Here is a 288,358-nt window from a genome sequence, read left to right on the forward strand (position 1 = left end):
ATTGAATTGAATTGAATTGTTTAAGTTGGAGTAGTCTATGATGTTAATTATGCTGCATGTGTTAGTGGAAGAATGGCTACCCTTTATTAAACCTGTTTCGTCAGGATGTGTAATGAATGGACATTCTCTCCATTTTGTAATTCTGAATTTAATTGTGCTTGGTTGAATATTCAGAAATATAAATATTTTTTCTCATAAGATCATGGACTTTTGGCAGGGCCAGATCTTAAGATAGGGTTTCATAACATGGCTGAGGCATATAGTTATGGTCAAAGTAGATTTAACATTTGTCTATTTTAATGCATGTACTTTATTTGTTCATTTACAATGGCTATTTGCTTGTGTAAAAAAATAAAAAAATAAAATAATAATAATAATAATTACTTATTGATAAGACCTGTTGAGACTTTATTTTAGAGGAGCCAGACATCTGGCCAGCTCTGCGCTCCACCAGTGGTTACAGTCGCTGCTCTGCTCTTCCAGCAGCAACTGGAACCCCGACAGTGAAAGCAGCCGCAGCGAGGGCCCAGCTTTACTGCTGAATCCATGACCTACAAGTCAAGATAGATTACGTCTGATTGGATCGCTGATGGCGCGTCTGACCTACAATCTGCTGCATTCTCATTGCTGTCTCCCTGGGCAAAGGTTTCCATGGGAACAAGCCCTGGGCTTCTCTAATCTGTTGTTTTGCAGCCCTCACTCATCTGGAGGCAGGCTGGATTCCTTTTTGTCAAGCCCATATTCTTCTGCTCTATTTCCTCTCAGAGCTCTCTTTCTCCCTCTTTCCCAGTCTTTCTCTTGCTCTAATGTTGCATTACCTATTCTGTCTTTCTTTTTGTCCGCCTCATAATTCACTGCAGTTTTCTGTGATGAAGTGGCTCAGACGAATCAGCTGTAGAATATCTGCAGACATGCTAGTGAAGCATCTACAACGCAGAACTGTGCTTTTATAATTGGGCTCGCCTTTTTAACTTTTTTATGTTTATTGTTTCAGACTGACAGAAAAAGACCATGTGCTTGATTACATTACATGGCTAAATGTATGTAGGCTCTCCAACATTGCAGCAGTAGGTGAACATATAATTTTGACTTCAAAGCATTCGTATATGTCCTCTACAGCCTCTAGTCATCTGTCTGAAGACCTTCAGCCATTGTGACACAAACACTGACTATGAACAGTATCTTAGACATGGATCAACAATCTAACAACCTTATATTTGGCTGAGTTCACTCGTTTTCTTAGAATTAGCATTGTTAGATGGGCAGTATATTTAACATTGGAAGATGAGGTTTGGCCTTTTGTAGGTGGGCTTTATGTATATTTGATTTTGTAAGGAACTACAGAAACTTTGCATCAACTTTGACCTTTTCATTGGTGAACCTTTGATGTTTTCTAAAAATCTTTTCAACAGAAAAATGCTGAGGTGGTACTTCCTCAAGTAGTACCTGAAGTGTTTTCCATATAAAGAGATTAAACTTTCACCAAATGGAGACATTTTTAAATCCAGGTTAAAAACATTTCTGTTCTCATGTGTCTATGCATGAAATCTGCACGATATCTTTGGATTTATCTTTACTGTTGCTTGTTTTTAAATTCATTTAAATGATTTTATTTGTTTCTCTTTATATTCTTTTATGTATTTTAATGCTTCTTGCACTCCCTGCTGCAATGCTTTTATTTTATGTAAAGCACTTTGAATTGTTTGTACATGAAATGTGCTATATAAATAAATTTGATTTGATTTGATATATTCCAATATCTAACAAAAGTTTACTCATCAATTAACTTGAGATTATTAAATTTTATCCAAATTCAGTTCCCTGAGACAAATAAAAAATATGAGCTTTCTTCCAGAAATCCAAAGTATTAGACGTTATTTTTGCCGCTGCCTCTGGCACGTACACCAGTCTGCGTATGTGTACATATGTATGAGAGAGAAAAAGAACTGCATGTGTGTGTTTGTCAGTGTGAGTTGGGCTTAAAAACCCTTTGAGTGGACTAGAAACAGCACTCTTTAAATGCAGTCCATTTACCTTGTAAGGCAGGGAGCAGACGTGGGAACCATGAGAAGGCATCATCAGCTCCAGTCTGTCCCGTCTTTGGCCTGATGTTGATGCCTCATTCTGAGGCCTACAAAAAACTTTTCAAACTCCTTATGAAATCCTGAGGCTACAGCACTCCAAGGACCAATCCCCATTTCTAATGGTGCTGCATATGTAATGCTCTGTCTTCCAGAATGTGGGCTACACCATAGAGCTCAGACATTAAAACAATTATATCACTCACCAGTCTCTGCCATGCACATGACTTTTTTCACTTTCACGGATTTCTTAGAATTGAATTGAATTTGAATTGATGCAATAACAAAAAGGGGGGAGTGGGTTAATGGAGAATCCATTCATGTCTTTGTTTGTCCTGATTGTTGCTGATATTCACTGTTTCCATTCCATGACCATCAGCTGTATCTCAGCTGTGCCACAGCTCAGTGGAATGGTGAGTGGAAGGAAACCAGTGGACCTGTTTGATAGATGTTGGCATGTTGGAACTGAGCTGAAGTAGCTACTGGTAGCCATCTTGGCTCATGGAATTCAGACTGAGTGAAATATTTTCCTTAAAATAATAAAGTAGCAGAACTTTTCTACGAAAACTTCAAATTTGTCCATCAAATAAAAGAATCAGTAAAATCCATCTCATCAGCAGCTTGATGGTTAATATCAGCGAGTGAACTGCCACTAAAACTGCCCGTGGTGGTCCAGCCAGTCACGAGCGTTGCAGGATATTTCTCTGTGGTTATTCCGCCCCCTTCATTTGGTTTCGCCCAAACTGTCCTGAGCGTCAGCCCCTGGATCATTAACCCTGTGCTGCTGATGGAGAGGAGGAGGAGGATGCGCGCGGTCTCCATGAAGTCTCAGTCAGTGGCCCGCTGCTGGTCGGCTGCGCGATAGATACTCGGCTTTTCCACACTCAGATGTCTGGAATAACTATAATCATGGATGTGGTTTATTTCGTGTGGATACTGCCCTCAGTGTTGGCTCTTGAAGGTAAGCCGATGTACAACTCTAGTCAGAATCTGAATGGTGGGTTTGTGTGGACGCGTGCCGAGAAGATGCACTTGAGCTCCTTCTGAATGTTAAAGATGTGGAAGTGTGTGTGTGTGTGTGTGTGTGTGTGTGTGTGTGTGTGTGTGTGTGTCTGTGTGTGTGTGTGTGTTAAACAGCTTTTACAGCCCAGAGGAGCCATGTGCACAGATGTCTGACTGTTCTGTGCTGAGAGAAGCTGCAAACATGTTTTACACTTCACTGGTTTCATTCTCAGGATTCACTCTGTGCCTTTCTTTAAGATGCTCTGCCGTAGCTGCTAGGATATTCTTGTTGTTATTCTTGTTGTTATTCTTATTGTTGTTGGGGTGTTCTTGAAGTGATGAAAGGTGTTGGATGTTCACTCTTGGTGTTTGACTAAAAAGGGATCTTTGTGTTTTATCTTATCAGAGTACCTTCCTCTTAAAGTTCAGGGAGTCTCCTTGATGTAAAATCCTGTTTTCTTCTTTGTTTTTACCCTTAAATGGTGGCTTTTTCACTCCCAAAGAAAGCTGAGCTTTCTGCTTTGTGCAGAGTGTGTTTTAAAGTGGTTCTGTGAACAGATGCTCCGGTCTCAGCTGGGAAGCTTTGCAGCTTCGACCTCTTTCTTATCTCTTCGATGCTCTTACTGTTCTTCTGGTCTTCCCTTCCTTCGCAGATTTATTGTTGTGTCATATTCTTTCTACTTTCTAATAATGGATTTATTGGTACTCTTTATTGGCTATAATAGTCTCGTATATGTCTTTTATATCCCAACTCTAATCTGGACTTCTCCAAAACTTTTTCCCTGATCTGGTTGTGGAGCTTCACTGCTGTTGCAGACTGGGGCCTTCCTCAGCAGGTTTATACTGTATGCACATAGAGTTCCAGTTTCACACCAAGGGATTTAATTCAACTAATTGGCAGAACCAGATATCAATTAAGGACTTTATAACGAAGGGAGTGAATACACATGCACACACTACTTTTCCATAGCTATATTTATTTTTTTCTCTTTTAATTTCACCTCGTCTGTTTGGACTATTTAGTATAGGCCCTCCACATGAATTCCAAAAACATATTAATTAGAAATACATGCTCTAATGCATAGATGTCAATCTCCGGCCCGCGGTCCAAATCTGGCCCACAGTCTCATTATATTTTGGCCCACGAAACAATACCAAATGTCTGCTAGAGCTGGCCTGCCAGTAGACAGCAAATGCACCTCTAATACCACAAATCCCAGAATGCTCTGCTGGTGCGTTGACTCATCAATCAGGACCCACAAGCGCCCCCTCCTCTGTTGACATTCATCAGCGACCTCATGCTACCATTGGCATCAGGCCACTGCTCCCAAAAATGTCCAAACCAAAGGTGGGAAACAGGAGCTTTCTATACAGATGGGAAGCAGAATATCTGTTCACAAAAAAAAGATTAGCATTGTTAGCCTGTGGAAAAACTTCCTCCATTGTTGACATTTAAAAAAAAATATCAAGGCTGGCCCGCAACTTTGTCCAGGCTTTTAATTCTGGCCTACTGTGTATTGGAGTTTGACAGCCCTGCTCTCCTGCTGCAGAGTAGGAACAGATGGAAGGAATCCAAGTGAAAACCTCCTTCAGTGTGGCTCAGGACACAGTTGTGTTCACGCTGCTTTAAACATGTGGCCACATCGATCCTTGACCGCATCCAATGTGGTCTTAGTGATTGGATCTTCATCAGGAATGTATTTACATTTGTACTTAGAACTTTTGACTAGCTTATTCAGGATTCATGTTAGTTCCAGGTTTGAGAAGCCTGCATTCAATCTTTTACCAGCTTTCTCTTCCAGTTACAGCTGGAGAAAATCCACATATAATAGAATCTGTGCAATATTAAATTATGGTTGTTCATAGTAAATCAACTGAAAAATCTTATGGTGACTTTGGCACCTGCTTAGTGAACAGTCTTTACACCATTTAAACAGCATATTAGCCACTCAGATACAGTGGTGAAAGGGGTGTGTACGCACCAGTTTTGGCTTTGGAGGTAAATCCAAAATGTTTCTGACGACCAACGCTAATGTGGTTTACAATCTGCAACCAAACCCAATGTCTGGAAATCATTTGGATTTGGAACACTCAGTTTGTGAGAAGTGTTATGCTAATACAGCTAGCATAACACACAAGATAAAGATACTGAAGAGTTTTTACACCACAACTCAAAGGGGTCAAGGGTCATTCCAGCATCTACTGTCTGATTTCTGCAGTGTTTCCCACACATAGACTAATTCGTGGCGGTGCGCCACAGATTAAACTCCGGCCGCCACATATTGCGTTTCGTTATTATTATTTTTTTTTAACGCTATTTAAAAAAATACTCGTATTCGTTCAGCTGCATTTCCTTGCTGCTCTGCCTCCGTCTCTCTGTCCCTCGCGTCTCTCTCACATAGCCTACTCACACACATAGCCCCTCCCCTCCGTGCTTACCTGGAAGCGTGGAAGCTTGCTAGTCTCAGCGTCGCGTTAGATTAGCTCAACCGAAAGAATTTACGAAAGGTTGGTATCACGTGCACCTTTATAAAATCACACATTAAAAAGTCCTATAAAAACATTTTATATTTTGAATACAATGTTGTCCCGTCCCGTCCCGACCCATAGCAAGCTATTACGCCTTCTTTATAAAGTTAACTAGTTGCAAGTTTGCCGTAAAAAAAAAAAATGTAGTTGGGTTGTCGAGGTCTAAACACGAGCAGCTGTGAATCAAATAAAGTAGTTTTTTTAAACTCTTACACTGAATGTTTGCTGCTTCAATCCAGATGAGTATTGAAAAATATTTTCTGCAATTGAAAAAGAGACGTGCGTGTTGAGGATGAGGACCAGCCTGAACCGGAGGTATCAGCCTGAAACAGCTGAACAGTCCCACCAGTGTAATTAGCTATGTTATTCATTTGTTTACAATGAAGATGTGAAAATCTGCAGATAAGCCGCACCTGTGTCACCCACCGTGACACAGGTGTCACACATCCTTACGTCCCCCATCATTTTCCTTGATGGAGAAATTATCCAGGTTCTTAACTTCCAATGTGACATATATGTCACATTACAGATCTCTGACAGTGGGGGGTGGTATTCTGGAAAAAAATTCTGAAATGGGTTCTATGTGGTCTATTTAGTCTGTGTTATAACCCCCTTAATTTTCATTTAAATAGAAATGGGTCTGGGTTCTTATGGGTTAATACAATAAAGTTTTGTGTGACCAATTATTAACGAAGGAATTATTTCGAAGAATTTTTATTTTTTACACCCAACCAACCCCCCCCGGCCCACCACCACCACACATTGCCTTCACATCTGTGGGAAACACTGTTCTTGATAAAGGTTTACCATCTTACGGTGTGGCTGAGAGTGCCGGCTTTGGTCACACACTGTACCTATGTGAGGGTTGTTGTTAAAAGTAAAAATATTGTGGTAAATATATGGTGTATTTCACCAACGACTGTGTCAGATGCATGTATCTTAGTAAAGGGTGAACAAAAACTATGAAATGTTATAAAGTTATAACAAAAAGACTGGGATTCACATGTCGTTTACTGACCATCTGTAGTTATTTGAAAATGATTTGCCATAATTACAACATGTCATTTTCGGCCTTGATTCAAGATCAGGAGCAAACCACCAAACTTTATTCTAATTCTTTGTATACCAAACTTTATTTAGATGAAAAGTACACTGTTTTTTTTCAAATCGTTGTCCATCAGTCTATCCATTTTCTATACCCACTTAATCCAATCAAGGGTTGCAGGGCCGGGGTCTGGAGCCTATCTCAGCTGCCATTGGGTGAGAAGCAGGGCACAGCCTCGATGGGTCACCTGTTCATCACAGGGCCACACAGAGAGGGTCAATTTAGAGTCACCAATGAACCTAACATGCATGTTTTTGGACAGTGGGAGGAAGCCGGTAGCCTGGGAATTCCCATGCTGCTTTGCGTGCGATTTTCATTTCCACCGCCCTTATTTTTGCCTGAGTTAGGGAACCAATCACAGAACGGGGGGGGGGGGGCAGCAGCAAGACGATGACAACGTCTATGCGCGACACCGAAGCTTATAGAGTGTTAATCCAACATGGCAGCGGACACAATGTTACCGTTCGATGCAGCCTTAGAAAGTGTTTTAAGTAGCTTAGAACGCAAGTTTACTTTTAAAAAAGAGCAACGTTTGGCGTTGAAAGATTTCATTGCGTTCTTCCTCGTCGAATTTCTGTCGCTCTACATATGTCATCTGGTATAAGTGATACAATTGGCTATGAATCATGCGCAAAGCAGCATGGGAAGAACCAGACGCCATTTGATAGACATTCGTAGCGCCCAATAAACGGCTCTAGGCATTCGTAAACCACGCCTCAAATACGAGAAAATGCACACCTAGTTCCCAGACCACCATCTCATCGAGATGTAGACGCTTCAGCCAGGCTAGGAAGCCGGAGTACCCGGAGAGAACCCACGCATACACGGGGAGAACATGCAGACTCCACACAGACAGAACCCTGTTTATGGCAGATGCGCTGAGCATTAGCCTTCCTGTTATCTGCTGAAGTTCATCACTAAGCTGGAACATCAGTGAGTGTGTGCTGTGTGGAGTTTTCTCTTTGATTTATAATATTGTAAAATTGAAAACAACTTCCGCCATTAGGAATATTTGCCTTATGCACATAACACATTTCTTTTTTTTTTCTAAACTGAAATATCTCAAAATGGACACGCTGACCCAGCAGACTGTTCCCACTGTAGCAAGCAGTCTGTCTCTGGCAGTATTTTAAACTCTGACAAATCTATAAATGAATTTACCATTGACCACAACTCAGCCCAATTAGGGCAGTCGTCCTTTTAGAATAGAATAGAATAGAATAGAATAGAATAGAATAGAATAGAATGGAATAGAATAGAATAGAATAGAATAGAATAAAATAGAAATAGAAAAATACTTTATCTATCCCCCAATGGGGGAAATTCAAATTCGTCAAGTAGCTCAACATTTTTTTTAAATATTTACAATGATTGAATTAACAACAATAAAACAACAATAATAATACTACTACTAACTAAATAATAATAAATGACTAAATGGCAAAATAAACAAATAAACAAATAAATAAAAATCAATCAATAAATTTGAGAAGAACTCAGCAGTCCCTGTTAAAAAGCCTTCTGGCTGTGGGGACAAAGGACCTCCTGAAGCTCTCAGTCCTGCAGCCTCTCACTGCAGCTGCTCCTCTGTCCTGCAGGATGCTGTGGAGAGGATGTTTATTATTCTCCATCACAGAATCTAACTTCCTCCTCATCCGTTTCTCCACCACAGCACTGAGAGGGTCCAGCCTTCTGCCTACAACAGAACCAGCCTTTTTCACCAGTTTGTCCAGGCGCCTACAGTTTGTGTCTGTAGTGCAACTCCCCCAGCAGACAGCAGCATAGAACAGTGCACTCTCAGTGATAGTGTGATAAAACATGCACATCATATCACTGCAGACACTGAAGGACCTGAGCCGGATCAGCTTTTAAAGCTTGGGTCCTCTACCAGAGGCCTTTGAACTTGAGTTTCTACACAGTATGTTAGCTGGTTCTAAAACGGCACTCTTCTGGACAGAGATCTCTGATGTGGATTATGGGAACTGTTGGAGTTACTCTCCCAGTATGAGGGTCACAGCCCCAAGTTCTCCCATTACCACTGATACCACTGGTGCCTTTAATTCCCACATCTTTTTAACTTGCTCCTTTAGCTCTTGGTGTTTTTCGAGGTTCTCGTGTTCCTTCTTCTTGATGTTGCTGTCACTTGGAATTGCTCCATCAGTCACTGCCTTCTTCTGGAGTTTTTCGACCTCTACGATGTCCGGGTTGGTTAGCCATCACCAACGGTTTATCAGTCTGGATCTGGAAGTCCCACAGGATCTTAGCTCTGTCATTCTCCACTACCTTTGGAGGTATTTCCTACTTCGACTTTGGGACTTCCAACCCATACTCGGCACAGATGTTCCTGTACACTATTCACTGTACACTTGGTTATGGCGTTCCATGTATGCTGTGCCTGCCTGCATCGTCCCCCCCGCCCCCCCCCCGCTATTATGTGCTGGCGTGTCTCAGAGGCCTCTTTGCACAGCCTGCACCTAAAGTCCTGTCTGGTGTGGTAGACTCCAACCTCTCTTGCTCAGAGCCTGTTCTTCAGCTGCCATGATTACTGTCTCTCAGACCAGCCTTTTCTAGCTACTGGTGGGACTTCTCTATATCAGCCACTTCTTCAGTCTGTTGGTACAAGCCTTGCTGAGGCAGTTGGGGTTTTAGCTTTCTGAGGCACTAATTTAGCAAAGAAATGCTGTCAACCTCAGAGCCCAATACCAGTGTTGTACCAGATCAGTCCCTCTAGTAAACACTCTATTACATTTGGACACTAATTACACACACTTCTTATATTGCATGTGAGCTCATACGAGCCCACACATCGAAATGATGGTCAAACGTAACACTTGACTGGCATTTTGTTTTAGTGATTGTATTTCTGAAAAGACAAGACAGTTTTGTACAAGGTCATTTCAGCAGCAACGTGCACACAAAGCAAAATACGTTTATCAGGCACTGCAAAGCATGTGGTGGGCAGAATTTCAGACTGTACATTTTTACATGCTCACTTTGCTTTAAACTAAATAATCATAAGCAGATTTATTTCTCAAAAACTCACATTTCTCTTCTGCAGTTCTGACTGTCACAATCATTTTGGCAATTTGTGAATCAATCAGTCTGATCGCTGCAATTAAACAGAGCACATTTCATGACTTGTTGCTTCAATCTGATAATACTATAAAGGGTATTTTCTTGCTGAATGAGGTCAATATGATGATACAAATATATTTACTGTCTTTGCTGAGGGTCGTTTGCTTGATGTTTACCACACGCATGAATAATAAGCATCATCGCACAACTCCAGATGTCTCATAGCTGCAGTGCGGCTCAAACCACAGCTGAGATGTGTGTTTATTCTTCTAGAATTCCAGTCTAATAGATTACAGATTTAAATTCAATTTAGTTTTATTTATATAGCGCCAATTACAACAAATGTCATCTCAAGGCACTTAGATAATAAAGTCCAATTCAAGCCAATTGGAATTCAATAATTGTAATCATAATTAATTTCTAAATAATCCAATTCGTTCATATAGAGCCAATTCAAAAACAGTTTCCTAGCTAAGGAAACCAACAGATTGCACTGAAACTTGTCTTCAGTCCAATCTCCCGTCCTGAGCGTGCCTGAGGCGACTGTGGAGAGAAACGACTCCCTTTGAACAGGAAGAAACCTCTGGCAGAACCAGAACCAGGAAGGGTGGCCATCAGAACCAGGACCAGGAAGGGTGGCCATCAGAACCAGGACCAGGAAGGGTGGCCATCAGAACCAGAACCAGGAAGGGTGGCCATCAGAACCAGGACCAGGAAGGGTGGCCATCAGAACCAGAACCGGGAAGGGTGGCCATCAGAACCAGAACCAGCTGGGGTTTGAGAAGACAGAAAAGAGGGGACAACAAACACTGTAACACCATTCAAAGGATACCTGTTGGAACAGGGAAACACGAGTTAATGACCACAATAATGTCACATATACATAATGTAATTTGAGAAATTAAACATGGTTTAAGAAGGGCTTTTTTATACGTTATTAAATTATCTTTCCAGACTAACTGAGACTCTTCTAAATTAGAGGAACGCCACTGTCTCTCCAGCTTTCTTGCAGTCTGCTTTAAAGCACGCAGCTGTGAATTATACCAAGGAGCCAGCCTCTTCTGACTGATTACCTTCCTTTTCAGAGGGGCAACATTGTCCAGTGCTGTACGCATTGAAACTATAGTGCTGTCAACAAGAGAGTCAAGTGTTGCTGGAGTAAAGTTTAGGTAGTCGTCCTCTGTCATATCTGCACATGGCAGTGAAGAAAAGGATGATGGAATTAATTCTTTAAGTCTGGTTACAGCATCCTCTGATAGACACCTTCTATATGTACATTTCTTCTCAGAAACTGTATAGTCAAGTTATGTAAACTCAAAGGTTATCAGAAAATGGTCAGATAAGACCGGGTTATGAGGGAACACTGTTAACTGTTCACTCTCAATGCCATAAGTCAGCACAAGATCAAGGGTGTGATTAAGGCAGTGAGTCGCTCTGTGAACACTCTGAGAAAATCCAATAGAGTCTAATATAGAATTAAAGTTCATATTCAGGCTGTCATTTTCAACATCTACATGAATATTAAAGTCACCCACTGCAATGACTTTATCTGTACTCAGCACTAACTGGGATAAAAACTCTGAGAATTCAGACAGAAACTCAGAATAAGGGCCAGGTGGACGATACACAACAACAAACACAAGAGGTTTCTGGGATTTCCACTTTGCGTGGGAAAAACTGAGAATCAGAGATTCAAAAGAGCTCAAACTAATCTTGGGTCTGGGACTGATTAGTAACCCTGATCTGAAGATAGCTGCCACTCCTCCTCCTCTGCCTGTGGTTCCAGGAACGTGAACATTCAAACAGTCAGAGGGAGTTGCTTCATTAATGCTAACATGATGCTAACATGATGCTAACATGATCCTCCTGCTGCAGCCAGGTTTCTGTAAGACTAAATATATCAATATGATGATCACAAATCAACTCATTCACTAACAGAGACTTCGAAAGGAGAGATCTGATATTCAGCAAACCACATTTAATAGTTTGATGTTTTTGTTCAGTTAAAGTTTTTGTTTTAATAATTTCTTTTTGCACAAGAGGATTTGCTCCTTTTGTGTTAATCGATTGGGTGGGTAGCAGCAGGTGGGAAGCTGCAGAGAAGTGTGTAAGACTACAACTCTGCATCCTGGTCTGAGCCCTGGGTTGTCATGTTTTAGGGTGGCAAATAAATTCATCCATATTTCTAGAAATGAGAGCTGCTCCTTCCAAAGTGGGATGGATGCCGTCTCTCCTCATCAGACCAGGTTTTCTCCAGAAAGATTGCCAATTATCTCTGTAGCCCACGTTGTTTGCTGGACACCATCTAGACAACCAGCGATTGTAGGACGACATGCGGCTAAACATGTCATCACTGGTCAGATTTGGCAGGGGTCCAGAGAAAACTACGGAGTCCCACATTGTTTTGGCAAAATTACACACCGATGCAACATTAATTTTAGTGACCTCCGATTGGCGCAACCGGGTGTCATTAACGCCGACGTGAATAACTATTTTACCATATTTACGTTTATCCTTAGCCAGCAGTTTTAAATAGGATTCTATGTCGCCCGCTCTGGCCCCTGGAATGCATTTGACTATGGCCGCTGGTGTCTCTAATGCCACGTTTCTGACTATGGAGCTGCCAATTACCAGGGTTTTTTCCTCAGCGGGTGTGTCGCTGAGTTTCTCGTTAGAAACATAGACCAGTTGGTGGTGAACCATGGGCTTGACTTTAGTGCTATGACTCCTCTTCCTGACCGTCACCCAGCCGGGTCTTAGATGATCAGGGCCTGCCGGGGGGCAGCTAACAGGATTAGCTACGCTAGGTGGCTCCACAGTAACTAAAGGGACCTGGCTCGCTATCGGGTGATTTTCAACGGTGCAGAGCCGAGCTTCCAATTCAGATAACCTCGCCTCCAAAACTACAAAAAGACTACATTTGTTACATGTACCATTATCGCTAAAGGAGGCAGAGGAGTAACTAAACATCTGACACACGGAGCAGGTGAAAGCAGGAGATGGAGGGAGAGAACTGGTAGCTATGCTAAGCTAGAGAACCAGACACACTAGAAAAGTGACAAACATGTTAAAACACCAAAGATATATATTAATGGGTGGTAGAATAGAACAAATAGTGTGTGATAGGATTTATGATGCAAAAGTGTGTCACTCTACCTCCTCCTGATAATGGACTATCGGACAGCGGGGGTGGAATACCCGAGATGAATTCTCCCACTGGCGGAGGTCTGGGACATGGATCGATATAGCGACCACAACAAAACACTCAAGCGCTGACAACCAAGATGCTAGCTGGGTACAGTGGAGGCTAGCAAGCCTCAGGTGGACACCAGACGACGGCTAACCAACAGAAACCCGGAGCCAAACCCGGATCCACTGCCTCCAGCTGAAAACTCGGGTCTGTCGGGCGGCATCAGAGTACTCTTTCCACCTCTGCTGGAACAACAACTTGGCCATAACACTCAAACGCTGGCAACTGGGATGCCAGATGTGGCTTCGGAGGGGCGGCTAACCAGCGGTGACCTGGGGCCACGGAGAGGGGAAGTGATAGATTTGCCTCTTTCGGTGGAGAGGTATTTACAACTAGAGAACATCAATACGGGAGCGGCGTGGGTTGGCATTGGTGTGCCAGCTGTCTCACCGGTGGGGGGGCTCTCACGGCAGCCTCAGAGTAGTTCACGGCCGGCGAATGACAACAACAGCCAAGCCCCTGTACTCGGGGGATCTCAGTGTTCCCCTGCAAGTTATCAAGCCCCAAGCCTCCTTGCATCGCAGCAGATGGAACGCTGTGCCAGCGAATTACAAGCATCTATCAGGTCAGAGCGTTTTTATGACAATGACACAAGTCGTAGAGCACTCAATAAGACTATTTTTAAAAAACGTAAATTCATAAAATTGCAACAAACTCTTAATCATGCCAAGATTATCTGGGACCCGAAATGTAAGCCCAAGGGACTGCTCGGTGGTCACATAAACATTTGAAGCATCATACCAAAAAGTGACCAAATCCACCATTTGCTAAGTGACTCAAACTTGGATTTTTTATTTATTTCTGAAACATGGTTACACAGCAACTCTCCTATGGCTGGCTTAAATATACCAGGATACAATATCTTCAGACTGGACAGAACTACGGGAAGGGGTGGAGGGGTAATGTTTTATGTGAAGGAACACCTCAAATGTAACCAGATAAAATGGGCTACTGTACACAACATGGAATGTATTGGATTGAAAGTAGTCCTCTCTCCAGAAATGTCTGTTGTTCTAGTGGGAATTTACAGGCCACCATCATCTTGTAGTGGTTTCTATGATGAACTACAGGACATACTCAAAGAGTGCAATTTAAAGACTGAAACTATCTTACTTGGGGACTTTAATATAAATTGGTTCGACAAAGCGAAACGAAGGCCTGAAAACTCTTGCAGCAAAGTTTGACCTGTCTGAGTTAATAATATGTCCTACTAGAATAACTAACACAACACAAACGTGCATAGATCTTGTTTTTAGTAATAAATGTGATAGGATTCTGAAAACATACAGTCTGCTTACAGGTTTGTCAGACCACAACCTGATTCTGTTCTCAAGGAAGTTGTCTAAAAACAGACTGTTACGCCCACCCATCCAAACAAATGGGCATGTAAGAATACCTAAAAATGAGACTGAGAACCTAAAAGAAGCTTTAAATCAAATAAACTGGTGTGACCATCTGGTCAATAGTGATGCAAACAAAAAATTTGAAGAATTTATGGGGGTAATCAAGGATACCATGGCACAATTTATGAAAAAGGTTAAACAAAAGCCTCACAAAAGGAACCACCTACCATGGCTTGATGAGAACATATGGACACTTATGAAACAGAGAGACCACGCACTCAAGACATCTCTTAAAACAAACACTATACATGATAGACAGATATTTGTGTCACTGAGAAATAAAGTGGTGAAGGCTCTCAGAACTGCGAAAGCAACATTTTTTTATAAACGTAATCAGTAATGCTAGGGGAAATGCCAAAGATATCCGGACAAATATTGAAAAACTGACAAACAACAGTAACACACACAGAGAAATTAAAGAGTTGCAGATAAATAACACTGTAGTCCAGGACCCTAAGGATATTGCAACAGCACTCAATACATATTTTATTGATTCTGTAACACATCTAACACAAAGCACTGATTCTGAAGTTAAAAAGTTAAGCCAGACGCTTATAAGCACCACATCACCACTTTTTAACATACACATGGTGTCTCAGGCACAGGTCGATAAGGTCATCTGTGGGCTAAAAAGCTCTAGAGCTAAAGATGCCCACGGCATGGACACACTATTTCTTAAAACCTATAAGCAACCCCTCCTTTCACCAATCACAACCATTGTTAATGACTCTTTCACCCAGCAGGTATTTCCAGACAGTTGGAAAAGCGCAGTAATAACTCCAATCCTCAAATCTGGTGACCCAACAATAACTAGTAACTATAGACCAATTAGTATCCTTCCTGCTATTTCTAAAATAACTGAGAAACTGGTGGCAGAACAACTCACTCAGCACCTAAATAATAGTCATATGCTTAACAGCATGCAGTTTGGGTTTAGAAAACATCACTCAACAGAGACGGCTGTCTGCTTCTTTTTGGAAAATGTTAAATAAAAACTTGATGCTGGCGGTGTTGTAGGGGCTGTTTTTCTTGATTTTAGAAAGGCCTTTGATACAGTCAACCATCAGATACTGTTTACAAAAGCTCACTTATTTGAACTTTTCTGCTGACTCATTGAAATGGATGGAGTCATACCTAGCATCACGGACACAGTGTGTTAGAGTGCAACATACTACATCAAGCACTTGCATAAACTCTCTTGGAGTACCACAGGGGTCCATACTAGGTCCACTGTTGTTCAGCTTGTATATTAACAACCTGTCTAGTTGTTGTCCTGCATCAGTAACCTGCCAGTTATATGCAGATGACGCAGTGTTATACATCCACGCAAAAGACAAACTTCTAGCTGCACAACAGCTAACATCAGTCATGAACAATGTGTGTACATGGCTACAACACTCACGTCTTCATCTTAATGTGTCAAAGACTGTCTGTATGTCCATCCATCCATTATCTGCCGCTTGTCCGGGGATCGGGTCGCGGGGGCAGCAGCTTGAGCAGAGAAACCCAGACGTCCCTGTCCCCGGCCACTTCCTCCAGCTCTTCTGGGGGGACCCCGAGGCGTTCCCAGGCCAGCCGAGAGACATAGTCTCTCCAACGTGTCCTGGGTCTTCCCCGGGGCCTCCTCCCAGTGGGACGGGCCCGGAACACCTCACCAGGGAGGCGTCCAGGAGGCATCCTAACCAGATGCCCGAGCCACCTCATCTGACTCCTCTCGATGCGGAGGAGCAGCGGTTCTACTCCGAGCCCCTCCCGGATGACCGAGCTTCTCATTCCCGACCCGGAGAGGGCATTCCACCCTTTTCCGGCTGAGGACCATGGTCTCAGATTTGGAGGGGCTGGTTCTCATCCCAGCCGCTTCACACTCGGCTGCGAACCGCTCCAGTGAGAGCTGAAGGTCACGGCCCGACAACGCCAACAGAACCGCATCGTCCGCAAAAAGCAGAGACCCGATCCCATGCACCCTCCAGGATCCTGTGGAGGGTATAGAGCTGGTCCACTGTTCCACGGCCAGGACGAAAACCACACTGTACCTCCTGAATCCGAGATTCGACTATCCGGCGGATCCTCCTCTCCAGTACCCCCGAATAGACCTTACCAGGGAGGCTGAGAAGTGTGATCCCCCTATAGTTGGAACACACCCTCCTGTCCCCCTTTTTAAAGAGGGGGACCACCACCCCGATCTGCCAGTCCAGAGGCACTGCCCCCGATGTCCACGCGATGCTGCAGAGGCGTGTCAACCAAGACAGCCCCACAACATCCAGAGCCTTGAGGAACTCAGGACGGACCTCATCCACCCCCGGGGCCTTGCCACCGAGGAGTTTTTTAACCACCTCGGCAACCTCAGCCGCAGAAATGGGAGGCCCCACGTCCGAGCTCCCCAACTCTGCTTCCTCATCGGAAGGCGTGTTGGTAGGATTGAGGAGGCCCTCGAAGTATTCCCCCCACCGACTCACGACGTCCCTAGTTGAAGTCAGCAGAGCCCCGCCCTCACCATACACGGTGTTGAAGGTGCACCGTTTTCCCCCCCTTGAGCCGCCGGATGGTGGACCAGAAACTCTTCGAGGCCGTCGGAAGTCATTCTCCATGGCCTCCTCGAACTCCTCCCAAGCCCGAGTTTTTGCCTCAGCAACCGCCGAGGCCGCGTTCCGCTTGGCCTGTTGGTACCCATCAGCTGCTTCCAGAGTCCCACTGGCCAAAAAGGCCCGATAGGACTCCTTTTTCAGCTTGACGGCTTCCCTCACCACTGGTGTCCACCAGCGGGTTCGGGGGTTGCCGCCACGACAGGCACCGACCACCTTACGGCCACAGCTCCGGTCGGCCGCCTCAACAATGGAGGCATGGAACATGGCCCATTCGGGCTCAATGTCCCCCACCTCCCTCGGGACATGGTTGAAGCTCTGCCGGAGGTGGGAGTTGAAACTCCTCCTTACAGGGGATTCCGCCAGCCGTTCCCAACAGACCCTCACAATACGTTTGGGCCTGCCAGGTCTGACCGGCTTGCTCCCCCACCAGCGGAGCCAACTCACCACCAGGTGGTGATCAGTTGACAGCTCCGCCCCTCTCTTCACCCGAGTGTCCAGGACATACGGCCGCAAGTCCGACGATACGACCACAAAGTTGATCATCGAGCTGCGGCCTAGGGTGTCCTGGTGCCAAGTGCACATATGGACACCCTTATGCCTGAACATGGTGTTCGTTATGGACAGTCCGTGACGAGCACAGAAGTCCAACAACAAAACACCACTCTGATTCAGATCGGGGGGGCCGTTCCTCCCAATCACGCCCCTCCAGGTCTCACTGTCATTGTCCACGTGAGCATTGAAGTCCCCCAGCAGGACGAGGGAGTCTCCCGGAGGAGCACTCTCCAGTGCCTCCTCCAGGGACTCCAAAAAGGGTGGGTACTCTGAACTGCCGTTCGGTGCATAAGCACAAACAACAGTCAGGACCCGTCCCCCCACCCTAAGGCGGAGGGAGGCTACCCTCTCGTCTACCGGGGTGAACCCCAATGTACAGGCGCACAGCCGGGGGGCAATAAGTATGCCCACACCTCCTCTACGCCTCTCACCGCGGGCAACTGCAGAGTGGAAGAGAGTCCAACCCCTCTCGAGGAGGCTGGTTCCGGAGCCCAAGCCATGCGTCGAGGTGAGTCCGACTATATCTAGCCGGAACCGCTCAACCTCGCGCACCAGCTCAGGCTCCTTCCCCAGCAGAGAGGTGACGTTCCACGTCCCAAGAGCCCGCTTCAGTAGCCGAGGATCAGACCGCCAAGGTTCCCGCCTTCGGCTGCCACCCAGCTCACACTGCACCCGACCCCCATGGCCCCTCCCACGGGTGGTGAGCCCGTCTGTATGTATTTTTCAAAAAGAGGTACTACTGAACCTGACCCCAGCATCATGGTGCATGGTGAGAAACTGGAAGTTGTTCAAGAGTTTAAATACCTTGGTGTTATAATAGATTCACAACTTGGTTTTAGGCAACATGTTAAAAAACTATAGGTAAAATAAAATTTTACCTAGCTAATTTCAGGTACATTAGGAATAATTTAACCCTTGAGTCAGCTACACTGTATTTTAACGCAATGATCATGTCACATATGTCTTACTGTCTAACTAGTTGGGCATCAGCTAATGCCACAACCTTAAAAGCCATTAAAACATTATACAAACAAGCACTGAAAATTTTAGATAAAAAGCCTAAAACATACCATCACTTTAAAATACTGAAAAAACATAGACTGTTGGACTGGGATAACTATGTTAAATATAATGATTCAGTTTTACTTTACAAACTTCTTCATGGCCTGGCCCCTCCTCCTCTACAGAAATTTATTACAAAAAGCACAAACAGGGTTACCAGAGCCATTTCCAGGGGTGATTGCTCTGTCCCATTTAGGAAGACAGCTTTTCGTCAGGCTGTATTCTCCCACAAAACCTCTCACACCTGGAACATAATTCCCAGCACAATTAGAAAATTGCCAACATTAAATTCATTTAGTAAACAGTTAAAATCATGGCTACTGGATAAACAATACTGTCAACATAATTCAATATAGTTGGTACTGGCAGTTGTTCTTAACTTATTGTTGTATTGAACTTTGTATTTGATTTTGTATTATTTATTTTAAAATGAGTGAGATATCTTTCACTTTGTAATTTTACAATTGTGTGCAATACTTGTTTTTTATTTCTTTTTTAAGGAACATCAAACCTGTCAAGGGACTAAAGATGGAAATTAGCCTTGTGGCTACAATCTTGTATATTTTGCATTTTGTTTTAAATGCTAGTAATATATGCTATCCCTTTGTTAAATAAATAAACTTGAAACTTATAAGAAGAAATGAAGTGGTATTTAACAATCCAAGAGGAATGAGAAGTTGTACAGAACATGAACAAGGTTACAGGAAGTGATGCATGTGTTTTCCTGCGAAACGCCAGCACGTAGCAGTACGTAGCAGCACGTAGCAGCACGTAGCAGCACGTAGCAGCACGTAGCAGCACGTAGCAGCACGTAGCAGCAGGAAGCAGCAGGAAGCAGCAGGAAGCAGCACGTAGCAGCACATAGCAGCACGTAGTAGCAGGAAGCAGCAGGAAGCAGCACGTAGCAACAGGAAGCAGCATGTAGCAGAACGTAGCAGCACAAAGCAGCACATAGCAGCATGTAGCAGAACGTAGCAGCACATAGCAGCATGTAGCAGCAGGAAGCAGCAGGAAGCAGCATGTAGCAGAACGTAGCAGCACATAGCAGCACATAGCAGCACGTAGCAGCAGGAAGCAGCAGGAAGCAACAGGTAGCAGCATGTAGCAGAACGTAGCAGCACATAGCAGCACGTAGCAGCAGGAAGCAGCAGGAAGCAACAGGTAGCAGCATGTAGCAACAGGAAGCAGCAGGAAGCAGCAGGAAGCAACAGGTAGCAGCACGTAGCACCAGGAAGCAGCACATAGCAGCATGTAGCAGCAGGAAGCAGCAGGAAGCAGCATGTAGCAGAACGTAGCAGCACATAGCAGCACATAGCAGCACATAGCAGCACATAGCAGCACATAGCAGCACGTAGCAGCACATAGCAGCACGTAGCAGCAGGAAGCAGCAGGAAGCAACAGGTAGCAGCACGTAGCAACAGGAAGCAGCAGGAAGCAGCAGGAAGCAACAGGAAGCAACAGGTAGCAGCACATAGCAGCACGTAGCAGCAGGAAGCAGCAGGAAGCAACAGGTAGCAGCACGTAGCACCAGGAAGCAGCAGGAAGCAGCATGTAGCAGAACGTAGCAGCACATAGCAGCACATAGCAGCACATAGCAGCACGTAGCAGCACATAGCAGCACGTAGCAGCAGGAAGCAGCAGGAAGCAACAGGTAGCAGCACGTAGCAACAGGAAGCAGCAGGAAGCAGCAGGAAGCAACAGGTAGCAGCATGTAGCAGCAGGAAGCAGCAGGAAGCAGCAGGAAGAAACAGGAAGCAACAGGAAGCAACAGGAAGCAGCAGGAAGCAACAGGAAGCAGCAGGATGCAGCAGGAAGCAGCAGGAAGGAGCAGGAAGCAACAGGAAGCAGCAGGAAGCAGCAGGATGCAGCAGGAAGCAGCAGGAAGCAGTAGGAAGAAACAGGAAGCAACAGGAAGCAGCAGGAAGCAGCAGGAAGCAGCAGGAAGCAGCAGGAAGAAACAGGAAGCAACAGGAAGCAGCAGGAAGCAACAGGAAGCAGCAGGAAGCAGCAGGAAGCAGCAGGAAGCAGCAGGAAGCAGCAGGAAGCAGCAGGAAGCAGCAGGAAGCAGCAGGTAGCAGCAAGAAGCAGCAGGAAGCAGCAGGAAGCAACAGGAAGCAGCAGGAAGCAGCACGTAGCAGCAGGAAGCAGCAGGAAGCAGCAGGAAGCAGCAGGAAGCAACAGGAAGCAGCAGGATGCAGCAGGAAGCAGCAGGAAGCAGCAGGAAGCAGCAGAAAGCAACAGGAAGCAGCAGGAAGCAGCAGGAAGCAACAGGAAGCAACAGGAAGCAGCAGGAAGCAGCAGGAAGCAGCAGAATGCAGCAGGAAGCAGCAGGAAGCAACAGGAAGCAGCAGGAAGCAACAGGATTCAGCAGGAAGCAGCAGGAAGAAGCAGGAAGCAGCAGGAAGCAACAGGTGCAGCAAGAAGAAGCAGGAAGCAGCAGGATGCAGCAGGAAGCAACAGGAAGCAGCAGGAAGCAACAGGAAGCAGCAGGAAGCAGCAGGAAGAAGCAGGAAGCAGCAGGAAGCAGCAGGAAGCAGCAGGAAGCAGCAGGAAGAAGCAGGAAGCAGCAGGAAGCAGCAGGAAGCAGCAGGAAGCAGCAGGAAGCAACAGGAAATAGCAGGATGCAGCAGGAAGCAGCAGGAAGCAAGAAGCAGGAAGCAGCATGCTGGATGCACTGGCACTACCTGATGAATTTGAGGATGTAAGACATGCATACATTTGCAAATGGACTGTTCGAGAATATAGGACTTAAAAATAAGAATTTCCACATATTCATGTTTCTGATTTTAGATTTATGCATTTGATTATTATCATTGTTATAATTATTATTCTTAATAGTAGTAGCATTAGTAATATAATTTATTTTTTGCAGATGCTATTTTCAGCTCTGTTCAGCTTTAGTGAGGATTCTGTGCTAAAAGTGTCTGGGATAGTTCAGTAATATTGTATACATTTAAAGTGTTAGCACTGTGTGTATATATCTGCACAGTGATGACACTTCCTGGCACCGTATTTAAGGTTGTACACCATCCACAGAATATATAGTCCACAGCTGGTGGAAAGCAGTGCTGCTAACCTGACAGCAGGAGTAAACTGTGGATGTGGGCCAGTCCGCTGGCCTACATCCCCCCTGTGACGTACACAGCTAAGTTATGGAAACAGTTCATCTCTGCTGCTGTCTTTCTCTCTCTGCTTTATGTAAACACCCCACCACCTACTCTCACATAGCCAGACCTAATGGTCCAGCGTCCGCTGACCCATCATTCTGGTGTTTGGGGGGGGGGGGTTGACAACCAGTGATTCAGCCTCTCGGGTCTCAGACCTGACATTTTCAGCCACACCACAGGCCACTGAGTTGGCAGCGGCCTTTGCACTCAGCCTTTTCTGTATCGTCTCTCTGCTCATTCACATACACCGCCTATTTTTTAGCATGCTAAGGACATTTGTAGCAGTGTAGCTTAGACCTTTGCAAATGCTAATTTAAGGATTAAATTGCACATAATTGCCGCTCTTTGTATGAGCCTGTGCTGTTACGCTCCATTGTGAGATTCTTACACATAAAAAAAGCTGTTACTGACCCTTAAATTAGTCGTTTTACTTGAACCGTTTTGCCGCAGATTTGACAGATTGCCTCATGTAAATTGGCTGGTTCCCGCTTTTCATTTGACATGTGTTATGGTGAGATCAGGTGACGTGTGGTGATGGCGGGGGCCCATCATGAAGCGCGTGGGCTTCTTCATATTGCAATATTTCATTTTTGCGGTTACGGCGACAGCCAGTTGTGCTACAACACTAAAGAAAGTGGAGTTACAAAGTAAACAGCTGTCTGATGCAGTAGTGACACGGTGTAAAATCCATGAAATATTTTAGTTTGGGGTTTTAGGTTTAAAATTTGCTCTTCTCGTCGTCTCCTTCTGACGAGATGTTAGTATAGCTGGTCCGCCAAGATTTGGTTGTGATTCTCTAGGATTTTAATTTAGGAGTATGTATGGACTGCTCAGGAAAAGAGAAAAGAGTAGTCGGACTCACCTTTGCAGCCTCTTTTGGGGAATTTATCAACAGGAACAACATAAAAGAATTCCAAACGACAACAGCTTGTGAGATCCTCTTCTACTTCCTGATATCATTCTGTGGCCCATCTCTGTCCAGCACCAGCACGTCTGAGATCGCTGCAGCATCTTCAGTCATCACCTGGACAGAGAACATTTTGACCCTAAATAATATGTGGTGTGAGCAGTGCCCTGCTCCCTCCCACATGCCCCCGCTGAAGTCACTAATAAACTAAAAAAAGTTTTAAAAAAACAACTGAAAATTAAAGAGAACTAAAAAAATTCAAAAGAAAATAATGTACACAACTAACGACATAAAATGAATAAAAAGAAAACAAAATAAAGTAAATAAGTAAATAAGAATAACTAATGAACTGTTACATATGAAGAACCCCTCCGGCTGCTTCTGTTTGTAACTCAGAACTTTAAAATTCCCCTGTGGCTCCATCCTCCAGGTGGAGACTGACCTCTGAAGTTCCTCTGAACTCCAGAAGCTCCCACTACCAACTTTGGACTTTGCCAATGGAAAAGGACAGCTTAGTAGTACGAACACAAAGGAATGAAGAACAAAGCAAAGAATGAAACAAAAAGCATTTTGGAATAACGATCAACATTCAGAACATGCACCCATCAACAAAATGCTAAACAATACATGACATTTAACTTGACCCTATGGGATATTATGGCGTGTGAATATGAACATATGACCTTGTTGCAATATGATGATAATGATACAGTGAAATGTAATAAACCTATCATTTTTTTTAAGTAAACATTTTTATTTCTTTTTTTCTAAATGGAAATGAAATTCATGTGCAGAGTGGTGTGGTGCAGCTCCATCTCTTCTGGTCCAATCCTGTTCCCGCTGGCTGCTCCTTCTCCTGGCTGAGCATCAGTTCAGCAGTCTGATCCGGAGCTAGCTCAGAAGGAGAGGTTCCGAGCACTTCACTTCCACCAAGGGGTCTTTACCCCCTTATTCCCTAAATGATCTTCTTTTAGGAAAATTCAGGAGAATTCCGACATATTTCTTGACAGAGGTTGAAGGCTGTGGATGGTTGAAAGTCACTTAGTGGAATGAATTCTTCAAATTGGCTTTTCACTCAGTTGGAGGAGCGCTTAGGTTCACCATCCACCCGTTTGGGCCCTCATTGTGCACATGTGGATGAAGGTCATGGGACTGTTCCACCATCATCTTGGCATGATGGGCACACCTTCCAGAACTTCAGACGGACACCTGGTCCGTCGCCTGGCTGCGGGTCCTGCGGTGGTTCTGCTGCTGATGCAGTTAGGCTAACCTGAGGATGAATGTTAGCAGGAAAGAACCAAGCAGCACAGCAATGCAACATGTCATCTTCAAAATGTTCTGCTTTCATTTTCCTTTCATCAGGTCCAATCCATGCTGTAAAGCATTAATTACACATGTAAAACCTTCAACCCATCCAGAGAACACAGAGACCCAACCAGAGCAAACAGAAGAAGACACAAGACTTTCCCCAGTTTTAGTAAAGCATGGTTACTAGTTGCACCATCTTAGTCTGGTGTGTGAGTTCGTTCTGCTGAACAGTTTCTGCTCCTGTGCTGCTCTCTGCTGCAGGACACAAATGTTTGTGCTCAGATCTTATTTTGGAAACAGCACTAACTGATTAACCTGTTTAGGATAAAGATTGTCTGTCCTCTCTTAATTCAGCTCAGAGAGTTTAGATCAAATTTCAGCATAATCTGCTTGATTCTCACTTGTTACTTAGTCCTAAATTCTCCTTAACACTGCCACCAGTGGCTGTGTTTGGTGATGCTGAGCCGTCCACAGACACTTCAGGATCAGCATTCAGTTTTTCTGCTCTCAGAGCTCTGAGCTTTACCTTACTAAGAGCAGCTCTGCCTTCAGTATATTCTGTTTTACACCAGATTAAACCATCCAGCTCATTTCTTTCTAATGATGCAGTATAACACCTGAATAAAATTCTGCACCTCCCACTCACTCATCTTTCCATCTCTAAGAATATGTTTGGATCAGTGTATTCAGTAGGTGTTGGGTTTAGTCAGCTGTTTTATCCTTCCCATCCCTCCCTCTGACACAGTGTGCATATACAGTGCACATCTAAAATCAAAATAATCAGCCGGCTGCCGAGTAGTGGTCCTTTAAAGCATTAAAGCATTAATGTAAGCAACAACTCCTGGAACAGTTCATAGATCATATCCAGGTTCCATTCATTCTCTCAGCCAGGCCTTGACTTTGTGCTAAATGAACATCTGCTTATGTAGCAGGCGGTTTTCTGCGTTGTGTTGTGTTGACAAGTGAGACGCACACTGGTGTTGAGAATCGATGGGGCTTTTAATCTTCAGAATAAAAGAAAAAACACACAGGCGTCACACACACCGAGCCACACTGCAACTCTCCACACTCAGTTCAGAGCTCACACCGCTCTTTGACACTAGGTGGTGCAACGCCAAACAATACCCCAGAGAAACGAAGGGGACACAATAGAAAATCGCCATAGGAACCTCTCTTGTCCTTTTTTTTACAGACAGAAAATAATTATTTTGGGAAAGTTCACCACATAAAAGAAAGATTTTAGGGAAAATAAATCAACAAAAAAATATGTCACTTTTGACTTGGCTACACTTACATCTGTATGAATGCTAACAAACACTGAGAGTCCTCAGCCAGAGAAACTCTGGAACACACTGAATAAGCAGAACATTATTGATCCAGAAAAATAGGAAGTGAATTTCAAAAGACAGATGGAGCACACTGTGGCACCTTGGTCAGGAGAGCGTGAGGGTTTGGCATCCGCAAAGACTGTACCTGCAACATTTAATAATATTATTATTATTATTATTATTATTATTATAACATTTAATAAAGCAAGCACTAACCTGTGCTTGGATTTCTCTATTTTACACCTGTTTATATTGGAGTGTCACACTCACTTTGTTGTTTCTGTTTGCATTCACATAAACAAGCTCTGTTCTCATCCATCCATCCATCCATCCATCCATCCATCCATCCATCCATCCATCGCGGGGGCAGCAGCTTGAGCAGAGAAGCCCCAGACGTCCCTGTCCCCGGCCAAAAAGTAAAAATTCAGTTCCAAATGTTCTGTGGTTTAACATCCAATCACTGCTGGAAAAATGTTCAAAATGTCCTTTGTGGTGTGAGTCCCATAAACTGTTCACAGTACAATCAGCTATTTGTCCTCTGTCTCTTCATAAGAAGCTCTTTCTGCTCCCTCATTGGTGCTGAGCAGCTCTGCCACAGCTCAGAAAGTCCTGGGATCAGATTAAAATTAGGCCTGAAACATTATATCTGGCAGAGGTTATATTTCTCAGTGTAAAATTAGTATTTGACTTTACTTCTTGTTGTTGTAGTTGAAGTAAACTCGTAGAATTTGATTTACTAAGTTAAGTTAAATTTTGAATCTGTTACAGATGGATTAATCTCCCTTTTCCAATCAGTTCATATTTATCTGCAGGCTCAGAAGCTGCTGATAGTGTTAATATATTGTTCATCTTGTACGGCTCTCTGCTCTCTGTTCCTAAATGCAGCATAAAAGCAAACCTTGACTTGACTTGTTATGTCTCCGACTCGCTGCAGCTGCCTCTGACTTTCTCTGAGTTTCCCTCTTTCAGAAAGCCTTCAGTGATATCTGACTCACACATCACTCATTTTATCGCTGTCTTTCTGTTCGTATCCTGATAATCTAACTCACTTTGAACCTTTCTATAAAGCACTTCGCTGCTCTGTTAAGAGAACAGATCAACTGTTTCATAGATCTGCTGCAGTTAAACAGTTAAATGGTTTAATAATAAGATAAATATAAATATTAACTCAGAATTGGTGAAAACATCTCTGTCTCTTTACAGGTTGTCAGCAGATTTAATGACTTCTTTATTTAAGCTGTTAAGCATCTGACAATGAAGTTTCCTTATGATAGAACAAATATAAATGCTGTAATCTCTGATGAATATGAAAACAGTTAATTTATGATTAGGGAAGTTAATCAATCAGATAAAAGCCATCAATAAGACATTTGACTGTTTGACCTTGCTGTTAAATCCTGATATTTTCACACGTCATATAGTTTGACTGTGATAATAGTGGGAAGGACTCCATCAATCTTCTCTGTGATAGAAACTATTTTATTGATAAAGAAGCTCATGAAATCATCACTGCTGAGAGTTAAAGGAATAACTGGCTCAGCAGAGCTCGGACTCTTAGTCAGACTGGCTACAGTGCTGAAAAGAAACCTGGGATTATTCTTATTCTCTTCCATCAATGATGAATAATAAGCAGTTCTAGCTTTACGAAGGGCTTTCTTACACGTTATTAAACTATCTTTCCAGACTAACTGAGACTCTTCTAAATTAGAGGAACGCCACTGTCTCTCCAGCTATCTAACAGTCTGCTTTAAAGCACGCAGCTGTGAATTATACCAAGGAGCCAACCTCTTCTGACTGATTACCTTCCTTTTCAGAGGGGCAACATTGTCCAGTGCTGTACGCATTGGAACTATAGTGCTGTCAACAAGAGAGTCAAGTCTTATTCAGACAGAAACTCAGAATAAGGGCCAGGTGGACGATGCACAACAACAAACACAAGAGGTTTCTGTGATTTCCACTTTATGGCTAAAGGAGGCAGAGGAGTAACTAACCATCTGACACACGGAGAAAGTAAAAGCAGGAGAAGGAGGGAGAGAACTGGCAGCCATGCTAAGCTAGCCAGACACACCGCTAAAAAGTGAGGATAAAGACTAACACATCACCCCCATCCTAAAGCAACTTCACTGGCTCCCAGTCAAAGCACGCATCACCTATAAAATCCTTCTCTTGACCTACAAATCTCTCCACTCACTTGCACCTAAGTACATCTCTGATCTCCTCGACCTCTACTCCCAGTCGCGGCTTCTGCGCTCCTCAGACAAGGACCTACTTTCCGTTCCTCGTACCAGACTGAAAACATATGGAGATAGGGCCTTCTGTTCAGCTGCCCCTACCCTATGGAACAATCTGCCACTTCACATCCGTTCTGCCCCCTCTCTACTACAGTTCAAAAAGAATCTAAAAATACATCTCTTCTCCATGTCCTACTCTTCTTAAAACCCACCCCTCCGGCCCTACCCTTTCGACCTTGGGTACCTTGAAAGGCGCTATATAAGTCCAAGTTATTATTATTATTATTATTATTATTAAAGATCTGTAGGAGTGTGTTAGAACTAGGGATGCACCGATACCACTTTTTTTCAAACCGATACGATACCGATACTTGGATCTGAGTACTTGCCGATACCAAGTACCGATGCCGATACTTCTACCACAAAAAAATGTAATGAATTGGAAGACAGGTTTCGGTCTCACTAGCCCAGTGGTTCCCAAACTTTTTGTGCCCAAGGCACACCAAAGGACAAGTAAAAATCTCAAGGCACACCTATTGTGCAAAATAGCCCTTATAACACGTGTTATCACTCATATCAGGTAAAATATCTGTAAATGTGCATAACTATTTACTAATGCCAAATAGAGTGTGACAAGACAACTATTACTTATGAAATATTTATTAACGAAATATTTAAAAAATTAATTTGAAACTTTATCAAATTAGGCTTCATCAAAGCAGCAACAGTCATTTAAACCAGACAGGTCACAAAATTAAAAGTGAGGCAAAGGAAACTCTGCAGAAATTCAGCACAGAGAACTGTCAATGCAAGGAAGCTGCATTGTCCATGGTCCTAAACTACAATTTATCAATGCAACATTTCAGCAATCAGTGAAACATATGCTATTGTAAATATTTTGCCAACTTACAAATTAGTGAGCCTCCCCTTGAGCTGTCACCTTACCGTGGTGGGGGGGTTTGCGTGCCCCAATGAGTCTGGGAGCTATGTTGTCTGGGGCTTTAAGCCCCTGGTAGGGTCACCCATGGCAAACAGATCCTAGATGAGGGACTAGACAAAGAACATGTCATAAAACCCCTATGATGATGAAGAAAAATGGACACCGTGTTCCCTTGCCCGGATGCGGGTCAACGGGGCCCCCCCTGGAGCCAGGCCCAGGGGTGGGGCCCGCCGGCGAGCGCCTGGTGGCCGGGTCTGTGCCCGTGGGGCTCGGTCGGGCACAGCCCGAAGAAACGACACGGGTCCCCCTTCCGACAGGCTCACCACCCGTGGGAGGGGCCATGGGGGTCGGGTGCAGTGTGACCTGGGCGGCAGCCGAAGGCAGGGACCTTGGCGGTCTGATCCTCGGCTACTGAAGCTGGCTCTTGGGACGTGGAACGTCACCTCTCTGCTGGGGAAGGAGCCTGAGCTGGTGCGCGAGGTTGAGCGGTTCCGGCTAGATATAGTCAGACTCACCTCGACGCATGGCTTGGGCTCCGGAACCAGCCTCCTCGAGAGGGGTTGGACTCTCTTCCACTCTGCAGTTGCCCGCGGTGAGAGGCGTAGAGCAGGTGTGGGCATACTTATTGCCCCCCGGCTGTGCGCCTGTACATTGGGGTTCACCCCGGTAGACGAGAGGGTAGCCTCCCTCCGCCTTAGGGTGGGGGGACGGGTCCTGACTGTTGTTTGTGCTTATGCACCGAACAGCAGTTCAGAGTACCCACCCTTTTTGGAGTCCCTGGAGGAGGCACTGGAGAGTGCTCCTCCGGGAGACTCCCTCGTCCTGCTGGGGGACTTCAATGCTCACGTGGGCAATGACAGTGAGACCTGGAGGGGCGTGATTGGGAGGAACGGCCCCCCCGATCTGAATCAGTGTGGTGTTTTGTTGTTGGACTTCTGTGCTCGTCACGGACTGTCCATAACGAACACCATGTTCAGGAATAAGGGTGTCCATATGTGCACTTGGCACCAGGACACCCTAGGCCGCAGCTCGATGATCGACTTTGTGGTCGTATCGTCGGACTTGCGGCCATATGTCCTGGACACTCGGGTGAAGAGAGGGGCGGAGCTGTCAACTGATCACCACCTGGTGGTGAGTTGGCTCCGCTGGTGGGGGAGGAAGCCGGTCAGACCTGGCAGGCCCAAACGTATTGTGAGGGTCTGTTGGGAACGGCTGTCGGAATCCCCTGTAAGGAGGAGTTTCAACTCCCACCTCCGGCAGAGCTTCAACCATGTCCCGGGGGAGGTGGGGGACATTGAGTCCGAATGGGCCATGTTCCATGCCTCCATTGTTGAGGCGGCCGACCGGAGCTGTGGCCGTAAGGTGGTTGGTGCCTGTCGTGGCGGCAATCCCCGAACCCGCTGGTGGACCCCAGTGGTGAGGGAAGCCGTCAAGCTGAAGAAGGAGTCCTATCGGGCCTTTTTGGCCAGTGGGACTCTGGAAGCAGCTGATGGGTACCGACAGGCCAAGCGGAACACAGCCTCGGCGGTTGCTGAGGCAAAAACTCGGGCTTGGGAGGAGTTCGAGGAGGCCATGGAGAACGACTTCCGGACGGCCTCGATGAGATTCTGGTCCACCATCCGGCGGCTCAGGGGGGAAAGCGGTGCACCGTCAACACCGTGTATGGTGAGGGCGGGGCTCTGCTGACTTCAACTAGGGACGTCGTGAGTCGGTGGGGAGAATACTTCGAGGGCCTCCTCAATCCTACCGACACGCCTTCCGATGAGGAAGCAGAGTTGGGGAGCTCGGACATGTGGCCTCCCATTTCTGCGGCTGAGGTTGCCGAGGTGGTCAAAAAACTCCTCGGTGGCAAGGCCCCGGGGGTGGATGAGGTCCGTCCTGAGTTCCTCAAGGCTCTGGATGTTGTGGGGCTGTCTTGGTTGACACGCCTCTGCAGCATCGCGTGGACATCGGGGGCAGTGCCTCTGGACTGGCAGATCGGGGTGGTGGTCCCCCTCTTTAAAAAGGGGGACCGGAGGGTGTGTTCCAACTATAGGGGGATCACACTCCTCAGCCTCCCTGGTAAGGTCTTTTCGGGGGTACTGGAGAGGAGGATCTGCCGGATAGTCGAATCTCGGATTCAGGAGGTACAGTGTGGTTCTCGTCCTGGCTGTGGAACAGTGGACCAGCTCTATACCCTCCGCAGGATCCTGGAGGGTGCATGGGAGTTCGCCCCACCGGTCTACATGTGTTTTGTGGACTTGGAGAAGGCGTTCGACCGTGTCCCTCGGGGACTCTTGTGGGGGGTGCTCCGGGAGTATGGAGTGCCGGACCCCTTGATATGGCCTGTTCGGTCTCTGTATGACCGGTGTCAGAGTTTGGTCTACATTGCCGGCAGTAAGTCGGACATGTTTCCTGTGAGGGTTGGACTCCGTCAGGGCTGCCCTTTGTCACCGATTCTGTTCATAATTTTTATGGACAGAATTTCTAGGCGCAGCCAGGGCGTTGAGGGGGTCCGGTTTGGCGACCTCAGAATCGGGTCTCTGCTTCTTGCGGACGATGTGGTTCTGTTGGCGTCGTCGGGCCGTGACCTTCAGCTCTCACTGGAGCGGTTCGCAGCCGAGTGTGAAGCGGCTGGGATGAGAATCAGCACCTCCAAATCTGAGACCATGGTCCTCAGCTGGAAAAAGGTGGAATGCCCTCTCCGGGTCGGGAATGAGATCCTTCCCCAAGTGGAGGAGTTCAAGTATCTCGGGGTCTTGTTCACGAGTGAGGGACGAATGGAGCAGGAGATTGACAGGCGGATCGGTGCGGCGTCTGCAGTTATGCGGGCTCTGCACTGGCCCGTCGTGGTGAAGAAGGAGCTGAGCTGAGTAGAACCGCTGCTCCTCCGCATCCAGAGGAGTCAGATGAGGTGGCTCGGGCATCTGGTTAGGATGCCTCCTGGGGCATCTGGTTAGGATGCCTCCTGGACGCCTCCCTGGTGAGGTGTTCCGGGCCCGTCCCACTGGGAGGAGGCCCCGGGGAAGACCCAGGACACGTTGGAGAGACTATGTTTCTCGGCTGGCCTGGGAACGCCTCGGGGTCCCCCCAGAAGAGCTGGAGGAAGTGGCCGGGGACAGGGACATCTGGGTCTCTTTGCTCAAGCTGCTGCCCCCGCGACCCAATCCCCGGACCAGCGGAAGATAATGGATGGATGGACAAATTAGTGAGTCGGGGCGCGCAGGTTTCTTTAATCCTCGGTGGCACTGAGCAGAGGGCCACTCGCAAGTCCTGTTCAACAGAGAGCCGTGCCCTCCTGTTGTTCTTCGTGTGAACCAGAGTAGAGAACGCCAGCTCACACAGGCAGGTAGCGGGGAAAAGAAGAAGGTGCTCAATCGCGTGGTGGAAGATGGTTAGGTAGTCCGATGCAGAAAAATTAGCTAACTAGTAGTTAAGTTAGCATTAGCTAACTTCTCCCGACAGGACACACTCGGGCTGAGGATTGCTGACACCCTCGGTCCAACGGAAGCCATAAGACGGTAACTTTCATGATACTGTCAGCTGACAGGTTTTTTTTCCTCTTCTCTTTCGGTGGTGGGTTGTCGGCAGTCTCTGCTCTGGTGGTTTGCTCCGCACAAGAAAGCGCTCTTTCTCTGTTTTGATGTTGTCCTTCAGCCTTTGATGTGTCACAGTCTCATAATTCCCACCTGCGCAACTGCGTTAACAGCGAAATATGGGGTTCTCTGAGGATTTTTTTTTTTTAATAATTTTTTAGGGAATAGAGTTTTCCTCTGTATTATGAAATGAGTACATACAAAGTACTAATATAGTAAATAAGATAAAAATATTTTTGTGTAGTTGCATATTGCACACCAGGACTTGGACACCCTCTGATCGCGGTCTTCATGGTATCGGTTCATGGTATCGGTTAACTTTAACGAGTACGAGTATGAGTATGTTAGAACAGTATCGGCCCGATACCAGTATCGGTATCGGTGCATCCCTAGTTAGAACAGAACGCTAAGTTCCACAGTTCACAAACAAGGTAACAGGAAGTGATGCAATAGGAGTTTGCTCAGACGGAAACCAGAAGAAGCAGGATTAGGGCTTTAACAGACAGTACAGGACAGTATGCATTAATAGGCTAAACGTTGGGAATCAAACACATGGTACTTAGCTAACTTGGAGTGAAAACTAAATCTTGACACCCCCACTAATTACTTCAAACTAAGCAGAATAAAGCATTTGACTGTTTATGAAGGCATGGGCTGATCTAGCTTCATAATGTGATAGAAAACAAAGTGCATTTTGCTGCTGTATTCCTATTGGTTTAATCCAATTTAGCATACAGAGTGTGCTGCAGTCTAGTAGGATTATGTGTGCTGAGCTTAGTTGGCCCACTCTCTCCTCCTCTTTGCCCTACTTTTTATTGAATCGTGCTCAGAAAGGATGAACAAGAGCTCTGTATACATACTACAGGACTGCAGGGACAGATGGAGCCGGTGGGAGGAAAGAGTAAACAGTGTACAGTCTACAGAAGAGATATCACATTTACTAAAAAACAATTCCATCCCTTACAAATAATCATTCACAAAGCCAACGGAGATTAGGGAAAATCCTGAATACTCTGAGTTCCATATCATCAGGGCTGATATTCAGTAGTTGTCCCATGTTGAGTGTTTTCCAGCAGCATGTTATGACCAGTCAGCTGTGCTCAGACTGCAGACGCTGAGGAGCTGCCATGATGAATGTGTAGTCACGAAAGGAGGGCAACATATACTAATGCACCCCCACCCTCTCAAGCCCATGCTGTCCCCATTTCTATCTCAAGCTCCCATCAGGAGCTCCAGCCCACATTCATTTTAAATGTGCAAGTGCAGTAATGCTCTTCATTATTAAAAAACATTCATTTGTCATTGGAGCTCGGAGGGTTAGGGTTAGGAGGACCTCTGTTCTCTCTGAGAGATTTCACATTTGCACTTCTCAACACTTGCTGTCTAATTGTTTGTCGGTGAATTCAGTTTGATGGGAGGTGTGACTGACTATGCTCAACATGGGTCATCTCAGAGCATCGACTCGTGTTTCTGAAGCAGACATTCTGAGCTCCTGCAGTGGCTGCTATCACAGCCACACACACAGAAGCCCCTCTGCACAGAGGGTGATTTAAGTCTATTGACAGAGAAAAGTTATACATATATGGTGAGGAACACACTGAGGCTTTGGAGAGGAATATTCAGAGAAGATGAGGAGGAGAATAGCAGAGACTCAATGCCTAATGGTTCATTTCCATCCATGTGCATGTTTGGTCTTTAATTCCATCTTAAATATTGGCTATGCCTTAAAGAAGTTGATCTTTAATACAAGGAAATGAATTGTTTTTCTGATAAAAAAAAATCAAATAAGAAACTTTACTGAAGGAGGAGGATCATTTCAGTGGTTATCCCGCCCACTTTAATAAAATATGTGCATGGAAGTACAGAGTGACAATAATAATACTAGGGAACAGATACGCTGACAGGTGTGTAGTTCTACTTTTTCTTTATTAACACTCTGTTCAGTACATAGCTTCCCATCCTTTCCATATTGGTTGGCTGTATACAGTATTACTCTTGACACTGCTGGAACCACATATTTAGAGTCTGTCCAGAGGATGATGAAGATGCTGCAGCAATCTCAGACACAGCGATTGGGTTCAGGTCACATACGCACAGCATGATGTCAGGCAGTATGCCACCAGCTGCCGGGTAAAACAAAAGGTCTCCATGTCAAGACGATTATCATATCAGGTGTTTGAGTTCTGAGACTCACCACAAATGCAAAATGTAAAAATCGTTACTATTATTCTAAATGTCGTGATTCAACTTGTGTGAAGCTAGCAGTTAGCCTGATTGTTTCTTCATTTATCAAACTTCCTGGCAAAAATCTTCAGCAAAAGTTCAAATATTTCAATTTTCTCAAGGCAAATTCAAGGGGGGGGAATGAACAGAAGGTGGAGTTTTGCCCACCTGATTAACAGGGCTTCCCATAAGAATGAATGGACAGCAGGTTGACATGCATATGTGCAAATCTGAGTTCCATATGGGATGAATTATTACAAGGTTAACATGACTTTGGATAACAGATTACAGATTGTTTTGTGCACCAGGACGCAGATACTTTCATTTATGAAAGAAGCTATCTTAACCAGACTTTACAAACCATTATTTACAATGATACAAATCCTTCAGCACATGTTAATGTTCACTGATGAGCCACAACATTGATGATGAGCCCCACAGCAGTCTGAACGAGCCCGGAGAGCAAAAACTTCTCAGGAAGGCTTCAGATAACACCACAAAGGGTCCGGACCTACAGAGACCCCATATCACAACCCACAGGACCCCACCTGTTCCAGGACACCCTCAGATGCTCCAGGACACCCTCAGATGCTCCAGGACACCCTCAGATGCTCCAGGATACCCTCAGATGCTCCAGGATACCCTCAGATGCGCCAGGATACCCTCAGATGCGCCAGGATACCCTCAGATGCTCCAGGAAACCCTCAGATGCTCCAGGATACCCTCAGATGCGCCAGGATACCCTCAGATGCGCCAGGATACCCTCAGATGCTCCAGGAAACCCTCAGATGCTCCAGGATACCCTCAGATGCGCCAGGACACCCTCAGATGCTCCAGGACACCCTCAGATGCTCCAGGATACCCTCAGATGCTCCAGGACACCCTCAGATGCTCCAGGACACCACACCCTCAGATGCTCCAGGACACCCTCAGATGCTCCAGGACACCCTCAGATGCTCCAGGACACCCTCAGATGCTCCAGGATACCCTCAGATGCGCCAGGACACCCTCAGATGCTCCAGGACACCCTCAGATGCTCCAGAATACCCTCAGATGCGCCAGGACACCACACCCTCAGATGCTCCAGGACACCACACCCTCAGATGCTCCAGGACACCCTCAGATGCTCCAGGACACCCTCAGATGCTCCAGGATACCCTCAGATGCGCCAGGATACCCTCAGATGCGCCAGGACAGGGGGGGTGGCATGAGGATGATCCACTCAGCGTTATTCAGGTGTTTTTTTCTTCTGGCTGATTGGTGTAAATATATACAGAATGTAAAATGAACAGGGTATTTAATTGCACTTAATATGAAGGTTCTAAGCATCAACTGATAGACATTAAGCTGCTTTAGATCTAATAAGAAGCATTCTCTGGTAGGTCATTAGGTTGTAAGCAACCTCTAAAAACATAAAGTAACGTGCTACTCATCAGTGTTAAATTCTAAGGAAGCTTTTTTGTTGCTTTTGATATTAATACACAAGTTCATGTGCATTTATTAAACACATTTTAAAGTTGATCAATCTTTTCCTAAGCTGGGTTATCTTTGATAACAGTTAACTCGACTTTTAACACCTCATTCTATCATGAGCAGTGTTGGCTGGAGGTAACACGTCCAAGTACTCACGTTGAGTTTTAAATAGTGACATCATGCTGGAAGGAGTTACTCTATCAGCGGTCTGTTACTTTTGACATGTTAGCATATCTGCCTGTGGGGCTTGTTGCTATATAATAATCCAGAAAGAAAGACAGGAAATCCCCAGCCATTCTGTGTCTGTGCAGCTGGTCCAGCATGCACGTGCACCTCAGTGTAAAAGATGGTGGAAGTTCTCCCATTATTTTCAATGTGTGAGTAAAGTGACTACATCATTGTGAAATACATCTTATGTCTTTAGAAGATTAGAAGAAGTCCCAGCAGGCTGAGCACAGCTCAACAACACTTACCAAAAGACTTCACATTGCTGTTTTACACTTCTTCTTTTATTTATTCTGCCTTTGATTTTTCACTTCCATCACCATGCAACTCTATCTTCTTATTAAAAGATGAAGTTAGGAAACTCCATGATTAGAATTAGAATATACCATAAAATACATAATATTTCAGAAAGTGCTGCCAATTATATTATATTATATTATATTATATTATATTATATTATATTATATTATATTCCCATGACAATTGGGAAACTGAAAAAGGGAAGCTTTGGGTGTAATAATGAATCTAATCTGGGTTTTTAACAGTGTAAACAGAGACTGTCCTCCTGAAAAGGTGCCCATGTGGTGTTTATTCATGCAAGCTAATTATTCCATTCAAGGAGCATGTGACCTCTAATGTTCACGAGAACAACTACATGTGAAGAATAAAAATGGTTGTAAAAAGAATACAGACCTAATCACAATGAGCTCCAAATCTAACCAAGTATCTAACCGGTATCATGGAAAACAAGCAGCAAGGGTTGTTGGGTTATCGATAGATTGTATGTTGGTCTCAATCTCAAAAGGTAAAAAGAACAAAAGGAACATTTCACCACTCCTTCTTCCTCCTTCTGAGGACTAAGTGACTTCTAAAACAAAAGACATGAGAATGACAGATCACATCTGCTGTGGGGGCGGGACTTTACAGGAGGCTGTTATGAGCTGTGATGGGGTGGGGGGGCTTATATCACTGTTTCAGATGGAGGCCTTGTTGTTTATACAGGAGCTAAAGTTACATTTAGCCTCCAGCTTATCTTAGAATGAGAACGGTTTGATTTATACGGATGTATTAAAGACTGTTCATTTAAAAAAGATCATTTGTGTAAGACAGCAGTTTCAAAAGACTTCCTCATCTGCATCTGTCTTCATTTGTGGGTCTTCAGATGCTTCTAAAAGTTAGGTGGAGTCCACCAGTTTCTGCTTCATTTATTGGATAACCATGGAAAGGCACTAATCTGTCACCATAATCTTAGTCTCTACTTGATCACTTTCAGACTGATTACCAAACCATTGGGTGGAAAGAACCATTCATCGGCCTGTGAGATTTAGGGGAGGTTACAAAGACATTTCTGTAGCACTCCCAAAGCCAAAAGCATAGTAGCCTTCATCATTATAAAGTGAGAGATGTTTGGAAATGTCATCAGTCTTCCACTATCGCCAAATCCAACCGAGTAATCAGGGATAAAGGGTATGTGGGGTACAGTGTGTAGAATGAACTGAATACGTTTTAATGTGAGACATGACGTTAAAGCCTGGAAGAGTCTGAACACTTTTAATCAAACTAAATATTAATGCATGGATGGACAAAGATTTCCACAAACCACAAGAGGAGCAAGGACGCCTCCAGATGGTCTGCCCCCCACAGGGTGGGATCCCGTGATCTGGACATCACGGAATCAATCTGGGATTACAGTAAAAGCCTAAATCCACTGAAGAAGGCAGGTTTAGACCTTTTTTAAAGGATTTTAAGTGCAGACTCTTTGCAATATTATTGCATTATTTCTTTTTTTTTATTTTACTATCATTTTTCTTGGGGCTTTTTATGCCTTTATTGGATTGGACAGTTGGATAGAGAGACAGGGGGCAGAGAGAGGGGGGAACGACATGCAGCAAGGGCCGTCCGATGCGGGACTGGAACCGACAGCAGCGAGGACTGTAGCCTCTGTACACGGGGCGCCTGCACAACCCACTATGCCACCGACTGCCCACTCTTTGCATCATTTTGAGCGTTTGTATCAATTCAATTCAAATTCAATTCAAATTCAAAAATACTTTATTCATCCCAGAGGGAAATTAAATGTTGATGTAGCTCAATTAAATCAAGGAGTTATTATAGATGCTGATGGCTGTGGGCAGGAAAGATTTCCTGTAGCGGTCCGTTTTGCATCCAAACTGAAGAAGCCTTTGACTGAAGAGACTCTGTTTTCCGATAACAGTCTCATGGATCATCCAAACTGGTTGAAGAAGTACAGCATTTTTTGGGTCTGAATTGTATATTTTTAAATTGTTTACTTATTGTATTTAGTGAGGGAAAAAGCAGAATATTCCACTTCTTTACCTCTTTCTCATCACTGTCCAAGAAACGACAGTTTACCCCAACACACCTGGGATCTCATCAGTCCTATCATCAGTTAACCCTGGCAACCCAGTGCTGTCAGAAGCCATGCTCGCTCATGCCATCACACATCTTAAGGATTATGAGCTGTTTTTTCTTTCCTTCATTCTGGTACAGATTTCTTTCTTTTTTGTCGAGGAAGCCTTTCTGTTCTTGGGATTTAAGGATGGTTTCCATTGGGTGAACCCTCTGTATTCATTTGGCATGGTAAATGTTCTACACTTGGAGGTTCAAAATTCAGACACAGAGGATCTTATCAGGGGGAATGTGGGTTGACTGTCTTGCCCAAGGACTCTTTGACACATGGACATACTGGGAGCCAAACAAGCGTCCTTCTGGGTAATTGTTTTGGATTCTCGCTCTAGTGATAGCCTGTTTCAACTGCATGTTGTGCATTACATGTTCACAGAAACAGCTTCAAAGGCCACACTTTGACTCATCTCCTGCCTGAATACTGGATGAAGAAATAGCAAAGGAGTAGCCCATGAAGATGAGATTTCAACTTACCTTTTCTTTCAGTTGAACTGATAAAAACTGCATAGTTGGTGATCGATCTGTATTTGTCAGTGTGTAATTATATTATATTATATTCGCAGCGGCGGCGGCACTGTAACACCATTCAAAGGATATCTGTTGGAACAGGGAAACACGAGTTAATGACCACAATAATATCACATATACATAAAGAGAGTAAAGTGAGGAAAGGTGTGACAGATGAGGCCCCCCAGCAGTCTAGGCCTATAGCAGCTTAACCATGGGATGTTTCAGGATCACCTGAGCCATCCCTATTCAAGGTAAACACAAGAAACTTGTGCTAACGAAAAAATAAATAATAAAATAAAGGACCAGACTCAGTGACTAATTCCCTATACTCCCTATATAGATCTGCTCCTCACACCACAACAACCATCTTTTTACAGCCACAAGCTACCTCAGCCTCTCACCAACTGCACACCAGTCACAGCGGGGTGGGGATGCAAACCCTGGTTCGGGTAGGGGGAGAAATAAAAGAGGTAAGATAAGCGGGAATGGGATTCAAACCCTGGTTCGGGTAGGGGGTAATGAAAGTATAGAGGGTGCCAGAGGTGGAGGCAGGACAAGACACACTAGCAGACACACTATCAGATTCAACAGACCTAACTATAAGCTTTATAAAAAAGGAAAGTTTTAAGCCTGGTCTTAAAAGTGGAAAGGGTGTCTGCTTCCCGGACATTTACTGGCAGCTTATTCCACAATAGAGGGGCCTGATAACTGAAGGCTCTGCCTCCCATTCTACTTTTAGAAACTCTGGGAACCTCAAGTAAACCTGCAGTTTGGGAACGAAGTGCTCTGTTAGGAAAATATCTTACAATGAGATCTTTAAGATATGATGGAGCTCGGTCATTAAGAGCTTTATATGTAAGGAGAAGAATCTTAAATTCTATTCTGAATTTAACAGGGAGCCAATGAAGAGAAGCTAAAACTGGAGAAATATGATCTCTGCTGTTAGTTCTCATCAGAACTCTGGCTGCAGCATTTTGGATCAGCTGAAGGCTTTTCAGAGAATATGTGGGACAGCCCAATAATAAAGAATTACAGCAGTCCAATCCTGAAGTAACAAATGCATGAATTAGTTTTTCTGCATCACTCTGAGACAAGATGTTCCTGATTTTAACAATATTACGAAGGTGAAAGAAGGCAGTCCTAGAAACCTGTTTTATATGCGAGTCAAATGATAAGTTCTGGTCAAAAATAACTCCAAGGTTCCTCACTGTAGAACTAGAAGCCAAGGAAATACCATCTAGAGTAACTATATAGCTAGACAGTTTCTCCCTGAAACGCTCAGGTCCAAAGATAACGACACAGAAATGCTGCTTTCTTTGGACTCATTTAAAACATCAAAATTTGAAATTACTTTTTGAAATAATTTCATGAGCATGAGAGGACAGGGACCATCTGTACTGGAATGGTTGAAATCTTGGGTGCATTAGCGCACATGGCATGAATAAGTCGAACATCTGAGAGGGCCATTAATGCAGAACGACATGCATTATGCAGGTTTTGAAGAAATATATTTGAAGCTGGAGGATGATGTGTCCTTGTTTATTTCAGAAAGAGAATACAAACCAAATACTGCACACTCCAAATGTTTTATATAACAGAGCCCTCAAAGCATCATATACTCCAAATCCCATTCACTCACATAAATACAGCACTTGTCAGCCTACAAAGTCTCTTTGAGGGTATGATTTTCTTTGTCATACCACACACTCACACATGGCTGAAGGCAATGGTCACTGACGCAACGCAAAACTTTTTACCTTGGAAAACGAGCCATGCAACAGGACAAGTTCTGATTGCAGGCGACTCAGATGCTGGTTCTTAAACTAATTTTAGCTATTAAATAATAGTCAAATAAAACTATCAACTAATTTAAAAGAGTAATTATTTTGTTGTATTTGGCTGCTTTTTAATACTTTTTTCTTCTTAACCATGGTAAAGATTTGTAGTCAGCTGTCTGGATCCAGGCTTTTGGATGCATTTACATCAAATTATTATTGTACTTTTGACCCAATCCCAACCAGACTGTTCAAGGAGGTTTTCTCCTTAATCAATACTTCCATATTGGATTTGATCAATCTGTCTTTGTTGGCAGGATATGTACCTCAGCCTTTTAAGGTTGCTGTAATTAAACCTTTACTTAAAAAACCTACTCTTGATTCAGAAGTGTTAGCTCATTATAGACCTATATCCAATCTCCCTTTTATGTCTAAAGTTCTTGAAAAAATAGTTGCAGCTCAGCTTTGTGATCACTTACACAGAAATAATCTGTTTGAAGAGTTTCAGTCAGGATTCAGAGTGCATCATAGCACAGAAACTGCACTGCTGAAAGTTACCAATGATCTCCTCTTAGCCTCTGATAGCGGACTTGTGTCTGTGCTTGTCCTGTTGGATCTCAGTGCTGCATTTGATACGGTCGATCACAGTATCTTATTACACAGACTTGAACATGTTATTGGGATTAAAGGAACTGCATTAGGCTGGTTTAAGTCATATTTATCTGATAGATTTCAGTTTGTTCTTGTAAATGAAGAATCTTCCTCACACACCAGAGTAAGTCATGGAGTTCCCCAGGGTTCTGTACTTGGACCGATTCTTTTCACTTTATACATGCTTCCATTAGGTAACATTATTAGACAGCATGGCATAAATTTCCATTGCTATGCTGATGATACTCATCTGTACTTATCTATGAAACCAGATGAACCCAATAGGTTGGTCAGACTACAAGCATGTCTTAAAGACATAAAGACCTGGATTAATCTTTTTTTCTTTTTTTTATCTTTTGCTGCTCAGAGGCACAAGCACCTGCAAAAAGATTGTTGAAGAAAAACATGAACAAAACGAAAGAAACAAACAGCAACAATATCACCAGCAACAAGCATATGAAAACTTAACTAGGGTCACAACTATGGTCCTGAAAGCCACAAAGTGATATGGCGACTGTAGAGTGAGCCTGCAACATACTTAGAGAACAGGAAGTACTTTGTATCAATAGGTAACTTTACATCTGTACAGACAACAATCACATGTGGAGTTACAGGTCACCACAGAGCTTCAATCTATACACCTAGAAACTACCAACCAGGCCAGAAATCTGGGTGTAGTGATGGACTCAGACCTAAATTTGTAAAAACACATTAAGGCAGTAACAAAGTCAGCCTACTATCACCTTAAGAATATATCAAGGTTAAAGGATCTGATGTGTCAGCAGGACCTGGAAAAACTAGTCCATGCATTCATCTTCAGTAGGCTTGATTACTGTAACAGCATCTTTACAGGTCTACCTAAAGAGTCAGTTAGACAACTGCAGCTTATTCAGAACTCTGCTGCTCGAGTCCTCACTGAGACCAAAAAAGTGGACCACATCAGTCCAGCTCTGAGGTCTTTACACTGGCTGCCTGTCCATCAGAGGATAGACTTTAAAGTTCTGATGCTGCTCTATAAAGCTCTGAATGGTCCAGGACCAGCATACATCAGTGACCTCCTGACCCAGTATGAACCTTCCAGACCCCTCAGGTCATCTGGATCCGGTCTTCTATCAGTTCCCAGAGTCAGAACCAGACATGGAGAAGCTGCAGTCAGCTTCTATGCTCCACATGTCTGGAACAAACTCCCAGAAAGCCTCAGATCAGCTGAAACACTCAGTGTGTTTAAGTCCAGGTTGAAGACCTGGACTTAAATACAATGGCTGACTATAAAATACGTGGCTGACTCTGGAGCAGGATGGGAACAGGACTCTGGAGCAGGATGGGAACAGGACTCTGGGACAGGATGGGAACAGGACTCTGGGACAGGATGGGAATAGGACTCTGGAGCAGGATGGGAACAGGACTCTGGGACAGGATGGGAACAGGACTCTGGAACAGGATGGGAACAGGACTCTGGGACAGGATGGGAACAGGACTCTGGGACAGGATGGGAACAGGACTCTGGAACAGGATGGGAACAGGACTCTGGGACAGGATGGGAACAGGAATCTGGAACGGGATGGGGACAGGACTCTGGGACAGGATGGGAATAGGACTCTGGGACAGGATGGGAACAGGACTCTGGAACAGGATGGGAACAGGACTCTGGGACAGGATGGGAACAGGAATCTGGAACGGGATGGGGACAGGACTCTGGGACAGGATGGGAATAGGACTCTGGAGCAGGATGGGAACAGGACTCTGGGACAGGATGGGAACAGGACTCTGGAACAGGATGGGAACAGGACTCTGGAACAGGACTCTGGAGCAGGATGGAAACAGGACTCTGGGACAGGATGGGAACAGGACTCTGGAACAGGATGGGAACAGGACTCTGGAGCAGGACTCTGGGACAGGATGGGAACAGGACTCTGGAACGGAATGGGGACAGGACTCTGGGACAGGATGGGAACAGGACTCTGGAACGGGATGGGGACAGGACTCTGGAACAGGATGGGAACAGGACTCTGGAACAGGATGGGAACAGGACTCTGGGACAGGATGGGAACAGGACTCTGGAACAGGATGGGAACAGGACTCTGGAGCAGGATGGGAACAGGACTCTGGAACAGGATGGGAACAGGATGGGAACAGGACTCTGGAACGGGATGGGAACAGGACTCTGGAACAGGATGGGAACAGGACTCTGGAACAGGACTCTGGAGCAGGATGGAAACAGGACTCTGGGACAGGATGGGAACAGGACTCTGGAACAGGATGGGAAAAGGACTCTGGAGCAGAATGGGAACAGGATTCTGGAGCAGGACTCTGGGACAGGATGGGAACAGGACTCTGGGACAGGATGGGAACAGGACTCTGGAACGGGATGGGGACAGGACTCTGGGACAGGATGGGAACAGGACTCTGGAACAGGATGGGAACAGGACTCTGGGACAGGATGGGAACAGGACTCTGGAACAGGATGGGAACAGGACTCTGGAACGGGATGGGAACAGGACTCTGGAACAGGATGGGAACAGGACTCTGGAGTAGGATGAGAACAGGACTCTGGGACAGGATGGAAACAGGTCTCTGGAACGGGATGGGGACAGGACTCTGGAACGGTATGGGAACAGGTCTCTGGAACAGGATGGGAACAGGACTCTGGAGCAGGATGGGAACAGGACTCTGGAATGGGATGGGAACAGGACTCTGGAACAGGATGGGAACAGGACTCTGGAGCAGGACTCTGGGACAGGATGGGAACAGGACTCTGGAGCAGGATAGGAACAGGACTCTGGGACAGGATGGGAACAGGACAGGATGGGAACAGGTCTCTGGAACGGGATGGGAACAGGACTCTGGGACAGGATGGGAACAGGACTCTGGAACAGGATGGGAAAAGGACTCTGGAACAGGGTGGGAACAGGATGGGAACAGGACTCTGGAGCAGGACTCTGGGACAGGATGGGAACAGGACTCTGGGACAGGATGGGAACAGGACTCTGGGACAGGATGGGAACAGGACTCTGGAACGGAATGGGGACAGGACTCTGGGACAGGATGGGAACAGGACTCTGGAACGGGATGGGGACAGGACTCTGGAACAGGATGGGAACAGGACTCTGGAACAGGATGGGAACAGGACTCTGGGACAGGATGGGAACAGGACTCTGGAACAGGATGGGAACAGGACTCTGGAGCAGGATGGGAACAGGACTCTGGAACAGGATGGGAACAGGATGGGAACAGGACTCTGGAACGGGATGGGAACAGGACTCTGGAACAGGATGGGAACAGGACTCTGGAACAGGACTCTGGAGCAGGATGGAAACAGGACTCTGGGACAGGATGGGAACAGGACTCTGGAACAGGATGGGAAAAGGACTCTGGAGCAGAATGGGAACAGGATTCTGGAGCAGGACTCTGGGACAGGATGGGAACAGGACTCTGGGACAGGATGGGAACAGGACTCTGGAACGGGATGGGGACAGGACTCTGGGACAGGATGGGAACAGGACTCTGGAACAGGATGGGAACAGGACTCTGGGACAGGATGGGAACAGGACTCTGGAACAGGATGGGAACAGGACTCTGGAACGGGATGGGAACAGGACTCTGGAACAGGATGGGAACAGGACTCTGGAGTAGGATGAGAACAGGACTCTGGGACAGGATGGAAACAGGTCTCTGGAACGGGATGGGGACAGGACTCTGGAACGGTATGGGAACAGGTCTCTGGAACAGGATGGGAACAGGACTCTGGAGCAGGATGGGAACAGGACTCTGGAATGGGATGGGAACAGGACTCTGGAACAGGATGGGAACAGGACTCTGGAGCAGGACTCTGGGACAGGATGGGAACAGGACTCTGGAGCAGGATAGGAACAGGACTCTGGGACAGGATGGGAACAGGACAGGATGGGAACAGGTCTCTGGAACGGGATGGGAACAGGACTCTGGGACAGGATGGGAACAGGACTCTGGAACAGGATGGGAAAAGGACTCTGGAACAGGGTGGGAACAGGATGGGAACAGGACTCTGGAGCAGGACTCTGGGACAGGATGGGAACAGGACTCTGGGACAGGATGGGAACAGGACTCTGGGACAGGATGGGAACAGGACTCTGTAACGGGATGGGGACAGGACTCTGGGACAGGATGGGAACAGGACTCTGGAACGGGATGGGGACAGGACTCTGGGACAGGATGGGAACAGGACTCTGGAACAGGATGGGAACAGGACTCTGGGACAGGATGGGAACAGGACTCTGGAACAGGATGGGAACAGGACTCTGGAGCAGGATGGGAACAGGACTCTGGAGTAGGATGAGAACAGGACTCTGGGACAGGATGGAAACAGGTCTCTGGAGCAGGATGGGAACAGGACTCTGGAGCAGGATGGGAACAGTACTCTGGAACAGGATGGGAACAGGACTCTGGGACAGGATGGGAACAGGTCTCTGGAACAGGATGGGAACAGGACTCTGGAACGGGATGGGAACAGGACTCTGGAACATGATGGGAACAGGACTCTGGAGCAGGACTCTGGGACTGGATGGGAAAAAGACTCTGGAGCAGGATAGGAACAGGACTCGGGTACAGGATGGGAACAGGACTCTGGAACAGGATGGGAACAGGACTCTGGAGCAGGATGGGAACAGGACTCTGGAACAGGATGGGAACAGGACTCTGGAACGGGATGGGAACAGGATGGGAACAGGACTCTGGAATGGGATGGGGACAGGAATCTGGGACAGGATGGGAACAGCACTTTGGAGTAGGATGGGAACAGGACTCTGGGACAGGATGGAAACAGGTCTCTGGAACAGGATGGGAACAGGACTCTGGAACAGGATGGGAACAGGACTCTGGAAAAGGATGGGAACAGGACTCTGGAGCAGGATGGGAACAGGACTCTGGAACGGGATGGGAACAGGTCTCTGGAACGGGATGGGAACAGGTCTCTGGAACAGGATGGGAACAGGACTCTTGGACAGGATGGGAACAGGACTCTGGGACATGATGGGAATAGTACTCTGGAGCAGGATGGGAACAGGACTCTGGGACAGGATGGGAACAGGACTCTGGAACAGGATGGGAACAGGACTCTGGGACAGGATGGGAACAGGACTCTGGGACAGGATGGGAACAGGACTCTGGAACAGGATGGGAACAGGACTCTGGGACAGGATGGGAACAGGAATCTGGAACGGGATGGGGACTGGACTCTGGGACAGGATGGGAATAGGACTCTGGAGCAGGATGGGAACAGGACTCTGGGACAGGATGGGAACAGGACTCTGGAACAGGATGGGGACAGGACTCTGGGACAGGATGGGAACAGGACTCTGGAGCAGGACTCTGGAGCAGGATGGAAACAGGACTCTGGGACAGAATGGGAACAGGACTCTGGAACAGGATGGGAACAGGACTCTGGAGCAGGACTCTGGGACAGGATGGGAACAGGACTCTGGAACGGAATGGGGACAGGACTCTGGGACAGGATGGGAACAGGACTCTGGAACGGGATGGGGACAGGACTCTGGGACAGGATGGGAACAGGACTCTGGAACGGGATGGGAACAGGACTCTGGGACAGGATGGGAACAGGACTCTGGAACAGGATGGGAACAGGACTCTGGAGCAGGATGGGAACAGGACTCTGGAACAGGATGGGAACAGGATGGGAACAGGACTCTGGAACGGGATGGGAACAGGACTCTGGAACAGGATGGAAACAGGACTCTGGAACAGGACTCTGGAGCAGGATGGAAACAGGACTCTGGGACAGGATGGGAACAGGACTCTGGAACAGGATGGGAAAAGGACTCTGGAGCAGAATGGGAACAGGATTCTGGAGCAGGACTCTGGGACAGGATGGGAACAGGACTCTGGGACAGGATGGGAACAGGACTCTGGAACGGGATGGGGACAGGACTCTGGGACAGGATGGGAACAGGACTCTGGAACGGGATGGGGACAGGACTCTGGGACAGGATGGTAACAGGACCCTGGAACAGGATGGGAACAGGACCCTGGGACAGGATGGGAACAGGACTCTGGAACAGGATGGGAACAGGACTCTGGAACGGGATGGGGACAGGACTCTGGGACAGGATGGGAACAGGACTCTGGAGTAGGATGAGAACAGGACTCTGGGACAGGATGGAAACAGGTCTCTGGAACGGGATGGGGACAGGACTCTGGAGCAGGATGGGAACAGGACTCTGGAGCAGGATGGGAACAGTACTCTGGAACAGGATGGGAACAGGACTCTGGGACAGGATGGGAACAGGTCTCTGGAACAGGATGGGAACAGGACTCTGGAACGGGATGGGAACAGGACTCTGGAACAGGATGGGAACAGGACTCTGGAGCAGGACTCTGGGACAGGATGGGAACAGGACTCTGGAGCAGGATAGGAACAGGACTCTGGGACAGGATGGGAACAGGACAGGATGGGAACAGGTCTCTGGAACGGGATGGGAACAGGACTCTGGAACAGGGTGGGAACAGGATGGGAACAGGACTCTGGAGCAGGACTCTGGGACAGGATGGGAACAGGAATCTGGAACGGGATGGGGACTGGACTCTGGGACAGGATGGGAATAGGACTCTGGAGCAGGATGGGAACAGGACTCTGGGACAGGATGGGAACAGGACTCTGGAACAGGATGGGGACAGGACTCTGGGACAGGATGGGAACAGGACTCTGGAGCAGGACTCTGGAGCAGGATGGAAACAGGACTCTGGGACAGGATGGGAACAGGACTCTGGAACAGGATGGGAACAGGACTCTGGAGCAGGACTCTGGGACAGGATGGGAACAGGACTCTGGAACGGAATGGGGACAGGACTCTGGGACAGGATGGGAACAGGACTCTGGAACGGGATGGGGACAGGACTCTGGGACAGGATGGGAACAGGACTCTGGAACGGGATGGGAACAGGACTCTGGGACAGGATGGGAACAGGACTCTGGAACAGGATGGGAACAGGACTCTGGAGCAGGATGGGAACAGGACTCTGGAACAGGATGGGAACAGGATGGGAACAGGACTCTGGAACGGGATGGGAACAGGACTCTGGAACAGGATGGGAACAGGACTCTGGGACAGGATGGGAACAGGACTCTGGGACAGGATGGGAACAGGACTCTGGAACAGGATGGGAACAGGACTCTGGGACAGGATGGGAACAGGAATCTGGAACGGGATGGGGACAGGACTCTGGGACAGGATGGGGACAGGACTCTGGAGCAGGATGGGAACAGGACTCTGGGACAGGATGGGAACAGGACTCTGGAACAGGATGGGAACAGGACTCTGGAACAGGACTCTGGAGCAGGATGGAAACAGGACTCTGGGACAGGATGGGAACAGGACTCTGGAACAGGATGGGAACAGGACTCTGGAGCAGGACTCTGGGACAGGATGGGAACAGGACTCTGGAACGGAATGGGGACAGGACTCTGGGACAGGATGGGAACAGGACTCTGGAACGGGATGGGGACAGGACTCTGGAACAGGATGGGAACAGGACTCTGGAACAGGATGGGAACAGGACTCTGGGACAGGATGGGAACAGGACTCTGGAACAGGATGGGAACAGGACTCTGGAGCAGGATGGGAACAGGACTCTGGAACAGGATGGGAACAGGATGGGAACAGGACTCTGGAACAGGATGGGAACAGGACTCTGGAACAGGATGGGAACAGGACTCTGGAACAGGACTCTGGAGCAGGATGGAAACAGGACTCTGGGACAGGATGGGAACAGGACTCTGGAACAGGATGGGAAAAGGACTCTGGAGCAGAATGGGAACAGGATTCTGGAGCAGGACTCTGGGACAGGATGGGAACAGGACTCTGGGACAGGATGGGAACAGGACTCTGGAACGGGATGGGGACAGGACTCTGGGACAGGATGGGAACAGGACTCTGGAGCAGGATGGGAACAGGACTCTGGAATGGGATGGGAACAGGACTCTGGAACAGGATGGGAACAGGACTCTGGAGCAGGACTCTGGGACAGGATGGGAACAGGACTCTGGAGCAGGATAGGAACAGGACTCTGGGACAGGATGGGAACAGGACAGGATGGGAACAGGTCTCTGGAACGGGATGGGAACAGGACTCTGGGACAGGATGGGAACAGGACTCTGGAACAGGATGGGAAAAGGACTCTGGAACAGGGTGGGAACAGGATGGGAACAGGACTCTGGAGCAGGACTCTGGGACAGGATGGGAACAGGACTCTGGGACAGGATGGGAACAGGACTCTGGGACAGGATGGGAACAGGACTCTGTAACGGGATGGGGACAGGACTCTGGGACAGGATGGGAACAGGACTCTGGAACGGGATGGGGACAGGACTCTGGGACAGGATGGGAACAGGACTCTGGAACAGGATGGGAACAGGACTCTGGGACAGGATGGGAACAGGACTCTGGAACAGGATGGGAACAGGACTCTGGAGCAGGATGGGAACAGGACTCTGGAGTAGGATGAGAACAGGACTCTGGGACAGGATGGAAACAGGTCTCTGGAGCAGGATGGGAACAGGACTCTGGAGCAGGATGGGAACAGTACTCTGGAACAGGATGGGAACAGGACTCTGGGACAGGATGGGAACAGGTCTCTGGAACAGGATGGGAACAGGACTCTGGAACGGGATGGGAACAGGACTCTGGAACATGATGGGAACAGGACTCTGGAGCAGGACTCTGGGACTGGATGGGAAAAGGACTCTGGAGCAGGATAGGAACAGGACTCGGGTACAGGATGGGAACAGGACTCTGGAACAGGATGGGAACAGGACTCTGGAGCAGGATGGGAACAGGACTCTGGAACAGGATGGGAACAGGACTCTGGAACGGGATGGGAACAGGATGGGAACAGGACTCTGGAATGGGATGGGGACAGGAATCTGGGACAGGATGGGAACAGCACTTTGGAGTAGGATGGGAACAGGACTCTGGGACAGGATGGAAACAGGTCTCTGGAACAGGATGGGAACAGGACTCTGGAACAGGATGGGAACAGGACTCTGGAAAAGGATGGGAACAGGACTCTGGAGCAGGATGGGAACAGGACTCTGGAACGGGATGGGAACAGGTCTCTGGAACGGGATGGGAACAGGTCTCTGGAACAGGATGGGAACAGGACTCTCGGACAGGATGGGAACAGGACTCTGGGACATGATGGGAATAGTACTCTGGAGCAGGATGGGAACAGGACTCTGGGACAGGATGGGAACAGGACTCTGGAACAGGATGGGAACAGGACTCTGGGACAGGATGGGAACAGGACTCTGGGACAGGATGGGAACAGGACTCTGGAACAGGATGGGAACAGGACTCTGGGACAGGATGGGAACAGGAATCTGGAACGGGATGGGGACTGGACTCTGGGACAGGATGGGAATAGGACTCTGGAGCAGGATGGGAACAGGACTCTGGGACAGGATGGGAACAGGACTCTGGAACAGGATGGGGACAGGACTCTGGGACAGGATGGGAACAGGACTCTGGAGCAGGACTCTGGAGCAGGATGGAAACAGGACTCTGGGACAGAATGGGAACAGGACTCTGGAACAGGATGGGAACAGGACTCTGGAGCAGGACTCTGGGACAGGATGGGAACAGGACTCTGGAACGGAATGGGGACAGGACTCTGGGACAGGATGGGAACAGGACTCTGGAACGGGATGGGGACAGGACTCTGGGACAGGATGGGAACAGGACTCTGGAACGGGATGGGAACAGGACTCTGGGACAGGATGGGAACAGGACTCTGGAACAGGATGGGAACAGGACTCTGGAGCAGGATGGGAACAGGACTCTGGAACAGGATGGGAACAGGATGGGAACAGGACTCTGGAACGGGATGGGAACAGGACTCTGGAACAGGATGGAAACAGGACTCTGGAACAGGACTCTGGAGCAGGATGGAAACAGGACTCTGGGACAGGATGGGAACAGGACTCTGGAACAGGATGGGAAAAGGACTCTGGAGCAGAATGGGAACAGGATTCTGGAGCAGGACTCTGGGACAGGATGGGAACAGGACTCTGGGACAGGATGGGAACAGGACTCTGGAACGGGATGGGGACAGGACTCTGGGACAGGATGGGAACAGGACTCTGGAACGGGATGGGGACAGGACTCTGGGACAGGATGGGAACAGGACTCTGGAACAGGATGGGAACAGGACCCTGGGACAGGATGGGAACAGGACTCTGGAACAGGATGGGAACAGGACTCTGGAACGGGATGGGGACAGGACTCTGGGACAGGATGGGAACAGGACTCTGGAGTAGGATGAGAACAGGACTCTGGGACAGGATGGAAACAGGTCTCTGGAACGGGATGGGGACAGGACTCTGGAGCAGGATGGGAACAGGACTCTGGAGCAGGATGGGAACAGTACTCTGGAACAGGATGGGAACAGGACTCTGGGACAGGATGGGAACAGGTCTCTGGAACAGGATGGGAACAGGATTCTGGAACGGGATGGGAACAGGTCTCTGGAACAGGATGGGAACAGGACTCTGGAGCAGGATGGGAACAGGACTCTGGAATGGGATGGGAACAGGACTCTGGAACAGGATGGGAACAGGACTCTGGAGCAGGACTCTGGGACAGGATGGGAACAGGACTCTGGAGCAGGATAGGAACAGGACTCTGGGACAGGATGGGAACAGGACAGGATGGGAACAGGTCTCTGGAACGGGATGGGAACAGGACTCTGGGACAGGATGGGAACAGGACTCTGGAACAGGGTGGGAACAGGATGGGAACAGGACTCTGGAGCAGGACTCTGGGACAGGATGGGAACAGGAATCTGGAACGGGATGGGGACTGGACTCTGGGACAGGATGGGAATAGGACTCTGGAGCAGGATGGGAACAGGACTCTGGGACAGGATGGGAACAGGACTCTGGAACAGGATGGGGACAGGACTCTGGGACAGGATGGGAACAGGACTCTGGAGCAGGACTCTGGAGCAGGATGGAAACAGGACTCTGGGACAGGATGGGAACAGGACTCTGGAACAGGATGGGAACAGGACTCTGGAGCAGGACTCTGGGACAGGATGGGAACAGGACTCTGGAACGGAATGGGGACAGGACTCTGGGACAGGATGGGAACAGGACTCTGGAACGGGATGGGGACAGGACTCTGGGACAGGATGGGAACAGGACTCTGGAACGGGATGGGAACAGGACTCTGGGACAGGATGGGAACAGGACTCTGGAACAGGATGGGAACAGGACTCTGGAGCAGGATGGGAACAGGACTCTGGAACAGGATGGGAACAGGATGGGAACAGGACTCTGGAACGGGATGGGAACAGGACTCTGGAACAGGATGGAAACAGGACTCTGGAACAGGACTCTGGAGCAGGATGGAAACAGGACTCTGGGACAGGATGGGAACAGGACTCTGGAACAGGATGGGAAAAGGACTCTGGAGCAGAATGGGAACAGGATTCTGGAGCAGGACTCTGGGACAGGATGGGAACAGGACTCTGGGACAGGATGGGAACAGGACTCTGGAACGGGATGGGGACAGGACTCTGGGACAGGATGGGAACAGGACTCTGGAACGGGATGGGGACAGGACTCTGGGACAGGATGGGAACAGGACTCTGGAACAGGATGGGAACAGGACCCTGGGACAGGATGGGAACAGGACTCTGGAACAGGATGGGAACAGGACTCTGGAACGGGATGGGGACAGGACTCTGGGACAGGATGGGAACAGGACTCTGGAGTAGGATGAGAACAGGACTCTGGGACAGGATGGAAACAGGTCTCTGGAACGGGATGGGGACAGGACTCTGGAGCAGGATGGGAACAGGACTCTGGAGCAGGATGGGAACAGTACTCTGGAACAGGATGGGAACAGGACTCTGGGACAGGATGGGAACAGGTCTCTGGAACAGGATGGGAACAGGACTCTGGAACGGGATGGGAACAGGTCTCTGGAACAGGATGGGAACAGGACTCTGGAGCAGGATGGGAACAGGACTCTGGAATGGGATGGGAACAGGACTCTGGAACAGGATGGGAACAGGACTCTGGAGCAGGACTCTGGGACAGGATGGGAACAGGACTCTGGAGCAGGATAGGAACAGGACTCTGGGACAGGATGGGAACAGGACAGGATGGGAACAGGTCTCTGGAACGGGATGGGAACAGGACTCTGGGACAGGATGGGAACAGGACTCTGGAACAGGGTGGGAACAGGATGGGAACAGGACTCTGGAGCAGGACTCTGGGACAGGATGGGAACAGGACTCTGGGACAGGATGGGAACAGGACTCTGGGACAGGATGGGAACAGGACTCTGTAACGGGATGGGGACAGGACTCTGGGACAGGATGGGAACAGGACTCTGGAACGGGATGGGGACAGGACTCTGGGACAGGATGGGAACAGGACTCTGGAACAGGATGGGAACAGGACTCTGGGACAGGATGGGAACAGGACTCTGGAACAGGATGGGAACAGGACTCTGGAGCAGGATGGGAACAGGACTCTGGAACAGGATGGGAACAGGACTCTGGAACGGGATGGGAACAGGACTCTGGAACAGGATGGGAACAGGACTCTGGAACGGGATGGGGACAGGACTCTGGGACAGGATGGGAACAGGACTCTGGAGTAGGATGAGAACAGGACTCTGGGACAGGATGGAAACAGGTCTCTGGAACGGGATGGGGACAGGACTCTGGAGCAGGATGGGAACAGTACTCTGGAACAGGATGGGAACAGGACTCTGGAACAGGATGGGAACAGGACTCTGGGACAGGATGGGAACAGGTCTCTGGAACAGGATGGGAACAGGACTCTGGAGTAGGATGAGAACAGGACTCTGGGACAGGATGGAAACAGGTCTCTGGAGCAGGATGGGAACAGGACTCTGGAACAGGATGGGAACAGGACTCTGGGACAGGATGGGAACAGGTCTCTGGAACAGGATGGGAACAGGACTCTGGAACGGGATGGGAACAGGACTCTGGAACATGATGGGAACAGGACTCTGGAGCAGGACTCTGGGACTGGATGGGAAAAGGACTCTGGAGCAGGATAGGAACAGGACTCTCGGACAGGATGGGAACAGGACAGGATGGGAACAGGACTCTGGAACAGGATATGAACAGGACTCTGGAGCAGGATGGGAAAAGGACAGGATGGGAACAGGTCTCTGGAACGGGATGGGAAGAGGACTCTGGGACAGGATGGGAACAGGACTCTGGAACAGGATGGGAACAGGACTCTGGGACAGGAAGGGAACAGGACTTTGGAGCAGGACTCTGGAACAGGATGGGAACAGGACTCTGGAGCAGGATGGGAACAGGACTCGGGTACAGGATGGGAACAGGACTCTGGAACAGGATGGGAACAGGACTCTGGGACAGGATGGGAACAGGACTCTGGAACGGGATGGGAACAGGACTCTGGAACAGGATGGGAACAGGACTCTGGAACAGGATGGGAACAGGACTCTGGAGCAGGATGGGAACAGGACTCTGGAACGGGATGGGAACAGGACTCTGGAACAGGATGGGAACAGGACTCTGGAGCAAGACTCTGGGACAGGATGGGAACAGGTCTCTGGAGCAGGATAGGAACAGGACTCTGGGACAGGATATGAACAGGACTCTGGAGCAGGATGGGAACAGGACAGGATGGGAACAGGTCTCTGGAACGGGATGGGAACAGGACTCTGGGACAGGATGGGAACAGGACTCTGGAACAGGATGGGAACAGGACTCTGGAACAGGATGGGAACAGGATGGGAACAGGACTCTGGAGCAGGATGGGAACAGGATGGGAACAGGATGGGAACAGGACTCTGGGACAGGAAGGGAAAAGGACTTTGGAGCAGGACTCTGGAACAGGATGGGAACAGGACTCTGGAGCAGGATGGGAACAGGACTCGGGTACAGGATGGGAACAGGACTCTGGAACAGGATGGGAACAGGACTCTGGAGCAGGATGGGAACAGGACTCTGGAACAGGATGGGAACAGGACTCTGGAACGGGATGGGAACAGGATGGGAACAGGACTCTGGAATGGGATGGGGACAGGACTCTGGGACAGGATGGGAACAGCACTTTGGAGTAGGATGGGAACAGGACTCTGGGACAGGATGGAAACAGGTCTCTGGAACAGGATGGGAACAGGACTCTGGAACAGGATGGGAACAGGACTCTGGAACAGGATGGGAACAGGACTCTGGAGCAGGATGGGAACAGGACTCTGGAACGGGATGGGAACAGGTCTCTGGAACGGGATGGGAACAGGTCTCTGGATCAGGATGGGAACAGGACTCTCGGACAGGATGGGAACAGGTCTCTGGAACGGGATGGGAACAGGTCTCTGGAACAGGATGGGAACAGGACTCTGGAACAGGATTGGAACAGGACTCTGGGACAGGATGGGAACAGGACTGGAACGGGATGGGGACAGGACTCTGGACCAGGATGGGAACAGGACTCTGGGACAGGATGGGAACAGGACTCTGGAGCAGGATGGGAACAGGACTCTGGAGCAGGACTCTGGAGCAGGATGGGAACAGGACTCTGGGACAGGATGGGAACAGTACTCTGGAGCAGGATGGGAACAGGACTCTGGGACAGGATGGGAACAGGACTCCTGAGCAGGATAGGAACAGGACTCTGGGACAGGATGGGAACAGGACTCTGGAGCAGGATGGGAACACGACTCTGGGACAGGCTGGGAACAGGACTCTGGAGCAGGATGGGAACAGGGTCTGGGACAGGATGGGAACAGGACTCTGGAGCAGGATGGGAACAGGACAGGATGGGAACAGGTCTCTGGAACAGGATGGGAACAGGACTCTGGAACGGGATGGGAACAGGACTCTGGAACGGGATGGGAACAGGTCAACTAATTTAAAAGAGTAATTATTTTGTTGTATTTGGCTGCTTTTTAATACTTTTTTCTTCTTAACCATGGTAAAGATTTGTAGTCAGCTGTCTGGATCCAGGCTTTTGGATGCATTTACATCAAATTATTATTGTACTTTTGACCCAATCCCAACCAGACTGTTCAAGGAGGTTTTCTCCTTAATCAATACTTCCATATTGGATTTGATCAATCTGTCTTTGTTGGCAGGATATGTACCTCAGACTTTTAAGGTTGCTGTAATTAAACCTTTACTTAAAAAACCTACTCTTGATTCAGAAGTGTTAGCTCATTATAGACCTATATCCAATCTCCCTTTTATGTCTAAAGTTCTTGAAAAAATAGTTGCAGCTCAGCTTTGTGATCATTTACACAGAAATAATCTGTTTGAAGAGTTTCAGTCAGGATTCAGAGTGCATCATAGCACAGAAACTGCACTGCTGAAAGTTACCAATGATCTCCTCTTAGCCTCTGATAGCGGACTTGTGTCTGTGCTTGTCCTGTTGGATCTCAGTGCTGCATTTGATACGGTCGATCACAGTATCTTATTACACAGACTTGAACATGTTATTGGGATTAAAGGAACTGCATTAGGCTGGTTTAAGTCATATTTATCTGATAGATTTCAGTTTGTTCTTGTAAATGAAGAATCTTCCTCACACACCAGAGTAAGTCATGGAGTTCCTCAGGGTTGTGTACTTGGACCGATTCTTTTCACTTTATACATGCTTCCATTAGGTAACATTATTAGGCAAGGCATGGCATAAATTTCCATTGCTATGCTGATGATACTCATCTGTACTTATCTATGAAACCAGATGAACCCAATAGGTTGGTCAGACTACAAGCATGTCTTAAAGACATAAAGACCTGGATTAATCTTTTTTTCTTTTTTTTATCTTTTGCTGCTCAGAGGCACAAGCACCTGCAAAAAGATTGTTGAAGAAAAACATGAACAAAACGAAAGAAACAAACAGCAACAATATCACCAGCAACAAGCATATGAAAACTTAACTAGGGTCACAACTATGGTCCTGAAAGCCACAAAGTGATATGGCGACTGTAGAGTGAGCCTGCAACATACTTAGAGAACAGGAAGTACTTTGTATCAATAGGTAACTTTACATCTGTACAGACAACAATCACATGTGGAGTTACAGGTCACCACAGAGCTTCAATCTATACACCTAGAAACTACCAACCAGGCCAGAAATCTGGGTGTAGTGATGGACTCAGACCTAAATTTGTAAAAACACATTAAGGCAGTAACAAAGTCAGCCTACTATCACCTTAAGAATATATCAAGGTTAAAGGATCTGATGTGTCAGCAGGACCTGGAAAAACTAGTCCATGCATTCATCTTCAGTAGGCTTGATTACTGTAACAGCATCTTTACAGGTCTACCTAAAGAGTCAGTTAGACAACTGCAGCTTATTCAGAACTCTGCTGCTCGAGTCCTCACTGAGACCAAAAAAGTGGACCACATCAGTCCAGCTCTGAGGTCTTTACACTGGCTGCCTGTCCATCAGAGGATAGACTTTAAAGTTCTGATGCTGCTCTATAAAGCTCTGAATGGTCCAGGACCAGCATACATCAGTGACCTCCTGACCCAGTATGAACCTTCCAGACCCCTCAGGTCATCTGGATCCGGTCTTCTATCAGTTCCCAGAGTCAGAACCAGACATGGAGAAGCTGCAGTCAGCTTCTATGCTCCACATGTCTGGAACAAACTCCCAGAAAGCCTCAGATCAGCTGAAACACTCAGTGTGTTTAAGTCCAGGTTGAAGACCTGGACTTAAATACAATGGCTGACTATAAAATACGTGGCTGACTCTGGAGCAGGATGGGAACAGGACTCTGGAGCAGGATGGGAACAGGACTCTGGAGCAGGATGGGAACAGGACTCTGGAGCAGGATGGGAACAGGACTATGGAACAGGATGGGAACAGGACACTGGGACAGGATGGGAACAGGACTCTGGGACAGGATGGGAATAGGACTCTGGAACAGGATGGGAAAAGGACTCTGGAGCAAGATGGGAACAGGACTCTGGAACAGGATGGGAAAAGGACTATGGAACAGGATGGGAACAGGACACTGGGACAGGATGGGAACAGGACTCTGGGACAGGATGGGAATAGGACTCTGGAGCAGGATGGGAACAGGACTCTGGGACAGGATGGGAACAGGACTCTGGGACAGGATGGGAACAGGACTCTGGAACAGGATGGGAACAGGACTCTGGGACAGGATGGGAACAGGACTCTGGAGCAGGATGGGAACAGGACTCTGGGACAGGATGGGAACAGGACTCTGGAACAGGATGGGAACAGGACTCTGGAACAGGACTCTGGAGCAGGATGGAAACAGGACTCTGGGACAGGATGGGAACAGGACTCTGGAACAGGATGGGAACAGGACTCTGGAGCAGGACTCTGGGACAGGATGGGAACAGGACTCTGGAACGGAATGGGGACAGGACTCTGGGACAGGATGGGAACAGGACTCTGGAACGGGATGGGGACAGGACTCTGGGACAGGATGGGAACAGGACTCTGGAACAGGATGGGAACAGGACTCTGGGACAGGATGGGAACAGGACTCTGGAACAGGATGGGAACAGGACTCTGGAGCAGGATGGGAACAGGACTCTGGAACAGGATGGGAACAGGATGGGAACAGGACTCTGGAACGGGATGGGAACAGGACTCTGGAACAGGATGGGAACAGGACTCTGGAACAAGACTCTGGAGCAGGATGGAAACAGGACTCTGGGACAGGATGGGAACAGGACTCTGGAACGGGATGGGGACAGGACTCTGGGACAGGATGGGAACAGGACTCTGGGACAGGATGGGAACAGGACTCTGGAACGGGATGGGGACAGGACTCTGGAACGGGATGGGGACAGGACTCTGGGACAGGATGGGAACAGGACTCTGGAACGGGATGGGGACAGGACTCTGGGACAGGATGGGAACAGGACTCTGGAACAGGATGGGAACAGGACTCTGGGACAGGATGGGAACAGGACTCTGGAACAGGATGGGAACAGGACTCTGGAACGGGATGGGAACAGGACTCTGGAACAGGATGGGAACAGGACTCTGGAACGGGATGGGGACAGGACTCTGGGACAGGATGGGAACAGGACTCTGGAGTAGGATGAGAACAGGACTCTGGGACAGGATGGAAACAGGTCTCTGGAACGGGATGGGGACAGGACTCTGGAGCAGGATGGGAACAGGACTCTGGAGCAGGATGGGAACAGTACTCTGGAACAGGATGGGAACAGGACTCTGGAACAGGATGGGAACAGGACTCTTGAACGGGATGGGAACAGGTCTCTGGAACAGGATGGGAACAGGACTCTGGAGCAGGATGGGAACAGGACTCTGGAATGGGATGGGAACAGGACTCTGGAACAGGATGGGAACAGGACTCTGGAGCAGGACTCTGGGACAGGATGGGAACAGGACTCTGGAGCAGGATAGGAACAGGACTCTGGGACAGGATGGGAACAGGACAGGATGGGAACAGGTCTCTGGAACGGGATGGGAACAGGACTCTGGGACAGGATGGGAACAGGACTCTGGAACAGGATGGGAAAAGGACTCTGGAACAGGGTGGGAACAGGATGGGAACAGGACTCTGGAGCAGGACTCTGGGACAGGATGGGAACAGGACTCTGGGACAGGATGGGAACAGGACTCTGGAACGGGATGGGGACAGGACTCTGGGACAGGATGGGAACAGGACTCTGGAACGGGATGGGGACAGGACTCTGGGACAGGATGGGAACAGGACTCTGGAACAGGATGGGAACAGGACTCTGGAACAGGATGGGAACAGGACTCTGGAGCAGGATGGGAACAGGACTCTGGAGCAGGATGGGAACAGGACTCTGGTACAGGATGGGAACAGGACTCTGGAACGGGATGGGAACAGGACTCTGGAACAGGATGGGAACAGGACTCTGGAACGGGATGGGGACAGGACTCTGGGACAGGATGGGAACAGGACTCTGGAGTAGGATGAGAACAGGACTCTGGGACAGGATGGAAACAGGTCTCTGGAACGGGATGGGGACAGGACTCTGGAGCAGGATGGGAACAGGACTCTGGAGCAGGATGGGAACAGTACTCTGGAACAGGATGGGAACAGGACTCTGGGAAAGGATGGGAACAGGTCTCTGGAACAGGATGGGAACAGGACTCTGGAACGGGATGGGAACAGGACTCTGGAACATGATGGGAACAGGACTCTGGAGCAGGACTCTGGGACTGGATGGGAAAAGGACTCTGGAGCAGGATAGGAACAGGACTCTGGGACAGGATGGGAACAGGACAGGATGGGAACAAGACTCTGGAACAGGATATGAACAGGACTCTGGAGCAGGATGGGAACAGGATAGGATGGGAACAGGTCTCTGGAACGGGATGGGAAGAGGACTCTGGGACAGGATGGGAACAGGACTCTGGAACAGGATGGGAACAGGACTCTGGGACAGGAAGGGAACAGGACTTTGGAGCAGGACTCTGGAACAGGATGGGAACAGGACTCTGGAGCAGGATGGGAACAGGACTCGGGTACAGGATGGGAACATGACTCTGGAACAGGATGGGAACAGGACTCTGGGACAGGATGGGAACAGGACTCTGGAACGGGATGGGAACAGGACTCTGGAACAGGATGGGAACAGGACTCTGGAACAGGATGGGAACAGGACTCTGGAGCAGGATGGGAACAGGACTCTGGAACGGGATGGGAACAGGACTCTGGAACAGGATGGGAACAGGACTCTGGAGCAGGACTCTGGGACAGGATGGGAACAGGTCTCTGGAGCAGGATAGGAACAGGACTCTGGGACAGGATGGGAACAGGACTCTGGAACAGGATATGAACAGGACTCTGGAGCAGGATGGGAACAGAACAGGATGGGAACAGGTCTCTGGAACGGGATGGGAACAGGACTCTGGGACAGGATGGGAACAGGACTCTGGAACAGGATGGGAACAGGACTCTGGAACAGGATGGGAACAGGACTCTGGAGCAGGATGGGAACAGGATGGGAACAGGACTCTGGGACAGGATGGAAACAGGACTCTGGGACAGGAAGGGAAAAGGACTTTGGAGCAGGACTCTGGAACAGGATGGGAACAGGACTCTGGAGCAGGATGGGAACAGGACTCGGGTACAGGATGGGAACAGGACTCTGGAGCAGGATGGGAACAGGACTCTGGAACAGGATGGGAACAGGACTCTGGAACGGGATGGGAACAGGATGGGAACAGGACTCTGGAATGGGATGGGGACAGGACTCTGGGACAGGATGGGAACAGCACTTTGGAGTAGGATGGGAACAGGACTCTGGGACAGGATGGAAACAGGTCTCTGGAACAGGATGGGAACAGGACTCTGGAAAAGGATGGGGACAGGACTCTGGGACAGGATGGGAATAGGACTCTGGAGCAGGATGGGAACAGGACTCTGGGACAGGATGGGAACAGGACTCTGGAAAAGGATGGGGACAGGACTCTGGGACAGGATGGGAATAGGACTCTGGAGCAGGATGGGAACAGGACTCTGGGACAGGATGGGAACAGGACTCTGGAACAGGATGGGAACAGGACTCTGGAACAGGACTCTGGAGCAGGATGGAAACAGGACTCTGGGACAGGATGGGAACAGGACTCTGGAACAGGATGGGAACAGGACTCTGGAGAAGGACTCTGGGACAGGATGGGAACAGGACTCTGGAACGGAATGGGGACAGGACTCTGGGACAGGATGGGAACAGGACTCTGGAACGGGATGGGAAAAGGACTCTGGAACAGGGTGGGAACAGGATGGGAACAGGACTCTGGAGCAGGACTCTGGGACAGGATGGGAACAGGACTCTGGGACAGGATGGGAACAGGACTCTGGAACGGGATGGGGACAGGACTCTGGGACAGGATGGGAACAGGACTCTGGAACGGGATGGGGACAGGACTCTGGGACAGGATGGGAACAGGACTCTGGAACAGGTTGGGAACAGGACTCTGGAACAGGATGGGAACAGGACTCTGGAGCAGGATGGGAACAGGACTCTGGAGCAGGATGGGAACAGGACTCTGGTACAGGATGGGAACAGGACTCTGGAACGGGATGGGAACAGGACTCTGGAACAGGATGGGAACAGGACTCTGGAACGGGATGGGGACAGGACTCTGGGACAGGATGGGAACAGGACTCTGGAGTAGGATGAGAACAGGACTCTGGGACAGGATGGAAACAGGTCTCTGGAACGGGATGGGGACAGGACTCTGGAGCAGGATGGGAACAGGACTCTGGAGCAGGATGGGAACAGTACTCTGGAACAGGATGGGAACAGGACTCTGGGACAGGATGGGAACAGGTCTCTGGAACAGGATGGGAACAGGACTCTGGAACGGGATGGGAACAGGACTCTGGAACATGATGGGAACAGGACTCTGGAGCAGGACTCTGGGACTGGATGGGAAAAGGACTCTGGAGCAGGATAGGAACAGGACTCTGGGACAGGATGGGAACAGGACAGGATGGGAACAAGACTCTGGAACAGGATATGAACAGGACTCTGGAGCAGGATGGGAACAGGATAGGATGGGAACAGGTCTCTGGAACGGGATGGGAAGAGGACTCTGGGACAGGATGGGAACAGGACTCTGGAACAGGATGGGAACAGGACTCTGGGACAGGAAGGGAACAGGACTTTGGAGCAGGACTCTGGAACAGGATGGGAACAGGACTCTGGAGCAGGATGGGAACAGGACTCGGGTACAGGATGGGAACATGACTCTGGAACAGGATGGGAACAGGACTCTGGGACAGGATGGGAACAGGACTCTGGAACGGGATGGGAACAGGACTCTGGAACAGGATGGGAACAGGACTCTGGAACAGGATGGGAACAGGACTCTGGAGCAGGATGGGAACAGGACTCTGGAACGGGATGGGAACAGGACTCTGGAACAGGATGGGAACAGGACTCTGGAGCAGGACTCTGGGACAGGATGGGAACAGGTCTCTGGAGCAGGATAGGAACAGGACTCTGGGACAGGATGGGAACAGGACTCTGGAACAGGATATGAACAGGACTCTGGAGCAGGATGGGAACAGGACAGGATGGGAACAGGTCTCTGGAACGGGATGGGAACAGGACTCTGGGACAGGATGGGAACAGGACTCTGGAACAGGATGGGAACAGGACTCTGGAACAGGATGGGAACAGGATGGGAACAGGACTCTGGAGCAGGATGGGAACAGGATGGGAACAGGACTCTGGGACAGGATGGAAACAGGACTCTGGGACAGGAAGGGAAAAGGACTTTGGAGCAGGACTCTGGAACAGGATGGGAACAGGACTCTGGAGCAGGATGGGAACAGGACTCGGGTACAGGATGGGAACAGGACTCTGGAGCAGGATGGGAACAGGACTCTGGAACAGGATGGGAACAGGACTCTGGAACGGGATGGGAACAGGATGGGAACAGGACTCTGGAATGGGATGGGGACAGGACTCTGGGACAGGATGGGAACAGCACTTTGGAGTAGGATGGGAACAGGACTCTGGGACAGGATGGAAACAGGTCTCTGGAACAGGATGGGAACAGGACTCTGGAAAAGGATGGGGACAGGACTCTGGGACAGGATGGGAATAGGACTCTGGAGCAGGATGGGAACAGGACTCTGGGACAGGATGGGAACAGGACTCTGGAAAAGGATGGGGACAGGACTCTGGGACAGGATGGGAATAGGACTCTGGAGCAGGATGGGAACAGGACTCTGGAACAGGATGGGAACAGGACTCTGGAACAGGATGGGAACAGGACTCTGGAACAGGACTCTGGAGCAGGATGGAAACAGGACTCTGGGACAGGATGGGAACAGGACTCTGGAACAGGATGGGAACAGGACTCTGGAGAAGGACTCTGGGACAGGATGGGAACAGGACTCTGGAACGGAATGGGGACAGGACTCTGGGACAGGATGGGAACAGGACTCTGGAACGGGATGGGAACAGGACTCTGGAACAGGATGGGAACAGGACTCTGGAACGGAATGGGGACAGGACTCTGGAACAGGATGGAAACAGGACTCTGGAGCAGGATGGGAACAGGACTCTGGAACAGGATGGGAACAGGACTCTGGAGCAGGATGGGAACAGGACTCTGGAACAGGATGGGAACAGGACTCTGGAACGGGATGGGAACAGGATGGGAACAGGACTCTGGAATGGGATGGGGACAGGACTCTGGGACAGGATGGGAACAGCACTTTGGAGTAGGATGGGAACAGGACTCTGGAAAAGGATGGGGACAGGACTCTGGGACAGGATGGGAATAGGACTCTGGAGCAGGATGGGAACAGGACTCTGGGACAGGATGGGAACAGGACTCTGGAACAGGATGGGAACAGGACTCTGGAACAGGACTCTGGAGCAGGATGGAAACAGGACTCTGGGACAGGATGGGAACAGGACTCTGGAACAGGATGGGAACAGGACTCTGGAGAAGGACTCTGGGACAGGATGGGAACAGGACTCTGGAACGGAATGGGGACAGGACTCTGGGACAGGATGGGAACAGGACTCTGGAACGGGATGGGAACAGGACTCTGGAACAGGATGGGAACAGGACTCTGGAACGGAATGGGGACAGGACTCTGGAACAGGATGGGAACAGGACTCTGGAGCAGGATGGGAACAGGACTCTGGAACAGGATGGGAACAGGACTCTGGAGCAGGATGGGAACAGGACTCTGGAACAGGATGGGAACAGGACTCTGGAACGGGATGGGAACAGGATGGGAACAGGACTCTGGAATGGGATGGGGACAGGACTCTGGGACAGGATGGGAACAGCACTTTGGAGTAGGATGGGAACAGGACTCTGGGACAGGATGGAAACAGGTCTCTGGAACAGGATGGGAACAGGACTCTGGAACAGGATGGGAACAGGACTCTGGAAAAGGATGGGAACAGGACTCTGGAGCAGGATGGGAACAGGACTCTGGAACAGGATGGGAACAGGTCTCTGGAACGGGATGGGAACAGGTCTCTGGAACAGGATGGGAACAGGACTCTCGGACAGGATGGGAACAGGTCTCTGGAACGGGATGGGAACAGGACTCTGGAACAGGATGGGAACAGGACTCTGGAACAGGATTGGAACAGGACTCTGGGACAGGATGGGAACAGGACTGGAACGGGATGGGGACAGGACTCTGGAGCAGGATGGGAACAGGACTCTGGGACAGGATGGGAACAGGACTCTGGAGCAGGATGGGAACAGGACTCTGGAGCAGGACTCTGGAGCAGGATGGGAACAGTATTCTGGAGCAGGATGGGAACAGGACTCTGGAGCAGACTCTGGAGCAGGATGGGAACAGGACTCTGGGACAGGATGGGAACAGGACTCCTGAGCAGGATAGGAACAGGACTCTGGGACAGGATGGGAACAGGACTCTGGAGCAGGTTATGAACAGGACTCTGGAGCAGGATGGGAACAGGACTCTGGGACAGGATGGGAACAGGACTCTGGAGCAGGATGGGAACAGGGTCTGGGACAGTTTGGGAACAGGACTCTGGAGCAGGATAGGAACAGGACTCTGGGACAGGATGGGAACAGTACTCTGGAGCAGGATGGAAACAGGACAGGATGGGAACAGGACTCTGGGACAGGATGGGAACAGGTCTCTGGAACGGGATGGGAACAGGTCTCTGGAACAGGATGGGAACAGGACTCTGGAACAGGATTGGAACAGGACTCTGGGACAGGATTGGAACAGGACTCTGGGACAGGATGGGAACAGGACACTGGAACGGGATGGGAACAGGACTCTGGAGCAGGATGGGAACAGGACTCTGGAGCAGGACTCTGGAACAGGATGGGAACAGGACTCTGGAACAGGATGGGAACAGGACTCTGGAGCAGGATGGGAACAGGTCTCTTGAATGGGATGGGAACAGGACTCTGGAGCAGGATGGGAACAGGACTCTGGGACAGGATGGGAACAGGACTCTGGAGCAGGATGGGAAAAGGACTCTGGGGCAGGACTCTGAAGTAGGATGGGAACAGGACTCTGGGACAGGATGGGAACAGGACTCTGGAGCAGGATGGGAACAGGACTCTGGAGCAGGATGGGAACAGTACTCTGGAACAGGATGGGAACAGGACTCTGGGACAGGATGGGAACAGGTCTCTGGAACAGGATGGGAACAGGACTCTGGAACGGGATGGGAACAGGACTCTGGAACATGATGGGAACAGGACTCTGGAGCAGGACTCTGGGACTGGATGGGAACAGGACTCTGGAGCAGGATAGGAACAGGACTCTGGGACAGGATGGGAACAGGACAGGATGGGAACCATACTCTGGAACAGGATATGAACAGGACTCTGGAGCAGGATGGGAAAAGGACAGGATGGGAACAGGTCTCTGGAACGGGATGGGAAGAGGACTCTGGGACAGGATGGGAACAGGACTCTGGAACAGGATGGGAACAGGACTCTGGGACAGGAAGGGAACAGGACTTTGGAGCAGGACTCTGGAACAGGATGGGAACAGGACTCTGGAGCAGGATGGGAACAGGACTCGGGTACAGGATGGGAACAGGACTCTGGAACAGGATGGGAACAGGACTCTGGAGCAGGATGGGAACAGGACTCTGGAACAGGATGGGAACAGGACTCTGGAGCAGGATGGGAACAGGACTCTGGAACGGGATGGGAACAGGACTCTGGAACAGGATGGGAACAGGACTCTGGGACAGAATGGGAACAGGACTCTGGAGCAGGATGGGAACAGAACTCTGGAGCAGGACTCTGGAGCAGGATGGCAACAGGACTCTGGAACGGGATGGGGACAGGACTCTGGAACAGGATTGGAACAGGACTCTGGGACAGGATGGGAACAGGACTCTCGAACAGGATGGGAACAGGATGGGAACAGGACTCTGGAGCAGGATGGGAACAGGATGGGAACAGGACTCTGGGACAGGATGGGAACAGGACTCTGGAACAGGATGGGAACAGGTCTCTTGAACGGGATGGGAACAGGACTCTGGAGCAGGATGGGAACAGGACTCTGGAGCAGGATGGGAACAGGACTCTGGAGCAGGATGGGAACAGCACTCTGGAGTAGGATGGGAACAGGACTCTGGAACAGGATGGGAACAGGACTCTGGAACGGGATGGGGACAGGACTCTGGGACAGGATGGGAACAGCACTCTGAAGTAGGATGGGAACAGGACTCTGGAACAGGATGGGAACAGGACTCTGGAACGGGATATGAACAGGACTCTGGAGCAGGATGGGAACAGGACTCTGGAACAGGATATGAACAGGACTCTGGAGCAGGATGGGAACAGGACTCTGGAGCAGGATGAGAACAGGACTCTGGGACAGGATGGGAACAGGACTCTGGAACAGGATGGGAACAGAACTCTGGAGCAGGATGGGAACAGGACTGTGGAACAGGATGGGAACAGGTCTCTGGAACGGGATGGGAACAGGTCGCTGGAACAGGATGGGAACAGGACTCTGGGACAGGTTTGGAACAGGTCTCTGGAACGGGATTGGAACAGGTCTCTGGATCAGGATGGGAACAGGACTCTGGAACAGGATTGGAACAGGATGGGAACAGGATGGGAACAGGACTCTGGAACAGGATTGGAACAGGATGGGAACAGGATTGGAACAGGTCTCTGGAACAGGATGGGAACAGGACTCTGGGACAGGATCGGAACAGGATTGGAACAGGACTCTGGGACAGGATGGGAACAGGATGGGAACAGGTCTCTGGAACAGGATGGGAACAGGTCTCTGGAACAGGATTGGAACAGGACTCTGGGACAGGATGGGCACAAGATGGGAACAGGACTGGAACGGGACGGGGTCAGGACTCTGGAGCAGGATGGGAACAGGACTCTGGGACAGGATGGGAACAGGATGGGAACAGGACTGGAACAGGATGGGAACAGGACTCTGGAGCAGGATGGGAACAGGACTCTTGAGCAGGACTCTGGAGCAGGATGGGAACAGGACTCTGGGACAGGATGGGAACAGTACTCTGGAGCAGGATGGGAACAGGACTCTGGGACAGGATGGGAAGAGGACTCTGGAGCAGGATAGGAACAGGACTCTGGAACAGGATGGGAACAGGACTCTGGAGCAGGATGGGAACAGGGTCTGGGACAGGATGGGAACAGGACTCTGGAGCAGGATAGGAACAGGACTCTGGAACAGGATGGGAACAGGACTCTGGGACAGGATGGGAACAGGACTCTGGAGTAGGATGGGAACAGGACTCTGGAGCAGGACTCTGGAGCAGGATGGGAACAGGACTCTGGGACAGGATGGGAACAGGACTCTTGAACAGGATGGGAACAGGTCTCTTGAACGGGATGGGAACAGGACTCTGGAGCAGGATGGGAACAGGACTCTGGGACAGAATGGGAACAGGACTCTGGAGCAGGATGGGAACAGAACTCTGGAGCAGGACTCTGGAGCAGGATGGCAACAGGACTCTGGAACGGGATGGGGACAGGACTCTGGAACAGGATTGGAACAGGACTCTGGGACAGGATGGGAACAGGACTCTGGAGCAGGATGGGAACAGGACTCTGCAGCAGGACTCTGGAGCAGGATGGGAACAGGACTCTGGAACGGGATGGGGACAGGACTCTGGAACAGGATTGGAACAGGACTCTGGAACAGGATGGGAACAGGACTCTGGAGCAGGTTATGAACAGGACTCTGGAGCAGGATGGGAACAGCACTCTGGGACAGGATGGGAACAGGACTCTGGAGCAGGATGGGAACAGGGTCTGGGACAGGATGGGAACAGGACTCTGGAGCAGGATAGGAACAGGACTCTGGGACAGGATGGGAACAGTACTCTTGAGCAGGATGGAAACAGGACAGGATGGGAACAGGACTCTGGGACAGGATGGGAACAGGTCTCTGGAACGGGATGGGAACAGGTCTCTGGAACAGGATGGGAACAGGACTCTGGAACGGGATGGGAAAAGGGACTCTGGAACAGGATGGGAACAGGACTCTGGAACAGGATTGGAACAGGACTCTGGGACAGGATTGGAACAGGACTCTGGGACAGGATGGGAACAGGACACTGGAACGGGATGGGAACAGGACTCTGGAGCAGGATGGGAACAGGACTCTGGAGCAGGACTCTGGAACAGGATGGGAACAGGACTCTGGAACAGGATGGGAACAGGACTCTGGAGCAGGATGGGAACAGGTCTCTTGAACGGGATGGGAACAGGACTCTGGAGCAGGATGGGAACAGGACTCTGGGACAGGATGGGAACAGGACTCTGGAGCAGGATGGGAAAAGGACTCTGGGGCAGGACTCTGAAGTAGGATGGGAACAGGACTCTGGGACAGGATGGGAACAGGACTCTGGAGCAGGATGGGAACAGGACTCTGGAGCAGGATGGGAACAGTACTCTGGAACAGGATGGGAACAGGACTCTGGGACAGGATGGGAACAGGTCTCTGGAACAGGATGGGAACAGGACTCTGGAACGGGATGGGAACAGGACTCTGGAACATGATGGGAACAGGACTCTGGAGCAGGACTCTGGGACTGGATAGGAACAGGACTCTGGAGCAGGATAGGAACAGGACTCTGGGACAGGATGGGAACAGGACAGGATGGGAACCATACTCTGGAACAGGATATGAACAGGACTCTGGAGCAGGATGGGAACAGGACAGGATGGGAACAGGTCTCTGGAGCAGGATGGGAACAGGACAGGATGGGAACAGGACTCTGGAACAGGATGGGAACAGGACTCTGGGACAGGATGGGAACAGGACTCTTGAACAGGATGGGAACAGGTCTCTTGAACGGGATGGGAACAGGACTCTGGAGCAGGATGGGAACAGGACTCTGGGACAGAATGGGAACAGGACTCTGGAGCAGGATGGGAACAGAACTCTGGAGCAGGACTCTGGAGCAGGATGGCAACAGGACTCTGGAACGGGATGGGGACAGGACTCTGGAACAGGATTGGAACAGGACTCTGGGACAGGATGGGAACAGGACTCTGGAGCAGGATGGGAACAGGACTCTGCAGCAGGACTCTGGAGCAGGATGGGAACAGGACTCTGGAACGGGATGGGGACAGGACTCTGGAACAGGATTGGAACAGGACTCTGGAACAGGATGGGAACAGGACTCTGGAGCAGGTTATGAACAGGACTCTGGAGCAGGATGGGAACAGCACTCTGGGACAGGATGGGAACAGGACTCTGGAGCAGGATGGGAACAGGGTCTGGGACAGGATGGGAACAGGACTCTGGAGCAGGATAGGAACAGGACTCTGGGACAGGATGGGAACAGTACTCTGGAGCAGGATGGAAACAGGACAGGATGGGAACAGGACTCTGGGACAGGATGGGAACAGGTCTCTGGAACGGGATGGGAACAGGTCTCTGGAACAGGATGGGAACAGGACTCTGGAACGGGATGGGAAAAGGGACTCTGGAACAGGATGGGAACAGGACTCTGGAACAGGATTGGAACAGGACTCTGGGACAGGATTGGAACAGGACTCTGGGACAGGATGGGAACAGGACACTGGAACGGGATGGGAACAGGACACTGGAACGGGATGGGAACAGGACTCTGGGACAGGATTGGAACAGGACTCTGGAACAGGATGGGAACAGGACTCTGGAACAGGATGGGAACAGGACTCTGGAGCAGGATGGGAACAGGTCTCTTGAACGGGATGGGAACAGGACTCTGGAGCAGGATGGGAACAGGACTCTGGGGCAGGATGGGAACAGGACTCTGGAGCAGGATGGGAAAAGGACTCTGGGGCAGGACTCTGAAGTAGGATGGGAACAGGACTCTGGGACAGGATGGGAACAGGACTCTGGAGCAGGATGGGAACAGGACTCTGGAGCAGGATGGGAACAGTACTCTGGAACAGGATGGGAACAGGACTCTGGGACAGGATGGGAACAGGTCTCTGGAACAGGATGGGAACAGGACTCTGGAACGGGATGGGAACAGGACTCTGGAACATGATGGGAACAGGACTCTGGAGCAGGACTCTGGGACTGGATAGGAACAGGACTCTGGAGCAGGATAGGAACAGGACTCTGGGACAGGATGGGAACAGGACAGGATGGGAACCATACTCTGGAACAGGATATGAACAGGACTCTGGAGCAGGATGGGAACAGGACAGGATGGGAACAGGTCTCTGGAGCAGGATGGGAACAGGACAGGATGGGAACAGGACTCTGGAACAGGATGGGAACAGGACTCTGGAACAGGATGGGAACAGGACTCTGGAACAGGATGGGAACAGGACTCTGGGACAGGAAGGGAACAGGACTTTGGAGCAGGACTCTGGAACAGGATGGGAACAGGACTCTGGAGCAGGATGGGAACAGGACTCGGGTACAGGATGGGAACAGGACTCTGGAACAGGATGGGAACAGGACTCTGGAGCAGGATGGGAACAGGACTCTGGAACAGGATGGGAACAGGACTCTGGAGCAGGATGGGAACAGGACTCTGGAACGGGATGGGAACAGGACTCTGGAACAGGATGGGAACAGGACTCTGGTACAGAATGGGAACAGGACTCTGGAGCAGGATGGGAACAGGACTCTGGAACGGGATGGGGACAGGACTCTGGAACAGGATTGGAACAGGACTCTGGGACAGGATGGGAACAGGACTCTGGAACAGGATGGGAACAGGATGGGAACAGGACTCTGGAGCAGGATGGGAACAGGATGGGAACAGGACTCTGGTACAGGATGGGAACAGGACTCTGGAACAGGATGGGAACAGGTCTCTTGAACGGGATGGGAACAGGACTCTGGAGCAGGATGGGAACAGGACTCTGGAGCAGGATGGGAACAGGACTCTGGAGCAGGATGGGAACAGCACTCTGGAGTAGGATGGGAACAGGACTCTTGGACAGGATGGAAACAGGTCTCTGGAACAGGATGGGAACAGGACTCTGGAACGGGATGGGGACAGGACTCTTGGACAGGATGGGAACAGCACTCTGAAGTAGGATGGGAACAGGACTCTGGAACAGGATGGGAACAGGACTCTGGAACGGGATATGAACAGGACTCTGGAGCAGGATGGGAACAGGTCTCTGGAACAGGATATGAACAGGACTCTGGAGCAGGATGGGAACAGGACTCTGGAGCAGGATGAGAACAGGACTCTGGGACAGGATGGGAACAGAACTCTGGAACAGGATGGGAACAGGACTCGGGTACAGGATGGGAACAGGACTCTGGAACAGGATGGGAACAGGACTCTGGAGCAGGATGGGAACAGGACTCTGGAACAGGATGGGAACAGGACTCTGGAGCAGGATGGGAACAGGACTCTGGAACGGGATGGGAACAGGACTCTGGAACAGGATGGGAACAGGACTCTGGGACAGAATGGGAACAGGACTCTGGAGCAGGATGGGAACAGGACTCTGGAACGGGATGGGGACAGGACTCTGGAACAGGATTGGAACAGGACTCTGGGACAGGATGGGAACAGGACTCTGGAACAGGATGGGAACAGGATGGGAACAGGACTCTGGAGCAGGATGGGAACAGGATGGGAACAGGACTCTGGGACAGGATGGGAACAGGACTCTGGAACAGGATGGGAACAGTTCTCTTGAACGGGATGGGAACAGGACTCTGGAGCAGGATGGGAACAGGACTCTGGAGCAGGATGGGAACAGGACTCTGGAGCAGGATGGGAACAGCACTCTGGAGTAGGATGGGAACAGGACTCTTGGACAGGATGGAAACAGGTCTCTGGAACAGGATGGGAACAGGACTCTGGAACGGGATGGGGACAGGACTCTGGGACAGGATGGGAACAGCACTCTGAAGTAGGATGGGAACAGGACTCTGGAACAGGATGGGAACAGGACTCTGGAACTGGATATGAACAGGACTCTGGAGCAGGATGGGAACAGGACTCTGGAACAGGATATGAACAGGACTCTGGAGCAGGATGGGAACAGGACTCTGGAGCAGGATGAGAACAGGACTCTGGGACAGGATGGGAACAGGACTCTGGAACAGGATGGGAACAGAACTCTGGAGCAGGATGGGAACAGGACTGTGGAACAGGATGGGAACAGGTCTCTGGAACGGGATGGGAACAGGTCGCTGGAACAGGATGGGAACAGGACTCTGGGACAGGATGGGAACAGGTCTCTGGAACGGGATTGGAACAGGTCTCTGGATCAGGATGGGAACAGGACTCTGGAACAGGATTGGAACAGGATGGGAACAGGATGGGAACAGGACTCTGGAACAGGATTGGAACAGGATGGGAACAGGATTGGAACAGGTCTCTGGAACAGGATGGGAACAGGACTCTGGGACAGGATGGGAACAGGATGGGAACAGGTCTCTGGAACAGGATGGGAACAGGTCTCTGGAACAGGATTGGAACAGGACTCTGGGACAGGATGGGCACAAGATGGGAACAGGACTGGAACGGGACGGGGTCAGGACTCTGGAGCAGGATGGGAACAGGACTCTGGGACAGGATGGGAACAGGATGGGAACAGGACTGGAACAGGATGGGAACAGGACTCTGGAGCAGGATGGGAACAGGACTCTTGAGCAGGACTCTGGAGCAGGATGGGAACAGGACTCTGGGACAGGATGGGAACAGTACTCTGGAGCAGGATGGGAACAGGACTCTGGGACAGGATGGGAATAGGACTCTGGAGCAGGATAGGAACAGGACTCTGGGACAGGATGGGAACAGTACTCTGGAGCAGGATATGAACAGGACTCTGGAGCAGGATGGGAACAGGACTCTGGAGCAGGATGGGAACAGGGTCTGGGACAGGATGGGAACAGGACTCTGGAGCAGGATAGGAACAGGACTCTGGAACAGGATGGGAACAGGACTCTGGGACAGGATGGGAACAGGACTCTGGAACAGGATGGGAACAGGACTCTGGAGTAGGATGGGAACAGGACTCTGGAGCAGGACTCTGGAGCAGGATGGGAACAGGACTCTGGGACAGGATGGGAACAGGACTCTTGAACAGGATGGGAACAGGACTCTGGGATAGAATGGGAACAGGACTCTGGAGCAGGATGGGAACAGGACTCTGGGACAGAATGGGAACAGGACTCTGGAGCAGGATGGGAACAGAACTCTGGAGCAGGACTCTGGAGCAGGATGGCAACAGGACTCTGGGACGGGATGGGGACAGGACTCTGGAACAGGATTGGAACAGGACTCTGGGACAGGATGGGAACAGGACTCTGGAGCAGGAACGGAACAGGACTCTGCAGCAGGACTCTGGAGCAGGATGGGAACAGGACTCTGGAACGGGATGGGGACAGGACTCTGGAACAGGATTGGAACAGGACTCTGGGACAGGATGGGAACAGGACTCTGGAGCAGAACTCTGGGACAGGATGGGAACAGGTCTCTGGAGCAGGATAGGAACAGGACTCTGGGACAGGATGGGAACAGGACAGGATGGGAACAGGACTCTGGAACAGGATATGAACAGGACTCTGGAGCAGGATGGGAACAGGACAGGATGGGAATAGGTCTCTGGAACGGGATGGGAACAGGACTCTGGGACAGGATGGGAACAGGACTCTGGAACAGGATGGGAACAGGACTCTGGAACAGGATGGGAACAGGATGGGAACAGGACTCTGGAGCAGGATGGGAACAGGATGGGAACAGGACTCTGGGACAGGATGGGAACAGGACTCTGGGACAGGATGGGAACAGGACTCTGGGACAGGAAGGGAAAAGGACTTTGGAGCAGGACTCTGGAACAGGATGGGAACAGGACTCTGGAGCAGGATGGGAACAGGACTCGGGTACAGGATGGGAACAGGACTCTGGAACAGGATGGGAACAGGACTCTGGAGCAGGATGGGAACAGGACTCTGGAACAGGATGGGAACAGGACTCTGGAACGGGATGGGAACAGGATGGGAACAGGACTCTGGAATGGGATGGGGACAGGACTCTGGGACAGGATGGGAACAGTACTCTGGAGCAGGATGGGAACAGGACTCTGGGACAGGATGGGAAGAGGACTCTGGAGCAGGATAGGAACAGGACTCTGGGACAGGATGGAAACAGGTCTCTGGAACAGGATGGGAATAGGACTCTGGAACAGGATGGGAACAGGACTCTGGAAAAGGATGGGAACAGGACTCTGGAGCAGGATGGGAACAGGACTCTGGAACAGGATGGGAACAGGTCTCTGGAACGGGATGGGAACAGGTCTCTGGAACAGGATGGGAACAGGACTCTGGGACAGGATGGGAACAGGACTCTGGAGCAGGATGGGAACAGGGTCTGGGACAGGATGGGAACAGGACTCTGGAGCAGGATGGGAACAGGACTCTGGGACAGGATGGGAACAGGACTCCTGAGCAGGATAGGAACAGGACTCTGGGACAGGATGGGAACAGGACTCTGGAGCAGGTTATGAACAGGACTCTGGAGCAGGATGGGAACAGGACTCTGGGACAGGATGGGAACAGGACTCTGGAGCAGGATGGGAACAGGGTCTGGGACAGGATGGGAAAAGTACTCTGGAGCAGGATGGGAACAGGACAGGATGGGAACAGGACTCTGGGACAGGATGGGAACAGGTCTCTGGAACGGGATGGGAACAGGTCTCTGGAACAGGATGGGAACAGGACTCTGGAACGGGATGGGAAAAGGGACTCTGGAACAGGATGGGAACAGGACTCTGGAACAGGATTGGAACAGGACTCTGGGACAGGATTGGAACAGGACTCTGGGACAGGATGGGAACAGGACACTGGAACGGGATGGGAACAGGACTCTGGAGCAGGATGGGAACAGGACTCTGGAGCAGCACTCTGGAACAGGATGGGAACAGGACTCTGGGACAGGATGGGAACAGGACTCTGGAACAGGATGGGAACAGGACTCTGGAGCAGGATGGGAACAGGTCTCTTGAACGGGATGGGAACAGGACTCTGGAGCAGGATGGGAACAGGACTCTGGGACAGGATGGGAACAGGACTCTGGAGCAGGATGGGAACAGGACTCTGGAGCAGGATGGGAACAGGACTCTGGGACAGGATGGGAACAGGACTCTGGAACAGGATGGGAACAGGTCTCTTGAACGGGATGGGAACAGGACTCTGGAGCAGGATGGGAACAGGACTCTGGGGCAGGATGGGAACAGGACTCTGGAGCAGGATGGGAACAGCACTCTGGAGTAGGATGGGAACAGGACTCTGGGACAGGATGGAAACAGGTCTCTGGAACAGGATGGGAACAGGACTCTGGAACGGGATGGGGACAGGACTCTGGGACAGGATGGGAACAGCACTCTGAAGTAGGATGGGAACAGGACTCTGGAACAGGATGGGAACAGGACTCTGGAACGGGATATGAACAGGACTCTGGAGCAGGATGGGAACAGGACTCTGGAACAGGATATGAACAGGACTCTGGAGCAGGATGGGAACAGGACTCTGGAGCAGGATGAGAACAGGACTCTGGGACAGGATGGGAACAGGACTCTGGAACAGGATGGGAACAGAACTCTGGAGCAGGATGGGAACAGGACTGTGGAACAGGATGGGAACAGGTCTCTGGAACGGGATGGGAACAGGTCGCTGGAACAGGATGGGAACAGGACTCTGGGACAGGATGGGAACAGGTCTCTGGAACGGGATTGGAACAGGTCTCTGGAACAGGATGGGAACAGGATGGGAACAGGATTGGAACAGGTCTCTGGAACAGGATGGGAACAGGACTCTGGGACAGGATGGGAACAGGATTGGAACAGGACTCTGGGACAGGATGGGAACAGGATGGGAACAGGTCTCTGGAACAGGATGGGAACAGGTCTCTGGAACAGGATTGGAACAGGACTCTGGGACAGGATGGGCACAAGATGGGAACAGGACTGGAACGGGACGGGGTCAGGACTCTGGAGCAGGATGGGAACAGGACTCTGGGACAGGATGGGAACAGGATGGGAACAGGACTGGAACAGGATGGGAACAGGACTCTGGAGCAGGATGGGAACAGGACTCTGGAGCAGGACTCTGGAGCAGGATGGGAACAGGACTCTGGGACAGGATGGGAACAGTACTCTGGAGCAGGATGGGAACAGGACTCTGGGACAGGATGGGAAGAGGACTCTGGAGCAGGATAGGAACAGGACTCTGGGACAGGATGGGAACAGTCCTCTGGAGCAGGATATGAACAGGACTCTGGAGCAGGATGGGAACAGGACTCTGGGACAGGATGGGAACAGGACTCTGGAGCAGGATGGGAACAGGGTCTGGGACAGGATGGGAACAGGACTCTGGAGCAGGATAGGAACAGGACTCTGGAACAGGATGGGAACAGGACTCTGGAGCAGGATGGGGACAGGACTCTGGAGCAGGATGGGAACAGGACTCTGGGACAGGATGGGAACAGGACTCTGGAACAGGATGGGAACAGGACTCTGGAGCAGGATGGAAACAGGACTCTGGAACAGAATGGGAACAGGACTCTGGAACAGGATGGGAACAGGTCTCTTGAACGGGATGGGAACAGGACTCTGGGATAGAATGGGAACAGGACTCTGGAGCAGGATGGGAACAGAACTCTGGAGCAGGACTCTGGAGCAGGATGGCAACAGGACTCTGGAACGGGATGGGGACAGGACTCTGGAACAGGATTGGAACAGGACTCTGGGACAGGATGGGAACAGGACTCTGGAACAGGATGGGAACAGGACTCTGGAGCAGGACGGGAACAGGACTCTGGAACAGGATGGGAACAGGACTCTGCATCAGGATGGGAAAAGGACTCTGGAACAGGATGGGAACAGGACTCTGGAACGGGATGGGAACAGGACTCTGGGACAGGATGGGAACAGGACTCTGGATCAGGATGGGAACAGGACTCTGGAACAGGATGGGAACAGGACTCTGGAACAGGATGGGAACAGGACTCTGGGACAGGATGGGAACAGGACTCTGGAGCAGGATGGGAACAGGACTCTGGGACAGGATGGGAACAGGACTCTGCAGCAGGACTCTGGAGCAGGATGGGAACAGGACTCTGGAACGGGATGGGGACAGGACTCTGGAACAGGATTGGAACAGGACTCTGGGACAGGATGGGAACAGGACTCTGGAAAAGGATGGGAACAGGACTCTGGAGCAGGATGGGAACAGGACTCTGGAACAGGATGGGAACAGGACTCGGGTACAGGATGGGAACAGGACTCTGGAACAGGATGGGAACAGGACTCTGCAGCAGGATGGGAACAGGACTCTGGAACAGGATGGGAACAGGACTCTGGAACGGGATGGGAACAGGACTCTGGAACAGGATGGGAACAGGACTCTGGAACGGGATGGGAACAGGACTCTGGGACAGGATGGGAACAGGACTCTGCAGCAGGACTCTGGAGCAGGATGGGAACAGGACTCTGGGACAGGATGGGAACAGGACTCTGGAACAGGATGGGAACAGGACTCTGGAACAGGATGGGAACAGGACTCTGGAACAGGATGGGAACAGGACTCTGGAACGGGATGGGAACAGGACTCTGGAACAGGACTCTGGGACAGGATGGGAACAGGACTCTGGAACAGGATGGGAACAGGACTCTGGAACAGCTTTCACTGAGTGTTGATGCTTCAGATCCTGGATCTGGTTCTGATTAATAAATACAAAGAAGTTGGTCAGAGAAGACTCTGAGAATCACTCATCTGGACTTATGTTTGTCTAATAAAGGTCCAAACTAATTAAAAGATTTAGGTTTTTACTGGATCTTAGAAAATATCTTGAAATTTTTATTCTTAATAATATTCATCTATTTTTTCCTCAAAATATGGTTACTGTGAAAATGATGGATCAGAAGGAAGCTAAAGTGGCAAAGCCGTTTCAGCATTCAGTTAAAGTACCAGCACGAAGGAATCATTTCTCATCAGTTTTACTATCAGATTTTGTAATTAGATTAGTGAACACAGTGATAAAGACAGAGGGGATCTGGGACTTGCAGCCACTAATGCTATGTGATCATCTTTCTTTCCTCAAACTTACAGAGGGAACATGTTTTTCTCAGAGATGCACTCAAACATTAATTATTTAGGATGAGTTGGATACACAGTTCTAACAGCCTGGTTTCACCTGAAATGGGTTCTTCTCTGAGGTGGGGGATGGTGTGGAGATCACAGACGTTCGTCAGAGGCTTAAGGAGGTGATGACAAAGAGAACAGCTGGTGACATCTGTTGGCCCTGGTTGCCTTTGGTGCTGAGCAGTCACTCAGAATAAATTGAGCACAGTAAAAAAGACGAGGGGTTGTGGCTGCGTTTTAGAAAGCAGTTGATTAGGAGTTCGAGATCAGTTTGAAAGAGTTGTAACAGTTGTTGCAACAGAGAATATAACAGTTGGAATACCAAAGTGATTCAAAGCTCCAACCAACAGCAGCCCTCCATTGTTCCTGTGCCACTAAAGCGGGGCTGGGGTTTTTTCGCCTTTCTCCTCTACGGTGCCTTGCTCGTTGTGCCTACATTAAGGCAGAAAGAAAACATGAAAAGGTGTTTCTAAATAGGTTTACCATAGGACAGTATTGAAGTTCTGATTGTGGAAACAAATTGTGCTGGCACCACTCAGTTTTGCACATAACTGATTCAATTTCAATTCAATTCATTTTTATTTATATAGCGCCAAATACAACAAATGTCATCTCAAGGCACTTAGATAATAAAGTCCAATTCAAGCCAATTGGAATTCAATTCATTGTAATCGTAATTACAATTAATTATCAATTACATAATTAACTGATGTCTCCATCATTTACTAGAAACGACGTGAAACCTTTCAGGATTGGTTTGCAGGCAGCAGAGCACAGTGAGACAATGACATGTTTCACCCACCGTGTTTATTATCACCTTCATTCATGTTCCCAGTTTCACTAGTGAATAGTAGATCATATAAAACTTTTTTTTTTGTCTGTAAAATGTCACATAGTAAAGTTTCTATGCAGAAACTAACTGATATCTTGAATAACCCCAAAAATATTTGTTTTGTCTGCAGAAGTTCTAATGGACTCAACAACAGCAACAGCAGAGCTGGGCTGGACCATCCACCCATCACAGGGGGTGAGTGGAACAATCCAAAACACCACAAAGCAAGCAAACAGAAATTTGTACAGTATATATAATGTCTGAAAATGTTTAGCAGGCATACAACTGTTGTCTGTAATGTAGCAGCATCTCTGACAGCAAGAAAGGAAGGCTGAACATGTCAGCTCGGACTGAAATATCTGAAGGAAAAGGAAAACAGGTTCCTGAGGATCTCAGTGTTGGGATACCAGAGGTGGATTCTGATCTCTTCTGCTAATTCTCATTATGACTCTCACTGCAGGGTGTAAGAAATCCGCTGTTAAGATGCATTAGAAGGTTTTTGGTACAACAGCAGGATTACATTGTTGCAGTCCAAAGTGTTCCCCTCCTTAGCGTTTCCTGTTTTATTGCATTACTGAACTAATAAACTAATATGTTTTTTGGATTTCATGGAATTAACTTTCAAAAAGTAGTCCAAATTATTCAAGTTAAAAAAAAAATAGAAAATATAGACGTCTAAAAAAAAAAAAAAAAAGAACTGAAATCAGGTGTGTAGGAGCCAAAATGTATTGTTTCATTTTGTGTGTAATGTTTTTGTTTTCCACTGTGTGGCGCTTGTTGATTACCAATTTACCGGGTATATAGGTAGGAACTAAGGTGTTGTTGGTCAGGTGTCCTACCCGGAAGGGCAAAGGGTTTTGACCGCTACAGTTGCGCTAAGGCTACGCTACGCGGCTTGTGAATACTGTACCTGCTGTTTTGGACTGGTTGGAATAAATGGATCACCTTGATTCAACGTGAAGACCGTTTACAGGCGTTTTACTTTAAAACACAGTAAGTCAACCGTGTAGTTAGCAAGTAACTTTAGGTAACATCTAGCGCATCAGCCATAGCCAACACCCGCGTCAGTGACACCTCAGTAGTCCTGTATCAGAACAGAACTCCTTTAACAAGGTGTGTACCGTAAATCCTCTAATATTGGCCTGTATTCCATTACTGGCCGGGATTCTAATATTGGCCGGTCTCGCTGTCGGAGGAGGTAAATACTGGCCGGACTCTTATACAGGCCGGGTCTATAATTAGAACCAACGATTTCTCTGGGCAGCCTCAACATTATACCGGTACTTGTGATCGTAACATACAAGACTTGCAGCTCAATGCGCTTTACAGTCAGATTACCGGTAACAACAAAGTTAAAGCAAAATTAAGTAAAATAAAAAATAAATAATTAGGCTATATGGTATGTTGAAATTAGCATTCACTTCTATCACTATCGCATTCGAATGCGATCACGATCGTGAGTGAGCCTGTCCACTGTGACTTGCAATAACGGCCAAACTACCGATATCGTTTTTTACAGCCCTGCGCTGCTGCCCGTCTGCGCGAGGAAGAGAACAGACAGGCAGCAGAACATGAGGAGGACGAAGAAGAACTGTACAATAATGAACTTGTTGTAGAGACTGGCGCGAGTGATGAGGAGATTACGGGGAGAGATGAAGAGGAGATGAAATACCGGTAGCCTAATTATCACCATGGTTAAGTGACAATGCACTACTGGTAACTGCGGTCAAGTGAGCCGCGGATGAACGAGTGGCGGCTCACTTGACCGCAGTCTACTGGTACCGGTATGTTTGCTACGTTTCTGTTACCATATTACCGGTACTACACTGGAATTTAGCCTGAATTGCCGGTATTTGTCTATTTTATAGGTTCAAATAGACACAAAATCTCGTTTTTATTCATTCCACTGGCAGTCTGTTTTGCTCAAATAGAAATAGAGGCCTGTCTCTAATTCTGGCCTCCTTCCAATAATGGCCGGGACCAAGATGCACGTGAGTGAATAAAGGCCCCGGCCTATATTAGAGGATTTACGGTATTCACCAGATCTGAAGCCATATTAGAAAGATTCCAACTTAGCTTAAAAATGTTTTACTGTCATAACAAATCACACCAAATGTCACCTGAAGGTACTTCAAAGGTACAGTCCAATTCAGGAGCAACTCTGAGCATCTCTGAGCAACTCTGAGCAAGGAAAAGAGAAAAGCTGTGATGGTAGTGAGGGGACAGAGCCGAACCCGTTGTTAGGCGTGACAAACTGTATTTATATGTAGCAAAATGTTTGAATGTTTTGTCCTGTTACTACTTCTATGATTTAGATGGATTGACAGGCTTGTTCTGTGATGTGAGATGACAGGTATTTCAACATCAGTGTTTTTTGGAGGTATACTAGAGGATCTTATGCAACACAGAGCGTCTCCTTATAACAAATGAAACAGCATAAAAGATTCAAATCAGTCACCTGACTTCTGGTGTTTAATTGGGGGCAATTGAAGCCTCAGATGTCAGGAGATCCCAAAGCTTTAGACCTACGTCGCCCGCCATGGTGCAACTGGTCCAACAGGTGGTAGGCAGCATGGCTTTGGTCTCTGATGATTCCCTCAGCTCTGCCTGAGCAGCTGATGATCTTCTTTGTCATCTCAGCTACGCCCTGCAGCCTCTTCGTGTCGAGCTCAGTGCAGAGAGAACTATACTGAGGAACAGTATGTTTGTATGTCTCAGTGGTGGAGCGGTAGAAGGTCACCAGCAGCTTCTCACTGAGGTTGTTCTTCCTGCGCACTCTCAGGAGATGCAGAGGCTGCCGTGGTGTTTGCAGTCCAGGAGAGGTTGGCAGAGATCATGGTGCCCAGGAAGCTGAAGCTGAAGGTGTGGACCCCCTAAACGCAGTCACCCTTGATGTCGAGGGGGTGTGGATCTGCCCTGTGCTTCTAGAAATCCAAGATAGTCTCCTTCGTCTTTGTGGTGTTCAGAGTCAGGTTGTTTGCCGAGCACCACTGGACCTCGTCCCTATAGGCAGACTCATCTCCACCTGAGATCAGCAAACTTCCCTATGGTGTTACTGATGGGGGCAGATCTGCAGTCAGAGGTGTAGAGAGTGTAGAGTGGTGGGCTCGGCACAGCCTTGTGCAGAGCCTGTGCTCAGTGGAGCAGGTGGAGGAGAGAGGGGGTCTTACTGTCTGGGGCCAGTTTATGAGGAAGACCTTAATCCAGGAGCAAGTGAGTGGGAGAGTCCTATCTTTACTGACCAGGATGTCAGGGATTATGGTATTGAAGGCTGAGCTCAGGTGGATGAAGAGCATCTTGACATAGCTCTCCCAGTGTTCCAGGAGGCTCAGCGTGGTGTGAAGGGTGATGTGATGGCGTTCTCTGCCTGTGCTCAGCGGTCAAGAGAGGGAGGCAGGCAGGCTCTGATATGATTCAGGACCAGTCGCTGTAATCATTTAGTGATGACAGGCGTGAGACCAACTGGGTGGGAGTTGTTAAGATTGTTCGTGGCACACTGTTTGGGTACAGGTGGTAACAGACTTCAGATGGGCTGCGATGGTGGCTTGTGTCAGAGAGACTTTGAAAATTGTGTTGAAGTTTTAAAGTTTTAAAGTTCCAAAAAACTCAGATGACAAAGACATATACTATTAGCTTAAGAAATGGATGTGAAACGATGATCCGACAGGGAATGACTGAAACCAAGGGGCAAATGTACTGAGGGAGTTACGAAGGAATCTAAGACAGGTGAGGACCAATCAGTAACCCAAGTGTGACACAGGAAAGGAATAAACACAGGGGAAACTACTAGATAAAACAGAAAGTAATCAAAGACCAACAAAGAAAACCAGAACAAAGGAAATGGGTCATGAAAATACGATCATGCTGCTTATAGGGAATTGTGACAGAATGGAATCATCACGCTGAACACTTTTAATCTCCCCGTTCTGACATATCTTAACAGTGATTGTGACTGGCTTTATGACATTTTTATGCTGCATCTCTGATGTAAGCACATCTTTATTACATTTAGTCACAAACTTGGCAGCCTTTTTGTTTTTAACACAAAGCTCAAAAAAACATTTCTTGCACTAATAGTTTAAATATGCCCTTTTGTTGTCTTTTATACGTCTTCAACACTTGTTTGCCATTCATTCTGTATTACATATTTTTACACATTTTACTGTTATCTTCAAAAAGTGTTCTTTTACATTTTTTAGATTTGTTTAATTTCTGTTTGTGTCCTTGTAATTGTTTTATAAAGCATTTTATAAAATAGCATTTTGCTTTAAAAAGTGCTGTAATAGAAAAAAATAACTGATTTGTTCATTGACAGATCTAATTCCTGTACGATCTAATCAGAAGTATTTAAACATCTTACTGTCATTCTTTGTCTGTAGAACATCTCCTTGTTTTTTGGTTATTTTCTTCTGCGCTTGAAAGTCCTTCACCCTCTGCCAAATAGTTTTCATCTTAGGAACTGTTTTTAAGTGTTAAGACGATTCATGAATGATTTTTATCTGTACTAAAATATACTCTTTCATTTACACGGAACAATTCTAAGAATTTTCTTAGCATTGCATCACTTGGAGCAACTCTTCAAAATCAAATCAAATTCATTGCAATACGATCTTAATACAATCAGGATCACCTGAGCCATCCCTAACTATAAGCTTTATCAAAAAGGAAAGTTTTAAGCCTGGTCTTAAAAGTGGAAAGGGTGTCTGCTTCCTGAAGCCAAACTGGCAGCTGGTTCCACAGAGAGGAGCCTGATAACTGAAGGCTCTGCCTCTCAAACTGGCAGCTGGTTCCACAGAGAGGGGCCTGATAACTGAAGGCTCTGCCTCCCAAACTGGCAGCTGGTTCCACAGAGAGGGGCCTGATAACTGAAGGCTCTGCCTCCTAAACTGGCAGCTGGTTCCACAGAGAGGGGCCTGATAACTGAAGGCTCTGCCTCTCAAACTGGCAGCTGGTTCCACAGAGAGGGGCCTGATAACTGAAGGCTCTGCCTCTCAAACTGGCAGCTGGTTCCACAGAGAGGGGCCTGATAACTGAAGGCTCTGCGTCCCAAACTGGCAGCTGCTTCCACAGAGAGGCGCCTGGTAACTGAAGGCTCTGCCTCCCATTCTACTTTTAGAAACTCTGGGAACCTCAAGTAAACCTGCAGTCTGAGAGCAAAGTGCTCTGTTAGGAAAATATCTTACAATGAGATCTTTAAGATATGATGGAGCTCGGTCATTAAGAGCTTTATATGTGAGGAGAAGAATCTTAAATTCTATTCTGAATTTAACAGGGAGCCAATGAAGAGAAGCTAAAACTGGAGAAATATGATCTCTCCTGTTAGTTCTCATCAGAACTCTGGCTGCAGCATTTTGGATCAGCTGGAGGCTTTTCAGAGAATTTAGAGTAACTATAAAACTAGACCGTTTCTCCCTGAAGCGCTCAGGTCCAACTTCAGTTTTGTCTGAATTTAGAAGCAGAAAGTTCTGAGTCATCAAGGTCTTTATGTCTTTAAGACATGTGGTGAATCGGAGATGGTCACCTTCAATCAGCCAATGTGTAGATGGGTAATGAAGAACTCTGCTGACACGGACTTAGTCGAACACAGAAACTTTTATTGGCAACCAGGTCCGTCTCAGGATTACAGAATGATGCATCAAGTCTGGAGAGATCCTTCAAAAACTTGGAGACAATTGGGCAATTGTCTAATGCAATCTCTGTGGGTGCAGCTACTTTTTAAGTGGGATAAAACTTTCCCCTATTTGGTAGCCTGAAGATGCTCCATGTCTCCGTCTCCAGCCATATAGCTAGAAAATAATGTATACGACTTCGCGCCTTTGGAATGTGGTTTCCTCCAAATGTCCATATTTGACTATGCATCTCTTGCTTGGGACACACACACTCTGTGATGTCTGTGATGCTCTTTTTCGAATATTCTCTTAAATATCAGACACCTCACATGCTTGTAGTCTGACCAACCTATTGGGTTCATCTGGTTTTATAGATAAGTACAGCTGAGTATCATCAGCATAGCAATGGAAATTTATGCCATGCTGTCTAATAATGTTACCTAATGGAAGCATGTATAAAGTGAAAAGAATCGGTCCAAGCACAGAACCCTGAGGAACTCCATGACTTACTCTGGTGTGTGAGGAAGATTCTTCATTTACAAGAACAAACTGAAATCTATCAGATAAATATGACTTAAACCAGCCTAATGCAGTTCCTTTAATCCCAATAACATGTTCAAGTCTGTGTAATAAGATACTGTGATCGACCGTATCAAATGCAGCACTGAGATCCAACAGGACAAGCACAGACACAAGTCCGCTATCAGAGGGTAAGAGGAGATCATTGGTAACTTTCAGCAGTGCAGTTTTTGTGCTATGACGCACTCTGAATCCTGACTGAAACTCTTCAAACAGATTATTTCTGTGTAAGTGATCACAAAGTTGAGCTGCAACTATTTTTTCAAGAACTTTAGACATAAAAGGGAGATTGGATATAGGTCTATAATGAGCCAACACTTCTGAATCAAGAGTAGGTTTTTTAAGTAAAGGTTTAATTACAGCAACCTTAAAAGTCTGAGGTACATATCCTGTCAACAAAGACAGATTGATCAAATCCAAAATGGAAGAGTCAATTAATGGGAAAACCTCCTTGAACAGTCTGGTTGGGATTGGGTCTAAAACACAAGTTGATGGTTTAGAAGAGACTATTGCTGTTGTTAGTTCAGAGAGATCAACTGGGCAGAAGCCGTCTAAATACAAATCAGGTTCTAAAGATACTTCTAAAGCTGCTGTACTTGATGATACATCACTGATAATAGTGGGAAGGACTCCATCAATCTTCTCTCTGATAGAAACAATTTTATTAATAAAAAAGCTCATGAAATCATCACTGCTGAGAGTTAAAGGAATACCTGGCTCAACAGAGCTCGGACTCTTAGTCAGACTGGCTACAGTGCTGAAAAGAAACCTGGGATTGTTCTTATTCTCTTCTATTGATGAATAATAAGCAGTTCTAGCTTTACGAAGGGCTTTCTTATACGTCATTAAACTATCTTCTCAGATGGTTTTTAAAAACCTAATGTAATTAAGAAAAGCTGTTCATTTCAATGAACAGCTCTGTTTTTAGTTTTTGTATGCGATTCACATTATCTGTACTTTTGTTTCTTTCCTATCTTTCAGTGGGAAGAAGTCAGTGGCTACGACGAAAATATGAATACTATTCGAACATACCAGGTATGCAATGTCTTTGATAACAGCCAGAACAACTGGATACGCACTAAGTACATCCACCGCCGTGGTGCTCAGCGCATCCATGTCCAGATGAAGTTTTCAGTGCGTGACTGCAGTTCCATACCTAATGTCCCTGGCTCCTGCAAGGAGACCTTCAACCTATATTACTATGAGTCTGACTCTGATGTGGCCTCTAAATCATCCCCTCCCTGGATGGAGAACCCTTGGGTGAAAGTGGATACTATAGCTGCTGATGAAAGCTTCTCTCAGGTTGATCTTGGTGGTCGCATAATGAAGATCAACAGTGAAGTTCGAAGTTTTGGGCCTGTTTCACGGAGTGGCTTCTACCTCGCTTTCCAGGATTATGGAGCCTGTATGTCTCTCATTGCTGTTCGAGTCTTCTACAGAAAATGTCCACGTGTCATCCAGAATGGTGCTGTCTTTCCTGAGACCCTGTCTGGAGCAGAGAGCACCTCTTTGGTGGCAGCCAGGGGAGTGTGTGTTCCCAACGGGGAAGAGGTGGATGTACCCATTAAGCTGTACTGTAATGGTGATGGAGAGTGGATGGTTCCCATTGGGCGCTGCATGTGCAAAGCTGGGTATGAGGCCCTGGAGAATGGTACAGTCTGCAGAGGTAAGGAAACCATCGCTCAAGCCTGACAGCTGCTGCCATATGACACTGCTGGAGATTTTTCTTTGAGATTACTTGTTCTAAATTGAGTGTAAATGGGACAGTGTTACAATTTTTAAGAGTTCTCTACCGCTTTTTTTTTCAGTGTAAGGCTTTGGCTGGTAATACTGGCTTTTTAACCTTGTGCTTACAGACAAGCTGCTCCATTGTCTCTGTAATGTTCCAAAGAAATGCAGCATGCAGGAAGTAGCCTTAGTTCAAATATAAACATGTCATTAAATTATTATAGTCCTCAGATAGCAAATAAGATTTTGATAAAAACCTGGCCCATATCTACAGTTTCCTTTGGCCAAATTCTCAGCCACCATATGTGGCCAAAGTCTGTATTTTCCCTGGGCTTTTGGGCAAAGCCTGGTACTAACAACATGTCGAAGGGAGTTTGTGTCTTAGTGCTACGTATGGCCCACGCAGCACGTGCCTTAACCCAGGGTAAGTTCACCACATAAAACTTTGGGCCACAACTGGTCCACATGATAACTTCCAGTGCTACAACTGAGCAATCAGATTAAGCCCAAATGTGACTGCTTTCTGGGTCTTGGAATCAGAAATGAATTATGGAATTTTTGAGCAGACTTGAATGCACCAATTATGACACTCTCCAGTGTTTCCCAGTGAATGAGCTCTTATGTGACTGTGGCTTACGTTATTTATTATTTGTAGGATTTACTGCATACAGATAACATTCATTCAAGGCCAGATGTGGGCCTAAAATGTTTTGCTGTCCATGCAGGGCCATTGTAGAATAGTTGTTCAGTGTCAGAACAGGTATGAAGATTGATGATTAACTAGAAACATCCAGCAGTCTTTTAAGTCCTTTTTCTGATCCATATCATTTTAATTTTAAAAACATTAATCCTACTGAGGTCATTCACTGTGTCTGAGTGATAACTTTTTAAGAGAAACCTTTTTCTTACACAGGATGATACTTCCATTGATCGTCTGTAGATAAAGGTCACTGGATCTTTTAACTTAACACTCTCCACTCCCAAAGGCTGAACTGAACTAGTGCTTTATGTTAGCTTCTAGCTACATTTTCATTGAGAAATATGAGCAGTTTAGTCTGAATTCCCTTTTTATTTTATTCTGTTCATCTAGCTGCCACTGGGTGAAAGGTGGGGTACACCCTGGACGGGTTATCAGTTCATCACAGAGACAAAAATGAGACAGCTGTCTTAAATATAAAAAGATGCATCCTTTCGGTACCAGTATCTAATTGACTCACAGTAGTACTGTCCTCACTGTATGTTATATACGAGTCAGTTGCCTCTAAGGTCCACAAATCTCATATGACAGTTTTTTAACTGGCTTTTCTAAATAAATTCTTTGCCTGGCTTAAATTGGCCTGCAATGTGCAAATAGAGCTGTCTGTCGGGAATAGACTGCTCACATGGCAGCTCCAAGAACTTCAACTGCTGTTGAAACTCGGGGATCTTTACAAACATACAAATCCGGAGATACTTGGCCCTAAAAATGCCCAGATTTTGTCATTCTCTTCCCTGTCCTGGAACTACAGCAGAATGTTGACCTTGTCCTTACTTGTTGTCCGGAGGGGATCCAAGTTGGAAGGGAGGGTGCAGGCTGTTCCATATTGGTTCCGAGTCGGCGGCGGGGCGAGCAGGCATGTAAGTGATACAGGCTGAAGAGGGAATCCAACCATGGACGACGAAACAGGCACGAGGAAACCAGAACACTGAGAGTGGACGAGGGAGACGAGCACTGGAGGAGGTTTCGCAGAAAGTAAAGACGCAATGGAATCACTGGAGTTGGCCTAATTACCACAATGAATGTGAGACAACCTGGCGAAGGCTGGTTGCTATCCTATAAAGGTTTCCCTATTATGGATGAGGAGCAGGTGTGACAGCAGGAGCAATCTAGACTCCGCCCCAGGCTCCAAGACTAAGACTAAGACTCAGAAACCAAAAACAACAACAACAGCCAAGCATGATCGTGACAACTTTTTTATTTAAGCAGTTTGGGTCAATACCCAAAACTATTCGCAGTGTAAGAGTGATATAATGTGCCAAATGGATTGGTTTACTCAGCAAAGCTTCAGAAGTGGACACTTCCTACACCAACAAAGGGATTCCCACAACAGTTCACTTCAACATGGCATTTTCGTCTTATTTAAAAAAATATTCATATTTGAAAAATGAATGAAACTTCAATTCAAACTGAAATAACATTTGTTGCCCTTCTTTTTATTTTAAAAAGTTCAAAACTGGACTTTCAGTTTCAAAACACATTTCAATTTCAAATATTTGTTTAAAATTATAAAACATTTTGGCCCTAAAGTTGGCTCCATAAAAACGTTTATCATAAAAAAGTTGCTTTTTCAGTCTATGCCCACAGATATCATAAAGTCTCAGTCGGCTTTGCAAGTAAACATTCTTCACAGTGATTTCTTGACCTTTGGATGAAAGCTCACTCAGACTGTAGCAGCTGTTACGTCGTGTCCGCAGGCTATGATAACGAGTGAGAGTCTGCCCTGCAAGATCATTTGTGTGGATACACTGAGCCTGCTGTAAATTAAGCAAAAAATGCAATTACGCAGGGCTATCCTAATGCAATTAGGATAGCCCTGCGTAAAGCTAGTCCTCTGTCCATTCTGTGTGCACTCCTGCGTGAGAAGGATAAACCATTTTCTGGATAGTTGTCAGTGTTTCTGAGGTTAAAATTATGTTAAAAAGGTGAGCTACAATAAATCTACACTTCAGGATGTACTGGAGCTGTACAGACATTGTCACAGTGGTGAGTCATGCCTCTGGAGGAAACTTTAGAAAAAGAGCTTTTGTGGACCATGTGGAGCCATTTTTTTACATACTTTTAGAAAAAGTTGAGGTATATAAATTTTGTTCTATTATAGAATTTGAACTACAATTTAGTAAGGCATCGGGCTGTGGTCAGTTTTCCAGCTAATATCCCACATCTATAATTATCTACAAGCACCTGTTCCCAAAACAAAAAAAAAATCAGTGTATTCAAACATTAAGGCCCTGGACACACTACTACTGATATGTTTTTTAAATGGATATTTTCCTGGGCTGTATGTTGGTGTGGTGGCTAGCACTGTCACAGTAAGAAGGTTCCTGGTGCGAATCCCGGCTGGCTGCTTTCTGTATGGACTGTGGTGAACTCAATTGTGGATTAACGTGGAATTTAATTTTTGGGATGCTATATTAACATTCCTTTGTGGGAATGTTGACTCAAAGACACAGATGTGGGACTTCCACACAAGGAAGAGACAGATATAACCTTTATTTACAATAACCCTTGTCCTTTGGATATGATTTTAGGGACTCTCTCCCACCAGACTTGTGCCAAGACTTATCTACAGACATTATCACCCTGGTACCAAGCTTTCACTGAATAAACCAAAGAACCCTTTCATGTGAAGGTAGAGTGAGGATCCTCAGACAGACCAAATGTTTCTTCCCCCTTATCTGGACATGTAAATCAAAGGGGACACCTATCTGCCTGTTATCTAAAAAGACAAGAAACCTCTACCAACTATTTTCTTCAGATTAACTTTCAGTTTAAAACTGTGTTAAATGGGTTTGATACCTTTATACAGGCTCTTTAAGGTTTTTAGTGATATCCCAAGCTGTATTTTGATACCTTTTTCATGATCATACTTGGTATAAGAAGGAAGAAATCATTATTTAGGAAAATGACTAACTTTTCTATGGAGCCACATTGCCCCGAGTGGTCTGTAGCATCGAGTCGTTAAACCTAAATTAATTCAGTAACTAGACATTTATAGGAAGTAACTCAACTGTTAACTGATGTTCCCTGTTGTTTCTTTTTGTGTTCCATTGTTAAACACAGGAAAATAACATTGTTTGGTCCTTTATTCACATGTCGTAACTTTACAGATATCCATCTGAATTTGAGAGGTATTCAAGATCCACACCTGCAATCCATGTTATTTTAGTTCAGAGTATGTTGTTTATTTCATGGATTTACCTTCATATCTTAACAAGGTATGGTGTTTTCAGAATCCTCTGAACAAATGCGTGTCAAGACAATAGAATGGAGAAATTGAGTTTTCTTTGATTTATCAAACTCTTAACACGAGAATAAAACTTCTACTTTACACGCCCAGGCGAACGCCATAACGGTTTCAGGCATATCATTGGCTGAAAGTTGAGCCTTAGCCTGCGTCTTGGCCCCTCTCCACGAATCAAACTCAAGAAACCCGCCAGAAGAAGAAGAGAAAGAGAGAGAGAGGAAGAGACAGAAAGCAGAATGAAGTAATAGAAAGATTAATTTTTTGTGTTTTTCGTTCGTCCCTCGTTATCTCGTCTCCGTGTCTGTTTTTCGTTGCACGTTTTAACCTCCGCTGCTGCATAAGTTATCACACAGTAATAGTTTCCCTGCAAAGAAAGCCAGCATTAGCTTGTCAACTGATCATTTTTGTGAAGTTCATCTCACTAGAGTTGGTTATTTGACCAAGCAAACAAACCAACTCTAACACTCAGGTGAACATCTACAATTGTTATTTTTGATGGTGACGTCTCGATATCAACCCTCTCCTTGGTGATGAGAAGCCCCCGGTGGAGAAGAGTGACCTACCACCACTTCCCAGGCACCTTGAATATTCCACGCAAATTCATCAACAACCAGCTGGCTACCGAGAGAGGCCGAGAGACAGTGGACCCAAGAGAGACCCACTCGGACACCGCTGGCCATCGACCTGGTGTGTTCACAGCTGACTAACTGGGCTAAAAGTGCCAACCAGAGTAAGGTCTGCCCTCTTCTTCTCCTATTCAGACGGTTTGGTGGTGTCGAGAGAATTCAGTGTGAAAAATGACTTCAGAGTCATTAGATTAAGACCCAATTTTAGCAATTCCGGTACATTTCTCCATTCTCTTGCCCCCTTTCCAAATCATAAAGTGTTACCTATACCACCATACATAGTCCACACATTTCTCCTGTTTGTATTTTAAGGTTCATGTTTTTGGTTACATCTTTCCATAAATAGTTGACATATATTTAACAAGACATTGGTGAATGCTTCTTTAAATAATTTCAGTAAATTCAAACGAGAACTCATGAAGTAGCACTGTGAGATTTATTTAGATTAATGAAAATTTTCCTTCTGCCAAAGGATGGTGCCCCTTTATTTTATTCAATAGTGAGAGCGCTACAGGAGCTTGCTCTCCCTGTGTATGTATTGGTTCTCTCTGGGTATTTTAGCTTTCTCCTACCATCCAAAAAACAGGAATGTTAGGTTAAATGGCAATTTAAAATGATCCTGAGGGGTGGATGGTTGTTTGCCTCTGTGTGGTCCTGTGATGGACTGGCAACCCTGTCCAGGATGTACCCTGCTTCTCTCTCGCTCGGTGCAGCTGGAATAGGCTGCACCCCATATGGAAAATGGATATTTTTCCCTCAGTTTGAAAAAAAACATTTTTGTCCAGACAAGATTGAAAAAATTCAAACAAAGTTGACAGACCTGACTTCTGGTAATGGCGGCGGAGTGATCACACGCCTGGCGTTTGTTCCCTGACCATTTGTAACTTTAACATATCTACACTTTTTACACTTGTTACACTTTTTCAGTGTAACATTTTTGGAGCTGAAATGAGTAAATCCCACGGGAACCACGGCAAAAGCCAGCCTCAGCTGACTCAACCCTCCGACCCTCCGCCCCCTTGCTAACCTTATTGGAATCAGAGCAATTCACTGTGTAGGTTGATGCTTCAGATCTTGGAGTGTGTGCGGTGCTTTTTCAGCGTGCCAAGAGTGACAATAAGATCCATCCGTGTGCCTTTTTCTCTCACCACCTGTCCCCTGCAGAACTAAATTATAACATCAGAGACAGAGAGCTTTTGGCAGTTGAAATGGCATTAGAGGAGTAGCGCCATTGGCTTGAGGGAGCCGAGCAACCTTTTTTAGTTCTGACTGATCACAAGAATTTGGAATACCTCAGATCCGCAAAAAACCTGAACTCCAGACAAGCCCCATGAGCATTGTTCTTTGGCTGGTTTCAGTTCACCTTGTCCTATCGCCCTGGCTTCAAGAACACTAAAGTAGATGCTCTTTCTAGACAGTTTGACCGTCTTGGGGTCACTCGCATAGATATTGAGAACGAAGTCATAGGTTCTCATACTCCCTCAGCCTGCCCCCCTGATTGACCTTTTGTACCAGACCGTCTACACCCTAAAGGGCTCGAATGGTGCCATTCCTCCCGGCTGTCATGCCATCTTGGCATAGCCCTTACCCGCTTTGGGATACAGGTCGATTAGGCCATTGGCGTTTAGGCCGCAGTCGTGTGGCCTTAACGACTCCTCTGTCGGCCTAAACGACTGCAGGGGGGCCTAAACGACTGCAGCCTAAACGCCAATGGCCTAAACGACCTGTATCCTTTAGGCCACAGGGAGCAGTCGTTTAGGCCCCCCTGCAGTCGTTTAGGCCAGGCTACCTGAGCAGCTGAAATCTTTATTATTGTACATTCGTTATTATAAGATATAAGTCAGCTCTAGTGGTCTGTCTGGGTAGCCTACATATCTATGGTAAATTATTTAATAACCAGCTTTAGTGTGGAAACGTTTTTTTATTTAATAAATGGTGATTTATAAATTCATAAAATTGTGGAAATAATCATCCGCATTGCCACATTCATTGGACAATAATGGTGTAATTATTTAGAAGCCCGTTAGATTCGAGCGGTTTGTGAGAATTAAAAATAGTGATTTATAAGATAAGCATGCATTGTCATAGAAAGGGTGACTGATCTGAAACACCACATTCGTTGGACAATAATTATTAATACCTAATAATTTGTTATTCAGAAGCCAGTTTGATTCGTGGTTTGTGAGAATATTTTTGGAATCCTGATCACATGATAGATAGTGTTAAAATTGGCTTATTTAATAGACATGAGCCCAGTAGTTTTCCATAAAGGACATGAGACATGACCTTTACTGAGACTGACCCAGACAGAACAGGGAACCCTGAGATCCAGGTGCGAAAGGCACACACATACATTATTTGGATTACTCAGAGACATTATTTGGGTTAGTACGATTCATATCCAATCACATTTGATCAACACGGGATCCACCGTGGGAAACTAGAAGAGATATATGCAACTTGTTACCGGAAATAAGGGGCTCTGTCTGACGGATTCCTGCGAGAGTTTTGTCATACTGAGACCAGCGCTGAAATACTGCATTTGTTGCCATAACAATAAAGACTTCATTTTCACTTGAATTACTGCGGTCCGTTCTTAAGCCTCCTACTAAAAGAACCGAATCTAATAATAGATAGATAGATAGATACTTTATTGATCCCGAAGGAAATTCAAGCATCCAGTAGCAGACATAATAAAACAGTAAAAATGTTTATACAATAATAAACACTTTAAAAACAATCTAAGAATTTAAAAAACTGTTTAAGAATATCCATCCATCCATCCATTATCTTCGCTGGTCCGGGGGTCGGGTCGCGGGGGCAGCAGCTTGAGCAAAGAGACCCAGACGTCCCTGTCCCCGGCCACTTCCTCCAGCTCTTCTGGGGGGACCCCGAGGCGTTCCCAGGCCAGCCGAGAAACATAGTCTCTCCAACGTGTCCTGGGTCTTCCCCGGGGCCTCCTCCCAGTGGGACGGGCCCGGAACACCTCACCGGGGAGGCGTCCAGGAGGCATCCTAACCAGATGCCCGAGCCACCTCATCTGACTCCTCTGGATGCGGAGGAGCAGCGGTTCTACTCCGAGCCCCTCCCGGATGACCGAGCTTCTCACCCTATCTCTAAGGGAGAGCCCAGACACCCTGCGGAGGAAACTCAATTCGGCCGCTTGTATTCGCGATCTCGTTCTTTCGGTCACTACCCACAGCTCGTGACCATAGGTGAGGGTAGGAACATAGATTGACCGGTAAATCGAGAGCTTGGCCTTCTGGCTCAGCTCCTTCTTCACCACGACGGGCCGGTGCAGAGCCCGCATCACTGCAGACGCTGCACCGATCCGCCTGTCAACCTCCTGCTCCATTCGTCCCTCACTCGTTAACAAGACCCCGAGATACTTAAACTCCTCCACTTGGGGAAGGATCTCATTCCCGACCCGGAATATTTAAGAATATAAAATATAAAAATATAAAAATATAAAGTGATCAGTGAAATTCAGAAGTGCCATCACTGAGAGCTGTTGTACAGCCTGATGGCCAGAGGAACAAAAGAGTTTTTCAGTCTGTTGGTGGAGCAGGATTGAGACAGCCGTCTGCCACTGAATACATTCCTCTGTCTGATGAAGGTGTTGTGTAGAGGGTGGTGGGCGTTGTCCAGTATGGACAGCAGTTTGTCCAGGGTCCTTCTCTCTGCCACTGTCACCAGAGAGTCCAGCTCTGTGCCCCCCACTGAGCCAGCTCTCCTCACCAGTCTGTCCAGTCGGGCAGAGTCCCTCTTCTTGCTGCTCCCTCCCCAGCAAACCACAGCGTAGAAGAGGACACTGGCCACCACAGACTGGTAGAACAGCTGCAGCAGTTTTTTGCAGATGTTGAGGTGACCCCAGCCTTCTCAGGAAGTACAGACGGCTCTGTCCTTTCCTCTGTACAGAGTCTATGTTTGCTGTCCTGTCCAACCTGTCATCCAGCTGCAGCCCCAGATATTTGTACGTCCTGACCACCTCCACATCGACCCCCTCGATGGACACAGGTTGGAGCTGTGGTTTCTTTCTTCTGAAGTCCACCACCATCTCCTTGGTCTTGGAGGTGTTCAGCTGTAGGCGGTTGGACTTGCACCACCCCACAAAGTCCTCCACCAGGCTCCTGTACTCCCCCTCCCGTCCATCCTTGATACAGCCAACTATCGCAGTGTCATCTGAGTATTTCTGCACGTGGCGAGCCCAGAGTTGTACTGGAAGTCATTTGTGTACAAGGTGAAGAGGACAGGAGAGAGCGCAGTCCCCTGTGGTGCTCCGATGCTGCTGACCACAGTGTCCGACGTGCTGTGGTCTCTCTGTGAGGTAGTCTGTGATCCATCTCACCAGGTGTGAGTCCACCCTCATCTCTGTCAGCTTGTCTCTCAGCAGGAGGGGCTGGATGGTGTTGAAGGCGCTAGAGAAATCAAAAAACATGATTCTCACAGCAGCGCTCTCCTTGTCCAGATGAGAGTAAGCTCTGTGTAGCAGATAGAGGATGGCATCCTCCACGCCCACCTTCTGCTGGTATCCAAACTGCAGTGGATCCTGTGCGTGGTGGACCTGGGGTCTGAGGAGGTGGAGCAGCAGCCGTTCAAAAGTCTTCATAATGTGGGATGTTAGTGCAACTGGTCTGAAGTCACCCGGCTCCCTGGGATGTTTCATCTTGGGAACAGGGATGAGACACAAAGTCTTCCAGAGCACGGGGACCCTCCCCAGATGAAGGCTCAGGTTGAACACACGCTGAAGCGGCTCCCCCAGTTCAGCAGAACAGGCCTTGAGCATCCTTGGACACACTTTGTCTGGGCCCGCTGCTTTCCCTGGGCGCAGCTTCCTCAGCTCTCTGCTCACCTGCTCCTTGGTGATAGTGAAGGGGAGGGGGGTTGAAATGTCTGTGGGTGTGGCGGGTGGGGGTGTTCTGCCATCTGAGGTGATGATGGTTGTGATGGGGGTGTGAAGTGGGCAGTCACTGGCTGTGGGAGCTGGAGAATCAAACCTGTTAAAAAACAGGTTTAGCTGGTTTGCTCTCCCAGCATCCCCCTCTTCTGTGCTGCTGCCCTTCTTCTTGCAGCCTGTGATGGTTTTCATGCCATCCCAGACCTCCCTCATGTTGTTCCGCTGCAGCTTCTGTTCCACCTTCCTCCTGTATTCCTCCTTTGCCTCTCTCAGCCGGACCTTGAGTTCCCCCTGTACGCGCTTCAGCTCGTCTCTGTCACCATCCTTGAATGCCCTTTTCTTCCTGTTAACCCTTTAGGTGTTTGTTTTTTGAAAATACTGGATTTTGACATTAATATTTCAAAAGCTGGTGGCTGAAAGGGGGTTAAAGATAGATGCCTATTGTACATTAGAAAAATGTTGCCCATGATCCATAGTTTATGTGGGGTATGAAATTATTGATCTAATTTGTATATTATGACGTCATCAGGTGGCAGCCATTTTGAATCTCATTATGTTCAGGAAATATTGGAATTGAGTGATTATGAACTTGTTTTTTTAAAACTTTTTTTTTCTTTTTGTCTATTTATCATCATCTATAATGATCAGGGAACAGGAAAGCAACAATAAAACAGAATAATGTAGTAAAATATTACTATATCATCATTACCATGTAGTAGGAAAACACATGCGAAAAGTTGCCTATATTTTTTCAGGAAATGGTGGATATTGACTTGATATTTGAACTTATTTTCATTTTTCTGTCTTTTACCATCATTCATAAGGAGGAAACCAACAATAAAACAGGAGAAAGTGGTAAAATACTGTCATCATTACCATAGGGTAGGAAAACACATGCAAGCAGTGGAAGACATTGAATTGATTTCTTTTTTTTTTTTTTTTTTTTTTTTTAACCTGTTCAACCTTATTCATAATGATCAGGAATGAGGAATACAATAATAAAACAAGTGGTAAAATGTCATCATATAGCAGAAACACACACTAAAACAGGTGACAACACATTGTGAAACGTGAAAACGATGGTCAAAACGATGTTCAAAACTTATCTGTCCAGGTGACACTGTTTAAAATTTTTTAGAGTATGGCACCTCTCAAAACATGGCACAGCACAGACACCTACACCACACTGACGGCACCTGAACTTAGTCTGCCGACGACCTTTAGGCCGGGTACGGTCAGAGCAGACAGCACAGTCTGGTCTGTCATCAGCCTCACTGAGCCAGTGACGCTCAGTGAGTCTCTGTGGCATCTCTCCCCCCTCCACTGAAGGCCTTCCTGCTTTTTTGCCCTCCCTCTTTGCATGGCCCTCAAGTAGATCCGTGATGATGCTTTGGATGAAGTCCTTCAGTGGCTTGTGTGGACCAGGCGCACACTTGGTGTACATGATGTGGGCATTTACCACGCTGATGCTAATGATGTTGTTGAAAATCCGATTATACCATTTCCTCGAACGGTGAGGAAAGATATAGGTCTTCATTCTCTGGTCAGCGGTATCTACGCCACCCATGTACGAATTGTACCTGTCCACACACACAGGCCTGTTTATGTCACGGAAACCAGTGTCGCTCTGCTTAGTTCTTATACGCTTGCGCACACATGTATTTCCGTGAACAGATGACAGCATAGTCAGGCGCTTCGAGTCATGCCAAGCACAAGCCAGGAGTTTGCCCTTCCTCATAAAGACTGGGTCATCCCCCTTTCTCAGAGACAACTCTGTCCTTCTGAGGCACCTGGGCATGCCCCGCCTTGCACAGTTCACTGTGCCACATAAACCAGTGTCTGCCCCTGCCAGCTCATTAGCAACGGCAGGGGAGGTATAATACGAGTCCATGTATACCTCGTGACCCTTATTTAGTTATGGTGCCATGAGCTGGCGAACAATCAAATGTGTGGCACCTAAGTCTGTGTCAGTGTCATGGGCTGCGTTTGCTCCAGTGTACATATTCCACTGGAGAACATATCCTGTTGTTAGATTCGGTTCTTTTAGTAGGAGGCTCAAGAACGGACCGCAGTAATTCAAGTGAAAATGAAGTGTTTATTGGTAGTCACACATCAAAGCATATCAGCGCTGGGCTCAGTGGAACAGAGCTCCCGCAGGAAGTCTGTCAGACTGGCCCTGATTTCCAGTTATCATGTTTATTTATAGTGTCATAGGTTGGACTCACATTCGACCGAGTATGATTGGACATGAGTAGGTTCAACATGCTTCGTCATATTCTCTGGATCAGCCCAAAACAATGTGTGTGTGTGAATCTGCCCTTGCTTTCCTAATTGTTTTGTCTGTCTACTCCTGGATCACTTTAGGTCATGTGGAAAAGTACTGAGCCCTATTTCATTCATAATGTCTAAGAACAAAGCCAATTTTAACAATCCCCCTTTTGAAGTGATTTTATCATTTCAACTAATTCAGTTAAATAACTGAGGTAGGTCTGTCATTTTCTGTATTGTGTCACATCTGTATTAGCAGTAGCAAGACTTTAGCAGCCACCCTCCCAAACTGCAAGAGCCACTTACCTTTTGAGATGTAGCACAACCAGTTAGGAGATATCTGTCATCCCCCTTTTTATGTGACTTCATGTGTTATTATGTAAGCTCATGTGTAAGCTGTTCATCATTGCAAATAAAGCAGCAAGCAAATCTTCATTGCACAGGCATGGAAATATAATTCTAATGCTTAAGCTACACCTTCAAATCCGGACTATTCCATCATTTTACTCGGAACAGAACCTCTTTCCGAGAGGGTTAAGACCTTCATAAGTCACTGATTATAACTCTGCAAATGAGCACATTTAGAAAATAATTGTGATGCGTTAGCAAAACCTTCTATATCAGGAGTGTTAATCAAGATTCTAGAAATAGAGACTCTTTTCTAGTAAGTTTAAAACCTTCCCCACTCAACTGATAATAACTCCGCAAATGAGCACATTTCTTAATAGATTATTTGTAGAAAATCATATTTTGCTATATGTATTGTGTGTATGTGGCCCTGAAACCATCCTCTGTGTGGAATCTTTGTTCATAATGGCCTAAAACCTTATGTGGCTAGCAAGGCCTTGCTCCCTCATAAGTACCATAACAACACAACACAACACTGATTAATCAAAAAATTTCACATCATTTCTATTCTACTGACACTCAAACATTGTATAAGGCAATTAACATTACCAGCAGGTTCGTCCACCGTTTGCAGCGAATAGGAGCAAAAACCCGATGGCTGAACCGGGAAAAATTCACCTATGGCCCCATTTCCGTTTAACGACCGACCAACTTATTACCGTTCAGAGTCTAAGGTCCCGCTCCAAACAGCCGAGTCACCCCACTGGCAATTGACATTCTAAAAATGATTCATTATCAGCCTTTAAGAGGAATTAGCTAAACACTTTAAAAATGAAACACAACAAATATAAATTTAACCAAGGCTCGACTATATGAGTATATTAGCCTCTTGAACAATTATGATTAACTTTTCTTTTAAATGATATATCTTTCTTAGATGACCACATGACGAGTCGTGTGGTCTCTTGTGGTCCAATCCTGTCGATGCTCTGTTCTCCTCTTGGCTGAACGTCTGTTCAGCATTCTGATCCGGAACTAATCTTGGAAGGAGAGGTCACCAGTACGTCGCTTCCCTGAGGGATATTCAGCATCCCCTCCCTAACTAATTTTCTTTTGTGACAATTTCGTTGTGTAGTTCTCCACCATCATCTTGGCATGATGGGCAAGGCCTCCCAGAACTCAAGCTTATGAGTCCCCCGGCCGTACGTCCTGTAGTGGTTCTGAATCTGTGGAATTATATTAGCAAATCTTGCAGCGCAGTAGTGCAAAATGTCATTTGCACTATTGCAATATTTTTATACTAGGGTATCTCTCTTTGATAGGTTCAATTTCAATGCCCAATTCATTCTTTATTTATTTATTTTTCATATGGACCCCAAACAAAACCAAAGTCAAAATAAACAAAACAAAAGAAAATCAAAGAAATAACAAAATAAACAGAACCCAAAACAAAACAACTGGCCAGTTGGTATAACCCTTGCTTTAAGGAACCAGAATAGTCATCAACCTGCTGTGCAGCCTTAATGAGAAATCCAGTACAATCACCTTATTTTGCTGTTTAAAAAATTCAAATTATCTAGGGAACACATCCTCACGATCAACATCAGCACAGTTGATATAATCCTTCTTTATAGGACGACACCAGAATTCTCACCAAGTTGCTGTCCAGCATTCATGAGATCTTCTGTATTATCCATTTATTCTGCTGTGGAAAATTTAGACAGTTTTGGGATCATGACAACACACAAACAACACTCAACACCAGACACCACAGGTTAGGACAACAGATGACAAACATATATCGCATTTCTGGGTTTGCCCAAGCAACCCTCATGTCTTCATTTAGGCCTAAGTAAACAAACAGTGGTTTTCATATTATGAGTTTGATCCATGTGTTCCTCTTCCAGGTCCGGGAAGTCTTAATGCAAAAGAAGACACAAACACACACAGAATTTTTGGGAAAACTTGAGAAGTTTGAATGATTAATTGTTAATTAATTGCTGAACTGCTCCACTGCAGTTTCTCCTCCTGTGTTGTTGTTTGCTTCAGGACAGACATATTTGTAGTTAGTTCTCATCTTGGGAGCAGCACAGCATCAAGAAAGCAGACATTTCTTTTCAATTAATAACTGATTAACTTGTTTAGGATAAATATTGTCTGTCCTCTCTTAATTCAGGTCAGAGCGTTAAAAATAAAATTTCAGCATAATCTGCTTTATTCTTACTTGTTTGCTAGTAATAATGTTGTTTAATTTTTACCAGTGGCTGTTTCGTGATGCTGAGGCGTACACAGACAGTTCAGGATCAGCATTAAGTTTTTTCCGGATCTAATTGAATCAGAAACCCCTCATGTGGTACCAACGGTGTGACATCAGAGCTGTTCCTAACCTTAACATGTTTCCATAGAGATTTTAAAAGTCTAGTTTAATTTTATTTCTTTATTTATCCTAATTCATCCTTTATTTTTCTTTGAGGATCACGTTTTGGTCCCTGCTTCCAGTATGTGTGGCGTGTGTGTGTGCGTGGCTTTATATGTGAGTGTGCATGTGTCTGTATGTGGCCTTGGGTTTCACTGCTTCGTTCGATATGAAATATTGTCTTGGATGAGAAGTGCTATATAAAGTGCTATATAAATAACGTCTGATTGATTGATCGATTTAGTGTAGTAGATTATAAACTTTCTGGTCATCTCTAATGGAACGTCTTCCGATGACCCAAAACACCTAATTACAGAACATTTCATTCATCCCATTCATATCCTTTTTCTTTCAACCATCACGCCACCTATTGGCGTCCTTCTCCTTCTCCCTCAGGTAGCCCTTGTCCCCCAAGCCGTTAGTGCCCCATTTGGGAACTCCCCCTTTGGGATCTCCTCAGCCCCCACTCACCATGGCTGTCGCTTGGTAACCGAACCTTTTTCCCACATTAACACAAGTCCTCATAGTGTCTCAAAAAAGCTATGGACAGGGTATTTTCTCCCCGTCCAGGCCTCATGTGGGACCACCTGAAAACATTCATATATAGGTCATATATTATATATCATATAAAATAGTAGGTTCAATAATGCATAATAGGGAATTGCTTTAGAAGTTAAGTCTGTGTTCGCATAGATTTTGTTTTGGCTTTCACCATGCTGCACTGTTTTTAAATGCGCCATAAAAACAAACCTTGACTTGTCTTGTTATGGCTCAGTCTTTGCTGCAGTTGTCTTTCTGTTATTCTAAACCTGTTTGCTTCTTTGTTAAAAGAGCATATTAATTGTTTCATAGATCTGCTGCAGTTAACTAGTTAAATGATTTAGTTAAATAGTCAAATGGTTTAGTTTGAATCTAAATATTGCTGATAACTATTGACTATTGAATTTGTGACAAGAGGCAGGAAATTCCGAGCAGCTAAAATTTTAAAGTCAAGTTAATATCTCATAATAAGAATAAAGGCTAAGCCTCAATAACTTTAATATATTATCAAATTGTTAGACATCTGACCGTCTGGCCGTGATATTAAATCCTAAATCCTGGTTTTTTAACTTATGTCGTATGGTCTGACTGCCTGCTCTCAGTCCTGTTTCAGGTGGAATCATAAAGTTTCACTTTGTAGAACATTTTTTCAGATTGTATTTTAATTAAAGGAGCAAATCTCCTAAACACCCTGCTTGTATATTTGACTTTAGCTCTTTAAGAGAGCTGTTAAATCCTATTTCAGCAACAATTTGTATGAATGTCTCAAACACTGTTCTTCCTGGATTTATTGTTTCTTATCTCATCACTGCGATTTTTTCATTGTAAAGCTGTTTTCAGTTTATCTACATACTTTGGTGTCTTTCCTAATCATATGCATTTTAAAATAGATGGATGAATCAATACTATTTGCTCTAATACAAAATTAAACCCCTATTATAATCAGTATATCATTATAAACTCAGTCCAATGATCACTCAGAGTCTGTTTGGATTGTTCTCACTCTCAGGGCTGAATGAGAGAAAGAAAAGACAATCTTAGGGTGTGCGCATTTATGACAAAGAGAACAACTATAAAATTAAATTGGGAATATTATGGCTCAACAAGCGTTTGAGGCTTTTCATTATTCATTATTCATTATTTATTATTCATTATTTCCTGTAATGCTGCTGCACAGCTGATCTTTAGTTAGTAACTTCAGGCCTCAGGCCAAGCCTCCAAATCTGTTCATTCTTTCTTACAGGTCTCTTATTAGTACGTTGATGCTGAAAAACAAAATGATCAACTTTTGTCAACCTTTGGGATCAAATATATCATACATCAACTTTTTCCTTCTGTATCATGCATGTGCTTGATTCTTAGTCTCTCGTTTGTTTTGAAAACATTTTGAACACACACACTCAGCCTCAGTGGAGCAAACTCTCACACTCTTTTTCTGCTTTTCTCCAGTCTAATTTATCTGTCCCTCTTTTTACTTCTCACCTCGGGACCATTTTCTTCCATCTTTCATTCAAATTTTTGTGACATATTCACACCATAAAAATACTGATTTCCCCAAACAAAGCGACCCGTATAGCACGCGCAGCCACTTGTTCTCCCCCTTTTTTATCTATACCAACCCCAATATTGAACAGAAACCACTCGAGATCTGCTGGCGCAGTCAAAATTCTTCGAGCGGCGAACCCCACCCCACAGTTGCATGAAAATTAAAAAATCTGACCCTGTGTCCTACAGTATAAATTTAATCTTGTCAGACCGACTATGTCTCGGAATTATAGACCGCTTCACACCCCGGAAGACTCAATCCCTCGTTCTAACTTCCGTCAGATGAGAATCTTCCGTGTCGGATTTCTACTAATTTTATTTATTTATTTAGTTGACCCCCTTCAATTTGGGGATTTTATAAACCACTTCGGTCACACTTAGCTATTAGTGCTCGGTAAAACATTTTGAAGACAAGCTCCCCGCATGGGACATTCATTTATAAAATGAATTTATCTTGTCACTTTGTTCGAATTCACTTGTCAGGACACTCATTTACTTTCCCTGCATGTAACTATGTGTAGTTATACTTCACGTGTTACCATTCAATGCAAACATCAGACAGTACATTAACACTTGGATTTACCATGACCAGAGGACAAATTCATTCAGACAACTTCATTTAGGTTATTCAATATGCAGAAATTACACATTTAGTCATTAAGTGGTGTTCTGCTCACCTTTTTCTTTGGCGCCTGATTGTCTGAACAAAGTCGTCTCTCCTATCACCTCGTGTCGTCCTCCCTCGCACGGGGGTCGGTCGCACGGAACGGTGGTCCTTTAGCCTTCAAACCTCGTGTCACGGCACCATTTTGTTAGATACGGTTCTTTTAGTAGGAGGCTCAAGAACGGACCGCAGTAATTCAAGTGAAAATGAAGTGTTTATTTGTAGTCACACATCAAAGCATATCAGCGCTGGGCTCAGTGGAACAGAGCTCCCGCAGGAAGTCTATCAGACTGGCCATGATTTCCGGTTATCATGTTTATTTATAGTGTCATAGGTTGGACTCACATTCGACCGAGTATGATTGGACATGAGTAGGTTCAACATGCTTCGTCATATTCTCTGGATCAGCCCAAAACAATGTGTGTGTGTGAATCTGCCCTTGCTTTCCCAGGCTTTCCTAATTGTTTTGTCTTTCTACTCCTGGATCACTTTAGGTCATCATGGAAAAGTACTGAGCCCTATTTCATTCATAATGTCTAAGAACAAAGCCAATTTTAACACTGTCTTAGCCTCACTCAAAACAAAGACTTTATAGCCATACTTGTCTGGCTTGTTGGGATTGTACATTTTGAGGGTGGACTTACCTTTGAAGGCTATGGTCATTTCATCTAAAGACAGCTCCTTGAAGAGACCATAGAGGGCTGAAAACCGAGGCAAAATTATGTCCAGTACAGGGCGTACTTTGAACAGCCTGTCATGACCTGGCTGACCCCTACCCACATACTCAGAGTTGTTGGCAAAGTGGAGGAAAGAGAGAATCATTTCGAATCTGTTCCTGGCCATCACTTTTCCAAAGCCAGGGGTGTGTGTTGGCCAAAACTCTGCCCAGTAGTCCTCAATTTCAGGCTTGTCCACTTGCCCCATGCACAAATGCAGGGCTAGAAAAGCCTTCATTTCAGACACTGTTACATCACACCACTGATGGAAACGAGATTTGGGCTTTAGTTCATGAGAGGACAGATACTGGCGCGCATAAGGATTTGTCTCCGTTGTAAGGAGGTTCCAAAACTCGTCAGTGAGAAAGAGGGAGAGAAAACCTAAGGGGGAAGCATTTGCCAAGTCATCCTCACCCAAAAAACCAACAGGCTCACTAAATGACTTTATCCAGTCCTCATATTCTTCCTCTCTCTGCAAATGCACCCAGCCACTATCATCGGTGACATCTCTGCCAACATGTCGTCTCCCCCTCCCACGCACACGAGGAGTGCAGCGGCTACTCGCCGTGGTGCCACCCACTGGACGGCTAGTAATGCTACGGCCTCTCACTCCCCTGCTGCCACGACCAACACCTCTCCTACGGACACTACGGCCACGCTCGCCACTGCCACCCACCCCGTAAAAGCCAGATAAAGGGACAGAAGGAGTATGTGTTTGTGCTTGAACATTGTGTGATCCGATGTCAGGATCATTGCACTGGCGGATAGGCAAAGCGCCGCGGCTAGCCGCACCACCGGGGGCTGGGTGGAGAGAGCGCATGCTAGAGATACCAGACCCACTTCTCCCACCCCTGATTCCTCGACCAACACCTCTACGGACACTGCGACCGCGTTCCCCACTACCACCCACTCCATTGAGGTTGGATAACGGCACCGAATGAGTTGGAGTGTGTGTGTGTGCTTGGAGAACAGCCTCGCGTCGCATGCCGGCACCATTGCCTTCGGAAGTTTCACCGTGGGAAGCATGAGTGCTCGTCCGATCCTCCTCCTCACGAGGTAAAAACTCCCCTTCGGAGTCGGAATCGGCAAATAGCATGCTCAATACTTCCGCATGGTTCAACTTCTTACAAGCCATGTTGTTAAAAACTCACTAATAGTTCGCTGACAATAAAAATTCGACTCGCACGTCTCTACAGAAAAGCTCTGAATAACTATTTCCGTATCTGAGCTCGCGCGGCTTTTTGCACTGCCTTATAAAAACACTGTGAACTACAAAATGACTACAAAATGACGTGAGCTTGGTCTTGTTTGAAAGGGTAACATGTTTGCCAACTAGTGGTAGGAGGACTGAACACCTTAAAGCCCGTTTATTTTATCTACAGACTGTTTTGTTTATGCTGACGTAATGTCGCAATTCTGCGACTTTGGCGGTTAGAGGGTTAACTCTTTCGGTGCCATTGACGTCAATTTAAAAAAAAACGCTGACTGCCAAAGACGTCTATAGACGTCAATAGCGTTTTTTAACGGAGCGGGCTGGGGGACAATCTAGTGGAGTTTGTCACTAAATCTTAGGCTTGTAAACACTAAACAGAGAATATACTGGCAAAATTACCCGCAAGGTGGCAGCAGTGCCACTTTGCACAAAAAAAAAAGAAGCGTGTTTTCTCCGTTTTTTTGGTCAAACAGCTGTTTTTGGTGAAACCAACCTATGTTCTACTGTCTATTACTAAAGGACTGAAAATGGTAGAAACAAACTTTTTTTTCCTGATGAAAGAAGAGAGTCTACTCTTTCGTTTGGTAATTTCGGTGTGTACATAGTCATAAGACACACTTTTCTGTGGGTCTTGGAAAATCACTCAAAATACTGTAAAACACTTGGTAGTATGGGTCTCTGAACTGAAAATGGCTGGCAGCCAATGAGTTAAGGATGTCCTTGACATCACTGGTGATCCAGGGCTTGTTGTTCGGGAAGCAGCGTACAGTTTTAATGGGAACCACAATGTCCATGCAGAAGTTCAGGTAGTCAGTAGTGCAGTGGCTGACCCCCTCAATGTCCTCACCATGTGCGTCCTGCAGGACGTTCCAGTCAGTAGATTCAAAACAGTCCCTCAGAGCCTCAGCTGCCTCAGGAGACCATTTCCTGAAGGAGCGTGTGGTTGTTATGTTTGGACGAATAGTAAATTGTTGTTTAGGTTGAGTACAGGGCGATTGCCCTAAGATGGGACGTGGCCTTTGGGTTTTTTTTATGCCCCTACCTGCTCTGCATCCAACAGGCTAATTCGATAAAGTGAATATAAAAGGAATATGAAAGGAAAACAGCAGCATATCAATCAAAATCAACACTTTATTTATCCCAAGTAAGGAAAGAAAAGGCACAAAGTGTAGGGAGCCCTAGGCTGTACAGGCACACACACACACGGCTACTCCACCTCTACGTTGCTTTACATTTAGGCCCAACTATAGCCTTGAAAGACGGCCAATTTTGTATTGCATTTGGTAGGCCTATTGCATGATATATGCCTACACCAAGAAAATAATCCCTACAGTAAGTAGGCCTATTCATTATAGCGATCAGGAGATTCAGTAGTCAACAGCCAACGGTGAAGATACAGTTGTGACGAGAATGTGAGGGGGGAAATGCATTAATGCCATGTCAGATAAGCAACTTATAGCTTAAAAAAATAAAGTCTATTATTTCCTTCATAGCTGCAAAATGTAGGTGAAGGCAATTCCATATTTGTGTCAGGTGTGTTAGGATGCAAATGGTTTCACACCTTCTAAGCCATCCCCCCACCCTCCGCCCCCGCCCCCACGACAATGGCTTTAAAAGCACCCTTGGTCAAAGAATTACTTCATTCATTCGACAATGGTTTCCTGCGTAGTGTGCGACTCTGCAGTAACGAGAAGACAACAGACACTGGTGTGTCACCTGTGCTCTGGGTGGCAACACAGGCTGTGTAATACCGGTAAGTGTTTCATTCTGTTGTTCTGCTGTGGTGGGATCAGGGTTGTAAATTAACATCACATGAAGTGTTGGCTTAAAGTCAAAGCATGTATGCACTGTATTAATTGTTTTTATTTTCTTCACGCTAAAGGTGTATCGCAAGACCTCTACAGACAGATGCAGAGATCAAACGTACAGTGGACCTGCGCCCCATGCCGTGACATGAACGCCACAGACCGATCCTCTGTCATCGAAGACCAACCCCCCGCATCCATGCCTTCGCCAGTCCCATCCCAGACAGGGAACAACGAGTCCATAGAGGAGTCCCTACAAGAGACGGTTGTGGAAGACACAGTGTTGGACGACCATCCAGTGGCGCCAACTTACGAAGTTGTCGAGTGTGGGACAAAGAGAGGACGTCCGCAGCTGATAGACAACTTCGGCTACCGTTTTGGTGTTCACCATACTAGATCCAGCTCCATAACCTGGAGATGTACTGCCCGTCCAAACGGCGCAGCATGCAGAGCCAAAGTGTTGCAGCGTGATGATGTGTTTGAAGCAGGCCAATACCCGCACAACCATGGACCCAATCCCGGCGCTGCCACAGCGGCCAAAGTCGCAGCCCGCGTGAAGGCGGAGGCGACGAGAGACTTGTTCAAGTCGGCAGCGGTCATCGTTCAAGAGGTGTTGCTCGATGAAGTCCAGGAGGGTGTGCATTGTCCTGCACTCTCCAAGCTGCTGCCCTTGGCAAGGGCAGCGAATCGCCGTCGGCAGAGGACGAGACCATGTGAACCCAAGGATCTGAACTTTGTTGTCAACATGGACTACGTGCCGCCATCATTCCTCCGGGGTGACGTCAGAGTGAGTGATGACACCGGACTCCTACACCTCATCTTTGCAACGGACACACAACTGACCCACCTGGCCAAAACGAAGACGTGGTACCTAGACGGTACTTTCAAGCTGTGTCGGCCGCCCTTCACGCAGCTGTTCGCCATCAGCGCCTTCGTCAGGAAGGACGACTGCATCAAGAGTGTCCCTCTGGTCTTCGTGCTGATATCTAGGCGTCAGAAAAAGGACTACAAGGCGGTGTTACGGAAAATTGTGGACATTTTGCCAACGCCTCCAAAGGTGACACGTGCAATGCAGGACTTCGAAAAGGCCCTGTGGTCGGCAATGTTACGTGTTTTTCCCCAAGTTCAGATGACTGGCTGCATGTTCCACTGGTCACAGGCGGTGTTCCGCAAGATTCAAGAACTTGGCCTGCAAACCACTTACATGCAGAGAGCCGGGGCCCACGAGTTCCTGCGGGATGTCATGTCCCTGCCGTTCCTGCCTGCGGAACACATTCCCGCCGTCTGGGACAGACTGAAGCCCAGGGCCAGCACACCCGGTCTGCAGAGCTTCACCAGGTACATGGACAACACGTGGTTGAACTCCACCATCCACCCACCCACCACCTGGAGTGTCTTTAAGAACACGGTGCGCACCAACAATGACGTGGAGGGATGGCACGCCGCCTTGAACAGGAGGGCTTCCGGCAAGAGCAACCTTCCGTTTTACGTCCTGGTGCCTCTCCTGCAGAAGGAGGCATTGCTTGTGCACCTGAACATCAAGCTGGTCAAGGAAAAGAAACTCTCCCGCACCCAGCGCTTGGGCAACAGACTTTTGCAAGAGAGGCTGTTCGATGCGTGGACGAGGTTTGAAAAGGGGGAACTGAGTGCTGACGGACTTCTGCGTTCCTGTAACGGCTTCGCCCCAGAGCCCGCACCGCCACTGCCAAGCAACTGAGCCACACAGATCGCTTAGACACGAAAGAGGACTTTCTGCGAGTTGCTTGGAAATTGGAAGAGAAGATGCAAAACTGCCAACAAATGTTTGTGTAAATAAATCACATGCACACAGTAAAAAAAAAAAAAAAAAAAAAGGGAAAAAAAATATCTATATTAACTGTGTCATGTAGATATGTTGTAAATAAGGTCATTTTTTACTTTGACTTAGCCACTTTGATAGACCTGTTTGGTCTGTATTTTGCACTGGAAACATTTCTTACCTTAAAGGCGATGTAAACAATTTGTACTTTTGCACTCTTGCTGGAATAGCCTACAACCACTTTTTACCTTTGCTGATGACTGTTCACACGCTATTTTATTGCCTGTACAGCCTATGGCTCCCTACAATTTGTGCCTTTTCTTTCCTTACTTGGGATAAATAAAGTGTTGATTTTGATTGATATGGTGCTGTTTTCCTTTCATATTCCTTTTATATTCACTTTATCGAATTAGCCTGTTGGATGCAGGAGCATAAAAACAACCAAAGGCCACGTCCCATCTTAGGGCAATTGCCCTTGTACTCAACCTAAACAGCATTTTAATATTCGTCCAAACATAATTGTATGACAGTAATATTTCAAATAAAATACAATTTAAGCAGAATATATAGGCCTACGAATAACTGTAAAATAAACACATATTTAGTGAATTTGTGTTCACGTGTATCAACCACATCCCATCTCGCAAACGGGCTTCTAAATAACGAATTATTATTAATAATTAGGCCTATTGTCCAGCGAATGTGGTGGTTTCAGATCAGTCACCCTTTTGATGGCAATGTGGATGCTTATCTTATAGCCTAAATCACTATTTTAATTCTCACAACCCACCAAACGGGCTTCTAAATGATTAGGCTACAGCATTATTGTCCAACGAATGTGTGCATGTGGTTTATTTTCACACAATGTTTGTTGGCAGTTTTGCATCTCCTCTTCCAATTTCCAAGCAACTCGCAGTTCTCTTAAGCGTCTTTCGTGCGCTTGTGTGTGTTTTAATGTTTAATGTTTATATCCTATGAATAACTGCAAAATAAACATGGCCAATATTTACCATAGATATGTAGGCTACCCAGACAGACCAGTAGAGCTGACTTATATCTTATAATAACGAATGTACAATAATAAAGATTTCAGCTGCTCAGGTAGCCTGGCCTACTGGACTGCTCCCTGTGGCCTAAACGACTCCTCTGTCAGCCTAAACGACTGCAGGGGGCCTAAACGACTGCTCCCTGTGGCCTAAAGACTCCTCTGTTGGCCTAAACGACTGCAGGGGGCCTAAACGACTGCTCCCTGTGGCCTAAAGACTCCTCTGTTGGCCTAAACGACTGCAGGGGGCCTAAACGACTGCGGCCTAAACGCCAATGGCCTAAACGACCTGCTCCCCCCGCTTTGTGGTTCAGCAACGTTTCTGGTGGCCATCTTTAGCATCTGACATAAAGGAGTTTGCAAATGCCTGTCCAGTCTGTGCCCAATTCAAGTCCTCAAGACAACCTCCAGCTGGCTTTCTTAGACCTCTTGCTGTTCCGCATTGCCCTTGGTCCCTCATATCCCTTGATTTTGTCTCTGGTCTTCCCCCTTCTAATGTCTGTACCACCATACTCACCATTGTGGACCATTTTTCTAATGGTCTAATGGTCATGGTTCATTTTGTTCACTTGCAAAAGCTCCCCTCTGCCAAGGAAACTGCAGACATGCTTGTCTCCCATATCTTCCGGCTCCATGGCATTCCACAAGACATTTTATCTGACAGAGGTCCCCAATTCACAGCGAAATTCTGGGCTGAGTTCTGTCGCTTGCTGGGGATCTCTCTCAGCTTATCTTCTGGTCTTCACCCTCAGTTCAATGGCCAGACTGAGAGACTGAACCAGGAACTGGAGACTGGCCTCAGAGTTTTGTGCCCCCGGGACCCTGCCTCTTGCTCTAAGAATGTGGTTTGGGTCGAGTATGCCCATAATTCCCTTCCGACATCGGCCACTGCGTTGATCCCTACGCAAGTGGTATACAGCTATCAACCACCATTCTTCGATGTTCAGGAGAAACAGTCTTCTGTCCCATCCGCCCAGGCTTCTGTTCCGCGGTGCCACCTGGCATGGAGACGGGCCCATTCTGTTCTGCTTAACACTGTCCAGTCTTATGAGTGACGCCCTAATAAAAGATGCACGCCCGCCTCTGAACATAAGTATACTGTTACAATCACCAGCCTATCTTTTTGTTTTGTTAATTTCTCTATTTGCATCAGTCACTAACTACCTGATCAGTCTCACCTGTTCTTCTTGTCTGCTGTTCTGACCTCAGTTAGCATTACCTGAATCAGTACCTGATTCCCGCCTTCAGTTTATTACCTCCGCCCAGGAGCTTATGTGATCGCCCGAGTCTGTTGGTTTGTCTGGATGTTTGTCTGTTCGTGCTGCAATCTTGCGACCTGCCACAAGGTGGCGATAAAGCTTCCTTGGCGGAGGTCTGCACTCTCTGAGTGCATTTCTAGTTGTTCTTGTTCTGGACCTGATCCCTGCTTCTGGATTCCCCTTGTCTGTGAGTTCATGGAAAACTGACCCCTCAACTATTACCTTTCTTGGATCTCTGGATGTTTAAAGTGTTTTTGGATTCTGTCACCTCTTTACCCTTGGATGTTCAGTGGATCAACCTTGTTTGGATCCTGGACCTTATCCTTTTCTGTTTCACTCCCGGAGTATTGTGAGTTCTCTGACAGCTATTGTTTGGATCTATGCATCTGCCTCACCTGACTTTCTGCCGATTCCCAGGGGAACTGTTTCATTTTGCATTCGCACATGAGTCGGGACCAGGGCGGGACTGATACGACGCAGCCGTCTGTGACAGTGACGTGTTACTTTAGAGCCACATTCAATAACAAAACAAAACAAAACCCGGTAAAAGTAAGGAGAAGAAAAAACACCACCAAGAAGCTAACATGGAGAGCGGGGAGGCCACCGTGTTCATGGTCTGCATGATGGTGATATTAATCATGGACGATCACATGGGGCGTCTAACATGGAGGCTGGAAGAGCTCACAGAGAGAGTCAGGAGACGAAGGATGGAGCGCAGGCCGTACTTCTTGGTTTCATGAAGGAAGGAGAGCTGAGCGCCGCAGACAAAGGAGACCACGTGGAGGTTTAACTTATTAAACACCCGCTGGTTGTGTCCGTGTCGTATGAGGAAACATTTCAGCCTGACTACATGACAAGGGGCGGAGCTACCGACCACCAAACACCTCCGTCAGATGTGTTCCTATGGAACCCAGAACAGACCCAGCTGAGGAGAAGGAGCTAAAATGGTTCCAGGAACTGAGGGAGATGGTCCCGAGTTCCTGTATGTGCGAATGCGGGAGAAAAAGGTTATAGGAACTGCCAAAGGTTCCTACAGTGCGAATGCGGCTAAAGTTACTCCTGTTGGCCACGGTTGGATCCTGCTCAATAGTTCCTGAACTCATCTCAAAACTTGGAATTCTATTCAATCCATTACCTTTTACTTCTGTGTCACTGGTCTTCTCTGAGTCCATCATACTCAACTGTGTCAGGTTTTGGGGTTGGGGGTGAAGGTGGGGAAGGTAGGACACGGATGCGGACTTTCAAAGATAACTGAATTTGTTCTCACAAAAACAAAAATAACAAAGTTCAAACTAAAAGCGCAGCTGAAAACATAACTGGGAAAAACAAACAAAAGATTTTCATGGCATGGAATAATTACATGCTTAGCTTAAGACGAGGAACAAGGGTAAAACAGATAACAAAGCGGGCAGGTCAGGTTGGGGCAACAAACAGGTCAGGAATCCCAAACAAAGAACCAACAAACAGACAGGGGAGACAGGAGACTAAATAGAGGGCTGGGAGTGATTGGAGAGGGAGTGCAGCTGGTGACAATGACAGACAGGTGAGGGGAATGAACTAATTAACAGGCATGGGAAGTGAGGGGAAAACCATGGCAAGACTAAAAATCAACCAAGACATGAACTGAACACAAAAACGTAACCTAAACATAAAACTAAAAACAAGAGTCCCATGGCATGACAAACTGTCACAGTGTTTATCATCATATGAGTTTGGGTATTGCAAAAAAATTATAATTAAATTGCTTAATTAAAAGAATAAATGGAGCTTTTTCATGCAGAGTAAATCAATATATGCAGTCTCGTCGGGACAGAGAGGTTTTTTTCAACCTGAGGGAAAATAGACATATATTGGGTCAGATGTGTAGTTCTGACAGTATAGCACAGAGGTGGGAGTGTGATAAAATGTGATGATACAGCCTATTTTACAAATCAGGACATAAACAAATATTGTTGTGAGTTATCAGGTCACTACCAGGTCTTAACTGTGTTAACTCCAACCTCATGTGAACAGCAACACATGACACTGTGTCGTCATTCACTGAACAAAGCACAGAAAACTAAGTGAACCCTTTCTGTTTCCACAGGAACTCAGAGGGTGAGTATCAGCCAGCTGCTGATCAATGCTCTGATTAACTGATCATCAGTCAGTGTGAGCAGCTCTATAAAAGCACAAGTTCTGTCAGTTTGCTGCTCTGCAGCATTCAGGTGTGTGTTAACACGATGCCAAGGAGGAAAGACATCAGCAATGACCTCAGAGAAGCAGCTGCTGCTGCCCATCAACCTGGGAAGGGTTAGAAGGCAATTTCCAAACTATCTGGAGTCCATCGTTCTATAGAGAGAAAGATTATTCACAAGTGGAAAACATTCAGAACAGCTGTCAATCTTCCCAGGAGTGGACGTCCCAGCAAGGTCACCCCAAGGTCAAAAACCCAAGAGCTCCATCTCAGACTCTGCAGGCCTGAGTTAAATCTAATTTCTGTGTCTTAATGATATGATAGAGCTTCTTAAACCCCACAGTGACTTTGAGATTAATTTCTTGTCCCATTTCCCCTTGGATCATGAAAAACACAGATGGAACAGTAATGCTTGGTTTTGCTTGATTCTTTCATCTTATCGTGTGTAATCCAAGACAACCTCCATATTTTACAACCTTGTGCATATCAGAACTAACAGAATCTGAAGGGGTCGTAGTACATGCCAGTTTGGTGAGCTGACCTCTTTGAGATACAGATATCCTAGCTATCACAAATCAACATGTCACCATCAATGGCTCAGAGGTGGAGAGGGTGGACACCTTCAAATATCTTGGTGTAAACATTGAGAAGGACCTGACTTGGGACTGCCATGTGACCGCAGTTGTCAGAAAGTTCCAACAGCGCCTGTATGGACTCAGGCGCCTGAAGCAATTCGGCCTGAGACCCAACACCATCAGGGACTTCTACAGAGGCACAGTAGAGAGCCTCTTGACAGGCAGCTTCACATCCTGGTACGGCAGCTGTACGGACAGAAACCGCAAGGCGTTGAGGAGGGTTGTTCGCACTGCCAAGAACATCACCGGGTGTGAGCTGCCCAGTCTGGAGGACCTCTACGCCCAGCGCTGCCTGAACAAATCCCTGAGGATTATTAAAGACCCCACCCACCCCCATAAAAACCTTTTTTCCCCGCTAAAATCCAAAAGGGTGAAGGGATACAAGATCCTCTCAACGCGCACCAGCAGACTGAGGAACAGTTTTTTCCCACAGGCTGTCAGACTTTTAAACAACAGTGAAAACTGAAATGCTTGCCTATGTTTATTTATTTATTGTTTTAAGTGTTTTAGGTTTTAGGTTGTTTTTATCATGTTTTATTTGTTTTTAGTATATCGGAGCTTCCAAGCGCAAAGTTTTTCACATGTATGTACCCACAGTGCATCTAGGTGACGAAATAAAGTGAATCTGAATCTGAAATCTCCTGGAGAAAAGAGTTAGCGATGAAAGACCCAGACATTCGATTTTAGGATCTGACTAACATCGACAGTTATGGCTCTTTTATTTTAGCTACCAGTAAACAAAGAAGATATGCTGTGGGTTGGTTATTGGAAGCATATTTTTTTCTCTTTTTGCTGTGTCTTTTAACATAAAGTTAATAATTGTAATTTCTTCTTTTTTTCTGTTCGTCTGGGTCTCCTTTGCTGATGTATGTATCCTTTACAGCGTGTATGTCAGGGTTCTTCAAGGCTGCACAAGGAGATCACAAATGTCTACAGTGCCCCATTAACAGTCGAACCGTTAGCGAGGGAGCAACTAACTGCGTCTGTCGCAACAGCTACTACCGCACAGACTCTGACCCTCCACAGATGCCTTGTACCAGTATGTATACACATATCATGCCAACTGCAGGCAGGTTTAAACCATCTGAGCACCTGCACAATGTGTTTCGAATGAGTACATGTATACCATACACACTGGTTTCTCTATGTCAGTGTAATCACTTACACATAAGACAAGGTACCCAGCAATCACGCATACAGATCATACACGGATCATACAACTGAATACTCAGGTAGTTTGATTCTGCTGTGTCGGAGACTGAAAAGACTAAGTCGAGCCAAACAAGGTCAAACATATGAATTAAGAATGAACACAGAAGAAGCATGTACTGACAGGAGAAATAGAGACAAACCAAAAAAGTGAACTGTAAGCTTTCTTTAGAATTAACAGCAGTGTGAAGTGCATTTTTCCACACAAACCCCCCCATTAATTTCATTTCCTTTTTTCTCATACAGCTGTTCCGTCAGCTCCACAAAATGTCATCTCAATTGTGAATGAGACTTCTCTGAGGCTGGAGTGGAGCCCACCCCAGGAGAGTGGAGGCCGAGAAGATGTGGTCTATAACATCATATGTAAAAGCTGTGGCAGTGGGCGTGGCAGCTGCACCCGCTGTGGAGACAACGTGCAGTTTGTTCCACGTCAGCTGGGACTGACTGACACCCCTGTCCACATCAGTGACTTGCTGGCTCACACCCTGTACACCTTTGAAATACAAGCTGTGAATGGAGTGTCTGACCAGAGTCCCTATTCTCCACAGTACACATCTGTCAACATCACCACCAACCAGGCTGGTGAGTAAAAACCGTGTCGTCTCACATGGTTTGAATAAACTGTGGGGTTTTCTAAACTTTTTATTCGAGAGGGACATGACTGTCCTTTACAAAACAATAGGTTAGCATTGGTCAAACAAGTCAAAACATACTTAAAATCACTATACCAAGTATTATTCTCTCCAATTTTCCTTACAGAACATTTATGTAAAACAATAAGAACAAACCATGCCCTGATTTATCCCCTCAGGTCTGATGTTTATGAAATGAAAAAAAAAAACTTATCCAGAGTTTCTATTGAAACAAGCCCAATGATAGCCTCCCCACTGTATACGTTTGATGAATAACATTTAGCCAGTACTCTGGGGTTGGAACATCTGGTTCGAACCATTTCCACACCTTGGTGTCTTAGTTAGCATGTTAAATGTTAAAGAACATGGCAGCACAGTTAGAAAAAGACTGAACATGTTTGGCTTGTTTGGAAGGGCTGCAGGAGAAAGCCTCTCCTAGAAAGAACATGGCAGCACAGCTTAGGTTCAGCATCTGAACAAACCACCCAAAACAGCTGGGATAGGCTCCAGCCCCCCCCATGGCCCTAAAATTGAATTAAGCAGATATAGATTTATACAGGTATATAGTTTCTCTGGGTACGAAATAAATAGTCATTTTAAGTTAATTCTACCGGAACTGGAAGGGGTTAAGTGGTGATTCTTTATTAGGAGAGTGAGGAAATTCATGCACTGGGGATGTCTCCAGGGTGTGACCCACCTTTTGCTCTATGACAGCTGGATGGGGGGCCCCTGGGCCCTAAACAGGTTTATGTTGCAGGTATAGAAACGCTAATGAGAGTTTTAAATTAAGAGAATAGTAAGTTGTGTGGTGGTGTACCTTACTGCACTGCACATTGTACAGTTTTGGCCCTCTGGCCCATGTATTTTAATGGGCTGGACCATATTTAACTTTGAAAAAAAGGGAAGCATTAAATATATGGTCTTTTTTTTAAAGATTACTATGAAGAAGGATTAGTAAAGATTGTTTTAATTGTTTTTTTTTTAGCAGCAATAAATAGTGAAAGAAAGAAAGAAAATGCTTTGGAACTTGAAATGTCCCTTTTCAGTAAAGCATACTGTCAAAATACCCAAGTATGTATTTATCTCTGCTCTGAAGCTACATTATATAAGATCACCATCTGAAGTTTTCAAGTTCACAAGCTATTAATTTCAAGACATGATCTGTTCATTACAAATCATCCTAATTCAGTAAAAAAAAGGTGTTGAGGGTTAATGCATGCTCTTCAGCTCAGTTTGTCAAATCTCGATTAAGCTGAGGTTGAGGAGATTTCTCCTCAAAACGAGTTAATGATTCGGTTTTATTTAGAATAGAATAGAATAGAAAAATACTTTATTCATCCCCCAATGGGGGAAATTTAAAAAAAAATCAAAGTTTGATTTATGGTGAAATAAATTCTGTGTCTTTACTCACAACACAACACTTTTACGTCTGGATTTGTGATTGAAAGGATTATTGAATATTCTTTCTGGTGCTTGTGAGGGCCGTTGTGATCAAAATACTGTAATCATAAAAACAATTCTCAAGAAAACAGTATAAAGAAATAAAAGAAAATGACCATTCTGGTCTCGGGTCACATTTTATTTTGTCATTGACGACTCTTTTTTTGTGTGTGTCTCCAGCCCCATCAGCAGTGTCCATTATCCACCAGATTAGCAGATCTCCTAGCAGCATCACTCTATCCTGGTCTCAGCCTGATCAGCCCAATGGTGTTATTCTGGACTATGAACTGCAGTACTTTGAAAAGGTATGTTAGAGTTGACCACATCCTCTCATAGAAACACTGCTATGTTCAATGTAGTCTGATTTAAAGTTCCTAATGTTTCAGAACCAAGCTGAATGGAACGCCTCTCTAACAAGGAGTCAAACCAACACAGCCGTCATACGGGGATTAAGGCCTGGGACTATCTACATCTTTCAGGTTCGCGCTCGGACTGTTGCTGGATTTGGACGCTTCAGTGGCAAAATGTACTTCCAAACCATGACTGATGGTGAGAGTAACATCATTTACTCCCATTTTTGCCCTGGGAAGATTACATTATATATACAAGATTACATCTTGTATAAAGTGACTAACATGCCTTGATTTCTTTTGTCTTTTAACTGTAGAGGAATATAACTCCAGCATCCAGGAGAAGCTCCCCCTTATCATTGGTTCATCTGCTGCAGGAGTCGTCTTCATCATTGCCATCACTGTCGTCATAATTGTTTGCCGCAGGTGAGGCAGGAAGATTATAGGTCACGAGTGAATGATGATAATAACAAGCAAATTTCCTCTCGGAGCCCCTCAGTGATTACTGAGGGGCTCCGGAGTGTTACTAAGATGTGCAAATGAGTGATCAGGTCACGGACACTCTTTAAATCTCCATACGGACAGCAGTAAACATAGAGGGAATAAAGGTTCTTCTAAAGCATGCTACCTGTCGTTGCATGTAGCTTTTTGTGGTGAATATGGCTGTTTTAGCGTGTTCTTTGTTATGCTTGGTTAAGTTCATGTTGGATTTTCTTTCTTGTTTCACATTTTGTATTTTTGTTTTATTTTCTGAGTTCTCTGTTAGTTTCCCCCTTGTTTGTCATTAAATGTTAAATGGACTTTACTGATATAGCGCTTTCCTAGTCTAGCTGACCACTTAAAGCACTTTTACACTACATGCTACATTCACTCACACCCTCATACAGCACATCCTAGTCTATACAATGTTACAGGCACACACCAATGGATGCATCCGATGCAACGTGGGGTTCAGTACTTCATCTGCGTTTGAGTCTTCTTAGGTAATACTTGGTACATGAATTTTTTAGGCACCGTCTGTGGTTTAGCCTCTTGGCTTGGCAAGTAGCAGATGAGTTTGGATCCAGAAATATGTGGATTAAATCTGAACCCCAATCATCAGGCATTTCCCAAACATCCATCTATAGTCTCACCAGCTTCTGCTTGATAAAGTCAACGATTTGGTCAATGTCCATACTGGTTGCTTTTAGCAGCTGAATTATTTGTCTCATACTATTACCAAGTATTACCAACTCATGGCCAAGTTTGAATTATCTGTGGCCTCAATTTAGGAACATGTGACTAAGATTCTTTACCAATGTAAAGGGGCTCAGTAGAAAACATTTTGTGAAAAAAAGGAATAACATTAAAATGTTGATTTTATGTACAAAGTGTCACACATACTGACGTTTCCTGTGCTTCAGGATCCATAAAAGTCAAATGAAACAGAAATTTTACATTGGGGAAAAAATCTTTTGTACTACATTCTCCCTGTACACCATCATAAAAAGAATCAAAGCCTTACTGAAATTTTTTAAACTAAAGTCCCACTAAGCAACTTTTTCTAGGCCTTCATCCCTATGTCACCTGAGTTTCTCAGTAGATGGTGAGGGATCTGTTGACATGACTGTGTGTTTGTTCATAGCAGGAGAAGTCCAGACAGACCAGAATCAGAGTACACCGACAAACTCCAGCATTACACCAGCGGTCACAGTAAGGAAACTCTTACTCTGCTCAGTATCTTGTGGGCTGACACCTATGTTTCATGAATGTAGTATGTTGTCTCTTGCTTTGTTCAAATTCTTGTTTCTTCTTCTTTCTCTGATGAAGTGTCACCAGGAATGAAGATCTACATTGATCCCTTCACATATGAAGATCCAAATGAGGCCGTCAGAGAGTTTGCCAAGGAGATTGACATTTCCTGTGTTAAAATAGAGCAAGTGATTGGTGCAGGTAAAGGAAAAACACATTAAAAGGGAAAACAAGTGTGAAGTTTTCACTTTACTGGAGTTACCTAAACCACTCTGCAAGGTTAGATATCGAATTTGTGGCATTTCCATATGTGCCTCAAATAAAAACTTGCAGTAGTTTCTATGTAATAACCATCAGGGCTGCAAAGTGATCACCTATCTGTTTACTCCAACGGGAATGTTACATTGAGCCAAGCATGGCTATTACAAAGAAACTGCTACAAGTGATAACTGGTTGCACTTGCAGCTCCTTGATCAGTTGTGAAAAGACTAAATGATTAGTGTAGTAGTTATTTCCAAAGACTGTACACAGGACATCATTTAACAGTGAAGACATAGTCAATTGTGTTGAGCTTGAAAAAAGTCCTGATGGCTATGGACCAGGATAAGTTCTATATCTCTAGCAAGTAATGAAATGAGCAAGTTCTGAGCTGTTTTTTCACAGCGATTTCCACGGAGGAATCGCTGTGGAAATCTTTACAACACATTAAGGGTAGCAGATATTATCCTTATTGTGTTCATGGGATTACTGCATGTATCTGCATGTATAATATAGTCTGTATCGACAATAGCAGAGTGCAGAGAGGACAAACTCTCCCCATCACACACACCCATTCAATCCCACAGCTGCAACAAATGCCCTGAAATATACACTTTTGTGCCTGATCTCACCTGCTGATGTTCCAGAGATTTTACAAAGAGGGCTGGATGGAAAATCCTCACAACAAGTCCAGAGTAAATGTTGTGGACGTTTGCCTTCTCACATGTCACTCACATGTCATCTCATGACTCCAGTGTGTGTGTGTGTGTGTGTGTGTGAAAATGGCTCCAGATATGAAATGATTGGTGTTATTTACTCCGGGGTCTTCAGTGACACCTTGCCACCAGTTTGCAATGAAGAACAGGAATAGTGAATCCACATACAATACTATCCTCCAACTTTGTGAGGCTAACTTGTATAACTTTAATGGGAAGACACAGCACCAGCTCGACTGCATCTGTCTATCTTCCAATGCGAGTATAAAATTGCACATATTTCACAGACCCTGTGCGGAATAGTCATGTTCCAAGGTTTTCAGATGGTGAGCAGGTGAGCAGATGGTGTCTGGGATATGATAAGTATACATACAAAGCATACTAAGTACACTCAAAAAAATCATTGTCAGAAAGGTAGACTTTATGTCATTTTATTACATAAATTCAATCTAACAGTCACATTTGATGTAAAATATTCTGATGGATTAGGAAAATATACATACATTACATTAAGGCAATGGAACTATTTACATAAACCTGATGTATTCTTTTACATATAGCATCCAAGTTTAAGGGAAGCTTCACACAAACTTAATATTTTTATTTAGTTTGTGCATATTATTTTTTTTATTTATGCTTATAGGGAATTACCACTTTAACTTTATTGAATTATTACATTAAGTCATGCATTAAGGAGGATAACTATCCTCCCTGGGGGGTTCATGTACAGCAAAGGTTTCCAAATTTAGAAAAAGCAAATAAATAGGGAAACAGTGCAATTCAGTCAAGAAAAAACGATTTCCAAATGTAATTAGTAACAAATGGCTATTTGAAATCAGAAATTTCACATACAGTACAACAGAATTCAACAGTAGAGTAAAACAGTGGACGCTGTGCCAACTGAAATGATCACATACAACAAAAGTTTCCAAAAGTAAATTCTACAATACTTTTGTATAAATACTTTCACACTTTCAAATTATAAAATAAATATAATCAATAAAATGTTATGAATGTAAATCAAAAATTAAAAGTTTAATGTTAGGCACTTGTGACTTCAGGTGTCCTGAATCAAGAGTAGGTTTTTTATGTAAAGGTTTAATTACAGCAACCTTAAAAGTCTGAGGTACATATCCTGTCAACAAAGACAGATTGATCAAATCCAATATGGAAGTGTCAATTAATGGGAAAACCTCCTTGAACAGTCTGGTTGGGATTGGGTCTAAAACACAAGTTGATGGTTTAGAAGAGACTATTGCTGTTGTTAGCTCAGAGAGATCAACTGGGCAGAAGCCGTCTAAATACAAATCAGGTTCTAAAGATACTTCTAAAGCTGCTGTACTTGATGATACATCACTGATAATAGTGGGAAGGACTCCATCAATCTTCTCTCTGATAGAAACAATTTTATTAATAAAGAAGCTCATGAAATCATCACTGCTGAGAGTTAAAGGAATGCCTGGCTCAGCAGAGCTCGGACTCTTAGTCAGACTGGCTACAGTGCTGAAAAGAAACCTGGGATTATTCTTATTCTCTTCTATCAATGATGAATAATAAGAAGTTCCTTCAAAATCTGGAGCTAAAGCCCGGGACTGTAAAACCGTAAAACTCCACATTCAGGAGCAGGTGATTCCGAATGCACTAGTCCACAAAGTTGTCCACCAACTGCCTGTATACCGACTCCTGCCCATCCTTAATACACCCGACCACTGCAGAGTCGTCAGAGAACTTCTTTTTTTTTCTAACCCCTTGTCCTGTCCAGCATTATGGCAGCAGAATTGTAATCTGAAAACCGTTTATGCCAAACACATTTGCTATGCCAAGGGAAGCTTTATGAATGTAAAGCTCCCCTTGATGTCCATCAACTCCTCATTTAATTATTTATTTTTGTAGTGTAGTAGAAAAGCAATGAATGAAAATGTTTGTGGAAGTCTACTGAATTCAAGTGCTTTGAGATACTGTTGGTGTTGAGTTGTAAATGCATGTGATGTAGTTATCCCATATAAACTCTGTTTGTTGTATTGAGTAAGATTGTAAGCAAAGTGTGCCTTGTTCATTTGTGTTATGGTCGTAAAAATTCCTTGTTAGGAATGCGGCCTGAAACTGGATCCCCCTGTCCTGTGTTTTGAGATGTGTTGTAATAGGATACCCTTTTCTTTGTTTCCTTTCTGGAGACACCCATTTTCCCTAATAAAATAGAGGAGGCGTGAGGAGATGGTCAGAATTGATCAGGACGAAGCTGTGAAAGCTGTCTCCTTGTTGGTTCTCCTCATGAGTTAAAAAGTCCTATAACGTCTCTCTTGCTTCTTTATAAATTTGTAGGTATTTGAACCTGACAGTTGGTATTTATTTTTTATTTTTATATAAATAAAATTGAATTACTGTCAGGAGTCGGTGTCAGCACATCAGGGCCATTACATGTCAACATGTGATCGAAGCTGCATCACACTTAGAAAACGTAGTAACTGTCAAATTCTTGACCAGTTTATCAATTATACAGTTTGTTATAAGATTGTGTTGAGTCTCCTGAGATGTTTTTTTATAGTGCATTATATAAATAATACTGAATTAAAGGGACAGTTCGCCTCTTCTGACATGAAGCTGTATGACATCCCATATCAGCAACATCATTTATGAACATCTTCTTACCCCCTGCTGCGTCCTGTGAGCAGAGTTCCATCCTCGTTTTGGCGTTGATGAAAGTAGTCCGGCTAGTTGGCTGGGGTTTAAAAAATAAAGCGTCTTGCTTCTCAAAACAATATGCGTTCAAAAGAGTAAAACATTTGCATCACAAAATCGTTCTCCAGGAAAAAGTCAGACCTCACAATCGCTTGGCCCTATTTTCTCTCCCTTCATATCACTGCCTGCTGCCGCCTGCCGACAGCCGCGCCTGTTACGCTGTTTGCTGCTCGGTCTGCACTTCGGTCTGCACGGTCTACACAGCACACAGTGAAATGAAGGGAGAGAAAATGGGGCCAAGCGATTGTAAGGTCTGACTTTTTCCTGGAGAACGATTTTGTGATGCAAATGTATTACTCTTTTGAGAAGCAAAACGCTTTATTTTTTTAAACCCCAGCCAACTAGCCGGACTACCTTCATCAACACCAAAACGAGGATGGAACTCTGCTCACAGGACGCAGCAGGGGGTAAGAAGATGTTCATAAATAATATTGCTGGTATGGGATGTTATACAGCTTCATGTCAAAAGAGGCGAACTATCCCTTTAAATTAGATTTAATTGAACTGATTGTATCACTAGGTAAGTCATTTTTTATTTTGCTGACTACTCTTGTCTTTGTGTTAGGTGAGTTTGGGGAGGTATGCAGTGGAAACCTCAGGCAGCCTGGAAAGAGAGAGATACTTGTAGCCATCAAGACGCTGAAGGCAGGCTACACTGAGCGCCAGAGGCGGGACTTCCTGAGTGAGGCATCCATCATGGGCCAGTTTGACCACCCCAACATCATCCATCTGGAGGGAGTTGTGACCAAGAGTAGCCCTGTGATGATCATTACAGAGTTCATGGAGAATGGATCCCTTGACTCGTTCCTCAGGGTAATGCAAGCCCCCAAAGCAAAGCACAGAGCCGACTTTGAGTTGAGAACAAAGCAAAACAGAGCTGTGACTGCATCCCCAAAACTTTGGCTCCATCCAATGGGCCCTGAGTGCTGCCTTATAGTCCTTGCCCTCTCTGTTTTGATGAGCTGCACATATTTCTGAGTGTTAAAATGAGTGTTTAAATATAATCTGGTAAAAGAAGAGTGCCTTGTTCATTCTCAAACTGGCTCCTTTCGTATGTTAAATGTTCTTGCTAATCTAACACCTCTGCTTTTGACACAATCATTTAAAGTGATTGAGTTTGGCATCACTGAGACCACCACTTCTGGTTACCCCCCCAGCTTGGCAGGTCCTCACCATGCCCAGTTCTTCCCCACTTATTTGCAGTCACTCTTTCCATATCAAAGCCGCCTCGTCAACTGGCAGTCAAGGTGGAGCTAAGCATTGATGAATACATGGCCTGTCAGTCATCGTAAACCTACCGACTGTACATGTGTTCTAACATTAATACTTGTTCAAGATGTCTTTTAAGAAATCCTGAAGATATCTAGGGGTCTACAGATTCAGTAAGTTATGCTAAATCCTTCATCCACACATCGGAGCAGAAGTCCTGCTCCATCTTTCCCAACTGCCAGCCTCTTCTCCTATGTTGGGGGAGATCTTCTCCTATGTATACACTTACTGCAGTGCACTCCTTTCTGATTCATTCCATAATCTGGAGCCAGTTGTTGCTAGTTTTTATTGCCTAAAAGTGGAGTACACCTTACGATAATTTATTATCTGAAATACTTTTATCAATAAATTATTAGTATATTATGAAGCACAAAATAGCATTGATATAGTTACTGACTAATGGAGATCATCTCTCTAGATTCACAAACAAGTGAAAACGATTATTACACTCTCAAGCTTTAAGGAAATACTATTTGAATACAATAAAGGAAACATGTTTAGAAGATGAAAATCTAATTAAATCAAAAGGATGGAATAAAGCAGAGAAAGCATAAAACAAGAGAGAAACGTGTGAGGAACTTTAGCCTTGAGCCAAGGCTACACTGGTGATCTCGTGTAGTTTCACACTAACTTGATTATTTCTCTTCAAAGCAAAATGATGGGCAGTTCACTGTGATCCAGCTGGTGGGAATGCTGCGTGGCATTGCTGCAGGAATGAAATATCTGTGTGACATGAGCTTCGTCCATCGAGACCTGGCAGCGAGGAACATCCTTGTCAACAGCAACCTGGTGTGTAAAGTGTCCGACTTTGGCCTGTCACGCTTCCTCGAGGAGGATACTTCAGACCCCACATACACAAGTGCTCTGGTAAGTCCTCATCATAGACTGCAAGCACCGAATTAAATACATTTATACCAATTAAGTTTTAAATGTGCCACGAATCACATTTCAAAATTCAATTGATTGAGCAAATGGAGAAAACCAGGACATGCAACTGAAATTGAGAATTTCTCTGCCACTTAAATTTTCCTATCCTTCTTTCCTAGGGAGGGAAGATTCCCATTCGGTGGACAGCTCCAGAAGCCATTCAGTTTAGGAAGTTCACCTCATCCAGTGACTGCTGGAGCTATGGCATAGTCATGTGGGAGGTGATGTCATATGGAGAAAGGCCCTACTGGGACATGAGCAATCAGGATGTGAGTAAGGCTCTGTCAACAGCCATTGATAGAGAGGCCATGAGCTGGCATGTTTCATGAGTGGGATGACACCTTGAGCTTATTTAGTTTCACTGTTTTATACTTCATACTGGTCTTAAACCACCAACTGCCACCGGTACCTACTGTAGTCCCACTTCACCAATACTTATCTTTAGTACTAACTCAGCTGATGTTCCAGATGAACCAGGCTGAAATGATTCCATGATGTGAAAATGTGTCTCAAAGATCAGGTCTAAGTATACACAGGGAATCTGCCAAAGGCTCATTAAATCAGTTCCCTTTTCTCCTTTTTTTTTTTTTTTTTGACAATTTTCCATTTTTCTCAATGCTCTTGAATTATTCAGTGAATATCTTATTCAATTGTGTGAACTGAACTTAAAATCAAAAGAGTAAATGTGTCATTTGTAACTATGCTAAACATGATTTCGAATTTTTAGAAATTAATATAATGAAAAATCAAACTGAAATAAAATTTTTAGTAAAATGATAGAATAACTTAAATAGTATACAGTCGAGGTATCTACATTTAAGAACTCATCGTTTTTTGTTGATATGTATGATGAGTTTATTCATATTTTTTTTTTAATTTATACACTATATTAATAAAGGTATTGGCTCACCTGCCTTTACACGCATATGAACTAAAGTTACATCCCATTCAGCTGGTGGAGGCGGATGGCCACCCTTCCTGGTTCTGGTTCTGCCAGAGGTTTCTTCCTGTTCAAAGGGAGTCGTTTCTCTCCACAGTCGCCTCAGGCACGCTCAGGCCGGGAGATTGGACCGAAAAAGAAAAAGTTTTCAGTGTAATCTGTTGGTTTCCTTAGCTAGGAAATAGTTTTTGAATTGGCTCTATATGAATGAATTGGATTATTTTATGAATAATTATGATTACAATTAATTGAATTCCAATTGGCTTGAATTGGACTTTATTATCTAAGTGCCTTGAGATGACATTTGTTGTATTTGGCGCTATATAAATAAAACTGAATTGAATTGAATTGAATTCTTAATCCAGAGGGTTTAATATGACGTCGGCCCACCCTTTGCAGCTTTAACAGCTTCAACTCTTCTGGGCAAGCTTTATACAAGGTTTAGGAGTGTTTATGGGAGTTTTTGACCATTCTTCCAGAAGCTCATCTGTGAGGTCAGACACTGATGTTGGACAGAAGGCCTGGCTCACAGTCTGCGCTCTGATTCATCCCAAAGGTGTTCTATCGGGTTGATGTCAGGACTCTGTGCAGGCCAGTCAGGTTCTTCCACAGCAAACTGGCTCATCCATGTCTTTATGGACCTTGCTTTGTCCACTGGTGCGCAGTCATGTTGGAACAGGAAGGGGCCGTCCCCAAACTGTTTCCACAAAGTTGGGAGCATGAAATGGTCCAAAGTCTCTTGGTATGCTGAAGCATTCAGAGTTCCTTTCACTGGAACTAAGGGGCCAAGCCCAGCTCCTGAAAACAACCCCACACCATGATCCCCCCTCCACCAAAATTTACACTTGGCACAATGCAGTCAGACAAGTACCGTTCCCCTGGCAACCGCCAAACCCAGACTCCTCCATCAGATTACCAGATGGAGAAGCCTGATTGGTCACTCCAGAGAAGGCGTCTCCACAGCTCTAGAGTCCAGTGGCGGCGTGCTTTACACCGCTGCATCCGACGCTTTGCATTGCACTTGGTAATATATGGCTTGGATGCAGTTGCCATGGAAACCCATTCCATGAAGCTCTCTACGCCCTGTTCTTCAGCTAATCTGAAGTCCACATGAAGGTTGGCGGTCTGTAGCCACTGAAGTTGGCGACCTCTGAGCACTATGAGCCTCAGCATCCTCTGACCCCGCTCTGTCATTTTACCTGGCCCATCACTTCCTGGCTGAGCTGCTGTCGTTCCCAATCACTTCCACTTTGTTATAACACCACTGACAGCTGACTGTGGAATATTTAGCAGAGAGGAAATTTCCCGGCTTGACTTGTTGCACAGGTGGCATCCTATCATGGTACCACGCAGGAATTCACTGAGCTCCTGAGAGCGAAACATTCTTTCACAGATGTTTGTAGAAGCAGTCTGCATGCTGAGGTGCTGGAGTTTAAACACCTGTGGCCACGGAAGTGACTGGAACACCAGTGACCCGTGCATCAGTGACCCGTTCCGCATCAGTGACCCGTTCCTGCCGATTCCTCCTCTCCAACATCCGGAGGATTCGCCCCTTCTTCACCGACAAGGCAGCGCAGGTGCTCATCCAGGCTCTGGTCATCTCCCACCTGGACTACTGCAACTCCCTCCTTGCTGGCGCCCCGGCTTCTGCCATCAGACCTCTGGAGCTGGTTCAGAAAGCTGCTGCTCGTCTGGTGTTCAACCTCCCCAAGTTCTCCCACACCACTCCCCTTCTCCGCTCTCTACACTGGCTCCCTGTAGCTGCAGCATCCAGTTTCAGACTCTGGTGCTGGCCTACAGGGCAGTGGAAGGAACAGCTCCTTCATACCTCCAGACTATGGTCCAGCCCTACACCCCCGCCCGACCACTTCGCTCTGCGGCCACCAGGCGCCTGGCTGCCCCGTCACTCAGGGGTCCCTGCGCACGATCCACACAGTCACGGCTTTTCTCTGTTCTGGCACCCCGATGGTGGAAGGATCTCCCGACTGATATCAGGACAGCTGAGTCGCTGCCCATCTTTCGCCGCAGGCTGAAAACCCACCTCTTCAGGAAAAACTACCCTGCTCCGTCCTAGCACTTATTGTTTCCTCCACCACTGGCACCCTCTATATTTTCATTATCCCCTACCCGAACCAGGGTTTGAATCCCATTCCTGCTTTTCTTACCTCTTTTATTTCTTCCCCTACCCGAACCAGGGTTTGCATCCTCACCCCGCTGTGACTGGTGTGCAGTTGGTGAGAGGCTGAGGTAGATTATGGTGGTTGTGGTGTGAGGGGCAGTGTTGGCTGGCATTAGGGGGGTGACTCTGGGACGCCAGTGGTCATTGTCTAGCCTCCTGAAGGTGTCGTGGGTCCAACTAGACGAAACACTGATGAAAGGAGGTTCCCACCTGATGTAGGGGGGCCGTGGCTCAGTGGTTAGAGTCAGTCGTCCAATAACCGGAAGGTTGGTGGTTCGATTCCCAATCTCGCCACTCAAAAAAAGATTGGTGGAACTGATAGCTGGAGGGGTGTCAGTCCACCTCCTTGTCACGGCTGAGGTGCCCTTGAGCAAGGCACCGTACCCCCATGCTCCCCGGGCGCTTCATGGCTGCCCACTGCTCCAGGTTGGCATCTGTCTCTAAGTGCATGTGCATGTGTGTGTCAGCAGGTGCCAACCTGGATGGGTTAAAAGCGGAGGACAAATCTACCTTCAGGTATAAATAAAGTCACCTTACCTTACCCCAATGACATGTTGGTCAGCACTGATCTATATGATAGGGACTGTAGGGAATTATTCACTGAGTCTGGTCCTTTATTTTACCGAGCAGTGAAACTGCAAGGACCCTATTGTATCTGTAAGGTTTATTAGGGACCGAGCAGTGAAACTGCAAGGACCCTATTGTATCTGTAAGGTTTATTATTTTTAGGGACCGAGCAGTGAAACTGCAAGGACCCTATTGTATCTGTAAGGTTTATTAGGGACCGAGCAGTGAAACTGCAAGGACCCTATTGTATCTGTAAGGTTTATTATTATTATTCTTTCTTATTCTTTGCAAAAGGTATGCGAAAACTCAGGAAATTTTGCGAGCACCACCTGCCAGTCGACGACATGAAAGAATCTAAACTTTATATTTTTGGGAGTCGCTCATTGGCTCTGTAGCGCCCCCTACGGTGCTTAAAAATTGTCCCCGCAATAGGATTAGTTTCGCGTGGGACGATGAAATTCGGTACACTCATTCATCATGCCAAGACGCACAAAAAAGTCTCATGCCGCCATGGTCCCACGTCCACAGGAAGTCGGCCATTTTGGATGGAAAGTGCGTTTTCGTGCCATTTTTGACCGATTCCACGCCTTGCTTAAGATCGAACTTGTCCTACAGATTTAATGCTACAGACTTCAAACTTGGCCAGGTTACTCTTAAGACATGGAGGGAAAAATTCATTGGCCAACTTTTTCAAAACTTAAAGGGCGTGGCCGTGGCGACGCCTCAAAGTTTGATGACTCGCCATCACTCGCCACGAAAAATGAAGTCGGTTATAACTCCCACATATATTATCCAATCTGTCCCAAACTTCATACGGTGAATGCTGGACCCAGACTGAAAGCTCACATATAAAATAGTGACATCCACCTATAGCGCCACCTTCTGGTGGTTGGAAATGTCTTTTTTTTTCCACACCTCGCATTTGATCGAACTCCTCCTACATATTTAATGCAAAAACCTTCAAACTTGGCCAGGTTGCTCTTAAGACATGGGCCGAAGAAATCATTGGCCAACTTTTTCAAAACTTAAAGGGCGTGGCCGTGGCGACACCTCAAATTTATGACGCGCCATAAAAAATTAAGTCGCTTATAACTCCCACATACATTATCCAATCTGTCCCAAACTTCATACGGTGAATGCTGGACCCAGACTGAACGTGCACATACAAAAAAGTGATATCCACCTACAGCGCCACCTAATGGTGGTTGGAAACTTCATTTTTTTCCACACCTCTTATTTGATCAAACTCCTCCTACATATTTCATGCTAAAATCTTCAAACTTGGCCAGGTTACTCTTAAGACATGAGGGCAAAACTTCATGGAGAAACTTTTCCAAACTCTGAACGGTGTGGGAGTGGCCAGAGGTGAAAATCGTGTGATGGCGTTTGCAATATGAAAGCCTTATCATCATCGCAAAGTCATGAAACTTGGTACTCACGTCCACCCTGACGACCTCGTACGTATGTAAAGGGTATTGTGTGTGGGCGGAGCAAAATGTCTCAGTGGCGCCCCCTAGAAATTTTCAAAAACCCCTATGCATTGGGGTTATTGTGTGCTCGTACGTACGCAATGGGAATCGTGCGTGTGGGTAGAGCTGCGCGACTACGGCGTCCAGCGCATGCCCAACGTGCGCACATCCCAACGTACGCACACTCGGTCCCGCTCACAGCTGCTTGCAGCTTTCTAGTTATTATTTTTATTTTTCTCCATTATTCTTATTCTTTGCAAAAGGTATGCGAAAACTCAGGAAATTTTGCGAGCGCCACCTGCCAGTCGACGACATGAAAGAATCTAAACTTTATATTTTTGGGAGTGGCTCATTGGCTCTGTAGCGCCCCCTATGATGCTTCAAAGTGGTCCCCTTAATAGGATTAGTTTTGCGTAGGACAACGAAATTCGGTACACTCATTCATCTTGCCCAGACGCAGAAAAAAGTCTCATGCCGCCATGGACCCACGTACACTGGAAGGCGGCCATTTTGGATGGAAAGTGCGTTTTCCTGCCATTTTTGACCGATTCCACGCCTTGCATAAGATCAAACTTGTCCCACAGATTTAATGCTACAGACTTGAAACTTGGCCAGGTTACTCTTAAGACATGGGGGGAGAGATTCATGGGGAAACTTTTTCAAAACTTAAAGGGCGTGGCCGTGGCGACGCCTCAAAGTTCGATGACTCGCCATCACTCGCCACAAAAATTGAAGTCGCTTATAACTCCCACATACATTATCCAATCTGTCCCAAACTTCATACGGTGAATGCTGGACCCAGCCTGAACGCGTACATATTATCATAGTGACATCCACCTATAGCGCCACCTGCTGGTGGTCGGAAACTTATTTTTTTTCCTACACCTCGCATTTGATCGAACTTGTCCTACAGATTTGATGCTACAGACTTCAAACTTGGCCAGGTTACTCTTAAGACATGGGGGAAAAAATTCATGGAGAAACTTTTTCAAACCTCAAAGGGCGTGGCCGTGGCGACGCCTCAAAGTTATGACACACCATGAAGAATTAAGTCGCTTATAACTTCCACACACATTATCCAATCTGTCCCAAACTTCATATGTTGATTGCTGGACCCAGCCTGAACGCGCACATATAAAATAGTGACAACCACCTATAGCGCCACCTGCTGGTCGTTGGAAACGTCTCGCATTTGATCAAACTCCTCCTACATATTTAATGCAAAAACCTTCAAACTTGGCCAGGTTACTCTTAAGACATGGGGGGAAAGAATCATGGAGAAACTTTTCCAAACTCTGAACGGTGTGGGCGTGGCTAGGCGGTGAAAATCGTGTGATGCCGTTTGTGATATGAAAGCCTTATCATCATCGCAAAGTCATGAAACTTGGCACACACGTCCACCCTGATGACCTCGTACGTATGTAAATGGTTTCGTGTGTGGGCGGAGCAAAATGGCTCAGTGGCGCCCCCTAGAAATTTTCAAAAACCCCTCCGCATTTGGGTTATTATGTGCTCGTACGTACGCAGAGGGTATCGTGCGTGTGGGCAGAGCTGCGCGACTACGTTATCCAGCGCATGCCCCAACGTGCGCACATCCAACGTACGCACACCTCGGTCCCGCTCATTTTTTCTCCATTATTCTTATTCTTTGCAAAAGGTATGCGAAAACTCAGGAAATTTTGTGAGCACCACCTGCCAGTCGACAACATGAAAGAATCTAAACTTTATATTTTTGGGAGTCGCTCATTGACTCTGTAGTGCCCCCTATAATGCTTAAAAATGGTCCCCTTAATAGGATTAGTTTCGCATAGGACAACGAAATTCGGTACACTCATTCATCATGCCCAGACGCACGAAAAAGTCTCATGCGACCATGGTCCCACGTCCACAGGAAGGCGGCCATTTTGGATGGAAAGTACGTTTTCGTGCCATTTTTGACCGATTCCACGCCTTGTATAAGATCGAACTTGTCCTACAGATTTAATGCTACAGACTTCAAACTTGGCCAGGCTACTCTTAGGACATGGGGGGAAAAATTCATTGGCCAACCTTTTCAAAACTTAAAGGGCGTGGCCGTGGCGACGCCTCAAAGTTTGATGACTCGCCATCACTCGCCACAAAAAATTTAATTGCTTATAACTCCCACATACATTATCAAATCTGTCCCAAACTTCATACGGTGAATGCTGGAACCAGTCTGAACGCACACATATAAAAGAGTGATATACACCTACAGCGCCACCTGCTGGTGGTTGGAAACGTCTTTTTTTTTCCACACCTCGCATTTGATCGAACTCCTCCTACATATTTAATGCTACAAACTTCAAACTTGGCCAGGTTACTCTTAAGACATGGGCGGAAAAAATTGTTGGCCAACTTTTTCAAATCTCAAAGGGCGTGGCCGTAGCAAGGCGGTGAAAATCGTGTGATGGCGTTTGTGGTTTGAAAGCCTTATCATCATATCAAAGTCATGAAACTTGGCACACACGTCCACCCTCTCGACCTTGTACGTATGTAAAGGGTATCGTGTGTGGGCTGAGCAAAATGGCTCAGTGGCGCCCCCTAGAAATATTCAAAAACCCCTCCACATTGGGGTTACTATGTGCTTGTACGTACGCAGAGGGTATCGTGCGTGTGGGCAGAGCTGCTCGACTACGGCGTCCAGCGCATGCCACATCGTGCGCACATCCCAACGTACGCACACCTCGGTCCCGCTCACAGCTGCTTGCAGCTTTCTAGTTATTATTATTAGGGACCGAGCAGTGAAACTGCAAGGACCCTATTGTATCTGTAAGGTTTATTATTATTATTCTTTCTTTCTTTCTTTCTTTCTTATTCTTTGCAAAAGGTATGCGAAAACTCAGGAAATTTTGCGAGCGCCACATGCCGGTCGACGACATGAAAGAATCTAAACATTATATCTTTGGGAGTTGCTCATTGGCTCTGTAGCGCCCCCTACGATGCTTAAAAATGGTGCCCGCAATGGGGTTAGTTTCGCGTAGGACAATGAAATTCGGTACACTCATTCACCATGCCCAGACGCACAAAAAAGTCTCATGCCGCCATGGTCCCACGTACACAGGAAGGCGGCCATTTTGGATGGAAAGTGCGTTTTCGTGCCATTTTTGACCGATTCCACGCCTTGCATAAGATCGAACTTGTCCTACAGATTTCATGCTACAGACTTCAAACTTGGCCAGGTTACTCTTAAGACATGGGGGGAAAAATTCATGGAGAAACTCTTTCAAAACTTAAAGGGCGTGGCCGTGACGACGCTTCAAAGTTTGATGACTCGCCATCACTCGCCTCAAAAAATTAAGTCGCTTATAACTCCCACATACATTATCCAATCTGTCCCAAACTTCATACGGTGAATGCTGGACCCAGCCTGAACGCGTACATATTATCATAGTGACATCTACCTATAGCGCCACCTGCTGGTGGTCGGAAACATCTCTTTTTTTCCACATCTCGCATTTGATCGAACTCGTCCTACAGATTTAATACTACAAGCTTCAAACTTGGCCAGATTACTCTTAAGACATGGGGGGAAAGAGTCATGGAGAAACTTTTTCAAACCTCAAAGGGCGTGGCCGTGGCGACGCCTTGAAGTTATGACTCGCCATGAAAAATTAAGTCGCTTATAACTTCCACATACATTATCCAATCTGTCCCAAACTTCATACAGTGATATCTGGACCCAGCCTGAACGCGCATAGATAAAATAGTGACATCCACCAACAGCGCCACCTGCTGGTGGTCAGAAACGTCTTTTTTTTCCATACCTCACATTTTATCAAACTCCTCCCACAGATTTAATGCTACAAGCTTCAAACTTAGCCAAGTTACTCTTAAGACATGGAGGCAACAATTCATGGAGAAACTTTTCCAAACTCTGAACGGTGTGGGCGTGGCCATGCGGTGAAAATCGTGTGATGGCGTTTGTGATTTGAAAGCCTTATCATCATCTCAAGGTAATGAAACTTGGTACACACGTCCACCCTGACGACCTCGTACGTATGTAAAGGGTATCGTGTGTGGGCGGAGAAAAATGGCTCAGGGGCGCCCCCTAGAAATTTTCAAAAACCCCTCCGCATTGGGGTTATGCTGTGCTCGTAAGTACACAGCGGGTATCGTGCGTGTGGGCAGAGCTGCAGCTCCAGCGTCCAGCGCATGCCCAACGTACGCACATCCCAACGTACGCACACCTCGGTCCCGCTCACAGCTGCTTGCAGCTTTCTAGTTAGGGACCGAGCAGTGAAACTGCAAGGACCCTATTGTATCTGTAAGGTTTATCATTATTATTATTCTTCTTATTCTTTGCAAAAGGTATGCGAAAACTCAGGAAATTTTGCAAGCGCCACGTGCCAGTCGACGACATGAAAGAATCTAAACATTATATCTTTGGGAGTTGCTCATTGGCTCTGTAGCGCCCCCTACGATGCTTAAAAATGGTGCCCGCAATGGGGTTAGTTTCGCGTAGGACAATGAAATTCGGTACACTCATTCACCATGCCCAGACGCACAAAAAAGTCTCATGCCGCCATGGTCCCACGTACACAGGAAGGCGGCCATTTTGGATGGAAAGTGCGTTTTCGTGCCATTTTTGACCGATTCCACGCCTTGCATAAGATCGAACTTGTCCTACAGATTTCATGCTACAGACTTCAAACTTGGCCAGGTTACTCTTAAGACATGGGGGGAAAAATTCATGGAGAAACTCTTTCAAAACTTAAAGGGCGTGGCCGTGACGACGCTTCAAAGTTTGATGACTCGCCATCACTCGCCTCAAAATATTAAGTCGCTTATAACTCCCACATACATTATCCAATCTGTCCCAAACTTCATACGGTGAATGCTGGACCCAGCCTGAACGCGTACATATTATCATAGTGACATCCACCTATAGCGCCACCTGCTGGTGGTCGGAAACGTCTTTTTTTTCCCACACCTCGCATTTGATCGAACTTGTCCTACAGATTTAATGCTACACACTTCAAACTTGGCCAGGTTACTCTTAAGACATGGGGGGAAAAATTCATGGAGAAACTTTTTCAAACCTCAAAGGGCGTGGCCGTGGCCACGCCTCAAATTTATGACTCGCCATGAAAAATTAAGTCGCTTATAACTTCCACATACATTATCCAATCTGTCCCAAACTTCATACGGTGATTGCTGGACCCAGCCTGAACGCGCACATATAAAACAGTAATAAACACCTACAGCGCCACCTGCTGGGGGTTGGAAACGTCTTTTTTTTCCACACCTCAAACTCCTCCTACAGATTTAATGCTACAGGCTTCAAACTTGGCCAGGTTACTCTTAAGACATGGGGGGAAAAATTCATGGAGAAACTTTACCAAACTCAGAATGGTGTGGGCGTGGCCAGGCGGTGAAAATCGTGTGATGGCGTTTGTAATTTGAAAGCCTTATCATGATCGCAAGGTCATGAAACTTGGCACACACGTCCACCCTGATGACCTCGTGCGTATGTAAAGGGTATCGTGTGTGGGCGGAGCAAAATGGCTCAGTGGCGCCCCCTAGAAATTTTCAAAAACCCCTCCGCATTTGGGTTTTTATGCGCTTGTAAGTATGCAGAGGGTATCGTGCGTGTGGGCAGAGCTGCAGCTCAAGCGTCCAGCGCATGCCCCAACATGCGTACATCCCAACGTACGCACACCTCGGTCCCGCTCACAGCTGCTTGCAGCTTTCTAGTTCTTTCTTTCTTTCTTTCTTATTCTTTGCAAAAGGTATGCGAAAACTCAGGAAATTTTGCGAGCGCCACCTGCCAGTCGACGACATGAAAGAATCTAAACTTTATATTTTTGGGAGTCGCTCATTGACTCTGTAGCGCCCCCTATGATGCTTAAAAATGGTCCCCGCGATAGGATTAGTTTCGCGTAGGACAACGAAATTTGGTACACTCATTCATCATGCCCAGACGCACAAAACAGTCTCAGGCCGCCAATGTGCCACTTCCACAGGAAGGCGGCCATTTTGGATGGAAGGTGCGTTTTCGTGCCATTTTTGACCGATTCCACGCCTTGCATAAGATCGAACTCGTCCTACAGATTTAGGGCTACAGACTTCAAACTTAGCCAGGTTACTCTTAAGACATGGGGGGTAAAATTCATGGGGAAACTTTTTTAAAACTTAAAGGGCGTGGCCGTGGCGACGCTTCAAAGTTTGATGACTCGCCATCACTCGCCTCAAAAGATTAAGTCGCTTATAACTCCCACATACATTATCCAATCTGTCCCAAACTTCACACGGTGAATGCTGGACCCAGCTTGAACGCGCACATATTATCATAGTGACATCCACCTATAGCGCCACCTGCTGGTGGTTGAAGATGTCTTTTTTTATCCACACCTCGCATTTGATCGAACTCGTCCTACAGATTTAATGCTACAGACTTCAAACTTGGCCAGATTACTCTTAAGACATGGGGGGAAAGAGTCATCGAGAAACTTTTTCAAACCTCAAAGGGCGTGGCCGTGGCGATGCCTCAAATTTATGACTCGCCATGAAGAATTAAGTCGCTTATAACTTCCACACACATTATCCAATCTGTCCCAAACTCCATACGTTGACTGCTGGATCCAGCTTGAACGCGCACATATAAAATAGTGACATCCACCTACAGCGCCACCTAATGGTGGTCGGAAACGTCGTCTTTTTTTTCACAATTCGTTTTTTTATTGAACTCCTCCTACAGATTTAATGGTAACAGCTCCAAACTTGGCCAGGTTACTCTTAAGACATGGGGGAAAGAATCATGGGGACTCTTTTTCAAAACTTAAAGGGCGTGGCCGTGGCGACTTCTCAAAGTTCGATGACTCGCCATCACTCGCCACAAAAAATGAAGTCGCTTATAACTTCCACATACATTATCCAATCATTCCCAAACTTCATACGGTGAATGCTGGACCCAGCCTGAACGCGCACATCTAACATAGTGACATCAACCTACAGCGCCACCTGCTGGTGGTCGGAAACGTCTTTTTTTCCCCACACCTCGCATTTGATCGAACTTGTCCGACAGATTTAATGCTAAAATCTTTAAACTTGGCCAGGTTGATCTTAAGACATGGGGGGAAAGAATCATGAAGAAACCCTTCCAAACTCTGAACTGTGTGGGCGTGGCCAGGCGATGAAAATCATGTGATGGCGTTTGTGGTTTGAAAGCCTTATCATCATCGCAAAGTCATGAAACTTGGCACACACGTCTACCCTCTCGACCTCGTACGTATGTAAAGGGTATTGTGTGTGGGCGGAGCAAAATGGCTCAGTGGCGCCCCCTATAAATTTTCAAAAACCTCCATGCATTGGGGTTATTGTGTGCTCGTACGTACGCAATGGGAATCGTGCGTGTGGGCAGAGCTGCGCGACTACGGCGTCCAGCGCATGCCCAACGTGCGCACATCCCAACGTACGCACACTCGGTCCCGCTCACAGCTGCTTGCAGCTTTCTAGTTAGGGACCGAGCAGTGAAACTGCAAGGACCCTATTGTATCTGTAAGGTTTATTATTATTAGGGACCGAGCAGTGAAACTGCAAGGACCCTATTGTATCTGTAAGGTTTATTAGGGACCGAGCAGTGAAACTGCAAGGACCCTATTGTATCTGTAAGGTTTATTATTATTATTATTCTTTCTTTCTTTCTTATTCTTTGCAAAAGGTATGCGAAAACTCAGGAAATTTTGCGAGCGCCACTTGCCAGTCGACGACATGAAAGAATCTAAACTTTATATTTTTGGGAGTCGCTCATTGACTCTGTAGCGCCCCCTATGATGCTTAAAAATGGTCCCCTTAATAGGATTAGTTTCGCGTGGGACGACGAAATTCGGTACACTCATTCATCATGCCCAGACGCAAAAAAAAGTCTCTTGCCGCCATGGTCCCACGTACACAGGAAGGCGGCCATTTTGGATGGAAAGTGCGTTTTCGTGCCATTTTTGACCGATTCCACGCCTTGCTTAAGATCGAACTTGTCCTACAGATTTCATGCTACAGACTTCAAACTTGGCCAGGTTACTCTTAAGACATGGAGGGAAAAATTCATTGGCCAACTTTTTCAAAACTTAAAGGGCGTGGCCGTGGCGACGCCTCAAAGTTTGATGACTCGCCATCACTCGCCACGAAAAATGAAGTCGCTTATAACTTCCACATACATAATCCAATCTTTCCCAAAGTTCAACCGGTGATTGCTGGACCCAGCCTGAACGCGCACATGTAAAATAGTGACATCCACCTATAGCGCCACCTGCTGGTGGTTGGAAATGTCTTTTTTTTTCCACACCTCGCATTTGATCAAACTCCTCCTACAGATTTCATGCTACAAGCTTCAAACTTGGCCAGGTTACTCTTAAGACATGGGGGGAAAAAATCAGTGGCCAACATTTTCAAACCTCAAAGGGCGTAGCCGTGACGACTCCTCAAATTTATGACTCGCCATAAAAAATTAAGTCGCCTATAACTCCCACATACATTATCCAATCTGTCCCAAACTTCATACGGTGATTGCTAGACCCAGCCTAAATGCGCACATATAAGATAGTGATATACACCTACAGCGCCACCTACTGGTGATCGGAAACTTTTTTTTTTTCAACAACTCGCATTTGATCGAACTCCTCCTACACATTTTATGGTAACAGCTCCAAACTTGGCCAGATTACTCTTTAGCAAGGGGGGAAGAAAAATCTTGAGAAACTTTTCCAAACTCTGAACGGTGTGGGCGTGTTCAGGCGGTGAAAATCGTGTGATGGCGTTTGTGATTTGAAAGCCTTATCATCATCGCAAAGTCATGAAACTTGGTACACACGTCCGCCTTGTCGACCTCGTACGTATGTAAAGAGTATTGTGTGTGGGCGGTGCTAAATGGCTCAGTGGCGCCCCCTAGAAATTTTCATAAAACCACTCCGCATTGGGGTTTTTATGTGCTCGTACGTACTGAGAGGATATCGTGCGTGTGGGCAGAGCTACAGCCCCAGCGTCCAGCGCATGCCCCAACGTACGCACATCCCAACGTACGCACACTCGGTCCCGCTCACAGCTGCTTGCAGCTTTCTAGTTATTATTATTATTAGGGACCGAGCAGTGAAACTGCAAGGACCCTATTGTATCTGTAAGGTTTATTAGGGACCGAGCAGTGAAACTGCAAGGACCCTATTGTATCTGTAAGGTTTATTATTAGGGACCGAGCAGTGAAACTGCAAGGACCCTATTGTATCTGTAAGGTTTATTATTATTATTATTATTCTTTCTTTCTTATTCTTTGCAAAAGGTATGCGAAAACTCAGGAAATTTTGCGAGCGCCACCTGCCAGTCGACGACATGAAAGAATCTAAACTTTATGTTTTTGGGAGTCGCTCATTGACTCTGTAGCGCCCCCTATGATGCTTAAAAATGGTCCCCGCAATAGGATTAGTTTCGCGTGGGACGACGAAATTCGGTACACTCATTCATCATGCCCAGACGCACAAAAAAGTCTCAGGCCGCCATGGTCCCACGTACACAGGAAGGCGGCCATTTTGGATGGAAAGTGCGTTTTCGTGCCATTTTTGACCGATTCCACGCCTTGCTTAAGATCGAACTTGTCCTACAGATTTAATGCTACAGACTTCAAACTTGGCCAGGTTACTCTTAAGACATGGAGGGAAATATTCATTGGCCAACTTTTTCAAAACTTAAAGGGCGTGGCCGTGGCGACGCCTCAAAGTTTGATGACTCGCCATCACTCGCCACGAAAAATGAAGTCGGTTATAACTCCCACATATATTATCCAATCTGTCCCAAACTTCATACGGTGAATGCTGGACCCAGACTGAAAGCTCACATATAAAATAGTGACATCCACCTATAGCGCCACCTGCTGGTGGTTGGAAATGTCTTTTTTTTTCCACACCTCGCATTTGATCGAACTCCTCCTACATATTTAATACAAAAACCTTCAAACTTGGCCAGGTTGCTCTTAAGACATGCGCCGAAAAATTCATTGGCCAACTTTTTCAAAACTTAAAGGGCGTGGCCGTGGCGACGCCTCAAATTTATGAGTCGCCATAAAAAATTAAGTCGCCTATAACTCCCACAAACATTATCCAATCTGTCCCAAACTTCATACGGTGATTGCTAGACCCAGTCTGAATGCGCACATATAAGATAGTGATATACACCTACAGCGCCACCTACTGGTGATCGGAAACGTCTTTTTTTCAACAACTCGCATTTGATCGAACTCCTCCTACAGATTTTATGGTAACAGCTCCAAACTTGGCCAGATTACTCTTTAGCAAGGGGGGAAGAAAAATCTTGAGAAACTTTTCCAAACTCTGAACGGTGTGGGCGTGTTCAGGCGGTGAAAATCGTGTGATGCCGTTTGTGATTTGAAAGCCTTATCATCATCGCAAAGTCATGAAACTTGGTACACACATCCGCCTTGTCGACCTCATACGTATGTAAAGAGTATTGTGTGTGGGCGGTGCTAAATGGCTCAGTGGCGCCCCCTAGAAATTTTCATAAAACCACTCCGCATTGGGGTTTTTATGTGCTCGTACGTACGCAGAGGATATCGTGCGTGTGGGCAGAGCTACAGCCCCAGCGTCCAGCGCATGCCCCAACGTACGCACATCCCAACGTACGCACACTCGGTCCCGCTCACAGCTGCTTGCAGCTTTCTAGTTCTTTCTTTCTTATTCTTTGCAAAAGGTATGCGAAAACTCAGGAAATTTTGCGAGCGCCACCTGCCGGTCGACGACATGAAAGAATCTAAACTTTATATTTTTGGTAGTCGCTCATTGGCTCTGTAGCGCCCCCTACGATGGTTAAAAATTGTCCCCGCAATAGGATTAGTTTTGCGTGGGACGACGAAATTCGGTACACTCATTCATCATGCCAAGACGCACAAAAAAGTCTCATGCCGCCATGGTCCCACGTCCACAGGAAGGCGGCCATTTTGGATGGAAAGTGCGTTTTCGTGCCATTTTTGACCGATTCCAAGCCTTGCTTAAGATCGAACTTGTCCTACAGATTTAATGCTACAGACTTCAAACTTGGCCAGGTTACTCTTAAGACATGGAGGGAAAAATTCATTGGCCAACTTTTTCAAAACTTAAAGGGCGTGGCCGTGGCGACGCCTCAAAGTTTGATGACTCGCCATCACTCGCCACGAAAAATTAAGTCGCTTATAACTTCCACATACATAATCCAATCTTTCCCAAAGTTCAACCGGTGATTGCTGGACCCAGCCTGAACGCGCACCTATAAAATAGTGACATCCACCTATAGCGCCACCTGCTGGTGGTTGGAAATGTCTTTTTTTTTCCACACCTCGCATTTGATCGAACTCCTCCTACATATTTAATGCTAAACGATTCAAACTTGGCCAGGCTACTCTTAGGACATGGGCCGAAAAAATCATTAGCCAACTTTTTCAAAACTTAAAGGGCGTGGCCGTGGCGACGCCTCAAATTTATGACGCGCCATAAAAAATTAAGTCGCTTATAACTCCCACATACATTATCCAATCTGTCCCAAACTTCATACGGTGAATGCTGGACCCAGCCTGAACGTGCACATATAAAAAAGTGATATCCACCTACAGCGCCACCTAATGGTGGTCGGAAACTTCATTGTTTTCCACACCTCTTATTTGATCAAACTCCTCCTACATATTTCATGCTAAAATCTTCAAACTTGGCCAGGTTACTCTTAAGACATGAGGGCAAAACTTCCTGGAGAAACTTTTACAAACTCTGAACGGTGTGGGCGTGGCCAGAGGTGAAAATCGTGTGATGGCGTTTGTAATATGAAAGCCTTATCATCATCGCAAAGTCATGAAAGTTGGTACACACGTCCACCCTGACGACCTCGTACGTATGTAAAGGGTATTGTGTGTGGGCGGAGCAAAATGGCTCAGTGGCGCCCCCTAGAAATTTTCAAAAACCCCTCTGGAATGGGGTTATTGTGTGCTCGTACGTACGCAATGGGAATCGTGCGTGTGGGCAGAGCTGCGCGACTACGGCGTCCAGCGCATGCCCAACGTGCGCACATCCCAACGTACGCACACTCGGTCCCGCTCACAGCTGCTAGCAGCTTTCTAGTTATTCTTTCTTTCTTTCTTTCTTTCTTATTCTTTGCAAAAGGTATGCGAAAACTCAGGAAATTTTGCGAGCACCACCTGCCAGTCGACGACATGAAAGAATCTAAACTTTATATTTTTGGGAGTCGCTCATTGGCTCTGTAGCGCCCCCTACGAGGCTTAAAAATTGTCCCCGCTATAGGATTAGTTTCGCGTGGGACGACGAAATTCGGTACACTCATTCATCATGCCCAGACGCACAAAAAAGTCTCAGGCCGCCATGGTCCCACGTCCACAGGAAGTCGGCCATTTTGGATGGAAAGTGCGTTTTCGTGCCATTTTTGACCGATTCCACACCTTGTATAAGATCGAACTTGTCCTACAGATTTCATGCTACAGACTTCAAACTTGGCCAGGTTACTCTTAAGACATGGAGGGAAAAATTCATTGGCCAACTTTTTCAAAACTTAAAGGGCGTGGCCGTGGCGACGCCTCAAAGTTTGATGACTCGCCATCACTCGCCACGAAAAATGAAGTCGCCTATAACTCCCACATACATTATCCAATCTGTCCCAAACTTCATACGGTGAATGCTGGACCCAGACTGAAAGCTCACATATAAAATAGTGACATCCACCTATACCGCCACCTGCTGGTGGTTGGAAATGTCTTTTTTTTTCCACACCTCGCATTTGATCGAACTCCTCCTACATATTTAATGCAAAAACCTTCAAACTTGGCCAGGTTGCTCTTAAGACATGGGCCGAAAAAATCATTGGCCAACTTTTTCAAAACTTAAAGGGCGTGGCCGTGGCGACACCTCAAATTTATGACGCGCCATAAAAAATTAAGTCGCTTATAACTCCCACATACATTATCCAATCTGTCCCAAACTTCATACGGTGAATGCTGGACCCAGCCTGAACGTGCACATATAAAAAAGGGATATCCACCTACAGCGCCACCTGATGGTGTTTGGAAACTTAATTTTTTTCCACACCTCCTATCTGATCAAACTCCTCCTACATATTTCATGCTAAAATCTAAAACTTGGCCAGGTTACTCTTAAGATATGAGGGTAAAACTTCATGGAGAAACTTTTCCAAACTCTGAACGGTGTGGGCGTGGCCAGAGGTGAAAATCGTGTGATGGCGTTTGTAATATGAAAGCCTTATCATCATCGCAAAGTCATGAAACTTGGTACACACGTCCACCCTGACGACCTCGTACGTATGTAAAGGGTATTGTGTGTGGGCGGAGCAAAATGGCTCAGTGGCGCCCCCTAGAAATTTTCAAAAACCCCTATGCATTGGGGTTATTGTGTGCTCGTACGTACGCAATGGGAATCGTGCGTGTGGGCAGAGCTGCGCGACTACGGCGTCCAGCGCATGCCCAACGTGTGCACATCCCAACGTACGCACACTCGGTCCCGCTCACAGCTGCTTGCAGCTTTCTAGTTATTATTCTTTCTTTCTTTCTTTCTTATTCTTTGCAAAAGGTATGCAAAAACTCAGGAAATTTTGCGAGCGCCACCTGCCAGTCGACGACATGAAAGAATCTAAACTTTATATATTTGGGAGTCGCTCATTGACTCTTTAGCGCCCCCTATGATGCTTAAAAATGGTCCCCTTAATAGGATTAGTTTTGCGTAGGACAACGAAATTCGGTACACTCATTCATCATGCCCAGACGCACGAAAAAGTCTCATGCCACCATGGTCCCACGTCCACAGGAAGGCGGCCATTTTGGATGGAAAGTGCGTTTTCGTGCCATTTTTGGCCGATTCCACGCCTTGCATAAGATCGAACTTGTCCTACAGATTTAATGCTACAGACTTCAAACTTGGCCAGGTTACTCTTAAGACATGAGGGGAAAAATTCATGGGGAAACTTTTTCAAAACATAAAGGGCGTGGGCGTGGCGACGCTTCAAAGTTTGATGACTCGCCATCACTCGCCACAAAAAATGAAGTCGCTTATAACTCCCACATACATTATCCAATCTGTCCCAAACTTCATACGATGAATGCTGGACCCAGCCTGAACGCGTACATATTATCATAACGACATCCACCTATAGCGCCACCTGCTGGGGGTTGGAAACATCTCTTTTTTTCCACATCTCGCATTTGATCGAACTCGTCCTACAGATTTAATGCTACAAGCTTCAAACTTGCCCTGATTACTCTTAAGACATGGGGGGAAAGAGTCAAGGAGAAACTTTTTCAAACCTCAAAGGGCGTGGCCGTGGCGACGCCTCAAAGTTATGACTCGCCATGAAGAATTAAGTCGCTTATAACTTCCACACTCGTTATCCAATCTGTCCCAAACTTCATACGGTGAATGCTGGACCCAGCCTGAACGCGTATATATTATCATAGTGACAACCTCCTATAGCGCCACCTGCTGGTGGTTGGAAATGTCTTTTTTTGCCACACCTCACATTTTATAAAACTCCTCCTACAGATTTAATGCTACAAGCTTCAAACTTAGCCAGGTTACTCTTAAGACATGGGGGCAAAAATTCATGGAGAAACTTTTCCAAACTCTGAACAATTCGGGAGTGGCCAGACGGTGAAAATCGTGTGATGGTGTTTGTGATTTGAAAGCCTTATCATCATCACAACGTCATGAAACTTGGCACACACGTCCATCCTGAACACCTCGTACGTATGTGAAGGGTATCGTGTGTGGGCGGAACAAAGTGGCTCAGTGGCGCCCCCTAGGGTACTTAAAAATGGTCCACACATTGGGGTTAGTTTTGCGTGGGACGACGAAATTCGGTACACTCATTCATCATGCCCAGACGCACAAAAAAGTCTCATGCCGCCATGGTCCCACGTCCACAGGAAGGCGGCCATTTTTGATGGAAAGTGCGTTTTCGTGCAGTTTTTAGCCGATTCCACGCCTTGCATAAGATCGAACTTGTCCTACAGATTTCATGCTACAGACTTCAAACTTGGCCAGGTTACTCTTAAGACATGAGGGGAAAAATTCATGGGGAAACTTTTTCAAAACATAAAGGGCGTGGCCGTGGCGACGCTTCAAAGTTTGATGACTGGCCATCACTGGCCTCAAAAAATTAAGTCGCTTATAACTCCCACATACATTATCCAATCTGTCCCAAACTTCATACGGTGAATGCTGGACCCAGCCTGAACGCGTACATATTATCATAACGACACCCACCTATATGCCACCTGCTGGGGGTTGGAAACATCTCTTTTTTTCCACATCTCGCATTTGATCGAACTCGTCCTACAGATTTAATGCTACAAGCTTCAAACTTGGCCAGGTTACTCTTAAGACATGGGGGGAAAGAGTCATGGAGAAACTTTTTCAAACCTCAAAGGGCGTGGCCGTGGCGACGCCTCAAAGTTATGACTCGCCATGAAGAATTAAGTCGCTTATAACTTCCACACTCATTATCCAATCTGTCCCAAACTTCAAACGGTGAATGCTGGACCCGGCCTGAACGCGTACATATTATCATAGTGACATCCTCCTATTGCGCCACCTGCTGGTGGTCGGAAACGTCTTTTTTTGCCACGCCTCACATTTTATAAAACTCCTCCTACAGATTTAATGCTACAAGCTTCAAACTTAGCCAGGTTACTCTTAAGACATGGGGGCAAAAATTCATGGAGAAACTTTTCCAAACTCTGAACAATGTGGGCGTGGCCAGGCGGTGAAAATCGTGTGATGGTGTTTGTGATTTGAAAGCCTTATCATCATCACAACGTCATGAAACTTGGCACACACGTCCATCCTGACAACCTCGTACGTATGTGAAGGGTATCGTGTGTGGGCGGAGCAAAGTGCTTCAGTGGCGCCCCCTAGGGTACTTAAAAATGGTCCACACATTGGGGTTAGTTTTGCGTGAGACGACGAAATTTGGTACACTCATTCATCATGCCCAGACGCACCAAAAAGTCTCATGCCATCACGGTGCCACGTCCACAGGAAGGCGGCCATTTTGGATGGAAAGTGCGTTTTCGTGCCATTTTTGGCCGATTCCACGCCTTGCATAAGATCGAACTTGTCCTACAGATTTCATGCTACAGACTTCAAACTTGGCCAGGTTACTCTTAAGACATGGGGGGAAAGATTCATGGAGAAACCTTTTCAAACCTCAAAGGGCGTGGCCGTGGCGACGCCTCAAAGTTCGATGACTCGCCATCACTCGCCACAAAAAAAAAAGTCGCTTATAACTCCCACATACATTATTTAATCTGTCCCAAACTTCATTCGGTGAATGCTGGAACCAGCCTGAATGTGTACATATTATCATAGCGACATCCACCTATAGCGCCACCTGCTGGGGGTTGGAAACATCTCTTTTTTTCCACACCTCGCATTTGATCGAATTCGTCCTACAGATTTCATGCTACAGACTTGAAACTTGGCCAGGTTACTCTTAAGACATGGGGGGAAAAATTCAAGCAGAAACTTTTTCAAATCTCAAAGGGCGTGGCCGTGGCGACGCCTCAAAGTTGTGACTCGCCATCAAGAATTAAGTCGCTTATAACTTCCACACATATTATCCAATCTGTCCCAAACTTCATACGTTGATTGCTGGACCCAGTCTGAACGAGCACATATAAAATAGTGACATCCACCTACAGCGCCACCTGCTGGTGGTCGGAAACGTCCTTTTTTTTCACACCTCGCATTTGATCAAACTCCTCCTACATATTTCATGCTAAGCGATTCAAACTTGGCCAGGCTACTCTTAAGACATGGGCCGAAAAAATCATTGGCCAACTTTTTCAAAACTTAAAGGGCGTGGCCGTGGCGACGCCTCAAATTTATGACGCGCCATAAAAAATTAAGTCGCTTATAACTCCCACATACATTATCCAATCTGTCCGAAACTTCATACGGTGAATGCTGTACCCAGCCTGAACGTGCACATATAAAAAAGTGATATCCACCTACAGCGCCACCTAATGGTGGTCGGAAACTTCATTTTTTTCCACACCTCTTTATTGATCTAACTCCTCCTACATATTTCATGCTAAAATCTTCAAACTTGGCCAGGTTACTCTTAAGACATGAGGGCAAAACTTCATGGAGAAACTTTTCCAAACTCTGAACGGTGTGGGCGTGGCCAGAGGTGAAAATCGTGTGATGGCGTTTGCAACATGAAAGCCTTATCATCATCGCAAAGTCATGAAACTTGGTACTCACGTCCACCCTGACGACCTCGTACGTATGTAAAGGGTATTGTGTGTGGGCGGAGCAAAATGGCTCAGTGGCGCCCCCTAGAAATTTTCAAAAACCCCTATGCATTGGGGTTATTGTGTGCTCGTACGTACGCAATGGGAATCGTGCGTGTGGGTAGAGCTGCGCGACTACGGCGTCAAGAGCATGCCCAACGTGCGCACATCGCAACGTGCGCACATCGCAACGTGCGCACATCGCAACGTGCGCACATCCCAACGTACGCACACTCGGTTCCGCTCACAGCTGCTTGCAGCTTTCTAGTTATTATTCCGTCTTCTTCTTCTTCTTCTTCTTCTTATTCTTTGCAAAAGGTATGCGAAAACTCAGGAAATTTTGCGAGCGCCACCTGCCAGTCGACGACATGAAAGAATCTAAACTTTATATTTTTGGGAGTCGCTCATTGACTCTGTAGCGCCCCCTAAAATGCTTAAAAATGGTCCCCTTAATAGGATTAGTTTCGTGTGGGACGACGAAATTCGGTACACTCATTCATCATGCCCAGACGCAAAAAAAAGTCTTTTGCCGCCATGGTCCCACGTACACAGGAAGGCGGCCATTTTGGATGGAAAGTGCGTTTTCGTGCCATTTTTGACCGATTCCACGCCTTGCTTAAGATCGAACTTGTCCTACAGATTTAATGCTACAGACTTCAAACTTGGCCAGGTTACTCTTAAGACATGGGGGGGGGAATTCATGGAGAAACTTTTTCAAAACTTAATGGGCGTGGGCGTGGCAACTCCTCAAAGTTCGATGACTCGCCATCACTCGCCACAACAAATGAAGTCGCTTATAACTCCCACATACATTATCCAATCTGTCCCAAACTTCATACGGTGAATGCTGGACCCAGCCTGAACACGCATAGATAAAATAGTGACATCCACCAACAGCGCCACCTGCTGGTGGTCAGAAACATCTTTTTTTTTCCACATCTCGCATTTGATCGAACTCGTCCTACAGATTTAATGCTACAAGCTTCAAACTTGGCCAGATTACTCTTAAGACATGGGGGGAAAGAGTCATGGAGAAACTTTTTCAAACCTCAAAGGGCGTGGCCGTGGCGACGCCTCAAAGTTATGACTTGCCATGAAAAATTAAGTCGCTTATAACTTCCACATACATTATCCAATCTGTCCCAAACTTCATACGGTGATATCTGGACCCAGCCTGAATGCGCATAGATAAAATAGTGACATCCACCAACAGCGCCACCTGCTGGTGGTCAGAAACGTCTTTTTTTTCCATACCTCACATTTTATCAAACTCCTCCCACAGATTTAATGCTACAAGCTTCAAACTTAGCCAAGTTACTCTTAAGACATGGAGGCAACAATTCATGGAGAAACTTTTCCAAACTCTGAACGATGTGGGCGTGGCCATGCGGTGAAAATCGTGTGATGGCGTTTGTGATTTGAAAGCCTTATCATCATCTCAAGATAATGAAACTTGGTACACACGTCCACCCTGACGACCTCGTACGTATGTAAAGGGTATCGTGTGTGGGCGGAGAAAAATGGCTCAGTGGCGCCCCCTAGAAATTTTCAAAAACCCCTCCGCATTGGGGTTATGCTGTGCTCGTAAGTACACAGCGGGTATCGTGCGTGTGGGCAGAGCTGCGGCTCCAGCGTCCAGCGCATGCCCAACGTACGCACATCCCAACGTACGCACACCTCGGTCCCGCTCACAGCTGCTTGCAGCTTTCTAGTTAGGGACCGAGCAGTGAAACTGCAAGGACCCTATTGTATCTGTAAGGTTTATTAGGGACCGAGCAGTGAAACTGCAAGGACCCTATTGTATCTGTAAGGTTTATTATTATTATTATTATTATTATTCTTTCTTTCTTTCTTATTCTTTGCAAAAGGTATGCGAAAACTCAGGAAATTTTGCGAGCGCCATGTGCCGGTCGACGACATGAAAGAATCTAAACTTTATATTTTTGGGAGTCGCTCATTGACTCTGTAGCGCCCCCTACGATGCTTAAAAATTGTCCCCGCAATAGGATTAGTTTCGCGTGGGACGACGAAATTCGGTACACTCATTCATCATGCCAAGACGCACAAAAAAGTCTCAGGCCGCCATGGTCCCACGTCCACAGGAAGTCGGCCATTTTGGATGGAAAGTGCGTTTTCGTGCCATTTTTGACCGATTCCACACCTTGTATAAGATCGAACTTGTCCTACAGATTTAATGCTACAGACTTCAAACTTGGCCAGGTTACTCTTAAGACATGGTGGGAAAAATTCATTGGCCAACTTTTTCAAAACTTAAAGGGCGTGGCCGTGGCGACGCCTCAAAGTTTGATGACTCGCCATCACTCGCCACGAAAAATTAAGTTGCTTATAACTTCCACATACATAATCCAATCTTTCCCAAAGTTCAACCGGTGATTGCTGGACCCAGCCTGAACGTGCACATATAAAATAGTGACATCCACCTATAGCGCCACCTGCTGGTGGTTGGAAATTTCTTTTTTTTTCCACACCTCGCATTTAATCAAACTCCTCCTACAGATTTCATGCTAAACGCTTCAAACTTGGCCAGGCTGCTCTTAGGACATGGGCCGAAAAAATCATTGGCCAACTTTTTCAAAACTTAAAGGGCGTGGCCGTGGCGACGCCTCAAATTTATGACGCGCCATAAAAAATTAAGTCGCTTATAACTCCCACATACATTATCCAATCTGTCCCAAACTTCATACGGTGAATGCTGGACCCAGCCTGAACGTGCACATATAAAAAAGTGATATCCACCTACAGCGCCACCTGCTGGTGGTTGGAAATGTCTTTTTTTTTTTCCACACCTCTTATTTTATCAAACTCCTCCTACATATTTCATGCTAAAATCTTCAAACTTGGCCAGGTTACTCTTAAGACATGAGGGCAAAACTTCATGGAGAAACTTTTCCAAACTCTGAACGGTGTGGGCGTGGCCAGAGGTGAAAATCGTGTGATGGCGTTTGTAATATGAAAGCCTTACCGTCATCGTAAAGTCATGAAACTTGGTACACACGTCCATCCTGACGACCTCGTACGTATGTAAAGGGTATTTTGTGTGGGCGGAGCAAAATGGCTCAGTGGCGCCCCCTAGAAATTTTCAAAAACCCCTATGCATTGGGGTTATTGCGTGCTCGTACGTACGCAATGGAAATCGTGCGTGTGGGCAGAGCTGCGCGACTATGGCGTCCAGCGCATGCCCAACGTGCGCACATCCCAACGTACGCACACTCGGTCCCGCTCACAGCTGCTTGCAGCTTTCTAGTTATTATTCTTTCTTCTTATTCTTTGCAAAAGGTATGCGAAAACTCAGGAAATTTTGCGAGCGCCACGTGCCAGTCGACGACATGAAAGAATCTAAACTTTATATTTTTGGGAGTCGCTCATTGGCTCTGTAGCGCCCCCTACGATGCATAAAAATGGTCCCCTTAATAGGATTAGTTTCGCGTGGGACGACGAAAGTCGGTACACTCATTCATCATGCCCAGACAAACAAAAAAGTCTGGGGTCGCCATGGTCCCACGTACACAGGAAGGCGGCCATTTTGGATGGAAAGTGCGTTTTGGTGCCACTTTTGACCGATTCCACGCCTTGCATAAGATCGAACTTGTCCTACAGATTTATTGCTACAAGCTTCAAACTTGGCCAGGTTACTCTTAAGACATGGAGGGAAATATTCATTGGCCAACTTTTTCAAAACTTAAAGGGCGTGGCCGTGGCGACGCCTCAAAGTTTGATGACTCGCCATCACTCGCCACGAAAAATGAAGTCGCTTATAACTCCCACATATATTATCCAATCTGTCCCAAACTTCATACGGTGATATCTGGACCCAGCCTGAACGCGCATAGATAAAATAGTGACATCCACCAACAGCGCCACCTGCTGGTGGTCAGAAACGTCTTTTTTTTCCATACCTCACATTTTATCAAACTCCTCCCACAGATTTAATGCTACAAACTTCAAACTTAGCCAAGTTACTCTTAAGACATGGAGGCAACAATTCATGGAGAAACTTTTCCAAACTCTGAACGGTGTGGGCGTGGCCATGCGGTGAAAATCGTGTGATGACGTTTGTGATTTGAAAGCCTTATCATCATCTCAAGGTAATGAAACTTGGTACACACGTCCACCCTGACGACCTCGTACGTATGTAAAGGGTATCGTGTGTGGGCGGAGAAAAATGGCTCAGTGGCGCCCCCTAGAAATTTTCAAAAACCCCTCCGCATTGGGGTTATGCTGTGCTCGTAAGTACACAGCGGGTATCGTGCGTGTGGGAAGAGCTGCGGCTCCAGCGTCCAGCGCATGCCCAACGTACGCACATCCCAACGTACGCACACCTCGGTCCCGCTCACAGCTGCTTGCAGCTTTCTAGTTAGGGACCGAGCAGTGAAACTGCAAGGACCCTATTGTATCTGTAAGGTTTATTATTATTCTTTCTTTCTTATTCTTTGCAAAAGGTATGCGAAAACTCAGGAAATTTTGCGAGCGCCACCTGCCAGTCGACGACATGAAAGAATCTAAACTTTATATTTTTGGGAGTCGCTCATTGGCTCTGTAGCGCCCCCTACGATGGTTAAAAATGGTGCCCGCAATGGGGTTAGTTTCGCGGAGGACGACGAAATTCGGTACACTCATTCATCATGCCCAGACGCACAAAAAAGTCTCAGGTCGCCAATGTGCCACGTCCACAGGAAGGCGGCCATTTTGGATGGAAAGTGCGTTTTCGTGCCATTTTTGACCGATTCCACGCCTTGCACAAGATCGAACTTGTCCTACAGATTTCATGCTACAGACTTGAAACTTGGCCAGGTTACTCTTAAGACATGGAGGGAAAAATTCATTGGCCAACTTTTTCAAAACTTAAAGGGCGTGGCCGTGGCGACGCCTCAAAGTTTGATGACTCGCCATCACTCGCCACGAAAAATTAAGTCGCTTATAACTTCCACATACATAATCCAATCTTTCCCAAAGTTCAACCGGTGATTGCTGGACCCAGCCTGAACGCGCACCTATAAAATAGTGACATCCACCTATAGCGCCACCTGCTGGTGGTTGGAAATGTCTTTTTTTTTCCACACCCGCATTTGATCAAACTCCTCCTACAGATTTCATGCTACAAGCTTCAAACTTGGCCAGGTTACTCTTAAGACATGGGGGGAAAAAATCATTGGCCAACTTTTTCAAACCTCAAAGGGCGTGGCCGTGGCGATGCCTCAAATTTATGACTCGCCATAAAAAATTAAGTTGCTTATAACTCCCTCAAACATTATCCAATCTGTCCCAAACTTCATACGGTGAATGCTGGACCCAGCCTGAATGTGGACATATAAAATAGAGACATCCACCTCCAGCGCCACCTAATGGTGATCGGAAACGTCTTGTTTTTTCCACACCTCGCATTTGATCGAACTCCTCCTACAAATTTAATGGTAACAGCTCCAAACTTGGCCAGGTTACTCTTAAGACATTGGGGGAAGGAATCATGGAGAAACTTTTTCAAACCTCAAAGGGCGTGGCCATGGCGATGCCTCAAATTTATGACTCGCCATAAAAAATTTAGTCGTTTATAACTCCCACATACATTATCCAATCTGTCCCAAACTTCATACGGTGATTGCTGGACCCAGCCTGAACGCGCACGTATAAAATAGTGATATCCACCTACAGCGCCACCTAATGGTGATTGGAAACGTCTTTTTTTTCCACACCTCACATTTTATCAAACTCCTCCTACAGATTTAATGCTACAAGCTTCAATCTTGGCCAGGTTACTCTTAAGACATGGAGGAAAAGAATCATGGAGAAACTTTTCCAAACTCTGAACGGTGTGGGCGTGGCCAGGCGGTGAAAATCGTGTGATGGCGTTTGTGATTTGAAAGCCTTATCATCATCGCAAGATCAAGAAACTTGGCACACACGTCCACCCTGAAGACCTTGTACATATGTAAAGGTATCGTGTGTGGGTGGAGCAAAATGGCTCAGTGGCGCCCCCTAGAAATTTTCAAAAACCCCTCTGCATTGGGGTTATTATGTGCTTGTACGTACGCAGAGGTCATCGTGCGTGTGGGCAGAGCTGCGCGTCTACGGCATCCAGCGCATGCCCCTACGTGCGCACATCCAACGTACGCACACCTCGGTCCCGCTCACAGCTGCTTGCAGCTTTCTAGTTATTAGGGACCGAGCAGTGAAACTGCAAGGACCCTATTGTATCTGTAAGGTTTATTATTATTATTCTTTCTTTCTTTCTTTCTTATTCTTTGCAAAAGGTATGCGAAAACTCAGGAAATTTTGCGAGCGCCACATGCCGGTCGACGACATGAAAGAATCTAAACTTTATATTTTTGGTAGTCGCTCACTGACTCTGTAGCGCCCCCTACAATGCTTAAAAATGGTCCCCGCAATAGGATTAGTTTCGCGTGGGACGACAAAATTCGGTACACTCATTCATCATGCCCAGACGCAAAAAAAAGTCTCATGCCGCCATGGTCCCACGTACACAGGAAGGCGGCCATTTTGGATGGAAAGTGCGTTTTCGTGCCATTTTTGACCGATTCCACGCCTTGCTTAAGATCGAACTTGTCCTACAGATTTAATGCTACAGACTTGAAACTTGGCCAGGTTACTCTTAAGAGATGGGGGGAAAAATTCATGGAGAAACTTTTTCAAAACTTAAAGGGCGTGGGCGTGGCAACGCCTCAAAGTTCGATGACTCGCCATCACTCGCCACAAAAAATGAAGTCGCTTATAACTCCCACATACATTATCCAGTCTGTCCGAAACTTCTTACGGTGAATGCTGGACCCAGCCTGAACGCGTACATATTATCATATTGACATCCACCTATAGCGCCACCTGCTGGTGGTCGGAAATGTCTTTTTTTTTCCACACCTCGCATTTGATCGAACTACTCCTACAGATTTAATGCTAAAAGCTTCAAACTTGGCCAGATTACTCTTAAGACATGGGGGGGGGGGAATTCATGGAGAAACTTTTTCAAACCTTAAAGGGCGTGGCCGTGGCGACGCCTCAAAGTTATGACTTGCCATGAAGAATTAAGTCGCTTATAACTCCCACAAACATTATCCAATCTGTCCCAAACTTCATACGTTGATTTCTGGACCCAGCCTGAACGTGCACACATAAAATAGTGACAACCACATATAGCGCCACCTGCTGGTCGTTGGAAACGTCTCTTTTTTTCCACAACTCATATTTTATCGAACTCCTCCTACATATTGAATGCTACAAGCTTCAAACTTGGCCAGGTTATTCTTAAGACATGGAGGAAATTAATCATGGAGAAACTTTTTAAAACTCTGAACGGTGTGGGCGTGGCCAGGCGGTGAAAATCGTGTGATGGCGTTTGTGATTTGAAAGCCTTATCACCATTGCAAGATCATGAAACTTGGCACACACGTCCACCCTGACCACCTCGTGTGTATGTAAAGGGTTTCGTTTGTGGGCGGAGCAAAATGGTTCAGTGGCGCCCCCTAAAAATTTCCAAAAACCCCTCCGCATTGGGGTTATTATGTGCTCGTACGTACGCAGAGGGTATCGTGCGGGTGGGCGGAGCTGCGCGACTACGGAGTCCAGCGCATGCCACAACGTGCGCACACCCAACGTACGCACACCTCGGTCCCGCTCACAGCTGCTTGCAGCTTTCTAGTTAGGGACCGAGCAGTGAAACTGCAAGGACCCTATTGTATCTGTAAGGTTTATTATTATTAGGGACCGAGCAGTGAAACTGCAAGGACCCTATTGTATCTGTAAGGTTTATTAGGGACCGAGCAGTGAAACTGCAAGGACCCTATTGTATCTGTAAGGTTTATTATTAGGGACCGAGCAGTGAAACTGCAAGGACCCTATTGTATCTGTAAGGTTTATTATTAGGGACCGAGCAGTGAAACTGCAAGGACCCTATTGTATCTGTAAGGTTTATTAGGGACCGAGCAGTGAAACTGCAAGGACCCTATTGTATCTGTAAGGTTTATTATTATTATTCTTATTCTTTGCAAAAGGTATGCGAAAACTCAGGAAATTTTGCAAGCGCCACGTGCCAGTCGACGACATGAAAGAATCTAAACATTATATCTTTGGGAGTTGCTCATTGGCTCTGTAGCGCCCCCTACGGTGCATAAAAATGGTCCCCTTAATAGGATTAGTTTCGCGTGGGACGACGAAATTCGGTACACTCATTCATCATGCCCAGACGCACCAAAAAGTCTCTTGCCATCACGGTGCCACGTACACAGGAAGGCGGCCATTTTGGATGGAAAGTGCGTTTTCGTGCCATTTTTGGCCGATTCCACGCCTTGCATAAGATCGAACTTGTCCTACAGATTTCATGCTACAGACTTCAAACTTGGCCAGGTTACTCTCAAGACATGGGGGGAGAAATTCATGGAGAAACTTTTTCAAAACTTAAAGGGCGGTGGCGTGGCAACTCCTCAAAGTTCGATGACTCACCATCACTCGCCACAACAAATGAAGTCGCTTATAACTCCCACATACATTATCCAATCTGTCCCAAACTTCATACGGTGAATGCTGGACCCAGCCTGAACGCGTACATATTATCATAACGACATCCACCTATAGCGCCACCTGCTGGTGGTCGGAAACATCTCTTTTTTTCCACATCTCGCATTTGATCGAACTCGTCCTACAGATTTAATGCTACAAGCTTCAAACTTGGCCAGGTTACTCTTAAGACATGGGGGGAAAGAGTCATGGAGAAACTTTTTCAAACCTCAAAGGGCGTGGCCGTGGCGACGCCTCAAAGTTATGACTCATCATGAAAAATTAAGTCGCTTATAACTTCCACATACATTATCCAATCTGTCCCAAACTTCATACGGTGATAGCTGGACCCAGCCTGAATGCGCATAGATAAAATAGTGACATCCACCAACAGCGCCACCTGCTGGTGGTCAGAAACGTCTTTTTTTTCCATACCTCACATTTTATCAAACTCCTCCCACAGATTTAATGCTACAAGCTTCAAACTTAGCCAAGTTACTCTTAAGACATGGAGGCAACAATTCATGGAGAAACTTTTCCAAACTCTGAACGGTGTGGGCGTGGCCATGCGGTGAAAATCGTGTGATGGCGTTTGTGATTTGAAAGCCTTATCATCATCTCAAGGTAATGAAACTTGGTACACACGTCCACCCTGACGACCTCGTACGTATGTAAAGGGTATCGTGTGTGGGCGGAGAAAAATGGCTCAGTGGCGCCCCCTAGAAATTTTCAAAAACCCCTCCGCATTGGGGTTATGCTGTGCTCGTAAGTACACAGCGGGTATCGTGCGTGTGGGCAGAGCTGCAGCTCCAGCGTCCAGCGCATGCCCAACGTACGCACATCCCAACGTACGCACACCTCGTTATTATTATTCTTTCTTTCTTTCTTATTCTTTGCAAAAGGTATGCGAAAACTCACGAAATTTTGCGAGCACCACCTGCCAGTCGACGACATGAAAGAATCTAAACTTTATATTTTTGGTAGTCGCTCATTGGCTCTGTAGCGCCCCCTACGATGGTTAAAAATTGTCCCCGCAATAGGATTAGTTTCACGTGGGATGACGAAATTCGGTAAACTCGTTCATCATGCCAAGACGCACAAAAAAGTCTCAGGCCGCCATGGTCCCACGTACACAGGAAGGCGGCCATTTTGGATGGAAAGTGCGTTTTCGTGCCATTTTTGGCCGATTCCACGCCTTGCTTAAGATCGAACTTGTCCTACAGATTTCATGCTACAGACTTCAAACTTGGCCAGGTTACTCTTAAGACATGGGGGGGGAAATTCATGGAGAAACTTTTTCAAAACTTAAAGGGCGTGGGCGTGGCAACTCCTCAAAGTTCGATGACTCGCCATCACTCGCCACAACAAATTAAGTCGCTTATAACTCCCACATACATTATCCAATCTGTCCCAAACTTCATACGGTGAATGCTGGACCTAGCCTGAACGCATACATATTATCATAACGACATCCACCTATAGCGCCACCTGCTGGTGGTCGGAAACATCTCTTTTTTTCCACATCACGCATTTGATCGAACTCGTCCTACAGATTTAATGCTACAACCTTCAAACTTGGCCAGATTACTCTTAAGACATGGGGGGAAAGAGTCATGGAGAAACTTTTTCAAACCTCAAAGGGCGTGGCCGTGGCGACGCCTCAAAGTTATGACTCGCCATGAAGAATTAATTCGCTTATAACTTCCACACTCATTATCCAATCTGTCCCAAACTTCACACGGTGAATGCTGGACTCAGCCTGAACGCGTACATATTATCATAGTGACATCCTCCTATAGCGCCACCTGCTGGTGGTCGGAAATGTCATTTTTTGCCACACCTCACATTTTATAAAACTCCTCCTACAGATTTAATGCTACAAGCTTCAAACTTAGCCAGGTTACTCTTAAGACATGGGGGCAAATATTCATGGAGAAACTTTTCCAAACTCTGAACAATTCGGGCGTGGTCAGGCGGTGAAAAACGTGTGATGGTGTTTGTGATTTGAAAGCCTTATCATCATCACAACGTCATGAAACTTGGCACACACGTCCATCCTGAACACCTCGTACGTATGTGAAGGGTATCGTGTGTGGGCGGAGCAAAGTGGCTCAGTGGCGCCCCCTAGGGTACTTAAAAATGGTCCACACATTGGGGTTAGTTTTGCGTGGGACGACGAAATTCGGTACACTCATTCATCATGCCCAGACGCACAAAAAAGTCTCATGCCGCCATGGTCCCACGTCCACAGGAAGTCGGACATTTTGGATGGAAAGTGCGTTTTCGTGCCATTTTTGACCGATTCTACACCTTGTATAAGATCGAACTTGTCCTACAGATTTAATGCTACAGACTTCAAACTTGGCCAGGTTACTCTTAAGACATGGGGGCAAATATTCATGGAGAAACTTTTCCAAACTCTGAACAATTCGGGCGTGGCCAGGCGGTGAAAATCGTGTGATGGTGTTTGTGATTTGAAAGCCTTATCATCATCACAACGTCATGAAACTTGGCACACACGTCCATCCTGAACACCTCGTACGTATGTAAAGGGTATCGTGTGTGGGCGGAGATAAATGGCTCAGTGGCGCCCCCTAGAATTTTTCAAAAACCCCTCCGCATTGGGGTTATTATGTGCTCGTACGTACGCAGAGGGTATCGTGTGTGTGGGCAGAGCTGCAGCTCCAGCGTCCAACGCGTGCCCCAACGTATGCATATCCCGACATACGCACACCTCGGTCCCGCTCACAGCTGCTTGCAGCTTTCTAGTTATTATTATTATTCTTATTCTTTGCAAAAGGAATGCGAAAACTCAGGAAATTTTGCGAGCGCCACGTGCTAGTCGACGACATGAAAGAATCTAAACATTATATCTTTGGGAGTTGCTCATTGGCTCTGTAGCGCCCCCTACGATGCTTAAAAATGGTGCCCGCAATGGGGTTAGTTTCGCGTAGGACAATGAAATTCGGTACACTCATTCACCATGCCCAGACGCACAAAAAAGTCTCTTGCCGCCATGGTCCCACGTACACAGGAAGGCGGCCATTTTGGATGGAAAGTGCGTTTTCGTGCCATTTTTGACCGATTCCACGCCTTGCTTAAGATCGAACTTGTCCTACAGATGTAATGCTACAAACTTCAAACTTGGCCAGGTTACTCTTAAGATATGGGGGGGGAAATTCATGGAGAAACTTTTTCAAAACTTAAAGGGTGTGGGCGTGGCAACTCCTCAAAGTTCGATGACTCGCCATCACTCGCCACAAAAAATGAAGTCGCTTATAACTCCCACATACATTATCCAATCTGTCCCAAACTTCATACGGTGAATGCTGGACCCAGCCTGAATGCGTACATATTATCATAACGACATCCACCTATAGCGCCACCTGCTGGGGGTTGGTAACATCTCTTTTTTTCCACATCTCGCATTTGATCGAACTCGTCCTACAGATTTAATACTACAAGCTTGAAACTTGGCCAGATTACTCTTAAGACATGGGGGGAAAGAGTCATGGAGAAACTTTTTCAAACCTCAAAGGGCGTGGCCGTGGCAACGCCTCAAAGTTATGACTCGCCATGAAGAATTAAGTCGCTTATAACTTCCACACTCATTATCCAATCTGTCCCAAACTTCATACAGTGAATGCTGGACTCAGCTTGAACGCGTACATATTATCATAGTGACATCCTCCTATAGCGCCACCTGCTGGTGGTCGGAAATGTCTTTTTTTGCCACACCTCACATTTTATAAAACTCCTCCTACAGATTTAATGCTACAAGCTTCAAACTTAGCCAGGTTACTCTTAAGACATGGGGGCAAAAATTCATGGAGAAACTTTTCCAAACTCTGAACAATTCGGGCGTGGCCAGGCGGTGAAAATCGTGTGATGGTGTTTGTGATTTGAAAGCCTTATCATCATCACAACGTCATGAAACTTGGCACACACGTCCACCCTGAACACCTCGTACGTATGTGAAGGGTATCGTATGTGGGCGGAGCAAAGTGGCTCAGTGGCGCCCCCTAGGGTACTTAAAAATGGTCCACACATTGGGGTTAGTTTTGCGTGGGACGACGAAATTCGGTACACTCATTCATCATGCCCAGACGCACAAAAAAGTCTCATGCCGCCATGGTCCCACATCCACAGGAAGGCGGCCATTTTTGATGGAAAGTGCGTTTTCGTGCAGTTTTTAGCCGATTCCATGCCTGGCATAAGATCGAACTCGTCCTACAGATTTCATGCTACAGACTTCAAACTTGGCCAGGTTACTCTTAAGACATGAGGGGAAAAATTCATGGAGAAACTTTTTCAAAACATAAAGGGCGTGGCCGTGGCGACGCTTCAAAGTTTGATGACTCGCCATCACTGGCCTCAAAAAATTAAGTCGCTTATAACTCCGACATACATTATCCAATCTGTCCCAGACTCCATACGGTGATTGCTGGACACAGCCTGAAAGCACACATATTATCATAGTGACATCCACCTATAGCGCCACCTGCTGGTGGTTGGAAATGTCTTTTTCTATCCACACCTCGCATTTGATCAAACTCGTCCTACAGATTTAATGCTATAGACTTCAAACTTGGCCAGCTTACTCTTAAGACATGGGGGGAAACAATCATGGAGAAACTTTTTCAAACCTCAAAGGGCGTGGCCGTGGCGACGCCTCAAAGTTATGACTCGTCATGAAGAATTAAGTCGCTTATAACTTCCACACACATTATCCAATCTGTCCCAAACGTCATACGGTGAATGCTGGACCCAGCCTGAACGCGCACATATAAAATAGTGACATCCACCTATAGCGCCACCTGCTGGTTTTTGGAAACGTCTTTTTTTCCCCACACCTCGCATTTTATCAAACTTCTCCTACAGATTTAATGTTACAACCTTCAAACTTGGCCAGGTTACTCTTAAGACATGGGGGGAAAAATCTATTGAAAAACTTTTCAAAACTCTGAACAGTTTGGGTGTGGCCATGCGGTTAAAATCGCGTGATGGCGTTTGTGATTTGAAAACCTTATCATCGTCGCAAAGTCATGAAACTTGACACACACGTCCACCCTCTCAACCTCGTACATATGTAAAGGGTATCGTGTGTGGGCGGAGATAAATGGCTCAGTGGCGCCCCCTAGAATTTTTCAAAAACCCCTCCGCATTGGGGTTATTATGTGCTCGTACGTACGCAGAGGGTATCGTGTGTGTGGGCAGAGCTGCAGCTCCAGCGTCCAACGCGTGCCCCAACGTACGCATATCCCGACATACGCACACCTCGGTCCCGCTCACAGCTGCTTGCAGCTTTCTAGTTATTAGGGACCGAGCAGTGAAACTGCAAGGACCCTATTGTATCTGTAAGGTTTATTAGGGACCGAGCAGTGAAACTGCAAGGACCCTATTGTATCTGTAAGGTTTATTATTATTATTCTTATTCTTTGCAAAAGGTATGCGAAAACTCAGGAAATTTTGCAAGCGCCACGTGCCAGTCGACGACATGAAAGAATCTAAACATTATATCTTTGGAAGTTGCTCATTGGCTCTGTAGCGCCCCCTACGGTGCATAAAAATGGTCCCCTTAATAGGATTAGTTTCGCGTAGGACAATGAAATTCGGTACACTCATTCACCATGCCCAGACGCACAAAAAAGTCTCCTGCCGCCATGGTCCCACGTACACAGGAAGGCGGCCATTTTGGATGGAAAGTGCGTTTTCGTGCCATTTTTGGCCGATTCCACGCCTTGCTTAAGATCGAACTTGTCCTACAGATTTAATGCTACAGACTTCAAACTTGGCCAGGTTACTCTTAAGACATGGGGGGGGGAATTCATGGAGAAACTTTTTCAAAACTTAAAGGGCGTGGGTGTGGCAACTCCTCAAAGTTCGATGACTCGCCATCACTCGCCACAAAAAATGAAGTCGCTTATAACTCCCACATACATTATCCAATCTGTCCCAAACTTCATACGGTGAATGCTGGACCTAGCCTGAACGCATACATATTATCATAACGACATCCACCTATAGCGCCACCTGCTGGGGGTTGGAAACATCTCTTTTTTTCCACATCTCGCATTTGATCGAACTCGTCCTACAGATTTAATGCTACAAGCTTCAAACTTGGCCAGATTACTCTTAAGACATGGGGGGAAAGAGTCATGGAGAAACTTTTTCAAACCTCAAAGGGCGTGGCCGTGGCGACGCCTCAAAGTTATGACTCGCCATGAAGAATTAAGTCGCTTATAACTTCCACACTCATTATCCAATCTGTCCCAAACTTCATACGGTGAATGCTGGACCAAGCCTGAACGCGTACATATTATCATAGTGACATCCTCCTATAGCGCCACCTGCTGGTGGTCGGAAATGTCATTTTTTGCCACACCTCACATTTTATAAAACTCCTCCTACAGATTTAATGCTACAAGCTTCAAACTTAGCCAGGTTACTCTTAAGACATGGGGGCAAAAATTCATGGAGAAACTTTTCCAAACTCTGAACAATTCGGGCGTGGCCAGGCGGTGAAAATCGTGTGATGGTGTTTGTGATTTGAAAGCCTTATCATCATCACAACGTCATGAAACTTGGCACACACGTCCATCCTGAACACCTCGTACGTATGTGAAGGGTATCGTGTGTGGGCGGAGCAAAGTGGCTCAGTGGCGCCCCCTAGGGTACTTAAAAATGGTCCACACATTGGGGTTAGTTTTGCGTGGGACGACGAAATTCGGTACACTCATTCATCATGCCCAGACGCACAAAAAAGTCTCATGCCGCCATGGTCCCACGTCCACAGGAAGTCGGCCATTTTGGATGGAAAGTGCGTTTTCGTGCCATTTTTGACCGATTCTACACCTTGTATAAGATCGAACTTGTCCTACAGATTTAATGCTACAGACTTCAAACTTGGCCAGGTTACTCTTAAGACATGGGGGGAAAAATTCATGGAGAAACTTTTTCAAACCTCAAAGGGCGTGGGCGTGGCGACGCCTCAAAGTTTGATGACTCGCCATCACTCGCCACAACAAATTAAGTTACTTATAACTCCCACATACATTATCCAATCTGTCCCAAACTTCATACGGTGAATGCTGGACCCAGCCTGAACGCGTACATATTATCATAGTGACATCCACCCATAGCGCCACCTGCTGGTGGTTGGAAACATCTTTTTTTTTCACACCTCGCATTTGATCAAACTTCTCCTACATATTTAATGCTAAAATCTTCAAACTTGGCCAGGTTACTCTTAAGCTAGGGGGGAAGAAAACTCTTGAGAAGCTTTTCCAAACTCTGAACGGTGTGGGCGTGGCCAGGCGGTGACAATCGTGTGATGGCGTTTGTGATTTGAAAGCCTTATCATCATCGCAACTTAATGAAACTTGGCACACACGTCCACCCTGATGACCTCGTTCGTATGTGAAGGGTATAGTGTGTGGGCTGAGCAAAATGGCTCAGTGGCGCCCCCTAGAAATTTTCAAAAACCCCTCCGCATTGGAGTTATTATGTGCTCGTACGTACGCAGAGGGTATTGTGTGTGTGGGCAGAGCTGCGGCTCCAGCGTCCAGCGCATGCCCCAACGTGCGCACATCCCAACGTACGCACACCTCGGTCCCGCTCACAGCTGCTTGCAGCTTTCTAGTTATTCTTTCTTTCTTTCTTTCTTATTCTTTGCAAAAGGTATGCGAAAACTCAGGAAATTTTGCGAGCGCCACGTGCTAGTCGACGACATGAAAGAATCTAAACATTATATCTTTGGGAGTTGCTCATTGGCTCTGTAGCGCCCCCTACGATGCTTAAAAATGGTGCCCGCAATGGGGTTAGTTTCGCGTAGGACAATGAAATTCGGTACACTCATTCATCATGCCCAGACGCACAAAAAAGTCTCTTGCCGCCATGGTCCCACGTACACAGGAAGTCGGCCATTTTGGATGGAAAGTGCGTTTTCGTGCCATTTTTGGCCGATTCCACGCCTTGCATAAGATCGAACTTGTCCTACAGATTTAATGCTACAGACTTCAAACTTGGCCAGGTTACTCTTAAGACATGGGGGGGGGGATTCATGGAGAAACTTTTTCAAAACTTAAAGGGCGTGGGCGTGGCAACTCCTCAAAGTTCGATGACTCGCCATCACTCGCCACAAAAAATGAAGTCGCTTATAACTCCCACATACATTATCCAATCTGTCCCAAACTTCATACGGTGAATGCTGGACCCAGCCTGAACGCGTACATATTATCATAACGACATCCACCTATAGCGCCACCTGCTGGGGGTTGGAAACATCTCTTTTTTTCCACATCTCGCATTTGATCGAACTCGTCCTACAGATTTAATGCTACAAGCTTCAAACTTGGCCAGATTACTCTTAAGACAAGGGGGAAAAGAGTCATGGAGAAACTTTTTCAAACCTCAAAGGGCGTGGCCGTGGCGACGCCTCAAAGTTATGACTCGCCATGAAGAATTAAGTCGCTTATAACTTCCACACTCATTATCCAATCTGTCCCAAACTTCATACGGTGAATGCTGGACCAAGCCTGAACGCGTACATATTATCATAGTGACATCCTCCTATAGCGCCACCTGCTGGTGGTCGGAAATGTCATTTTTTGCCACACCTCACATTTTATAAAACTCCTCCTACAGATTTAATGCTACAAGCTTCAAACTTAGCCAGGTTACTCTTAAGACATGGGGGCAAAAATTCATGGAGAAACTTTTCCAAACTCTGAACAATTCGGGCGTGGTCAGGCGGGGAAAATCGTGTGATGGTGTTTGTGATTTGAAAGCCTTATCATCATCACAACGTCATGAAACTTGGCACACACGTCCATCCTGAACACCTCGTACGTATGTGAAGGGTATCGTGTGTGGGCGGAGCAAAGTGGCTCAGTGGCGCCCCCTAGGGTACTTAAAAATGGTCCACACATTGGGGTTAGTTTTGCGTGGGACAACGAAATTCGGTACACTCATTCATCATGCCCAGACGCACAAAAAAGTCTCATGCCGCCATGGTCCCACGTCCACAGGAAGTCGGCCATTTTGGATGGAAAGTGCGTTTTCGTGCCATTTTTGACCGATTCTACACCTTGTATAAGATCGAACTTGTCCTACAGATTTAATGCTACAGACTTCAAACTTGGCCAGGTTACTCTTAAGACATGGGGGGAAAAATTCATGGAGAAACTTTTTCAAACCTCAAAGGGCGTGGGCGTGGCGACGCCTCAAAGTTTGATGACTCGCCATCACTCGCCACAACAAATTAAGTTGCTTATAACTCCCACATACATTATCCAATCTGTCCCAAACTTCATACGGTGAATGCTGGACCCAGCCTGAACGCGTACATATTATCATAGTGACATCCACCCATAGCGCCACCTGCTGGTGGTTGGAAACATCTTTTTTTTTCACACCTCGCATTTGATCAAACTCCTCCTACATATTTAATGCTAAAATCTTCAAACTTGGCCAGGTTACTCTTAAGCTAGGGGGGAAGAAAACTCTTGAGAAGCTTTTCCAAACTCTGAACGGTGTGGGCGTGGCCAGGCGGTGACAATCGTGTGATGGCGTTTGTGATTTGAAAGCCTTATCATCATCGCAACTTAATGAAACTTGGCACACACGTCCACCCTGATGACCTCGTTCGTATGTGAAGGGTATCGTGTGTGGGCTGAGCAAAATGGCTCAGTGGCGCCCCCTAGAAATTTTCAAAAACCCCTCCTCATTGGAGTTATTATGTGCTCGTACGTACGCAGAGGGTATCGTGTGTGTGGGCAGAGCTGCGGCTCCAGCGTCCAGCGCATGCCCCAACGTGCGTACATCCCAACGTACGCACACCTCGGTCCCGCTCACAGCTGCTTGCAGCTTTCTAGTTAGGGACCGAGCAGTGAAACTGCAAGGACCCTATTGTATCTGTAAGGTTTATTATTAGGGACCGAGCAGTGAAACTGCAAGGACCCTATTGTATCTGTAAGGTTTATTATTATTATTATTCTTTCTTTCTTCTTTCTTTCTTATTCTTTGCAAAAGGTATGCGAAAACTCAGGAAATTTTGCGAGCGCCACGTGCTAGTCGACGACATGAAAGAATCTAAACGTTATATCTTTGGGAGTTGCTCATTGGCTCTGTAGCGCCCCCTACGGTGCTTAAAAATGGTGCCCGCAATGGGGTTAGTTTTGCGTAGGACAATGAAATTCGGTACACTGATTCACCATGCCCAGACGCACAAAAAAGTCTCATGCCGCCATGGTCCCACGTACACAGGAAGGCGGCCATTTTGGATGGAAAGTGCGTTTTCGTGCCATTTTTGACCGATTCCACGCCTTGCTTAAGATCGAACTTGTCCCACATATTTCATGCTACAGACTTGAAACTTGGCCAGGTTACTCTTAAGACATGGGGGGAGAGATTCATGGGGAAACTTTTTCAAAACTTAAAGGGCGTGGAAATGGCAACTCCTCAAAGTTCGATGACTCGCCATCACTCGCCACAACAAATTAAGTTGCTTATAACTCCCACATACATTATCCAATCTGTCCCAAACTTCATACGGTGAATGCTGGACCCAGCCTGAACGCGTACATATTATCATAACGACATCCACCTATAGCGCCACCTGCTGGTGGTCGGAAACATCTCTTTTTTTCCACATCTCGCATTTGATCGAACTCGTCCTACAGATTTAATGCTACAAGCTTCAAACTTGGCCAGGTTACTCTTAAGACATGGGGGGAAAGAGTCATGGAGAAACTTTTTCAAACCTCAAAGGGCGTGGCCATGGTGACGCCTCAAAGTTATGACTAGCCATGAAAAATTAAGTCGCTTATAACTTCCACATACATTATCCAATCTGTCCCAAACTTCATACGGTGATATCTGGAACCAGCCTGAACGCGCATAGATAAAATAGTGACATCCACTAACAGCGCCACCTGCTGGTGGTCAGAAACGTCTTTTTTTTCCATACCTCACATTTTATCAAACTCCTCCCACAGATTTAATGCTACAAACTTCAAACTTAGCCAAGTTACTCTTAAGACATGGAGGCAACAATTCATGGAGAAACTTTTCCAAACTCTGAACGGTGTGGGCGTGGCCATGCGGTGAAAATCGTGTGATGACGTTCGTGATTTGAAAGCCTTATCATCATCTCAAGGTAATGAAACTTGGTACACACGTCCACCCTGACGACCTCGTACGTATGTAAAGGGTATCGTGTGTGGGCGGAGAAAAATGGCTCAGTGGCGCCCCCTAGAAATTTTCAAAAACCCCTCCGCATTGGGGTTATGCTGTGCTCGTAAGTACACAGCGGGTATCGTGCGTGTGGGAAGAGCCGCGGCTCCAGCGTCCAGCGCATGCCCAACGTACGCACATCCCAACGTACGCACACCTCGGTCCCGCTCACAGCTGCTTGCAGCTTTCTAGTTATTATTATTCTTCTTATTCTTTGCAAAAGGTATGCGAAAACTCAGGAAATTTTGCGAGCGCCACGTGCTAGTCGACGACATGAAAGAATCTAAACATTATATCTTTGGGAGTTGCTCATTGGCTCTGTAGCGCCCCCTACGATACTTAAAAATGGTGCCCGCAATGGGGTTAGTTTCGCGTAGGACAATGAAATTCGGTACACTCATTCACCATGCCCAGACGCACAAAAAAGTCTCATGCCGCCATGGTCCCACGTACACAGGAAGGCGGCCATTTTGGATGGAAAGTGCGTTTTCGTGCCATTTTTGGCCGATTCCACGCCTTGCTTAAGATCGAACTTGTCCTACAGATTTAATGCTACAGACTTCAAACTTGGCCAGGTTACTCTTAAGACATGGGGGGGGGAATTCATGGAGAAACTTTTTCAAAACTTAAAGGGCGTGGGTGTGGCAACTCCTCAAAGTTCGATGACTCGCCATCACTCGCCACAAAAAATGAAGTCGCTTATAACTCCCACATACATTATCCAATCTGTCCCAAACTTCATACGGTGAATGCTGGACCTAGCCTGAACGCATACATATTATCATAACGACATCCACCTATAGCGCCACCTGCTGGGGGTTGGAAACATCTCTTTTTTTCCACATCTCGCATTTGATCGAACTCGTCCTACAGATTTAATGCTACAAGCTTCAAACTTGGCCAGATTACTCTTAAGACATGGGGGGAAAGAGTCATGGAGAAACTTTTTCAAACCTCAAAGGGCGTGGCCGTGGCGACGCCTCAAAGTTATGACTCGCCATGAAGAATTAAGTCGCTTATAACTTCCACACTCATTATCCAATCTGTCCCAAACTTCATACGGTGAATGCTGGACCAAGCCTGAACGCGTACATATTATCATAGTGACATCCTCCTATAGCGCCACCTGCTGGTGGTCGGAAATGTCATTTTTTGCCACACCTCACATTTTATAAAACTCCTCCTACAGATTTAATGCTACAAGCTTCAAACTTAGCCAGGTTACTCTTAAGACATGGGGGCAAAAATTCATGGAGAAACTTTTCCAAACTCTGAACAATTCGGGCGTGGCCAGGCGGTGAAAATCGTGTGATGGTGTTTGTGATTTGAAAGCCTTATCATCATCACAACGTCATGAAACTTGGCACACACGTCCATCCTGAACACCTCGTACGTATGTGAAGGGTATCGTGTGTGGGCGGAGCAAAGTGGCTCAGTGGCGCCCCCTAGGGTACTTAAAAATGGTCCACACATTGGGGTTAGTTTTGCGTGGGACGACGAAATTCGGTACACTCATTCATCATGCCCAGACGCACAAAAAAGTCTCATGCCGCCATGGTCCCACGTCCACAGGAAGTCGGCCATTTTGGATGGAAAGTGCGTTTTCGTGCCATTTTTGACCGATTCTACACCTTGTATAAGATCGAACTTGTCCTACAGATTTAATGCTACAGACTTCAAACTTGGCCAGGTTACTCTTAAGACATGGGGGGAAAAATTCATGGAGAAACTTTTTCAAACCTCAAAGGGCGTGGGCGTGGCGACGCCTCAAAGTTTGATGACTCGCCATCACTCGCCACAACAAATTAAGTTACTTATAACTCCCACATACATTATCCAATCTGTCCCAAACTTCATACGGTGAATGCTGGACCCAGCCTGAACGCGTACATATTATCATAGTGACATCCACCCATAGCGCCACCTGCTGGTGGTTGGAAACATCTTTTTTTTTCACACCTCGCATTTGATCAAACTTCTCCTACATATTTAATGCTAAAATCTTCAAACTTGGCCAGGTTACTCTTAAGCTAGGGGGGAAGAAAACTCTTGAGAAGCTTTTCCAAACTCTGAACGGTGTGGGCGTGGCCAGGCGGTGACAATCGTGTGATGGCGTTTGTGATTTGAAAGCCTTATCATCATCGCAACTTAATGAAACTTGGCACACACGTCCACCCTGATGACCTCGTTCGTATGTGAAGGGTATAGTGTGTGGGCTGAGCAAAATGGCTCAGTGGCGCCCCCTAGAAATTTTCAAAAACCCCTCCGCATTGGAGTTATTATGTGCTCGTACGTACGCAGAGGGTATTGTGTGTGTGGGCAGAGCTGCGGCTCCAGCGTCCAGCGCATGCCCCAACGTGCGCACATCCCAACGTACGCACACCTCGGTCCCGCTCACAGCTGCTTGCAGCTTTCTAGTTATTCTTTCTTTCTTTCTTTCTTATTCTTTGCAAAAGGTATGCGAAAACTCAGGAAATTTTGCGAGCGCCACGTGCTAGTCGACGACATGAAAGAATCTAAACATTATATCTTTGGGAGTTGCTCATTGGCTCTGTAGCGCCCCCTACGATGCTTAAAAATGGTGCCCGCAATGGGGTTAGTTTCGCGTAGGACAATGAAATTCGGTACACTCATTCATCATGCCCAGACGCACAAAAAAGTCTCTTGCCGCCATGGTCCCACGTACACAGGAAGTCGGCCATTTTGGATGGAAAGTGCGTTTTCGTGCCATTTTTGGCCGATTCCACGCCTTGCATAAGATCGAACTTGTCCTACAGATTTAATGCTACAGACTTCAAACTTGGCCAGGTTACTCTTAAGACATGGGGGGGGGGATTCATGGAGAAACTTTTTCAAAACTTAAAGGGCGTGGGCGTGGCAACTCCTCAAAGTTCGATGACTCGCCATCACTCGCCACAAAAAATGAAGTCGCTTATAACTCCCACATACATTATCCAATCTGTCCCAAACTTCATACGGTGAATGCTGGACCCAGCCTGAACGCGTACATATTATCATAACGACATCCACCTATAGCGCCACCTGCTGGGGGTTGGAAACATCTCTTTTTTTCCACATCTCGCATTTGATCGAACTCGTCCTACAGATTTAATGCTACAAGCTTCAAACTTGGCCAGATTACTCTTAAGACAAGGGGGAAAAGAGTCATGGAGAAACTTTTTCAAACCTCAAAGGGCGTGGCCGTGGCGACGCCTCAAAGTTATGACTCGCCATGAAGAATTAAGTCGCTTATAACTTCCACACTCATTATCCAATCTGTCCCAAACTTCATACGGTGAATGCTGGACCAAGCCTGAACGCGTACATATTATCATAGTGACATCCTCCTATAGCGCCACCTGCTGGTGGTCGGAAATGTCATTTTTTGCCACACCTCACATTTTATAAAACTCCTCCTACAGATTTAATGCTACAAGCTTCAAACTTAGCCAGGTTACTCTTAAGACATGGGGGCAAAAATTCATGGAGAAACTTTTCCAAACTCTGAACAATTCGGGCGTGGTCAGGCGGGGAAAATCGTGTGATGGTGTTTGTGATTTGAAAGCCTTATCATCATCACAACGTCATGAAACTTGGCACACACGTCCATCCTGAACACCTCGTACGTATGTGAAGGGTATCGTGTGTGGGCGGAGCAAAGTGGCTCAGTGGCGCCCCCTAGGGTACTTAAAAATGGTCCACACATTGGGGTTAGTTTTGCGTGGGACAACGAAATTCGGTACACTCATTCATCATGCCCAGACGCACAAAAAAGTCTCATGCCGCCATGGTCCCACGTCCACAGGAAGTCGGCCATTTTGGATGGAAAGTGCGTTTTCGTGCCATTTTTGACCGATTCTACACCTTGTATAAGATCGAACTTGTCCTACAGATTTAATGCTACAGACTTCAAACTTGGCCAGGTTACTCTTAAGACATGGGGGGAAAAATTCATGGAGAAACTTTTTCAAACCTCAAAGGGCGTGGGCGTGGCGACGCCTCAAAGTTTGATGACTCGCCATCACTCGCCACAACAAATTAAGTTGCTTATAACTCCCACATACATTATCCAATCTGTCCCAAACTTCATACGGTGAATGCTGGACCCAGCCTGAACGCGTACATATTATCATAGTGACATCCACCCATAGCGCCACCTGCTGGTGGTTGGAAACATCTTTTTTTTTCACACCTCGCATTTGATCAAACTCCTCCTACATATTTAATGCTAAAATCTTCAAACTTGGCCAGGTTACTCTTAAGCTAGGGGGGAAGAAAACTCTTGAGAAGCTTTTCCAAACTCTGAACGGTGTGGGCGTGGCCAGGCGGTGACAATCGTGTGATGGCGTTTGTGATTTGAAAGCCTTATCATCATCGCAACTTAATGAAACTTGGCACACACGTCCACCCTGATGACCTCGTTCGTATGTGAAGGGTATCGTGTGTGGGCTGAGCAAAATGGCTCAGTGGCGCCCCCTAGAAATTTTCAAAAACCCCTCCTCATTGGAGTTATTATGTGCTCGTACGTACGCAGAGGGTATCGTGTGTGTGGGCAGAGCTGCGGCTCCAGCGTCCAGCGCATGCCCCAACGTGCGTACATCCCAACGTACGCACACCTCGGTCCCGCTCACAGCTGCTTGCAGCTTTCTAGTTAGGGACCGAGCAGTGAAACTGCAAGGACCCTATTGTATCTGTAAGGTTTATTATTAGGGACCGAGCAGTGAAACTGCAAGGACCCTATTGTATCTGTAAGGTTTATTATTATTATTATTCTTTCTTTCTTCTTTCTTTCTTATTCTTTGCAAAAGGTATGCGAAAACTCAGGAAATTTTGCGAGCGCCACGTGCTAGTCGACGACATGAAAGAATCTAAACGTTATATCTTTGGGAGTTGCTCATTGGCTCTGTAGCGCCCCCTACGGTGCTTAAAAATGGTGCCCGCAATGGGGTTAGTTTTGCGTAGGACAATGAAATTCGGTACACTGATTCACCATGCCCAGACGCACAAAAAAGTCTCATGCCGCCATGGTCCCACGTACACAGGAAGGCGGCCATTTTGGATGGAAAGTGCGTTTTCGTGCCATTTTTGACCGATTCCACGCCTTGCTTAAGATCGAACTTGTCCCACATATTTCATGCTACAGACTTGAAACTTGGCCAGGTTACTCTTAAGACATGGGGGGAGAGATTCATGGGGAAACTTTTTCAAAACTTAAAGGGCGTGGAAATGGCAACTCCTCAAAGTTCGATGACTCGCCATCACTCGCCACAACAAATTAAGTTGCTTATAACTCCCACATACATTATCCAATCTGTCCCAAACTTCATACGGTGAATGCTGGACCCAGCCTGAACGCGTACATATTATCATAACGACATCCACCTATAGCGCCACCTGCTGGTGGTCGGAAACATCTCTTTTTTTCCACATCTCGCATTTGATCGAACTCGTCCTACAGATTTAATGCTACAAGCTTCAAACTTGGCCAGGTTACTCTTAAGACATGGGGGGAAAGAGTCATGGAGAAACTTTTTCAAACCTCAAAGGGCGTGGCCATGGTGACGCCTCAAAGTTATGACTAGCCATGAAAAATTAAGTCGCTTATAACTTCCACATACATTATCCAATCTGTCCCAAACTTCATACGGTGATATCTGGAACCAGCCTGAACGCGCATAGATAAAATAGTGACATCCACTAACAGCGCCACCTGCTGGTGGTCAGAAACGTCTTTTTTTTCCATACCTCACATTTTATCAAACTCCTCCCACAGATTTAATGCTACAAACTTCAAACTTAGCCAAGTTACTCTTAAGACATGGAGGCAACAATTCATGGAGAAACTTTTCCAAACTCTGAACGGTGTGGGCGTGGCCATGCGGTGAAAATCGTGTGATGACGTTCGTGATTTGAAAGCCTTATCATCATCTCAAGGTAATGAAACTTGGTACACACGTCCACCCTGACGACCTCGTACGTATGTAAAGGGTATCGTGTGTGGGCGGAGAAAAATGGCTCAGTGGCGCCCCCTAGAAATTTTCAAAAACCCCTCCGCATTGGGGTTATGCTGTGCTCGTAAGTACACAGCGGGTATCGTGCGTGTGGGAAGAGCCGCGGCTCCAGCGTCCAGCGCATGCCCAACGTACGCACATCCCAACGTACGCACACCTCGGTCCCGCTCACAGCTGCTTGCAGCTTTCTAGTTATTATTATTCTTCTTATTCTTTGCAAAAGGTATGCGAAAACTCAGGAAATTTTGCGAGCGCCACGTGCTAGTCGACGACATGAAAGAATCTAAACATTATATCTTTGGGAGTTGCTCATTGGCTCTGTAGCGCCCCCTACGATACTTAAAAATGGTGCCCGCAATGGGGTTAGTTTCGCGTAGGACAATGAAATTCGGTACACTCATTCACCATGCCCAGACGCACAAAAAAGTCTCATGCCGCCATGGTCCCACGTACACAGGAAGGCGGCCATTTTGGATGGAAAGTGCGTTTTCGTGCCATTTTTGACCGATTCCACGCCTTGCATAAGATCGAACTTGTCCTACAGATTTAATGCTACAGACTTCAAACTTGGCCAGATTACTCTTAAGACATGGGGGGAAAAATTCATGGGGAAACTCTTTCAAAACTTAAAGGGCGTGGCCGTGACGACGCTTCAAAGTTTGATGACTCGCCATCACTCGCCTCAAAAAATTAAGTCGCTTATAACTCCCACATACATTATCCAATCTGTCCCAAACTCCATACGGTGAATGCTGGACCCAGCCTGAACGCGTACATATTATCATAGTGACATCCACCTATAGCGCCACCTGCTGGTGGTTGGAAACGTCTTTTTTTTCCACACCTCAAACTCCTCCTACAGATTTAATGCTACAAGCTTCAAACTTGGCCAGGTTACTCTTAAGACATGGGGGCGAAAATTCATGGAGAAACTTTTTCAAACCTCAAAGGGCGTGGCCGTGGCGACGCCTCAAATTTATGACTCGCCATTAAAAATTAAGTTGCTTATAACTTCCACATACATTATCCAATCTGTCCCAAACTTCATACGGTTATTGCTGGACCCAGCCTGAACGCGTACATATTATCATAGTGATAAACACCTATAGCGCCACCTGCTGGTGGTCGGAAACGTCTTTTTTTGCCACACCTCACATTTTATAAAACTCCTCCTACAGATTTAATGCTACAAGCTTCAAACTTGGCCAGGTTACTCTTAAGACATGGGGGCGAAAATTCATGGAGAAACTTTTCCAAACTCTGAACGGTGTGGGCGTGGCCAGGCGGTGAAAATCGTGTGATGGCGTTTATGATTTGAAAGCCTTATCATCATCGCAAAGTCATGAAACTTGGCACACACGTCCACCCTGATGACCTCGTACGTATGTAAAGGGTATCGTGTGTGGGTGGAGCAAAATGGCTCAGTGGCGCCACCTAGAAATTTTCAAAAACCCCTCCGCATTGGGGTCATTATGTGTTTGTACATACGCAGAGAGTATCGTGTGTTAGGGCACAGCTGCGCGACTACAGCGTCCAGCTCCAGCCCCAACGTACGCACATTCCAACGTACGCACACCTCGGTCCCGCTTACAGCTGCTTGCAGCTTTCTAGTTATTAGGGACCGAGCAGTGAAACTGCAAGGACCCTATTGTATCTGTAAGGTTTATTAATGTTATTATTCTTTCTTTCTTATTCTTTGCAAAAGGTATGCGAAAACTCAGGAAATTTTGCGAGCGCCACCTGCCAGTCGACGACATGAAAGAATATAAACTTTATATTTTTGGGAGTCGCTCATTGGCTCTGTAGCGCCCCCTATAATGCTTAAAAATGGTCTCCGCAATAGGATTAGTTTCGCGTGGGACGACGAAATTCGGTACACTCATTCATCATGCCCAGACGCACAAAAAAGTCTCAGGCCGCCATGGTCCCACGTCCACAGGAAGTCGGCCATTTTGGATGGAAAGTGCGTTTTCGTGCCATTTTTGACCGATTCCACACCTTGTATAAGATCGAACTTGTCCTACAGATTTAATGCTACAGACTTCAAACTTGGCCAGGTTACTCTTAAGACATGGAGGTAAAAATTCATTGGCCAACTTTTTCAAAACTTAAAGGGCGTGGCCGTGGCGACGCCTCAAAGTTTGATGACTCGCCATCACTCGCCACGAAAAATTAAGTCGCTTATAACTCCCACATATATTATCCAATCTGTCCCAAACTTCATACGGTGAATGCTGGACCCAGACTGAAAGCTCACATATAAAATAGTGACATCCACCTATAGCGCCACCTGCTGGTGGTTGGAAATGTCTTTTTTTTTCCACACCTCGCATTTGATCAAACTCCTCCTACAGATTTCATGCTACAAGCTTCAAACTTGGCCAGGTTACTCTTAAGACATGGGGGGAAAAAATCATTGGCCAACTTTTTCAAACCTCAAAGGGCGTGGCCGTGGCGACGCCTCAAATTTATGACTCGCCATAAAAAATTAAGTCGCTTATAACTCCCACAAATATTATCCAATCTGTCCCAAACTTCATACGGTGAATGCTGGACCCAGCCTGAATGTGTACATATAAAATAGAGACATCCACCTACAGCGCCACCTGCTGGTGGTTGGAAATGTCTTTTTGTTTTCACACCTCTCATTTGATCAAACTCCTCCTACAGATTTCATGCTACAAGCTTCAAACTTGGCCAGGTTACTCTTAAGACATGGGATGAAAAAATCATTGGCCAACTTTTTCAAACCTGAAAGGGCGTGGCCGTGGCGACGCCTCAAATTTATGACTCGCCATGAAAAATTAAGTCACTTATAACTCCCACATACATTATCCAATCTTTCCCAAACTTCATACGGTGATTGCTTGACCCAGCCTGAACGCGCACTTATAAAAGGACCCTATTGTATCTGTAAGGTTTATTATTATTATTATTCTTTCTTTCTTATTCTTTGCAAAAGGTATGCGAAAACTCAGGAAATTTTGCGAGCGCCACCTGCCAGTCGACGACATGAAAGAATATAAACTTTATATTTTTGGGAGTCGCTCATTGGCTCTGTAGCGCCCCCTATAATGCTTAAAAATGGTCTCCGCAATAGGATTAGTTTCGCGTGGGACGACGAAATTCGGTACACTCATTCATCATGCCAAGACGCACAAAAAAGTCTCAGGCCGCCATGGTCCCACGTCCACAGGAAGTCGGCCATTTTGGATGGAAAGTGCGTTTTCGTGCCATTTTTGACCGATTCCACACCTTGTATAAGATCGAACTTGTCCTACAGATTTAATGCTACAGACTTCAAACTTGGCCAGGTTACTCTTAAGACATGGAGGTAAAAATTCATGGAGAAACTTTTTCAAAACTTAAAGGGCGTGGCCGTGGCGACGCCTCAAAGTTTGATGACTCGCCATCACTCGCCACGAAAAATTAAGTCGCTTATAATTCCCACATATATTATCCAATCTGTCCCAAACTTCATACGGTGAATGCTGGACCCAGACTGAAAGCTCACATATAAAATAGTGACATCCACCTATAGCGCCACCTGCTGGTGGTTGGAAATGTCTTTTTTTTTCCACACCTCGCATTTGATCAAACTCCTCCTACAGATTTCATGCTACAAGCTTCAAACTTGGCCAGGTTACTCTTAAGACATGGGATGAAAAAATCATTGGCCAACTTTTTCAAACCTCAAAGGGCGTGGCCGTGGCGACGCCTCAAATTTATGACTCGCCATGAAAAATTAAGTCACTTATAACTCCCACATACATTATCCAATCTTTCCCAAACTTCATACGGTGATTGCTTGACCCAGCCTGAACGCGCACTTATAAAATACTGACATCCACCTACAGCGCCACCTGCTGGTGGTCGGAAAAGTCTTTTTTTTCCACACCTCAAACTCCTCCTACAGATTTAATGCTACAAGCTTCAAACTTGGCCATGTTACTCTTAAGACATGGGGGCAAAAATTCATGGAGAAACTTTTCCAAACTCTGAACGGTGTGGGCGTGGCCAGAGGTGAAAATCGTGTGATGGCTTTTGTGATATGAAAGCCTTATCATCATCGCAAAGTCATGAAACTTGGTACACACGTCCACCCTGACGACCTCGTACGTATGTAAAGGGTATTGTGTGTGGGCGGAGAAAAATGGCTCAGTGGCGCCCCCTAGAAATTTTCAAAAACCCCTATGCATTGGGGTTATTGTGTGCTCGTACGTACGCAATGGGAATCATGCGTGTGGGCAGAGCTGCGCAACTACGGCGTCCAGCGCATAGCCAACGTTTGCACATCCCAACGTACGCACACTCGGTCCCGCTCACAGCTGCTTGCAGCTTTCTAGTTATTATTATTATTCTTTCTTTCTTATTCTTTGCAAAAGGTATGCGAAAACTCAGGAAATTTTGCGAGCGCCACCTGCCAGTCGACGACATGAAAGAATCTAAAATTTATGTTTTTGGGAGTCGCTCATTGACTCTGTAGCGCCCCCTATGATGCTTAAAAATGGTCCCCGCAATAGGATTAGTTTCGCGTGGCACCTGCTGGTGGTTGGAAATTTCTTTTTTTTTCCACACCTCTTATTTGATCAAACTCCTCCTACAGATTTCATGCTACAAGCTTCAAACTTGGCCAGGTTACTCTTAAGACATGGGGGGAAAAAATCATTGGCCAACTTTTTCAAACCTCAAAGGGCGTGGCCGTGGCAACGCCTCAAATTTATGATGCGCCATAAAAAATTAAGTCGCTTATAACTCCCACATACATTATCCAATCTGTCCCAAACTTCATACGGTGAATGCTGGACCCAGCCTGAACGTGCACATATAAAAAAGTGATATCCACCTATAGCGCCACCTAATGGTGGTTGGAAGCTTCATTTTTTTCCACACCTCTTATTTGATCAAACTCCTACTACATATTTCATGCTAAAATCTTCAAACTTGGCCAGGTTACTCTTAAGACATGAGGGCAAAACTTCATGGAGAAACTTTTCCAAACTCTGAACGGTGTGGGAGTGGCCAGAGGTGAAAATCGTGTGATGGCGTTTGCAATATGAAAGCCTTATCATCATCGCAAAGTCATGAAACTTGGTACTCACGTCCACCCTGACGACCTCGTACGTATGTAAAGGGTATTGTGTGTGGGCGGAGCAAAATGGCTCAGTGGCGCCCCCTAGAAATTTTCAAAAACCCCTATGCATTGGGGTTATTATGTGCTCGTACGTACGCAGAGGGTATCGTGCGTCTGGGCAGAGCTGCAGCTGCAGCTCCAGCGTCCAGCGTATGCCCCAACGTACGCACATCCCAACGTACGCCACCTCGGTCCCGCTCACAGCTGCTTGCAGCTTTCTAGTTCTTTCTTATTCTTTGCAAAAGGTATGCGAAAACTCAGGAAATTTTGCGAGCACCACCTGCCAGTCGACTACATGAAAGAATCTAAACTTTATATTTTTGGGAGTCGCTCATTGACTCTGTAGCGCCCCCTACAATGCTTAAAAATGGTGCCCGCAATGGGGTTAGTTTCGTGTAGGACAATCAAATTTGGTACACTCATTCATCATGCCCAGACGCACAAAAAAGTCTCATGCCTCCATGGTCCCACGTCCACAGGAAGGCAGCCATTTTGGATGGAAAGTGCGTTTTCGTGCCATTTTTGACCGATTCCACGCCTTGCATAAGATCGAACTTGTCCCACAGATTTAATGCTACAGACTTCAAACTTGGCCAGGTTACTCTTAAGACATGGGGGGGAAAATTAATGGGGAAACTTTTTCAAAACTTAAAGGGCGTGGCCGTGGCGACGCTTCAAAGTTTGATGACTCGCCATCACTCGCCTCAAAAAATTAAGTCGCTTATAAATCCCACATATATTATCCAATCTGTCCCAAACTTCATACGCTTAATGCTGGAACCAGCCTGAACGCGTATATATTATCATAACGACATCCACCTATAGCGACACCTGCTGGGGGTTGGAAACATCTTTTTTTCCACATCTCGCATTTGATCGAACTCGTCCTACAGATTTAATGCTACAAGCTTCAAACTTGCCCTGATTACTCTTAAGACATGGGGGGAAAGAGTCATGGAGAAACTTTTTCAAACCTCAAAGGGCGTGGCCGTGGCGACGCCTCAAATTTATGACTCGCTATGAAAAATTAAGTCGCTTATAACTTCCACAAACATTATCCAATCTGTCCCAAACTTCATACGGTGATTGCTGGACCCAGACTGAACGTGCACACATAAAATAGTTACATCCACATACAGCGCCACCTAATGGTGGTCGGCAATGTCTTTTTTTTTTCCACACCTCGCATTTGATTGAACTCCTCCTACAGATTTAATGCTACAAGCTTCAAACTTGGCCAGGTTACTCTTAAGACATGGGGGAATAATAATCTTGAGAAACTTTTCCGAACTCTGAACGGTGTGGGCGTGGCCAGGCGATTAAAATCGTGTGATGGCGTTTGTGATTTGAAAGCCTTATCATCATCGCAAAGTCATGAAACTTGGCACACACGTCTAGTTTCTCAACCTCGTACGTATGTAAAGGGTATCATGTGTGGGTGGAGCAAAATGGCTCAGTGGCGCCCCCTAGAAATTTTCAAAAACCCCTCCGCATTGGGGTTATTATGTGCTCGTACGTACGCAGAGGGTATCGTGCGTGTGGGCAGAGCTGCGGCTCCAGCGTCCAGCGCATGCCCCAACGTACGCACATCCCAACGTACGCACACCTCGGTCCCGCTCACAGCTGCTTGCAGCTTTCTAGTTTTAATTTTAATTTTCTTTAGCACAAGTTTCTTGTGTTTATATTGAATCCTAAATTGTCTTTGTTTTCTAAATTGTCTTCCCATCTGTCTAGGTACCTGACTTATCGCACTTACTCTAGCACTAGTTTTGTTCTTAGCTGTTTGGTTTTGGAAGGAAATGCACTTATGATTTCTTGTGACCTGAAGTTCTTTTGCCTCCCGATGTTGAACGCACTTATTGTAAGTCGCTTTGGTTAAAAGCGTCTGCAGAATGACCGTAATGTAATGTAATGTAAAGTAACACCTGAATTGATGACCACCAGACAAAGATGGCTGCCGAAGGCTTGAGTGGTTTGTCAGGCTCCACTCAAACCCTCTTTTATTTAGTATTAAGTAGTATTGGCAGCATAGTCATTGCATTTTGTCTAATAACTATGGGTTCAAGAAAAAAGAACAGACGCCAGATACACATCAACCAGAAAGACGAAAGAAACTTGCGCACTGCTGCTCTGCTGTTGGCTTTTGCTGTGGATGCTACCACCACCTGGTCCACCTTGTAACAAAATCAAACAAAAGGACCAAGCCGACATACAACAGGTAAATATGAATGAAACACAGACACTGAACTTTTTTGGGTACGGACAATTTACAATCTACCTGATTACAAACCAACTTGATCGCGGGAAGCCAAGTAAACAAAGCAACTCTGCTCACCTGGACTCCAAACAATTTAGTTACAGTGGCCGTCGCGGCACGTTGGGGAAATTAAACAACCGGAGAAGAGACTTCTGGCACAATTTCAATGTACTCCTGATTTTGATTCTTCTGGCTGGGGACGTGCAATTAAATCCTGGCCCATCTACGAGCCTTTCCATGGAGGGTGCTGCGGACGGGCCGCTCAGGTGCAAGCCGCGGTCTGATTCGGGGATGGAAACATTCGCTGGGTCAGCGGGGGTTCCACATGACAGCGGTAACGTCGCCCAATCAGCAAGAAAACAGCGAGAATTCAGATTCTTTCAGACTGTAAACCATGCAAGAGTCATCTGGGAACCGTCATCTAAACCAAAGGGAATTCTGGGCGCGCATCTGAATATTCGGAGTCTACTGCCGAAACATGAACAAATTCAACATCTGTTAACAGATTCCAACCTGGATTTTCTAGCCCTGACCGAAACTTGGCTGCATAGAAACATTCCAACTAGTATGATTGACGTCCCTGGCTACACCTGTCACAGAAAGGACAGAGTAGACAGGGGTGGAGGGGGGGTATTAATTTACGTGAGAGACTATTGGAAATGTAACGAAGTGAAACTGGATACATCTCTAGAATGCATGGCTATAAATGTTGTTTTATCTCTGAAGATGAATTTTAATATTGTTGTTTTGCATAACCCACCATCTCATGGGGTTTCATTTTATGATGACTTGGACAAAGTTTTTAAGTATGTTAAAAGCCATACTGAATCTATTTTTCTGGGTGATTTTAACATCAACTGGCTAGAGAAAAGCCATAGGAATAAATCAAAAAGGCTACTATTAAAACATAGCCTACAGCAAATGGTAAAGGGCCCAACAAGGGTTACTCGAACAAGTAAAACTATGATAGATTTGATTGTCACTAATAGACCAGAGCTAATCACAAGAATATACAATCTTCTAACAGGACTCTCTGACCATAATATGATACTGGTAGCTCGAAAACTCACAAAACAGCGGTTCCAACAATTTGCAAACAAAAGTAAACCAGGGAACCAGGCTATCCCCAAAAATAAAATAGATGAAGTAAAAAATTATCTTAATAATACAGACTGGAACAGTGTAACACAATCCAACAACTTAGAAAATTGCTGTAACGCCCTGATGAAAATCTTAATAAATATAATTGAGAAACATACTAGGATATTTAAGCAGAAACAACAAAAAGTTTCTTTACCGTGGCTTGGGAATGATATCCGTCAGTTAATGAAAAAAAGGGATTATACACTGAAAAAAATCACTACTTTCTAAAACCAATACTGATCTTCTTATTTTTAAAGGACTTAGAAATGCAGTAGTCAGAGAACTGTGAAAGGCAAAAATGGCCTATTTTATGCAATTAATAGAAGAATCTAAAGGGAACAGCACTGCATTATGGAAGCACCTGAATAGTCTAACTAAACTTAAACCTAGTCAACAAAAAATAATTACAGAACTAGAAGTGAATGGTGTCAACCGTACAGATAATGCTGCTATAGCAAATGAATTTAATAATTTTTTTATAAGGTCAGTAAGGAGTTAGCAGAGAATTTTGGACCAGAATTTGTATCTTTATCCACAAACCCAGAGCCTTCAAAGCTCTTCCAAATTAAGGAGGTGAGTCAGGAAGAAATACTTAAAATTATTAACAAACTAAATGCGTCAAAAGCAAAGGACGCATTTGGACTTGACACTGCCTTCATTAAAACTCACTGTTCTGTCCTGGTTAAACCTGTAACACATTTGGTCAATTTCTCCATTAGAGTTGGCAAATTCCCACAAAGCTGGAAACATGCCATTATAACACCTATTTTTAAGGCTGGTGCAAAAGATCAGGCATGTAACTACAGACCAATCTCTATACTCCCTGCTCTTTCCAAAATTATAGAAAAGGTTGTTACAGAGCAATTAATAGACCATCTTGAGAGTAATGGTCTTATTAACGATAAACAGTTTGGTTTTAGACCAGGATACTCAACAGAAATGGCCAACAGCTACCTTACAGAGAACATCAAGAGTAGTCTGGACAGAGGTAATGTTGTAGGGGCTGTATTCATAGACCTCAAAAAGGCCTTTGATACAATGAACAACAACATACTTCTAAACAAACTCACCACTTTTAACATTTCAAAACATGCCATAGGCTGGTTTGCATCATACCTAGAGCACAGAGAGCAACGGGTCAAATAAACACTGAACTTTCATCGCCATTAACATCAACTATGGGCATTCCGCAGGGCTCAATTTTGGGGCCTCTGCTCTTCAGTTTATATATTAATGACCTACCTACCTGCTGTCAGTCAGCTAACTGTCAAATGTATGCTGATGATACAGTAATTTATGTGTCAGCCAGAACATCAAGCACAGCAGCAGACACCTTGACTAAGGAGATGGAATATGTATCCCGCTGGCTCAAAGACAACCATCTCACTCTCAACATCAAAAAGACAGTATCTATGTGCTTCTCTATAAGAGGAAAAGCCACCTGTTCCATCAAAATTGACCAGGACACAATAGACGAAGTTAATGAATTTAAATTTTTAGGAATCATTTTAGACTCTCAGCTTAAGTTTAACAAACACATTAAGAAACTCACTGCAACGCTCCAAACAAACCTGAACTGTTTCAGAATGATTCAATTTTCAATTCAATTCAATTAATTTTTATTTATATAGCGCCAAATACAACAAATGTCATCTCAAGGCACTTAGATAGTAAGTCCAATTCAAGCCAATTGGAATTCAATTAATTAATAATAATCATAATTCATAAAATAATCCAATTCGTTCATATAGAGCCAATTCAAAAACAATTTCCTAGCTAAGAAAACCAACAGATTGCACTGAAAACTTTTTGTTTTTCGGTCCAATCTCCCGGCCTGAGCGTGCCTGAGGCGACTGTGGAGAGAAACGACTCCCTTTGAACAGGAAGAAACCTCTGGCAGAACCAGACTCAGGAAGGGTGGCCATCCGCCTCCACCAGCTGGGGTTTGAGAAGACAGAAAGGGGGGGAGGGCCGCAGCGGCGGCGGCACTGTAACACCATTCAAAGGATATCTGTTGGAACAGGGAAACACGAGTTAATGACCACAATAATATCACATATACATAAAGAGAGTAAAGTGAGGAAAGGTGTGACAGATGAGGCCCCCCAGCAGTCTAGGCCTATAGCAGCTTAACTATGGGATGTTTCAGGATCACCTGAGCCATCCCTATTCAAGGTAAACACAAGAAACTTGTGCTAACGAAAAAGTAAATAATAAAATAAAGGACCAGACTCAGTGAGTAATTCCCTATACTCCCTATATAGATCTGCTCCTCACACCACAACAACCATCTTTTTACAGCCACAAGCTACCTCAGCCTCTCACCAACTGCACACCAGTCACAGCGGGGTGGGGATGCAAACCCTGGTTCGGGTAGGGGGAGAAATAAAAGAGGTAAGATAAGCGGGAATGGGATTCAAACCCTGGTTTGGGTAGGGGGTAATGAAAGTATAGAGGGTGCCAGAGGTGGAGGCAGGACAAGACACACTAGCAGACACACTATCAGATTCAACAGACCTAACTATAAGCTTTATAAAAAAGGAAAGTTTTAAGCCTGGTCTTAAAAGTGGAAAGGGTGTCTGCTTCCCGGACATTTACTGGCAGCTTATTCCACAATAGAGGGGCCTGATAACTGAAGGCTCTGCCTCCCATTCTACTTTTAGAAACTCTGGGAACCTCAAGTAAACCTGCAGTTTGGGAACGAAGTGCTCTGTTAGGAAAATATCTTACAATGAGCTCTTTAAGATATGATGGAGCTCGGTCATTAAGAGCTTTATATGTAAGGAGAAGAATCTTAAATTCTATTCTGAATTTAACAGGGAGCCAATGAAGAGAAGCTAAAACTGGAGAAATATGATCTCTGCTGTTAGATCTCATCAGAACTCTGGCTGCAGCATTTTGGATCAACTGGAGGCTTTTCAGAGAATATGTGGGACAGCCCAATAATAAAGAATTACAGTAGTCCAATCTTGAAGTAACAAATGCATGAATTAGTTTTTCTGCATCACTCTGAGACAAGATGTTCCTGATTTTAACAATATTACGAAGATGAAAGAAGGCAGTCCTAGAAACCTGTTTTATATGCGAGTCAAATGATAAGTTCTGGTCAAAAATAACTCCAAGGTTCCTCACTGTAGAACTAGAAGCCAAGGAAATACCATCTAGAGTAACTATATAGCTAGACAATTTCTCCCTGAAACGCTCAGGTCCAAAGATAACGACTTCAGTTTTGTCTGAATTTAGAAGCAGACAGTTCTGAGTCATCCAGGTCTTTATGTCTTTAAGACATGCTTGTAGTCTGACCAACCTATTGGGTTCATCTGGTTTTATAGATAAGTACAGCTGAGTATCATCAGCATAGCAATGGAAATTTATGCCATGCTGTCTAATAATGTTACCTAATGGAAGCATGTATAAAGTGAAAAGAATCGGTCCAAGCACAGAACCCTGAGGAACTCCATGACTTACTCTGGTGTGTGAGGAAGATTCTTCATTTACAAGAACAAACTGAAATCTATCAGATAAATATGACTTAAACCAGCCTAATGCAGTTCCTTTAATCCTAATAACATGTTCAAGTCTGTGTAATAAGATACTGTGATCGACCGTATCAAATGCAGCACTGAGATCCAACAGGACAAGCACAGACACAAGTCCGCTATCAGAGGCTAAGAGGAGATCATTGGTAACTTTCAGCAGTGCTGTTTCTGTGCTATGATGCACTCTGAATCCTGACTGAAACTCTTCAAACAGATTATTTCTGTGTAAGTGATCACAAAGCTGAGCTGCAACTATTTTTTCAAGAACTTTAGACATAAAAGGGAGATTGGATATAGGTCTATAATGAGCCAACACTTCTGAATCAAGAGTAGGTTTTTTAAGTAAAGGTTTAATTACAGCAACCTTAAAAGTCTGAGGTACATATCCTGTCAACAAAGACAGATTGATCAAATCCAATATGGAAGTGTCAATTAATGGGAAAACCTCCTTGAACAGTCTGGTTGGGATTGGGTCTAAAACACAAGTTGATGGTGACTTTCATTCTGTGTCATATCTTATGAGAGTTCCTCTGTACTGAATGGCCTCTGCACTTGTTTTTTTTATATACATTTTTGTAGGTAATCAATGCCATCGAGCAAGACTACAGGTTACCACCCCCGATGGACTGTCCCAGCGCATTGCATCAGCTGATGCTTGACTGCTGGCAGAAAGACCGAAACAATCGGCCCAAATTCAGCCAGATTGTCAGCACCCTGGATAAGATGATCCGCAACCCCAACAGCCTGAAAGCCATGACACCACAATCATCAAGGTATGGCAGGCAGGCTCTCCTTACTTCACTTTGTGACTGACCCATAACCTTCACGAATCAACCATCTCACAGGCTGATAAATACCTCATTTGTCTTTTTTCTGTCCACCAGCGTTCACTTACCTCTGCTGGATCGTAGTACTCCAGACTTCTCCACTTTCAGCACAGTGGATGACTGGCTGGATGCCATTAAGATGGGCCAGTACAAGGAGAATTTCACCAATGAAGGCTTCACCAGCTTCGATGTGGTGTCTCAAATGGCCATGGAGTATGATAGATATTTCTGATGTATCTATGTTGTGAACCAGACACATCCCACAGTGAAGGGTTTTGTGGTGTGGCTTATCATCATGATCACTGCTAATTATTAGAGCTAACCTAATACAGTCTGAATGGGTCCAAGTCTGTAAGATCTAAGTAGAGATCCATCTTTAGCTGATACTGATAGCAGAACCCTTGGCAGGATAATAACAGTAGAATGACATTTTCTTCCATGAGCTAAGCTATCTGCTAAGTGGATGTGTCAGTGCATAATTGTATTTGAGGCAGTTATGTCAGGGCTTTAACTGTGAATGACTTTTTTTCTTTTAAATCTGTCACACTTATATAAATATAGATTTATGACATAGATATAACATTAAGAAGTGATCATTTTGCTTATATTTCTTAATTCCAGAGAAGACTGTGCTTATATTCCATTTGTCTTTTTAGCAGAAAATACCTACACATCAACTATAAGTCTAAATATGCAGTAGATTGAGTACTTTTCATTGTCAGATAACCTCCATGAGTCACTCAGAAGGTTGACATGACATTAGAAAACATCAAACTATTGTGTTATTCCAATTAAGACGGCCTTTTTTAAATACATGTAAATGCATTTGTTCCAAAATGTCTCAAAGTCCAACGAACACAGCCAGATGATGCGCGTGGAAGTCTAATTAGTCCTACATGTAGAAGTTCAATGGGAGCTGTGAGCATGCATCACAGCTCCTGGCCCAGGATTTTTACTTGGAATAACAGAAGAAGTACACAGAAGAAGCCAGTAAGCACAGGGAACAGTCACGAGAGATAAAGTATAACTCATTTGCATAGAAAATAAAGCATACAGACGTGTAAAGATGTCTCTACATGGTAGTGATGAACTGTCAGTTAAATTGTCTGTCAGTCTGTGAAAAAAGGGGTTAGCTGAAAAAAGCTCTGTACTTAGTAAGTAAGTAAGTCAGTAATCTTTATTTGTACAGCGCCTTTCACAGACCAGGGTCCCAAAGCGCTTTACAGGTACAACAGAAACACACAGTTGGGAAGTACATAAAAGTATAAGTTTAAAAGGCCAAAGCAACTCAGTGACAATCATAGCAGCCCTAAGACAATTAAGCAAAAACCTGAAGAATAAAAAGGTCTTCAGTTGCCTTTTGAAGGCGTCAACAGACTCCATCGAAGGCAGAGAGAGTGGAAGATGGTTCCAAAGCCTGGGAGCAACAGCCTGGAAGGATCGGTCTCCTCTGGTCCGGAAACGCGTGCGTGGCGCCATCAGTAGGTTCTGATCCACAGACCTCAGATCCCGAGCTGGGATGGAAGGCTGGATCAGATCTCTGATGTAGGGTGGAGCCTGACCATGCAATGCTCTGAAAGTTAAAACCAACATTTTAAAATTGATCCTAGAGGAAACTGGCAGTCAATGAAGAGCTTTAGGAACAGGGGTTAGGTGAGTCCTCCTATTAGAGCGGATCAGAGTTCTGGCTGCAGAGTTCTGCACTAACTGCAGGCGAGACAGCTCCTTCTTGTTTAGACATGAAAACAGACTATTACAATAGTCTAAACCAGGGCCGTATTAAGTCAATGTGGTGCCCCTGGGCACTAAACCTCAAGTGCCCCTAGGCTACATTTTCAAACGTATTCATTCAAAATCAGTAACAATTAAAGCAGCATCCATCTATATACAGTATGTAGGATTATTCAAATATCTCCATTTAAAACCAATCAATTCAATTCACTATCAATCCAAACAGCATCCATATATTAAAATGTACAGATTCAAAATGTGTATCAATTCGAAGAGCATTTGTCTATATTGAAATATATTATCAATTCAAAGAGCATCCACCTATGCAGCACTAACAACACTCCTATTATACAGGGGGACGTCATTGCCACAGCCGTCCCAGAGCACCATAAGTCGTCTCCCCGTAATGCCAAACCACGCACACTTAAAAACTTAATCAGGGTGCTTGCTCTTTTTCCAAATCAAAATTCCAGACTTTTTCCAGACTTTTTTAAAACTGAGACTTTTTTTCCCCAAGACCTTAACTTTATGTACTTGTAACTTGTGTGCCTACTGCCTACTTCATTGGTTGAGATTGTACCAACTGTGTTTATTAGAAATGTTCATTACAACAATACATGCCCAGTAATATTGTTGTAATGTTTTAAATACTTGAACGCAGTTTTTCTAGAGAAGATAATTGTTTTGTATATGTGATTATCGTCCATCGACTCTTTTGGGCTTTCACATGCGCGAGCGTACAACTAACCGGTGAGTGACATGCTGTTTATAAAGTTGTTTTGTAACGTCCCCATGCCAGTAATGTGAGAACCATGCATATGGTTTTGATGGTAAGGCTTGTGACTTTATTGTCAGATGGTTTATAAAGTGGTGTGACGTTTCTGCAGTGTGCAAGTTGTTGTTTTACGTGGAAGGGTTAGCACTTGCCCCTTAGCCACCACGTATTAGCCTCGCATGACAGGCTGCGCAAACAGCGCTATCTCCACACAGGGAGCGCCGATTTGCACCTGTCTGTGTCCTACTATCAGTATTTGACAACCTCTAGCAATGGAAATGCGCTTCAAATGCCCCGGAGTTCCCCTTTAAGTTGATTCCCCTCTTGTGCTTGTATACTGGGACAAAGAGTGGACTAAAATGGCCCAGCCAACTATAACTGTGGCTCCACTCATCATGCATTGAACCATGCCGACTGGTTTCGGGGACCTTGTAAATAGCCCACCACTGGCTCACAGACACAACTGAGGGCAAAATAGGCCCCATATGTGTTTACTGTTAGTTCATAACTAATGCCATGCTACATTCTATATCCTGAGCTCTTTATTGGAATCTAATCTTAACCATGAATTTTTACTATGTAAATGTAATCAGTGGAGAGTGACCCTGAAGAAGAGAAGCAAAAGAACTTTTGAACATTTTGGGTCAGGTGGGCTGTCTCAGGGGACAGAATAATGCCACCAGTCATCCCTTTCTACCATCCACCCAGTGCTTTAAAATGACAAATATTACTTCTTTGACACATTTACTTTATGCTAAACATAGACATGCTACAATCCTCTAAAGCATTTATCGACGCGATCAAAGGTCAGTTTCCACTTTTCAAGCTTTTGCTGTGACATGGCAACATTTTCATTGTTGACCAATGCAGCTGTCACGTGTTCTGGTGAGACTGCGTTGCATTGACACTGGCATCCAGAAACAGCCATTCTTGTGAGATATCAAAAGTTGTTGTTGTGAAACACTGAGAAGGGACTAACATGTGGTTTCTCTTTAGGGACATACTTCGGATGGGAGTGACCCTGGCTGGCCACCAGAAGAAGATCCTGAACAGCATTCAGTCCATGAGGGTACAGATGAATCAGATCACCTCAGTGGAGGTGTAAACTCACAGAGCAGGAGTACGACGGCTCTGTTCACTGTAGGAGGCCCAGCAGCCACCAACCCTGCATCCTCCTGAAGGTCTAAGGAAGGCTGATGACTTACACACAGACTGACTTCCATCCAACCTCAGGTCCACCCTCCCTTCAAACTCCCCAGAGGGTTCCATCAGTCTGCAGCACAGCAAAGATGTCTGATCCTTTTCCTGCAGCTGCTGTATGTTCAGAAACAGTCGTGCTCGTGGGATTGATGTTGTAGCAGATCATAACAGCCCACTAAATCTTGTTTTGTTTTGATTACTCCGTTCAAGTCGACTTAAGGTGGTACTACCACCATGTTCCATCACTCCCAGAGCTGGCCTTGTGACAGATTGTTTGAATTAAATTTTGTGAATAAGACTTGCACAATGTCATCATGCAACTAAAAATGAATTAAACAAAGCAAAACAGCACCGTAGAATCCAGCAGAATTAGCCTTGCTGAACATGGTGCTCTGCACACTGATTTATAAACGTCACCTGTCCCTCACTGCTTGCTCTGTCACACGTCTGTTTGTGTTCACTTTGTGAGGGTCTACAAATCCATCCATCCAATCCATCCAATCCAATCTAGGGTCACGGTGGGGCTGGAGCCTATCCCAGCTGTCATTGGGCGAGAGGCCAGAGGACAGGGCCCCAGTCCATCGCAGGGCCACACAGAGACACACAACCATGCACGCTCACACTCACTCCTGGGGACAATTTAGAGTTCCCAATTAAGCTGACATGCATGTTTTTTGATGGTCAGAGTACCCGGAGAACCCCCGCATGCACGGGGAGAACATGCAGACTCCACACAGAAAGGCCCCAGCCGGGACTCGCACCTGGAACCAGACCACCACACCACCGTGCAGCCCCGGGGTCTAATCATTAACGTAATTAAACCAAATGTTCTGTTGGGGCTCCTGATGACTGGCAGATGTACAGCAGACTGGAAGGTTCTTTGTGGTGGGCTGCAGTGGGGGGCCTTGCTCCCGTGCCTCCTCTGGATGGTTTTTGTGTTAAGACCTGAGAAGTTTGGAAGCTTGGTCAACACTTTGGGTTCTTTGTCATGTTCTTCAAGGTTTTCCCAGAGCTTTTGCAGCATGGCAAACCACCTTGTCCTGCTTGGAGAGGCTGCTGTCATCAGGGGATACAGTTGTGGGGGTTGTGCTTCCTCTGGGATAGGCCATTGTCATGAATACAGGATGATGTCAGAGACTTTGTTCAGGATTCAGCCTTGAATTTCTCCACAGTGATAGTTCACACATGCACTTCACAGCAAGAGATGGACAGTCATGGTGTTTCATTCAGAGCATTTTGAAGATGGCAGGTGGTTCTCTACCTGTCCGTAATGATGACCGTTTTTGTGTTAATATCAACATGACATGTATTTGGATGCATCCACAATATTAGTCTGTGAGTGGAAAGCAATACACAGGTCTGTAGACAGGATGTGAAGCAGCAACTGTGATCAGCACACACACAGGCATGTCCCAGTTGGAATAGGAGAAGTGACCAGAGAATCTCAGCAAGCATCCAGGAGCAAGTGTTGCAGGCATTTGTATTCTCATATGGCACTCCTCCAGAAAATCTGTAGTGAATGTGTGAAAGTGGCTCAAGACACATGATTCCCCCACAACCCTGAAATGGATGAAGCTGAATGGGGGGAAGACCTTGTAATATGTCTTCTGCACATATTTTATTCCAATTAAATGCTGGTATAAAAAACATTCTGCATGTATCCTTTGGTGCATCACAACTCATTTTCCAGTTGAGAAGTTTGGTTATTTATAAGTTGCAACAGATATTTTTCCTACAAAAATAACGTGTTAGGAATTTTATTAATGTTTGAACTAGAAGCAGTATTTGAAAAGTAAAGAATGAAATGGAAATAAATCCCAGCTCCAGCAGCTCCAGCAGCTACTCCCCTTCCCTCTAAACTCCCCCGGTCAGATAAGGAGGAGCTTTATTCTGCACTTTGTAGATGCTGAAGCCAACATGATGAGCAAAGATCTCATTTGCTTTCTGATCACCTGAATTACAAAATACTGAAAAGTATTCAGGGACGTTTTGCCCAGTGACTAACTGACCCAGCTTTAATATACTGTATGTTTAATGATTTAGAAAAAAAATCAGATGAAATGAATCAATCACAAGAAAAAATTCCAGATCTGTTACAATGATTTGGGATCTGTTAAGTCCCATCCAAATGTTGTGTCTGTCAGAAGTTTATTATGAAGGAATTATAGTCCCCTGGGAAAAAAGGATGAAGACACAGTTGCTTTAGCTTTATGAAACCCCTGAACTTCAGGTGAAAATGTACGCCATGGTCAACTTAACACACACTACTCTGCTTCCACCTTTTGCTTAAATAGACAAGAACTGGTTTCGGCCATTCGAGCTGTAGAAACTATGTGGGAGAACACACTTGGCTTCCAGCTGACACGTGTAAGATGCACCGGCATGGACTGTGGTTCCAGGAAACAGGACCAGACTGCTCTCAGAGCTCTGCTTTGTTGGTTTTTAAAACTGGGGATTTTTGTTTAAGAGTTACTTTTTAGAAATGTTATGCAACTATGACAATTTATATTTGACAGAAGTGAATCCTTCCTGTGGGTCATGTGATACCTGAGTGATTCTTTGTGTTCTCAGGACATTTGGCATGTTTAATCTCACCCTGCCTCTGTACAAGCACAAAACACATTTAGCCACTCGTTGTTGCTGTTCTGTTTGACTTGGTCGAGTTTGTAAATGTCTTTGTTTTAAAACTTAGTTATTTTTACTGAGTTAAGTACAACACTCCTTTTTGTGATAGCAGCACATTCCAATCTTTGAAAACTCAGCTGATGACAACAACCAAAAAATAAAAGCAAAACAAACAAATAAAAAACACAACTTGAAATGAAGGTTGTGCCATTTCCTTCCCAATGAAACAGTGGTCTGCTAATGTTCCCCTAACCCTAACCCACCTGCCTCCTGCTGGTGTTCATCCAGCTGCACCAGGAGCTCTCAAGCTGATGTTGGAAGAAATGCACTGAACTGCTTTGCTAGTACAATATTTAATGGGTGCATGTTTAAATTTGAGCATATTAGACTTGTCACATACTGCACATGTGCTCTGTGTCAAACTGCTCACTCAACTTGTGTGGGTTTTGTTTTTGTGACTGTGGTTTAAAAACGGTGCTTCCACATTTTGGAACTCTTCTCACTGATTTGTTCATATTCTCTTTTTACCTCAAGAATTCATTATATTGGATGTACTGTTTTGTCATACTATGTGTGGCAGTATTGTAACAATGGTTGTCAATGTTTTTCAGAAATGCACAAACACTATACTGTACTTTACACATGCCTGGTGTAACAGACTCACTTTTGGTTGGAAAATCTAGTTCTTCAAATTTATATTCTTTAAGGAAAACCAAGTATGCTCCTTGTTCTGTAGTTTTAGAGTCTATCATGCAAAGGTGAGCCTATAGTTACAGCAGCTTCCTGTAGCAGCTGTGGTTGAATACCTCTGAAAAGTCTTAAATGGGCCCTCAGACACATGTGGGCATTATTTCTGACCAGATAAATGTTGACCATAAAAAAAATCATCAAAGTTAAAGATTTGATCATTCTGGAACAGTCAAAACATTTTCGTTTTTTGGGGTGGATATTTTTTTAACAAACATGCTAAATAAGTTGATTCTGTCATGAGCTGTGACAACTGAAAATAATGAACTTTTCTGTGAATTATTTAGTTGTGGGAAGTTATTCTGCGAGACACAGAAAACTTGGAACAGTTGGATATTTTCTTCTACATCATATATGTATTAGTTGGAGTTTTTTTTGTTTTTTTGTTTGTTTGTTTGTTTGTGTGTGTGTGTGTGTGGGGGGGGTCTTTTTCCTCTTCATATTTGGGAATCATTTGCAAACACAGAGAACAGGAACAACCTCACTTAAATATGACCTCTCTATTTTTAATGAAAGAAGTGAGGTTTTTTGTAGCTGTGTGTGCGTGTGCGTGTGCGTGTGCGTGTGCGTGGTCCATGTTTGAACCACACTATGGGAGCTTCTCAGTGCTTGCTCATAGTTTAAATGAGGCTGATTCCGCCAGGTTTTTTTTTGTTTTGTTTTTCCATATTTGCAGTAGATGAGTTAAAAACAGGTACATTCTTTAATTAAAAGCTCTAAAGAAATATGATCATGAATACGTTGCAATGCTTTCTGAGGGAAAGTTAGATGGGATGTATGTGTGTTAAATACAACTCTGTTTCCCAAAGTGGTTGAACCCTCACCGTTTCTCTTTTAACTGATATCTGTTATTTTAGTTCAGTTTGAAAGTGGATAAGCATCCCCAGGACAATCAAAACAGACACAATCTGAGGTGAATGCTGAGTGGTGCTGCACTGAAAATAAAATAAATCCTCACCAATCTAAGAATCCACTTTTTCAGCTTCATGCACGACACGTTCCCTTTTTGTCTGACCTGGAGACCCTGAAAACGTTTCTACTCTGTGTAGGCAGGATGTTTGAACTCTTCTGTACCAAAGTAGATGGGATCAAATTAGAAACAATTCCAGACATGATCACCCACAGCCAAACCAGTCCTACCACTGTGATTTCACTTGTAATTGTCCTTTTCTTATGTTGTATAAATGTATATTTGATGGCATACCTGTGAATGATGTATCAACTGCAATTATTTGTAATACTGTTATTGGTTATTTTGTAAAAAACAAGAAAATGAAAAGTAAAAGAAAGTCGGCACAAAGTGTTGTAGCGGCTGTCTTTAATAAAAACCTGAGCAAAGAAAAATATGGCAACCATATATGCACTAATAAAAAAAGTGAAAGATTCAGTGGCATCTAGTGGTGAGGTTGCAGATTTCTACCAATAGAATAGCCCTTGCCTTATCCTCCCCTTCTGACTGTGCGGAGTATGCAGGACCTACTGCAGCAACTGTAGATGGCAACAGTTCAGAGCCAGTTCTTGGGATACTGCAGAAATATGGTGAACTCATAGACGACCTCAACAATGATATATTTGATGTTGGGGATGGAATCAAATTACTTATTTAATTACTACAAATTCACGGAAACCAAAAGATTAGACTTATTCATACATCCATTTTCTATACCCACTTAATCCAACTGGTTTTGTGGTAACAGGGGGACTGGAGCCCATCCCAGCTGTCATTGGGCGAGAGGCAGGGTACACCTGGACAGGCCGCCAGTCCATCACAGGGCCACACAGAGACACACCAGATAAACAACCATCCACGCTCACACTCACTCCTAGGGTCAATTTAGAGTCACCAATTAACCTAACATGCATGTTTTTGGGCGGGACAACTCCACAGAGAAATGCCCCAGCTGGGATTCGAACCAGGATTCTTTCTGTGAGGCAGCGGTGCAGCCCCAGTGTCAAGGCCCTACTCTCCCACAAAGGTGAGTCTAATTTAAATAACCCAAGTTTATGTAGTAAACTTTATTTATAGAACAAGCCCAAATTTTCTGGAAAACCTCCAAAGGGAGGTGACCAGGAGGCATCCTAACCAGATGCCTGAACCACCTTAACTGATCCTTTCGATGTGGAGGAGCATCCGAGTTCCCTCCGGATGGCCATGTTCCTCATCCTATCTACAAAGCTGAGCCCAGCCACCCACCGAAGGAAACCCATTTCAGCCACTTGTATCTGCGGCCTTAGTCTTTTGGTCACTACCCAGATGTCGTGTCCACAGGTGAGGGTTGGAACAAAGATGGAGTAGTAAATTAAAAGCTTCACCTTCAGGCTCATCTCTCTCTTTACCACAATGGACTGGAGCAGCACCCGTACTGCCAATGAAGCCCTTATCAGTCTATCCTTTGCTCACTCCATTTTACCATCACGAGTGAACAACAGGCAGAGAAACTTCAACTCCTCCGCGTAAGGCAGGGTCTCATCTCCGACCCAGAGAGAGCATTCTATCTTTTCCCGGTTAATCCCCATGGCTACGGATTTGGATGAGCTGACTCCCATCCCGGTCACTTCACATTAGGTTGCAAACCACTTGAGTGTGTGCCCAAGTTCTTGGCATGAAAAAGCCAACAGAACCATAGCATCCACTAAAAGCAGAGATGCAACCCTGAGGTTTCCAGAGGTGGGTAGTAACAAGTTACATTTACTCCGTTACATTTACTTGAGTAAGTTTTTGAAAAAAACATACTTCCAGGAGTAGTTTTAAATCTCTATACTTTTTACTTTTACTTGAGTAGATGTGTGCAGCAGAAACTGTCCTCTTACTCCGCTACATTAGGCTACAATGAGCTGGTTACTTTTCTTCTTACCTCTTTGGTATTCTACGCCTCATTATTTTTATCCCCCCGCGTACGCCTCATTTTAATGTTTTATTCTGACAGAGAGAGAGACTTCCGCCAAAGGCTCTACCACCTGACTGTGTTCCACCAATCAGACGTAGCCGTGCAGTCTGGTCACGTGACCATACTCAATCTCAGCGGCGGGACGGGTTAGCTTTAGCATTAGCAGTCGTAGCAAACAAACAAAGAAACAGATGAAAAATGTCAGAACCAACGGTGGGAAATGAAGACGCAGACGAGGCCTCATACTGAAAGCATGTTTACCTTACAAAGAGTGCCAAACAGCAGCTACATTATGTGTCTTCTGTGTCAACCAAAACAAACGCACATTTCAGCAGAAACTCAACATCTTTTTTTTTTTTTTCGTGGATAGGTTTAGGGTTAGGGGATAGTTTGTTTTTTAGGTTACATATGGGTTACATATGTTTTAAACATTTCCTTAGTCTCTTTTATTTTTTATTGAAGTTTTTGAATATACCTGGATTATTTTAATTTAAGCTATTTTGTAATTAATTAATTAATTTTAATTTATTTTATCAATTGGATGAACGCTAATTTGCCTAAAGATGATTATTTAGTATCTTTGTCTGTCTGATTGAATGCTTGTGTTAACAAATAAATCAGACGTTACTCAACAGTTACTCAGTACTCGAGGAGTTTTTTCACCAAGCACTTTTTTACTCTTACTCAAGTAATTATTTGGATGACCACTTTTTACTTTTACTTGAGTCATATTATTCTGAAATAACAGTACTTTTACTTGAGTACAATTTCTGGCTGCTCTACCCACCTCTGTAGGTTTCCAAACCAGAGGCCCTCCTCTCCACGACTTACGCCTTGAGATCGTCTCCATGAAAATCACAAATAGGATTAGTGACAAGGACCAGCGGTGGCAGAGTCCAACACTGACTGTAAGCAAGCTCAACATAGTGCCAAGAATGGGGACACAGCTCTTGCTTTGGTTGTACAGAGACTGAATAGCTCGCAAAAGCAATTCCAGTACCCCTTATTCAGCCTCACCGAATTCCTTCCAACCTCGAGCTTTATTTCAGCAACCAACAATGCTGCAGCCCTTTTAGCCACTCTACCTGTCAGCTGCTTCAGGTGACCCCTGGGACAACCAAGCCCAAAAGGGTTCCTTCCTCAGCTCGACGGTTTTTCTCATCGCTGGCTTCCCCCAGTAGGTACTCCGGTTACCGCCACAACAGGCACCGAAACCTTCAGGGCACAGCTCTCCGAAGCCTCCCCTGAGACCAATTTGCTATGGGAGACCCTACTGACAACACAGCTCTTAGGGTCATGAGGATACTCAAACCACTCTACCACGGTAAGGAGGAAATTCTACAGAGGGGCATCCCAACTATCCCGATGAAATGCTGTAATTGTATGTCTCCCTCTCTCTGCCATGAGAAGCACATTACATCTCTGCAGACCAGCTGACAAAGAGGAGATACAAAAGCAATCTGTCGGCTGCATTTAAGCTGATGACACCAGAGAAACTGGCCAGGCTCAAGAGTGTGTTTATGTGTCACAGAAAAATCTGACAGCTGATTTACAGCAATTACTTTGGTCACTGTCAGAAATAACAACTCAGTGTGGCATGATACCTGAAAGCTTACTCCAAGCAGGCTGAAATGACAGATATAGTCATAGTAGTGACTTCAGTATAGGTCAGCTTGGTGGAGTACACACATGCTGCACTGCTCTCCCTCTTAACATGACTCTGAGCATGACCTACTTTTCATACATGATAGGGCAGAGCAGAAGTCCTGGATGCATATTTCTGTGGCAGGGTGTTTGGCAGAGATGACACTGAATGGTTTCATAAGAGTCTGGGGATATTTATTATATTATAATTAATCTTTTGTTGACCCGACATTATAAGTAAACACATAATTAAGGATTTAGGTTCAGTCATCTATTGGTTTTATGCTGATACATGCACATGTATGTTCAAACTAAATTACTGTGAATTACAAGATGTAACAAAGCCTATGAAAAATGTACAGGTCACAACATGTTCAATGCTTATATCTATAAAGATAAGACTGTGCAGTGCTTCCTTTAGGGAACAACCTTTCCCCTAAAAGTTCAAATATGTTGCCAATAAACATATCAGGTAAAATATACATGGGGTTGAATATGTTCACTTTTCGAAGTGTGTTAAAGGGAAACATATATCAGTCAATGTACAGCATTATTTCCAGAGTTGTGCTCGAATACAAAGTAAAATGAATATTTCTATATTGACAATATCAGGTGAGAAGTGACACTTCAGCACTGTTGCTGCACTTCCACGTCCTGGTGAAGGTTGCAGAAGGGCAACTAGCAGGGTAACTTTCTCTTCCATCCAACAAGAGAAGCTGCTGTGAGGAAATGAACAATGACACTGAGGGAGGAGGCAGAGAGGACAGGGGACACAGGAGATCCAGAAGACTACGTGGGATGCTGTGTGTGTGTCACCACGTCAAATGTGAGTCACAGATGTAGATGGCATCCTGATTTCAACTGCTGCTCTGTCCGCATGAAGACACTGAACAACACCGAGAGGATTTTACTAAGTTGGGAGACCTTGATATGGTACCGATCCAACTGACGACAGGGCCAACTGGTTTACCTCATTGACTTACAAAAGAGGCATTGGAGGGCTGTCCTAATCTAGACAGACACACACACACACACACACACACACACACACACACACAATCGTCTCGTGGTTTAGCCCACAAATCCTGCCCCCTTTCCTCTGCTTTGTAGCTTCTTCCTGTCTCTGTGTTAATCCTGTTTCTTTTACCCCGCACCCCACCCCCATCGCTTACAGGCGCGGTCTTTTGCTCCTCCCCTCTCTTCCCTCAAAGCCAACAGGCTGCTTGCTCGTATTGCTTGTTACATGATCTGCTGGAGTATGTTTCTTGCTATTCTACGTTTTTTTGGTTTGTTCTCATCAGCACAGGAGGATGCAAGTGCTGCGCTGAGCCTAAAACGTCTGACCTTTCCTTTCCCTACCCCTCTGTTATCTTAACCTCTTTCCATTTGTCCTCCCTGGCCTCCCCTTTCACCCTGTCGATACGCATATACACCCCTGTCTGCCGATGCTGCCGATCCCTTGACAATGTTACCATGTATTAATTGGCTGCAGCCTTTTCTTGCTTTGATTTCCTCCACCTTGATTACACATGGCCACAACTGTCCATCCAGGTGTTTGTGTCCAGACCACCACACGGTAAATTGCACCAGCCAAGGTCTTACTGGAATGCCAGACTCCATCCCTCTGGATGTCCGCCGTCTCCTGCTCTCCAACAATTGGATTCCCTGGATTCCATCTGACTTTCTGGTCCTTTACAGTGATTTGGTCTATCTGGACCTGAGGAATAACTCCCTCTCCCAGCTAGAGCCAGGGACACTGAGCTCTTCCTCTAGATTAGTCATCTTGGACTTGGGAAGCAATAACCTGACAGAAATCCCCTCAGGGATGTTTGGGGAATTAAAAAGTCTGATCAAACTGCGACTGGGGAACAACCCGTACCTGACCATCGTAGCCAGGAATTCTTTTACTGGGCTGACTTCTTTACGGGAGTTGGAGCTGGAAAGGAATGGTTTTTCAATCCTTGATGTTAGGGTCCTGGAACCCCTGCCCTCTCTGCGAACGATACGTCTAGAAGGCAACCCCTGGGTTTGCAACTGCCACTTTGCCAAACTGTTTGTGTGGTTGACGCAGAACCAGCACAAGCTCCCAACAGGTAAGACAAAAGTTGCTTAAAAATTGACTTGCACACATTGTCCCATGACAGAGCAGAGGATATACAGTGATATGGGTTACATTCACAGATTTGATCTGTCAGTTGCAATTAGAGCAAAGGAAAAATAATTGATTGACTAAAATGAACCCTACAAAAATGAATCCTGTTGATCACAGTGATGAGATGGACAGCTGTTTTTTTTCATTCAGGTCCACAGAGCATTATTCCTCCAGCACAGTTTCTCCCAACATGGCACTGAATTACAAGACAGCTTTGTGAATCCAGTGCCACAGTTGACATTTTTGGTATAGTTGAGTTGGACCAAACACAGCTGATTGTTATATAGCACAGTACCAATGCAGCTCACAAATGCTGAGAAGCAGACCTACTTTGATGTGGAGTTATTTTAACAAGTTCACATAAAGACTCACAAAGAATAACACAATAGAAAACTTTAAAAATCATCTCTGAAAACTTCTCTATTGTGTAGAAAGATACCAAAGTCAGAAATGAAACCCTGTTTCCACGGGTAACTGAAAGTGTTTTAGATCAAATATTAAACTGAACGTTATTGTGTTCACTATTTAAGAAATACACTGATTTCCTTTGGGATATCTGTTTGTACTTGATTACATGGCTCACTGAGATGGTTTGCATGGATATCAGGTTCCAGGTTACGGATCGTTAAGCAATTAAGCTGTACGTCAGTCTGCTGGATTCCTTAAAGGCTGGAAAACTGACAACTGACCGTAATGATGTTGATGGGCTTTAACAAATGTAAAAAATTCTGTGTGTGCACTGTAACAATTTGGATAATTTACTCTTTACACTGTCTGAGCTTGTTGAGGTGAAGCATTCATTCACAAAATCCAAACAGGATAGTCCTAAAGTCATGGTTGTGGTCTAAACATAATAATTGTTTCACTTCAGAAACATTGTTGTTTCCTGAAGCAAACTGACCTGAAGCCACATTTCAAACTGATAATGGGCTGCTTACAGCACAAGTCATCTCAAGGTACTTTTCACCTGTTAATGATACTTTACCCTCTTTCATTAAACTTTTATCAGATTTAACAAAATAACAAAATATTCCATCCATCCATCCATTTTTTATTCCTGCTTAATCCAACTCAGCCTAGAGCCTATCCCAGCTGTCATTGGGCGAGAGGCAGGGTACACCCTGGACAGGTCGCCAGTCCATCACAGGGACACATAGAGACAAACAACCATCCACACTCACACTCACTCCTAGGCACAATTTAGAGTCACCTACTAACCTAACATTCATAACAAAATGTTCACCATGCATATTCAATTGCCTTTGGTTTTAAAAATGATATCAGTGATCACCGTGCTGTTGCCACTGTCACAAACACCAAAACTCCTAAATGGAAGCCACATTGTGATCTTTATGTTTATGCATTTAGCAGACGCTTTTATCCAAAGCAACTTACAAATGAGGATATAACATTAGAGCTAACATCAAAGCTAACAATAATCCAATATATTTGTGAACAGAGGCAACATGATCTTTAAAGGTTAGTTGGTCATCAATCATTAAACCCAAGTTTTTAGCTACCTTGGGCAAGAGATAGGGATTCAGTTTGGATCCAGATGCTGTGGTGTATGGTTGGTTTGGTTAAGAAGACAAGCAGTTCAGCTTTAAAGAGGTTCAGTTAGAGGTGATGGGCTTTTATCCATTTTGACATGTCAGAGACACAGTCTGAGATTCGTGCTGAGACCGTGTGGTCGTCAGGTGGGAATGACAGATGGAGTTATGCTGATGATAATCAGCATAACATTGGTAATTTGGTAACTTTAAATGTTTTACAGTTGAAGGGGTTCTTTTATGATGGTTTTATTAGCATAGTCAATAGACATGGTCTCTTCTGAATTGTTGAATTCAAATAAGTTCAGTTTAGTTTTATTAATATAGCCCAAAATAACAACAAATGTCATCTTAAGGCACTTAAAAAATACAATCCAATTCAAGCCAATTATAATTAATTCGTTGTAATACAATCGTAATACAATCAATGGCAATTAACTACCAGAAACCAGCAGATTACATCTAATTATCTTTCCTATTAAGTCGCCTGTCCTGAGTGTGAACAAAGCGTGGTTGAAAGATAAAACTCTGTTTTAACTCGAAGAAACCTCCATCAGAACCAGAACCAGGAAGGGTGGCCATCCGCCTCCACCAGCTGGGGTTTGAGAAGACAGAAAGGGGGGGACAACAAACACTGTAACACCAGGCCAGGGATACCTGCTGAGAGAGAGAAACACAAGTTAATGACAACAATGATGTCACATGTACATGGAGAGGAAAGAGAGCAGAGGGAGAAGAGGTGCATCATGGGAGCTCACCCAGCAGTCTGGGCCTATAACAGCTTAACTATGGGATGTTTCACCTGAGCCATCCCTAACTATAAGCTTTATAAAAAAGGAAAGTTTTAAGCCTGGTCTTAAAAGTGGAAAGGGTGTCTGCTTCCTGAAGCCAAACTGGCAGCTGGTTCCACAGAGAGGGGCCTGATAACTGAAGGCTCTGCCTCCCAAACTGGCAGCTGGTGTAGTGGAGAAATTAGAGTCGAATCACGCCTTGGTCAGCCGTCCATTGGGGAGTTTATTGAACAAACTGTCACAGCAAATATGCATACAGGATGTACAAAATGTCCGACGAACTCATCTTGTGACACCCTTTTATACCGTTTTATCATAACAAGTGTACGTGGCCCTCTCTGGAGGCGCCTAGCTTTCGCAGTTTATCATAAACACGCTCATTCTAACTATCAACAATATTCATATGAACCAGTCAACAAGGCACACGATGTAATTATGACATGTCAAGAGAATGTCATGACATTATTCTCCCACATAGTCCCCCCTGAAATCACTTATCAGTGATTTAATAAAGAAATAATCTAAAATGAAAGAAAATCATCCCACATAGTTAATTAAGAATTAATTAACATAATCGACACTAAATTATCCTAATAATTCTACAATATCAATCAACGGGACCATTTTGAATAAATGAAAAGGAATATATATATGTGTACCCGAATCACATTAAATGATTAAATTAAATTAAACGATATTGAATTCAACAACAATACAAGTTTTACATTGCCATCACACTTGTCCACTGTTCGCAGTGCATAGGTGCGAAAAACCCACCGGCTGCTACTTTCGTAACTCATGTTCTTATCTTGGGAAAACTCACCTACGGCCCCCCCCCACTTGGCGACCGACCACTTTACCAAGGTCGCACTCCGAACAGCTGACCGACACAATTGGCAATGGACATATTAGTGATCAGTTCTGATTGATAATACACATTGACTGAATACACCACCATCAAATCAGTTAATCACCGTTTTGTACCAAGTACAATACACAAAATTATGGATTATCACACAACAAATAATAATAAAATGCGATGTAATGCAGCTCTTCCAGTCCCGTCCCATCTCCCGTACTCTGGTGTCGTCTGCTTCTGGCCGAACATCCGTCCGGCTGGGTCTGGAACTGCTAAGCTAACTCTGGGAGGAGAGGTCGCCAGTACGTCACTCCCAATCAAAGAGATCTTCAGCATCTCTTCTCCCTGTCAGACTATACTTGGTTCCACACTAGAGGAAAGAATCTTGTGAACCGTCCGTTGATAACCTTCATTCGTTGACCCGCTCTCCCATGCGTTGGTCCTCAGATCTGGTCTCGCATGGTCATCTGCCTCCTGGTTTGTTCCACTGTTCGTTTGAACATCACTTGCAGCAAACACCTTCTCAGAATGGGTATAATGCAACACCCCAATAGGGAAACCATCCTCACTATCAACAATATTGCTATTCCCGCTTTAACTGCCATCGCTCCCCCTTCTCCCAAAATCCCAAACAGACCAGTCCACCACCATTCACCTCCACCAGCATTACCCTTCAGCTCCTCTTTCAGTTCTCTGATCTTCTTCACGGCCGTTGTAAACGTTCCATCAGCTGCAGTGTTCCCGGGTATAAATGTACAACATTTTCCCCAAACATCTGGCAGACACCAATTTTCCCTTCTAATATCCATTCTAAAACTTGTCTGTTCTACCAAGCCCTCATACTCGTCTCATGTAGTTGTTCTCCAAAGCCTGCAAACCCTTCACTCGTGTAGTTAAGAATTCCCTGTTGGTTGTAGTATGTAATTAATCCACTCCCCATTTTGTTAAATATGATCCACGGCAAAATAGCCTCAAATCCAGCTGCAACCTCCCTGCGTGCTTTGAACTCGAAAGGAATCCCTCTCGGCTGCCATATTGCATCCAAGTAAACGTGCTTATCCATGATGTAGCCATCACTAGATCTTTTAACTCTCCCTTTTTCCACATCCAAACCTCGCATCTCGTTTACCTTGTTATACACTAGCACAACCGATGTTTTCAACCTCACAAGTGCACACAGACCTATCCATCTGTTGGGTAACACATTTAACAAAACATCATCTCCACACATGCAGTAACCCTCAGCTACCGGGTGTTTCTGATCCCCAAAAAGATATAGAGTTAAAATGATCATTTCTATATTTTCACAATTTGATCCAAATAAATAAATCCTAATAAATATTGGTTTCATTTAACAGTAGTACTACCTACGCGAGTTCCAAAAGCATTCAAACTCACCATCGTAATCTACTCTATGATCCGTTGGAGGCCCATCCTGTGATGTACTAAGATTAAATTCAGCACAAGAAGACTCCAATTTGTGGCCCTTCCTTATTTTGAAAACAATTATGTAATTTATTTGGCCCAAACATCAATCTGCACTTAATACCACACATAGGAAACAATAACCATTTATCCTCTGCCGATGTGAACCTACCTTCTCTGCATTCCTGTTGCTGGACCACTGCACAGTCCCTGTAGGTGTGTGGCTCTGGAACAACAACAGGCAATGCTCCTGGAGCGTCTGCACATAAGAGACACTCCGTCGCTGTCAGTTCCCTCGTAGTGTACCATGCCCAACTATACCACATATCCTGTGCTGCCTTAACCCATCTTCCACAGTTACACTGTTTTCCTGACTCTACCTCTGCATGTACACTCCGTCTGTTCTTGGATTAACATGATTATTCTGTCACGTAGTGCTAACGGTATCCAGTCCCCCTAGACTTCCACGAGAAATCTTTCTATTCTTACAACTATTGTGAACAACTTCTTTCTGACCCGAGGACAACATGATCTTACCAGATTGCCCCTTGTCGTGGCGTCCAGAGGCGGTGATTTGGTCGTCTCCTCCACCGGACCCATGATCCACACCTCCTCACACTTACCCCTACTTACTCATCCTTCCTCACACTTCCACCAACCTTTATTCCTACGTACTTACATTCAAGCTTAACATCTGCCTTTTCACGTCTAGCTCTAGTGTGTATTGCTGGCAAAGTTTGTGGCGTGGCATGGTCTGAGTGGGTGTGTATTGTTGCATCATACTCATCTGACCCAGGCTGGCTACTTCCCTGAGGGGTGGCTTCCTCACGGGACCCTTCCAGCCTCTCCTGGATGCGGGATCCTGTCCAACATCTCCAGGCTTCGTTCTCCTGAGCCCATGCTGTCGGCCAACACCCACACCTGGATGCTCATAAGTGTCACAAATCTTAACCTTGTAGTGCTCTCAACACTGACGGCATAATTCACTTTCTTATATGTGTTCTGTTATCTGTTATGTTGTTGGTTCATCGTCTTTAATGTTGTGCGGTTCATTGTCTTGAATGTTATGATGCATTTAATAGTTGCGGTCTCTTTAAGAGATCCGGTGACGTTTCATGATAACAGCTGTTCTGTTGATGCGCGAGCTGTCAGTTGGAACTGTCAGTTTTTGTCAGTTGGAACTGTCAGTTTTTGTCAGTTGGAACTGTCAGTTTTTGTCAGTTAATAAACGCGACTCACAGAGTCTTAATGTGAGAAGTTTTCGGCTCATCTTTTCGCCTAAAGGCAACTTCCACACTGGTGACCCCGACGTTTGTTTACTGGACGTATCCAGATCGCCATGACCGCAAACGCTGTGTCTCTCAAGCTCCTCGAATTCTGGGAATCGTCTTCTTCTGCCTGGTTCGCTCAGACTGAGGCACAGTTTGCCTTGCGTCAGATAACGGCCGACGAAACGAAATACTACTATGTGGTATCTGCCCTCGGAAGTTCTACGGCATCGAGAGTAGTGAGCCTTCTTAAACGTCCTCCTCTGACGAGAAAGTATGAAACTCTGAAAGAATACTTACTGAAAACATTCGAACTATCTGACACAGAGAGGGCTAGCAGGCTTTTCTCTCTTTAAGGGCTCGGTGACAGCAAGCCCTCAGAGCTAATGGACCGAATGCTCGATCTGCTCGGTGACAACAAGCCAGATTTCCTTTTCCTCCACCTTTTCCTGCGCCAACTGCCTGCTCATGTGAGAGCTGCTTTGGCCAACACTGCCAGCACTGATTGTAGAGAACTGGCTGCTGAGGCTGACAAGTGTTTCCTGGCTAGTCAACAGCCCTGCACAGCTGCCCTTCTTCCTGCTGGTGCTGTTGCTGTATCAGAAATATCCGATGATCACATGCTCATCGCAGCAGCAGCCCCGCGTCGGCAGCAGTCTTCAGGTGTGTGTTACTACCATGCCAGGTTTGGCCCCAAGGCCAAACGATGCCGCTCTCCATGCAGCTTCAGTGGAGCGGGAAACGCCAAGGCCGGCGCTCACTAGTGGCCGTGAGCGTCGGCCATGCCGGCGGGCTGCTCTTCATCCACGACTCCATCTCCGGCCGGCGATTCCTCTGCGACACAGGGGCACAGCGGAGTCTACTTCCTGCTTCACAGGTGGACGTGGTGGCTGACACCCACGGCCCCCCCATGGAAGCCGCCAATGGAAGCCCTATCCGTACATACGGCACAAGGCATGTTGAACTGTGTTTTGACGGCCAATGCTTCGGTTGGGACTTTGTGACTGCCAAAATCGCTGTTCCCCTCTTAGGATCAGATTTTTTGTGTGCATTTGGACTGTTAGTGGACGTTAAAAATCAGCGCTTGATCGACGCCGTCACTTTCTGTTCTTATGCCTGCGCGCTCAGCGACTCTGGCGCAGAACACCTCTCCAGCCTGCTCTCTGTCACGGACAGTTTCCAACGGCTGCTCGCCGAGTTTCCAGCACTCACCCAGCCCACTTTCTCCTCTTCTACAGCCAAGCACGGTGTAGAGCACCACATCGACACCACTGGCCCACCTGTGTACGCCCGCGCTCGACGCCTCGAGCCGAACAAGCTTGCCGTAGCCAAGACAGAGTTCGAGTCCATGGAGCGCCTGGGGATTGTTCGACGCTCCAACAGTCCTTGGGCCTCTCCCCTACACCTCGTCCCCAAACCAGGGGGGGGCTGGCGTCCTTGCGGGGACTACCGACGGCTCAACGACGCGACAACGCCTGACCGCTACCCAGTGCCGCACATCCAGGATTTTTCAGCGCACCTGGCTGGTAAGGTCATGTTTTCGAAGGTGGACCTGATCAGAGGATACCATCAAGTGCCCGTACACCCTCGCGACATTCCAAAAACAGCTGTAATCACACCGTTTGGTTTGTTTGAGTTCCTGCGCACACCATTTGGGCTCAAAAATGCTGCTCAAACGTTCCAGCAGCTCATGGACTCTGTGTTACGGGATCTGCCTTTTCTGTTTGTGTACCTTGACGACATCCTCGTGGCCAGTTCATCACCTCCAGAGCACCTTTCGCACCTTCGCACTCTGTTCGAGCGACTTACCGACCACGGGCTCATCATCAATCCAGCCAAGTGCGAGTTCGGTCGGTCCACCATAGACTTTCTGGGGCACAGAGTCACGAAGGACGGGGTTGTTCCCCTTCCGTCAAAAGTGGAGGCCATCACCACTTTTCCACGCCCAGTCACTGTCAGAGCCTTACAGGAGTTCCTTGGCATGGTTAACTTTTACCACCGTTTTCTCCCCAGGGCTGCCCAAACCATGCGGCCCCTGTACGAGGCTCTGAAAGGTGCCAAGCCTAAGCACACTGTGGACTGGAACACGGAAAGAGACAAGGCTTTTGTGGACGCTAAGACAGCCCTGGCTAAGGCTGCCATGTTGGCCCATCCCGCCTCCTCTGCCCCAATCGCACTTACCACGGACGCCTTGGACTACGCGGTCGGTGCGGTTTACGAGCAGTGGGTGGGTAATGCTTGGCAGCCTCTCGCCTTTTTCAGCAGGCAGTTACGTCCCAGTGAACGGAAGTATAGCACTTTCGACCGGGAGCTACTTGGAGTGTACCTCGCCATCCGACACTTTCGTTCACTGCTGGAAGGACGCCAGTTCACCGTTTTTGTGGACCACAAGCCTCTGACCTTCGCCATGTCCAAAGTCACTCAGCCATGGTCCGCCAGGCAACAGCGGCAGCTGACTTACATCTCAGAGTTCACGACGGACATTGCACACCTTTCTGGGAAGCACAACCAGGTTGCAGACTGCCTCTCCCGTGCTGTTGCGGGGGCGGTCCACCTCGGTTTGGACTATGGCAGCATGGCAATGGAGCAGGCCACAGACCCGGACGTGCAGGCTTGCCGTTCATCCGCTACTGGGCTGCAGCTTCAGGATGTGGCATTCGACGACGCTGGCACCACTCTGCTTTGCGACATCTCTATGGGCTCCCCTAGGCCTGTTGTGCCTGCGAAGTGGAGGCGGCCTGTTTTCGACGCCATCCATAGCCTCTCACACCCCGGAACCAAGGTGGCAGCAAAGTTTGTGTGGCATGGACTTAAAAAGGACGTGAGGGACTGGGCGAACACCTGTGTGGAGTGCCAACGTGCCAAAGTACACCGCCACACCAAAGCGCCACTGGAACAATTTCAATTGCCTGAACGACGTTTCGACCACGTCAACATCGACCTAGTTGGCCCACTTCCACCCTCGCAGGGTTACACTCATGTACTCACTATGGTCGACAGGACCACACGGTGGGCAGAGGCTGTTCCACTGTCATCCATAACATCAGCGGACGTGGCACGGGCATTTATTGGCACCTGGGTGTCCCGTTTTGGCGCCCCTTCAGACATCTCCTCAGACCGTGGCGCTCAGTTTACCTCCGAGCTTTGGAACGCTGTCGCAGGGAGCTTGGGAGTTAAACTCCACCGCACCACGGCCTACCACCCCCAGAGCAATGGCCTCTGTGAACGATTTCACAGGTCCATGAAAGCCTCCCTTCGTGCCAGCCTGAAGGACAGTTCCTGGGCTGACAAGCTCCCATGGGTCATGCTGGGCATCAGGACAGCGCCGAAGGAAGACCTCCAGGCCTCCTCCGCAGAGCTGGTCTACGGTCAGCCACTGCGGGTCCCCGGGGATTTCGTCCCCAGCACCACGACCCCTTGGTCAGCCACACTCCAGCGCTCCAGCCTGTTAGACAATGCCAAGCTGTTTGCTCCACTTGCTACCTCCTGCCATGGTCTACCAAACTCTCACGTCCCCAGTGGCCTACAGTCTGCTGGGTATGTTTTCATTCGTGTGGATGGGCACCGCGGACCTCTCCGTCCGCCTTACGAGGGCCCTTTCCGTGTTGTGGAAACTGGGGACAAGCACTTTGTGGTGGACATTGGGGGCAAACCGGAGTGTATTTCTGTGGACCGCCTTAAACCAGCTCACCTTGATCTGGCCAGGCCAGTTGAGTTGGCGCAGCCCCCAAAACGGGGACGGCCTCTGACTAGGCCCCCCCTTTCCGTTCCTCCTGCCCCTCGACCATGCCGCAGGGGAGCCCCACAGACAGCCACTGAGGGGGCGGTTCCGCACTCTCAAATTCGGCGGAGCCGCACTGGACGTTTGATTCGCCCCCCACGCCGTTGATATTTTTTCTCAGGTTTTCTGTTAGAGTGAATTCTGGGGGGGCATGTGTAGTGCTCTCAACACTGACGGCATAATTCACTTTCTTATATGTGTTCTGTTATCTGTTATGTTGTTGGTTCATCGTCTTTAATGTTGTGCGGTTCATTGTCTTGAATGTTATGATGCATTTAATAGTTGCGGTCTCTTTAAGAGATCCGGTGACGTTTCATGATAACAGCTGTTCTGTTGATGCGCGAGCTGTCAGTTGGAACTGTCAGTTTTTGTCAGTTAATAAACGCGACTCACAGAGTCTTAATGTGAGAAGTTTTCGGCTCATCTTTTCGCCTAAAGGCAACTTCCACAACCTCTTCCTTTCGTTAATCCTTTCCCTCGGACTCGACTCCGTCTGTGTCTTTAGTCCGAACCTTAGTGCAGTGATTCAAATGGTACCATGTGTTGCTACCTTCCATTTGAACTGCTGTTGGCGTTGCTCGCACCATTGCGTACGGTCCCTCTCTTCTTGGCTCAAGCCACTCTCTTCGGAACACTTTGATGTGCACCTGGTCGCCCGGCACCACTGGTGTCTCAACCAGCTGTACGAGACCTGAGTCTCTGGTCTCCTCCTGTAGATAGATTGTTCTGTGGATTGCAGTTAATTGCTTCATGTAAGCTGTCCACTCTGTTTGCACCTGCTCAAGTGGGAACTGAGGTGCCGGCATGGGTCGACCCGTTAGCATTTATGCGGTGTTAGTGCGTGACTCTATGAGTCTGCATACGAAATCTCATTAGTGCAAGCAGCAAAGCATCTAGTTAGTTTAGTTGAAGCACAGATTCAATTCAATTTCACTTTCCAGGTTCCTTTGATCCTCTTACCCATCCCTTGACTCTTTGGATGATAAACGGCCCCACAGCGCTGCTTGATTCGCAGGTGCTGCAGAATGCCTCTTGCACTTTTATAAACAAACACTTAACCATTATTTGAGCTAATCTCTGATGGAATGACAAACAGATGAATCAATTCTCTTACCAAAAATTTTTTTACGACTATTTATCCAATATGTATGACCAATATCCTTGTTGTTGCGTGACATCTGGCTCCAGTAACACCATTGGTGCCAAAACAGCAATCTGGCACTTTGATGCTACTTTCGCTGCCTCATCAGCCGCGTTATTACCTTTACTGACCATTTCGTTACCTTTACGATTCTTTGACACTTTAACCCTGCCAATTTTCCATTTTTATGACTGCAATCCGCTCCTTCATTTGGACCTCCTGTCGCACTGGACTTCCGTCTGACCTCCTGAACCCTCTCTGCTCCAAAACTGCTTCAAACAAATAGGAAATATCATGAGCATATGCAGAATCTGTGTACACATTCGTAACCTTACCTTTTACCAGTCAACATGCTTCCGTTAATGCCCTCAGTTCAGCCAACTGTGCCGAACATGGCCGTTCACACTTCTCAGCTTTCACCGTCACAAAGTTTTCCACCTTCCTGTTTCACAACTGCAAAACCTCATGATCACCCAAATGATCTCACAACATGAACCATGCACAACATAAGTGACATCAGCCTGAACAAGTGGAGTTGCTCCTAAGTCAGGTCTCAGTTTAATGTATCTCACAGCTTCTGCCACACGCTCATGTGGTTCTCCTTCAAACTCACGTGGAATGACATCTGCAGGATCCGATGTAGTACACTTCTGTATTCTCACATCTGGACGTGTCAAAAGATGCACAACCTGCAAACATCCTGTCCGAGTCACAACATACCTACTCTGATTTATTAGTTCTGAAATCTTTTGGTGTCTATTGGAGACATATAAGAAAAATGGCTTCTCATAGACTAGTGTTGGCCGTTTTGGATGACTTTTGCTAATTTTGTTTCAAATTTTCAAAGGCTAACTTAGCCTCGTTTGTCCTCTCCAGTTGTTCTTTCAACCTTGGATCTTTGGATTATTCATGATTCCTTTCAGAGGAAGCAAATTTTATTGCATAATCCTCCCAACAGAAGATCATTCTTGTTTTATTTTAATTTTATTTATTTATTCATTTGTTATTTATTTATTTATTTTGGACATGGCACTTTTCTTACTCCCTCCAAGTGGGATGGAGAGATATCAGTAATTCCCTATGGGATAAATAGATACTCTAATTTAGGCTATCAATGCTAAAATTTAAATTAGAAACTTTGTTCCGTTTAAATTTTAGAACTTCGTAATAGTGGCACATTTAAATTTTAAATTCAGAAACTTTGTTTTGTTTTGTCCTAGTAACAGTGACCTATTTACATTTAAGTTTTAGAAACTTAGTCATAGTTTTGTAATAGTAATGGTGACATATTTAAATTCAAGTTTTAGAAACTTAGTAATCGTGACACATTTAACTTAAAAACTTTGTTTTGTTCTGTAATAGTGACACACCTGAGGGCGGTTTTTAAACCCTTTTGAGTACGTCTGATGTAAGTGTACTTCTTACCTCTATATGTCAATGCAAACAAATACTGGGATTCCTCTGCCAGAGGAACGCCTTGGACCTGCCGGGTCACTTGCTCCGCCCCGCAGGGACTGGCCACGGTCCTGCCGAACACTCGGGTTTCTCGGTGCTCTCGGACAGCTGTAAACAAAGTGTCCCCTCTCGCCACAGGCCCAACATGCCCCCGAGGACCTTCGTCCTCCAGGTGCACCTCTTCTTGACCTTTGACAGGGTCGACGATGGACTTGCCCCTGTGATGGCTGTTCAGCGGCCCCCGCTGTCATGGCCTCATTTCGTACTTCTTGCTTCGCTTGCAGTTCTTCTAACTGCAACCGTGCACGTTCCCTTTGCATATCCTCCTCCTGCTCCTTCCGTTTCAGTTCTTTTCTGTATTTGTTTACTGCATGCACCACGTGGTCTCGGAATTGTCCATGTGACATTGAATTCAACCCCACCACATCCTCCAGCCTCCCCTGAGCTGGGGCAGGCAGAGCCTCTTTGATGGAAACTCTGAACAATGTCACCCAAGCTGGGCTCTTCTCAATTTCTCCCTCAGACTCTTGTCTCCATTTCTTCAATTGTTGTGCAATGTACACAGCTGGACTCTCTGTTCCTGACAGTGGCTCCCCCTTTAATGCTTCGAGGTCCACTCCCACGGGAAACTCAGCTCGTAACGCTCTCCAGAGTGCAGCTCGATATGCATTAAAGTCAGTTCCATCAGCTCGGTGGCTCAACATCCAGTCATTCTCACTGTGTCTCAAAATGCCCTCCATGGTAGAAGTTCCAAAACACAGTGCCCACACTGCCTTAATGTGTCCAACAGACAACAGTTTATGCACAGTCTCTTGTTCAAAAGCTCTTATCCATCTACTTGCACCTGTGTGAATGTCCGGCAATCGAGCAACCAGCCCCCCTAGGACGAGCGTATGCCACGGCACATACTGTCCCTGCGTCATTTCTATCAAACTCGCTGCTGACGCTGTTGGACTCTTATGTTCTTCAGAAGATGCCTTTTGAACTGGAGGTGCCAGTTCTGGTGAATTTTGGTATTGTGGGAGCTGTCCCCTTGCCTGATCTGAATTACAGACGGCGTCTGGCTCAGGAGCTCCATGACTGCTTGATGTAGCTATTTGTGGTTCTGGACGTTCATGAGATATTTTGTGATCTTTTATTTCCGAATCTCCTTGTATGTTTGCTGCTCCTGGCAGTGTTGGATATAGCTCTGCATTTTCAAAGAAATGTAAAACTTTTAATTCAAGCTCTCTCTTTTCCTGTCTCTTTTTGCTTTTGTCCTTTGGTTTGTAAGCTTTAATCCTTTGTTCCATAATCTTACAGGCCGTTACATTGAAAGTGCCACCTTTTGGCCAGGGTGAGACATTATTTTTTGTTCGTTTTTCCCATTTTAGAGATATCTTTTTAATATCTTTGGAACGTTCAGGATGTTTGGCGCTGATGTTACATCCATTGTTTCACCTAGTTAGTTCCCTTCTATTGACTTTTGACTTTTTCTTTACTTATTTATTTTCTAAATTTTCCTTATTTATTATTCTTATTCCCCCTTTTTTTTTTTTTTTTTTTTGAAAGTCAATTTAAATTAAACTAACTCTAATCAATGCTAATTTATGCTCGGCTAAATTTAGCTTAGATGCAGCTAATTATTGGATTGGATATTTGTCAATGCTAATGTTAAGGTTAGCCTATGTTAGCTTTGAAAGCTTATGCTCTAGGTTGTTTTTTTTTTTTTTTAAATTAAACCAATGTTAATTCAATGTTAGGCTACTTTAGCTAGTTTGGAGTTCGGTTACTATTATTGCTAATGTTAATGTTTGCTAACCAATGCCAATTGATGTTAGCTTCCTTGCTGTTGCTAATAAATGCTAACCTATAGCTAATTAAGATTTAAACCAATATTTGCCTTATTGCTATTGCTAATCAATGCTAATTGTATTCCTGATCAATGCTAATTATGGCTAACGAAATGCTAACAAATGCTAATAATGCTAACCAATGCTAACTATTGCTAATCAATGCTACTTATTGCTAATCAATACTAGCTTCCTTGTTGGCCAATGCTAATTGAATGCTAATTATGCTATTCAATGCTAATTATTGCTAATCAAAAGCTCAGTTAATGCTTACTCTGTTTGAAGTGACTCAGGCTAAAGGCGTTGCCCCAACCTTTGCTCACATCCGGATGTTACCGATCCAATCCACACACAATAGCCTCTTTCACACTGCCGAATAACCCGCGTTTAATTCGCGAATTTAGCGTGTCCGCTGTTGTGTTCACACTGCCGACCCGGGCTGCCGCGTCAACTCGACTCGCCTTTCGACCCGCGTCGGACCCTAGTCTTTTTGCCGAGCCGAGTTTGATGTGAACACAATCGACGCGGGTCGGACGTGGGCGTGACGTGAGGAGTTTAAAAGACAGAATGGACAGCTGATTCAGAACAACAGCGACAGGTGAGGACAAGTTTTACTCTGTTTTAGCCTACATCAAGTTCGAGACATTTTTTAATATGGCCAACTGGTGAGACAAGGAGGTCCGCGAGCTCCTCAGCCCCCGAGCAGAGGACGTTATTTACCGCCACATGTCGGGGACGGTGAAGGATGGACCTCTGCTGGAAGGGCTGGCGAGAAAGATGGGAGAGCGCGGTTTCCCACGCAGCAAGACGCACCATAAAGTAACATCTCCATGAACTGCATTGCAAAAACGAGTTTTCAAGGTGTCCCGCCATCGTTTGTTTGAAAAATTTGATGCAGACAGGTGTATTTAACCCTACCTCCGGCGCATGGCTTGTGACTACGTCATTGTACACGCCCAGCATTTTATGTGTTTCGTGTGACGCTCTGCCACTAGGCAACTCCCCCTGAACTCGGCTTCAGGCGACACGGGTCACCCTGACACGCCAAGCGTTCACATTGCTCGACGCGGGTCGAAGGTGCAATTTGGACCCGCTAAGGTAGCGGGTCGCAGTGTGAAAGGGGCTAATGTCTCTCCACCAAACCAGATGATACAATGCACGTCACAGCTACGTCAATTCTGACCAATGACATGAAAATATATATTTTTTTTTTGACCAATGAAAACTGAACACACCTCTAACTCTACCTCCAATGAAACACGTCTGGGACACGTAACTTCTAACCAATAAAATATGAACACCCCACCACGTTTACTTCCCAGGCTATTATTAACTCCTCCCAAGCATAACAATTGAACCACACCCCAACTCAAAATGGCGTTTGTCACACTTTTTGTGACAAGTTAAGAAACAGGAAGAAATACAATCTGTCCAGCATTGGACAGGGAAAAAATACAAACCAAACACAGAAATAACAGTTGCACTATTCTTCACCTCAAAATGGCATTTGTTAAGAAAGAAAAAGAAATACAATTTAACACGCTGTGGACAGGGAAAATACAAACCAAAAGATACAGAAACAATGCATAAGCGAAAACTTTCTTTATCAGGAATGTCACATTCAAATGGACTAGAGACAGAACCTCTCCTCTAGATTTGCGAAACCCTCATTACTCAACTGATAACAACTCCGCAATTAGCACATTACCTAAAGAAAACTAATAATTATTACAATTCAACCATAAAGTGCCCCTGGAAGACAAAAGGAAAGAAAATGTGATTACGCACGAACATCTGTGAGTATAAAGACAGCACAAGAATGTCAAGGACAGAGCAGCGCGCCTCCACACCAGCCGCGTGACCGCGCAGCACCCTCTGTCCCCCTGAAATCCAAACACCTTCACTCGCCTGTTGAAAATAGAACTTTAGAAACTTAACACAAATCACAGCAGTATCCAATAATCAATAGTAACAAGATGCACTCAACCAAAATACAGAATCTTAAAGAAATAAACACACAGCGTTTAAAAATCACAGCTCTTCACTGTAACAAAACCTTATTTCAACAAACTATCAATGCGGCAATTATAACAATGAAGCAAATTATAACAATGAAGCAAATCTGAGTGTAACTTAAAATACTACGACTACTCAAAAGTCAAGGGATGATATGAGTCAGAACCTTTTTTCTTTTCTTCTTTTTAGATTCACATAAAACAGCAGGATTTCACACACATTGACAGACAAACAGAGACCGGTCACACACACTCACACCAAGTCAGTCGATCAAAGTTTTGTGTCAGTCACCGTTCAAATCTTCACAGTTTTAAATTGTCAATTTCTTTCATTTAGACTTTTAATTTTTCAGGAGATGTTGGTGTAGGCAATATATGGAATACAAAATGTGTTTTCCCTACAAGCCTTGTGATATGGTCTCTTGACCAAAGCAACAGATGCTGACGTGTACTTTATTAGCCTCGCTGTGACCTCTTATAATAATCTCCTGTGGTCAATACATAAACGACTTTGAATTTTCTTCTCAAAATGTCTTTATACTGAGGTCTCGGATAACTCCAAAGAGTTCTAAGCAGATATATAAAATGATATAAACATATATACTTAAAATGTGCCCGTATAGAACTGGAATTGACTTTTTCGGAGTTTTCTTGAACTGCTCTTTTGATTCCACCTTCAAACTTTTGTGTTCGCAAGTCAATCAATTACCAGCATTCGTCTACTCCTTGACTAGTGAAAATAATTTTCACATATATTAATGACTAATGCGAACCATAGTCCCACGGTATTCCTGCCCCCAATGCTTTAAAGGTCGGCCGTTGGCTCTATGACATCACTATGAACGGGTGATTTCCACCCTGCCCGCTCTAAAAGCGTATCCACTATTCCAGTTTAAACTCATCGATTTATTACCTGCCCGAGCATGAGCGACTAGTCTTCCTTAATTACCACAAAAAAAATACAACAACACAATAGCCCGACCAGCTGCTCACAGCTGTCTGCTTCACAAAACACGTCTCACATAAGCTGCTGTTTACCCAATTTTTATCTCAATTACAACATTTGGCACCTCTTGGCCCAGAATTTCAAAACAATTTCAGCAGCCCCCCTGCGCAGAAGTAAACAATGGAAGTGCTTACCGAATGCAGAATCCGTACTCTCTCCTGTGTTCTTTTAAATTTGGGGAAGCCGGACAAAAGCGGTCAGCCGTGCTCCACTAACAGAGATCAGCTGCGTAATGGTAGGAAAAAAATCCAACCTGCCGGCTTGTTACAGCTGATGTCGGTTGTCGGGGCACAGAGGACACGCTCCGCCGGGATCCAGATGCAAAATCTCACGAATTCGGGGTCACCATTATGTTGTGGAGAAATTAGAGTCGAATCCCGCGTTGGTCAGCCGTCCATTGGGGAGTTTATTGAACAAACTGTCACAGCAAATATGCATACAGGATGTACAAAATGTCCGACGAGCTCATCTTGTGACACCCTTTTATACAGTTTTATCATAACAAGTGTACGTGGCCCTCTCTGGAGGCGCCTAGCTTTCGCAGTTTATCATAAACACGCTCATTCTAACTATCAACAATATTCATATGAACCAGTCAACAAGGCACACGATGTAATTCTGACATGTCAAGAGAATGTCAAGCAGTCTGGGCCTATAACAGCTTAACTATGGGATGTTTCACCTGAGACATCCCTAACTATAAGCTTTATCGAAAAGGAAAGTTTTAAGCCTGGACTTAAAGGTGGAAAGGGTGTCTGCTTCCTGAAGCCAAACTGGCAGCTGGTTCCACAGAGAGGGGCCTGATAACTGAAGGCTCTGCCTCCCAAACTGGCAGCTGGTTCCACAGAGAGGGGCCTGATAACTGAAGGCTCTGCCTCCCAAACTGGCAGCTGGTTCCACAGAGAGGGGCCTGATAACTGAAGGCTCTGCCTCCCAAACTGGCAGCTGGTTCCTCAGAGAGGGGCCTGATAACTGAAGGCTCTGCCTCCCAAACTGGCAGCTGGTTCCTCAGAGAGGGGCCTGATAACTGAAGGCTCTGCCTCCCAAACTGGCAGCTGGTCCCACACAGAGGGGCCTGATAACTGAAGGCTCTGCCTCCCAAACTGGCAGCTGGTTCCACAGAGAGGGGCCTGATAACTGAAGGCTCTGCCTCCCAAACTGGCAGCTGGTTCCACAGAGAGGGGCCTGATAACTGAAGGCTCTGCCTCCCAAACTGGCAGCTGGTTCCACAGAGAGGGGCCTGATAACTGAAGGCTCTGCCTCCCAAACTGGCAGCTGGTTCCACAGAGAGGGGCCTGATAACTGAAGGCTCTGCCTCCCAAACTGGCAGCTGGTTCCACAGAGAGGGGCCTGATAACTGAAGGCTCTGCCTCCCAAACTGGCAGCTGGTTCCACAGAGAGGGGCCTGATAACTGAAGGCTCTGCCTCCCAAACTGGCAGCTGGTTCCACAGAGAGGAGCCTGATAACTGAAGGCTCTGCCTCCCAAACTGGCAGCTGGTTCCACAGAGAGGGGCCTGATAACTGAAGGCTCTGCCTCCCAAACTGACAGCTGGTTCCACAGAGAGGGGCCTGATAACTGAAGGCTCTGCCTCCCAAACTGGCAGCTGGTTCCATAGAGAGGGGCCTGATAACTGAAGGCTCTGCCTCCCATTCTACTTTTAGAAACTCTGGGAACCTCAAGTAAACCTGCAGTTTGGGAACGAAGTGCTCTGTTAGGAAAATATCTTACAATGAGCTCTTTAAGATATGATGGAGCTCGGTCATTAAGAGCTTTATATGTGAGGAGAAGAATCTTAAATTCTATTCTGAATTTAACAGGGAGCCAATGAAGAGAAGCTAAAACTGGAGAAATATGATCTCTGCTGTTAGTTCTCATCAAAACTCTGGCTGCAGCATTTTGGATCAACTGGAGGCTTTTCAGAGAATATGTGGGACAGCCCAATAATAAAGAATTACAGTAGTCCAATCCTGAAGTAACAAATGCATGGAGCAGTTTTTCTGCATCACTCTGAGACAGGATGTTCCTGATTTTAACAATATTACGAAGATGAAAGAAGGCAGTCCTAGAAACCTGTTTTATATGCGAGTCAAATGATAAGTTCTGGTCAAAAATAACTCCAAGGTTCCTCACTGTAGAACTAGAAGCCAAGGAAATACCATCTAGAGTAACTATATAGCTAGACAATTTCTCCCTGAAGCGCTCAGGTCCAAAGATAACAACTTCAGTTTTGTCTGAATTTAGAAGCAGACAGTTCTGAGTCATCCAGGTCTTTATGTCTTTAAGACATGCTTGTAGTCTGACCAACCTATTGGGTTCATCTGGTTTTATAGATAAGTACAGCTGAGTATCATCAGCATAGCAATGGAACTTTATGCCATGCTGTCTACTAATGTTACCTAATGGAAGCATGTATAAAGTGAAAAGAATCGGTCCAAGCACAGAACCCTGAGGAACTCCATGAGTTACTCTGGTGTGTGAGGAAGATTCTTCATTTACAAGAACAAACTGAAATCTATCAGATAAATATGACTTAAACCAGCCTAATGCAGTTCCTTTAATCCCAATAACATGTTCAAGTCTCTGCAATAAGATACTGTGATCGAAGGTATCAAATATGAATAATATTGAACTTCCTTTCTGCATTGTTTGTCATGATCATCTGTGCCTGTGTTTTGAGTTCTAGGCGGGGCTGGGCAGGTCTTCTGAAAGTCTGGGGCGGAGACCTGATTGTTCCTGCCACCACACCTGTTCCTCATCAACCATCATCAGGAGGTGCTTATAGGAGCTGCAGGAACAAACAGTCTTCGCCAGATCGTTCCCACTTTACTGTGTACTCACCCATCTCATCATCCTCCGTGTCCAAACAGCATAGCACCTTCCAAGATTGGATCTCCAGCCTGTTCGTGCCTCAACCTGCCTGCTCACTCCGCCGTCCTCTCTCGCCTAGTAACACAGCCTGTACCCTCCTCCACCTCATCTGGATAAACCTCCCCAGTTATCTCCTGGATTCAGTCTCCACTCTCCATTCTCACACTATAAAATAAATACTTTTATATTGAACCTCGTCTGCTTTTGAGTCCTCATATTTCTCAGGCGGCTACTATCCAGCCGTGACAGTACGATCTGGCCAAAAGATGGACTCAGCGGACGCTTTCCGATCGACACTGGCCAACCAAGGAGTTATGCTCGGAGAGCATGAGAAGGTTCTGCGACAACTGAATGAACAGCAAGGCGTGAACAACCAACGGCTGAACCAGGTTTTTGACCCTAAAAGAAATGCATAACCGCTCATCTGATCCTCCTCCAGGCACTCCATCTGCCAGCTCATCGAACCCACTTCCTGTCATCCAGGCTGCGACTTCTGAACCCGACTTTCGTGACGCCTCGTTCCCCTCCCCCGATCACTTCTCGGGTGAGACCCACCTGTGCCGTAGATTTTTATTCCAGTGTTCCTTAGCCTTTGCTCGCTCACCACGCTCTTTCTCCTCCGAAGCAGCCAAGATCTCTTATGTCGCTTCCCTGCTGCGGGGGAGAGCGTCAGATTGGGCTCTCGCATTCTTTCAACTCCACCCCATTGACAACCTTCTCTTTTCTGACTTCGAGGAGGAGTTTAAGAGGACCTTTGACCATCCTCTTCACAAGACTAATACGCTAAAAGACTGTTGAACTGCAGGCAAGGCAACCAATCAGCGGCGGAGTTCATTATTAACTTCCGCATTTTGGCCGCAGAAACAGGTTGGTCAACCAACGCTTTCCAGGGAATTCTCCTGGACGCTCTAAACGAGCCCTTAAAGGATCAGATTGCTTTAAGGGACGAACCTGCAACCTTCGAAAAATTAGTCACACTCGCCATTCGGATCGATAACCGACTCTCTGAGTGCTGCAGGGAGAGGGACAGCCGCTCTCGACGGCAGCCGCCCGACCATCCCAATTTTCGTCCCACGTCTGTTTCCACTGCACTGGACTTACCCACATCTGAAGACTTTACCGAGCCCATGCAATTGGGGCGAACCAAACTGTCACCCGAGGAACGTCTCCGCCTGATCAAAGCCAACGAATGCATCTATTGTGGAGCTACATCGCATCTTGCCCCATTCGGCCAAAAGACAGAGCCCACCAATAAGAGCAGGAGTATTGGTGGGTGGTGTTCAAAGAAATCCTTCTCAACTCACTTTACCAGTCACGATCCAGTTTGGTAATACAACTAAACAGCTGGCAGCCTTGCTCGACTCCGGCGCAGAACAAAATCTCCTGGACCCCTCAGTAGCCTCGGAACTTCAGCTTCTTCTGGAGCAACTTCCCACTCCCATCACTGTATCCGCACTAGACGGTAGTATTCTCACCACCATTACACACAAGACTGTGCCCATTAATTTGATAGTTTCTGGTAACCACTGCGAGATGATTGACTTTTATCTCTTCCCTACTTCCAGCGCTTCCATGATTCTTGGTTTTCCTTGGCTCGCTCTTCACAACCCCCATATTCATTGGGCTAACCGCCGCGTCGAGAGTTGGAGCCTATTCTGTCTCTCTAATTGTCTCAAGTCAGCTCTCCAGTCTTCCCGTTTACCTCCACCTAGTACAACTGTATCCCCTGTGGATTTGTCATCAGTTCCTACTAGATACCACAATTTAAGCACCGTTTTTAGTAAAGAAAGAGCATTGTCTTTGCCTCCCCATCGTCCGTACGACTGCTCCATAGATATTTTGCCTGGAGCACCTTTACCTTCCAGCAGGCTTTATAACCTTTCGTGCCCTGAAAGGGAATCCATGGAGCTGTATATACGCGACTCTCTAGCGGCAGGTATTATTAGGCCATCCTCTTCTCCTGTCGGTGCAGGCTTCTTTTTCGTACAGAAGAAAGACAAAACCTTAAGACCATGCATTGATAATCGCGGTCTCAACCAGATCACAATAAAGAATGACAATCCAGGGGTCAGTCATATTCTCTAAACTTGATCTCCGGAACGCCTACCATCTAGTGCGCATCAGGAAAGATGATGAGTGGAAAATGGCCTTTAATACACCAATGGGACATTTTGAATACTTAAGCCCTATTCGGACGGGACTAGTTTAATGGGGGGACCTGGGGTAAAGTAATAATAACCGGGAAATCTAGTCCCGTCCGAACGCGCCATGTCAGTAAAGATAGCGGAGTATGTCGGTAAACTTTGCCGAGAATTCTACCTCCTGTGAAACGGTCCGGAGTATCTACCATAGGTAATACTAATCCCGTGCGAATGCGACCTTCGGTAATAAGTACGGAATATGTCGTCACATCCTTTTAAAGAGAGAAACAATTAGGTGTGTCTGTTTGCAAACATGGAGGTTCTGGATGAAGCGCTGCTTGCAAGCACGCATGGTCGGCGCCATGTCTGTTTACAGATGGGGTTTACGGAAGTGAAATGCATAGCATCCAGGATGTGACGGTTGTGCGTAACCAACAACTCCTCCCATGTTAGATGAATAGTACAGGGATTTCTTGTCCCGTCCGAATTGGTCATTTCTTCTCCCTGGCGTCGTCTGGTTAACCAACATTACCATACGTCCCCCCATTGAACTAGTCCCCTCCGAATAGGGCTTAAGTCATGCCCTTTGGTCTCTCCAATGCGCCAGCCATTTTTCAAGCACTCATAAATGATGTTCTGAGGGATTATCTAAATCAGTTCGTGTTTGTGTACTTTGATGATATCCTAATTTTCTCTAAAAACCTTGCAGAACACCAGATCCACATCCGGCGGGTTAACACTTCATACCCCTCGATAGCCTCCCCTCTTCTGCCTAAACTGCGGACCTATTAATCAAACATGTTGTTCGTCTTCATGGCATTCCCTCTGAGGTGGTTTCCGATGACCTCAATCGTGTTTAAAAAAAAAAAAAAAAAGGTGCTCAAACTGAATGAACTTTCTTCAGCCTCTTACAAAATTTCTTCAAATCTGCCCATGTTCTTTCCATGCTACTCCTACTGCATGGAATCACGTTACTGGTTAGATAATAACAATAATAATAATGTAATAGTAATAGTAACAGTAATAATAATAACGATAGGGAAACATAGATTGGTTACACCTTCTTAGCAGTGAAAATGTATGCAGTATCTCCTGAAAACCCTAACCCCTTCTGAAAAAGAGCAATTTCCTCCAATAAAGTTTTCTGATTCTGAAACATTGCCCAAAGAAGCACGTGTAAGCACAGGTTCCTTGCACCAATAAAACAGGGTCAGTTTGGAGCACAGCATTCATTTGAGCGCCTGTTACGGTGTTTGCTGCTCGGTCTGCACTTCGGTCTGCTCGGTCTACACAGCAGGCAGTGATACAAAGGGAGAGAAAATAGCGCCAAGAGATTGTGAGGTCTGACTTTTCCTGGAGAACGATTTTTTGATGCAAATGTATTACTCTTTTGAACGTATATTGTTTTGAGAAGCAAAACGCTTTATTTTTTTAAACCCCAGCCAACTAGCCGGACTACCTTCGTCAACACCAAAACGAGGCTGGAACTCGGCTTACAGAATGCAGCAGGGGGTAAGAAAATGTTCATAAATGATATTGCTGATATGGGATGCCATACAGCTTCATGTCAAAAGAGGCGAACTGTCCCTTTAAGCTAGGCTACTTTCTTTGAATTGGCTCTCTGTGTATGAATTGGAATAATTTGGAATTTAATCAACTGGATTTGATTGGATTACAATGAATTGGATTCTAACTAACTTGACTTTGAAGTGCCTTGAGATGACATTTGTTGTAATTTGGTGCTTTATAAATAAATACCATTGAAATAAAAAAAATACCATTATTTGAAATATAATCTTGATGAGACATTTTAAGTTTACAGTTTAAGTATTTGTTGAGGTATATATGTCTTGTTTGGTATTCTTACATCTATGTGTCTCAAACAACAGTCTGGCATTAACAACCCTGGCTTTCTTCAGTGAAGCAGCCCAGACTTTTGGTTTGCCACTGATGTAAAAACTGGCTTTAGCAATGTATATTTATGTATGTTACTTCAAACTTTACACAAACTATTCAACATAAGGCCTTGACGTGTGTAGATGGGACATAATGTAATTGTGTAGGGTCGAGTGCCTGATGTAACTATGTCTGAACTATGTTTTATCAGGGTTGGGGGAGATCACGGTGTACAGAACATGGATGTGGCTTGCTTTATGTTTGCTGTCCGGGGAACATGGAGTAGTTTCATTCCAGGCAAAAGTGTTAAGAACTAGTTGCAAGTTTTTTAAAGCACAATCTGTCATCCCAACATGAAAACAAAAGTCGCCCCATCAGCTAAATTCAAAATTTACAGTTACTGATGTATTGGCATCCAGAAAAGACTGAAAGTATCTTACTACTAATAATTCTGTATAATATGTCATCTGTGTTGGTATCTGCTATTGTAATGAATATTTCCTGACACACCATATTTGCACAACTGAATGATTGAGGCGAGATGTATTCTCCACAGTCACCAGACACTTCTATCATTTCTGACACCAGCTTAAAGAGGTGACCCATCTCGATCTGTCCAGCAACCTTCACATCTTCATTCCCCTTATTCAGCTGCACCTCAACATATTCAGAGATGGCTGGGATGACCATCCTCTCTCAACAGAGAGAAACCTCTCTCCCTATCAGCTGGGACATTTGGGGCAGCAGTATCATTCCCTGGAGAGTGATGAGGTTGGCTTGTTTGTTATGAAAATATTAGGGCCGTTAACTTTTTGATTTACTTTCTTCATAATTATATCTCACTTATCTTACAGGATCTGCACATTCCACAAATAAACTGGAAGAGCAGTGGCCTTACTCAGAAAGCCCAACTCCGGCTTCCTGGTACCCGAGATTAAATGCCCTCTGAGCCCGCTGGAATTTGCTGGATTGACTGCTGCTGTAGACCCCTCCTAGATCGGCAAATCTTGGAGTCCACATTCATTTTGTAACACGGCAGTACCTGCTGAGCATTGGCTACATGTAAGCTTCCTAAAGTTTTGATCATTTAGAGCAGAAGACACAAGGCAATGCATCATCCTTGATGGCATGTACATTTCATTCTTGCGATTCAAATTGAGAAGTCTGTGGCAGACCTACCAGTAAAGAGCATTGTAAAATTAACTGAGAAAGACAGAAAACAGAAGTTTGTTGGAGCTACCAGAGAGGTCTGGCAATCATCTGTGCTGAATGCATGTTCAATTCAATGCTGTTCATAAATATGTAAAAATACAGCCAGTCAAATAAAATGTCAATTCTATTCATTAAGTTTTCAAAACTTGTGTTATAGTCTTGTTGACAAGCCATAAGGCTCATTTAGTGTTTTTGCCACGATCGTTGTTATTTATAATGATGTACAATTAACTTGCATTTAGTTCTCCTTCTGGAAGATCTGACAGAAAGTTTTCATATACATTGCCAGCATGTCCATTTATTTATTCATCTCTTTCTTTGCCATGGACATTGGCAACTACCATCAAATTACCCATTTTTCTAGAAAGGCAAATCACTTTAGGACCTGACAGAAAACCATATTAGTTGCGATACAACCTTCCATACTGTGTTGGAATTGGTCATAACTTGTATAGTGACGAGGCAAACGCAGGATGTGGAAGTGTTACACCCCTGAAAAGGGAACGCGGACACCATGTCACCTCTGCCACAGCCAGTGTTGTTCCAACATTACATTCTTATATCAACACATTACTTAATTACTTATAAACTCAATGGCAATGTAATATTTAAATATTTAAACTTCTACAATATAATTCTACAATAAATTGTGCAGTAGAACATGCAGCGGTCCGACTTTATGCCCCCTGTCCTCCTGAAATTATGCCCCCTGTCCTCCTGAGATTATGCCCCCTGTCCTCCTGAGTTCATGCCCCCTGTCCTCCTGAGTTTATGCCCCCTGTCCTCCTGAGTTTATGCCCCCTGTCCTCCTGAGATTATGCCCCCTGTCCTCCTGAGTTTATGCCCCCTGTCCTCCTGAGTTTATGCCCCCTGTCCTGCTAAGATTATGCCCCCTGTCCTCCTGAGTTAATGCCCCCTGTCCTCCTGAGTTTATGCCCCCTGTCCTCCTGAAATTATGCCCCCTGTCCTCCTGAGATTATGCCCCCTGTCCTCCTGAGTTCATGCCCCCTGTCCTCCTGAGTTTATGCCCCCTGTCCTCCTGAGTTTATGCCCCCTGTCCTCCTGAGATTATGCCCCCTGTCCTCCTGAGTTTATGCCCCCTGTCCTCCTGAGTTTATGCCCCCTGTCCTGCTAAGATTATGCCCCCTGTCCTCCTGAGTTAATGCCCCCTGTCCTCCTGAGTTTATGCCCCCTGTCCTGCTGAGATTATGCCCCCTGTCCTCCTGAGTTTATGCCCCCTGTCCTGCTGAGTTTATGCCCCCTGTCCTGCTGAGATTATGCCCCCTGTCCTCCTGAGTTAATGCCCCCTGTCCTGCTGAGATTATGCCCCCTGTCCTCCTGAGTTTATGCCTCCTGTCCTGCTGAGATTATGCCCCCTGTCCTCCTGAGTTTATGCCCCCTGTCCTGCTGAGTTTATGCCCCCTGTCCTGCTGAGATTATGCCCCCTGTCCTCCTGAGTTAATGCCCCCTGTCCTGCTGAGTTTATGCCCCCTGTCCTGCTGAGATTATGCCCCCTGTCCTCCTGAGTTTATGCCTCCTGTCCTGCTGAGATTATGCCCCCTGTCCTCCTGAGTTAATGCCCCCTGTCCTCCTGAGTTAATGCCCCCTGTCCTCCTGAGTTAATGCCCCCTGTCCTCCTGAGTTTATGCCCCCTGCCCTCCTGAGTTAATGCCCCCTGTCCTCCTGAGTTTATGCCCCCTGTCCTCCTGAGTTTATGCCCCCTGTCCTGCTAAGATTATGCCCCCTGTCCTCCTGAGTTCATGCCCCCTGTCCTCCTGAGTTTATGCCCCTGTCCTCCTGAGATTATGCCCCCTGTCCTCCTGAGTTTATGCCCCCTGTCCTCCTGAGTTTATGTCCCCTGTCCTGCTAAGATTATGCCCCCTGTCCTCCTGAGTTAATGCCCCCTGTCCTCCTGAGGTTATGCCCCCTGTCCTGCTGAGATTATGCCCCCTGTCCTCCTGAGTTTATGCCCCCTGTCCTGCTGAGTTTATGCCCCCTGTCCTGCTGAGATTATGCCCCCTGTCCTCCTGAGTTAATGCCCCCTGTCCTCCTGAGTTAATGCCCCCTGTCCTCCTGAGTTTATGCCCCCTCTCCTCCTGAGTTTATGCCCCCTGTCCTCCTGAGTTTATGCCCCCTGTCCTGCTGAGTTTATGCCCCCTGTCCTGCTGAGATTATGCCCCCTGTCCTCCTGAGTTTATGCCTCCTGTCCTGCTGAGATTATGCCCCCTGTCCTCCTGAGTTAATGCCCCCTGTCCTCCTGAGTTAATGCCCCCTGTCCTCCTGAGTTTATGCCACCTGTCCTCCTGAGTTAATGCCCCCTGTCCTCCTGAGTTTATGCCCCCTGTCCTGCTGAGATTATGCCCCCTGTCCTCCTGAGTTTATGCCCCCTGTCCTGCTGAGTTTATGCCCCCTGTCCTGCTGAGATTATGCCCCCTGTCCTCCTGAGTTAATGCCCCCTATCCTCCTGAGTTAATGCCCCCTGTCCTCCTGAGTTTATGCCCCCTGTCCTCCTGAGTTAATGCCCCCTGTCCTCCTGAGTTTATGCCCCCTGTCCTCCTGAGTTTATGCCCCCTGTCCTGCTGAGATTATGCCCCCTGTCCTCCTGAGTTTATGCCTCCTGTCCTGCTGAGATTATGCCCCCTGTCCTCCTGAGTTTATGCCCCCTGTCCTCCTGAGTTTATGCCCCCTGTCCTGCTGAGTTTATGCCCCCTGTCCTGCTGAGATTATGCCCCCTGTCCTCCTGAGTTTATGCCTCCTGTCCTGCTGAGATTATGCCCCCTGTCCTCCTGAGTTTATGCCCCCTGTCCTGCTGAGATTATGCCCCCTGTCCTCCTGAGTTAATGCCCCCTGTCCTCCTGAGTTAATGCCCCCTGTCCTCCTGAGTTAATGCCCCCTGTCCTCCTGAGTTTATGCCCCCTGTCCTCCTGAGTTAATGCCCCCTGTCCTCCTGAGTTAATGCCCCCTGTCCTCCTGAGTTAATGCCCCCTGTCCTCCTGAGTTAATGCCCCCTGTCCTCCTGAGTTTATGCCCCCTGTCCTCCTGAGTTTATGCCCCCTGTCCTCCTGAGTTAATGCCCCCTGTCCTCCTGAGTTTATGCCCCCTGTCCTCCTGAGTTTATGCCCCCTGTCCTGCTAAGATTATGCCCCCTGTCCTCCTGAGTTCATGCCCCCTGTCCTCCTGAGTTTATGCCCCTGTCCTCCTGAGATTATGCCCCCTGTCCTCCTGAGTTTATGCCCCCTGTCCTCCTGAGTTTATGTCCCCTGTCCTGCTAAGATTATGCCCCCTGTCCTCCTGAGTTAATGCCCCCTGTCCTCCTGAGTTTATGCCCCCTGTCCTGCTGAGATTATGCCCCCTGTCCTCCTGAGTTTATGCCCCCTGTCCTGCTGAGTTTATGCCCCCTGTCCTGCTGAGATTATGCCCCCTGTCCTCCTGAGTTAATGCCCCCTGTCCTCCTGAGTTTATGCCCCCTGTCCTCCTGAGTTTATGCCCCCTGTCCTCCTGAGTTTATGCCCCCTGTCCTGCTGAGTTTATGCCCCCTGTCCTGCTGAGATTATGCCCCCTGTCCTCCTGAGTTTATGCCTCCTGTCCTGCTGAGATTATGCCCCCTGTCCTCCTGAGTTTATGCCCCCTGTCCTCCTGAGTTAATGCCCCCTGTCCTCCTGAGTTAATGCCCCCTGTCCTCCTGAGTTTATGCCCCCTGTCCTCCTGAGTTTATGCCCCCTGTCCTCCTGAGTTAATGCCCCCTGTCCTCCTGAGTTTATGCCCCCTGTCCTCCTGAGTTTATGCCCCCTGTCCTGCTAAGATTATGCCCCCTGTCCTCCTGAGTTCATGCCCCCTGTCCTCCTGAGTTTATGCCCCTGTCCTCCTGAGATTATGCCCCCTGTCCTCCTGAGTTTATGCCCCCTGTCCTCCTGAGTTTATGTCCCCTGTCCTGCTAAGATTATGCCCCCTGTCCTCCTGAGTTAATGCCCCCTGTCCTCCTGAGTTTATGCCCCCTGTCCTGCTGAGATTATGCCCCCTGTCCTCCTGAGTTTATGCCCCCTGTCCTGCTGAGTTTATGCCCCCTGTCCTGCTGAGATTATGCCCCCTGTCCTCCTGAGTTAATGCCCCCTGTCCTCCTGAGTTTATGCCCCCTGTCCTCCTGAGTTTATGCCCCCTGTCCTCCTGAGTTTATGCCCCCTGTCCTGCTGAGTTTATGCCCCCTGTCCTGCTGAGATTATGCCCCCTGTCCTCCTGAGTTTATGCCTCCTGTCCTGCTGAGATTATGCCCCCTGTCCTCCTGAGTTTATGCCCCCTGTCCTCCTGAGTTAATGCCCCCTGTCCTCCTGAGTTAATGCCCCCTGTCCTCCTGAGTTAATGCCCCCTGTCCTCCTGAGTTTATGCCACCTGTCCTCCTGAGTTAATGCCCCCTGTCCTCCTGAGTTTATGCCACCTGTCCTCCTGAGTTAATGCCCCCTGTCCTCCTGAGTTTATGCCCCCTGTCCTCCTGAGTTTATGCCCCCTGTCCTGCTGAGTTTATGCCCCCTGTCCTGCTGAGATTATGCCCCCTGTCCTCCTGAGTTAATGCCCCCTATCCTCCTGAGTTAATGCCCCCTGTCCTCCTGAGTTTATGCCCCCTGTCCTCCTGAGTTAATGCCCCCTGTCCTCCTGAGTTTATGCCCCCTGTCCTCCTGAGTTTATGCCCCCTGTCCTGCTGAGATTATGCCCCCTGTCCTCCTGAGTTTATGCCTCCTGTCCTGCTGAGATTATGCCCCCTGTCCTCCTGAGTTTATGCCCCCTGTCCTCCTGAGTTTATGCCCCCTGTCCTGCTGAGTTTATGCCCCCTGTCCTGCTGAGATTATGCCCCCTGTCCTCCTGAGTTTATGCCCCCTGTCCTCCTGAGTTTATGCCCCCTGTCCTGCTGAGTTTATGCCCCCTGTCCTGCTGAGATTATGCCCCCTGTCCTCCTGAGTTTATGCCTCCTGTCCTGCTGAGATTATGCCCCCTGTCCTCCTGAGTTTATGCCTCCTGTCCTGCTGAGTTTATGCCCCCTGTCCTGCTGAGTTTATGCCCCCTGTCCTGCTGAGATTATGCCCCCTGTCCTCCTGAGTTAATGCCCCCTGTCCTCCTGAGTTAATGCCCCCTGTCCTCCTGAGTTAATGCCCCCTGTCCTCCTGAGTTTATGCCCCCTGTCCTCCTGAGTTTATGCCCCCTGTCCTCCTGAGTACATGGTGTTTCACAGGCATGTTTCCAGCTGCACCCAGCTCGGCTGGACTAACATGTTTGCTCAGAAAGCTAACTGTGAAACCCTGAAACATCCCATAGTTCTGCTGCTCCAGGCCTGGACTGCTGGGGAGCTCCCATGATGCACCTCTCCTCCCTCTGCTCTCTTTCCTCTCCATACACATGTGACATTATGGTTGTATTAACTTGTGTTTCTCTTTCAGACATCCCTGGCCTGGTGTGATGGTTAACTTGTGATGGATATTTTTCTCTTTCTTGTTTTTTCTGTGGCAACAAAACACAAACTGATGTGGTAAAATATCACCACAAACAGACTGCTTATTTAGCACTGGATTATTTGAATTGCACTAAAACTAAAACTTACACAGATGTGAATCTGCAGTTTCTGTGGTTTCCTGCAGGAGTGGATTTAGCCTCCTGAGATGAAAGTAGGTAACCCGAGCGAAAAAAATGTGCTCAGCAGATGTTGTCCAGCTCTTATTTCTAGCTGTTGTTTTGCTCAGTAATTTACGTTCAGTTGCCGGTGTTTTTGTGTTTGTACGTCTTTTATGTTTGTATGTAAATGCAACTTTGACTGTATAGCACTTTGGGTCAACTCTGTTGTTTTAAATCTGCTATATGAATAAAGTGGGACTGGATTATAACACAGGATATTTAGCATTTTATTGATCATCTTTTCAGTTGGTAAACAGGAGCAGAAGCAGCTGTAATGCTGGGATGTAGGGTGTCGGTGCATCCCGTTGCAGGTGTAATAATCATTTTGCAGACATGAAACTAGCGCTGTTATCAGCATTGTTTGTGAAACATATGCAAGCGTATCATGTTGTTGATTTGCAGTCAGTGTGCATGACCAGCACCTGTTGGCTCGGAAGCAACCAATTCCACTGCTCTAGAAAAAATGCAAACAGTTCCCATCCCTGCCTGCTTTCTTTTTAAAGCGATGCTCCATTTGTCTTTCGGAAAGTCTGATGTCTATCTGTCTGTAGGTTTATTTTTTGTTTTCTCTCTTCTCAGGTATGGAGGGGATAGAGTGCACCCTGCCTCTGGATGGCCGTCGTGTTCCTCTCAGTTTACTTTCAGAAGATAGTTTCAGGGAGTGCCATGGTACCCTCACCCTCACTGACTACCTCATTGTCATCTTTTCTGGCATCTCTGTCTCATTTGCAGCCATCATGGCCAGCTTCCTCCTAGCTTCCATAGTCCACTGCTTCCATCGCCTCAGTAAAGGCAGTAAAGGCGATGAGGAGGAGGGGAAAGACTGACCGACTGGATACTGAGTTGAATAAAACCCAAAGTGTTTCATTGACAGCTCTTTCTGGGAGACCATACTAAGAGAAAGATCAGCTAAACCAAAGATGTCAGAGAGTTGAGTGTTGCAAAAATCCTGCAACAAGAGAGTCAAATCCAAATGACCCTTGAGCGATGATGAGTACAACAGATTGGTTTGGGCAACATGCAGAAAACATGTGCTAAACTGTTCTCTCTGCAGTTAGCTTTTAATATAAGAGTTTGCAGACCTCCTAATCTATCCATCCCATTTCTATACCCGCTTAATCCAATTCAGGGTTGCAGGATGGCAGAAGCCTATCCCTGCTGCCATTGGGCTAAAGACAGTGTACACCCTGGACGGGTTGCCAGTCCATTGAAGGACTTTGTAACCATCTCCCATTTTACATCATCACAATCAGCTGTAGAGTTGTATGGAGAAAATGAAACAAAGTGGAATGATTGGGTTTCGGAGATAGATTTCTCAGGTTCCCAAAATTCAGGTATGACTACTATAAGTTCCACTGGTAGAGATGGTAGTGCCTTAAAGGACAAGTTGTCATGAGCTGTGTGAAATAAACATAAGTTCTCATTTATTACACAATTTATCTGTTTTTTTTTTTATTTAACCTTTATTTAACCAGATAAAAGCCCATTGAGATCAGGATCTCTTTCACAAGGGTGACCTGGCCAAAACGGGTCAGCAGCATGAGACATAACAGCAGCACAGCAGTACGTGTCAAACCAGATTACAAAGAATGACAGATAGAATAAAACAAACAATTTAGAGATGCAATCGTGATTTCATACAGCGACATGGGAGCTGTAGCATAACCAACAATTTAGGATTTGAAACACAGGCACTGTTCAATGGATTGACGCTGCCTGTCTTTCAGGATAGAGCGGAATGCTCCAAGTGCGACTAGTTCAGAAAGTTTCAGCTCAGTCTGTAAAGTATTCCATGCCAAAGGGGCGGCAAAGCTGAATGCTCTTTTTCCAAATTCGGTCCTTACCCGGGGAGCAGATAAAACAAAGGTCGAACTGGAACACAAGGCATAAAAACTGGTGGTTTTTTGCAATAAAACACACAAATACGAAGGTGTCAAACCTAAGAGAGTCTTATAAATTAAGGTCAGCCAGTGTGCATATCTGCATGCACTCAGAGAGGGCAAGTTCAATTTCCAGTACAATTCACAATGTTGGGTGAGGCGACTACACCCTGTGACAAATCTCAGTGCCGTATGAAGGACAGTGTTCAAAGACTGGAGACATTTGGATGACACATTCAAATAAAGCACGTCCCCATAGTCAAGAATCGGCAGGAAGGTCGCTGTCACTAATTTCTTTCTGACCCTGAGAGAGAAGCAGGTTCTGTTTCTGAAAAAGAACCCAAGTTTCACCCGAAGTTTAGTGACCAGCTTGTTTATATGGGCTTTAAATGACAGCTCCTGATCTAGGGTAAAGCCCAGATACTTGTAGTACAAGACTCGCTCTATAGGTTTTCCTTTAGTTGTTAAAATGTCTGTAATGTTCTGTGGTAGCACCTTTGCATGAGAGAAAACCAAGAGCTTGGTTTTATCTGTATTTAAAACCAGTTTACAATCATTTAAACGAGACTGGATAACATTAAAAGCAACTTGTAAAAACTCAAGGCCTGAGTGAGAGAGGTTGAACAGCAATAAACAATGGTGTCGTCTGCATAAAGATGATACATTGAATTTGATAAGTTGTTACAGAGATTGTTTATATAAATTGAGAATAAAATGGGTCCCAACACTGAACCTTGGGGCACCCCTTTGGTGATGTCCAAAAAGGAGGAGGTAGATCCAGCCACCTGAACACATTGTGTTCTATTTGATAAGTAGTTGGCAAACCAGGCAGCAGCATGATTATATAAACCAATGTGATGTAGGGCTTGTATCAGCAGGTTGTGATCTACTGTATCGAAAGCTTTTGACAAATCAATAAATAGAGCAACACAGTATTTTTTGCTGTCCATTCCCTCAATTAAATCATTTAGGACCTTCAGTGCAGCTGTAATAGTGCTGTGCTGTTTTCTAAAACCAGATTGGAGTGGGGATAAAATATTATTTGATTCTAAAAATTCCTTTAGCTGGTCACTGATGATCCTCTCGAACAATTTAGCTAAAATACACAATTTAGAGATTGGTCTGTAGTTGTTTACATTTGTAGATTCACCTCCTTTTAACAGGGGGATAACAAAGGCCGACTTCCAGATTTTAGGGATGTTTTTGCTTATAAGACTTAAGTTAAAAATATGTGAGAGAGGCTCAGCAATAAAATCTGCGGCCAATTTTAGGAAAAATGGCTCAATTTGATCAGGTCCTGCTGCTTTACTTGTGTCCAGTTTCTTTAGTGTATTGTGTACCTCAGAGACAGATACAGACATGAACTCAAATGGGCAAGTGTTGGGTCCACTCACAGCCTGCGGAGTCAATGGTGTGTTATCACTGGCTAGCTCAACATTTGTCAGTTCAGGGTTTAGTGACTCAAACAAGGATCCAGCAGAAATAAAATGATCATTAAAGCAATTTAGTATAGCCGACTTATCAGATAGTGTACCAGATTGAGTGATTAAAGAGTTTGGCAAGTCATTAGTTGTCACATGATTTGAGGAAGATTTTATGACTTGCCAAAATTTTTTTGGGTCATTGATATTTTTTATGGATTCATTCAAGTAGAAGTTAGACTTTGCACTCTTGATAAGGCAGGTACATTTGTTTCTGAGCTGGCGAAAGCTGAGCCAGTCTGTCTTTGTCTTTGTTTTCCGGGCCCTGGCCCAAGCAATGTCTCTCTCTTTGAGGAGATGTCCAATCTCAGCGGAAAACCAGGGATTATTTCGGCCCTTTACTCTAAATTTTCGAAAAGGAGCATGTTTGTTGACTATACGTCGGAATTCATCATAAAAGTATGCAAGAGCCAACTCAACATCATCAAATAGAGCAACTCTACACCACTCAACCACAGCTAGGTCGTGCATAAAAGCTGTAATGCAAAAGTTTTTTACATCTCTTTTGCATTTAATATTGGGCTTTGTTTTCGGAAGTTTGGAGTTTCTTATAGCAGCAATGGTACAATGATCACTCAGGTCATTGGCAAATACACCTGTATCCGTGTACTTATGGGGAGCGTTTGTTAATATAAGATCAAGTAAAGAAGATTTTGATGGGTTTTTAGTATTGGGTCGGGCTGATGAGTTGATCAATTGAGTTAAATTCAATGAATCACAAACAGTTTTGAGATTATCAGACGAGGCAGTCAGCCAGTCAAGATTTAAATCACCAACCAAGAGAAGTTCATTGGAATTTAACCCAGTCATGTAAGAAGCAAGAGAGGCAAGAGCTTCTTGGGAGGCAGAGGGAGGTCAATAACAACCTATAATTGTAAGGGATTGGCCATGGGGGAAGTCAAGCTTCAAGGCAAGGAGTTCAAATTGTTTGACAATGGAGAGTGAGGATAACAAGGTAACATGAAATCTGCTTTTTATGTATATAGCTACTCCTCCACCTTTTCGAGGGCGATCACACCGGAAGATATTATACCCATTGATAGCAATGTCCTTGTCAGAAACTGATTTATTTAGCCAGGTTTCTGATAAGATAAGGATGTCTGAGTTGGTTGACTCAATCCAGATTTTGACAGCATCGAGTTTCGGAAGCAGACTCCTGATGTTTAAATGAATTAATCCTAAACCTGTTCTGGCTCTGAATTCCTCAGGAGTGCTAATGTTATTTAACACAGGACCTGGATTAGGCTGTACATTGCCTGATAGTAAGAGTAAAAGCAATATAAAAATCTTCCGTTTCGTATTATGAAACGGTCCATTGACAGTAGCATTAGGCTTCATGATGTCAGGTGTGATTTCACTGGAAGTAAAACATCTCTTTAAGACAAAAATACACCATAAACGAAGCTGGGTGAAACTATTTGAGACGGACCCAAAGGAAGACATCCATAATCGCACTGATAATTTAGTAGTTTCCAAGGACCAGGTGATTGTTATCGTGTTTGGCAGAGTCAAGGATTTATGGGGGACTTGGTTGTGTACATCACTACAATTTTGGACAGCTGGTCCTGGGAGGAGCAAGACAACCAGAGACAGTGCAAGTGATAAAATCATTGTTAAATTGTTTCATCAGCGAGCAGCTAGCTCCTAGATGCTAGCTGCTACAGGGCTGGTGGCTAGCTCCTGGATGCTAGCTGCTACAGCTGCAGTGCTGGTGACTAGCTCCTGGATGCTAGCTGCTACAGCTGCAGTGCTGGTGACTAGCTCCTGGGTGCTAGCTACTGCAGGGGTGGCAGTGCTGGTGGCTAGCTCCTGGATGCTAGCAGCTGCAGGGCTGGTGGCTAGCTCCTGGATGCTAGCAGCTGCAGGGTTGGTGGCTAGCTCCTGGATGCTAGCTGCTGCAGGGTTGGTGGCTAGCTCCTGGATGCTAGCGGCTGCAGGGCTGGTGGCTAGCTCCTGGATGCTAGCTGCTGCAGGGTTGGTGGCTAGCTCCTGTATGCTAGCTGCTGCAGGGTTGGTGGCTAGCTCCTGGATGCTAGCAGCTGCAGGGCTGGTGGCCAGCTCCTGGATGCTAGCAGCTGAAGGGCTGGAAGCTAGCTCCTGGGTGCAAGCTGCTACAGGGATGGTGCTTAGCTCCTGGATGCTAGCTACTGCGGGGCTGGTGACTAGCTCCTGGATGCTAGCTGCTGCAGGGTTGGTGGCTAGCTCCTGGATGCTAGCAGCTGAAGGGCTGGTGGCTAGCTCCTGGATGCTAGCAGCTGAAGGGCTGGTGGCTAGCTCCTGGATGCTAGCAGCTGAAGGGCTGGAGGCTAGCTCCTGGGTGCTAGCTGCTGCAGGGTTGGTGGCTAGCTCCTGGATGCTAGCTGCTGCAGGGCTCGTGGCTAGCTCCTGGATGCTAGCTGCTGCAGGGTTGGTGGCTAGCTCCTGTATGCTAGCTGCTGCAGGGTTGGTGGCTAGCTCCTGGATGCTAGCAGCTGCAGGGCTGGTGGCCAGCTCCTGGATGCTAGCAGCTGAAGGGCTGGAAGCTAGCTCCTGGGTGCAAGCTGCTACAGGGATGGTGCTTAGCTCCTGGATGCTAGCTACTGCGGGGCTGGTGACTAGCTCCTGGATGCTAGCTGCTGCAGGGTTGGTGGCTAGCTCCTGGATGCTAGCAGCTGAAGGGCTGGTGGCTAGCTCCTGGATGCTAGCAGCTGAAGGGCTGGAGGCTGGCTCCTGGATGCTGGTTGCTACAGACCTAATAGCAAAAAGGCTGGTGGAGGCCTCAGGCTGCAGAACAGGGTGGGTGGAAGTCCCTGCTGTAGTTCAAGGCTGTTGTCGGGCCCCACTGCCAAAGTTGGTCCTTGCGGCTGTTGTGCAGCAGTTCTAGGCTAAAAACTAGCTACACTATAACAGCTCCAGGAACTTCAATAAGCCACAAGCTAAGTCAATCAGTCTTCAAGGCAGAATGGAATAAGAACAACCCACAGTCCTTCAGGAGTTGGTGTGATCAACGGTACAAGAGACTTCCATGAAAACTGTTGAACGATACTAAAATTCTGGCAGGTTACAACTAATAAACAACACTTGACAGAGACAAACAATTGCTGCCATCCTGCTGCTGCCCTCATGCTGCTGCCATCTTGGATTTCTGTACATTTTTATTATGATTTTAAACCTAATAGTGCAACTCCAGTCCAGTGGTTTGAATCCTGCATCGGACGGCCCTTTACTGCATGTCATTCCCCTTTCTCTTCAACTCTCCTGTCCATTGAAGGCATAAAAAGCCAACAAAGAAAAAAATGAATGATTTTACAAGATTAAGGGCAAAATGCATCTTATCATCTCCAAAGAATTCATTGGAGAGCAACCACGAGGTGCAACGACAAAGTTGGAGGCTCATTGTTGCGTAAACTCTGACGTACTACGTCTACTAGGTAACTCTGACTTCGATGCCCATCCCCACAAATGAAAAATATGCATAAGTAGATGAATAAGTGTGTCAAAGCATCTTCTCATGAAAAACAGTTTCCTGTCATATCAGTTGATCAAATGTTATGCATAGCATTCAGGTGTGCACTGAGAGCACAGTAAGCATGAATCAGAACACAGATTAGTTTAGATGAACTAATCCCACATACGCAAGTTAATTACACTGTACAGTAGCTGTCTATCATTACTCTGTTGTTACAGGACTTATTTTTCTTTTAAATGTAAAGACGTGTCATATCAAGGTGGCACCAAGAGTCAGAGGTGCCTTAGGAAACTTAACAGGGACAATGTAAATGCTTTAAAAGAATCAACTGAACCAGAATCGCCCACATCATTATTATCATCATCATGAAGTAAATGCAAGCTGTCACTGAGGATGCAGGAGTCCTGTCCTTTTGATCTTTTTGAATTAAAAACAAGAAAACATCCATAATTGTGTTCCTGACAGTTTGGAGAAAACTTGCTCCTCATTTTACAATAATGAGTGTAATCTAGAGCCAGTTGTTGGGAAGCTGAGATACCAATTCCTCTTTTCAGATCTTTCTTATGCTGCTTTTCTTTTTTCTTTTTATTACATCATGAGCAGAAAGTATGTTGGGTTTTGTTTAAATATAGGTACGCCTGCTAAAACAAGCTGATTAAACCCAGTGCCGGTTGCTCCCAGGGCTGTGGTGTTATCATCTCTGACTGAACTGTGGCTGTCAGCCGCCGTGGCAGGAATGAGAGTGAGCTGCCATCTGTCTTACAGAGGGTGAGATCCATGAGCTGTTGCTGTCGGTTTCAGAGCCTCCATATGAGACGTTACAGTGTGCATATGTGTTTCTGTGAGGGAAAACATGAGCTGTGTTCACCCTCAATCAACATTTGTGTGTGATCTCTGGTGTTGTGTTCCCAATAAGGCTGGGCCACGCTGGAGCTGATAAATACCCGTGACTTCTGCAGAGTTTTCTTATGAGGACTGAATGCTGATTAAACACATTTCTATTTCACACAAAAGCTGGATGTTAGCAGGTTTGGGGTTTTTCCACCAGTATAAACAGGACTGCAGCAGCACTGACTTGAGCAGGAGTTGATGTTTGTGGATTTTCTAAAGCTGGCCTCATTCTTTATCATTTTCATCATTTTCATAAACATAATGTATCATGAATGAAAGAACACGCAGCTTCATTAAAAAATCCTGGACAACGTGGCAAAATCCTGGCTCTTTTGATATTTTTGCATTCTATATTTGATATAGTATTAATCTAAATGAGCATTATACATCATATTTGATTCCATAGAGTTGTCTACATTGTCCATCAGAGTTAAGAGAAATCTGCCACATTGAAACCTCTTAATATTTGAAAGTGTTAGTTTTATGACAGCTTTATCACTGCACAGCAGCAAGAAAGAAGAGTTTCAGACCAACATTAACTTGTTTCAGACCTTGGTCAAGCTGAAAGTCAGCAGCAGAAAGCAGTCCTCAGTCCCTCTACTTGTCCAGGTGTCCGTGGGAATAACACTGAAGCGCTCTTATCCCCCAGAACGCTCACTGGTGTGTGATTGTACAGAAAAAGCACTGCAATTAAAACTAAACATATACCACACTTCTTCAGTGTGAGTGTTGGGTGGAAAATGGGGACCATTTTCTATTTGCATCTCAGCTTGTGCTGACAAACACTGTTACAAACAGTGCAAGGATGTAGTCTCCTTTAAACCTTTTTTTCTCTTTGTGCATCATGTGGATTACAAAGTGTTTGTACCTTCCGAGGAGAAGGCAGCAGAATGCAGTTCAGAGAGAGTCCTCTGGGAAATGGTTTGTCGGCAAACCTTGGATCCACTCATGTGGATGTTACCAAGACATCTACCGCCTTTCCTTATTGCTGTATATCACAGCCACCTTTCTATAGCAGCACTACTTAATGATGACAGAGGCAAGGCAAGGCATCTTTATTTATATAGCGCATTTCATACCACAGGCAACTCAATGTGTCACATTGACCAGGTTTGCCATGAGAATATCCCAAGCATCCAGGCCAAACAGAGTTAGGGGACCTCTCAGGCTCATGGGCAACAGGGGAGCTCCCAAAAGGACCCTAAACCTTTCAGGGCTTCTCACACGGCTGCAGGGCACTGCAGGAATGCTAAAGGGATGCAACAGCCAGCAAGTGGAAGATACACATATCAAAATCCTGTAGTGAGCAATGATAAATTCATGTTCATTTCTCACTTTTTATGAGCTCCTCTGAGTTCTCCTTCCTAAATGGAGCATAGTGTTATGGAATGCTCGGGAGTTCTGGGACATCTGAGCAGATACACCCACATGTCTGCATTTATCAGGCTTCTTACTAACAATCAAGATACTGTCATTTAACCTATTTTTAGTGCAAAACCTACTTTATTCACACACCAGTCACAGCATATAAGCCAGCAGATGTTCAGTATCATAATTACCATCACACTAACATTTAGCATTCAGTAGCAAATGAGACAAGGCAGCTTCAAAGTATCCAACAACAGCAACATGGCAGAAATGCTTAAAACAGACTCTGAAAACACAGCAGCGTATAAAGTGCTGAAAGAGGCACGCTATCTCAGCACATTGCCCTAAGAATTAAGAAGATGACGGTCCTTATACTGAGACAAGCAGTACTGCAGAAAGCCCACATTGTTGCTTCAGTTCCTGCAGTGCGGACACGAAAAGTGGAGACTATCTCCACCAGTTACAAGAAGCCTCCTGCATTTCCAAACCACCTTAGTTCAACTCTTCTCTGGGTTTTTTCACTTCGTCTATTCAGCTACACTGCAAAAATGTTCAGGAATGATTTGAAAGATATTGTAGCAGCTGTAGTCTGGTTGCGTATATAATGAACACTCTGATGGGCAGAATATAGGATCTGCACTTTAATGCCTCTAAGAGCAGGGGGCAGTGGGCAGACACACGGGCACAAGCTCTCCCTCAGCAACATCACACGCACCCCCAAGTTCTGGGCTTTTAAAAGAAATATAATTACAAATAAAATGTACACACTAACATGTGCCATTAGCTATTCATTCTGCATTTCAAAATTAAATGAAGAACAAAACACCAACCATGAACATCAAACAATACAAAATAGAACAGATTCAAAGTGACTTGGGTCCTGTTTGAATAAAATTAAATAAAAATGGTTTTTCTATGTGCACCTTTGATATGTACAACACACTCATACTGTGAATATCCTTCCAATGCAGAACATATACAATTAATTATAAAATGAACAACTTTAACAATTTAATGACAAATGCAAGACAAACCTATAACAGCAGGGGGACACAGTGAGCAGACACACAGCAACGAGCAGTCCCTCAGCACACATGCACATGCTCAGAAAACATGCAAATCAGGTCCAACAACACAAACAACAACAAAAACACAGTGAAACATTAAAGACAGCTACAGTTACAGGACGTTTTCCACTAAACAAACAACTTTTAAACACACGAGCTTAGTTTAAAGACAGAGAGCATCCAACACATCTTACCATCACACGCATCTCCCAAGTTCTGGGCGGAAAGGTGCGTCGGAAATTAATTAATTAAGACCCCGCTGCAACAAGTACACCGGAACTATGGACCATATCAATAAAAAAAAATAAAAAAAACAAAACAGAAATACAGACACTATCACATAGTTTTGAGTATGTTCACCTTGGTAATAACAAAAATAGACATTTAAATTCTAATCAAAATATTGGCACAGCTACAATATGATCAACTTAAAACCATTCATGTGAAACTACTGTGTGGCTGTCAGGATAACAGAAAAGCTTTAATAAAGATCCTGTCTCTTGCTTTTAAATGTGAAGGATTTTCTTCATTTGGTTAACTGTTGATGGAACATGGAGTTCCTCCAAACTATCAGAATTGTGTTCTCTGGTTTTTGCTGACAATCAAAGATTACGATGGAGTATTGCATTCACTTAATAATAAAAAATTCACCACGTTATCTCATAATTACGAGATAATTGTCTGCATGAGATGATATGTCCGCTAATAGACTCAGCAGCTTTAGTTCGACTAGTGTCTGACTGATTTGCAAGACAATAATGGACGTCTCTCGTGGAATTTGTTTTTATTTCCTTCTTTGCATGAGGCATTGGGAAATATTAGCATTTCTCAGGATGGATGGGATTAAAATAAGCATGTCAACGCTACGAAGGCGACTGAAATCGTTGGGGTTGTACAGGAGGAAAGCCCAATCTGACCTGCTGGAAGTTGCGCTCTTCGTGCAAGAGCAACTAAACCAATATGGTGTGTTGCATGGCTACAGATTCATGCATTTGAAATGCATCCAGGCTGGCTTAGTAGTTAGTCAGTATACTATGATGGAGTATTACATTCACTTAATAATAAAAAATTCACCACGTTATCTCATAATTACGAGATAAGTATCTCATAATTATGAGATACTTAATTTTTTTATTTTTGAGTGAATGCAATACTCCATCGTAAAAGATAGATTACACAAATGGAAAAACATTATTTTAGTCATTCATTTTCTAGCCTTTCCCAGCTGCAGTCAGGTTAAGGCAGGGTCCATCCCAGAGACAACGGAGTCAAACAATCATCCACTCACTCCTGTGGTCAACCGTAGAGTCTTCAGTGAACGTGAATGTGAACATGCACGTTTTTGGACAACGGGAAGAAGCCACAAATACAAGGGGAGAACATGTAAACACCACACAGAAAGAACCAGCCAGGTCAGAAGCAGAAACCTTCTTGTTGTGAGGCAACAATGCCAACCATCACATCAGCGTACAGCCCATGCAAAAACCCATTTTCTGATTTATGAACAATTTCAGTCATTTTTACTGGCACTGGTTTCTTTGGGATTTGTTACATTTCCACTGGCACTTAAACACATTATGCATTCATGGCTCTGTGAGGAGCTGTGTCTGTCTGACAGGAGTCTCCGAAATCCAAAACAGAAAGTGCACGATCGTTAGAACTAAAGTGAGAAAACAAAAATCTAAGAACAGAATAAAGAAGGACACTAAGGAGCCTGGAAAACCAAGGGGTAGTAACGGCAAGGATCTGACAATGACTGAGAGACTTCAAGGAGATGGTACGCTGTGGGAGCTGAGCATAACGAACACAGGTGAAGGCATGGAGCTGATAACCAGAGAGGAGGGAGCTGAGCAAAGCTATGCAGAGGATGTGAAACAGAACTGAGGCAAGACACCACTAATCTGTCCCAAAGAAAACTAAAGACAAAACATGAGAGGAACTATGAAGCCAACCACTGACCACTTGACTAATACCAACTGAGCTAAAACTAAATATTAAGAACAAGAACAGAGAGCCACAAAGGAGGAACTATGAAGAAAAAGATGAATCAAAACTAGAGAACAAAATCCTAATAAAAACAAAGGACTTAACTAACAAGAAAGCCAGATTAAGGTAAAACAAACCCAAAGCCCAGACATCACAAACCATGACAGACGTGCACATACAAGCAGATCTGTGCAAATGGAATTTCATCTATCTGCATCAGGCCGTGCATGCACATGCATTCAACAATCTGTATGCACAGGAAGCTTTTCGGACATTAAAGTCAAATCAAATCTGTTTATAAAGCATAGTTGCCAAAGTGCTGCACAGAGCGTAACACGATGGGATTAGGAAACTAAAACATAAAAGTAGAGACAGAAAGGCAAAAAAATCAAATACAACATCAAGTAAAAGCTAATAAAGATGACTTCCTTAAAAAGTAAGAAATAAAGAAAAGTGCGTTATAAAAAGAAGCTGTCCTGAGTAGCTGCAGAGAAGTTCAGAAATCAATTCTGTATTTAATCCCCCATAGCGTTTCCCTCCCTGCCTGCTCGCCCTGCCGCTGACTCAGAACCACAGCCAGTACCCCCCCTTCCGTTCTGGGTTCCCACCTGGATGTAGGAACTGATCATTACGTTTGTCTGGACAGATGACCCACTCCTCACTCATCGTCTCCCTCCTCGCTCAGTTCCATGTCCTGGACCCTCCCTCTGGCTTCTGTTCTAACTAAATCTCCCAGCGTTCTGCGTCTGCTTTCCTTTTAGCGAGTCACCTCGCCATGACAGGAGACCCTGAAGTGAGGCAAGAACATTTTGTCTTTTTCTAGCATCTGTTCAAAAGGGTGTGGTGAAGTATTAATTAGATAAATGAACAACTATTATAAAAGCAGAGCAATGTCAAGTTTATCTACTGGCACTTAGAATAGACAGTTTGTAAAAAATATATTGTAAAGATATTTACATAAACTATAAACCCTTCATATAATATTTCTTAAACATTTACTTCGCCTTACTGAGAGAGCCTGTGAAGTACTGATGAAGGAACAGTGACTTACAATTCTATTGCCATCTTTGCTGTCAAAAAGCAACATTAACTTGTAATTATGGAAAACACCATCCGTCCATCATCTTCCACTCAGCTCAGGTTGGGGCTGTTTTAGAAAACAACACTTTTGAGGTCTTCCTGTGGATTTGGTTTTAGCCTAAACCAAGAGGGTTGTTCCAAGAAACCTTTTGAGTTAAGGTTCCCAGAAGGCAACCCAGCAGACTCAACAGCCTCTCAACTCTAAAGCCTGATTTATGCTTCAGGCGCAAAGCCTCTGACGCTCGGACGCAGAGCCTCTGCGAGCGTCAAAATCTTGACCACTCCCCCACGCAGAGGCTCTGCGCGCGTTGTCGTGCACCTCAGAAAAATCCTGACTACACGTCGGACGCACGCAGACCACCAACGGAAGTGCGCAGACAAAAGCGGCTGTGATTGGTCCTCGGTGTGCCTTTCCGGTTGTCTGTGTGGCTTCCTCCTTTGCATTTTCGCCAACTCCAATAAAAGAAGCTGTTCTTCTTCGATGTCGAGCAACTCCAGATCCATATCGTGCATACACTTTTTTTTTTTTTGAAAAATAAACACTTCCGCCGGCGCCCCCGAAGTTCTCGTCACCGCCCACCGAAATTCTCGCGAGGGGAAACTGCTGTGCGTCCCGAGAAATTCCAGACCGAGGTTGCAGAACCATAACATGAAAAGTGGTTCGCGACCAGAGCAAAGCAACACGTCAAGACGATAGACGCAGAACTATAATCCGCCCTTAAGCCTACTTTTTAATGGTTGGGCTCAAGTTGAATGCAGCATTTTAAATAATGACAAACAAATAAAAAAGACAAATTATTTCGAGCTCTTTCATTCTGCTCATTGTGACCTCTGCTCAGCGCAAGTTCTGTCCTTTGATAGTAACCTGAAGAACAATTCAAAAGTTGGAATCTTGGAGTGGTGCTCAGGCTTTAGTAAGAGATGGTAATTAATACACTTCTGACAGTTCACAGTAAGCTCGTGTCCTGTATCACTCTAATGGAATGAAGACTCTGGAGCAAGCGGATGCACCATCTGAAGTGATGAGCTGGGAGGGAGAAGTATACCTCTGGAATGGTGGGATGAGTCTTGACCTTCAAACCAAAGTTTTTAGTCATTAATTGAAGAGAAGATAGAAGAGTCACAGACAAAAAAAAGATGAATAAAGTCAATGACTTTTTGCATCCATTTAAAACTGCGTTGTTGTTTGGCATCCAAACCACTCTGTTGTGTTTGTATTAATCATATCGTATGATCAAACTGGTGGCTGCATGGTGGTTGTCACTGTTTCGTCACAGCAAGAGGGTCCCTAGTTCAAATCCTGGCTTGGGCCTTTCTGGGTTTGCATGTTCTCGCCGTGTATGTGAGGGTTCTCTGGGTTTCCGGCTTCCTCCCACAGTCCAAAAACAAGCTTTTTAGGTTGATTTGTGACTCTAAATGGTCCCCTGGGACTGAGTGTGAGTGTGCATGGTGGTTTGTCTCATTCGTCTCTCTGTATGGCCGGTGAAGGACTGGCGACCTGTCCAGGGTGTGCACCACCTGCGAGTTGGATTGAGTGGGTGTAGAAAATAGATAGACCACTGGATCAGAGAGGGGTGATATAGTATGTACAGACCCCAGCAATGTGGCACCATGCTGAGATACTCTGTGTGTAAACCTTACAGAGCCACTGAAATTCAGGTGTATCATACTCGTTGAGGTTGGACTGATAAATAGCAGGAACAGACCAGTGGGATAATCAACTAAACACAGAAAAAGGTGAGAGAGCAAATCTAACAGAAGTGAGCACGACTGAAATCTGTTTGAATTTTAAAAAGCTGAGTTCAATGATAGAAAAGAGAAAAAAATCAGGACAGTGCTTTTCTCCTTCCATTTACATTCTTGTCAGTGGTGATTCTAGAGATTTATTCATGGGGTGGTAGAGGGGTGGCAGGCATATATTGTAGGGTGGCAATTTTTTTAGGAAGCCCATCGTACTTTGTACTTTATATGAGCCCATATATAACAGTTTTTTCAACACCCAAGTGTGATAAATTCAATATTTGGTCTACATACATGAGCATTCCACTTTTTAGTACATTAAAACAGTGTTTCCCTTGGGATTATTGTAGCAGCAGAAATGTTTTCCCCCCATTAACAATAACAAAATATGTATATCAACTGATTGCTATTCAGTATCAAATTTACAGAAGCTGTATGTGACGATTGCTGTGCAGCAAATCTCTTAACAAACTCATCCAAATCTAATTTTTTTGCACGTTTAGACTCAATCTCAAACTGAGAATTGCTAAACCTGTGAGTCTGTTCTCTGACGTAGTTGAACGCAGTTGATTTTTGATGAGTTTAAGAGCTGAAAAACTCCTGTATGGTTCCAAAAAACACGGAAATTCTGCTAGCCTTAGCCACCACTAGCATATTAGCCAACGCCAACTAGCAGACTTTTTAAGAACGGTTCATAGAACAAAAATGATATGAAATGTCACAACTTCAATTGGTTTCAGCTCAATATGTCAAAGGCTAGCCAGTAGCTAGCTAGTTATCAACGTTTTTCAGTTAGGTAGCGCCAGCTATGTAGTTACCGAACTGGCTTGAAAAGCTATCTTGTGGCTAACCGTGACATGAGGTAAAACGTAGCTAGTGGTTATCGTGAATCCAAATTAATTTTCAAAAGGAGTCAATCGATTTTAGTCAACAAATAGAAAAAAGTAGGATCAGTCTCTTCCAGCATAGAGAGTAAAACCACCCCTCCAGTGGGCTTTAAATGGGATGGCAGAGGGAAGAGGGGGGGCTTAGCTGGGGAGCTGTAGCACAGGGCCAGCTCACAGTTGCAGCAGGAGTCCAGTGTAATTTCTGCTTTTAAGTAGGTTTTATTATTTTGTTGTATTTTGTTTTCTCTACTAGCGTGTCTATCTGTAGGCAATATAACATTGGGCCCCATGAAAATCACCATAAAAACAATGATATATGCTGGAGAAAAGTTATACGATCTTTTATATATCTTTAAAGGCACTGAGTGTTACGTTCCTTGCATTAAAAACATAAACACTTGTCATATTATATCACGGAGTAGTTCATATTTTATTACTGTCAAATTCCATCTGCCAATCTCCCAAACTTCAGAGTACTGTCTCGCCAATAATCTGAAAATTTAGGGTTAAACAAATCTTCTGGAAAACCATGAAAAGTATGGATTTTCTTCCCCAACGATTAGCACAAAACTAAAAACTCGTACAGCTGCAATATACCCCCCTTATCACGTTTGTACATGCTCCCACCACAGATATGAGCATATGAGATATGAGGGGAGGAGCTTCAGAGCGTCATCTTAAACTGACCTCAGTTACAGATAACATGTGATGAGCTGCATCATGTGACCCTTGTTGTTTTGCAGTTATCACGCCGCAGTCCGAGGTCAGAGATACTGAGGTTACACTGGTGTTGCTAAATATGTCATGACTACTAACTTTTCACTATTAATGACGCAGTCGGACATAAGTATAATTGCTGGTTAGCCAGAAATGTGTTGGTATATGGTGGAGTCTTTGAGCAAACAAAAGGGATGTCAAGAGCTTCTTCAGTTGTTCATTAGATGTCACTCTTGCCTGCGTTCAAAACTTGAGAGCCCTGCAGGTCTTTGCATTTAAAGGGATAGTTCGCCTCTTTTGACATGAAGCTGTATGACATCCCATATCAGCAACATCATTTATGAACATGTTCTTACCCCCTGCTGCGTCCTGTGAGCAGAGTTCCAGCTAGAGCCCTGCACTCCCGCGGGAGTCCCGCGGGACTTGCGGGACCCATCGCAAAGCAGTGCGGCGCGGGACACATTTTGAAAGCTCATTGCGGACGCGGGCGGGAGGGGGAGTGCCTAGTGCGGGAGCGGGCGGGAGTGGTGATAAGCTGCAGTCCCACTAACTAAAAACGTGAGAGCAAACTGAGAAGAAATAAAGCCTAACTAAAAGTTCAAAGTTCAAAAGCGCGATCTATCTCTCCTTTTATTCAGGAGATGCGCATTGCACAACGACGAGGGACAGGGCATGGTTAACCTACTTAAATTATAATTGGATTACATGTTACATTTTCAACATTCTGGGTATAGAAAAGGTAGGGTAATTAATAACACATATTGTTTTCATTCCACTTATTTGCATTTAAATCAATGTAACGTGAGCTCCATCACGCTGTTTAAAATCATATTAACTAAAAATATATAGGCTAGGCTACTTTTACTTCCAAGAATGGAAATGTGAGGAGTGGCATATAACATATGTACAATGTATTATTCTTAATATTCACGGTAGATTTTGGTAGGTATGTTGGGCTTATTGCTGTAAAGCCTCAGCTGCTTGTGCCATCTGATGCGCTCCTGCACTATGTGCCCCACGTGAAGGATCGGACAGTGGTGTGCGCAGCTAAGATCATGTTCCTTTCCTCAAGCCAATGACAAGAACTTCCGTGAGAAGTAACGCGAACGTCTGAATCATGCGGGAATTGCGGGCGGGAGCGGGACAAAATATGACAGGTGCGGGCGGGAGCGGGACTAAAAATCCTATCTTTTTGCGGGAGCGGGCGGGCGCGGGACTGTAAATTCTGTCCCGCGCAGGCCTCTAGTTCCAGCCTCGTTTTGGCGTTGACGAAGGTAGTCCGGCTAGTTGGCTGGGGTTTAAAAAATAAAGCGTTTTGCTTCTCAAAACAATATGTGTTCAAAAGAGTAATACATTTGCATCATAAAATCGTCCCTCCAGAAAAAGTCAGACCTCACAATCGCTTGGCGTTATTTCTCTCTACCTTCATATCACTTCCTGCTGTGTAAACTGTGCAGACCGAAGTGCAGACCGAGCACTCCCCTGCTTCCGAGCAGCAAACACCGTAACAGGTGCGGCTATCGTTAGGTGGCTGAACGCATTGATATGAAGGTAGAGAGAAAATAGCACCAAGCGATGTGAGGTCTGACTTTTTCTGGAGGAACGATTTTGTGATGCAAATGTATTACTCTTTTGAACGCATATTGTTTTGAGAAGCAAAACGCTTTATTTTCGGGACCCTAGCAAACTAGCCGGACTACCTTCGTCAACGCCAAAACTCAGCTGGAACTCTGCTCACAGGACGCAGCAGGGGGTAAGTCAAATTTAATAAATGATATTGCTAATATGGGATGTCATGCAGCTTCATGTCAAAAGAGGCGAACTATCCCTTTAAGCAAATCATACAAACTCATTTGATCAACTATTTTTTTGCTGTAATCTCACAACAAGAGGGTCCCCAGCAGTAGTGTGCACAGGCTTTTTGAAGGGCAGGGGCGGAAAGAAAAGAAAGGGCACATATAGCGCGTCCTCACCACTTGAGCATGCGTTTTTTCAACAATTGGTGCACCCTGCCCCGTGCCCACAGTACAACAACAAGGTGACGTCACCGCCATTAGTATCGAGAGCTCTGAATCATGGACACATTACATGACGGTGTTGTCACCTGTGTGAGTCTCAGAACAGATCACAGCTTCTGGACAGTAAAAGTTAGCAGATGAACAGGGACACGTGATGTTGCATGTTCCCCGCAGATCGTGAAAGCAGCACAAGTGGAATGGTTTGTTTTTGTCATGTGACCGGAAGCAAATGTTACTCGGAAGTGTGTTTACTGAGCAGGCAGTGACATACATACCTCAGAAGTTTGAAAGACGGCAATCTAGCCTGTATTCTCTAAGGCCCTTCTGTGCTGTTCATGGAAACCAACACGGTGGCTGTTAGCTGTCAGTCCGACAGAAAGAAGAAGGCTTGTTTTTGGCTTTAACTTCTCAGCTGTACATGTCAGTTTCAGCTACGTAGCAAGCTAGCTGGGATCACAACCTTGTCCTGTCGGTCAGGCTAACCCCAGCTCCAGCTGCTGTGTCTGCTGGGTAGCTGAAGGGGGAACACATGCTGACAGTCGACGCTATGCAGTTCACCTGGCGCTGACCGTGTCTGTCCTGAGGGGTTTGACCAGAGATGAGCCCCTGCTGGCGGTGGCATTAGCTTCACAGCGACATGGACCCAAAGCTCAAAGCTCCATAACAGCTGTGGTCTTTGGCGGTAAGTCAGCCGCGCGGGCAGCTCGGGCTCTTACTGTTGTGTTCAGGTCAACTTTTAGCTGGCACGTCTTTGTATTTCTGTTTTTTTGCCAATGTTGAATAAGTACAGACTGTGTCAGTCCTTTAGCTAAGCCATAAATGTTAGCTGCTAAAAACAAAACGACCTTAGCACCAGTCTGGTGTGGATACCTAAACTGTGTCCTCATTTAGTGTCAAACTAACTCTGACAGAATCAGCCTGTAGATCAACTTTAACTTTAGTTGAACTATCATCTTAAACTATGAGGAAGTTTGCTGTTAAGACGCAGACACGCCTTCTTTTCACCCACATTTATGATCTGCTTATCTGATATTATCTGATTTATTATCTGATATGAAGTCAGTGTAAACCTCACCCCACAGAGGTTCTGACACCAACTGCCCAGCTTGATAAACTTTGTATCAGTTCAGTTTTACCAGCAGGGCTGAGATCTAAAAGTGTCTGATGGGGGCCCCTCGGGGGTCCGCAGCTGCTCCCAAACACTGGCAGGCGCTGACTCTCTCAGTGGTCTGCCACTGGTCGGCCTGTTCCATCAATAACACCCCTAAATGAATCATTTTATGCCAACAAGCCAACTTTCTACTAAAGGTGCTTTTGGTCCACACAGAGTTCTCAACAGTCAGCTGTGGAAATGGATCTTGGACATCTACAGCTGTTTAGATAATTCCAAGCTGCCCTTTGGCTAACCCTAAACCTAACCCTTTGGCTAACCCTAACTCTTTGGCTAACCCTAAACCTAACCCTTTGGCTAACCCTAACTCTTTGGCTAACCCTAACCCTTTGGCTAACCCTAACTTTTTGGCTAACCCTAACTCTTTGGCTAACCCTAACCCTAACCCTCTGGCTAACCCTAACCCTTTGGCTAACCCTAACTCTTTGGCTAACCCTAACTTTTTGGCTAACCCTAACTCTTTGGCTAACCCTAACCCTCTGGCTAACCCTAACCCTTTGGCTAACCCTAACTTTTTGGCTAACCCTAACTCTTTGGCTAACCCTAACTCTTTGGCTAACCCTAACTCTTTGGCAAACCCTAACCCTTTGGCTAACCCTAACTTTTTGGCTAACCCTAACTCTTTGGCTAACCCTAACCCTAACTCTTTGGCTAACCCTAAACCTAACCCTTTTGCTGTAGAAATCCTGAACCTAAACAGTACTGCACTCCAGCTCTCAGCATCCTTATGTACCGGCTGTCTCACCACACTGACCCACCACTCTCTGCATGCTAGAACTCCTCAGGTGAACTGCACTTTGGACTGAAAGGATGAGTCCAGGAGCAGTGTTGCAGACTTTAGATTGAGCCCTTTCAACTGACTCAGTCGGTGTTAAACGGCAGCAGCCATCAGACACCAGGTAGATGTGGTCAGTGTGCTCTACAGTAAAATACCTAATTGACAATAATGGCCACCATTCTGAATTGTTAGCTATTTCAGTAAGCTGAAAAGTAACATGCTTACTTTATTAGGTACATGTTTTTCCAGACAGCAATGCAGTGTGTGGGGGCTGGGAGCAGGAAAGTGGGCACAGGTGAAACTTTGTTTGTGTGATCCTGTTAAAGCTCAGTGGAAACACCGTGCATTCTGTTCTCTGTTCAGTCACCTGGTGCTGCTACATCAAGCTTTAAATTATAGCCCCACACTGCTTTAACTTTCAGCCATTGAGTCCAAAAATTTTTCCAATCTACAAATTGACACTTGGTCTTATATCTCAAATGTATCAGTAGAAACACAGCTTTGAAATTCCTGTAGCTACTTGTGGATATGAAAAAGTAAGTTTATGAAATGCTCCATTTTAGAGTAGATTCTGGCAAGTCTTGACTCTCCATCACTTGTTTGAGTATGAACACAGAAATGTACCAAATGAATATAGAGTTGATCATCTCAGCAGTTGAATTCCATTATGACAGCATGAATAGCTGGATGAGTGTGTCCTGTCTTTGTTAGGCATTGAGGGCCTCCTCTGTGAGGACAACAACAACAAGCCAGAGTCGAGCTGTTCATCAACACCATTCCCTGCCAAACCTCGGAGTTGCTCTCACATCATCTCTGAGCCACCAGGATGTTGGAGGGTCTTGTTGCCTGGGTGCTCAACACTTACTTGGGAAAATATGTCAGCAATCTGAATACAGATCAGCTCTCCATCGCCCTCCTGAAAGGTAATTACTAGTTTGTATATATATATATATATACATGTATGTATGTATGTATATATATATATATATATATATATATATATATATATATATATATATATATATATATATATACACAGTGCACAGTGAAAATGAGTACACCCCTGTTGAAAAGTAACATTTTGAACAATATTTTAATACACACACAAGTTATTCCCAAAACGTGCATAGAGTAAGTTTAATACAACATCTGTTCAGCTTACAACAGAAAAGAAAGGTCAATAATATAACTTAAATGACATATTTGTCCATTTTTGTGAAATTATGCTGGTGCAAAAGTGAGTACACCCCTATGTTAAACTCCCTGAGAATGGGCCGTGTTGGCCCGAAATGTCATGAAATGAAAAGGCATTAAAAGGGAGGTCATCGTTGTGCGTTTCATCCTTGCCTTACATTGAAATTTTACATTTTGAGTCTGCACCAGGCTAAAAGAGACGTGTGTGAGATTTGACTGAAATCCTATGGAGAGTATCATGATCTGCTTCAGTAGTCACAGTACATGTTGACAAGCATGTTTCTTTTGGTGAAATTCAGCTTCCTACTGTTGATGGTATCCATACAGCCCCAAACCATGTCACTCCCACTACTATGCTTGACTTTAAGCATGGGGCACTTTTCTTTGTACAAATCACTTTTTACCACCACACAGGCTTGACACCATCGAAAGCAAATTTGTTTATCATTGTCTCATCAGAGACAAACAAACTAAGGATATGGATTGCTGGAACCATGTCCTGTGATCTGATGACACCAAGATGAACAAATTTGCTTTCGATGGTGTCAAGCCTGTGTGGTGGTAAAAAGTGATTTGTACAAAGAAAAGTGCCCCATGCTTAAAGTCAAGCATAGTAGTGGGAGTGACATGGTTTGGGGCTGTATGGATGCCATCAACAGTAGGAGGCTGAATTTCACCAAAAGAAACATGCTTGTCAACATGTACTGTGACTACTGAAGCAGATCATGATACTCTCCATAGGATTTCAGTCAAATCTCACACACGTCTCTTTTAGCCTGGTGCAGACTCAAAATGTAAAATTTCAATGTAAGGCAAGGATGAAACGCACAACGATGACCTCCCTTTTAATGCCTTTTCATTTCATGACATTTCGGGCCAACACGGCCCATTCTCAGGGAGTTTAACATAGGGGTGTACTCACTTTTGCACCAGCATAATTTCACAAAAATGGACAAATATGTCATTTAAGTTATATTATTGATCTTTCTTTTCTGTTGTAAGCTGAACAGATGTTGTATTAAACTTACTCTATGCACGTTTTGGGAATAACTTGTGTGTGTATTAAAATATTGTTCAAAATGTTACTTTTCAACAGGGGTGTACTCATTTTCACTGTGCACTGTATATACATGTATATGTATATCTCTTAAGACCTAATAAAAAAAATATTACTGTATATAAGTTTAGTATTTAGAACATCTATATATTCTTCCCTTTGATGCAGTCATCAGCATGTGTAAAGACAGTGTGGCATCTTGTCTGTCTGTTGTGTAATTCCACAGGTGCAGTGGAGCTGGAAAACCTTCCACTGAGGAAAGATGCCCTCCGAGAGTTTGACTTGCCCTTTGAGGTCAAAGCAGGTGCGTGATGACTAATATGATCACATTCCCACCTGGTTACTCTTCAGTAGAGGCGAGCTTAAATGAATTTGATCCATTCTTTGTTCCCTTTTAGCCTGAATGATTTTCTGTCCAACATTGCAGTAACATGCACTGAGAGGGACCAGCGACATGAGAACCTTTTGCTCTGCTTGCTGTTCAGGTCCAGGTGGATTCCATTTATCTGCAGGCATTTTTGTCCCATCAGAAATGGACACAGTTCTGTTGTTCTCATTTTGACATCAGCTAAAAAAATGTGACCAAAAAACAGCAGGATTTTTAAACTTTAATAGTTATAAAGACCAATGCTGCTCTAATGATTTAACCAGAAGACACAGCAAGTATGCAAAGACGTGTCGGCTAAGCGGCAGGTTCATTTTTCTGATGTATGACTCGTTCACAGAGAGACCCACCGGACCTTAGGGCCCATCAGTTTGGAGGCCAACACTGACCGGGCAGAGTCAGGAAAAGCCAGAGTCTCACCTCGTGACCAAGTCACCAGGATCCATCTGGATGTTTGGTCTTTAAAATGGAACTGTAGTTGGGCTAGTTTTTATACAGACTTCCCAGATCCTGCATATATGCACATCATGCACATCATGCACATCATGCACAGTATGCACATCATGCACATCATGCACATCATGCACATCATGCACATCATGCACATCATGCACATCATGCACATCATGCACAGTATGCTGATGAGTTTAGAAGTGATGCCTGCTGCTGTGGAACTCAAAGGTTTGAGATGGAACCAGAGACAGCACCTGATCCCCTTTCCTGCATGTCATAAACCCGCTAACGTCTGGCTGCAGTGTGCAGTGGAAATGTGTTTTAATGTGCATTTAGTTCCACATCAAATTACCAGGATACTGATTTTTAATAAGGGTACTGCACAGAACCTCCAAGTGTAGACACTGCTCTCCTTTCCTTCCAGAAACAACATGTTTAGCACTGTAACTCCTCCCAGTAGGTTATGTTCTATTTCCTGTGTTTCTACACCACCTAACGTCTGGATTACACAAAGAAACATCTCTCTGCATCAGTCTGGATTAGTTGAACAGATCTCCTGAGAGACCAGGCCAGCTGGGTGACAGGAGGAGGAGGAGGCAGGTGGACAGGCTCATCATCAGCCACCAGCTGAGGGAAAAGCAGAGAGTGGCAGACCCGACCTGTAAACCCAGCAGCTGCTTCTCCTCCCAGCTCCCAGCTGTGGGCTGCACATGGGAATTCCCTCTCTAGTTGATTGAAAAGAACTGCCTACCTTCATGACTCCATCAGAGCATTGTTTCACCCTGTACTTTTGGATATCATTCTTATTTTTTTTACAATGTATGAAAACTATCTAATGAAGAGGATAAAAAGTCAAACTCTTATATTTAGGCCTTTGCACTGTTCTCATATTGTGGCATTTTTAATAAGGATCAGAAGAGTCATCCATCCAACATATGGTTTCCTGCAGGCTTCATTGGAAAGATCACACTCCAGATCCCCTTCTACCGGCCTCACAGTGACCCCTGGGTCATCTCCATGTCCCAGCTCAACCTGATTGTTGGCCCCGCCCAGCCGCAGGAGTATGATGGAGAAAAGGAAAGGGAGGAAGAGAGGGAGCGCAAAAAACTTCTCCTCAAGGCTCTGGAAGACAAATTCAAAGTAGGTGTTTGGTTAGTCCAGCTGTGCTGCTGTCATCAGTCAGTGTTTAGGATTTCACCAGATTCAAACATGTTGGGCTTTCTTTCACTTCTGCTTTGACAGTTGGTCTACCTTCATTGTTCATCATCAGCAGTTGCTGGGGAGTTTTCAGCATTCAAACTTGATTTTCGGCCAGACTTTTAACTAGAACTCATAGAACGGCTCACATTACTCCTGTTCTGGCCTCCCTGCACTGGCTCCCGGTGCATTTTAGGATTAATTTTAAAATCTTGGTTTTAACTTTTAAGGCACTTAATGGTGAGTCTCCAAAATATATACTGGACCTTCTGAAGCCTCTCTGTTCATTTAGGACTCTGAGGTCGTCTAATCAGATGCTGCTGTCGGTTCCCAGAACCCATTTTAAAACTCGTGGTGATAGAGCATTTCAGGTGGTGGCTCCAAGGCTCTGGAACGCCCTCCCTCTGGTGATGCGCTGTTCTGAGTCGACTGACTCTTTTAAAAAAAGTCTTAAGACTCATCTGTTTAGACAGGCATTTGGCTACATTTTTATTCATTTCACATTCATTTATTGCTTCTGTTTTTACTGTTCTTACTGTAATTTGATGTGTGTTCTGTACAGCACTTTGTGATTTTATATCTGTGAAAGGTGCTATATAAATAAAGCTTACTTACTTACTTACTTACTTACTTATTTTCATTGCTTTAGAGTGAGGTATACGTCTATACTGGCATGCTGGCCAGTAGCCAGCTGTAATCGTGCAGATGTTTCACGCTCTCTTATATTTCAGTGTATCTAACTGAAAAGTCTGGAAGCCTGGACCGCAGCAGTTAGGTGTGGAAGCCCCCCTGAGCTGCAGGTCATGGGGCTGTGTCCCTGAACGTGCACTCTCCAGTGTTCTGGGACTCCTTTTTAATGACCTGGTGGAATTCGGCGTGCCTATGCATTTGTTGCCTCATTGTCCTACTGTTCTAATTGAAGCCTTATTCTTGCTGTTCTTCATTGGTGTGGGCTGTGTCTGTGTGCATATAACATCTGTGCTGTGTGTGCTTCTGCAGAGTGAGTGTGAACAGAGAGGAGAGTCGTACTGGTACTCTGCCACTGCCTCAGTTGTCACCAGGATTGTTGAAAACATTGAGGTAAGCTACAGATCTGTGGTACACTGTACCATAAACAACCCATGTACTCTGTCAGTTCCACCATAACCACAGTCCATTTCCATAGTGCCTAGGTCCACTGAGCTCTGTGTGTCTTGTTGAAAATAAAGGTTATCTTAACCCGACCAACACCTCATTACTCAGGTTTCTACCAATGTTTTTGAGAAGGTGAACATTTCCACTGATGATACAAACAGTTTGTCCTCTGTCTTCAGTGGTTTTCCTCTGTTTTGAGGAAGAGTCTCTGCACATTAATGGAAATGGAAACACCTTTATGAATCCCGTCTGACCTGCAAAGATTAAAGTGATGTGACTCAGCAGCTGAACCAGCAAACGGGGACGGACCAGCGTCTTCCCAGATATTATATAGTATCCCAGATATTCCCAGAAATGAAAGTAATTCCCCAATTGGAGCTCTCTTAATTTTCCTTGTGTGGATGTCCGCTCCAGTGGTTGGGTCCAGTTGAATGGAATGTCCAGGGAGTAGCTGAGTAGAAGCCACGATAAGAGCTATTCTCTAAATACTAAACAAAGGAGCTCCACGGCTTCCTTTATCACAGGAAACCAAAGAGCACCCTTTATGACAGAGAGGAGATGCAGTAAACACACACATATGGAAATGACATCACATTCCAGCCTGTTGTCATGATTAATAAAGTGGCCGACAGTTCCTGGCTGAATTGTGATTTTCTTGTGTGCAGCTGAACATCCAGAATGTGCATCTTCGTTTTGAGGATGAATCTTCCAGCCCAGAGAAGGCCTTTTCTTTCGGGGTTTGCATCAACAACGTGTCTGCTCAGAACCCCGCCACAGACTCGGTAAGTGTTCATTTCAACTTGAAACTTTTCAACATTTTTACTTGATGAGGTTAATTTGATTGTTTTCATGAGAACATGTGGCACAGCAGTTAAGTCTGATTATTTTGGCCTTGATGTGCCACTTTTATGTTACTAGTTAACTGACACATAGATGTTCCATTCAAAACCACCAAGAATGCCCAGAATAATGGGAAATACAGCAAAAACTTAAATGTGTAATTAGTTCTTAGACATTTGAATTGAAGCTTTATTTTCCAGACACAAGTCCAAAGAAATCATTTCCAGTGTCTGTGCAACTCCATTGTATTTTTAAAAAGGAAACAAATGTAGAATTTGATGGCGCAGCACATCTAAAGGTTCCCAGAACATCCAGGTAACAGTGTTGTGGAGGATTGTGCAGCCAGCTGATTAACTGTTGGCAGCTGAGGACAGGCCTGGGCCTTCACATGAAACCACCTGGTAGTTTCTATCACTGTGGCTCAATGTCCCACGCACTGAGGAATCCTTCCATAAAGTCTGTAATCATTTCTCTGTGCTTCACCATGATACAGAGCCATGAGAAGTGTCAGAGTGCCTTCATCTTCCTCTCTGTCACTCGGTGAAGAAAGTAATGTAACTAAGCGTGCTTCATTCTGTGGTAGGGGAAACAGAAAGTATCGGGGGGGCCGTTCCTCCCAATCACGCCCCATAAAACCCCTATGATGAATAATACTTTTGGACACCGTGTTCCCTTGCCCGGACGTGGGTCACCGGGGCCTCCCCCTGGAGCCGGGCCCAGGGGTGGGGCCCGCCGGCGAGCGTCTGGTGGCCGGGTCTGTGCCCGTGGGGGTCGGTCGGGCACAGCCCGAAGAAACGACACGGGTCCCCCTTCTGACGGGCTCACCACCCGTGGGAGGGGCCATGGGGGTCGGGTGCAGTGTGAGCTGGGTGGCAGCCGAAGGCGGGAACCTTGGCGGTCTGATCCTCGGCTACTGAAGCTGGCTCTTGGGACGTGGAACGTCACCTCTCTGCTGGGGAAGGAGCCTGAGCTGGTGCGCGAGGCTGAGCGGTTCCGGCTAGATATAGTCGGACTCACCTCGACGCATGGCTTGGGCTCCGGAACCAGCCTCCTCAAGAGGGGTTGGACTCTCTTCCACTCTGGAGTTGCCCGCGGTGAGAGGCGTAGAGGAGGTGTGGGCATACTTATTGCCCCCCGGCTGTGCGCCTGTACATTGGGGTTCACCCCGGGAGACGAGAGGGTAGCCTCCCTCCGCCTTAGGGTGGGGGGACGGGTCCTGACTGTTGTTTGTGCTTATGCACCGAACGGCAGTTCAGAGTACCCACCCTTTTTAGAGTCCCTGGAGGAGGCACTGGAGAGTGCTCCTCCGGGAGACTCCCTCGTCCTGCTGGGGGACTTCAATGCTCACGTGGGCAATGATAGTGAGACCTGGAGGGGCGGGATTGGGAGGAACGGCCCCCCCGATCTGAATCTGAGTGGTGTTTTGTTGTTGGACTTCTGTGCTCGTCACGGACTGTCCATAACGAACACCATGTTCAGGCATAAGGGTGCCCATATGTGCACTTGGCACCAGGACACCCTAGGCCGCAGCTCGAAGATCGACTTTGTGGTTGTATCGTCGGACTTGCGGCCGTATGTCCTGGACACTCGGGTGAAGAGAGGGGCGGAGCTGTAAACTGATCACCACCTGGTGGTGAGTTGGCTCCGCTGGTGGGGGAGGAAGCCGGTCAGACCTGGCAGGCCCAAACGTATTGTGAGGGGTACCGACAGGCCAAGCGGAACGCAGCCTCGGCGGTTGCTGAGGCAAAAACTCGGGCTTGGGAGGAGTTCGGGGAGGCCATGGAGAACGACTTCCGGACGGCCTCGAGGAGATTCTGGTCCACCATCCAGCGGTTCAGAGGGGGGAAGCGATGCACCGTCAACACCGTGTATGGTGAGGGCGGGGCTCTGCTGACTTCAACTAGGGACGTCGTGAGTCGGTGGGGGGAATACTTCGAGGGCCTCCTCAATCCTACCGACACGCCTTCCGATGAGGAAGCAGAGTTGGGGAGCTCGGACATGGGGCCTCCCATTTCTGGGGCTGAGGTTGCCGAGGTGGTTAAAAAACTCCTCGGTGGCAGGGCCCCGGGGATGGATGAGGTCCGTCCTGAGTTCCTCAAAGCTCTGGATGTTGTAGGGCTGTCTTGGTTGACACGCCTCTGCAGCATCGCGTGGACATTGGGGGCAGTGCCTCTGGACTGGCAGATCGGGGTGGTGGTTCCCCTCTTTAAAAAGGGGGACCGGAGGGTGTGTTCCAACTATAGGGGGATCACACTCCTCAGCCTCCCTGGTAAGGTCTTTTCGGGGGTACTGGAGAGGAGGATCCGCCGGATAGTCGAATCTCGGATTCAGGAGGTGCAGTGTGGTTTTCGTCCTGGCCGTGGAACAGTGGACCAGCTCTATACCCTCCGCAGGATCCTGGAGGGAGCATGGGAGTTCGCCCCACCGGTCTACATGTGTTTTGTGGACTTGGAGAAGGCGTTCGACCGTGTCCCTCGGGGACTCTTGTGGGGGGTGCTCCGGGAGTATGGAGTGCCGGACTCCTTGATATGGCTGTTCGGTCTCTGTATGACCGGTGTCAGAGTTTGGTCCGCATTGCCGGCAGTAAGTCGGACATGTTTCCTGTGAGGGTTGGACTCCGTCAGGGCTGCCCTTTGTCACCGATTCTGTTCATAATTTTTATGGACAGAATTTCTAGGCGCAGCCAGGGCGTTGAGGGAGTCCGGTTTGGCGACCTCAGAATCGGGTCTCTGCTTTTTGCGGACGATGTGGTTCTGTTGGCGTCATCGGGCCGTGACCTTCAGCTCTCACTGGAGCGGTTCGCAGCCGAGTGTGAAGCGGCTGGGATGAGAATCAGCACCTCCAAATCTGAGACCATGGTCTTCGGCCGGAAAAAGGTGGAATGCCCTCTCCGGGTCGGGAATGAGATCCTTCCCCAAGTGGAGGAGTTCACGTATCTCGGGGTCTTGTTCACGAGTGGGGGACGAATGGAGCAGGAGGTTGACAGGCGGATCGGTGCGGCGTCTGCAGTGATGCGGGCTCTGCACCGGCCCGTCGTGGTGAAGAAGGAGCTGAGCCAGAAGGTGAAGCTCTCGATTTACCGGTTAATCTATGTTCCTACCCTCACCTATGGTCACGAGCTGTGGGTAGTGACCGAAAGAATGAGATCGCGAATACAAGCGGCCGAAATGAGTTTCTTCTGCAGGGTGTCTGGGCTCTCCCTTAGAGATAGGGTGAGAAGCTCGGTCATCCGGGAGGGGCTCGAAGTAGAACCGCTGCTCCTCCGCATCGAGAGGAGTCAGATGAGGTGGCTCAGGCATCTGGTTAGGATGCCTCCTGGACGCCTCCCCGGTGAGGTGTTCCGGGCCCGTCCCACTGGGAGGAGGCCCCGGGGAAGACCCAGGACACGTTGGAGAGACTATGTTTCTCGGCTGGCCTGGGAACGCCTCGGGGTCCCCCCGGAAGAGCTGGAGGAAGTGGCCGGGGACAGGGACGTCTGGGTCTCTCTGCTCAAGCTGCTGCCCCCGCGACCCGATCCCCGGACCAGCGAAGATAATGGATGGATGGATGGATGGTAAACAGAAAGTTCCAAGGGTCTGAGGAGGTCTCACTGAATCTGGTGACAGAGTAACCCCTCCTGTTCTAATATTTACATCTGATTGATTCTTAAGGTCAGTCTGTTAAACCACAGCAGCACAGAGTTTAAAAAGAGTTCACATTTGATGAAATACCAGAGACTGATTGCACCACGCTGCACCACAGAGCGCCACAGGAAGTCATTCCTGCCTGTGGCCATCAAACTGCACAATTCCAGTGTCTGACATTACTTCACCATGTGCAATAACCCGGTCATGTGCAATAACAATAATAATTAGCTACTGAGTAGCATTGTAAACACTGTCTATTGTTTATTGTATTTTTGTACGTATTGATATTTTTATTTTTATTTTTATTTTTTCCCTATCTTATTCTTATTAATCTTTTCTTTTTCCTGTAATGAGAGCACTGCAACAAAGGAATTTCCCGCAAGGGATTAATAAAGTAATTCTGATTCTGATTCTGAATATAAGCTAAATGAGCAGCACATTGTTAAATGATATTCAGGCAACTACACTGAAGCAAATCCCTGTGACCTACTCATTTAGGTGTTGTCGTAGAGTTGGTTACAGTTACCGGGCTGCAAGTTGTGTAGCAAAAGCACGCAAACAGTAAGAAACTTGTTGAAGTAGACATAATATATCAAAAAGTAATTATTATGTAATAAGAGTGAATACAGCAGCACTTTGAACCTGTCTCAGCTTGAAGGTGTTATTCATGTGAGGAAACTGAAGTGCTGTGTTATCACTGACATGTCAACAAGGCTGAGAACTGGCTGTGGAAGTATCAGCCATGTGCTATCTACTTTATACTGAACGTCTGTCTCAAACATGAGACTGCGTGTGTTTAAAGTAACCACTGTGAGTGTTGGATGTTGGGCTTCAGGTCCTCCCAGGTAACATTAATGGGTCCACAGTGAAGTTTTGATTAATATTCCCTTAATGTTTCCTTGTCTTTGGTTGCTTTGTTTTCTCATCCGTGTGTGTATGGTTTGATCTAATCTGGATAGGAAGCCTCAACAGTTCAAAATAAATGATTACAGAATAAAATGCTAATTGTTGCTGAACTCCAGTTTTGAGCTCTAGAATGCCCTGGGCCAGCTCTCCGTTAAACAAACAAGACGTTAGTCAGTATTTATTTGAGTCGGAGCACTCTCCTTTGGCTCGCTGTTTTTTTATTATCAAACTCATGTACAGGTTCAGCAAATCATTTTAAAGTGCGGAACAAAAGTACATCAGGAAACATTGGGTAGATTATGGTAGAGAATCAGTTGGAATGGGATTACTGAACTACATGCAGCCATCCTTTGGTTAGCCATTTCGGCAGACCAACCTGCTTCTTGGCGGCTCCTCTATCTATGTGATACGGACTGATTGCTCTGGTTTGGATGATCCACGTTTGCAAGTGAAACCAGTAGTCGTCTAGATTAGGGATGCTATGAAGTGAAATGAGTGCACCCCATCACCGGTGTCTGATCTAACATTGAACCTTATGATGACTTGCATGGCCTTTCCTCACAGTGAATTATATCAATCACATTTAAGGCAACTAAATCTGTGTTGCAAAACTTGAAAATGATTTGGTGGATGTGGTCTTTCGTAGTGTCCTATAGTTCTCTACATGGAGTAGAATACGATTGCTGAAATGATGTCACCTTCTTGCATAACTTTGATTTTCCACAGCCACTTCAGGATTGCAGGGTGTGTTTTTATATGTGAGAACATTTGATGCCAGGTACAAAACAGTCCAAAGTAAATATCATGGTATACAAATGATGGAGACTTTGTGAATGTGTTCATTGTCAAATAAAGACTCCATGTTTGAAGAACGGGAATCCATGCGTTGATTCACCACGCTGAACTGAGGGACTTGAATATTCATTTCAGTGTGATTTTTGCAGGCCCAGAAGCTCGTGCGACAGAAGCAGCTGGAGATCGAAGACTTCAGTGTCTACTGGAATACAGAGTGTGAATTTCTTGGAAAGCTGCCTGCAAATCAGATTCAGGTCAGTTCTGTCAGTTCTTCTTCTCCACAAGGCTTGTACGAGATGCTTCCGAGCCACACTGAGCTGCACAGATACAGATGTGTCAGATTTAAACTGATCGAACAGAGGCACGGGGAGCATGTAGTAAATTAGGTAAATGCACAGGTCCAGAATGTTTTTCTATTGGTTTGTTTTCTAACTGTACAGGACGCTATGACCCAGTGTATGCAGTGCCGGGAACATCAGTACATCTTTGAACCAGTGTGTGCCTCTGTGCTGCTCAGAAGAAACACTTCCAAGGAGCCTCTGAGGTCTCGACACACCCCTCGGATTGAAGGCCAGGTTCAGCTGGAGCAACTGTCCTTGCGTCTTTCACAGGTCTGTCTGAAAACTAAGTTGACAGGCGAGCACCGTTCACCACACGTCAGCTCTATGGAGGAGTGTTCTGCTGGGAAAGCTCAGATCTGGGCATTCATGTGGATGATATGTTGGCATGTTCAGACCACCTGCACTTAGGCCAGGAAGTATGAATACTGTGGCACACTTTTAATACTTTTAGTCTTTTAGACTTAGAACTTTTATTCGAAATATCAGGTGATGCATGTAGACAGTGCTATCCTTTTTATTAAAATCCCCTGTTTTTGTGGGTTTAGATATAATTGGAAATATGAACTCATTTGTATAGGTATTAAATATAAGACCATGCTTTGTCAGTTACTACTTGAAGTCTTGAATGAATGAACATTTCCAAAGAATGGATTCCAAAGCCTCCTCTGGAACTATTATGTTTCACTGGGACATGGCTGCTGTATATATACCAGACTCCAACTCCTCTCTACTCAGCTTTAGACAGTATGAGCCACCTGAGACAGCAGGAGCAATGACAAAAGCAAGTGTGAAGGTATCACTGAGCGTGTTCACAGCAGAGGGTGTAATCCTGGTCATGGAATCTGATTTTACATCCATATTATCTGTAAAGAGAGTTCCACTCTTTTATTCTAAACCCTGTTTTATTCTAAACCCCGACACAGATTGCGATATCATAACCTCAGTCGTTTCAAGGCTACAGACACAACATCTCAATGCTTTCAAGGTGATTTCTGGAGATTGCAACCAAGTCTCTCTCTCTGTTATGCTTCCAACCTTTCCGTGTTTCTGCTGGAGCTTGCTTTCTTGCTTTTTTCTGAACACATTTTTGTTTCTCATTTGCTTTTAAACAGTCCTCAATAACTCCCTGTCTCCGTCACTGAAGGCTTTCTTTTTGATGTTCAGCAGCTTTCTCAGGTCACTGGTGATCCAAGGTTTCTTATTGGGGAAGCACCTCACTGTACTTTTGTGAATAATAATCTGTTTGAAGAGTTTCAGTCATGATTCAGAGTGCATCATAGCACAGAAACAGGTGAAAGTTACCAATGATCTCCTCTTAGCCTCTGATAGCGGACTTGTATGATACGATAATATTTTATTGTCAGTTTTCACTGAAATTCATTTTGCATCTCTGAACAAGGCTTGTTTAAGGAAGGACAAGACAAACATGTAACATCACAGGACTATTGCACAATATTGCACATTACATACATACATCGCATACATACAGACATACATAAAGTGAGGACAATTTTCCATGGGGTGATTGTACTACATACAGCTTTAAGACTGCAGATTCAACAAGAGAATACATTGATGTATGAAGGAATGTTTAAGTCTGTTGCGGTTGTAGAAGGGAACTCTAAAACGCCTATTTGAAGGTAATAATCTATACTCTTGGTGTAGTATGTGTGTGATGTCAGTGGAGATGCATGTGGCCAATCTGAGCATACTTTTGTTGTGAGCTTCCTGGAATAAGTGTGATATGGGCAGCCCAATGATCTTAGAGCAGATTTTGATTTGATGTTGAAGTTTAGCTTTATCTTTGACAGAGAGGCTGTTATACCAAGCTGTACTGCAGTAAAGCATGACGCTCTGGATCACAGATGTAAAAAATAAAAAGATTATTTGGGCACTGGCACCAAAGGATCGTAACCTTCGCAGGAAATAGATGCGCTGTTGAATTTTTTTGCATGTGAAGTCTATGTGGTCAGTCCATGTCAGATTTTGGTCAATCATTACACCTAGATATTTGTAGGTTGAGACCTGAGTGATGTCTGAGTCATGGATTTTAACTGGGTGTAGTTGGAGATTGGATGGTTTTCCAAAAACTACCTCTTCTGTCTTCACTGTTTTGATGATGAGGTAGTTATCATCACACCATTTAATTAACCAGTCCACATTGCTTTGGTACAGAGTGTGGTCATCAGGTTTTGTTTTTGTTTTTGTAAAAAGAGTCACTAACGTGGAGTCGTCTGAGTATTTCAGAAGATATTGATTAGGCATGTTGGTGGTGCAGTCAGAGGTATACATGGTAAACAACCTGGGGGAGCTTATGCTGGACCCTGTTTGTGAGGAAAGAAAAGTACCAGCGAATAATATATGGGTTTATCTCAAACACAATCATTTTGGACAGAAGTAAATTTGGCTGAATGGTGTTGAACGCTGAAGAAAAATCAAGGAAAAGAGCCCTGGCATACGTGTTGGGTTTGTCCAAATGTTTAGATATTATGTGAACCAATGAAACCACTGCATCCTCTGTGCTACGGCCTTGCTTGTATGCAAATTGGTAGGGGTCTCGAAGCCCTCCCATCTGTCTATTTAGATGTTTAACTATGATCTTCTCAAGTGACTTCATGATCACCGATGTAAGAGCTATTGGCCGATAGTCATTGTGCTTTTTTGGGCATTTCTTTTTGGGAATAGGCTTAATGTGGGATGTTTTCCATGCTAATGGTATATGGTGGGTGTCCATAGACAGCTGAAAAATAGGTTGCCATACAGGGGCTAGTTCCCTGGCAAAGGTTTTTAAGATGAGTGCGCTGCAGTGATCAGGCCCTAATGCTTTCCTTGTGTTATTGCGCTGGAGGGTACCCCTGACCTTCTCTACAGTTATAAGAATTCTGTCAGAGTTAGATGGTTTAATGGTCTTAACTATATTTTCACACTCCTTGAGGTGGGAGCAAGAATCAAATCTACAAAAAAAGTCATTCAATTCATTCGCAAACATAAATTCATTACTAGTCACAATGGGTTTATTGGAGGATGACATTCCAGTCATTTTTTTCATATTGTCCCAGAGTCTCTTTGGGTTTTTTTCTCTGAAGTTCTCCTCCAGTTGATCTCTGTGCACCATTTTAGCTTCCCTTAGTTTGTTTTTTAAAACCCTCTCCAATTGTTTACATTGGATGGCATCCTTGTTTTTGAAAGCTATTTTCCTTTTGTTGATTATGTCTTTAATCTCCTTAGATACAAATCGCTTATTGTTGGGATACATCTTTACTCGTTTGGTGGGGATAACTGTGCGCAAAAATTAATATAGTCCGTGGTGACTGAGGTGGTGACGTCTAGGGAGTTCTGCTCGTGGAATACATCCCAGTCTGTTAGTTCAAAACAAGCTCTCAGTTCCTCGCAAGCTTCAGGGGACCAGCATAGTATTTCTCTTTCTACTGGTTTACAGCGTTTCAGCTTTGATTTATACGTCGGAATTAGATGAACCACGTTGTGATCGGAATTGGCGATGGGAGGTTTAATTTTAGACCCATAGGCATCTTTCACGTTCACGTAGCATTTGTCAAGCAGTCTGTCTTTTCGTGTTTTACCTTTGACTACTTGGTAAAAGCCAGGCAAAACAGCGTCCAACTGGCAGTGGTTTAAATCCCATGCCACAATGGCAGGTGCGTCGGGGTGTTTCTGTAACAGTCTCTGAACATGGTCCGCGATCGTGGCTGCGGCAAGCGATGCCTTGCCACTTGGTGGAACGTACACCACACAGAGAAGCACACATCCGAATTCGCGTGGCAGATAGAAAGGCCTCAGTGTCAAACAGAGCGTCTCAACGTTTGAGTCACACATCGTCTCTTTGACAGTGAATTGGCGGCACCACTGATCATTGATGTAAACACAGATCCCACCTCCCTTACTTTTCCCAGAGTTGTTGTTTCTATCGAGCCGGACCAGAGTGAATCCGTTGATATCAAATAGGGAATCGGGAGCATTGGATTGCAACCAGCTCTCTGTGAGACACAGCAGCGAAGCTTCGCGGAATTCGGAACAGTACCTTGCATGGGTTCGGAGGTCATCAATCTTGTTGTTCAAAGACCGAACGTTGCTGAGTATAATTGCTGGAAGCGGAGGTTTGGTGTATCTTCGTCGGAGCCGGTTCCGTATTCCACCTCTCCTGCCTCGTTTCCTGCGCATGGGCCTTCTCAGCTCAGCGGGGATGTCTCTCAGGAACGGCAGGGGCAACAAGGATAGTTTGTGGCGAAGTGCGAGCAGGGCATCCCGACTGTACCCCGTGCGCCTGGACGACGTTCCGGGTAAGAGTATGGATCCATTTCTCTCTCAGGTGCCAACGAGAGTTTTGAATGTGCAGGGGGCTGCCCAATGGTGGCAATCCCAATTAGAGTCAGTATAATCCACGGATAAATCATCTTTCACGTTACAAATGAGCATATGTGGCGGGTGACATTTTAGACACAAAACAAACGACACGAGCACACTAACAAACAAACTTAAAACGAGCTTGACATGCTCAGGACGCGGTTCGCAGCCGAGCAGCGCACCTCCATTAAGGCATGGATGTGTCTGTGCTTGTCCTGTTGGATCTCAGTGCTGCATTTGATACGGTCGATCACAGTATCTTATTACAGAGACTTGAACATGTTATTGGGATTAAAAGAACTGCATTAGGCTGGTTTAAGTCATATTTATCTGATAGATTTCAGTTTGTTCTTGTAAATGAAGAATCTTCATCACACACCAGAGTAAGTCATGGAGTTCCCCAGGGTTCTGTGCTTGGACCGATTCTTTTCACTTTATACATGCTTCCATTAGGTAACATTATTAGACAGCATGGCATAAATTTCCATTGCTATGCTGATGATACTCAGCTGTACTTATCTATGAAACCAGATGAACCCAATAGGTTGGTCAGACTACAAGCATGTCTTAAAGACATAAAGACCTGGATGACTCAGAACTGCCTGCTTCTAAATTCAGACAAAACTGAAGTTGTTATCTTTGGACCTGAGCGCTTCAGGGATAAACTGTCCAGCTATATAGTCAGGGACTCAGTGGGACTTATTTTCAGCCCTGGAGTTTCATGCCCCAGACCAACCCACTTTATATCACAACCTATTATTAAAATCATGTAATTATAACCTTACATTTGATATGGAAAACACATTTTGACTTAACCAATTAAGACATTTTCAATGGCTAAATATGCAGGTTTATTTCAAATTACTTTTACCTTTCAGTTGTGGGCTTTGTGTATTAACTATCTTACTTTTAATGATAAAAAAATATAACGGGTCACTACTATTGTTTTGGCATAGAAAGTGGTTATATTGGAACTGATGCTTGCTTGTTCACACACGCAGTCCCCTCATCACTACTGGCTCCTGGCTCTGACACTAAATCACATTTTAAAAATGGTCATAGTTCTCAGCACAAATCTCCCTTTTTTACAAAGCCTTCTGATCAATTCAGGTCAGTTTCATTAATGTAGTGCTGAATCATCGAGCATCTCAGGGCACTTTTCATAGGTCTACGCCATACTTCTCATTATATTCATTCTAATAATATTCACTCCATCCTACCTGCCCACGCTGGACCTGTGTGCTCATGGCTGGTGCTTGGTGCTGCATCTTCTGACTCTGAGGGGCTACAAGACAACGTATCCCAGCTATGTGGCGTCGCATCATGCTATTATTTAAATTATATAACGTCAGGCAATTCATTGAGTTGATAATTATTTAACTTGAACGGTGGTTTGCAGGCAGAGTTGAACATATTGCCTTACCCGTTTCATCGTCCTCATTTGACATTACAACCGCAAGCTCGTTTTAGTGAAAAAGTTGCCAATATTTGCATATTTAGCTGTGTCTGTTTCCAGAGCTTTCCTCTTTTTAATTCTAGCCTTCTCCGCGCCACCCTTGCTCTTTCTACTTTCCATCTTTCAAACATCACTGACCGAGTGCACTGACCTATTCCGTCAGGCTGCGTCTGCAAAAAAATCAAATATAATCGAGAGCTGCCAGCGGAGGCGGTCCAGGGACAGCGGTAGCAGCACGTAATCAACCCACTGCCATGACTGAACACCCCCCCCCCCAAAAAAAAAAAAAAAAGAAGAGAACACCTTGCGGCCCCAACATCAGACCGGCCCACCGGGAATTGTCCCGGTCCTCCCGATTAGCCACTCCGGGCCTGTATATAGTTACTCTTGATGGTATTTCCTTGGCTTCTAGTTCTACAGTGAGGAACCTTGGAGTTATTTTTGACCAGAACTTATCATTTGACTCGCATATAAAACAGGTTTCTAGGACTGCCTTCTTTCATCTTCGTAATATTGTTAAAATCAGGAACATCTTGTCTCAGAGTGATGCAGAAAAACTGCTCCATGCATTTGTTACTTCAAGATTGGACTACTGTAATTCTTTATTATTGGGCTGTCCCACATATTCTCCGAAAAGCCTCCAGCTGATCCAAAATGCTGCAGCCAGAGTTTTGATGAGAACTAACAGGAGAGATCATATTTCTCCAGTTTTAGCTTCTCTTCATTGGCTCCCTGTTAAATTCAGAATAGAATTTAAGATTCTTCTCCTTACATATAAAGCTCTTAATGACCGAGCTCCATCATATCTTAAAGATCTCATAGTTGGTAGTTGGTATCATCTCTAAATGGTTCACAGAGTGTATTTCAGTCTGTGAACTCAAATCATTCCTGCAGATGATCTTCGGCCTCCTGAAACCAGTATTTCAAAGTTTGTATGGTCACAGGTTGTCCCCAAACCGGGGACAACTATAAACTGGGTTTATAGTTAAAGGTGAGCTTAACCAGATGTTTTCCTTCTGGAGGCATCTTTTCTGTTCGCACAGAATCAAGCCAACTTTATATTTTCTCTGGTGGAGTCGTCGACAAACTGTTGGTTGTCTGGCAACAACTGAGCTTATCACATCACAGACTGTGTCGGCAGCCCCAGATAATATATACAGCACTACTTGGTAAACACCCACGGCAGATTAAATGAACTTAACTCATCTGGCTTGTACCTCCTCCACCTATTTTTCCATCAAGCTCCAACCTAACATCCATGACAGTCCCTCTTCAAATCATATGGGATTTTGACTCCTTTTTTCAGGCTTTAGTTGACCTTTGGAAATCTCAATTAGCTGTTCTCGTTTATAAATGAGTATTGTGTCATCACCACATATGTTGAAAAATGTCAAAAATACAAGAAGAATGCCCTCAAACAACACAGCTTCTAACCAGAAAAGTCTAAGATATTAAGTATACAGAATCTAATCAGAACTACTGCAACTTGCTGCCACTTTGGTGCAATGCACTGTAGAACATTGCTGTATTTAGAATGAAAGTTAAGTTTGTGTCTTTGTGTGTGGGGCAGGAAGTGTGATTGATGGGTGTGCTTATAAAAGTGAAGCTAAGTGTGTCAAAGATCAAAGGTTTGGAAGATGTTTTACAGAATGTTTGTCTTTATTTTTCTTGTTTTCAGGTCCAGTACCAGCAGATAATGGCTTTCCTTAAAGAGCTGGATCGTAGAGAGAGGGGGATGCTGTACAGAAAGTGGAGACCCCAAGTCCCAATTTCTGGGAAGTAAGTTAGATTTAAGAAAAAAGGGTTGGACTGTTTAGTAAAGCCCCCCACAATGGGCATCATGCAAAAACCATTCGTACGCATAGATTTGTTCTTAAGTCGTCCGTACGAGTGATTTAAGAGAATTTGCGCATTCACCAATCTTTTCGTATTTTAAGTTTTCTTTCAGGTACGAACAGAATTTACAGTGATCCAGAGCTGTCGTAGGAGTTTCCTAAAATAGTCCGCTGTTATTCAATCAAGTTTGCTTGACTAATGGATTGTATATTTAATTACTTTGAAGCAAACATAAATAAATATATACATTATACCTCATAGTGATGCTGACATTATTCTGTTTGACTTAAATTGTGCACTAATTGAAGGTTAATTTGACTCTGTATATAACAAGGTCAATGGGAAGTGTAACCAGCGGCTAACTTGCATACTTTTGGGTCAGGCTCTTGGAAGAGAGCGTGTGTTCCGAGACGTGTAGATATCCTTGCGGAGACAGACGAATGGCTGACATCACGATTTAGATTGCCAAGGACTGTGCTGCTGCAAATATGCAGCTTGCTGGAGCCACAACTCCAGAGAAAAACACACCGATCAAACCCAATTCCACCACACGTCCAGGTCCTCACCACCCTTGGATTTTTGGCCACTGGAACCTTTCAGAGGGAGATTGGAGACAGATCGGGGGTGTCCCAGTCCTCTGTGAGTCGTGCGCTCCCCTTGGTCATCAAAGCTCTCATCAGTTTATCACCCATGGTACTTCACATTCCCATACACTGCTGTCCCACAAGTACAAATTAAGAGGGACTTTCATCCCGTGGCTGGACTGCCAAACATAATCGGAGCACTAGACTACACACAAATAGGCAAGGCAAGTTTTCAAAGGTGATTCAAATTGCTTTACAGATACATTAAAACAGTAGAAATAAAAAGCATGATTTCAATTTTAAACAAAAAAGAAAGAAATAAGAACAATAAATAAAATCAGTAGTTAAAATATGATTAAGTTTTGAAACTCAAGCTTCAGATTTGGAGCTTTATTCAAACGCAGCTGAAAATAGGTGTGTCTTCAACCTGGACTTAGTGTTTCTTTTTTATTTCGGTGACGTTACGAACTACAGGTGATACGGAATTAACAGCACTCGTAATAACTTCCCATTTCTTGGCTTTAGCAGGTCCCGTAATTCCACTGCTGACTCTGCTAAAAATGACAGATTTTCCTTTCTGGATCTCTGAAAGCAGAACTTCAGTCTCAGAGCCCGTAAAGTTGTTCTTTTTGCACCTTGATGCCATTCTCATGACTCAACACTTCCTGGCACAGGAGCGAGGAAGCACTGCCTTATATGGTATCATTTTGGGCATGGAGTATGCAAATGTACTATCCTCGTGCACGTGCACTTAAATACGCACGGGTGGCATTCATCATTTACGCAGGTTGTTTACACACTTTTCCGAAGTTAAGAGCGTTTGTTGAATCTGACGTGGCGTGTTCGTACGAGACCTTCTTATGAAAAAAGTGAGAGAAATTTTGAATAAAAATACGAAAATGTTCTTGCATGAGGCCCATTGACTTTTACTGCTTGTGTTGTTTGTTTCTTTGAAATCAGGTTTGATCCTATAACAATGTTTTCCCTTTAGCTGTCGGAAGTGGTGGATGTTTGCCATTCAGGCTAACCTTAGCGAGATAAGGGAGCAGCGGCGGCGGGACAGCTGGATCTTTGCCCTGCATCGGGCTCGAGATGTGCAGACCTACACCAGCCTCTACTTCTCAAGGCTGAAAGGAGTTCCACTGAGTCCACAGGAGGAGGTAGACTACTCTGACCTCTGGCATAATGCTACTTTAGTACAAGTCTTCTCTAATTACATTAGGAGGAGCACAGTTGTTTGTTCATAAGCTATGATGCACTAATGTCAGACTAAGCTGGTCCTTTTCCACGTTCTCTGGTCTGTCGTATAGAGTGAGCTGGAACGAGTGGAAGAGGAACAGACGTTAGAGGAACTGCACTGTCTTAGAGAAATCGTCCACGACTGGTTTCGAAAGCAGGAGGAGATCGCAGAGGTATGTTTAGAATCATCTAAACATATGATTCATATGAACAGATCCCTCAGAACAGATCCATCAGAGGTATGTTTAGATGATCCCTCAGAGGTATGTTCAGAAGATCCCTCAGAGGTATGTTTAGATGATCCCTCAGAGGTATGTTTAGATGATCCCTCAGAGGTATGTTTAGATGATCCCTCAGGTATGTTTAGATGATCCCTCAGAGGTATGTTTAGATGATCCCTCAGAGGTATGTTTAGATGATCCCTCAGAGGTATGTTTAGATGATCCCTCAGAAGTATGTTTAGATGATCCCTCAGAGGTATGTTTAGATGATCCCTCAGAGGTATGTTTAGATGATCCCTCAGAGGTATGTTTAGATGATCCCTCAGAGGTATGTTTAGATGATCCCTCAGAGGTATGTTTAGATGATCCCTCAGAGGTATGTTTAGATGATCCCTCAGAGGTATGTTCAGAAGATCCCTCAGAGGTATGTTTAGATGATCCCTCAGAGGTATGTTCAGAAGATCCCTCAGAGGTATGTTTAGATGATCCCTCAGAGGTATGTTTAGATGATCCCTCAGAGGTATGTTCAGAAGATCCCTCAGAGGTATGTTTAGATGATCCCTCAGAGGTATGTTTAGATGATCCCTCAGAGGTATGTTTAGATGATCCCTCAGAGGTATGTTTAGATGATCCCTCAGAGGTTTGTTTAGATGATCCCTCAGAGGTTTGTTTAGATGATCCCTCAGAGGTATGTTTAGATGATCCCTCAGAGGTATGTTCAGAAGATCCCTCAGAGGTATGTTTAGATGATCCCTCAGAGGTTTGTTTAGATGATCCCTCAGAGGTATGTTTAGATGATCCCTCAGAGGTATGTTCAGAAGAGTTTTTACTTTGTTACAGTCTAGTATTGTGTAGTTTGATGACAAATAAAGAACGGAATTCATTTTAAGATCAGTGAAACGTAGAAGAAGGTGGAGGTTTGTAAAAAGGTGTGAAAACAAAGAAAAAATTATTTTTGTCCTCTTCCAGAATGTGCGAGAGCCAAGCGGCGACCCCCAGCCTGTTCTACCCACCACATCTATTCCGAAGAGTGGCAGCTCGGGGATGATTCAGTACCTGCAGTCTTGGTTCCCAGGTTGGGGGGGCTGGTATGGAGACTCCCAGGACCCGAACAGACCTGAAGAACTCTTGCCAAGTCCATCCTCTTGGGATATCTTAGGTGAGGGGCACACTCCTGACTTGGGCCAGAGGTGGGGCTGATTTGGCTTCTGTCTTTAGTCCATGCTTTTGCATCAGGAAGGGCTTTGATTCGGTTCATTTGTGATATAAGATGATTGATGCTGTCTAACATGGTGTAATGATCACCCCCCCACCCCCCAATGCTCCTCCAGCAGAGACAGAGGACTTGTTTGACCCTCTGGAGGACTCTCACACTCTGAACACATTTACCAGGCGAGATCATGTGTTTGCCCGGCTGGATTTCTTACTGGAGAAGGGGGGAGTTACACTCTTCCACCAGGACAGGAGGGGGCACACGCTCCATGAGAGTGGGGTCATCCAACTGGAATTCTCAGGTACACTCAAGTTGTGCTTGAACATTCAATTCAATACAATTGAACTGAACTGTATTCATCTGGCACCAAATTAAATCTCTACACACACTAAGTCCATGTGGCACTGTGCGGCTGCATTGTGTTCTTCCTTTGTGACTGCACTCGTCCGTGTTCACCCTTAACCCTCGCACTTTTATTAAATCTGATGTTCATTTCTTAAGACACTGCTGAGAGGGCAGCTCTTAGAAATCTGGCATCTGTTGAAGCACTCTCAGTTTTGTCTAATAGAAGTCCTTTAGGGTCTTGAATTCTTTTAGTACCCAACCCTGATCTGTGCTTCTGGAGAACTTTGTCCCAGACCCAAGAGCCCAAAAATGTTTAGATAAAAACTAAAAATGACATATAATCATATAAACATTGAACAAAAGTGAGAGCTACGCACACTTGCTGCCGATAAGGCCGGTGCATAGCAACCGAAAAGGACATATGTATATCATATTTATATTTCTATAAATGAAATCTATATTCATATCATATTTGTATCATACTTGATATAAATACTAGCTCTCCCTTGTGTTAATGCTCACATCTGTTGCTGGTTTCCTTCTTGTAGCTGCTAGTTAAGCCTAACAGTCACCAACCCTCATTAATAGCTGTGTTTACTGGCTACGCTTCCTCATTTCCGGTAGACTTGGCAGTATGCCTGTAAACCGTCTGTTTCTAGAGTTCCAGGAATCGTCTTATTTAGGACACAGTAAATTTGTACATATATGGAAATCTATTCATTCTGGAACATTTGAACATGTAGAGGATCTAGATATCAGGGTTTGTTGGACAACATTAGAATTGATTGAATTGAGCAAAGACAATCAGCTGATAGGATGTGAAGCTGCCTATGAGGAGCAGGCCAAAGGCTCGTGTTATTGTAGAGCTCCAGCTGGAAGACTCTTGCCCAAAGATGGGTTCAGTTCTTGCATTAGACTTGAAATGTGTACAGCTGGTCACACTGAAGTGAATTCCATGTCACCACATCTGTGCAGGGGTGAAGGTGATGGTGGAGTCCCTCCCTCGCTCCGAGTCCTCCTTACTGTCTGTTAAGCTGGGCGGTTTGTTCCTGAGGGACCTGACCACTCAGGGCACCATCTTCCCGGTCCTGGTGTCTCCCAAAATGGTAAGCAGGGATGGGTGGAGATGGAAAGACTTTTTTCATGCACCGATTCAAGCTCATTGTGTTTGAATTTTGTTGTCACTTGTTGCAGGACAAAGTTGTTGTTGCTGTGAGCCAGTCCAGCAGTGCCTCAGGTAAGATATTCAACTCTCCCCACGTCAGGCGCTATTCCGTAAGGATTCATCACAGCTGCTGCTCTTGTTGCTAAGCTCATTGGTGCATTGACAAATTGAACTCGGGGTCCTTTGCTTGTGGAGGAAACGTGAGAATATTTGAAATTTTCAGATGAATTTGGAGGTACCAGCCAATCAAATCATATGTCTGATCTTATGACTGATTGTTGCTGTCGAGTGTTAAAGCTCCTGGTTTGTGTGCACATTGGCTGAGGAAGCACAGCCCCCAGCTGCATCCATGTGTTAGGTGTGAAGCTTTAAGAGTGGCCACAGCTCTCTTTTTCATTACTATCTCTAACTGTGGTCCAACATGGCCTCCAGGATACAATGTAACACCCACCCCATCAGCAAAAATACTTTCTCTATACCAAAGGGAAATGATATTCTGTTATCTAGTCATGGTTCCTGGACTGAACTCCAGTTCTGTTTGTTGAAGGTCTCAGAGCTCTGAGAAAACACTGCTGCTGGCACCGGAAAAAGATCAGTCACATAGCTTTAATGGGAACATCTGCACGCTAAATGAGATGAGGGAAAGGCTATCACAAAAAGAAGATGGATGAATAAAGTGCTCCTATTCTGAAAAAGAGTAGCTTAATAATGTTCACATCACAACAGGTTTAATAAAGATCAAAAGGTTAAGGGCCTGTAATCTATAATTGGTGCCCTTCCACTGACAGACAGAAAATCAGTTACAGATTCAGTTCTAGTTAGAAACAAGTCAGACCTTTAAAGCAATACAATGTAACTTCTCAAAAAGCCCACTCTGGAGCTCCCCCTACAGGCTTGGAGGTAATGTACGGTTACACTGTCGTAAATGCAACACCCTTTCGCTTTCACGTTTCACGTTTGTTGACGAACCGGCGAGGAGTCAGAAGGTGCAAGCTATGTCGACCGAGAAGGTAAGAGTAATCAAATGTACCTGGGAGCGTGAGAGGGGTCTATTTGTTTTTGCGGTAGGTGTGCCAGAAAGCAAGTCGAAGTACTTCCGCTCAGCTCCCGGGCCGCTCCAGCAAAGTTACATAGCGCAGTTTTTCCAACTCAGACCCCCGAAGGGCATAGGAGACAGGCCAATCGTAATATTAAAACTCATTCTAGCCGCACAATTTTTTTCAAGCTGTTATTTTAAGGTAGAACTGTTACATAGTATTGCTTTAACAGATCAGAAACTCAAATCAACTGTGCTGTTTTCTGTGTTGTCAGGATGCAGTGCGGAGTGCACGTCCCCGGTCTTTGAGATGATATACGAGCGCAATCCTGTGAGGTCCAAGTTTGAGAGAAGACTGGAAGTGAACACAAGCCCACTGAACATCATCTACAATCCACAAGCAATAAAAAAAGTCACAGAGTTCTTCTACAAAGGAAGAGTTCATACCTCAGGTTAGTAACAGAACTTTCCTTCCCTCCTCTGAGCATGCTGCGTCTGTTCTGTCTCTCAGTCCCGTCTCTTTCCAACATCAGTACAGTCATCTTTAATCTTACCGAGTCTGTCCCCAACTCTCAGTACACACCATGGTTATCTCTCCTCCAGCTGGTCTCCCAGCTTTCCCATTGGTCCAGATGGTTCAGAGCGTGGCAGTGTCTGGTGTTTGATCACCAGTAAAATCATGTTACTGCACTGCTCATGGAGCTTGGACCTAAAGCTGCCTTACCCTGATCAGTCGGGTGACTGAGGCCATGCACAGCGGAGCTGCACTTCCATGTGTTCCATGTGTTCCATGTGTTCCATGTGTTCCATGTGTTCCATGTGTTCCATGTGTTCCATGTGTTCCATGTGTTCCATGTGTTCCATATGTCTGATGCTGTGGCCGCTCATGGACGTGCAGCTGAAATGTCTTTAACCCTTAGGGGTCTGTGCCCATACTGGAGCTTTTTTTCTTTTTCAGAAATTGAATCACTAACAGAAGAGATTCAGATCAGTTAACATCTTTCTTTTGCCTGAAAGACGTCTGACGTGTATGCGGTGGCTTTTGAGATTGACCAAGCTTATCAGAACGCAAAGTTGGCATGTTCCGACTTCTCGGATGGATCACTGATTTGCACTTTCAGTGTGACAGCTGAGACCATTCTGCACATTTGGATATGCAACATATAGGGTGTCAGGTTCCAGGAAGTGCCTTTAAAGCTGATAATAAGTAGATCCAGCCATATGGGACATTTCTAACAGACTCCTAAGTTACTTTAAGGATGAGCGACAGGCTGGAAATGCTTTAGGTGACTGCGAGTTGTTCATGGAAATGCACATCAACAGAAAGATGAAACTTTGGAGCACATATAGAGCACCCAGCTCCATCTGAGGGACTCAAAGCTACTTGCATCATCTGAGGCTGTTATTCTGGTCGAAGAGGCTTGATTTAGTACGTTTTCAGTCTGAAAAACATGTTTACATCTATGTTAAAAGTCCAGTTCTTTTCTGCAATGATTTCTGGGTCTGCAGCAGCTGTTTAAACTCATCCAGGCTGATGCTCCTTCTGGACCCCTGTGTTCCTCTCAGGAACCTCGTCTGGTTCTGCCACACTGTTCTCATTGCTCGATGCATCAGAGCAGGGGCGTCTCTCTCACACCTTCTCTCCGAACACTCCTAACTCACACGTACCTCTGTATCTGTGCCTAAACGCTGGAATAAGGGAACTCAACTTTTATCTCTTGGTTCTTGAAGAGGTTTCACCTCTCATGCAAAAGGGTTCTACAGTTCTAAACTACTTGTTGGGGAGTATGATTAATTAATGAATTCATCAAACAGACTGCACTTCATGTGGAAACTTAGGTCCTTCAGTGTCTGTGCCAAGATGTTGCACATCTTCTACAAGACTGTGGTGGAGGGAACAACCTGCTCTGCAGCATTTGTTGGGGCAGCAGCAGCATCTGTTGGGGCAGCAGCAGCATCTGTTGGGGCAGCAGCAGCATCTGTTGGGGCAGCAGCAGCATCTGTTGGGGCAGCAGCAGCATCTGTTGGGGCAGCAGCAGCATCTGTTGGGGCAGCATCATTTGTTGGGGCAGCAGCAGCATTTGTTGGGGCAGCAGCAGCATCTGTTGGGGCAGCAGCAGCATCTGTTGGGGCAGCAGCAGCATCTGTTGGGGCAGCAGCAGCATCTGTTGGGGCAGCATCATTTGTTGGGGCAGCAGCAGCATTTGTTGGGGCAGCAGCAGCATCTGTTGGGGCAGCAGCAGCATCTGTTGGGGCAGCAGCAGCATCTGTTGGGGCAGCAGCAGCATCTGTTGGGGCAGCAGCATCTGTTGGGGCAGCAGCAGCATCTGTTGGGGCAGCAGCAGCATCTGTTGGGGCAGCATCATTTGTTGGGGCAGCAGCAGCATTTGTTGGGGCAGCAGCAGCATCTGTTGGGGCAGCAGCAGCATCTGTTGGGGCAGCAGCAGCATCTGTTGGGGCAGCAGCAGCATCTGTTGGGGCAGCAGCATTTGTTGGGGCAGCAGCATTTGTTGGGGCAGCATCTGTTGGGGCAGCAGCAGCATCTGTTGGGGCAGCAGCAGCATCTGTTGGGGCAGCAGCAGCATCTGTTGGGGCAGCAGCAGCATCTGTTGGGGCAGCAGCAGCATCTGTTGGGGCAGCAGCATCAGAGAAACAGCAGAGAAACTGAACAAACTGATAAGGAATGCTGGCTCTGTGCTGGGGATTGTTGGAAGAAGAATGCTGCACAGGTTGAACACTTAGAGCAACACTTAGAGCAACACTGACCACCATCTACATGACATAGTGACCAAATACCAGAATGGGATCAGTTTGAGGCTAATAATAAACACTTAAAAAAATATCAACTCATCTTCAATTTCATGGAAAATGAAGTGTTAATAAAGAGAAACAGCTGGTGGAACATGTTGCAACTAATCAAGGATTAACTGGCAACAGGGTTAAAAAGAGCACCATAGAGAGGCAGAGTCTCTCAGAGGTAAAGATAGGCAGAGGTCTGCAAATTGTGGAGCAATCCTCAATCTAAGATTGTAGACTTTAAATGTTCCATCATCTTCAGTATTGGTGCATTGGTGCCTATGGAACTGGAAAGCTGCACATCTGGAAAGGCCCCAGCAATGCTGAAAGGTATAAACAGGTTTTAGAGCAACATCTGCTCCCATCCAGAGGACGTCTTCTTCAGGGAAGGCCTCGCATATTTCAGCAGGACAAAGTTAAACCACATCCTGCATCTGTTCCAGCAGCATGAGGCTGCTGCTGGTCCGGCTGCTGGACTGATCTGATAAGAAAATGACTGCATTCTCTTTTTATTTATATTATAGTCTCAACTTTTCTGAAGTTTGAGTTCTATATATGTTCTTAAAAATGAAATGAAAACTCTACAACATACTGTAGAGTGTGTGTTGACAGTAAATATGAGCTGACTGAATACTATTATTGCAGAAAACATTCAAAGCAACTCAAAAGAAATGCAATTGACTTTATTCCCTTTTTTCCATCTACAAGTTATTTCAAATCATGTAGCATTGGTACAAGCACTTTTACTCAGATACTTTTTGATAATGTGAGCAGATTGTTGCACTCATTTGTTTGTTTTTCCTACCCAGGGTTCGGCTATCAGTCGGAGCTGGAGTTGAGAGTTACAGAGGCTGCCAGGAGGCAGTACAACAAGCTGAAGATGCAAACCAAGGCAGAGATCCGACAAACCATAGATCAGCTACTTGTGGGAGAGTTTATTGTAAGAGAAATAGAATCAACTGTGTCATAAGAGAGGTGTAAGTTAGATTCTTCATAAATAACATATATGTGTTTGTTTTGTAGGAAAACAGCAAGCGTTGGACCATGAAACTGGACATCTGCGCACCCCAGGTGATCTTTCCTGATGACTTCCAGTCAGAGGACCCCATGCTGGTTGTGGTAGATTTAGGAAGGATTCTGCTGACAAACTCTCAAGGTGAGAAAACCCCAGAAAATCTGTGAATCTTCTTCATTTTTGTGTGAGGATGTTTTTGACTGACCCTACTTACCAATGCTACTTATTTTCTTTGAAGATGACAGTATGGTTGATTCAAAAGCTACCCCAGCTGAAAGAGAAGACATGAGTGATGATGAGTACAAGACTCCTCTCGCCACCCCACCAGAGTCCCCCCCACCTGAGCTGGAGGTGCCTTTAAAAGCCCAGGCCAGAGGCCCTGAACTGTCCAGCCTCACATCCCCAGAGGGCACACAGGCCTACAGCCGGAAGCTATATGAAAAGTATTCACTGTCATTTAAGGACCTACAGATAATGGTCGGTCGCTATAAGGACAACTGGAAACATCTTCAAGAAAGTGAAGTAGGGCCCACACATGTGGTAGAAAAGTTTAATGTGCTGCTGCAGCTTGAGCAGAGACTGCGCTACACATCAGACCCCCAGCTACCAGGGGCCGTGCTGTCAGGAACACTGCCCGATCTCAAGGTCCATATCAACCTTGAGAAGATGACTGCCATAAGGAGTTGTCTTGCTCGGCTGAACAGTCCACCTGTGAGTGAAGGAGACAAAAGCCCAGAGAAAGGTCCAAATATAATGTCTGCTGATCCTCTTTCACTTCGCCATGACAAGATCTTTCAAAGGGAGGACAGCTCCTGGAAGCTGCAGGGTTCAGCCAAGAATCTGACTCAGAGCGTGATGACCTTAGAGCAGCACACACGGGAAGTCCTGGTGGAATCCCGCCTGCTTTTAGCTGAATTTAACATTAACTACATGCAGCTTGGTGTAGAGAGTGATGGCCGCTACATATCTGTTCTCAAAGTATTCGGCACAAATGCTCATTTTGTAAAGCGGCCTTATGATGCTGAAGTCTCCCTGACTGTGCATGGTCTGCTCCTGGTGGACACCTTACAGACCTATGGCTCAGACTTTGACCTCCTTGTTGCTTCTCATAAGCATCTCAGTTTTGACTTACCAACTGGCAGCCTTCGAGAAAGCCAGCCGTCCTGTCCAGGCTCTTGTGATGGTAGGTCCTCTGAGCATCAGGGTAACCATAGCGAGTTAGCTTCCGATCTGCCCATCAGCAGCATATCCCCATTCAGTTCCATCCTCAAAGAACAGGAATCTCTCATTAAGCTTGAGTACCAGTTTGTGAGCTCAGACTGCCCCTGCATGAACCTTGACAGCTCCCTTCAGGTTACAAGCATGCAGGTCAACAACTTAGACATCATTCTCAACCCTGAGACCATGGTGGAGCTACTCAAGTTCCTCCAGAAGTCTTTCCCCAAAGAAGAGAACACTTGGACATCATCAGCAACACAACACATAGCGCAGCCTTACAGCCAGGAAGCTGACGGGGCGTACCAGTCCACCTATGATCAGAACAAAGAGTTAACTGTTGAGATCCATCGCCTTAACGTGCTTCTACTGCGGACTGTGTCCACTGGCACTGCTCTGGGTGCTGAGAAGAAAGGACTGAAGATTGCCACTGCCAGTATTACTGGTACCAAAGTCAATATGTCCCTGGGAAGTCGGTTGGACATCAGTGGTTCACTTGGTTCCATGCAACTTGTGGACCTGGCCCAGGAGGGAGGCCAAAGCCAATTTGTGGTCAGTATTGGTAGTGTTGACCACGCCTCCACAAGTCTGGATGGATTACCATTTCTGTCTGATACAGGAGAGTGTCCCACAGATGCTTTGAATTTCCGCCTAATGGAGAAATCCCAAGGGGAGTGTTCACTGCAGCTCCAAATGGCATCCCTGCACTACAACCACTCTGCGAAGTTCCTGCGGGAGCTTAGTCTGTCGGCCAATGAGGTGGAAGACAATTTCCGCTCCATGTTGAAAAGTGCTGCCACGAAAGTTTCAACAGTTCTCGCCACTAAAACGGCAGAATACAGTGGTATGGTTTCACTCTTTGAGACTCCTTCCCGGAGAACCCGAACTTTGAGTCAGAGCTGGGCATATTCATTTGAGGATGAGGAAGACGTTCCTGCAGAGGAACTTGAATCCACCTTAGATACATTCCTGGTGAAGCTGACCCTAAACATCAGCATTGAGTCACCAGTTGTGTCCATTCCCCGTAAACCTGGACACCCTGAGCTGTTGGTTGGTCATCTAGGAAGCATTAGAATACAGAACTTTCTTAATGGCCAAGACTCACAGGAAGAGAGGCTACAAGTGTTGGTGAAGGATATACGCCTGTATTCCCTCAACATGAGTCATCTGGTGTTGAAGAGGGCACCCAGAGGGGACAATGCTGACTATTTGTCACCATCCCACAATGGAAGCATCAGTCAAGATGAAGCACAATTCACACGTCAGGACTTCTTTGAATCCCTCAGTCGGGGAAAAGGTGAGAAGATTGCAAATGTTAATTTCTTCATCAAGTTGCATTTCAAATGCTAGGTTCTATACAAGTTTCAAATGATTCAAGCATGCAGTCTGCTTTCCATGTGGCCTATTCACGCCATTCTGTTTTTCCTCATCAGCCTTCCACATACTTAAAGACACAACAATAGAGTTTACCCTTGAGAAACTCCCTGTTGACGAAGATGCCCAGCTGATCTTACTCACCACAGAGGAGTCCTTCAAGAGCACAGGACAACTGAGAGTTCAGGGCAAGTTCGTCAACCCTGTTCAGGTATACAGCTATCCTCTTTTTTCCTTTGAGACAAAAGCTCCAGTCCCCAGTAATGGCTATGTTACGTACACAGTACCAGTCAGAAGCTTGGACACGCCAACGCCATATCACATTCACATTCATATGAAGGTTCCTGAAGGTTCCTCAAGGTTCCTGGGTACATGAAGGTTCCTGAAGGTTCATGAAGGTTCCTGGGTACATGAAGGTTCCTGGTTCCAATCTGTAAGCGGGTACAGAAAATGGGGGGAGTGGGTGGGTGGACATTCACATATTCACATTTACCCTGTTCTCCCTAGTTTAACATTCAAAGAAGGAAATGAAATGGAAGTGAAAATGAGAATGAAGCATTTAACTGTAGGAAAAAATCCCTTAATGCCTTGCTTTCTGAAGCACAGATACACATGCCCACATGTCTGAACAGTCCTGTGCCACTCACACACACTCTACCAGCTTTAATGAATGAAATGATCTGTAAGGCTGTACCTCTCAGGGAAAGTTCTGTTGTGCCACTTATTTATTGGCAGATTTCTAACTGTATGAATGTTTCACTTGTGTGATAGGTGTTCCTGTGCAAGCCTGTGTATGAACAAGTTCTCCAGACGCTGGATAATTTGTCCTTGATCGAGAAGGAACAGGTCACACCCAGCCAACCTCCCACTCCTCCCCCACCAACTCCTTCTTCTGTCAGAGGCCACGCCTTTCCTGACCCCCAAGGAGGGCTGTTTGCCAGGGACCCTCCTAATATTAGCTTCTCCCACCCGTCCCTTTCCTCTCCTCTGTCTCTGCAGTCACAGAAGCCTGCTCTTTACTCCTCATTCACTCAACTGAAAGTCACTTTGCATGTGGCAGAGTTGCAGGTCCAGCTCAGTGCTGACCTGACCCAGGGCTCTCAGGGCTTAGTCAGTGTCCGCTTTCAAGATTTGGAGGGAGACTTTACCAAAGATCACCCTCACTTACTTGGAGTCCAGCTGGCTCTGCGTGCGCTGCTAATGGAAGACCTCCTGGAGCCGAACCCTGAGTCTAAATACAAGCATCTGATAGTGTCTCGTGGCGCTCCCAAGCCCTCCACATTTTCTCCAAAGGAGTATCTTTCCCAGAGCTGTCCATCAGCATCCAATGCTCTCTACCCAGACATGCCCCGCTCACTGCCTGCCCACATTGAGGAGGCCAAGAATGTCTTCCAGCTCTACCAGAGGCATCCCAGCACCCCTTCATCTGGCACTCGCAAATCCAAGAGGGACCCAGACTGTCCCAGCACTCCACCTCCTTCTCCTACACATCAGAAGGCTTCTTCTCTGGCCCCCCCAGACTTTGATGATTCCTTAGTGCATATAAATGTGCTGCTGGTGGACCAAAATCACAAGGAGTTCAAAACCCGTTATGGCAGCGTGGGGCGAAGTGTGGATGTGGACTTTAACTGTCTGGATGTTTTGATCACACTCCAGACATGGGTTGTCATTCTGGACTTCTTTGGTATTGGCTCCACAGCCAATAACCATGCAGTGAAGGTTCCAGTGTCACTGCAGACCGCACCAGGACACCCTCTGTATGAGCCCGACATCAGCGAGGAGGAGGCGGCACAGCTGATCAACACACGAGTGGACCTGAAGGTACGTCCCACGGCCTGATGTGTGCGGTGACACTGTCTGGGTGGGCTGGTGTCAAGCATCCATGGACACTTCAAAGCCCGTAGGAAAAATGATGTTTGTGGCACTACCTGTCAGTAACTTCCTGTTAGCCATCACAGGTTATATTTCTAAAGTCAAATATTTCTAAAGTCAAAGAAGGTAGACATTCAGGGTGGAGCTAAAATAACCATCATTCACCATTTTCAATGCTTATTGGAACCCACATAGTCTTCCGTCCTTTGTGACCCAAGTTTTCATGAAAATGTACCATTCTTCTCTTTCTTTTCTTTGACATGTTTGGGGATTCTCCATAACTGGTGTGAGGTGAATGCTGTATAACCAAACGTGTCCATGGTTTCCGTTTTAGGTTCATTCTTTGTCTCTTGTCCTGAACAAGAAACTCAATGAGCTTGCCAGAGCGAGTGTGTCCAAATTATCTGCTCATCTGGAAATGCTTGGTGTGTATGAAAAACCTGGAAATCATCTTGCATCACAACATGCTTTTGGTCGACCTAATACGACAGCTCCATACAGGTGATGAATGTTGAGTGTTGTGGCTTCATGTGTGATGTTCCAGACGGGGACCTGGCCATACACGGCAGCTTAGGAAGCTTGTCCCTGAGTGATCTGACGCCACATGGGGACCTGTACAGAGAGCGCTTCACCACACAGGGAGGAGATGCGCTTGTTTTCAACGTTCTTAAGTATAAGCTGCACACTTACTCTGAACTACATGGAAGACCTCAAGAGGAGGGCTCTGTTTTTGATCACTTTTATATTCTTTTTCATCAAGGTACGGCCAACCGGATCCTTACCTGGAGCGGGAATGTGACATCAAAGTATCTTTGCAGATGGCATCGGTGCAGTACGTGCACACCCAGCGCTTCCAGGCCGAGGTGGTGGCCTTTATCCAGCACTTCACCCAGCTGCAGGATGTCCTGGGCAGGCAGAGGGCTGCGATGGAAGGCCAAGCTGTGAGTGCTGGCTGC

At 45.8% G+C, this 288,358-nt stretch overlaps 3 protein-coding genes across 11 annotated transcripts in view; all 3 read left to right on the forward strand.

The window, feature by feature from the left end:
• The first annotated feature begins 2,875 nt into the window (after positions 1–2,875).
• LOC142390071 (ephrin type-B receptor 2-like) lies at positions 2,876–196,990 on the forward strand. Of its 2 annotated transcripts, none has more exons than XM_075475430.1 (16): positions 2,876–3,042; positions 80,437–80,501; positions 87,476–88,160; positions 117,061–117,216; positions 117,633–117,968; positions 119,639–119,763; positions 119,845–120,007; positions 120,126–120,234; positions 121,433–121,500; positions 121,618–121,740; positions 125,818–126,065; positions 127,173–127,388; positions 127,568–127,717; positions 188,324–188,517; positions 188,629–188,784; positions 192,074–196,990. In XM_075475430.1, exons 1-16 carry the CDS (start codon positions 2,970–2,972, stop codon positions 192,180–192,182), a joined length of 2,976 nt encoding a protein of 991 aa, XP_075331545.1. In that variant the 5' UTR covers positions 2,876–2,969; the 3' UTR covers positions 192,183–196,990. The 2 variants fall into 2 exon arrangements, with proteins under 2 accessions (XP_075331545.1, XP_075331546.1); XM_075475431.1 differs by having other exon boundaries at positions 121,436–121,500.
• Positions 196,991–201,576: 4,586 nt separating this feature from the next.
• Positions 201,577–234,201, forward strand: LOC142390072 (leucine-rich repeat-containing protein 38-like). The gene is made up of 2 exons (XM_075475432.1): positions 201,577–202,274; positions 233,813–234,201. The coding sequence occupies exons 1-2, from the start codon at positions 201,647–201,649 to the stop codon at positions 234,058–234,060; spliced, it is 876 nt and encodes a 291-aa protein (XP_075331547.1). The 5' UTR covers positions 201,577–201,646; the 3' UTR covers positions 234,061–234,201.
• Positions 234,202–251,901: 17,700 nt separating this feature from the next.
• vps13d (vacuolar protein sorting 13 homolog D) overlaps positions 251,902–288,358 on the forward strand; it is a 107,854-nt gene continuing 71,397 nt past the window's right edge. For 5 of the 8 annotated variants that reach the window (XM_075475433.1, XM_075475434.1, XM_075475438.1 and 2 more), the window contains exons 1-24: positions 251,902–252,478; positions 254,457–254,668; positions 256,223–256,300; positions 257,784–257,974; positions 259,031–259,111; positions 259,831–259,947; positions 265,482–265,586; positions 265,773–265,943; positions 273,170–273,270; positions 274,903–275,071; positions 275,222–275,323; positions 276,341–276,530; positions 276,703–276,885; positions 277,905–278,035; positions 278,124–278,166; positions 279,406–279,582; positions 282,736–282,866; positions 282,950–283,082; positions 283,180–285,453; positions 285,590–285,741; positions 286,302–287,351; positions 287,737–287,827; positions 287,947–288,073; positions 288,163–288,343. In XM_075475433.1, coding sequence (XP_075331548.1) covers positions 254,572–254,668; positions 256,223–256,300; positions 257,784–257,974; positions 259,031–259,111; positions 259,831–259,947; positions 265,482–265,586; positions 265,773–265,943; positions 273,170–273,270; positions 274,903–275,071; positions 275,222–275,323; positions 276,341–276,530; positions 276,703–276,885; positions 277,905–278,035; positions 278,124–278,166; positions 279,406–279,582; positions 282,736–282,866; positions 282,950–283,082; positions 283,180–285,453; positions 285,590–285,741; positions 286,302–287,351; positions 287,737–287,827; positions 287,947–288,073; positions 288,163–288,343 — 6,075 coding nt within the window. In that variant the 5' untranslated portion in view covers positions 251,902–252,478; positions 254,457–254,571. Of the gene's footprint in view, positions 252,479–254,456; positions 254,669–256,222; positions 256,301–257,783; positions 257,975–259,030; positions 259,112–259,830; positions 259,948–265,481; positions 265,587–265,772; positions 265,944–273,169; positions 273,271–274,902; positions 275,072–275,221; positions 275,324–276,340; positions 276,531–276,702; positions 276,886–277,904; positions 278,036–278,123; positions 278,167–279,405; positions 279,583–282,735; positions 282,867–282,949; positions 283,083–283,179; positions 285,454–285,589; positions 285,742–286,301; positions 287,352–287,736; positions 287,828–287,946; positions 288,074–288,162; positions 288,344–288,358 lie in introns of those variants that run through there. The other 3 variants (XM_075475436.1, XM_075475441.1, XM_075475440.1) reach the window with 2 other exon arrangements.

Source organism: Odontesthes bonariensis, chromosome 10 (genome assembly GCF_027942865.1).
Source record: "Odontesthes bonariensis isolate fOdoBon6 chromosome 10, fOdoBon6.hap1, whole genome shotgun sequence".
Lineage (NCBI taxonomy): Eukaryota > Metazoa > Chordata > Actinopteri > Atheriniformes > Atherinopsidae > Odontesthes > Odontesthes bonariensis.

Excerpts from the sequence above, each read along its gene's own strand:
- LOC142390071 (XM_075475430.1), top strand. The coding sequence starts at position 2,970 with ATGTCTGGAATAACTATAATCATGGATGTGGTTTATTTCGTGTGGATA. Across the intron at positions 117,969-119,638 it reads CATCACCACCAACCAGGCTG|CCCCATCAGCAGTGTCCATT; the intron begins GTGAGTAAAAAC and ends GTGTGTCTCCAG. Across the intron at positions 127,718-188,323 it reads GGGACATGAGCAATCAGGAT|GTAATCAATGCCATCGAGCA; the intron begins GTGAGTAAGGCT and ends ACATTTTTGTAG.
- LOC142390072 (XM_075475432.1), top strand. The coding sequence starts at position 201,647 with ATGTTACCATGTATTAATTGGCTGCAGCCTTTTCTTGCTTTGATTTCC. Across the intron at positions 202,275-233,812 it reads CCAGCACAAGCTCCCAACAG|GTATGGAGGGGATAGAGTGC; the intron begins GTAAGACAAAAG and ends CTCTCTTCTCAG.